A 263,601-nucleotide genomic window follows, 5' to 3' on the forward strand; every position below is an offset into this window, starting at 1 on the left:
GTCCTGGATCAGGGCGTTCCTTAGCCCGATCACACATCCTTCCTGCGGATTCTTCTAGGTCGGTATTCCAGGACACAAAAATAAGGTTTTAGGGCCGGTATTCCAAGACACAAGAAATAAAATTTTAGAGCCGGTATTCCAAGACAAAAAAAGTTTTATGGTTGGTATTCCAAGACACAGAAATAAGGTTTTTAGGGCCGTTATTCCAAGACACATAAATAAGGTTTTAGGGCCAGTATTCCAAGACACGTGAATAAAATTTTAGAGCCGGTATTCCAAGACAAAAAAAAAGTTTTATGGTTGGTATTCCAAGACACAAAAATAAGGTTTTGGGACCGGTATTCCAAAATACAAAGGAGTGTGATATGCTACGCCTGTTCCCTAACCGTATTACTGGTGCTCGATAGGAATACGGCTGACCTTTGTTTTTAGGGAACGGATCTCGGTGTCCTGTCCGTTAACTACACGTTGCCCAAATTCCGCGCATGCGCAGAGCTCACTTTTTTCTTTGATGTCCAGATGGCAGACCCGCGCCTGGCGTCATTAAATCGTATATGAGGGTTCATGTGTGTAGCTGAAACTAACCTGTTATCTTAATTTTCATTTGTTTATATTTAAAAGTAATACCAAATAAATAAAAAAATAAGAAAAGTTTATTTTGCTCCTATTAATCTTTTTTTATTGTGTTTTAGGTCTAGCCACATTATTTAGACGTTACGTACTAATGGTAAACCTACCCGATGGTAGAAAGATTGGAAGGCACTTAACAAAAAAAAAAATTTTTTCCTCCTTGGAATAACGAAAGCAAACCACTTAAGGAAACTGATGTAAAGCCTGGAAGACTTCAGGAGACGGGAAGCAAAACGAGGACCGCGAGCTCGCGAAACTGTAGGTCGGCGTGTCGAAGCGGCGTATTTCCGCCAGGCAGCGGCAAAACGCCTCAGGTAATCATACACATCACAGCTGTTGCGTCCCCCGCTGTGTAATTACTGCAGCGATTAAGAGAGCCGAGCAGCGTGTAAGCGGCAGAGATAAGAATAATAAATAACAGCCCTCTTGAAACGAGAGAAGGCAAATATACAGGTTCGTGTCTCTCTCTACACTTTCTTTATTATTTAATTATTTTGTTTCTGTGCTTAAACTCAGCCGAGCCTAGGCGATAGCCGTACATCAGAGAGAAATTTTACTTCTTATCTCCGTAGTAGAAACATTACTTTCGATGGTGTTTTATTTTTGTCATTATATAATTTTTTTATTTCTTTAGATATTAAAAAACAATTTTTCTTCTCCTCCTACTGAATTTTTATAGTAATAAATCTCCTTCGGAAACATATATAGTGTAAAATTGATGTCTGGTGCAGAGAATTTCATAATAAAGTATTAAATAAACGTGTCTTATTTTTTCAGGTCTTTGCCAAAAGTGTATGCTAACGCGTCACACGCAAGTGGCGTAAAATTGTGTTTTCGACACAAACCCCTAGCGTGACTCATATTATTATGAGAACCTGATTCGGAAGGAACTTTTATCTTGTAGGCTCTATTATATCTCTTTGTGCAAAACTGCGTGAACCATAACATTACCTAGCATTCGTTGTCGGTTTCACCTGCAATGAGAACCGGTGTCAGCGAAATTATAAAAGATCAATACCATTTTTGCACTTACGCCAGTGAAAATTGTTGGTAAAAAAAAACAATACGTACATTGACAGTAAAAGAGCGCACATGCCACCAAAGTAGTATAGGAATGGGGCTTCTGGCACAGGATTCAGGTTGTGGTGTGTGGTGGGGTCAATGACCGACCGACCTCTGACGTCACGGCGGCCATCTTGGATGACCTTGAACTTGACCTTTGACCTTGACCTTGACCCCGGCGGCCATTTTGGATCCGCCATCTTGGATCCGCCATCTTGGATGACGTCATTTTGTTTTCTCGAACTTTCCACCATTTTGATTTCCGCCATTTTGAATTATGACGTCACCGTTGCAATTTCCGTTACGTCCGCCATCTTTAACTTTTTTATTTATTATCCGATTTTAATGAAAAAAATTTTAAAATTTATAAAAAAATTCAATTAATAAAATTTTAATATATTTTTTTAAAAAATTGTACTTTTTAGACACGGAGTTCGGAGTCCTCGGTTCGAACCCGACGAGGTCAAAAAAAATTAAAAATGGCGACAGGCTCCTTCCTCAATGACGGCTGCTGGTAGACTGACTTACCCCCACCACTTTTTTTCAAAGCATATAGATCGTCATCTAGTATGACGTCATGTCCGCCATCTTGTCTTTGATGCTGGAAGCCATCATCAATGTATCGTCGGCGAGAGTGCGCTCACGCCATGTTAGTTTAGTTCTTATCCGATAGAGTGCAGTAATCATTTATTATTGCTGTGACACCCGCCATCTTGTCATTTGGCCGCCATCTTGAAAATCCGTAATTATTTAGCTAGAAATTCGGGAAAAGTTCCAAAATTCATTAAATAAATCACTCATTAATTTACATATTGATTCGATGGATTCCTGTCCTCGGTTCGATACCCGATCGATGCAATAATGTTTAATTTTATGAAAAAAAAACAATAACTTCAATAAACCATGTTCAACATTCTTAAAGAGACTTTAAATCCTCTACTACCATCATCCTATAAGCCATCAAGACCAACATATTGGAAATTCGTTATTTTAATGCTAGAGATTCGGGAAAAAGTTCAAAATTCATTAAATAAATTTGTAATCTATATACTGACTGATTAGATCGACTAAGCTCCTTGGTTCGATCCCTGGATGATACAATACAACTTTAATTTTAAAAAAATACTAAAAAAGTGACAGGATTGAGAAAATAAAAAACACCGCAAGTACTTTTAAAAACTTTTATTACATACATTCTAATCTACTACAAGTACAAAAAATAATACACAGACAAATTACTAAAGTCTTGGTTAAGATTTATTTCCGCATTTAATCTTGTGCTGTTCAAGACACTGTATAGCTGTGAGTCCTGATTTTCGAGGTCGATTAGCAAAATACTTAAAGCACATCTTACACATATAAATCTTATGTTGATGTTTTGTAACCTGGGGTCTCACAAGTCGGGAGAAGTTTTTGATGTAGCAGTAGTGTGCAGAACCGCCTTCACTTGTCACAAGCAACAAATCGAAATGATTTTTTCTTTCTTGTTTGGTTACCCGAATCGGACACACCTTATTATCCTCATTTAGCGCATACACATTAACTGAGACTTCAGGGTTATTTTTCTCAAAAACTTTTATCTGATTTAACGGTGGCGGATAGCACAGTCCATCGAAGTTGTACTTATTCTCCAAAGCATAATACCTCTTATCAACACGGTTTTGATGACTTCCCTCGACAAATCTTGCCAAAATACTCCATTTAAAACAAAACTGGTCCTTGAAGTTTTGGCAATTGACTACTGCTCTTTTGTTGACTATCGCCTCAGGTAAGGCAATAAATGATGATGTCTGATGGTATGGAAGCATACTATCACTTGATTCGTTTCCTATGCACATAATCTTGTGACTGTCCAGACTGTTACAATGCGAAAAAACCTTATCGCATTTGTCGCACTTATATGTCTCTCGAGAGATTGTCAGAGACCCACTGCAGGTTATTGATGCACCACAATATTTGAATTGATGCGATGTACGCTCTTCATTAGTTGAAGAATCCATTGCTGATGATGAAACTTCAGCTGATGGTGGAACAGCACGTATCGTTGTCTCCTCTGCAGCAGGTATCGGGATCTTCACAGCTGTCGACACCTCAGCCATTGAGCCCTCCGCTGCCGTGGTCTCCTCTGCAAATGGTATCGGGATCTCCGACTCCATCATCGCTGCTGTCGGTAAACATTCTATTCCGGTCGACATAACTAAACCTCACGAAACTTAATGGAGAGAGCACGTCCGTACTGCACCGCGACCAGAGGTGAACTGCGGGTCCAGTCGTCTGAACCTCGCTTATATACCCGTGGTCTACTGGTATACCTCATGAGTCAAAATAATGTCTGTATTAAAATTTTTTTTATTAGGTACCTAAAAATTGTAGAAATAAAAAACACACGAGTTCCAGTTTTACACATTTATTTATAAAAAGTACACAAATACATATTAGGTTAAGGAATCAAGCATTTTTACAAGCACAGTCTTTAATGCCGCACGAACTGACACGTTGACTCCGGTTCCAACTGGTTCGTTGACTCCGGTTCCAACTGGTTCGCAGGCCACAGGATCAGGAACACAGGTTTCCAGCTGGTCATCTTCTGTGACGTTGACAACTCCGACAAGACATGGTCGATGACGTCTGTGACCACGTCTACGCCTGGGCTTTGGCTCAGTGCTAGTTGGGACAGATTCACTGCCTGAACTGCGACGACGAGACACACACCGTTTGGGCGTCTGCGTAGAAGCATCACAGGTCGCAACAGGTTGCAACACGCTCATGTTTGGTGTTGCACATGCAGACGAGGCGACTACCTCAACGATGCTAGCAGGAAGGATTGTGTGTGGTCTCATGTGATAGACGGCACAGTTTCCAGGTTCGCAACAAGCAACCAGCTGCTGAGTCGGTTCGTAGGACACAGGAAAGTGCGCAAACCGCCAATGCTGAGCACCTCCATCACAGGTTTCTGTATATGTACGTAGATATCCGGAATCCCAGTAGCTGTACTCGACACTGCTGAAGCTAGGTCTTGCGCTCACGTACACGTTAGCAGGATGAAACGTAAACATCTTCTTGCAGGTCGAACGTCAACTGAAGGCACGTACGTATGTACGCCATTTATATATGCAGGCTCCTACTAACATTGTGTGTGCCATTTCTGCATTAGCTGCGAGTTTGTACAGGCAGAGACACGTTCAAACTTGTCACATGGCTGCATGTCGTATATTGCACTAAGCATGCGCAGGGAAGGACAGCCGTAGTCGGTCTGTATATCTACGATTTCAGCTGCTCCAACGTCGCACAGTTCTCGTAGCCATTTCTTCTGTTCGGGTCCGGCAACGTAGATTATTTCGTTTTGAACTAGTAAATCTCCAATAGTGTTTTTCACTTGGTGGTACGGAATTTTTCCTTCGTCCCACTCTAGTCCGTGATAGTATTTACATAACCATTCGTTCGACCGTTTACTTTTTTCGTCTAGTAGTTTCCACGGATACGGAGGTCGGAAGCTGCGGGTTCGAGTCTTGTCTCCAGAGGTGACGCTAATTTCCTTGAGCACGAATCCATTTTGACTCTGGAAACCTTGCAGGTTGCAGTACATCTTGTCGCTAGCAATGCTCGGTCGTAACTAAATTATTATCGAAAACGAAACAGTATTTATGTCAGAATTTTCACAAGTTTGTCTCGACAATTGTACGAAGCAAGCCGATCGTGAAGTATCAGACAAAAAGCATAGGTGTTTGGTGGAATATTTCCGCTAGTCGTTATCTCGATCCTACAGTCGATGATGTTTGAATTTATTCGATCATCCTGTTTGGAAACGTCAAACACCATTAACGGTGCCTTGTTCTTGAAACTGTCGGGACTCAGTATCGGTGACTGACTCCGCCCATAGTAAGCTTGCTGAAACTTGGCATACATTTGATATGCTAGAAGGAATCTTCCACTTTCAAAGTCCATGTTCATGTCAACGTACGGATAACTTTCGCTGTTTAAAAATATTTTTACATTATGTATTTGACAGTTATCGAATACGGAGCGACTTACTCCTGCATTGAGCTGTCTTCCGGTCTGAAGCCCGACGATGATGTATCTTGGTTTTTCCGTAGCGAAGCTGGACTTTACTATCCAATTGATACGCTGACTATGAGGCAAGCCAGGATAAGTTTCCAGGCTCCAGGATCGGAATGGCACATCGAAATTCTTGCCATTTTCTATGTTCTTCAACATCTTGACTCGTTCAACGGTGCTTACTTGGATGTGGGGCAGCATCCACTCGATAGACTGTAGTGTTAGCGAGACATCTTGAGGGTTTTCTGCAGCGGCGACAATTGCATTAATGTGCGTGTTGGCTAGAAGCAGTACGAGCTCTTGTTTCGAATTAATGATTATATGCTTGTAGTCCTCAGCGAATCCAAGAAGCATGGACAGAGGGACACAAACTTCGAACTTCCCTTCGGCATAAACCGGAAGCTTATATTCATCCTCGAGAGCCCAACCGGCCATCTTTGCAGCAGACAGTTCATTTGGCGTGAGCGAAAGGTAATTTTTCATAGCAGATGTTATGCCTACATCTCTCGTCTGGTCTACCTCGACACCATTGAGTACATAAGTAATGCGTTCGATTAGGTGAAGAATACCATTGCAGGATATTGACGTCGTTGTCGGATGCGTACCATCCGCTTTTGTAAGCGTGCCTCTTATACGTAGAAATGACTGCGAAGGTAAAGTACAAATATCTTGGTGCTGTACTGCAATGCGTACTTCCGATGGTAGTGCGTACGGTCCGAGCAGGAAAGGCTGGTACTCGTGCAATTCCATTTTCGTAATGCTGTCATCAAAAATGACCGGATCTTCCACGTTGAGGATTTCGTCTTCCATATTTATTCGGCACTTGTCCAATACTGAGAAGATACTTTATGTTGTCAGGTGTTAATGCACCGATGTCTGGTAGAGAACTGTTCTTGTTCACGCCAATACGATTTCTTTTATAACTGTTCGGTGTTACGAACTTTATGCCCATTGCTTCAAGTGCAGACGTAATGTAATTTCTTCGTCTTGAAAATTCACCAATCGTCCTCGCTGGTCAACGATTCGGACGACGACTTCGTGTGCGCACTTCACGACGACTGGAACGTAAATGATACTTTGCGGTACTTCGACCAGTTTATATCCTGGCGGGACCATCGGCGAAAACTCGTGCAGCATGTTGCTTAGTCTTCCGTTGAGATACGTTCCACTTGCCAAATTACAGTTTATTCTTATGACATTCACAGGCAAAATGTTTACTGCGCGTGTAGATTCGTACGTTCTTCCCGTATCATAAACCTTTGATTCGAATCCGAGAATCGTACCTATGGTGCCAGGTTTCGTAAAGTCGACATTTTCACTGCATGTTAGAATGCTTTTTTGAGTGTTTGGATTTCCACGCAGTTGAAAGTCTACATCCTGTGGTAACATATCCCTGATGTAATTTGCAATGTCATCAATTTCGTAAGAGCCAACAGGTAACCGTATTTCATGAGCGGTCCCATCACTTTTCAGGAAGCAGATCTTGCAATTTTCTTCGTCGATATTAGGTATGGCATTATACGTTTGAAAATCTACGAGTCCGATACACCATTCTCCGTCTAAATCCAGAGGCGGGAAATGAACCGCCCGCAGCTCAGATGCGTGACCTGTCAGGGTAAGTGTTATCGACATGACTAATAAATTAACATCACTGCACAACCTTTAAGTAGCAATTTTTATTTGTCAGCTAATTTTTGTTTGTTAAAAAGCGAAGACACAAGTGTCCGCAGTTTGTTTGATTAGGCTTCTGTTCCGTTTCGTAATTGTAAAACAACGTAGTGGACCGGCCCAGGTACTGTCGCAGTTCGGGCGGAGGGCGTAAATTTCCAAAACTGTCGTAGTAAGTTGCTTTTTTTCCAGACTTTATGTACGCCACCCAGTGCGTGCCGCGACCCGCCGACGTGTCTAAATTAATTATGGCACACTCACGTGTCTTTGGCTTGCTGGGCAAAGTGTCTCGCATAAACACGCCGCGGAAATTTGGTATTTTCAGTTTGCGTGCGTACTTTATTAAATCTACGTTGGTGAGCGGTCGTTTCGGTAGGGAACTTAGGATTTTCTCTTTACACGTTTCTTTCTCATGCCTCGTCCTGTCTTGTGAGGATGCAAGTACAGTCCTGCGCCGTTTTTTTTACCGATGGCAATGGCTTCCATGCTGGCATTGTGTCGCTGTGCTTCTTTTAACTGCTTGCGCTCATTCTTCGAAGTGTTGACTGCCCGCACTATACCGCTCGTTGCACCGATAAGGCCTCCGAGAGCACCCAATGCAGGCAAAAGCAAAGGAAGAAATCCTCCTATAATCTTCTTGTCGAGAGTCTGTAGTTTTTGCTTGGCTTTTTGCACGCCTGCACCGATCTTGCGCTTCTTGGTCTTGCGTGAGTTAGTCTTTGACTTGATGTAGCTGGTTCGACGAGCACCCAGTCCTAATTTCGTCTTTGCCTTCATGATCTTAGATACGCCCCACGCTGCGATTTTCTCTCCTAGTCCCGCGTTCGACGATTTACTTATATCTTCGGCTTCCTGTGCCAATATCTCGTCGGCCCGGTGCCTGGATTCCAGATCCTTGCTTAATGAATATGCGATATCGTGCTGCTTGCACTTTTCGTCGAGAGAATTAATGCCCACGTCACCGCGAGCTAACCTTTTCGCTAGTTTCGTGCCGGGGCCGCAAAATCTGTAGCCGGGAATGTGTAGCTCGAATGGTAGATTGTTTATCAGAGAGTTCACGAGTCCTGCGCCGATGTGTTTTTTGTTCTTACCTCTTCGAGTCATTACACACAACTGACCAGAAAGTATAAATGTGTTTGATTTTATACAATTACTTTAGTACAATGCAGGTCGTCAAGCAAGACGTGTGTTTGCCCGTGCGCATTACGCAAGACGATGTATTTAGTGCGCGTGAATCACGACATGGCTTACTGTTGCCTTCTGCCGTACGTTGCATAATGGCGGGTCCGTCCAACTGCGGTAAAACGTGTGTTTTACTGAGTTTACTGGAGGAACCAAATGGTCTTCGGTTCGAGAACGTTTACTTGTATTCCAAGTCGTTGCAACAGCCAAAGTACCAGCGCCTAGCAACTGTTCTACGATCTGTGGATGGTCTGGAGTATTTTCCGTTTAGCGATAATACCGATGTTGTACCTCCAAGCGAAGCAAAAGCCAATTCCGTGTTTGTTTTCGACGATGTAATGTGCGAGAAACAAGGCATAATACAAGAGTACTTTTCCATGGGCAGACACGCCAAGGTAGACTGCGTTTACCTGTGTCAGACGTACAGTCGTATTCCAAAACATCTCCTACGAGACAACGCAAATGTCATAGTTTTGTTTCGCATGGACGAACTTAATTTACGCCACGCTTATGATGATCACGTAAACACCGACATGACATTCCAGGAATTCAAAGACATGTGCTCCTTGTGTTGGAAAGAAGAACACGGATTCCTAGTTATAGTCAAAGACTGGCCTCTATATAAGGGCAGGTACAGACGAGGTTTCGATCAGTTTATCACCAAACATGAGTCATAGCATTTCGAAATTCGGTCGTAGCAGTCGAGACTTACGTACTGCTCTCAAGTCTCATGACGACGTTATCCGCAAATACATTTCGCTACTGGCTCAAAAAATAGACGGGGTGAAAAAGGAATTACTTGAGTACCTCGTAGCCATAGACCAGCGCGTGGAAGCTTCGGATTCTCGCATTCGCGACATGATCGAAGTTTCGAATGCACAAAGACGGGACGATCTGAGGACTTTTCAAAGTAGTCTGAAAGCATCACTATCTCAATCGTCAACAAATTCAGATTTGGCCAAACACAAGAAAGAAGTTTCTGCGAACGAATAGAAAAGTATAAAAGGAGGTCTTGCAATAAGTTTTCAGCCAGTACAATGTCGGACCTGGCCAGTGACCTTCATCGAGCTATACAGTCTGTTCGCGAAAAATATTTACTTGCTAGACGAACCAGACTTGCACGTGAGATGGAAAATGAGGAGATATTTAAACCAATCACTAGTCGCCTCGACGAACTTAAAAACAAGGAAGAACCAGCCTTCATTGTGAAGACAGAAGTTGAAGATGAAATGCCGACTGTAAAGAAGAGAAAGTATGAACCAGATCGAGAAGAAGAGGACTTAACAAGTACAGAGTCCATGCACAAGAAAAAAATACCGAAAAAGGGACATCAAGTTAATGCAATGGTCCGACCATACCTGATATCGTTTACGAGCCGGAATAATGACACGACCTACGGAGTGTACAGAAAACATAATAAATGGTTCCTCGGTGCTAAAGAAATAGACTTTCTACCAGGAAATATCGTGCGCGTAGCAGAGTTCAAAACGCGCGGGACTCCGGGTCTGTACGAATTGCTGTTTCGCAGGGAGCCTAAAGGATATTCTCACAACGACTTACAAGAGTACAAAAAACTGCTAGAGCTAACCAATGCACATTTTCGCGATAACGATCCAGATAGTGGTGTATATAAAGACGTAGATCATGAAAAAATTGACATTCTCGCTAATCTCTTCAGTGAACTAACAATACATGGCGAAGGTTTAAAAAAGCTAGAAAGTGGTCAGACATTTGACTATGTATATTGGGACGACCCTAATGAATTAGTTGATCGCCTTAGAATTCTACATGCATCGCTTAGTGTAGGAAACTATTCGCACATCAACGAAATAGTCTCCATACTTGAAGAACTGAAGGAAGCCGGCTACATACAATGAGTCGAACCGGAATCGCTCGCGAACTTCATGCTCCTGCTAGACGGAAATACCTTCGTCGCAAAGTCATAGTTCGTGGAATTGATGATTTATTCCAGGCGGACCTTGTTGAGATGATACCGTATTCCCGATTGAATAAAGGTTTCAAGTACATGTTGACAGTCATCGATGTTTATAGCAAGTTCGCTTGGGCTAGACCTGTCAAATCAAAGACTGCAACTGACGTAGCCAAGGCCATGAACAATATTTTGCGTGATGGACGTGTACCGTCGCACCTGCAAACGGACCTCGGGAAAGAATTCTACAATGCGACCTTCAAGGCTTTGATGAAGAAGTATGGCATCAAACACTACTCTACATTTAGTAACGTCAAAGCCTCCGTTGTCGAAAGGTTTAACAGAACTTTGCGTTCCAAGATGTGGTGGCAGTTCACGGCTAACGGAAATTACAAGTGGCTTGACATCTTGCCGAAACTAATAAGCGAGTATAATTCCACTGTGCATTCTACCACGAAAATGAAGCCAAAGGACGTAAAGAATAATCGCCTGCTTCAAACAGTTTTTCCCAACACGAAGAAGAAAGATCCACGAAAGCGTAAAGCTAACGTCGGCGACATTGTGCGAATCTCCAAGCAGAAAGGTATCTTCGAGAAAGGTTTCACTGCGAACTGGAGTCCCGAACTTTTCCGTGTGACACATGTTCGTGAATCAGAGCCTAGGACCTACTACCTCGAAGATTTGGACCACAAACCTATCCGTGGCGGCTTCTATGCCGAAGAGATTCAGCCTACGTTGTATCCTGATATGTACTTGGTGGAGAAGATTATAAAACGAAGAAATGGACTGTCCTACGTCAAGTGGTGGGGCTTTCCACCTCGCTTCAATTCGTGGGTGGCAGATGCAGACATCGAGAAATCCACAAGGCTTTAGTAATTTGTCTGTGTATTATTTTTTGTACTTGTAGTAGATTAGAATGTATGTAATAAAAGTTTTTAAAAGTACTTGCAGTGTTTTTTATTTTCTCAATCCTGTCACTTTTTTAGTATTTTTTTTTAATTAAAGTTGTATTGTATCATCCAGGGATCGAACCAAGGAGCTTAGTCGATCTAATCAGTCAGTATATAGATTACAAATTTATTTAATGAATTTTGAACTTTTTCCCGAATCTCTAGCATTAAAATAACGAATTTCCAATATGTTGGTCTTGATGGCTTATAGGATGATGGTAGTAGAGGATTTAAAGTATCTTTAAGAATGTTGAACATGGTTTATTGAAGTTATTGTTTTTTTTTCATAAAATTAAACATTATTGCATCGATCGGGTATCGAACCGAGGACAGGAATCCATCGAATCAATATGTAAATTAATGAGTGATTTATTTAATGAATTTTGGAACTTTTCCCGAATTTCTAGCTAAATAATTACGGATTTTCAAGATGGCGGCCAAATGACAAGATGGCGGGTGTCACAGCAATAATAAATGATTACTGCACTCTATCGGATAAGAACTAAACTAACATGGCGTGAGCGCACTCTCGCCGACGATACATTGATGATGGCTTCCAGCATCAAAGACAAGATGGCGGACATGACGTCATACTAGATGACGATCTATATGCTTTGAAAAAAAGTGGTGGGGGTAAGTCAGTCTACCAGCAGCCGTCATTGAGGAAGGAGCCTGTCGCCATTTTTAATTTTTTTTGACCTCGTCGGGTTCGAACCGAGGACTCCGAACTCCGTGTCTAAAAAGTACAATTTTTAAAAAAAATATATTAAAATTTTATTAATTGAATTTTTTTATAAATTTTAAAAATTTTTTCATTAAAATCGGATAATAAATAAAAAAGTTAAAGATGGCGGACGTAACGGAAATTGCAACGGTGACGTCATAATTCAAAATGGCGGAAATCAAAATGGTGGAAAGTTCGAGAAAACAAAATGACGTCATCCAAGATGGCGGATCCAAGATGGCGGATCCAAAATGGCCGCCGGGGTCAAGGTCAAGGTCAAAGGTCAAGTTCAAGGTCATCCAAGATGGCCGCCGTGACGTCAGAGGTCGGTCGGTCATTGACCCCACCACACACCACAACCTGAATCCTGTGCCAGAAGCCCCATTCCTATACTACTCACCAACATGCTTTCGTGTCTTTTAACGTTTGTAGTTATTTCTTTAAGTATCTAGTTATTGTCCCTGATTTATTATGGTTGACTGATCGGTAGCACACACACGTAGATATCAAACTTAAACTACAATCACGCCTGCTCGTTAGCTGGCGTCTCCAACAACCACGCTGGTAATAAATGATTTCCTGATGAACGGTGACGCAGTGGTGACTAACAGTAACGAGGAAACCAACGGAAAATCCCCAGAGGGAACTTGCCCCCCCCCCCCCCCCCCCGCCACCACCCAAATTCCTTTTCATCTCACTAACTCAGACTTGGTAAACCGATCATCAGCAAGGCTGAAGCCAGGATTTTGTGAAGGAGGGGGTCCCGTATAATCATTGCATAAGTTTTAATGATAATTTTTATTTATAATTGAATTTTAAAAGAGGATTTATTGACACAATTAAATCTCAGGAAACTGTATACTTTTAGAATTCCAACGTTTAAAAGCATAATTTTAAGTAATGAATTTTCTTGAGAAATTGAAAATGAAAAATTTATGTTTTTAATTTTTATTGAATTGTTTTTAACACTTTGTTCATAATTCAACTGCTTGTTGATTTCGTTAAAGTCATAAATACACACGCATGCACACACACATGTGTTATTAAGGACATGAAACACATATGTCCAGTTTAAATTAAAGACATGCTTACAGTAACACGTGCGTGCAACCGGCATTAAACACAGGCTACTTGGAGAGACAATTCCTGCCGCTTATGCGCACGAGGCATGTCGTGCTATAATGTGCAGGAAATATACTAACCCACTAAGGGTTACAATAATCCTTCCGAAATTATTTCTCTGTAACCTTATGTAGCTAAGTTGCTGTAATTAACTTATTTTGTCTTGGCGTGTTTTTTTTCTTCAAATCTTGGAAGGTAGAGGTATGGACCCCAAGGAACCACCCCCCTCCCCCCGGCTACGTCCCTGTTAGCGGTCACTCAGGCAACCTTAATATGATAAATTTGCGACAGGTAATTAGTAAAATCTTAAATTAATGAATCGCATTTCATAATTTATCATCATTTGAAATTTAAACAGAAAACGGCGGCGTAGTGCTAGGTAGTTTTATATTACGAATCGACTTTACGAACTGAGAGTTTTCAGACAATAAATACTAATACTCCAGCATTGTAGATGAATAAATGAACTATTATTTTTTATGTGTTTAGGTTGGTAAAGTATGATTGGACAAAGGTATCTCACAAATTAGCTTATAGATGTTTGGACACGGGTTATCTCCGCGAAAACCTGTGTTGCAAATTAACTGAGTACGGATAAATGTAGGGATTTACTATCATAGACTAACTGTACATTTAAAGGCTGTAAATAACGGGGCATATTAAGAATTACAGTGGCTCCAAACCATTCCAAATTTACTCGGTGTTCAAAAATTGATGTGAATCTAGCTAACGGCTGAGATGCAACCATCTCATCTTGCATTAGCTATCACGGTCATTGGCTGAATCAAGAGTGGACATCCAAGGATAAATTTCAATATTGCTTCTGAATTCTTCTGTCCGACGATGGCAAGGGAAAAGAAGTAATTAAGAATAAAGTTTCTGAAGGCGACTCAACGAATTGTTTGTTACTTATTTCGGCAGAGAAACTAAATCATCAACTATCGATCGCAAATAAAATTTTACCCTACAATCAGCGCCATACAAGTCTTTTTGATAAGACTATTATTTTAATCCTTTGGTTATCGTGATGATAGATCATGATGACATTTTTTATAGGCGTGGTTATCATTAAAGTATCGGTGGCATACAAATAACATATTTTATACCATTATTCACTCCAACCCCCATAATTCCTTTTGCAATTTATGACTAGAATTCGCCGTCGTGAAACAAGTTGAGGAGCAATGCGTGCCTTGGGACTTCATTATTTCATTTCGCCACTTCCGCTCGGGACCCGTGTATAGAGTCGGTCAAACGTCTCACAAGCTATCAGAGCAGTTTTGAGATCTAGAGTGGTAAGTGGGTCGGAAGGGTGAGTAGGAAAGGGGAATATGTATCAGTGGGTGTGGTGACGTACATTGAAAAATCTACTTAGGCACGACAATATCCTTCGAGTGCTGTACCTGTTCAAAATACGTTGACCATGTAGTGCTTGAGGCCGGTTATGTTAACTACGCAATGATCACAATAATACAAGCAACGCAAGAAACGCAAGACGCAAAACTTTCAGCAATCCCATTTTAGAATACCCGTTTATAAACTACGCAAGGCACGGTAACGCAATGCAAGTATTGTTCAACTTCCAACTTTATTTCGTTTTGGCTTGGGTTTTCGACGGCTATATTGGAAGTGAAGTGTTCTAAAATTTGAAAGACGCTGACTTTCTGTGCATATAAGGACACGATGTTGTTTTTTAATTCAAACATGGCTTTTCACGTGTTAACCTTTCGCACAGTGAAAGAAAATAACATTTTACATCATATAATAGAATATTTCATATGTTTACACGATAAAATTGAATCACCAAAAGAATCCCGGGAAAGAAATACGTTTTCAACTGTTTTACAGTTTCAATAAGTTATCGGGTTGGTGTAGTTGAGTTGTTTATAAACCGGGCCTTGATCGATACGTGGATACACGCACCAGCGTCATTACGATAACTGATGTTTTTAGAACTTTTGGTTCCGTGGGGCTTCGCCCACTATTTGACTCTGCCGGTATGTTCCGAGAAACGCGGCGTTTTCCATCGAACCACGGAGCCCAGCTCGCAAAGAAGTTTGGCCCGCGCTATAACATGCCAGCGATGTCCTCGCTTTAATTTAAAACGATAATTTCACGCGCACGGCTATCCGGAGGCCTTTGGCGCCTCGGTCGCGAGCTCTGGTTGAGTGGCGGGCTCTCCCGCGTCGTGACTGCTCCCACCCCCACTGGCCCGCGGGCGCGAGTGACCCGAGTCTGTGTGGGGTGACGAGTGTGAAGGATAACGCCGGGTCCTTGTTGCGGAGAGGGGAGGAGAGAGAGAGAGAGAGAGAGAGAGACCCACTAATGGGTATTCTGGAGCCGGGCCAGCTGGGGGCCCGGGATAAGGTTTCTTTTCTACTCGTTCATTGAAATCTCCAAACGCCAAACATCATCGAGAGTTGGTTTGAAGGTATTACAAATCCGGGTGGACGTGTAATCATGTGTTAAGTAAGAAGTTGAGCACGAATCATCCTTTTCTACATTAGCATGATTCATGGAAGCATGGCCGTACGTAAGTTTCAGAAGGTACGCTGTAAACGCTCTCTACAATACCATCAAGCATATTTGCTCAAGCCACTGTGTAAAATTACAACAAATTTGATAAAGAAATGAGTGCACACAAACGATAACATATTGCTGAGAGAATCAGCGAGGGGGGGGGGGGGAGATCCGTTGCAGTCCGTACCCCTCCCGTCCAGGATTTAAAATAAGAAATAAAAAATCAACAGAATAACAAAATTACAGCAATCTAGCTACATAGGTTACATATATATTATTTTGAAAGGGTTTCTTAATCACTAGGGGGCTACAGTAATTTATATCCTCCTCGTTATAGCACGACATGCCTCACACACACAAGCAACAGTAATTGTGTTTCCAAGTAGTCGGGATTTAATTCCAATTTTCACACCTGTTTTTGTAAGCCTCTCTTTCATAATTTTTTTCAATGGTGATTCGTGTATTTAATAACATTAATATATATGTATTTATGACTTTTTTTAACAAATTATTCAAACAATTGACTTAGTAACAAAGTATTAAAACAATTGAATAAAAAAAAATAAAAAAAATGTTCAATTATATTTCACAAGCTAAATCGTTGCTTAAATTTCTGTGTGTAAACGTTGGAATTCTAAAAGTCTACTATTTGCCGGGATTTTAATGTGACAATTAATTTTCTTTTAAAATTCAACTATAAAGAAAATTTACTCATAAAAAAATTTTAACCTATAATTGTTAATCCGGACTCCTTTCTACACAAAATCCTGGCTACTGTGGTGACAGTGGATTTTTAAAGTTCTAAGAAGTACTGTATCCTGGGTTGGCTTCGAGGTACTTTATAAATGCAGTGACATCGCTCCGCTTCCTACTGCGCCGCAGAGCCCCTCACAATCATGCGGCCCGCGAGCTGCTCGCGACCTCGCCCGTCGCGCTCCGTCGCCGCCGGACCCAGCGGCCGAGGCACCCGCCAGCGGCGCCGCTTCGGGGAAGCCTTCATTTCACAGACGAGAGAGCCACACCCCAAGTTCCCCGAAGGTTGCTCAGCAATTTAACATTTTTAATAATGTAGCTATCCAGGGCTAGGAAACCCTTTACGTGATTTCACAGTATCTTTAATGTAGCTATCCTAACCAAATCTACCGTCCACAATGTTCTAAAGTATTCATAATGTAGCTAACCTAACCTAATTGACCACTAGTTATCATCAATTGTCCAAAAAAAAAAAAAAAAAACGAAGATGCACGATCGGACGTTTGGCTCTCTCGTCTGTGAAAAGAAGGCTTCCCCAAGCGGACAGCCGGGGCAGCCTCGCGCGCGGCAGCCGCCCGCCGGAGACATCCCAAGGTGGACCGGAGGGGGCGCGCACCGCGGAAACTAGACGCTGATGTATGGCAGGCGTCGCTGCCGGCGCCGATAAACAACAGCGGGGCGTGGGTCTGGACCCGCGCCCAGTAGCTCGCTAGCCGTCCGCGGGCTGAAACTGTTTCCTTTAAAGCTAATTCTCTTCCCCCCCCCCCCCCACCACCCACACACAGCCCTTAATTTCCTTCCAAAGCAGCTGCAAGTCAGATGACGCAGCTCACACCTAGAATCCTACGGATATAATCATTCATCTATAACAAGAAACTGGCGTAATTTATAATTTGAAGGAGCATAATGGGGGCGTGTTCGGGACCGCGACATAAATTATTCATTCGCTCAGCCGATGTCCCGTCAAAGCGAAATATTTACAGGGCATTAGTGCGGAAAAGAGGTTTCCTCGGTTATTTGCTCCCTCCACAATATTTTGTTAGAAAGAAAAAAAACTTGCTTGGCGTGGTTAAAGAAACTTTCCATGCGTAGCGAGGAAGAAAAATTACTACTTAAACGTGTTGCTTTAATTTTATTACATACATCAAGATGCAATAACGGCTCTCAATTTGGATTTTTCTTCACAAATATTTATTTACATTTTAAACTTAATATTTTGAACTTCACTTTTGCAAGAAAGATACAAATCATATGACACGTAAGACTCGAAACAGGGGATTTTACGACAAACCGATTCAAAATTAAATAGGGCTCGTTCTCTTTAGAAATAAAATCAGTGAATTCTATATTTAAATATTTTTTCTTATGTATTCATCATCTAGAATATTTGTTCCACATAAATCCTGTGTAAGGTGGCAACGATTTATAAAAATGTAAAATTTGTAATGAATGAAGGCACAGTGAGTGTAGAATGGAGCTAATCATTTAAGTATTCTGTCGCACTGGGTGGTCGTTATTTTTTCACATGTGAAGAAACAAGATATGTACGTCACCTACAGACGTATTAAAATTCTTCCGTTCACAAATTTTAATTTACCTATGACATCACTGCTACAATTTCATAACTCTTTTGCCATCAGAATAAGCTTTTTTTCCCAACAGTTTATTATGTTTTAAGGTTTGGTTTCACACCCCAAATTGGGTATTTAATTTGCTTGTCACTACTATTTATTAATTAATTTCCTCGTGAATTTATCCTGCTAGCTCTCTTGCAATTATTGTTAAGTCACCAATTTTTATAATGTATTTACAGAACTCAGTTTTCAAACTGTAAAATGTCACGCAATTCATAATTATTAATTATGAACACTTTCGTGACTTTTTACTACTAATAGGTACCTTATATTTTGTAAATATCTGTTGCGAAAATTTTAGACTAAACGTAAAATGAAAGAGAGCTTTCGGGATAAATTTACGGGAAAAGCTGTCAAATAATATTAATGCTAAGAAAATAATAAAAAAAACCATGGTGTGAGACCAAACAAGAATATTTACTTCATAAAAAGAACACATGGGCAGCTGCCACGCGTTTTATTAGTGAAACTTCACAGAAAAAGATATAAGAAAGTGTTAAAAATGTTGTGCTAGTGTGCGAGTGCGCAAATATGCAATTGTGCTGTGATGCAAACATGCCATCGAACGCCCTACTCCTAAGACCCCCTCTCCTTTCTATTTCATCGACCACCCTTCGCCCCACTCCTGATCATTGACCTTTTTTTTTTCCCCTCTGAGCGTTACACTTTCGTTACGCTCTGATGATAATATCGCCTCGATTTACCATACCGGCTGTAAAGAATTTTCACTTCGAAACACGCGCGTTAGAGTGAAATCTCATATACTGTTTGTAGTTCGACGTTAGCTCACTAACGGCGTTGCAGGCAGCGCTGCTGCTAAAGCTAATCTGTGTTTTTAGCATGTAACTTGATAGATAAAATACGATAGATAAATTCGCGATTCTGTGGGCTTTATTGTTAATGAGAGTACAGAACAATTACTAGTATGCAAGTTATGTGCTTTTTAATTGATACAAAAATTTAATTTCAGTTTCTATTAGTGTTAAAAGGCTTCAGAATAATGTCCGTAAGAATGTACAATTGACGTATCCGCAGCCGAAAGGCCTCACCACACTAAATAACTCTGTGCCGTCATAGAACTCCAAGTGTAACAAACATAGCGCCTAACAGCAATGTAGTCACATCATACTCTTCTTGATTGTTACAATTTTCGTAACACACTGAACTTTACATGCTTTTTCGTTACGCTATTTTTAATTTATCTCTGATGACGTCTTCTCCTCAACTTAACCTACCCGCTGTGGGGAAGTATTCCAAGCAAGGACACTTTAAGGGGTATATTTGCATTAGTGAGCCGGAATGACAAGTGCGACTCTCTGCATCGTCTCTAAGCGCAAGGCTGTAAACAGGTGCGCAGTATTTTCGATGTGCATAAGGTATTAATGAAATTAGAGTGGAAACCATAACATAATATGACGGAGAAATGAGGATAAAGGTGTAATTCTAGTCCCTTGAGTGATTTAATACAATTTCTTGGACATACGCCATTGAAGTTTTGCACTGTTCGCGCAAATTAAGAGATAAAGACGAAACCATAAACCCATAAAGAACAAGCATAAATCAGCTGATGTCAAACAGATGAACCCAATTTGGGTTTATGGATTCATGTTTATTTCTTAATTTACGTTCTTGAAATTTTTGTCCGTGACAAACAGTGCAAAACTGCAATGACGATTGTCCAAGAAATTTTATTAAATAAAAAATCCTAATTGCACGAATTATTTAATGAACGTAGTCCCTTGAGTGCTCATAAGAATCTGTACCAGATGTTTCATGCCTAAATAATTATTCTAAAAAACACATTTTTAGGCCATTTTTACTCTCCTATAAACACTGTACAAAAATGAAATGCGGAAACAGACCCACTCATCCAACCTCGGCGAGTTCTTACACGCATTTCGTCGGATGTCTTGAGCAGTACGAGCCCGGGTGGGCGGCGTCCTCACGGGAAGCCTTCCTTTCACAGACGAGAGAGCCAAACGTTCGATCGTGCGTCTTCGGTTTTTTTGGTTCATTGTAAATAAATATGGCGGTGTTGATAAGAGGATACTAATGGTCAATTAGGTTAGGTTAGCTACATTATAAATACTTTAAAACATTGTGGACGGTTGATTTGGTTAGGACAGCTACATTACAGATAGGGTCGTTACCACAACGCAGAAATACCATAACGCCGAATATCAAATTTGACCACAACGCCGACAGCTACAAAACTGCTGTGCACCACAACGCCGAAATAACAACTGAATGAATTTGTGTGTGTTTCTTAAATGTACCTCAACGCCGAAATACCACACTCAGACCTAACTTTACCTAACCTAACCTAACCGCGTAATATAACCTAACCCAACTTAACCTAGCCTATCCTATCCTAGCCTAACCTAACCTAGCCTAACCTAACCTAGTTTAACCTAACCTAGTCCAACCTAACCTAGTTTAACCTAGCCTATCCTATCCTAGCCTAACCTAACCTAGCCTAACCTAACCTAGTTTAACCTAACCTAGTCCAACCTAACCTAGTTTAACCTAGCCTATCCTATCCTAGCCTAACCTAACCTAGCCTAACCTAACCTAGTCTAACCTAACCTAGTCTAACCTAACCTAGCCTAACCTAACCTAGTCTAACCTAACCTAACCTTTGTGGCAGTCCTGCAAAGACAATTTTTGGCGTTGTGGTAATTCGGCGTTGTGGTAATTCGTCGTTGTGGTACACAGCAGTTTTCTAGCTGTCGGCGTTGTGGTCAATTTGGCATTTCGGCATTGTGGTGCGTCCCCTTAAAGATACGGGGTATCTTTGGGGTAACTTCGGTTGTGGCTCTCTCGTCTGTGAAATGAAGGCTTCCCCGCCGCGGCGCGGACGGCTTCCTGCGCCTCCACGGCAGCCCTGGGCCAACTGGCCCGCTGAGGAAATGCCAAGGCCACGGCGCGCGTCAGGCGGCGGGCCTCCCACGGGCTGCGCCCCGCCGCCGCGCCGCCTCCGAGCCAGGCGGCCGAGGGGCGGGACGTGTCCCGGACCACTGAATAGGCGCAATATGCCCACTGAAAAAATAAAAAAATTGGTTGTCTGTAAAGTCGCTTTACGGACGATAGTTAAACGTGACAACGTCATAACAAAACATTCATGAAATTATTGCATACTTTTATTAATAAAATTGAATAATTTGTATTGAAAATTAAATCTACAATTTATTCGATAAATTTACTTTTATTTGCACTCATTAATTCAAATATGTTTATTACTTTAACGAAGAGATTATTTTAACTATAACTTTTATACATGTTTGCTATTTAACTTCTTCCAATCTGTGTTATTCTGCTAAGGATAGGACGATGATAGGAAAAGTAGGAAACGAATGGGAGTGTTTCAAGTGCCTTTATAAGGCAGAGGGAAATATCTTCCCATTCAATAATTAATCGTGTAACAGGCCAAGGAAATATTATTCCCAGTTGTGCATTGTGCTGCTATCTTATGGTGTCCAGACAAACCAGTGTAACATTAGGAAAGCGCGCATATATACCTTCTATTGTTGATGTATACATTGTTCTATGGCGACTACAGTAGTGTTGTGGAAATGGATAGCTGATATTTGAAGGTAAATAATATTGCAGTAGATATCTACATGACTTTTAAAGTTATATGATAATTATTTATACTTTACCTGTTTTATGAACCGAGCTACAAGTGAAGAAATTTTAAGATTATGTAAGATACAATATATTTATTTGTTGCATGCATGTGGGAAAATATTTCCCAGCACCCACATGTAGAACCAAATTTTTTTAGAATGTAGTAAACAATGCATTTCTGCAAAATAAATAAAGCTCACCGAACTAATTTCTAAATGTAAACTGTTTAAAATATGCAAATACACAGAATATTAGCTGTTATACCTGTAAAAAAATCGATTGATTTGACAGTTGGAATAAATGCTGACCAATTATGGTTTCAGATCATGGCATCTAAGAAACTAACTTCAGAAGAAGCATTAGCCCTATATTTTTCTTTGCCTGAAAATGCAAGTGAATCTGAAGAAGATGGTGACACTTCAGATGAAGATGAACCTTTTGTTCCAGTAGCAACTAGAAATGAAGCACAACAATCTCCATCTTCTTCGAGTGTCTGTGACCCAGGAACTTCTACGCATACGCCTCAAACAAGAGGTTTTGTCCAGCAACAACAAAAAATAAATGAAAGCCAAGAGAGGGCAATAACAAAGTCAGCAAATAGGCCTACGTGCAGACAAACTCGTGGCCTACAACGAAAATCAGATGAAATGTTAGATGAAAATCTAAGTAGGGTTAGTGCAGGCCAAGTTTCTTCAGATTCAGAATCTAGTGAGTCAGACGAGTGTGTAGTTCAGAGTAATGAAGAAATATGGTCCCAGAATGTACCCCAGTTTTATGAATCTTTGCCAGATTTTAGTGTACCTGTGCAACCTAGAATACAGTCCTTAGACTTGGTTGAGTGTAGCAGCGCAGGAGAATTTTTCTGTGCCATTTTTGACAATGAACTCTTTGAGCACCTAGTGTCTCAAACAAATACATATGCAAAGCAAAAACAGTTGGTCCACTGGACACCATGTTGTGTTGAGGAAATGAAAGCGGTGTTTGGCGTGTTGTTGCTAATGGCTGTTCATGTGTTACCATCATTAGACCATTATTGGTCTTCAGACCCACTCTTCAGAGTTGAATCAATTTGTCAGACGATGATTTGTAAAAGATTTAAAAAAATCTTAGAAGCATTGCACTGTAATGATAACACAAAGGCCAAAAAGCGTGGAGAAGAAGGGTATGATAAACTGTACAAAATACGGCCTGTATTTTCTGTTCTTCGATCTAAATTTGTGGCACTGTATACTCCTTCATCATGTCACTCAATTGATGAGTGCATGATACTCTTCAAAGGGCGGTCTTGTATGAAACAATATATGCCGCTAAAACCAATCAAACGTGGGTACAAAGTGTGGGCGAGATGTGATCCACTAACTGGTTTCATGAGCGATTTTGATTTCTACACAGGTAAGGGAACTGAAGTACATGAACAGGCATTAGGTTCAACACTTGGTTCAAGAGTAGTTACTAAGCTCTGTTCCAGTTTGTTTGGCAGCCAACAACCTACTCTGATTGTATTCGATAATTTTTTTACTTCTGTAGAATTACTGGAGATACTGTATCAGAAGAATCTCTCAGCTGTGGGCACTGTTAGGCAAAACAGACGAGACTTACCACCACTACTAAAGAAGAAGAACAAGTTAGCAAAAGGAGAGCATGTTTACTCAGTGAAAGCTTTTGTGTGTGCAATTCAGTGGAAAGACAACAGGCATGTAAACATCCTATCATCTGCACATAATCCTCAAGATATTGTCGAAGTGAAACGTACACAGAATGATGGTACAAGAACTTTAGTCAAATGCCCAAAAGCAGTAAGAGATTACACTATGTATATGAGAGGTGTAGATCGTTTTGACCAGATACGTGCAACATACACTGTGTCACGTCGTTCCAGAAAGTGGTGGCACCGAATTTTTTATTTTCTGGTAAATGCTGCACTTGTGAATTCGTTCATTTTGTACACACTTTCTGGTGACAGAGGTCAAATTTCATGCAAACATCTTGACTATCATATCAGTGTTGCAAAGCATTTGATTGGTAATTTTTCTTCTCGAAAACGGAAAGGTCCTATTTCTGCCAACTATTTGAAAAAACGCTTCCATAAAGATGGCAAACCCCTTGGAGTTCCTTTAGAAACTAGGTTTTCAAATGTTGGTGTACATCTACCTGTTGAATTGGCATCATTCAGAAGATGCAGACTGTGTTCCTCCAGTAAACACGAAAAAAGGACAAGAGTTGGTTGCAGTCAGTGTGATGTACCACTCTGTAGTGTCCCGTGCTTTAAGACATTTCATACAAAGTGAAGAATTTTGCTGGAACATGAAAAAAGCAGTTAAGATTTGTGTCTTTTTGTAGGCCATGGGAATATTATTCCCACTTGTTAAATATTTGAGCAGGCCATGGGAAATAATTTCCCATGCTATTTTGAAAAAACTAACGCAAAACATTGTTATATAAGGGTTTTGTGTATGATACTATTTCCACTGTATTGTAAATAAAGTAATAAAACTGTCTAAATATAACATTTCATAGTACTGCCTTATAAAGGGTTAATGTGCCTCGAAAAAGTCAAATCGATGGTTGTTCCAATCGAGTGGAAAAGAGATAGATGCGGCGCATGCGTACAATTAGCATAACGGGACAATTTGCGTAACGGGACACTTTTTCGTGCGTGCAGCCGGTTTTCATCGATTTATTAGACTTTGTCACGTCAAAAAAAGCACATTTTTGTTGAGAAATGCCAACATCTAAACTTAATGTTTAAAATATAAAGAAAAACATAGAAATTTGTTAAAAATTAATGACTTAAAAAAATAATAATTTTACAGACATTCTTACATGAGAATTTATGGAATGGTGTATTGACGGAGTGGCGTATTGAGTACAATGGCAAATTTGGAAAAAAATTTTTGACGATGTTGAGTTATTTTGGTAGCAATTAAATAAGCATGGCTGCCATGTACATAACCTGTGTGCAAACGTGTGCACGTGTGTAGGATTTTTTTTTTTTTTTGCAATTGAAACTGAGGTTATGATTCTCAACACTCATGCTTTGCGGCTATGCAGTTTTTTAAAATATGAAACGTAGTGTTTTGCTTGTTCCGTATTTAAAAAAAAATATATATAAATTCTGGAACATTCATCGTGAATATTCCCAGCTACGTACGGCCAGAAAAAAAAATAAAAAGCAGTAATGAGGACTGCTGACATAAGTGAAAACTTAAAATTATAAACAAACAGTTGTTATTTTGGGATATCCGAATTAATTGTTTGATCTTAAATTAAAACTTGTAAATCAAAACTGTTTACATTCATCGTGTTTTGACATCTATCGCCACTCTGAGCAACAATTATATTTATTTTCATATGGTTTATTTATCAAGACACATGGGCTGCGCAAGCCCAGTATTAAATATAAATACAACTTAATTAAAATAATAACGAATATACATTTTTGTTATCTATATACCTAATATCTGCATTAAATTCGCTTAATTCTCTCTATCATTATCATTCACTTCAACAGTATTTATTCTATTTGTACTGTCAATCATTTGATTATATTCTAGAAACGATACAATAGGCTTATGGTAACTGAAATAAGAAACAAAACCAGATACGTTTTCGCAATTTTTACGAAAATACATTATCAAACAACCAATTAATTTTATCACGTTAGTAAAATAACTCCTAAATTACTATAAAATACGCATTGCATAGCCATATGTGCTTTGGTTATAATTTTCAAGTAATTTTTCAGTTAACTGAAAATTATGCGCAGATTGGATGTTTTATTATTATTTTTAATGGTTTTATAACCTAAATATAAACATTGATTTGTTGTGACGCTGAAGGGCAGTCAAACAACATAAAGACAAGCAAAGGGTGTGCGGTGTCAAAACAAGTTAATTTAAACTTAATATCTCAGCACATATAGGGAAAAATCAAAACAAGCAAGAAAGCTTCATATGTTTCTGACGTCACTTGCAGTATTGAAACTGGTGCCTGTGAGGTACTGTGAACATTCAATACAAAATATTGAAATATCACTTACTTCAAATTACTAATAACAGTGAAATCATTCAACTTTTTCAGAAAATGCATACTGTGAGCACAAGCCTTCATTATTAAAAGAAAACAAAAGCTAAGTTTTTTTTTAATATTTGACTTTCCAGTGCATGTAACCCAATATAATAACTGCCAATAAAACCAATTAATATTTGTACATGTAAATAGCCCGGGCAAATAAGAATATAAGACTACTTAATGTTTACATGCCAGATTACACAACGCGAAAAAATCCAAAATCTGTTACTCTTCATAATAATTTACCATGACTAAAATATTAATTAAAAACATATTTAACAGAATGTAATTTATGAATGACAAGTATATTTAACAGGGGCCAACTAATAAAATACGTCCCGCAATCTGGACGCTAATACTCAGTTGTAACTCACCTCGCGAATGTTCGTTGGGCGGACGAGTTGTCCGTACGAGTCTCTGACAACTCAAGTAGTTGGCACCAACGCGAGTCCACGACTCACGGGGCAAAGGCTGGGGCGAAGTCGCACTCGTTCTGCACACCTCCACTCGCTGCAGAAACATCTTCCTCGGCTCGCTACTCTCGTAGCGAGCAACCCTGACGAGTCCTGCCTTCACCCCCTCCCCCCTCTCCAGTCTTTGTGTGTGGCGGACCTCTCCACCCCAGCATATTCTCTTTCACACAAACAAACTCGTCCAAGCAAAGTCTCTGCACGGGGAACCAACTGTTCGCAGCTCCAAGAATCCTATCCCAACGAGTATCTAACACTCGTTCGTTGTACTTACGTTGTAGACAGGGCCGGTGCAAGGTAAATTGGCGCCCTAGGCGAAAAACCTTAATGCCCCTCCCCCCCCCCCCCGGCCGGACACCCCAAAAAAATTTTCCTTGCCTCAAAATACATAACGTAAGCCTAAGATTATGTCAACAATCAAATGTAAGCAGGCTTGTGTTTTTTTTTTACTTATTACAAATCATAAACAGGTCACCGTGGACTGCTCAGGAAGCGGGTGGGCGGCAGCGACAGAGTGTCGGTCTTGCACTCAGGTGTCGAAGAGGCCTTCTGCTGCTGCTCAGTACCGCCCCCGGGGGGGGGGGAGGTTATATAGTCCGTGTGCTAAAAGCTCTCGGCTTCCAGACTAATCGAACTGAAACTCGTCTTGAGCTCACTCTGTGTGTGTACTTCCGCTCAACGTGGTGGTTAATTAGTCTAGCACCTTCGAAGCGAAGGTATAAAACAAGTCCGGTATTGGAAAAATAAAAACACACTCATCTGCGTCGTTACGTTCCGGGGTCACGGGTCCCAGGTACAGATTAATAGTTCAAAGAATACTACATTTTACTTACGCTAAAAAAAAAACAAGATTCGTCATTACATCGAACACATTACTCAAGTGAATGTATGAAAAATATCACAGTGTTTTTTTTTTTTCTCGGCTACGGCACATTACGAAACTCTGGCATGCAGTTGCGCGAATATTCAAGTGTGATATAATACATGAAATCGAGGGCCCCACTCCTGAGCCCAACTCCTCTCCCCACCATCGAGCTCCCCATTCCTGACCGTTGAAATTTTTGTTGTCCTCTTGAGTGATTGACTTTCGTTCCTCTCTGACGAGTCATCGCCTCGGGTTACCCTAACGGCTGCAAATAAGTTTGACTTCAAAAATGAACAAAAATATTGGTTGTCTGTAAAGTCGATTTACGGACGATAGTTTAACGTGACGTCATAACAAAACATTGATGAAATGATTGCATACTTTTATGAATAAAATAGAATCATTTTTATTGAATTATCACTATGTTGTATGGATGCAAAGAAGGAGTGTAATGAAATCTACAATTTAATTGATACATTTACTTTAATTTGCACTCATTAATTCAAGTGTTTTTATTACTTTAACGAAGAGATTATTTTAACTATAACTTTTATACATGTTTGCTATTTAACTTCTTCCAATCTGTGTTATTCTGTTAAGGATAGGACGATGATAGGAACAGTAGGAAACGAATGGGAGTGTTTCAAGTTTAATGTGCCTTGAAAAAGTCAAATCGATGGTTGTTCCAATCGAGTGGAAGAGAGATAGATGCGGCGCAAGCGTACAATGAGCGTAACGGGACACAGCGTAACGGGACAATGTGCGTTACGGGACACTTTTTAGTGCGTTCAGCCGGCGTTCATCGATTTATTAGACGTTGTCACTTCAAAAATCAAAGTTACTGGGGCATAAGTGGCTTCAGGTGACGGGACCTCCGAGTTCATAGTGAGCGCCGAACTAATGAGCCTCGATGCTCATAAATTATCTTATTCATGCCGTGGGTGTTGGTTTGGAACCCGCGAACCCTCGACTCATGAGCTTGACGCGCTAGCGTTCACATCCATCGAGGACACTTCACTGTGGACAGTATTTAAAGTCCAGTGACCCCTTAAATTCAGTGGTTTATAAATCTTTTAAAATGATTTGTAATTTGTATTACTCGCCCACGCACTGGGCATGACAACTTCCTTGACTTCCTTAATATTTGCACTATGAGAGTTCTATCACGACAGAAGCATTGACGATTTTTTTTATACTCAGAGTGATTACTGTGTAACTGACGGGTCGTTTGTTTTAAAGGGTCTTTATAGAAGAGACGGTGATTTTTTTTTAAATAATTGCTGTCACAGTACTTTTAAGAGTGCTCATTTTTTTTGTGATCAGCCAAAGGCCGCAAATCATATAATTACGTAATAAATCGGTGTCACTTGAAAAGTTGGGTTAACATTTTTCTAACCGCCACAACACGAATTTTTCCAACTGAACAAATGTTCTTTTAGACGCATGGAAGCAAAACAAATCATTATATATATAATGACTATATATGTATATGTGTGTGTATATATATATACATATATAGTGGGGGAGTGGAGGAGTCGTGCACCACTACAAATCATGATTGTATAAACTTACTTTCAAGAATATCGTTCTGAGGCTTTGTAAACCGAAACAAAAACAAAACTGAGTTTTCTATCAGGCCAACACAAGCGAGGATTGAAAAAAAAAAAAATCAAGGTCTTCTTTTCATACCGGGAACACCTGCCTTGTATTAAGCCAACAATAAATTCGTAGTCGGCTTTATTGCCCTTTAGTTTTATTTGTGGCGGGCAGCGGGCGCGGCGCAATAAGCCGGATAATGCTGTAATGGTTCCAGAGGATCGAATGCAGGGTTGTCCAGTCGAGGTCGCGGCCGGCTGTTAAGTGTCTACGGGGGAGTGTGAACCAAGTGCGGCTCCGCTCGCTTTCAATTCCGCCCGGCACCTAACTGCTGTTCTTACCTCCCGTCCGTGGTAATCTCAGCGTACTCCGCACTGCATGTGCTTTGGGATGCTATGGAGGCAAAAAAAAAATTACGTTATCTAACTGTATTTAAAAGAAATACCGAAATGCACACAATCACTGGAAAATATAGTTAATTAATGTGAATATAAAATAAGCTTCGATATTTTTTTTTAAAGAACCAAGAACAAAATTCACAATTTTTACGCACAGCTCACATGTTGGAATGAAATTGGTTTGAAGTCCTCTACATCGTATGCATTAATTTTTAGGTGGCGATGATTAAATTACGTACAGAATGAGCCATGAGTTTCCATGCAAATGGCGTAAGCGGTGACTAATGTTTATTTTATCCGTACAGGCAGGTGAAAGGTAAACGGTGTTGTAAGGTACAGTTTATCAACGCCCGACATTCTCAGCGACGCGATGCCCGGGCTGTTGGAACCGCTGTAGCCTAGCCACGAACCCGGCTAACTAGCCCCGGGGGAGTGGTGAGTGAGTGCAACTGAGCGCTAGGTTCGACGAACGAATCAAAAACAATGGACGCAAGCCCCACGGGTTATGGCGACCAGCAGTGGCGCACCCAGGGGGGGGGGGTTTAAACCCCCTCCGAAAATGTGAAGAAAAAATCTAGAATGGAAAAAAGTAAAAACATTCCCAGTCCCAGCAAAATAGGTACGATGGTCTATGGGTAGCGCTCAATCTACCAAACTTTGTGAGATGTTTTCACGTTGGTGTTAGTATTACATTAGTAGTCTGCTACTGTGAATTTCTTTAATTTTTTTACAAATAAGTTTGTGTTATATAAAAACTAAGAATTGTTTGTGCGCTACGTTTATCTCAATTTTTGCATAATTTTGGACTGTATTTCTGCAGTTTTAACTAAACATTATATGTGTGAATTTTATACCCTTTGTTTTTACTCGTAGAGTGAACTTAATTTGTGTGTGCGAATGTAGTAAAAACCTAACCATCATTGTCAGTGATTTAAGTTGCACAGAATGTGCATGCTATGATTCTCATGGTATTAAAATAATACTGTTTTTGAGCGGACGAGACCTTGGGTTTGATAAAGGTATCTTTGTTTGATTCTTGTCTAAAACAAAATTTAGTACCGTACTATAACTATTCTTTTTTCTACCAGCAGTATATTCAATAATTAGATACAAAAACTTCTTAAATAGCACAAATTTTCACCTAGAAATCCAAATTTTCCCGGGAGAGTGCCTTCTCTTTATTTTTGAAACCGGTGTTCCTTCATAAAAAAACAAACTTCAAACCCCCCTCCCCCCAAAAAAAAAATCCTGGGTGCGTCTCTGGTCTAGCATGGCTGGACTATGGTCGTCAGCAAAAGGGCCAAGCGTGGCCACACTGACCTCTCCGTGGACAGCGACGACGAGAGAAACCACCCCCTTCCCCCTCCCTAACCAAGTGCCTTCAACACAGGCTGCTTTTAGTGAATGACGCGGCTATGCAGCTCTGAAAAGTGCTGGCAACCGCTTAACGTACGTTCCATCTAGGCACGGAGCTTCTCGCAACACGTCTTACGTCGGCCACGGCTCGAAGCAGACTCCTCGTGAGAGAGACAGTGCTCTGGCACAGTATTTATTTAGGGCCATTAAAAGTAGAGTTGTGATTTGTCCCGATGGGCGGCCATGATTGGAGGAGGATCTGGCCAATCGGGACGAGCCTTTACTGTGGCCTATTCTTGGATGATTTTGGCGAAACAAAGGATTCCAGATGTTACTCGATCCGAAACATCTTCACTGTTTATGTTATTGGCGTTTATTTATTTATTTATTTATTTTATGATTAATATGTGGTTTTAGTAGAAAAGATTTACAATATATTTAACTTGGTCAAAGTATTTTTCTTGTTCTAGATCATTGTGGTGCCGTGCAATGGCTGAGTGATGTCTGTTATATTAGATACCTGTTAAATGTTCCTTAGTTATTTTATATCCACCGTTTACGTGATCAAATAATATGCCGAATTATTAAAAATTGTGTCGTTCCTCTCAAATAAAGTCGGAACTGTAAAAATGATTCAGATTCCCGCCAAGCGCTGTACACTGACGTTCCACTGGCGTAATTAAATCCCAATTAGGCCCAAGTTATTTTTAAGTACCAGAAATCTAATCTGGGGCTAAGATATCATGTCAAACTGTATTACAATCAATTCATGATACTAACGTAATTCCAAGATGAAATAATCATTGCGATTGAATTTAAGTTAAAAAAAATATATCGTTTGGAATCTATTGCCGTTGGCCCTAGCTGGCGTGAACCCCAGGAGTTAAATACGAAACCGTCCGCACGTTATGTAACTTGATTTGGTGGATCAAGAAACTGTTACGTAACGCCCTCACTACACAGTAAATTTGTTTGGTACTTGTTACAAGTATGGACCTTGGAAACTCATTTGCCGACGATGTCACTTGCAAAACTGCAAGGCAGAGCTTTGTAAAATTGCAAATGGTAACAAAGCTTTGCCTTGAAATTCCGCAAATGATATCGATGATAACTGAGTTTTCAAGGTCTATCCTAAAAGGTCTATCCTAAAAGTACAAAAAAATGTTTACAGTGTAGGACCTCATTGCTACTAGAACCGCTGTTCAATTATCACTCAATACACCGACTGCATATTTGCTTGTTACTTTTTTTTTTTTTTCGTAGCACGTGCCTCATTTGGTGTTGGTAAATAGAAATTATCTTGAAAGTGGCTACTCACACAGAAATAAAAAATTAATTTGGTTTTTCTTTTCAAGAGCGAGTTCCAAACGTAATGCTTCCCAGAAGGCTATTTCTCTCGGTCCAGAGCCTTCACGGGGTCGCGGAGGCCAGTAATTCCGGGAGATGAAGTCTTGGTGGAGGGGGGTGAGCCCTTGTTTGTGTCTCGAGCCGCCGGCGGCAGGAATAACCTCGCGTTGATACCAGCCGTGACCTCGGGGTCAGCGGGGACTCGCAGGCACGTCTGCACGTCTGCACGTCTGCACGTCCCTCCCCCCCCCCCTTCCACGAGGTCGGTGGCTGCACCAGCGGCCGGTAGCACGCCCTTGTTCTGCGTGCCAAACACTCAGATATCACACTCAAACCTGCAACTACACCTATTGCACCTTCTATAACCTGATAATTAATTCACAGAGGACTTCCCTATAAGAGGAGTTAGGCCCCGCTATCTTGGATTTTTTTTCCCCATCGTTTTGCTATAATTATAAACTATTTTTTAAACTATTTTTTTCCCCCAATTTTTTTTTGGCTTGTCGAGGAATAGACTCTAGTCTGTAAGCACCGCGAGGAAAAAAACTCCTTATTTCTCGCGGGCGACTACAACTATTGTGATATTCACGCAAGTTCACAAGTTTTTTGACGTGACAAAGTCTAATAAATCGATGAACGCCGGCTGCACGCACGAAAAATAATGACTCATTGTTCCGTTACGCACATTGTCCCGTTACGCTGTGTCCCGTTACGCTCATTGTACGCTTGCGCCGCATCTATCTCTCTTCCACTCGATTGGAACAACCATCGATTTGACTTTTTCGAGGCACATAAAACTTGAAACACTCCCATTCGTTTCCTATTTTTCCTATCATCGTCCTATCCTTAACAGAATAACACAGATTGGAAGAAGTTAAATAGCAAACATGTATAAAAGTTATAGTTAAAATAATCTCTTCGTTAAAGTTATAAACATAGGTATTTGAATTTATGAGTGCAAATAAAAGTAAATGTATCAATTAAATTGTAGATTTTATTTCACTCCTTCTTTGTATCCATACAAAATAGTGATAATTCAATAAAAATGATTCAATTTTATTCATAAAAGTATGCAATCATTTCCTCAATGATTTGTTATGAAGTTGTCACGTTAAACTATCTTCCGTAAACCGACTTTACAGACAACCAATTTTTTTACTTTAAAAATTAGGCAAAGTTAGGTCCTGTGCCACGTCAAACCAAAAATGGTAGCACGGAATCATTATTGCAAGCGGTATGAAAATATTTGGAATATCAAGATGGCGAGGCCTTATCCCCCATAAATGTAACGTTATTGTATTTATAAATAGAAAATCAAATATTTGATATTTTATATCCGAAGAACACTTGTTCAGGGTCAAAATCCCAAAACACAAAACGCTAATGACAAGAAAGGTGATAACATTCTAACAATTCTTTTGTAGAATATAATATTTCATTTATAAAAACTGTTAGATTAACTTTTTAAGATTTAAGCATCACCCTTAAATACTTAAACTCCTTATGTAAATTATTAATATTAAGGTAGAATCTTATAGTCCTTAGTGACAAGTTACTTACTGACAGTAATTAATAGTGCTCATAACAGTTTTGTATATACGATAAAATTATATGAAAACATATTTACACCTTATTAAATACAAATTCAAGAACAAATTTACTTAGAAATATTGTAATATATTTGTAACTAATAAAAAAATCTGTGAATTATGTTCTTGATAACTAATATTTTACATAAATATGGTTGTAAATATCATCCTTTCTTGGGTAATAAAATGAGCGATGGCAAATCTTTTTTTAGCGGTAACAATTTTAAATAAAATACTATTAGTACATACGTCACAATTCTCTCTCTCTTTCTCTCTCTCTCTCTCTCTCTCTCTATATATATATATATATATATATATATATATATATATTCATACATAAATATACAGACACAAACTTTCGTGTTGGTGGACCTAATTTATACATGATTGGTACAAAACTCTATAAGCTTGTGTAAAAAATGAGATGCAAAGGAAAAATTAAGCGCAAACAAGAAGAATAAAAATCATTTATTTAACAGTATATCACAAATTCTATTAAAGCAGCATGTTATTGTGGTATTATAAATAATGGTGCAATATTCGAGTTAGATTTTTAACGTTTTGATAAACATTTGATAAAATTAATTATATTTGTAATTTTACTCAATTTTCCTTTAAGTCTCTATTTTTACTTTACACCGTTGTAATAAACAATAACTAGAAATTTTTAAAAGCATTGGAACTTCTAGAATACAATTAGTTTTTTTAATTAGGTTATAGTTGACTTTTTGTCTATTTGCTTCCATTTTTCAGACTTCATGAGTTCAGAATTAATTCTTTAGTCGTTCTTTGCATCTATCACTGCCTTGCATTGACGAATGTATCAGGGACCAAATGTAAATAGAAAGATAAAATCTAAAACACGTGTAAAAAAATCAATAGGAGATAAGAGGTCTAATTTCGGTAAAACTTACGGCAAATTTAAAAATAATAATTTGAACCCCTAGGGCTATTTTGCTCAATATGTATTATCTAAATGGGTCCATTAACAAGCCCGTTCAGTTTGTCTAACCCTCTTAAATATATATATATAAACTATTTGGTTTGTAAGTTAGCCATTTGTCACTTCTTACGTGCATGGGTGGGTTAATAAGAATGATTAAAGTCGTCGCGTATTGTGATAGAGAAGCTTTATACATGCATGGATATAGGTACTACTATAAAATTTAGACTTACCGATTTAAACCAGCAAAAGATATTCAACCTAAAAAAACAGTTATTTATTCAAAACAAACTAGACATTTGCAAATTTTTTCTTAGCAATTAATTGTTGCGTGTGCAGATAAGGTTTAGTGGTCCTACATTCTACGCAGGTAAAGCCAAGTACATTAAGCAAATGTTCGCCGTTGACTTATAGTATTTGTATTTAAATGGTTAGCATATATAACCTTGGACAAATTTTAACAGGAAAATTTTACCTTAACTTCATCTCTTTTCAGGATAAAACTTCCTTGTATCTTGTTTTATTTTGTGATAAAGTGCCTTGTTAGCCGACTTTTACGGTATTTTTATCGTGACGCATCATGTACGACAGAATTTTATGTCCGCAGTAAAACCTAAACGATATTCAGATCAACCGTGTGCTGCTGTTTGTATCCAGGAGGGTGACTGCGGTAAAGCATCAGAGTCGCTCTGCTTGCCTGAATACATTACACATTGTCCTCCCGAACACCTTCGCTGTGCCGATTTGCAGGTGAAGAAAATACAAAATGACTTAGCTACATTATCATTGGCAGTGGCGCAGACATGAGTAGTAGCGGCAAATAGTAAATATTCTGCTTCGTCACACTAAGACACCAATTTATAATGATTTTGTCTGTCGTTTCTTCAAGTTCAGTCCTTTTAAAAAATAAAATCTCTCCAATTTTTTTATAAGTATATATGAAATTTTTCCAGTACTAAATCTACTTATATACATCCTTGTGATCCGATAATAATTTCCCTGATATGTTGATGGGAATACTCAGCTGAAGATTGTTAAGAAGTTCAGATTAATTTGTACCTTAATGTATTCTTGTATTCTTGTAGGCTTTGAAAAAATGTTCTTCCAAGATAACTTATATCGTATAATATCTCGGTAAACACAATATAAAACATACAATAAAAGCGAAGTCTATTATTTTTTGGCAGCAGTCTACTATGTCACCTCGTAAGTACACGAGATCTCTTCATTATCTAACGATTTTGAAAACACTTAGCCCAACAAGTAAAGTATTATTGTATAAATATTTACAATCGAATGAAACAATTTCATTAAACTATCGATGCTACCACCAGAAATATTATTATTTTTTTAACTTAGTAAAAGTTGTTCAGCTGTGCTAGGCTTGGTTTTACTTAAGGGTGCATTTAATAACACAACTGCAGTACCAAACATATTATGTTTAGAAAACTTGTGCATGGCTAGGCGCACGAGACCTTAAAGAGACTGTGCAGTAATGTCGACTCTTATCACATGCCTCTACGCGCTAGGCACAACTGGCATACAGTATTCGCGTCGGTGACGCATCTCTTTGGGACTTCGAGTGCTGACTATCATTTTAGGGTGAAATATTAAAGATAAAGCTAATTCTCAGTAACACGGCTAGAAATCTTCCCACGCCAACATCACTGGTTCCAAAGCCGCGATGTCTGCTTCTACTGGGACTGCCTGACCTCTGGCACTCGAGTATCTTCAGCAGGAAGTTATAGCCTCCAACCCAGGCGCCGACATCTCAGTCCTTAGCAGCCTAGGGATGTAAGGGAACGCTCGGCAGTAACCTCAGTTACTGGCATTAGTCAATGCATGTTTATTTCCCGTGCTGGTAGCCGAGGAAAGAGTGTTGACAGCAGGGAGACAGCAAAGCGTCCGCTTGACCAACACTTTGAAATACAGGGACGTCGGAACAAGGGGGGCAGCAGGGGCGAGTCGCCCCCGTGCTGTTATGCATGGGGGGGGGGCGAGAGTAGCATTTCGCCCCCCTCCTTTTCCCTGAATAAATGTTTGGTCCTAGTAGTATTTTTCTCAACCAGTAGTTATAAACGTTGCATTGGTGATCACATTGATTAGAAAATCAAATTTATGATTGTCAATAGACTGTAAAATGATTGCAAATTCCTAGATGGTATTTTATTTAAATTGTACTACATCTACTGTCAGAGTAGTATTTAATACATACTACGTCATCAAATTCTTGGAATGGTATATTAAATATTTTGGTTTGTAAACTCATTAAATAGCACAATTTTGCATCTAAAATTCCAATTTTTTCCGGGGGAGGACCCCCGGACCACCGTTCTAGGACTGAGGTAAGTGTGATACATATTTTCGCCCCCCCCCCCCCCCCCACTCATGAAAACGTTCCGACGTCCCTGTTGAAATATAACTAAATATAAACTAATCACCTTGCAGTTTTAACCGGAATATATCGCATATCTAACCAGCTGCGAGTAACTGCACCACAGAGGTCGACTGAGAACAGGTCGCGAACACGAATGACGTAAGAGAAGGCCAAAGACTCACCACTCAGGCAACCCCGGAGTCCAGCTAGGATAGTATTTGGGGAAAGGGGGAATGGAGTTGTGTTTGTCTTTCGGATGCGAACAGCATTCCTGTAGTCTGCAAACAGTCTTTAGCCGGCCGTCTGCTATAGCTGTTCGCCAACACAGTCCCCCAGCTCTCCAATGGTCGCAAACACACCATCGTTGGTTGGTTTTTCCGTTGGCGTGTCTCGGGATTACGTTTGCAGGAATTATGTGAGTTAAAAACCCGCTAGTGCAGGCTTCTTTTATTCAGAGAGGAAATGTAAAAAAAAAATTACCTTCATTGTGTTTTCCCCACGGCTGAAAGCCCACAATGTAAGTACGTTATTAGCATTAAACAAAGACTTTAAATCTTTTAAAATTAAACCATATCATTCAGTGAGACTTTTTGTTCTGTGTTGCCTGATATTATTAGTTTTATTTTTCTTCAACTCTACTTTACACTACACTTTTGGGTTGAACTTTAATGCAAAAAATTGTATAATTTCGATATTCGGATGATTAGGACATGGACGAGGCAAATCACGGAACTTTTTTTTTTTTACGTTTCCTTAAAATATTAATCTATGAATGAGTGTCGTTTACCGCAAAAGTAAAAAATATATATAAACTAACCTTAACAATTCGTGAACACTTTGACAGGTTAGCCGATGCAAGCAGAAGGTATCGGTCGCTCGCGAGCCAAGGCCGCCCTGCCGATGAAGGAATAACGGGCGTTAGTGCGGCCCGTCAGCCGTGGGGCTGGCGGCTGTTGGGGGTGCGCCAGCCCGGAGACGCCGCGAGACTCGGGCCTCCCCCCCCCCCCTCGCGCCCGGGCGTCACGGCGCGTCCTTGCGACGCCTCCTCGGCGCCCCGCCTCGCGCGCGGACCGAGCCTGCCCCGCAACCTTCGGCTCACTTCAACACGTGCACGGCGATCAGAACGCTTCTGGAATCATACTTTAAAAAAATCGGTTGTCTGTAAAGTCGGTTTACGGACGATAGGTTAACGTGACAAGGTCATAACAAAACATTGATGAAATGATTGCATATTTTTATTGAATTATCACTATTTTGTATGGATACAAAGAAGGAGTGAAATGAAATCTACAATTTAATTGATAAATTTACTTTTATTTGCACTCATTAATTCAAATATGTTTATTAATTTAACGAACAGATTATTTTAACTATAACTATTATACATGTTTGCTTTTTAACTTCTTCCAATCTGTGTTATTCTGTTAAGGATAGGACGATGATAGGAAAAGTAGGAAACGAATGGGAGTGTTTCAAGTTTAATGTGCCTCGAAAAAGTCAGATCGATGGTTGTTCCAATCGAGTGGAAGATAGATGCGGCGCAAGCGTACAATGAGCGTAACGGGACACATCGAAACGGGACAATGTGGGTAACGGGACACTTTTTCGTGCGTGCAGCCGGCGTCCATCGATTTATTAGACGTCACGTCAAAAAAAAACTACCTTACAATGTTAGAAACTACAGACTCTGCGACTAAGAGTACACCTCAAATAAACGATCAGTATACATGTGCGTAGCCAAAAATTATTGAAAAGGGAAGCAGAAGTTATTTTTTTTTAAGAATTTATTTTGGCTATACGTGTTTCTGAGGGTCTGAGGGTTATGAATTGCCTACCCCGGAATTTTTTTAAAAAGATGATCCTTGAAAACTCATTTTTTTTGTTAGATAAAATTTTCACTTAAGAAAGGTCGATTATTACATTATGTACCACTGTTTATTATTTTATATCCTAATGCTTGATTAAAGGCACTACTACTCTCATTTTGCATAGTCAATGGCGAAAAATTAGAACATACTTAAGTCATTTTAAGCCGGTTAATGTATTGGGGGAAAAAAAATCTGGCTTTAGAGATAGTAGGGGCTGGCTTCACAATGCCCCTACCTGACGCCTTTGTCCGGGTAACTGGATGTTCGTAGAATCAACGCAATATTCCGAATTCTGAGTTCTATCTTCTGTTGCAAACAGGATAAACGGCAGTACGAAGATTCCTGGATTCATATTATAAGCACTGTTCTTCATAAATTTCAAGTAAAAAATTATATATATTTAACCGTGTAACTCTGACTGCGCCCAACAAGTGGAGATGCTTGTAGCTATGCTGTTAGCTTTTCCTTAACACTTTGTTTTTGTTTCCATGAGCCACTCAAATCCTTTGCCGAGGAAAAGGGCCACTGGTACCAACCAGACGCGCACAAACACCAGTGCGAACCGCAAGGCCCAAGATCCCGACCCCAGCTTGGTTGAAACTTCTCCGCCCCTGACCAACTCTTCTTCCTGAACCATCCTTCTTGTCCTGTACTGAACCTGCCTGCTTAGTGCTTGCAATAATTTAACCCCGCATGAATGAACCCAGGGTTTTCCCGGAGTCTGTGCAGGTATTTACCTGGTCCCAAACTTAACAAGTTATAGTCTAGATCTAAGATAGGACAGTTAGTCGTGGCATCAATTGCTGCCATGGCTGTCCAATCCCCAAAGTACATGATGCATGCTACCATTTCTTCATGGCTGAAATCCAGCATGATTCGGCGTACAGACTTCGGCCTGAGACGCACTCAGAGTCTTCCCTCAGCTAGATCCTTCCCAAATAAATACACTTAAGTTTTAGTTGGGCTTAGAAAAATTCACATCACAGTTCCGTCTTGTGGTTAGTCCTCGACAAGAGCGGGTTCACGAACGGGGAGTCCATCCTGAGCTTCTGGCGTCTCGACGTCTACTATCTGTCTGCTGTGCTCCCGACGACGAAATGGAACAAGTCTGTGTCTCCGGAAACGTTGCCACTGTTTTTCTCATTAGTCTTTGTATTTTACGACAAACAAATGCTATGCAATGGTGCATGTAAATATTTTTCTCCACCAAATTATTTATCCGTACTGCAACGATATTTCAAAGAACTTCTCCACTTGTGCTCTCGTTTCCTCGGCCTCTATATGAGTGGCTGAGAATTCTACGTGTTAAGTAGCCTACTTCTCAAAAACTAGTGGACTTTTCTGACCTATAACTTTATCTAAGTTTTAGTTGAAGTTGAAATACTTCCATGATTTGTGGATAAAATACTGGTATGTACACAGCTGGATAGTTTAGATCTTTGGAAAACAATTTGCTTTATGATGTAATGTAATAAGTTGTGCGGAATGACAATAATAACAACAAATTTGACTCACATTGTACACTCGTTCATGTGATATACTATAGCTTAAGCTAACATTGTTTGTTATGAGTTTAAATCCAGTTTTTAAATAAACTCCTTGATACAGCTTTAGGCCTAAGTCACAGCTTTTTTTTTTTTTTTTTTTTGATGAATATTCTTTAGAACGTTTTTCTTGGAGTACACAATGCAGGTCTTTCAGAACTGCACCAAGTAAATAGACCAAAATATAAAAAAAGAAAAACAATATGTAGAAGAAGTCACAGAGTAGGCTATAAACTGACAACCCCTCCGGTTCTACCGCATTATGTGGCACCGGTCTTAGCGTGTATTTTTTCTGTTTCAACGTGTCGTCATTCGAATTTTGGTCTATTTTTTCTTGATGAAGTTTTTTATTTTTAATTGCGGTTTTAATTAAGCTATTATTTTTTTATAAATCTTCTAGGCGCCAATTACAGTCTATCAACACCTGCCGGGTAAATCAACTGCCGCTACAATCATGATGTCCAAACCTCCAATTTTGGGCAAGTCAGCAGGACCTGTAATGTAAACCAGGCCGAGATTGAAAACATTTTTGGCAAGGGTTCGTTTTCGCTGCTGCTCGGCCAATCAGAAAATCTCGATGTTGATGCCACGCCTACTGACAGCGCTAAGTTAACGCCAATTTCCAACGGTGAAATTTAGATGGGAAATTTAAACCCCTTGGGCACGCGATCTTCTTTTGATCGATCAACGTGCGTGTTTTTGGCACGCTCACGTGAAACCATTGTTTCTTTACATTTTAATGACAATAATGAAGTACATATTACTGCTTTATGAATTTGAATGGACGTGTACTATTGCCTAGCAAGACTCAACTAAAAACCACAAATTACAGGACAATACAATTATTTGATTCCTATGTTTACATGTCGTTTGTACAGACATTTTTCTTAAATTTAATTGTGTTGCCCTGTAATTTGTGTTTTTTCTTTGGTTTTTGTTTGGTAATGGTAAATGCCCATTCAAATTACAGTTATTTATGTATTGTTTTGTTGGTTGTCGAGGTAACCAAGTAATTGAGGAATATAATGTATGTATCATGGTATTTAAAAATATATGCGTGAATTTAGTTTAGCGTGTATCTCATCCGTGATTTAATTTCTTAAAGAACAACATCTCAAACAAATATATTCAGAATTTTTTTTATTTTTTTTTCTTCAAAACCTCTGGTTGACTAACTTTTGTATAACTATTGATGTTATTTCCGTTACAGTATGTAAATGTTTTGATGAGCATCTTGGTTTCCAGATAAAACAACAACGTTGCGGGCTTGTAAAAAACTCTTATTTTATTTTTTTAATTTTAGTCTCGCGGAATTACTTACGTTTCCAGGGTGGATTTTTCATTTGATTGATAGTTTTTTTAGTCTCGTTGAATTCAAGGTCACAAAAGACGGAAAATAAGGAATGCTGATGAAGGAATCGGCTACGATCTGTTTAAGGAATTGTCTCAGAACCCTGGAGTAATGTCGGACCACCATGGAAGACATAAATCACAATGGTCGTACCGAGATCCGAAGCCGGGTCTTCTGGAGTGCGAGTCCACAGAATTAGCACTGCGCCGCGTCGCTCCGTTTCCAGCAGGAAATCCACTTGTGTGTTTGTCCGGGTCATATCAAACATCACAAAGTCATTTAAAAGATCTTTAGAAAATTTATTCGTGATTTAGTAAAAAAAAAAACCTGTTTATTCTTTGTCTAAATAGTATGGATGTAAACAAAGAGAATTTTTTGTAGAAACTCCCTTTCAACCTATGCTAATTCGGGCTTCATATCTTATTAGCTTCAGTCATAGGAATTGGTGAAATAAATTAAACCATCTATTGCTCATAGTTTTTATTTGCCTTAATTATATTCATTACATTTTATTCTCTTCTTCCATAACACTATCGTCACCTATTTTTTTTATTTTAATTTTCATTTCATTTCTTACTTGCATAAATTTCTTTCAACATTGCCTCCTCATTTTTCTCCGATAATGTCGATGACACAAGGGGGAAAAGTGCTAGCAAGTTAAGTAACTGTATTGTATCAGTTACGGATATTCAATGATATTAATAGTAAAATAATTCAATAGTAAAATATCGCAGTCGTTTGATGTGCATTACTCTGATATTTGGGACTTCATAAGCTTATAACAGAACATTTTTAGTACGTAGCATTTTCTCATTTGGAGTCATTCTTGTAAAGTTCAAATTAAGAATGCCGGATGCAGTAAAAAAAACGCCATCTTGAAGTTTTCAATCTTTTTTGCAATAATTATAATTTTGAACTATTTATCCCAATTTTTTGTGCATTTCAAAGCATAAATAATTTCTACATGATTTTCTATACCTTGTTGCGAACACATAGTTACTAACAGGCTTATAGTCTGTAAGCGCAGCGAGGAAATAACATTATTTCACGCGACAGGCCACAACAGTCAAGATAATCTTACCAGTGACTTCAACAAGTAGCCAAAGCTAAGTCCTGAGCCATGTAGAAAATGAATATTTAGCAAAAAAATTTATTGCAAGCGGTATGAAAATATTTGCAATTGAAAGATGGCGAGGCCTAATGCCTCTTAAAGAACTTCTAAAAATATGTAAATGTTGGATAGTGACATCACGGCACTTTGAGACTTCTATGCTAATCATTTGCTTGCTATCGTAGCATCAGAAATAACAATCGTGACATTAATGTGTCCACCAGAGGCTGATATTTATACTGCAAAGCGTCGCACCAGCACGAAGATGACATGCGTCTGATAAGTAAATAGTGTAACAACAAAGGTGCCGCCTGACGTTCTTTCTTACAAAAAATATCATCGCAATCTTGAATACTTGAGCGGCTTACAGAATAATATGGGGAACTTAAAAAAAAAAGATATTTTTGAAATATTTTTGTATGTTTTCAACTGGTCTTGTTTCAAACAACATAATAAAAAAAAAAGTCGACGAGAGAAAGTGACTGAAACTGGTGCCTTAAAAATAATTTCGAGGTATGAAAATTGCTCTGCGGAATATTGAAAGCATCACGGGGGACATACATTTCGCCTTAATCTATATGTCAACGCCACGAAATGTTGTAAGAATCACCATTCATTTATCCCACAGCTGCACACCGTGGTATCCATAGTCATGCGCTCGGAGATGATAACCGCATCTTACACTAGCAAGTCTGTTTGTGACTAATGACGAGAGCAGATGTCAGTTCCTGAAACATCGCAAAGGTTTTGTCAAAGGAAGCCTTTCCTGTTCATCCATGCCGTCGTCGTCATTGTATCGTCCAGATTATATGTTTAGTATCATCGTTGGGTAACCAGCAAGGGCATCTGTCCAAGATAGTTTTAATCGATCTTTCCCTCAGCAAGAGTAATTCAAAGACCACGGAAGTAAAAGTTTCTCGTGATTATTCAACCCCTATCTAGATGGTTATCGGTGGCAGTGGTCGCTGACGGGTCGCGCTCGTGTGGTAAGGGGGTAGCTGGTTCGATTCCAACGGTTCCAAGTTCGTCAGTTTTCCCGAGAAGGGGGGGGGGGGGTTCCACAGCCACGAGATGTTTTGAAGCAAATGACAGTATTCTTACACGTGATTAAACATGACACGTTTTACTTGGGAACTTTCTCAAAATGTCTCATTTTTATAAATATCACTTGCAAAAGCAACAGATTGTGTTTTGTTTTGCGAACACCTTTCGTGTAGAACCAAAAATGGCGGAAGGATTCTTAGACCATCGGTTACTTACTTCTTTTGAGGGATTTGATAACTTACAAGGTTTGAGGAAGTTACACGACGCAAGACGATAAGTTTCACCACGACGTACTTCTCGGGACAAGTGGTCAGGAGGTCCGGCCTGGTGAAGGGAAGCCTAAGATGTACATCAAGTTCTGTCCCTGCCCGAACACGTCCGAATATTCACTTTCGGCCAACCTCGGGTTTATTGATACACATATTTATATTTCTCTGTTTATTTTAATGTAACTATACTAACCTAACTAACCGTCCATAGTGTTTTAATGTAGCTAACCTAACCGACCACATTTTAATATTTGAATTCATTTTTCCTGCGGCAAAAATAAAACAAATCGCGAGGTTGGCCGAAGGTGAATATTCGGGCGTGTTCGGGCAGGGACGGAACTTGATGTACATCTTAGGCTTCTCCCTGGTGGACCGGCACCGCCGCCGCTGGAAGTCGCGCGCGCGACGGCAGGCGACGTAAATCAGCCCGCGCCGCGATCTAGTCAAGTCATCTCCCGCCGCGACAGCGGCCGCGCAAGCTACCGACGAGGAGGACGCACGTGTCTTATCTTTCTTATCAGACATCGTCCTTTGCCTTGTCGTCGTCGACATAGAAACTGAAAAAAATAAAACACAAGCACCACTGCTGAGAAAAACAAGCCGAGTAACCGAATGTTCACGGTGAGTTAGGTGTGTGCTTGTTATACCCCAGCCAGCAGTCAAAGACTCGCATCATAAATGTAAACGACACGCATCGTAGCAGGGACAGCGACAACCAGCCACGATATCTGAGCTCGCGAATGAGGCGCTCGTCGATTGTGCACAACCGAACAACTCCTAGGCTGGCTGGCAGCCTGGTGGGAAACGGCAAAGTCTCCCCCGAAACAACCAGTGCCACCAAACCAAATGCGGAAAAAATGTCCAAGCTCCCGCCCATTTACATAGTAGTCTTTCTACTCTGTCCAACTCTTCTTCCAGAACCATACTTCTGTTTTCTGTAACCAACCTGCTTGTAATTAATGCATGAAATCTTGCATCCCGCAAGTCAGTGCCCAGGGTTTTCCCTGTGTCTATGCAGGTTTTACCTGGGCCCAACTTATCTAGTTTTTAGTCTAGCATAGTCAGTGAGGGGAGTTATTCATGGCGCCAATCGCTGCCATGGCTGGCCAATCCCCCTCCTAGCACATGATGCATGTTCCCTCTCCCGCATGGCTTAAACCCTGCATGATTAGAGCGTATAGTCTTCGGCCTGAGACGCACTTAGAGTCTATCCCTAACCCAGACCCCCTCCCAAATACACTTACTCTTAATTTAGGTTAGGAAAAAAATCGAATAACTCCGGCAGCCAAACAACGATATCGATTCGTGTGACATACGCAACAGAATAAACGTAACCATAAAATTACAAATTCAAACCCTTGGTGGTAACTTACGCTTAAACCTTTAAATGCATTAAAAAAAATACATAAACAAAACATATATACAATTATTCCTTCATAATTCAGAGTCAAATTAAAAAAATAAAAATATTATGCAGTGCTGTAAATTTTGAACTGGTAGTTACCCTGGTGTATGTAGTTGTTTAGTGTGTTTATTCAATAATACAGCCCTGTTTTATAGATGTACTTCTTGACTTCTAAATGTATTAAAATTTAGTGTTCGTATGGTGGTTTTTGTTTTGTTTAGGGCCAATCGCATTTGACCTGTTGCTAGAGCCCAGTAAGAGCGTTGACCTCACCTGTCGATACATAGATGAAGGTCAATTCGCAGGGAAACTACCATCTTCCTCTTCATTCCAACGAAACATTCCAATAGAAGACTCTTCTTGGAATGTTTTAATGCACGACCCATGTTCACAGATAGTTTATTTTGCTCGCGGGTTTTCCTTACCAGTACTGATAAGGAGGCCTTCCTTTAATTGCCCTTAATTCCTGGTAATGGCCAGCCGTCAGGATCCACGTGTTTAAAAAATGAACAGCACTAACCGCAAGCTAAAAGGTGTGGGTGTCACCTTGGATACCCACACATTTACTTGACGTATGACAAAAAAAAAATGCATACTCTGGGGGAACGAACATGTTTTTTTTTTTTTACCAGGACTTTCGAACAGGAATTAATTCTCTCTTGCGACCTCTTTCGGGTGACGGTTCCCTGAAGTGAACCATGCAAATGCGTCCTATTGGAAATTTCTCCTTTTTGTTCGAAGAAGAACGAAATATACGGAGGTCACATAAACACCTTGGTAATGGGTGTTATGAGCCTAACGCAACCCATTGACGAACAGAGTCAGTAACTGATATTTCCGCAGCTCACTACAATCAAGTGTGCGTAGAACAGTACAAAACGGAACTATAACTTAACTTCTGTCTTTTTCCGGAGGTGCTCTGTTTCAAAAAGAAGGATATATTTGATATATTCTTCGGTCTGTAAGAGTGTGTTTTGTATTTTGTGAAACTAGGCCACTGATGAGAATATAATAACTTAAAAAAACTCAGAGGATACCAAGGAAAACCCTATAGGAATGTTTGAGCATATACTCCTCTTGATTCCACCGCCGCTTCTACCACTCCTCGTTTTACTACGCCAATTCTTCTGGTGTGGCAACCAGTTACACCTGGGCCAGTCACTCACCCGTGATCACCTTGCCTCATGACAGTGGCGGATCCAAGGGGGGGGGGCCACCAGGGGCCAGTGCTCTATTCCCCCCCCCCCCCAAAAAAAACCCCGTTGTCTGCTACATTAATATTGCCGACAAAAATGATTGTTTCTGAAACCAATAAAATATTTTTATATAATTAATGAATTTCTTGTAGAATCATAAAATCTGGTGGTTGGATGTTATGTGTAGTGTGAGTAGATTAAATACAAGTTTAGTAATTTTAAGACATTTTTTCTCTGGCTATTCTGAAATCCTAGAGTGCCCCCTCCGAGGTGAACCTCTGGATCCGCCACTGCCTCATGAGGATGTTCTCGTGCGCAGTAGGTGTCCCTTGTGCTTGGAGTAGGAGCATCATCGAGTGATTACCCACCCGGTGAAGAGAGATTCCCTGCGGTGTCCCCCGGGACGAGACCAGTTCTGAACCACTCCGCGGAGGTGGTGCGCTGACGACCCTGGACGGGGCTGCGAGCCGCGGCGGTCAAGGCAAGGGGGGAGACCTCTCGCCGGTCCAGGCATCGCCCGACGGGTACCGCCGTAATGACACCGCGGCGGCGGTCATTACGCCGCGGACAAGACCCGCCGACCCTGCCCCGTCTTCCCCGAACAGCCCCCAGGTGTCGGGGCCCGAAGTCCGGACCGCTTCGACGCAACAGCCTGCTCGACCCGGGGTAGCATCAGGAATTCAAATTACGTGTAATCGACTCTCATTAACGTCCCCCCGCGATTTCACGACTTTTCAACGGGGAAGGAAGGTTTTGCGCATACTGAATTGCCGTAGCTCATTCTTTTAAGGGGCCCGCCTCGTCAGAGGTGTATGTGTGTTAGTGAGGCGGGATGATAAGCGCGACGCTCACTGGTATTTATAGCGCGGTATAGTTTCTAAGCGCAAGGCTCTGAACTGGCGCGCAGTCTTCTCGTCGTCACAGGATAACTGTGAAATTTGAGCGGTAACCGTAACATTATATAGCGGGGAAATGAAGATAAATGTGTAATGCAAGTCCCTTAAGTACTTTCAAGAATCTGTACCGGTTGTTTTACATCTAAAAATTACTCTGAAAACACGCGTTTTAGCCATTTTAACTCTTCTAAAAATATAGTTTAAAAACTTAATCCGTAATCAAAAGTACTTTACGGCCCTCAGCGAACTCTTAAATGCTTTTCGTAAGCAGACCCCACTCGGATATCTCGAGTAGTTTTGAAATCGCGTTGTTTTTCCTGAAGCTCTGCGCACCGTCTGTGTGCCCGGGTAGGCGGGGCCCGTAAGAGGGACACAAGCACGCACACGTCGTTTGCCCGGAAACTGAACCAAAGACCACATCAAACGCAGGCCGGTTTGCACCCAATCACGTCACGGAATGTTTCAGGAGTCAGTATACAGCGATGGAGATTCGAAAAAAAAAAAACACGTCGGTAATGTCACAGCAAAGTAATAACGTCCGGGCTCGTGCGGGGCTTATTGGTGAAAAAAACGCGAACCACTCGCTAGTCGAGTGAGTGTTCATTAGGTCGAGTCGATAAGTTGGCGTGTGAACCGGCTAGCCTTCAGATATCCAGGTGCGGGGCGTTACTGGACCTTATGGTGATTTATGTGTCGCCTTTTACAGCTCCGGTACAGCTCAGATACGCAAGCCGGCCCCGGAAAGTGTTATTTCTTGTTAAAATTCTTTTCTTTTTTGTTGTTGTTGTTGCCCGGTTGCCGTGAGGGCAGCCCGTTCATCACAATTGCCTCGTTGTTGCCCGGCCACGGGGCACGGCGGTACCACGGGCTTTGCGCGTGACTGTCGGCTCCGCTTCTGGGCTTATCTGGCGCTTCTCGAGGCACCTCGCCGCAACTCCTTCCTCCCCGGAGCGCTGCGGGGATTTAACTGATAACATGGCCAGTCCAACTGCTCCAACTACGTTTGAAAGCAAAGTTAAAACGGTAATCTTTGACGAAATGTGGCTTTCAAATTATTTTATTACACAAATTTGGATAGCTAACAAAAACAAAAAAACAAAAAAATGTTGAAAACCTATCGCTCCGTCAAGTACATACTTATTAATTTAACTTTATTCAAATATAATAGTGCAAGCTGGAAAAATGTTATAATGTTACGTTTTTGACCTATATCTTAATAATTAAAATAAATAAAACTAGAAATTATTAAATGACCTGTGCATGTTAAAACGATTTAAGTCGAAATTGTTAAAGTTATTGTGGTTTTTTGATTTCGATCAGCAAAATCATTGATTGATACAGGCAAATTTTATAAGAACCAGTTCTACTTTTGTCTCCCTTGAGTCGACGTTCAGAAATCACATTTTTACTATTCACGAATCTGACTCGCTGATCTCGTCAAAAGTCCAAGTGTTATAAAAAATTATTCACGAAGAGCTTCTTCAACTCACGCAGCAAATTACTTACATGATTTGGAGACAAATGTGTAATATAAATGTGGGTCATATCCCCAATGTTGATAGAATGATTCAAAGAATTGGATATCATATCAAATGAACCACTTATAGCGTATGGGAATGTTGTTTATCAAAGAACTGCACTAACAAGTAAAATACACACCGCCACAGCAGAGGTTTCCAAACCTTTTTTAGTCTCGCAGACCGCGTGCCAATGATTTCTGTTTTAAGTATACCCCCTGCCTTTGCTATACTGAATCTTTACAAATTAACATACTTCAAAATTTTTTTCGACAGCTGATACAGTGCTACTTCCTCATTTTGATAGGTTTGACTGTAAAGTGAAAAAACTTAACAAAAGAAGTTAAGTTTTATACATTTATGAACTATACATTTAATATGCATTCATTAATTATAATGACACAAAATACAAATATAGTATTTTTAATACTTAAATCCTTTTGATAGGAGGGATGGGTCTGGTGCTTTATTAGCAGATTTTCAATATTTGACTTCAATTTAGTTAAGTTTAACCATAAGCCTTCCCGATCATCGATTTCGTCTTTTTTTTCTTTCTTTCTTTTTTTTTAGAACACGAAGATGGAAAAACTATCAAACATAGTTCATAATACAATCTCGTGGACCTCATTTTTACATATCGCGCAACCCCCCCCCCCTTTTTTTTTGTTGACATGGACTCCTTGCAGGTTGGAGTTGACCCCTGGGGTTCGATATAGACCACTTTGGGAATCTCGGCGCTGCAGCAATCAAAAATAGCCGTATGTATGCAGCTACGTATGTAGAAAAAAAACATGTGCTATACATGAGCGTGCGACCAAGTGTATGGAAGTATGTAACAAAAATTAGACCAAGCGACAAGGAAAACAAAAAACAATCTAGCTGAAAAAACATCTTTGTAACAACTGCTTACAATGACCACTTAGCCGCTACCCTACTGCTTGAAAATGTGTGTGAATGTGCGAGTGACTGGTTTTAATGTAGTAGCACCTATTTTTTGATACTATTTTCTGTATGTTTAATCACTTTCCTTTTTATGTATGTCTATGCTTAATTTTTAATTACTTTAAATTAGTTATGGTTGAATCTTTTGCAATAGTTCATATTTGAACATTAAGTTAAAATTTTAATTTGTTCTATTAATATTTAGTCAACAACTGCTTATATCATGCTTAATTTTTAATATTCCACTATTTGATGTAATTGCAGAAAAGTGGTTAAATGTAAGAAAAGGCATACCGCCTTATCTTCGCCACCAATAAAGACGATAAATAAATAAATAAATAAATAAAATAACGATCTGTTCTACGCGTATGTTGACTGCCTTCATTGGAAGGTATCTCGAAGGGGAAGTTTGACTGTGCGGTCTTGGGCCATGGGGTTTGCCTCGTGGGATCCCTGTCCTAATCAGCGCAATTGTTCGGAGTCGGAAAGGTTGTGGCTTTGAATATATATTCAAAGGTTGTGGTGAGCAGTTCCGGGTGACGTCACGCCACCTGCCGCGCGCTCCTCCGGGGTTGTCCGTGGTCGTTAGGAGCGGGCAGCTGTCCAGCTGTCCAGCTGTCCAGCTGTCGTGCTCGGGGAAGTGATGATTCACCCCCTCCCGGGAGCCCACGCCGCACTTCCACGTGCTGACGGTTGATGAACGGCCGAGCGTCGCCGAGGGTCGCAGAACAAGCACACGCGCAGAAGCGGAAATCTGCGTCGGTTCCATTTTATCTGTGTTCTTTGCATGATCACCGAAACGGGGAAGATTGATTTTAAAACAAGTCATCAACACACGTCATTGCTGGTTAACACAGGTATCACGGAATAAACCTCAAGAATAATAAAAAAAAATTGGTTGTCTGTAAAGTCGGTTTACGGACGATAGTTTAACGTGACAACGTCATAACAAAACTTTGATGAAATGATTGCATACTTTTATGAATTAAATTGAATATTTTTTATTGAATTATCACTATTTTTTATGGATACAAAGAAGGAGTGAAATTAAATCTACAATTTACTTGATAAATTTACTTTTATTTGCACTCATTAATTCAAATATGTTTATTACTTTAACGAAGAGATTATTTTAACTGTAACTTTTATACATGTTTGCTATTTAACTTCTTCCAATCTGTGTTATTCTGTTAAGGATAGAACGATGATAGGAAAAGTAGGAAACGAATGGGAGTTTTTAAAGTTTAATGTGCCTCGAAAAAGTCAAATCGATGGTTGTTCCAATCGAGTGGAAGAGAGATAGATGTGGCGCAAGCGTACAATGAGCGTAACGGGACACCTCGTAACGGGACAATGTGCGTAACGGGACACATCGTAACAGGACAATGTGCGTAACGGGACACTTTTTCGTGCGTGCAGTCGGCGTTCATCGATTTATTAGACGTTGTCACGTCAAAATGAATACATAAATACACGGAGGACAAAATTTGACAAACCAAATATGTAAAAAAAAAATTGACAGCTGATTTTGGCCTCTTCTCCGTATTCATCGTCGTTGCCCTTTATTGAGGTTTTTCTATGACATCCAGTGTAAACCAGTAATAGCTTATGACCATGAAATATTATGGGATCTATTGACTTCTTGAATTTTTGGGATCGCAGCTGGCTAATAAATAGTTACACCTTGCTTTCATAGTGTGTTAGTTACGTTGGAATCAAAGCTAAATAATTTTTTTATTCAAAATCATAACTGTGCAGCACTAATTTTAAATTATTTTGTAAGATAAAGTTACTAATTCACATAAAAGCTCCTTTAAAATTAATCTTTCTTCGAGTAAAATTTATGTTTTTTTTACATCAATATTGCACATAAAATATAGCGGGCAAAATATCGCGTTATAGAGAGTATTTTTTTTAACGTTCTTACTGAAAATACGTATACACAGCGTAAACAACAGTCTTTATTATGTACATTTTTCTTGTTTTTGGACCTGTTCAATTAGTAAATTTTCTCCTGAAGAATTAAAAATACTTCGTAAGTAGAGCAAATTTCTTATACCATGATAATATTTAATTACTCTGATTCAGTATGTCGAGACAAATATACTGTGCACATAACAGTACGAACGCGTTTGATATGTAATAAAACCTTTATAATACGTTTTGAAAGACTGTTAGAAGAAAAATATAAATTGTGGATTTTTTTTTTTTCCCTTTTCATTAAATCTAGTCTCTAGTATCGTATTTATATGTGTACAAGTTCAGTGAATAAAGCATATTGGAGAAAAAATAAATACATCCTACCGGACGTTTGGCAACCGGCGATAAAATTGTTACGGAAAAAAATACTAGAGATAGTAACACCTTCGCAAGAATTAAATGGAGTTATTCTAATTTTCTCAAGTACTTTTTAAGTTGCTATTATTTCTTGTTATGAGCTTTAAAGTGTACAAAATGTAATCCAGGAGAGTTTCGCTACCGTGAAGTTTCATTTGGCACACCAACACGCTTGGTACGTCTCCTGATGTTCACGAAATTGAATGCATACGAGCTAATGGCGTCAGACGCGGTTCCGCCATCTGGCGAAATCAACGAAAACGTTAGCTTTGCGCATGCGTGGAATTTGGGAATCAGATAGGTGACGGATAGGAAACCGATATCTGTTCCCTAAAAAATATGGGACTGGTCGTGTTCTATCGTGTATTAGGAATACGGTTAGGGAACAGGTGTAGCATATAAAACACCTAAACCCTTTTTCTTTTTGTCTTAGAAGACCGGGCTAAGTGTGTATTTGGTTGGAAGAGGTCCGGGTTAGGGAAGACTCCAAGTGCATCTCAGGCCAAAGTTAAACGCCTTATCATGCGGGGTTTCAAGCATACAGGAAGAATAACATGCATCGTGTGGTTTAATTGGGTATTGGCCAGCCATTGCAGCGACTGGCACCCTGGCTAGCTCCCCTGTACTGGATCTGCACTATAACTAATTACGTTCAGCCCAGGTAAAACCTGCGTAGACACCCCGGAGTTGGTTTGGCGAGGTGCATTGTGACGTGCATCAGGCAAGCAGGTGCAAGAGGGTGGTTCGTAAGGTTCGTTGTACTTACAAGTTCCCGCAACTGCAGCTAAAACTTCCGCGGCGTTATTATTTTTTTATTTTTTTGCTGAGTAGTCTTTCGACTGTTTTTTATTGGAGTGCACATTGTAGGTCTCTCAAGAATTCACTAAGTAAATTTATCGGTTATTGAACATGTATGTAAATGATCTAGAACAGCGGTTCCCAAACGGTGGGTCGCGACCCACTAGTGGGTCGCGGAAGGGTTACAGGTGGGTCGCGACTCGATCCTAAAACTATCAGAAACAATCGAATAAACCACCAGAATATATAAGAAAAATCGAAACAAATTGAATTGTTTGCAAACACATATCTATTGTTAAATAAATAACTGTTTTGCCACAAAATTGTGATATTTTGTCAACCATTTTCAAATCATAACACAAATTGTTTATCAATAATCAATCGGTATCTTTAAAAAACATATATACAATATTTTATGGTAATTTATAAATACATAAGGAAGGGATACGATATAAATAAGGTTTTTTACTCCACCATGGAGCGATAGACCGTGGCGGCTTCCTATAAGGAAAAATTGGTCGCCAGCTGAAAAAGTTTGGGAACAACTGATCTAGAAGAAATCACCGAGTATAAACTGGCAACCGCGCCTGATCAACCGGCCCAAGTAGTTTTGGCGCCCGGCGGAAAGGTTCACACGATGGCTAGGTCGAGCGACTGGACATGATAGTCGGAATGAAATATGTGGACGGTCGTCGCGCCGTCATCCGCCAGGATCGTACGTACAATTTAAAATCGTAGTTGGTGTGGAGGGGGCAGTGGCGGATCCAGAGGTTCACCTCGGAGGGGGCACTCTAGGATTTCAGAATAGCCAGAGAAAAAAATGTCTTAAAATTACTACATTTGTATTTAATCTACTTACACTACACATAACATCCAACCACCAGATTTTATGATTCTACAAGAAATTCATGAATTATATTAAAATATTTTATTGGTTTCAGAAACAATACTTGGCCCCTGGTGCCCCCCCCCCCCCCCACCTTGGATCCGCCACTGGGAAGGGGGGGGGGGTGGAAGAATTTTAAATCCTTGCGAGAGAGTGGGGCGGGGATATCACCACTTTGCCCGCTGTTTGCTTTCAAATTCTTTCGATTTGTTGATGGGAATTATGCTTATTTTTTTCAGTATCTTGGGGGGAGGAGGGGGGGGGAGATACATCGCCTGCGCACGCTCCTCTTGACGGATGCGGTCCTGTGGAAGAACAAAACATTGCGGCAGAGCAACCATCCATTCCCGAGGCAGTGGGGTTGCAAATGCTCTGACGCGATCCGCCATTAGTCTCCGTCGGAGACCGCGTGGATAACACACTGCGAGGAGGGGGCAATGTGTTTAAACTGGTGGGTGTAACACAGTCCTGTGACGTTAAACACTTCGGTTGTGGATCTTTTGCAGCAATAAGAGCGCGACGATGCTTCACGCCGTCACGTTACAGGAAGGGGCATTTATTTCTCAGCGTACGAACCCAAGTTCTTATAAATTACAGTAAAATACGCCACCCTTAGTCATTCCTCACCCGGAATTAAAGCCCAAAACCTATGGTACAACGAATTGTGCTAATAAAGTTTGCTTACATCGTTTTATCTACGTAAATGTAATAAGTAAAATTATTTATTAAAATCATTATATTGGACATATGCAATTGCTAGTTTGCACTGTATGTCGGAGAGAAAAACCCAACAAACGAACAGGGAAAGATGGGTTATCTCTAGATCATCTGTACAAACTAGCAATGACGTACTGTCTAAAATAATTATTTAAATCAATGTTCACCATTGCAAGAATCATTCAGAGAACGTAAAATATTCATAGAATTATTTTTAATACATTTAAGTATAATGCTTGTACCATTATTAAAATCGCGACGAATCTCATCTTCTGTAATAATACTTTAACTATTTATTCACTATAATAATGTTACTAACTTATTTTCTCGTCATTACCTACTAAGTATTATTTAAGGGGTCTTTCTGAAATTGTAACACTATACCTCCCTTGAATTTGTTGTTTTTTCAATAATATTTTCAACTGATTTTCACCGAGTGTAAAATGCCAGGACGGTTCTTATTTATTTACTAGTTAGTTGTAAGACCTCTAAGGTGCCCAATGAAAAATGATGAATACTACAAAAACTTTTATTTAAAATACACGAAATTGTTTTCAAATTAATTTTTTTTAATGTTGTGTAAATGAATATTATTATATACTTATGTTAATATGTATGTGTTATATATGAAATGATAAAAAATGTCAAAAAAGTTTTAGATAAAGAACCTCTTGAAAAACTACATTGCATATTAATTGTCTCTGTCAGTCAATAATCTTCCTTACTGTGGATTCGATTCAATATACACCAGGATGGCAAACATATTGGCAGTGCTATTAGTATGAAGGTGCTGAACTCAATCAAGTTCGCTACAACATTAGCATGCTACAATTCAAATGTGCTGTGACGTCTATTCGCGATCAATTTAATCCTATCAGTAGCTATAAAATTCGACACGACAGTGGTTGGTAGATTCATATATGCAAGTGGAAGCCAACAATTTGAATTATATTAAACAGATATACGCGGCCAAAACGTGGCAAATTAAACCATGGCTCGCTACTTCATCACTGAAAAATGCTGAAACTATATATCAAAATTATGCCCCCATGCATATTATTATATTGCCACTGACTCGGCAGCAATACTAGGAGGAACAGGTTAGCAAAGAGCATTGAAAATGTAACACTGTAAGCGCATGAAAACAGAATTCACACAGCGTTACTGAGTCAGTAAGTGAGTCAGTTTATTATTTATATTATATATATTTATTTGTTATCGACTTTATTGGTAGCGAAGTAAAGGTGATACGCCTTTTCTTGCACTTAATCACATTTTTTGCTATTACATCATGCTATGAAATAGGTGATAAGATTGTAAGCAGGATTATGTAAAGCCAACAGGTAAATAAATAACAATACAGTCCTATTTGCAGGTGATTATAAATCGTTACATTTATAACCTGCTCAAGATTGCTGAGTGGCAATTGATTGGTAGTATTGGTCTTGCGTCTTGCCAAAGTTCTCAAAGTACAAATTGTTAAAAAAAAAGTTGATTTTTTTTTTGTTTATTGGCGAGAAAATAGGGTGACATATACCCCGCTAACGAACATGGAACATAATTTAATATTCCCTTTTACACCATAAATTTGTAGGTTTTGTTTGATAGGATTTAACTTCTCGCGATTACTCACAGAGGCATACAGGCGAAGGCACCTCCAAATATACAGTGAGCTCCTAAACTACTTGGGTACCAACTCGATGCTCATCTTTAGGGTTTTAGGGTCGAACCCCCGACCCTGCCATGTGAGCGTGTCGCCTTAGCGATCACGGCAAACGAGGACCCATAAGAATTTCGGGTCGCAGCTATATTCAGTGTCTGGTTCACAGAGTCCCCAATGCTTACGACGTGCAAGCGACTTTCGTCCTTAGCGACCCCGTGAGAAGAGGCCTTGACCAAGCCTCTTACATACATCCACCCAGACGGCACCCTTAAAGTCACGCTTCGCTTGGCTCGTGACTGAACAATCACGCGACCCGCCGCCGGTCTCCGCGATTAGCCACAAACATGCTTAATTAAAGATGGTTTTGCTAATAACTGATGGATATAATGAACTTAGCCCGTTTTCCTCGATAGAATCTTATACGTGCCTTAAGGCTCGGTCAGAGCGCCTTGCTCCTTCAATTACAAACCATCCGCCTCCGCTAATGGAGCGATTTAGCATGCAAAACGCGTCGCCCACTTTTAACTTAAAAAAAAAAAAAAAGATTGAATTTACCCTCTTTCTTACTCCGCTTATTCCTGGCAGGCCGCAGCCACAAAAAAAAAAACATCACGAGCCTCAAATTGAAACTCCCTATGTCCTCGGAGCCGATGTTATCTTGAAACGACACCGGACCTTTTTGTAATGAAGTGTTGGTGTACGTGAAACTCTATACGTTGATCAGATATTAGATTATCGGTCGTACAATTTACGTCAACTTACGCTGTAAAGTAAATGTAGAGTACTTGTGCGGAATTAAAACAGGTTTTTTTTTTAGAATGTTTATTTCTCTCTGGCTGCCACAATGGAGTTGGCCTTGAAACCGACGTGGCAATGTTATTTTCCGTGATATTTAAATTCGCGCAGTCTTCAGATGATCGGACATTAAAGAGGTTCCTAACAACTTGAATACGACTGGTCACTAATGAACTGAGTCATGCCAGATATGCTACAAGTTATGTAATATATCATACTATTTTTTTTGCTAGGATTGAGGTAACTAAACTAGTTTATAATATGTTAACTTCTTCAGTGGCGTAGCCAGGGGGGGGGGGTTTAGGGTTTCAACCCCCCCCCTTAGCACCAAATCTTTAATTAATTTCTTATTCATCAGTCAAACATATTTCATTTTAAAATTAATAAAATATTTACCATTACAATATTTAAATTTAAGTACCGAAAACTGCTAAAATAGCACTATTTTACACCTTAAAAGCCAAATTTTCCCGGGGGAGGACCCCCGGCCCCCTCGCTTTAATCCGGTGCGGGGGGGGGGGGGGCCATGCTTCTTAACACCCCCCATACACAAATCCTGGCTACGCCATTGAATTTCTTACTGACTAGAAAAAAAATAAGAATAGCTAAATTGTTAATTTAATCTGGAACCGTAACTACTGCATGCGGTGATTATCAAATCTCTCATAAATAAATGGCTTTCATGCTAGGGCACATCAAGCAGAAAACGAAAAATAAAATAGGGGAAGGGCTTTTTTCGGAAGATATGTAATCCTATCAAAAACGCTTCAGGTTGTAGTTATTATGACTTCTCACATATGACGCAGTGTCTCTTATTTCGTAAGACGATTATTTCAAAGTGTTTGTAAACCATGAACCAACCCTTAGGTTTTTTTTTAATTTGTTGTTTATATATCCCCCCCCCCCACTTCGGAAAAAGATGGGTGGGTGGCAAGCAACTGCCACCTTCGAGAACGACTTTTCTCTCGTAGTTAATTTCTTTCTCCTTGGAACAGACCATGTTCTCTTTCAGTTTTGAAACGAATTTGCAGTTCTCAGAAGGATCAATTCTCATTAACTTAAATCTTAGCTAAAAAAAATAATAAAAAAACGTGTTGATTAGGTGTTAGACAATGCTTTTTAAACTTTTTAGTGTTCACGTAATGTTATTTTTAAATATCCAATTCTACAGTTGTTTATGTAGATTTTTACTCCTCGTTATTTTCAAGAAGAAAAATTGTACACTGTTTTAAGTGGTGCAGTTTATTAATGTCATTTTTTAGTTCCTTAAAAAAAAAAAAAAAACAGAAACATAACTGCTGTAAAAACAAACACAGTTACCAGGAAAATACGTAATATATTTTCTGTCAGGAAGTGAATTATGCCTGTTGTTCTTGTTAGCCATTTGGACGACTACGAAAAAGGAAAACAAGAAGTATTTTACAAGGTTTTGAAACGCGAAGCAATTTTAAAATGCGGAGAAACAGGAACTAAAGACAAAGCGGCCAGTAGTGCCAACTTCAATGCGACTCAGTTTTATTTGGCCGTCGCGTCGCTCCTAAATGCACTGGCATGTTCAACGTGTACTTGCCAAAGCAGCTGCACGATTTCGGACCACATAAAACCAAGCCAGCCGTGCCATTCAATGCAGTTTTATTTGCGAGCCGATGTTAGCCGAGAGTACACTGCGTGTGGTTAAAAGCAGACCTAGCAGATAAAATCAATGTATTCAACGTTGGGTTATTTTGGCGTCCCAGGGTCAAACACTCTAACTTAAGAACAGTGCAGTACTGGTTCTACCGCACGTGAGACCTGCACTCTTGTTCCTGGTCACGTGGATGCTTGAATTCAGCCCAACGCTCCGCTCTGGGTGTGATCATCCTACCGATTATCTTTGCAAGATTTGTGCAATGGGAGTGCATGACTTGATGTAAGCTTTTGGACACACGCCATTGCAAAGCACATGCATGTCTGTAGAAGAAAACTAAAAATTACCCAAAAGACAAAAAACACAAATTAAGCAAAACATTGCTGTTGTCAATTGGATATAAACACCACATAATATTCCATAACAGGAATATGGTCAACAAACAAAGAAAAACGCCGATTACTTAATCAAATATTCCAAAGGATTCGTTTATTTAATAAGTTTTTGTGCGAAAAAAAAAATTAACTCACCAATTCTGAGGTCTGCATCCTAATTCACTAGATAGTATCAACCATTAGGCATGGTGTCACGGAGTTTCATTCGTGGTTTATCACTTACATGCTAGCCGATGATTTGAAAAAAAAAAAATGATAAATTCTATTAATGAATTCTTGACTGAACGAAAAATTTTTAACAATTATTCAGGAGCGTTCAGATTAGTTTTTTTTTTTTTTTTAATGTATAAGTTCCTACTTATCAGTTGGTCGTCCACTATACCACAACTCTAAGAACGAAATCGCCAAAAAAAAATTAATGTACTTATCATTAACATGATGTTGTGATGTACGCACGTATAGAACGTAAAACAGCATAGGTACTTAAAGAAAATAGGTCCACTTTGTCTAACCAGCAACCCGTTCGGTAAATCAGAGGTACGACATTTTAGGAACCTGCAACATGCATGCTGAACGTTAAACCAACGCCGCTTGGAAGTGAAACATTTGTCACGCCGCGCGCCTCAGATCGTGAAAGGCCACGGGAATCATCTCGAACACAAATGGATCCGCGTAATGAATGGTTGCACGGGGCTCTGTAGTCTCACGCGATGACTGGCGAGATGCCACAATAAGCTCGGACCCCCTGCCGCCAGGCCGACAATGGGGCCAGCCCTGGCCTCCTGCTTCGCTCGGGGAACCACACATAATTTAGAAACACACAACTTAGAACAGTCATAACTTAGAAACCTCGAAAAAAATCCACGTAACCTAGAACTGTCATAAGTTAGAACGATCATAACTTAGAAACACATAACTTAAAAACACACAACTTAGAAACGTCGTAACGTAGAAAGTCATAACTTAGAACTATCACAACTTAGAAACACACAACTTAGAACTGTCATAACTTAGAAACACGTAACTTAGAAACAGGCAACGCAGAAGCACACAACTTAGAAACGCCGTAACTTATAAACACACAACTTAGAACTAGCACAAGTTAGAAACACACAACTTAGAACTGTCATAACTTAGAAGCACGTAACTTAGAAACACGCAATGCAGAACCACATAAATTAGAAACGTCATAACTTAGTTCTATCACAACTTAGAAACACACAACTTAGAACTATCATAACTTAGAAACACACAACTTAGAACAGGCATAACTTAGAAGATTCTATTTTGTGTGTTTCTAAGTTATGTGTTTCTCAGTTGTGTGTTTCTAAGTTGTGACAGCACCCCCTTCGCTCTCACTGGCGACGCCGATTTTATTGCCTTGGCGGTTGCTGTTCACGAGGGTACCTGACTGGGGCTCGCCGAATTGTCATTTACTACGCGGAGTCCCGAGGATCCGAACGTCGGCAATCCGAAAGTCCGCTTAGGTCCGCTCCACAATGACACGAGAAAAAAAAGGAGACGGATCATGTAAACGTTGACGTATCTCACGGAACAGAGATTCTACAAAAGCACGCAGACGGAGAAGGACCCGTAAGAATTAGCTCGGCAATGCTGAGCTCTTCCGTTTTCGTTGCCCCGTGCGACCAATAGAAGCAGAGTATTTGGCTTCGGTATGGTTTGCCAAGTCTGTTTATGTTCTAGATACGATAAAAAAATTCAAGTACAAGAATATGTAGTGTTCTATTATTACTTTATTGTTTATTTTATTATATTTGTAAATTCAGCTCATGTTATGATCTAGAAGCAAAAAATATTTTTTTTATTAAATTAATATTTCGTTGCTTTGAAACGCAATCCTATTGATTCCCATTTGTTACGTTTCCGTATAATTTGGAAGCAGCAGACACGATAGTAAATTGTTCTGGAGATCTTCCGTTTACGTTTCCGTGCTATCGTAGAACGGACCTTAATCGGAAACTAAAAGACAAAAAGAACTAAGGTTACAATAAAATCACTGTGATACCAAATAATACATATAAAGTTTACTTCTATAAATTAGAATATAATTAAAATTTAGATAATGTACTGAAATAATTATTACTGAACAACAAAAGAAAATCTGTTAAGTTTTTTTTGTTAAATATCCGCTCTCTTATCATCCGTTTCGTCCCGAGATTTGGTTATTTTTAAACAGTCACGTAATGATAAATATATATGTAATCACACGTTATTATGTAATTTAAGTTTATCTTTGGAATTATTTCGTTTAATCCGAAAAGAGTCTGGTACCAATCATTTCGGATTATCGGGACTTCACGTACATCGAAATAGATACATGTTTTTTGTATAGCACCCCAAGACGAGTCAAAAATTGACCGAAGCTGTCTGCAATATGTAGTTAGAAACTGAACTGCTTAGTCACAAATTGTTATCAGAAGAAGTATGGCCTTCAGTCATTACAAATGGGAAATTTTATATTTTTGGCGCTCTAGATAATGTCATTTAAATAATTATTTTATATAATGCAGCCAAGAAAAATCTTATTTCCGAGCGGACTTAAGATTTTATTTTATTACATATTAAGAAACTTAACTTTTTGTACCCCGACGTAAATATTAAAATCAACTCTCTATTGGTTGCGAGTTCTTGACATCATACGACTTCCGTCGTTTTTACTTAAACTGAAATAATGTGAGTGTGAGAATGTATCGTTCATTGTAAAGTTATATTATGTGGCAATAACTGACTGTGAAACTTAAATAAAATCATACACGTCGGGTGTGTGTTATATTATCAGTTACAAAACTTACATTAGTTTTGAACTTAGAACAAAGACAGGATGAAAATCACGCGTTTTTGCATGCGATACGAGTGCGGTCGTTGTATGCGTCATCATGTTTGTGCTAGTTATTTCTTTTGTCATCGTTGTAGGTCTCGTTATTAATATTATTAATGTTACGAGGCAGCTTTACACAAGCCTAGTGAGCTAAGGCACAGGTTGACAAACCCCCTCTTTCCTCGACTATAACACGAGACTTTCTACTAATTTGCCCTTTATCCGTCAAAACACCCCTCCCCCAAACCCTTATTTTCAACCCGCACCACGTCTTTCCATGGGGTCCGGATGCCTTGAAGTCTGGATGGTTTCTGCGAGTCGTTAGATAGGCGGTTGCGTAACTAGGACGCCATTATTCTAGTAGCTTCGAGTGTTGGCTCGGCGGGGCTCTTGGCACCGCAACCCGGATGGCTACGAATTGTTTCCATGGGAAGACCCCAGGCGGCATGCCGCTATGCCTCCCCTCCCCCCCCTCAATCCCCACTTAGATATGCTCGTAATGAATAAATATAATTCTTATTAATGTTTTGAGAAATGATATTTAATAACTTTTATTTATTCCAAGCTAGGTATATATAAAAACAATATTTCATCACGTAATAAAATTTCAGGCTGATAACAACTTTAACCCCACTCTCCATGTCCTCTATGTAACGTGCAATATAACGAGCGCATGCACAAGCGAGCCAGGCGCCCCGGGCCTGATGCTATCTGCCGGGGTGTGCATGAGGGAGAAACGACCGGGGCTCGCCCCCCCCCCCCCCCCCCACATTCCCTCCGTCTCGGGAGCTCCGAACAGTTAGGCCACTCGACGTAACGGCAGGCGTCCCGCCAAGGCCAAGTGCGCATTTCCTCCGCGGCGCTGCGCTGTCGTCGCGGGGGAACTGGAATCTTCGCCGCTAGGCGCGCGCATAAATCCCTGGCAGCGGGCAGGGGGCCCGCCCCCTGGAACTAAAACAGGAAAAAAGGGGGGGGGGGGTCACTTGCGGGCACCCACTCTTGCCAGATACCGCCCGGCTTGTTATGTATACATCAATAATAAAATAAGGTTTAGTTTGTTTGTAATAATTGTACTGTTGTTGATATTTACAAAACCATAAAATAGCGTCTTTGATAGAAATATTACATTAATATACATTATGAAAAAAAAACATTACTTCCAAACCTCAATTATTTGTAGCATTAGATCACTATTAAAATATATTTAAAAATTTGATGGCGAAAATGATTGAGATCAATATGGCGTCTTTCAGTTACATTTACTTAGTAAGAATTAACTGTTATATGATATTCTTAATGAAATACGACAAGAAAGTGTATTTCCATAAATATTTCTTTTAATGTCGGTTTTTACGTAAAAAAAAAACTTCATTACATTATTAAGTGTTGTCTGACACGTTTTCGCTCAGTGGTGTGTATCTGGCAACAGAGCACAGTGAAACAACGGCAGTGCTAATAGCAGATATCGTGTATTGGAAAGAAAGAATAAATGCCCATTTGATTGCAGACTAAAAACCAAGCAAACTCACACTAACGGCACCCAACACGATCAGTCCGAACTACCAGTTCGGACCTGTCAGTCGAACTGTTGTGTGTAAGCGAGGACGGCTGACTGATCATTCGGAATTAATAGACTGAAGAACTGATGGCTTTTCATCAAATTTGAGTTTGGGGTTGAGAGCCCTCAGTCCGAACTGCCGTGCGTGACAACAGCGTCTCGCCAGTCCAAACCTCAGTCCAAAAAATCAATCCATCAGTCCATTAGGAGCTGTGTCTTAGCAGACAGCTTTGTTTATACTCTTTGGTTGCTTTGCTGTTTTTTTTTCCTTTTTTCTAACTAAAAGTGCAACTGCAATTTGCAACATCCAAAGTTTCTTTAATATCCTATGATGAAACGATACATCCAACAGACTGATCGTGCATGGGTAAGTCTTCAGTTCAGACCAAACTGACAGTTCAGACTGTTCGATTCGAACTGAGCACCTGGACTGATCGTGTGTGCAGAGGTCCTCAATTCAGTCCAGACTGTCAGTTCAGATCGTGTGTGGGGGCCTTAGGAGCCTCAAGACATCCGAGTGGGGTGTGCTTACGAAAAGCATTTAAGAGTTCGCTGAGGACCGAAAATTACTTTTGATTTCGGATTTTAAGTTTTTAAACTGTATTTTTAGAAGAGTTTGAAATGGCTAACAGGCGTGTTTTTCAGAGTAATTTTTAGGCGTAAAACAACCAGTACAGATTCTTGAAAGCACTTGAGGGACTTGCATTACACCTTTAACTTCATTTTTCGGCAGTATAATGTTACGATCACCGCTCAAATTGCACAGTTATCCTGTGACGACGAGAAGACTGCGCGCCAGTCGAGAGGAGACACCGCGCTTAGAAGCACCAGCGAGCGTCGCGCTTATCATCCCGCCTCACTGACGCACATACACCCCTGACGAGGCGGGCCCGCGCGACAATTAGCGGTGCGCGCGCATCTCGCCCGCCGCTCTCCAATCGTGCGGCCGGGGAAACGAGCCAATAGCTGCGCGCGGCTGGACGGAAACACGTTCTCGCTGGGAATATTTTCCAACCCGTCCAGCATTCGCACGATAGTTATAAAAGAGCTTTCAGGAAGTTAATTGGTGTTATGGTTTGCTTGGCCCATAAACATGGTCTGTTTATTTAACTTTGCATGTTTTAATTATTTTTAAACCTGTAGATTAACTATTCTCAAAGAGGTTCCTTACCACAGAGCTGTTATTTTGACCTTTTCTGTATTTGCTACGTTGTTAGGTGCGGAACCCTGTTGAATGTACTCTGCATATATGCCTATCAAAAAATTATAGCTTGTGAGCGAGCTAGATCAGAAAGTGGCGAAATATACGGGATTTTTTTACGGGAATCTTCGTAGATGTATCTAATACAAATTTTGAAAATTAAAACTAACATGCATCTATTTGTATTATTTTAGATTATGTATGAAAACGAGATAGATCGTAAAAGCTGAAAATTTATTTCCTAAACTGTAAAACACCGACAGTTTAGAATACATAATACTTGTTTATATAGGACATATATTGAATTTGAACATTTAAGTGTTAGTACTGTTTCTATTTTGAATTATTTTGAAAGTTATAGAAACTATCGGGTGTGGGTCATGCTATGGTTTGACCGTTTATTTAACGACGTGACAGTAAGCCCCACCTTCACCCATGTACTCGCTCATAACGTTATCGCAACTTTATTAATCAATGTACCATCAGTAAGTGGTGATATATGAACTTTTATAAATTTATACATTTTGTAGTTCACGCTGAAACTGTAAAAATTAACTTTTGTCTCTTATTACACACGAGTATTAACTTTTAAAGAATCAGCCGGTGGCTGTAAACTGTTCAATATAGGTTCGCGTGGAATGGCGTGAATAACGCGCCGGTGTTCTGGATGCTTCGAGCGTCGGGTCGGCCCGGGATGACGCGACACGTCGCAACCACTCCAGTCGGTTCCAGAAGGACGGCCCACGGGTATAAAAGCGGTGACGCCGGCCTCCAGGCAGTTGAGTGAAGTGCGGGTTCGGCGAGGAGGATGAGAGACCCCCTTTGCAAGAGGCGCGACACAGTGCAACCGAGTGACCGAGACTGTGTGTGTGGACAGGCGCGAGCTAAGGAGCTAACCACTGTCGAGCCTAGCTCCAGTGAGGAGTGCGAACTGTGGACTGGACAGATACTTAGTTATTTGTGAACACATATTAAGAATGGTGATTTAATAAGTAATGTAAATATTAGTAACAAATAAAGCTGCATATAATTAATTGGGCTAACCATACGTGCCCGTTTCCCCCCAATCGTAACAATATGAAGGTGATGACTTAGGAAATAACTGCAATGATTATTTAAATTACAAAATTTATGACTGGCTGACAGAAGTAGTGTCGCATTTGGTGTAGCAATATTAAATATCCAGATGAACAATCTCCGTTTACATAATTCAGACTACCAACTATTTAGCTGAGCAGGTAATTATTTATGTTTGCATACAATTGGAAACTGTTATATTTGTAAAAAAAAAATCTCCTTATTCATACATTGCTGTTTGTATTCTTAACATTTTTTTTTTTTGCTATAGACATTTTATTAGCAGCTCTTTGGACACGTGAATATTGTTGTCTGCAACTAGTAAAAGTCTCGGCCAGTGTATACAACAGAATACAAAGCGGGTTATTCGACGCGGTCGTCGGCGACATCCACACCTGCACGGGTCTAGAAGCACTGTATGTGCGCCATTGCCCGCTGGCGCGCCAGCCTCCCACCACGTCGCGAGATAGTGGCTCATCTCGGCCGCGACGGGGGGTCCAGCGCGAGACAGCTGTCGGGAGTCGACATGTCGACCCGCTTCCACCGCTGTCGCCGCCGCGGGCAAGTTACCACGTGACCACACCAATGGCGGCTTCAGGAAGACCTCTCGGGCAGGGCTCTCACACACAGGAGGATGCAGCTAATAATCATGACATTGCCCTTGGGATATTCACAGAATATATGGTCTCAAATACTGAAATTTAGTATTTTCGTACAAATTTTGATTGAAAGAAGAGTTTAGCGCATTAACGAAAGTATTTAAGTTAACATTAATATTCCCTACAAAGAAATAAGAAGTAAAGTTTGGGCTCGGAAGGGGCTATCGCCCCCTGCGCCATTCCTCTGGAGCCGCGCTTGGACCACACCGACAACCACGAAGGGGAAAAAACAAAACAATTTAACCATAAGCTGTTCGAAATGAGTGACCAAAAGCGTTCAGTTACGTTAAAAATATCAATAACATACCTATACGTAATGTGTTGGGACTGGCCGAATAAATTAAAGAAACCAGAAATTTTCCACAAGTTAATACAAGCATCAGGCAAATACTTCTTTAACTGGCATACCAACTAGATACCAAAATTTGTTTCGCTTGAAAGAGAACACACTAGACGAAGGGAGTCGAATCAAAGGCAAAGGTTTTTCTAACTCACGTAACAAACTCATATCTATGTAGGCCCTGTGTTAAAATACCTGATGACGCTAGGCTCGTCGCCGTTTTAGCTTCGTCACACAGTAGCGGTCGGAGCTTCCGGGACGCTGGGAATCCCGCGGCAGGTCCGCGGTGGGGGGTGTGGAATCCACAGTGCGCTCCCGAACTCTGCACCGGCTCTGCGCCCTCAAATTTAGGTAATGCCCGAGGACTGGCATCGAACCAGCAGCGCTCGTTGACACGAGCATCTTTCGCGATTCCCCGGTGACCTTGCAGAGACGAACCGGTGGTCCACATTGGCCATGTTGTGCCCGTCGCAATGAGACCATAAGGATCTTCATGGGGGACGCACCACAACGCCGAAATACCACAACGTCGAACGTACAATAACGCCGAAAACCATAACGTCGAACGCCAAATTGACTACAACGCCGACAGCTAGAAAACTGCTGTGTACCACAACGCCGAATTACCACAACGCCGAAATACATTAACCCCGAAAAATGTCATTGCAGGACTGCCACAAAGGTTAGGTTAGGTAAGGTTAGCACACAAATTCATTCAGTTGTTTTTCATTTTGCTCTTGTGGCTCCCCGCAGCAACATTTTTCGGCGTTATTCGGCGTTGTGGTACACAGCAGTTTTCTAGCTGTCGGCGTTGCGGTCAATTTGGCATTCGGCGTTATGGTGTTCGTCGTTATTGTACGTTCTGCGTTGTGGTATTTCGGCGTTGTGGTAACGACCCATCTTCATGGATGCCTCGCGAAAGGCTTTCGCTATCGTTGATACAGAGCTCCTTTCCAGCGCAACCACGATCAACAATAATTACTTGGGACATGACGCGCCAACTCAGCATCACTGTGCCAAAGTGTGTATTTTCTGCAATATCTCCATGACAGTACAGTACAATACAGTATATTGTTTTCTTACCGAAACAATTAATTGTCTTCTTCCACACTGTTAGAAATTACAGTAAATTTACGAACTTGTCAAGGAAGGGTTTTACTCAGACGAACACTACTTCGTAATCTCAAATAACTTATTCTTCGTAGAAACTACGTCGTAGTTCGACTTTCGAGTCGTATGCTTCTTTATAAACAAGGGTTGGAAAAATAAGAGTGTTCTTGCAGTGTTCTTGCTGTAGACTTAAAAAGTTTTTAAATATGCCAAAAATATTCATTTGGATTTATGTTCAAAATAAGTAAACTCAAGTGTCTGTAAATTTACGAAGATAGCCGAAAATTTACAAAGGTCGCAGGTTAATTTTTAACCAGCTCTCTGCGTAAATTCAAGTGCACCACTATTTTTGAGAAAACTCGTGGACTTCGCGTCAGGTAAGTCCAAAAAACCTTTTTGCTAATTTTCTTCCCCATTTGTGCAATGCACTTGGTTTTAGTCTGTGTCATGTAATTAGTCTCGAATTCAACAGTTCTCCTGAAGTAGAAACAAAGTCTACGCATACTTCTGTCACATTTGCTCTGTTTACAGTATTCGCAGGGCAACATCACGCAGGAACGTAGCCAGCAAGCATCTAGACCCCTCCCTTCCAGGATTTAAAATAAAAGAGCGAAGTCTTTATAAGAAAATTACAGCAACTTAGCTCCATAGGGTTTGAGAGAGATTATTGTGGAAGGATTATTATAATTTTTAGTGAGTTACAATAACGTATTTTTTTTGCTGTTATAGTCCGACATGCCTCATACACAGAAGTGACACGTGTTGTTTTTCCAAATAGTCTATATTTAATGCCGGTTTGCACACGTGTTACTGCATATCTTTCATATAAATTTTACATGTGTACTTCATGAATTTAATAACATTAATATATGTGTATTCATAAAATGTCCAGTTTTCTGTTAACGGAGTTCTAAAAGTTTACTATTCCCAGAGTATTTTAATGTGAAAACCATTTTTTAATTAAATTAAAAATAAAACTTACTCATAAAAAATAATATAATTGTCATACTTCCCAAAATCTTGGCCACGGCCCTGCTTCACAGGGTTGTCAGCGTACATTCAGGGACAAACATCACGTGATGCTTTGCGAGTGACAGTTGGGAAATGGATTCCACCAGCACTTGAGCGGCCCGCCTCGTCAGGGGTGAATGTGTTTTAGTGAGGCAGGATGATAAGTGCGACGCTCGCTGGTGCTTCTAGCGCGGTATAGCCTCTAAGCGCAAGGCTCTGAACTGACGCGCAGTCTTCTCGTTGTCACAGGACAACTGTGAAATTTGAGCGGTGGCCGCAACATTAAATGGCGGAGAAATGACGATAAAGGTGTAACGCAAGTCCGTTAAGTGCTTTCAAGAATCTGTACTGGTTGTTTTACGCCTAAAAATTACTCTGAAAAACATGCGTTTTAGCCATTTTAACTCTTCTAAAAATACGGTTTAAAAACTTAATCCGAAATCAAAAAGTACTTTTCGGCCCTCAGGGAACTCTTAAATGCTTTTCGTAAGCAGACCTCACTCGGATATCTTGAGAAGTTTTGAAATCGCGTTGTTTTAACTGAAGCTCTGCACACAGTATGTGTGGCCTGGGTAGGCCTGGGTAGACTGTCAAAATTCCAGACCAGTCACGCGGCACAGACCAGTCACGCGGCACAGACCAGTCACGTGGCACAGACCAGTCACGTGTCACAGACCAGTCACGTGGCACAGACCAGTCACGTGGCACAGACCAGTCACGCGGCACAGACCAGTCACGTGGCACAGACCAGTCACGTGTGGGCGGAAGGCTACAGGGTCGGGGTAAGCGCTCGAGAGACCAGGCGAGGCTCGATGCTATCTCCTCCTCACACACACACACACACACGTTATCCCGAGAGAACTGACCCCTCGACGAGAGAACACAAGAGCCAAGGAGAGTGGGGCAAGTGGTCGTGTGTCGTAGAAGGAGGGGGGGGAAGATGGGGGAGAAGTTCATGCACCTCTGAGTGAGGGTGGACTCTGGAAGGACCTGTTTGGCCGGCGGAGTGCGCTGATGGTTTTCGGGGCAGAGCACTGCCGTTATGCGAAGCCTCGTCGGGCTGGTTAGCGGGGAAAGGGTATGGTAGGGAAGGGGGGGGGGGAATTGGAGTGCCTGGGCTCGCACTCTCCGATGAATCCGTCGGCAGGTCGATAGTATTACGTGAAGGTAGGCCTAAAGGGGTCGTTACCACAACGCCGAAATACCATAACGCCGAATGTCAAAATTGACCACAACGCCGAAAGCTAGAAAACTGCTGTGTACCACAACGCCGAAATAACAACGGAATAAATTTGTGTGTGTTCTTAAATGTACCTTAACGCCGAAATAACACAATCAAACCTAACCTTACCTAACCTAACGTAGCGTAATATAACCTAACCTAACTTAACCTAGCATATCCTAGCCTAGCCTAACCTAACCTAGCCTAACCTAACCTAGTCTAACCTAACCTAGTCTAACCTAACCTAGTCTAACCTATCCTAACCTTTGTGGCAGTGCTGCAATGACATTTTTCGGCGTTAGTGCATTTCGGCGTTGTGGTAATCCGGCCTTGTAGTACACAGCAGTTTTCTAGCTGTCGGCGTTATGGTCAATTTGGCATTTCGGCGTTGTGGTATTTCGGCGTTGTGGTGCGTCCCCGGCCTAAAGGTGCTGGCAGGTGGCAGGAGTTTGTGGCGATGTTTGACGAGATGTACTACCTATGCAGGACTCAATTATAAATGTCGGGTGCAGGTTCTAAACGAAAAAAAAAGTTTAAAACACATATACGAGTAAATAAATTGAGAGTCTGGAAAATGTTAAGTTCAAATTACTTATAGAATGACCGCTAAACGTTTTTCTATCGTAAAATGATTTCGATAAAATAATTGGAGGTAACACCATTACTTTCCATACATTTGTTGATACCATCTTGTCTGAAATCAAACACATATAAACAATTAAAAGGTGTTCAGATTTGCTAAAATACAGCATTTATAGTATTCAGAATGAGGTTAAGTTATTACTAAAGTCGAATAAAGTTAGACGATAATACATAACTTTATGAGGAGATGAAACACTAGCGCAGAGTTAGAACGCACGGAGAGATACTTTAAATAAATTTACAGACAGAATGCTTTAATAAAAATAGCTTGCCAGGGTTTCAAAACGAACGAACTGACTGTATGAGACTTCAAACAGTATCAGATATTTTGAAGTTTTTTTTCCTTCTAATTTATGTAATCGTTATTTATTTAGTGTCACTCAACACATTTCTGTTATACTTCGTACTGTTTGCACGTGTTACCAGAGGTTCGAACCACTTACACTGCAGCCCGGTATGGATCCTCCTTAAGTGGATTTTTATTTCACACTCTAATTTACTGCACCTACCTCTAGCAACTAATACGGAAAGTTCCGTGGGTTCTTTGTTTGCAACCTAACCTCATCATATTACTTCAGCTTTATGTCATAATTACAAATTGTAATTACCCCATTTATTTAAAATCTCCTGTCAAAAATTGTGAATGAAACATACTATGCTTGAAAGCAAAGTTGTTATTTTAATGTTTATGAGTGTTTAGTTTGTACATTAATATTTAAACAGAAACCAGATGTTTTAGAAATGATTTAGTTAGCCAATCAACGATAAACTGTTTTGAAAAAATGTCTTGTTTAGCAGTTAAAAGCCTAATAGCAAAATTAATAGCTGTTCTATATTACAGTCTTCTTAAAAAAAAACTGGATACGCGACCTAAAAAAACCTGTTCCCTAGTTCGTTCTTTCGCAAATGAGGCATTTTAAGTGAGACGTATAACCAACCTGCGGGCGTATGATTTGCTAGTAAAAGCCTCCGGGCGGTAAAGAGATGTGAGCGAGCAAGTCGCCAACGTAAAGACCCGTTTCCAGGAATGTTACTGTTTCCAATCTTATCAACAGCAGCCGCAGGTCCAAGGTAAGTACCTACTTATTTACTAACTTAGAAAAATTTCTTCAAAAAAAATTAAACAGAATTTTGATATAGCTTACGATATATATATATATATATATATATATATATATATATATATATATATATATATATATGAGTAAAATGTAGGAAGGAATCTACCGAAAATGTGGACGGTTCTAAATGGTGCAATGAATTCTCGGAAGCCCGCACGAAACCAACTTACTACCGATTCCTCATTTAATCAATTGAACGTCCAAGTGATGCCAACAACAGCGTCTCTGTACGTCCGGGATAACGGGACATTTCAATATTTCTATAAACTTGGCCCAGACAGCCTAAAGTAATGGGGACCATCCCATCATTTGGCTGGAATGACTTATAAGAGCCATAGAAAATCAAAAGGATGCCCACGTTGGGATTCAAACCCAGGTTCTCCGGAACGCGAGTGAAGAGCTTGCCACAGCTTCACATCGCTTCGTTGTAACGGCTCTTGTGGTTCGAATGATGATTCGTTTAAAGTCTTGGTCATCAGACCATAGGTGCAGTGAATTCAACCAGAACCCCTTGCTACTGATTATTACTGGACTATTTTGTTTGTCAATTTGTTTTACATGTCAGTACATTAGAGATTTTTAAAGTATTGAAGAATGTGCAATCACGCTACTAACGTATTGTGTCACGATTTGTTTCTGAATTTTGTCTTTTGAGTGTCCGATATCAATGTTAAATGGAGCCAAATAGATTAAACAAAAGAACGCTTTCTATATATAATTTTATATTTCTTTAGAAACGGCTTATATTCATTTAATTAAAATAAAAGTACTATTCCCACTTTGGAGGATCCAAAAATGAAGTTTAAAAAAAATCTATAGTGAAGACCGTTCCGCTAGAGAAATACAGAATTGAACATTGACTCCCGCAAATACGGTTCAAGGCATACGACCTTGGTGTCTTTTTGCAGCAATGCGAACTTTTAAGAATATTTACATTCTAAAATTATTGGTTGGCAATGTATGATAATAACAACAAGGCATGTTCGGCGTTATTCAATAAAATCAGCTGGATAAAAACATAAAATTACTTCAAGCATACAACGCTGTTAGCGACGGTTAGCAAAAACAAAACTCTTTGCAACGTGAACGAGGTCTGTGTTAATATTTTAATAGAACCTGTGGCTGGTCACCCTGGGCTATGGTGCGCGCGGTAGTAAAATGGCGGCAGAGGGGGTTACGGTCTCCCCTTTTTTGCATACCTGTTCCATAAAACTCCAACTCGTGTTACACTGGACCTCCGCGAGAACAAAGGCAAGCGGAGAGACAATAAAGGCGAGGTTGAGAAACGGGGGCCAGGTTGTCGGGCGCCCCCAAGTCCCAGCCTTCGACCTTATCTCCGGAACCGCACACCTCGGGGGCCACGCGTCAACGGCGAACTGCGCCGTTATTGATACCCATTCGCCGACTCTGGCCGGAGGTTAACTGGTCTCCGAGCGAGAAGGCTTCGAGTCGCTGGTGGCCCACCCGCCGCCGGTTGTAAATTCCCTCCGTTTAGGACAGCGTCTTTCTTGCTTACGGAAACCCCCTCGGAGTGACAGTGGCCGCGTCGGTAATTGCTATTTGTGGGATTCACGTCTGACTGGTTAATTGCGGTGGTCGGGCCAGATATTTCACGTGCAGGGAGAGTGGAGCACGAGGCTCTGGCGTGTTTCCGCGTCCAGGCCTTCGCCACGCAGGAAGCCTTCTTTTCACAGACGAGAGAGCCACACCCGAAGTTCCCCGAAGTTCATGCTATCTTATTTTCCCCCGTTCTATCTCATTGTATAAACTGGTGTGGCATTAAATTTTGCGGTCGATTAGGATAGGTTAGTTACATTATAAATACTTTAAAACATTGTGGACGGTTGGTTATATTAGGTAAGTATAGCTACATTAAAAATACTGTAAAATCATTTTATGGTTGCTTAGCAAATAACTTTTTAATATGTAGCTATCCAGGGCTAGGAAACCGTTTACATGATTTCGCAGTATCTTTAATGTAGCTATCCTAACCAAATCAACCGTCCACAATGTTTTAAAGTATTTATAATGTAGCTAACCTAACCTAATTGACCATAAGTTATCATGAGTTACAATGAACAAAAAAAAAACCGAAGATGCACGATCGGGCGTTTGGCTCTTTCGTCTGTGAAAAGAAGGCTTCCCTTCGCCACACAGCAAACTGTAGACTTGAACCCCGCAGAAATGAACAGCTGCGGAGCAAGAAACATGAAACTGTTCGACTGATCATAAAAAAAAATTGGTTGTCTGTAAAGTCGGTTTACGGACGATAATTTTACGTGATAACGTCATAAGAAAACATTGATGAAAAATTGCATGCTTTTATTTTTCAAATATTATTTACAGTTTTTGCAAATTTAATTTAAATAATTTGTTTAAATATAATCACGAACAATTAGTTAAAAAGCCCGCCTTAAGCTGTTTGATATTATAGAAGATTTTCTCGCACGGTGGTTGGCCGGTTCTTGCACTCTCGGCTCAGGCGGAACGTGACAATTTTTCGTGCGTGCAGCCGGCGTTCATCGATTTATAAGACGTTATCACGTCAAAAACACGCACAGACTAAATACTCGGGTCGATTTATACATTTCGTTTCCTCAGGTAGTGCCTCTAGCTCCAGAAGTAGCGTTCGTAGGTCCACTGCCAGATCTAGGTTACGACTATACGGACTTTAAACGAACAAAGAACATCAAACGAAACCGGGGACCTTTGTAGCTCCAGTTCGTAGAAAAAAATCTCATATTTTGACTTCCGAGTTCTGTTGTTAACAAGGTAAACAAGGACGTGGAAGGAAGAAGGGTGTTTTTTTTTTCTGCAGACTTGACAAGTTTTTGAAGATTTTGTTAATACTGCGTCTGTGAAGATTGAAGATTCCGTTAGATTTACAAGGATTTTCAAATAAATTTTTAAACAATTTTCGTAAAGTTGTAATGAAAAAAAAATAGAAATTTAAATCTACAGAGTTATGCCAATTGATAATGTCATGCGATGTGTTTTATTGCTAGAATATCATCAACAGCGTAGGTTTTGGAATGACGTTTATTAAATGTTATAATGTCGTTAGTTATCGTTACTTGTTTTCGAGTGATCTAAGCCTCATAACTAAATAAACTTACATGTAATGACCACTTGCCTAAAACGGCATGCGCGTCAGTGAATCACGCGAGATGAGAACCCAGGGACCTATTGGTCAGGCGATTCCGGTTTTCATTCCCGACGACGTCAAACCCGAACATTTTTTTCCCGACGCCCCACCGTTCTCCTCTGAAGGCTCCGCCTATCTGGGCACACGTGCGGTGTGCAGAGCTTCAGATGAAACCATTCCATTTGGAAACTGCTCAAGATATACGAGTGTGACTGTTTGCGGAAAGCTGAGGGAGGATGAGTACTCCTGTTTCCGTGTTTCGTTTTTTAAAACTGTATTTTTATTAGAGTGAAAAGGACTGAAACGCATGTTTGCAAAATAAATTTAGACATGAAACGCCCGGTAAAGATTCTTCAAAGCACCCAACGGCCTAGCATTACACCTTAATCTTCATTTCTCCACCCACCATCTAATGTTATGGTTACCGCTCAAATTAAATTATAAATTTAGACATGAAACGCCCGGTAAAGATTCTTCAAAGCACCCAACGGCCTAGAATTACACCTTAATCTTCATTTCTCCACCCGCCATCTAATGTTATGGTTATACCGCTCAAATTAAATTTGATAACTGTCCTATGCTAGAAGACTGAGCGTCAGTTCAGAGCCTTGTGCTTAGATAGAGGCGATACTGCGCCTCACTAACACAGATACGCCCTTGACTGGGCGGGCCCGTTAAACCGCGACGCCAAATTAGCGAACGTTGCCGCCGAGGTACGTGAGTGTACATGCGTCAAGAAGCTAACAACAGGTGAGTCCTAATGGTGCTGAAGCACCCAGTTGTTCGCGGACGTCGGCGGCGGAAGAGCGAACTACAGGTTCGCAGTGAGGGACGGCGGACAGAGTGAACCATGTGATTGTACACTTTCGGCGAGTCGTCAGACCACCACCCAACCGTCCATTCGCTCGAGGTGAGGAGTCAGCGCCTCGGCAGGTTCGTCTGAAGAGCGATGATGGCCCGCAGAGGGCCTCTGGGGCATCTACCGCCGTCACCAGCACGTGAAGGATAAAAGGTGAACGAAGGTTTATTTATTATTTCTTAATTCAGGCTTACCGTTTAGTGGACAGAGAGGTCATTACTACTAAAGGTATTTTTGACGTGATAACGTCTTATAAATCGATGAACGCCGGCTGCACGCATGAAAAATTGTCACGTTGCGCCTGAGCCGAGCGTGCAAAAACCGGCCAACCACCATGCGAGAAAATATTACTATATATCAAACAGGTTAAGGCGGGATTTTTTAACTTATTGTTCGTGATTATATTTAAACAAATTATTTAAATTAAATGTGCAAAAACTGTAAATTTTATTTGAAAATTAAAAAGAATTCAATTTTTCATCAATGTTTTCTTATGACGTTATCACGTAAAATCATCGTACGTAAACTGACTTTACAGACAACCCCATTTTTTAAATTAATATTAATGGCCTACAGTAAAGAGCTATCCCAGTATTTGCCTGGTGTGATTTTGGTAAACCATGGGAAAACATAAATCATAATGGCAAGACAAAGGATTCGTATCCAGTGCCCTGCTACTTTTTTTTTAATTTAAATTTTATAAATATTTGTCTCATTAGTGATATTTTAATCACTAACGAGCCAACAATTCTCCTCTTTAATTCTGTGGTGTTATGGAAGAGAGGGTTAAGACAAAAACATCAAATTTTAAGAGAGGTGGAAGAAAGTCAAGGATAATTTGAAGGATATGCCTTTTGACACTTTATATGGTTTGTAGTTTTGTGTTGCCTGTATAAAATATCGATAATTAATAATATAACGACTAATATTTGATCTTGAAAATAATATTAGACTTTCTTCCACCTCTCTTAAAATTTTATGTTTTTGACTTAACCCTCACAGAATTAAGAATTTTATTGACATGTTGACAGTTGCATTGACTCCGACGTGTTTGTGGCCAGTTTCGACTATTACACATTTCCACCCATGCCTTGCCCGGGACTCGAACCCATGACCCGTCGCACCTCGCATCCGACTGCGCTACGGAGTTCGGCGACACTGCGCCATCTCGCTCCACCGGAGTGATGGGACCGCCAAGGCGTCAGTGGCCTTCGAACCGCTCGGGAACCATGTTTTCCGGGAACATGTCCGGCTGTCGTCAGCTCCTTTCCCCCTGCACCCGCACCTCAGACGTGTGTCAAGTTGGCGACCACACATTGGAATTTCAAGGTCAAAATTTGTCAAAAATTAGCGCTCAATTTGTTTTAATTTGTGCCTTAGAAAACAGAATTTTTGTGCTGCATTACGTAAAAAGGTTATAGCCTTTACTTTGCACAAATCTCGAAATTTTGGCGTCTGGCAGCACATATTGAGCACTAATTCGTGACGTGAAATTCATTCCAAAAAATAATTATATTTTCCTTGGGTGGTCGCCAACTTGGCGACCAACTTACTATATGCTATAAAGTTTTACGTAATGCAGCACAAGTTCTGTTTCCTACGGCACAAATTATCACTAATCGAGCACTAATTTTGGACAAATTTTGACCTTGAAATTCAAATGTACATATGGTCGCCAACTAGACACACGTGCACCTCAGAGGCAGAATCAGGAAACAAGTGGTGGACTTGTTGTCGTGGTAACCAGCTCGGTGGTCACAGGGCGACCCTCGGGGGTGATCAGGGGTGGGGGGGGGGGAGACGTATCGCCTCGCGGCTGCGGACAGGTACGGCGTGGGCGGCGGCGGAGCGGACAAGCGGGCCGGAGAGGCGGGGAGAGAGAGAGAGAGAGAGAGAGAGAGAGAGAGAGAGAGAGAGAGAGAGAGAGAGAAGCACGACCAATTGGCGGTGTTTTCACGTCCGCTGGGGGGAAGATATACGGGCGCGTAATGTCGCGCCGCTTCTCAACACAATCTGCTCACATCTACATAAACTCTCGCAGCGCGCCTGCCGGAGTTCTCCGCAGCGAGAGGAATAACTGCGGCTACTGCCAAAGGGTGAAAAACATAGATTTTGTTTCCTGGCACACCTCGTTTTTTCCCCCCCGCCGTACCCATTACCTGTGTAAATTAACAACCACGGAAGCTATGAAGTATATGGTGTCTTTTGCAAGGATAATCTGTGGTTGCCGGCGGTGATGGCCGGACTAGTTTCTGCCGGGCGGGCGGGTCAATTTGCAGTTCCACATTAAGCTGTACTCTGTCGGCACTCTGGATGGAAGTGCCATTTGTTACCGCGCGTAGACTACAGACTGTATAGCTTCCAGATTCCAAGAAGGCAACCGACAAAGCGGGTGGAAACAAATGCGCTTGAGGAAAACTTTTTTAAAAAATAACGCCCGGCAAAGAATGCGTGTTAACGTATTACCAGATTAAGTTAATTTCTAACCTTCCAAGTGAGCAACGCTGTTATTCTTCGCATGCTATTTTAATTGCATTAACAATCGTTTCGTGCACTAGATATGCAAACGTCAAAATATCATTGAAAGCACTCATGGAATGAATTTACGCAGTGACAAAGCACTGGGGGATTTTTTTTTTGACTTGACAACGTCTAATAAATCGATGAACGCCGGCTGCACGCACGAAAAAGCGTCCTGTAACGCACATTATCCCGTTACGCTGTGTCCCGTTACGCTCATTGTACGCTTGCGCCGCATCTATCTCTCTTCCACTCGATTGGAACAACCATCGATTTGACTTTTTCGAGGCACATTAAACTTTAAATACTCCCATTCGTTTCCTACTTTTCCTATCATCGTCCTATCCTTAACAGAATAACACAGATTGGAAGAAGTTAAATAGCAAACACGAATAAATGTTATAGTTAAAATAATCTCTTCGTTAAAGTAATAAACATATTTGAATAAATGAGTGCAAATAAAAGAAAATTTATCAATAGGCCGCCATCTTGGATACTGACATATTTTTTTTTTACTTAAGGCCGTTGCGATTCTTTTCCTAACATTCCCGGGCTAAGTATTTGAGTGTTACAGTCCCTAATTACCTTGTTTCCGTCATAATCGAAAGCTCTGTCGTTAGTGCCCCGCCTACCCAGGCACACATAAGGGATGCCCAAAGCTTCAGGAAAAAAAAGCACGTGATTTAAAAACAGCTCAAAATATCCGAGTGGTGTCTGCTTGCAAAAAGCATTTTAGAATAAGCTGAGGGTGGATGAATATTTATGTTTCATGATTTCATTTTTAAACTGTACTGTTATAAGAGTTAAAATGGGTAAAACGGGTGTTTTCAGAATAATGTTTAAAAAAATGAAATTTCCTGTTCAGATGTTTTAACACACTCAAGAAATTTGCATTACACATTTATCTTAATTTCTCTGCTATACATATAACATCGATACTCGTTCCAAGGGCAAATTGTCTTTGTTGATTCCAATTAATCACTCTCGCAATTGTTATAAATCATTCTCTGTAGCTACAGTACGCTTGAAACTGCCCGTGAAATAATTGCTCTATGTATTACACATTGAAAATGGTACCAAAAAATCTGAAATTGGAAGGTTATTATTGTAGTCAAATGCCTTTTTTTTTTTTTTTTTGGTATATTTGTGCCTTCAGAGTGACTTTAAAACCAAAACACTATTATAGAATTATCACTTCTCGATTTTGGTGACCAAACGACCCGGAAAACCGTTATGATCTCTATGCCGCCGTCACATGTGTAGGTCTTCGGGACAACGTTTGGTCACGACTTTTGAACCATCAGTTCTTGCAGTTGTTCACAGATGTTTTACTGCTTATTTTATGGCCACGCATAAAATATATTAAATTTATTTTCATTCCAATTGGTTCTTTAAAATGGTGGAAATATTCGGAAGTACAAGGATCGGCCACAAGATTCCTTTAGAATTGCCTTTTATAATCGTTGGGATATCGTATGGAACTAGTGAAAGTGAAAGCTAGTTAGACCGCTTTACTCTAAGATTGCAGTACACGGCTTATAACGCGCGCTGTTTTCAAATCTCTCACACATTAAGAATTTCGATAAATGTGTTTCCTTGGAATTCTGATTGCACAAGAAGCATTTTACGAACTCATACTGTAAGTTATAATACTTTATACTAGAAAGTTGATAAATTTGTAATAAATCGCCACATTTTTATTTATCCAACTTACAACAAGAAACCGTTCATACATGAAGTAAACCAGATAAATCAATTAATAACGTTAACGTGTATGTCGGTATCCCTTCTACAAGATTAGCAACGGGCTGAACAGAAGAATGGAGCGATGGAGGTGTCTGGGATGAATTTGATGAGTCCAAACTTATCAAAAACCTTTCCTCGTCATAATGATGTTCGTCAGCTCTCCACAGCTTTTATTTCAAGTTTTTCACCGCTTCTACATAATTTTTCCAGTTTTCTTTTTATAAGTGTTATTAAGGACTCCATATCATGCGACTTGAAAGTTGTGTTATGCAGTCGTTTTTTATATATGGAGTGCTTCCGATCCAAAAGGTTGGGTTATGGTCGGAAATGTGCCAGATTAAGGGTGTGGAGGCGTAATAACCCTAAATTTTGAACATTTTAAAAGTATTTTCTTTTCGATTTACTGTTTTTCTGAGGTCGTGTCATGGCGGAAAATGTGCCGGAACGTCGCCTTTCCTTCGGAAAAAAGGGGGCAGTAATGTCCATTATTTTGAAAATTTCAAAATATATTATTTTCGATTTAGAGTGTTTCCGAGGTCGGGTTATGGTGGATAATGTGCCCGGGGTTCGTTGATGGCAATATGGGTACTATATATGTAATTATGTGGCCACTGTTCCGGCGTGATGAAGTGTATGATACGGACACTCTATAGCCTTTCAGTTTCCAGCGAAATACAGCTGTGGTTCTGCTGAAAAGCAAATGTTGTCATTAACACTGAGTTGGGCATCTACCATGCATAAAATGCAAGGCTTCACTGTAGATTATGCAGCTTTTTATTTGGGATCGCGTTTCTTTGCTGCCTAACAGGCTTATGTAGCTCTTAGTCGCGTAAAGACACTGTATGGTCTCCAAGTGGGAGAACCTGATTTCTCTAAGATAACAATAAAAGTTCCATGTAATGATTCGCGTTTATTTATAAAGCTCGGAATTATTTTAAAGAAGTATCAGTTAAGGGGGTTCCTCCCATTTCAGGTCATGATTTTATATTTACATTAATCACTGATCAACTTTTAGACTTTTTCATTTGTTTAACTTTCACGAAATGAAAAATATATATAGCGCATACTTTTTGCATAATTATCTGCCAAAGTTACATTTTTAACGTTTTTGGGTTGTACAAATAAGGAGATTTTAATTTATTGCAGAACTGAAACTTTTTGGTTTAACTGTAATGCCACTGGCAATACAGTTAAATAAAGTTCAATACTTTTTCATTTTGTAATGTTTCCTAAAAGCCTATGATTCCATTGTGACAGCCATCTTGAGAATATGTAATTATTAACCTATAAATTAGGAAAAAAATTCTAAAAATTACCATAAAATCACATATCAATGTACTGATTGATTTCTGTCCCTGGTTCGATCCCTGGACGATTCAACAAAAGGTAGTTTATGCTCTTAAATGTTTATTTAGTTAATCAACCTCCCTGCAACAAGGACTCTTACCTGACCTAATAAATATGTTACTCGATATCGCTATGCCTACTGTGACGAAGTATGTGTTTTAGCAAAATGGTGTTTTTAAGTTGCACGAGAGAGTGTCGAAATAATCGGGGAGTAATAAATCTTAGGGCAGATTTCACCATCGCCGGTTAAGGAGTTTAAACATTGGTTAAGAACACTTAAACATCGTTTAGTTGTGAATTATATTTCACCAAAAGTTAAACAGTGTTTAAGTTCGTTAACAGTTGTTTAACATTAACCGCCCAAATTCGGGCGGTTAAGTCTTAAACAGTTGTTTTAAAGAGGAGTTGTGTCTCGTAATGGCCGCGCGAATGTACGATTTAATTTTTGAAGAGGATGATGATAATGTGCGAAGAAGGCCTAGATGGGTTCAAGAAAGATCAAACTATCTGGACGATTATGATGATGTTGACTTTGTCAAGCATTATTTTAATTAAAGGTTTTTTAAAGTGTTGTTTTACAAGTATAGGTATATATATATATATATATACATATTAATTTGAAAGCAGTATCAAGTTTATATCTTAAATAACTTCTAATTGAGTAGTATTTCTTCACTTTCTAGGTTATATTTTCGGCAAAAAAATATAACAATAATTTTTACTACATACCCAAATACCTTGCTACATACCTGTTTTAAATATCTCCAACTTTTCCTTTGCAGCTACCTTTCTCGTTTGTCTTTTTAAATTCTCGTAGCACGCCTTCAAAGCATCACTACAGCGATTGGTGGAAGGGCTTGAAGCATTGAATATCTTCGTCACAATTTCCCAAGATTTATTTTTTTCTTTATTTGTAACGGCATCCGTTTTTTTATTTTCTATTGTACTCGCGTGTTCTTGAACCAATTCAACTAGCAGTTCCTTTTCATACGAAGTAAAATTAACAGAACGTTTGCGTCTCTCACCCATGTTTCAAAACAAATATTAAATTTCAATAGCGCACTTTATTTTACATCACACCAAGCTGCAACACATACGTAACAATATAGCATCGCCACCGCCTTCTTTATATGAATCTTCTAGGCGAATAAAACTTAAAACAAGGTGTAACTAATCAATGGTAAGAAATGCGTGGTGAAATGAAAAAGCTTAACGGTTGTTTAAGAACGGAGTGTTAACTTTAAACAACCGTTAGTTAACACATTGTTTAACGACCGCATGGTGAAATTGGCCCTTAGGCTTCCCCGAATGTGCAGGAGGGGAATTCCTGAGGCATGACCGGTGCAGTCGCGCGGAGTGACGCATGCGCAGAGAGGGCGGGTCTGCTCGCAGCAGTCTCGGGGTCACCGCAGCCACCAGTCAGCTGCATTATTACCACCCCTCCTTCCCTCACCCGCTGCCTTCTCCCGAGGCGATCTGGGTTAGAATGCACTTCTGGTTTAACATTGGTCATATTGTAGACACGTGCATTTATATTTTACAAAAAAATATCTTTACATCCTGTGAAATATGTCATTTTAGGTGTTCGTCACTCCAAAATGAAACTGGCTGCAGAAGAAAAAAATGTAGGAGGGCCATTTAATTTTAAGGTTTCTATCTCTTCAACCGCTCTTCCTTCTAAACTGTAACTGCGGTTTCGCTCCAAATTATAAACATTAGAAGTTTAAGTATTAGAAGTACTCAAAGATGACTATAACACGATACATTGTACAACGGCTAAACACTGCAGTATTATGAACATTTGCAACGTGAGTAGGGCACATTATTTGCTCGTTAATGTAGGTATCCTACGGGCGTAACGTTAACATCTGTAAAGTAAAATAACTCTCCCAGTCCCGTGATTTGCCATTACTTCCAAATGCAATGTTACGTTTCCAGTTGCAACACTTGCGTTTGCTGCGAGCATGAAAACTTTTTTTCCCCTTCCAAACAACACGGCAAAGAACATCACAAAAGAGATATTTTATGCAGCATGTTAATTTACTTCGTGTTTTACAGTCCAACCTCACACTCAAACGCGTTGCAGACTTGTGTTGTCCACTTTATGGCTCCCATTTATATACTGAAATATGATCTCACCCACGTCTGGCCGCGCTGCGCCCACAACATGCGGAACACATAACTCCCGGTCTTTGGCGCTGCTGGAAGTGGAGAGACAAAAGAACGGCAAACCAACTTGTGAGTTCTGAAAGCTTTTAGTAAACACTTTTGTAATCATGTGTCCCCTACCCCTACTTTTTCCCATCCACATTCATAAATTTATGTATCTTTAAATACTGGTTTAACTTAAACCTTGTTTTAATGTGGTTAAGTATTTAACACGCTCATATATTTCTTCTTTACTAGTCGTCGTGTCAATATGATAGGCGTAGTAATGGGAATAACACCTACGTAGAACGAAATTGGATGTGGAAGACATACGAGGTGTGGCAATTAAATAACCTGGCTGGTGATACAAAACGTTTTATTGATCACCAATTACATTATAAAGTTTATCGCCTTCAATATACTCTCCTTGCCGATCCCGACACCGCTCCATACGAATTTTCCATTGTTCAAAACAGTGCTGGAAGTCCACTTCTGTCAGCTTGTTGAGAACATCCATCGCTTTTGCTTTCACCGCTTCCACACTGTCAAATATCGTCCCTTAAGCTCCGAATGGACCTTAGGAAATATAAAAAAAAAGGTCATAAGGCGCCAGATCGGGCGAGTACGATGGGTGGTCCAACACGGTGATGCCGTATTTCGCAAAGAATTCCTTCACAGACATGGTGGAATGGGCTGGCGCATTGTTTTGGTGAAGCATCCAGGACTTTCTCTTCCACAAATCGAGTCTTCGTCTCCTCACTCAGCAGTCAGAACCTCGACGTAATAATGTTGATTGACTGTCCGACCTTCAGGGACTCAATCGACGTAAACTTGTCAAATAAAAACCACCAACGCTTTGAATTTTGATTCACTCATTTGAGCCTTTTTTTTGCTGCAGTGAGTTTGGACTCTTCCAATGCATCGATTGGCACTTTGTTTCAGGATCTTAGGTAAACAAAAAAATCCACGATTCATCACAAGTTATCACTCCGTCTAACTATTCTGGACCATTACCGATGTTGTTAAAAAGGTCAGCAAAAATGTTCACCCTCGATTCCTTTTGCTCTGGAATGAGAAGTTTTAGCACCATTTTTGCGCAAACTTTGTGCTTGTTGAATGATTCATGCCAAATATGACGGGCACTTTCTTTCGTTTGATTTCAGCAAGAGTTCAGACACTCAGACGACGATTTTAGCGTATCAATTTACCAATTTTCTGGATGGTGTCGTCAGCTCAAAAAACTTGGGTGCGCGATAAGCAATCACTTCCGTACACTTCCTTTAACACGGCATGATCTTCTGAAGCAGTTTTCCACAGTTTCACAAGAAACTCGAGGTTAACTCGTTGCTCCATCTGAGCTTTTTGCATTTTTCCGATGCTAACGCAAGGACTTGAAAGGGCGATTACTACAATGGGACTGACCCACGTTTAACTCGATGGCGAGCTCAGGGTGGGGGCAGCAACAGGCAAAGACAGGTTAAAACCTGCCACGGCGCGCTCGCTGTTTGCGGAAGCAGCACCTGTCTGGTTATTAAATTGCCACACCTCGTATGAAGTAAAAAAAAAACACATTTCGTACTAAAACGTTAATATAGAGTACTGAAACATTGTTTATCTATATTAATTTCAGCTGCTGAATTACGGTTTTTATTTCAATTTTTTGTTTTGTTTATGTTTATATTTATGGCTAGTAAATGCTATCTTTGGTTTCTAACACTTTTGTTTGTGCTTTTAAGACTCAGCCTATGTTTATTATGTTTAAATAAATAGTTTTTATCTATTTAAATGACCCTTTACAGTTTCTACGGGCCGACGGAAGAATGCCATACTGATAAACTAACATAATGACAGTATTCCACCTGGCCTCTTCGAAAAAGGCTGAAAAATACCATAATGGAGAACTGCCATAATGAGACGGAATTCTGCCATATTTACTAATACACTCCATGGAATGAGTACAATTGCTTTACTATCGAAGTAGCGTATAGAATATGTTGCTAGGTAGCGCTGTTAGCCCCCTAATGTTTCTTAGGTTAACTTAAAAGGTTACAGATAGCACTTCCGACGGTGACTTTCTGTAGTTACAATCATAAATTAACTCAACAGATCGCGCACTAAAGAAACAAATATTTCCAAAAATTTGGTAATAGGAAGCAGCACTGTATACTTATAACTATGATCTGTAAAAATAAAAATATGGTAGTTTTCCATTATGGCACATTTCCTCCTGTTTTGAAGGGGGTCGACGGAAGACTGCCATACTGGAAGACTGCCATACTGGAAGACTGCCATACTGGAAGACTGTCATACTGGAAGACTACCATAATGGAAGACTACCATAATAGAAGAATTCCTCCGGGGAGCGACGGAAAAGTGCCATAATGTAAAACTATCATAAGTTAAAACGCGACCATACAGTCCTAGTAATCAAACGACAAGACTAAATTATGTCTAGTATCTTAGAAATAATTTGTATAAATAAGTAGCGTACAAAGTCTTGTATTTCTAATTAAGTTTTTAACTCCAGGTCACTAGTTAAAATTAAATGCAATCTAGTGACCGAAAATCACAATTACCTGACAACCGACGGTTAAGTAAGTAAAATATTGCATGATTTATATTATATGTTTGAAATTACATGACAGATTATCACCGTCAGGTGTATAGTCATATATAGTTCTGAGATGGCAATTCAATTGAGTTTATTTTACGTCATGTCTATCAAAGGAACGATGAAATAAAGTTAAGCATGAATTATTTCACAAAAAAATGTTTACGTTACTACATCTTTAATAACACCCACATTATGTTTCTGATGGGCTGTTGGGGTTCACTTTTCATGGGCTGACATCACTACGACCTTACTTCTTAATGGCTGTGGTGTTGTTTTTGTCATCTCGGGGCTGTTACAGGGTATTGTGATTCCAGCATTGTTTTTAGCATGTGCTGTCAAAACCATTAGAAAAGTATTTAAACATATAGATGCACAGAAAAATAATTGCCATTTAAGAATAGATCAAAGCAATCACAAATGTGAATACGGAATAGTGAGAGCGATTCATGTTTGCTGTTTAAGTTTTATTGATTAAGTAGTTGTGACATTAGGCCTATATTTTAACTGCGTCAATGACAACGAAATCATTTCAGAATATTAATTTATGAAAGCCTTGAATTCAATTTTATATTTGTTTGCCAGGAGAATAGCCTATTTACGATATTATTTTTCTTCTTATTCTGAAATGCTTGCTTGGCCGTAAACATATTAATAGGGAGATCAATGCAGACGACAAAACACAACGCCTTAGTAGAACGACAATATGAAAGGAATTATCCATGACCTACGTGAAACTTCCTTGTCAGCGAGTCGCTTTTAGTGTAATAGTTTAAAAATAAAATAATAAAAACGAGACATTGTCTACGTACTAAATATTTCAATTCAAAACAGACACTAAATGGTAGCTTACTATTTATTTCAATTAATATTCGACGAAAATGTTTAACATTGGTCTGAGATATAAATGAGATACCGAAGGCATATAATCAAAATTAATGTTTTTTGGTGAACGTACAATATGTATTGCCCAGTGTTGTCGGTTCTCTATACACAAACACACGAATCACAGCGCTATCACGTCTGAGTCGTGAGATAGCTAAACTGAACAGAATTTTTTACTAACATAAATTAAAACTAAGTATACCTATTTGGGAGTTCTAGGTAGGGAAGACTCTTAAATGCGACTCAGGCCGAAGCCTATATAGTTAGGAAAATGTTACAGAAAGATGATACAGACCTTTTCGTCTGTTCTGTTACCCATATGTTTCGCTAAGACGCTTCACATCAAAACGATATGACAATGGCCAGCCGGGATTTGAACCAGTGTTCTCTGGGATACTTGTCTAGTGTCTTACGACTCGGTCCATAAATTGCACCTCAGATTGCCTTGTTTTTATGCCTCATGCTACAGGCTTGAGTGTACGATAATTACATAACATTACAATTACATAGTTTAAGACTATAGTACTCCCTGCAGGCTATCATTAATTGTCTTGAAAAATTATTGACATCTAATATTATAAGCACAACTATCATAAATTACAGTCACGAAAGTTTTAATTCACGTATTTTGAGTATATCGTGTAGTAGTGTGTGTAACTACATGTGATTTTGTTTACACATTTACCATGGATGTAAACAGTATTTGTGGAAGGGGAGGACAGAAGCCAGTCAATCCTCAGGAAACTCTTTTACAAAGATAATGCTTGAAAATACATTTTTAGGCTAGTTGACGATCCCTTAAGTGCTTTTTGAAATTCCTGTCATTGTAAATTTTGTAAAATAATATTTTTTTGTCTAAATAAATCTGGCCACCCTACCCCCTCCCCTCTTTTTTTTACTACGTTCTTGACACTTATTGTTACAGAAACATGTTCCTCTTTTGAGTAAGCTTCTCTGCACTAATACTTGTGCTTTTTTAACAGAAGTGTTAACAAATATACACACAAAACAAATCTAAATACAAATCTGTTTAAAGAAAGTCAGTACCTATCTAAGTGAATTTCAAAAACAGTGTAGTTCATTGAATATAATTTCAACCGATATACAATATTATAAATAATAGGTAAATTAATTTATGATGTAGTTTCGGACATACACTATTACTCATTAAACTGTATGTCATGAGAAACCTGTCTGTTTGTGCCTTAAGAAGGGAATAAATAGATCTCTCTTCCGAAACGTCGCAACTGTTGTCTTGGGAAAAACCTACTGTGTTATTCTGTGCTACCATCGTTGTGGTTTTCTAAATATCTGTTTTGTCGCTCAACTGTTGCTTACGGTGTTCGTGTGTGCTGTCGTCGCTGTTTTGTAACATCGCTGGGTTCACCTGTGCGTCTCTGTATATCCGTTTTTTTTTTTCTTTTTTCAATTTTTATCTGTTAAGTTTCATCGTTGGGTTATTCTGTTTGCCGTTGTGCACCGTAAATTTTCTTTGAAATGGAACAGAAATATTCATATAAACTTATATATTTGTTAATTTATTGATTTACATGAAAATAACTGTATCACTACAAAATAGTGTTAATATTTATATTTTGTGTTGCCCCAGTACCTCCAATATTTAAACGATATTTGTAAACCCTTGTTTGAATAGATTTACAGTATTAACTGCGCATATTAAGCACAGTAAAACAAAAGAAAACCAAATAGTTGAATATTTGATCAATAATTATCTTTTCCATGGTTGAAAAAAAAATGCCTAATGTACAAATCAATTGAAGTATAAAATTATTAGCCAATTTTTGTAAGAAATACTCAGTTATAGGCCCTACCTCGATAAACCGTATTTCAGATGTGCAAAATTAACCAAAGCTATGTGGTGTACAACGTTATAATATATTTATTTTAGTATTGCAAATTATTCCTTGTCAACTGTTTTCCAATAGAATCTTTTTTAAAAGTACTGAAAAATCAATTCTGTGAGTTGTCCAAAGTATTTTTCGACTTTATTTACTGTTCTTGTTGCTACTGTCTCATCGTTGTTAGTCCACTGTGTCAGTCTGTATTGAAATAATTTTTTTACCAATTCCTTCTACGTAATTTTCTATGTTTTAAATGTTTTTCTTGTTTTCTGATTGTTAGCACATTTATCTTTCTTGTCTGTTATTGAGGTTTCTTACGACATACATTATAATCAGCAATGTTATATGTCCTAAATTATATATATATAATAAATCTCCCCAATTGCAAGAACCGTTAAAAAAAATAAATATTAAAGTATTTATTTGGTATTTGAAACCCCTACGTTTGCAAAAAAAAATGTATTTAAAATAAAATTATAAATTATTTCGTAATAATCTCAAAATATCAAGTGTAGTATGTATGGAGAATTTAATTTCATAACGAAATTATTATATCTACTTAAGTTGTTGAACTGAAGGAAAAATTCTAACATTATAATTTAAACCAAAAAATTATAAAAAAAGTGAAATTTCTTGCTGTAGGATATTTTCTGTACAAAATAATATTTTTTGGACGAAAACAAACAAACACAACCATTAAATGAACTTTTGATACTGTAACAGTTAACAAATATTACATGTTTTATTCTATTACACGTATAAATATTACACATCCAAAATAAAAAACACCGAATTACAATTTTTGTTACAACTAAAATTACAAATAATTAAGTAGCGATGTGCACAAATAATAAATAAAACCTTTCTGTAGTTGTATACTCAAAGAAGTTCATGTTAAATAATCCTGATGATTTAATTAAAATTTCTGAGGGTTTCATTGTATGAAATAAAACTTTTAACCCCTGCTTAACCCTGGTGTAAGCTATTACCAAGAATTCTGTACTCAGGAGAACTGTAAGTTCCAATAAAATATAGTTGTATTCAAATAATGTAAATATTTCTCAATAAGTAAGAAAATCTCACAAAACTAGTGTCATCTAAATTATTAGTCTTCAGAAACTGACCGATTTAGGGTCAGTAAGTACTATCATTACCTAAAATTCCGGCGATGTCTTCTAATTTGACATCTCCAACACCATCATTGATTTAGTACTTAATTTAAGATTTTGAAAATGCCTGTTTGCAAACGGTTGTTTGAATAGCTTTCCAGTATTAGCCAAAAGTGAAATAACAAGGTTAACTTTTCTGTGGCTTTAAAACCAAAATGTTATACATTAACTTCATGCTTGTAAGCGCACACATATTTAAAATAAACACACTCTTTTAATATCTAACATTTATTTCAAATCCATCGACAGTGCAAGCTCTTTACATATTTTTCAACAGTCTATAGTTCTATATGATTATTGTACAGCGCGACTGTAAGTTTGGTTGCAGAAATTATACAATTCATGCTGAACGAAGAACATAAGAATACATAAATTTGTTCGTTGCCGAGGTTAGATGTTACTACACGTACTGCACGTGTCATTGACACACAAAACTACAGTAAACTCGTGGAATAATATCATGTCAGTGTTAAAAAGACTGCAAGTATCCGCTCTACCACTCTGGTTCTGGGGTAGAGCGCCTGCCTTGTGACTTGTAGGACCCGGGTTCGCGCCCCGGCTCCTCCAAGGCGGATTGCCCAGACAAAATGGCGGCATTTTCTCTGGTAGGAATACAATCCCTTGTAACAAGTCAGGCTACCAAAGAAACGGTGGGTGGAACAGAAAAAAACCTTCCAGGTGGCTTCCAAATGGGGAGCCCGTTTCTTTTCTTGGGCTCCCCATGCGGTGGCCATTCCGGGGGTTTCTCCGGGGGAACGGAGTTTTGCAAAAATTTTAGTTTTGTAGCGTTTTATTTTTTAGTAACTGTAGCATTATCATTCCAACATGTTATAAATAAAACTCAAACAAACATTTAAAACATTTTAAAAAATTGTCTTTTGTACATAAAATATTTGAAATAAGAGAGTAGATATCAGTCAGTGAGTGTATGTATACCGATGTTGTGTGTACAAACATCTATCGGTATATATATTCTTGAATTATTATTGGCAGTTAAATTTTAGTCACAAAATATTGACCAATACCTGTGTTAAGTTTGTTGTATTTTAGACGTTTTTGACGAAAAAAAAATATTTATAGGCACATGAATTTTATTCCTAAAAATATTATTTATGAAAAACCACGTAGTTCTCAATCAGGAAGATCGTCCTTAACACACACAGTATATGTTTTAATTATCTTACAAATAGACGCTTTGCAGTCAAATTTGCAAATGCAATTTAATGATATTAGATGTTCCGCAAAGTAGTAGTTTATCTCAACTAATCTTTAATATTTAATAAATTATATTCCAACTGTAATCGTAATTGATCAAGAAAAGATGCTGAAGGGGAAAAAAATAGGAAATATGTTTGTGAAACTATTCAGCAAGATATTTCAGCTGTCCATATCTGGTTTTCATGTTAACAAAAGTCTCTGAATTACGATAGCATTTATTGTATAACATTTAGTAAAAATAAATTAATTCAATTAATTAGAATTATCACATAGTAAGAAATGACATTAAACGTGGTGTCCACTTTTAATACCTTCGAGTTATAGTGGAAGCCAAGTATTTATTTTTCACCAACATGTAGATAAAACTATTGGTTGCACTTGAAGATCTTAGGTATTATTATATTTATAACTTCCTCTGCATCAATACCTGATTGTATACTTTGTTCTTAAAATTGATTAGCTATGAAGTAGAATATTGTGTTGTAATTTTGGAATTAAATAACTAATTTTGATTTTAATAGAATTGAAAGTATGCAGAAAAAAATGGGTGCGTGTTCTTGGATACGCGCGTGAGAAGTTACACTTCTTTGGCTTCATTAAAAAAATAGTTTTTAATTGCATGAAAATAATTAATTACAATAAAATAATAAATGGGCTGGAAAAAGATAGTGAACACAGTCAATAAAGTTCAGAGTAAATTTGAAAAATTAAATAAATAAAATTTATAGAATAATAAATATATATGACATAATTTGTACTAAATATTATAAGATTCTTTATTTGAAATATTTATTATTATATTTGAAAGATTTGTGCAATGGGAGTGCATGACTTGTTGTAAGCTTTTGGTGGTGGTGTTTATATCCTGTTGACAACAGCAATTTGTTGCTTAATTTGTGTTTTTGTCTTTTGGGTTTTTTGTAGTTTTCTTCTACAGACATACCTGTGCTTAACAATGGCGTATGTCAAAAAGCTTGCATCAAGTAAATATTTATTATTGATTATTTAATATTTTAAAAGAAAATAAATAATTTTAATAATAAATTTAAAAAATTAATTTAAGTTTATTCATTTTTTAAATATTTATTTTTATAAATATTTATTATTTATTCAATTTAATAATAAAAATTAATATTTTAATATGATGTTCGATTTTAATTTTTATCACAATTTTTTTAAAAAATGTTTTATTAAATTTATTTCTTTATTTTGTAAATATTAAATAACCAATAATATGTATTTAACATTAATAATTTATTAATATTTAGTATTAATTATATTAAATAATAATATTTTAATTTATATCAATAAATAATACATACGGATAGTTAACCTCAATTATATTGGAGCACTTGAAAAAGTATTTAAGCACAATTTTTTATTATTTACGAATAGTAAATAATATTAATCAAAATATTCAATTTAAATCACTACTGAATATAATTTATTAGCACATATATAATTCGCACTTGTATGATTAAAACACGTGTTGTGATTGTGAATGTAGAAACTAGAAACATTATAAATATGAAAACAGTGATCAGAGGCGACGAGCGTGCCAACATGCGCGACTGATAGAGGTTCTATTTATATTTTATTGGTAGCTTTTTTTCGAGACTTAATGAGCGGTTTAGCGGGCAGCTTCAACCTGTTAATTTTGTGTTACAGTGATGCGCGCGTATCTTAAAATTTCACTCTCATCATTTTTTTCATAATGCGCCTAAAAAATTCTTAAATTAATATTTTAAAATTTCAGGCTTTTAAATTCCTTTCAAATATGCTACATTCCTATATAAATTTAATTTGCATGTTCTATTTACTAGACGTTCAATCAGTGATACACATTTTATTATATACGTTTTATTACCATTTTAAATGCTTTAGACACAATATCACGGTTTGGATTACGAATTTAAACTTGCAATTATAGAATTAGTGACACTTTTAAAACCAATTAGTAACTATAAATTTGTAAAAAATTATAACTCTTTTTGAATAATCTAGAAACATTCATTGGTAAAAAACCTAAGCAAAAAGTTATTTAAAACTTTTATAATCTCCATTTTAGTTTCTTTTTAAGATTTTTTGAAAACCAAAGTAACCAATTATAACCAATTAGTTAATATAAACTTTATCAATCTTTATTTAGCTGGGTGTTGTGTTGTTTCGTGTTTTGTCGTAAATTTATTGATATGTATCAGTGTATGTCATATGTTAATGTGTGTTTGGTTGTTATTCTATGTGCTTATATGGTACCTAATTTTTTATGTATAAGTGTTGTAACGCATAAAAAAATTAATTTAAATTTGATCTGGCAGTTTTAAGAAGCAGAATAATATGCTACGCATAGTAACATTTTTTTTATTTCCTAATAGAAAAAAATACTGCAAGCCTGTGCAAAGCCCACCAACATTCCATGTACGAGCCTATGTCTCCCCTAGAGCGCCTGTGATGCTTGCCCTGTGCCAACAAACTACACTTCACAAATATATTTCCCTCGCATTTCATCAATTAAAAAATACATTTTGTAGACTTCAAATAATTTAATATGGACATTAAAAATCTTAATATATGAGTTTTTTTGTGTTCTGTCACCCTATAAATGAAAACATAAGAAAATCCTTGAATATTTGCGTTGGATTTGTACTCATTAAATAATGATCTACAATTACTTCAAGTATTCCAGTGTGCAAAAATGTAAATTCTATGAAGCTAGTTACATTACGATTTTACGAGTAAAGCCGTTTTTCTCATTCCGTAGAATGTATAAGAAATTTTGGCAGAATTCTTCTTCGTGCATGGAAACCTACCATATGTATTTTTTTAAATCGTCGTAATAAGAATACAGTGCTGCTCCCTATAAACCATTTTTGGAAACATTTCTTTCTTCTCGTCCGCGATCTGGACGTTATTTGTAATTGCAACTATCACCGTCAGAAGCGCTATCTGTAGCTTTAAAGTTAACCTGAGAAACAGCTAGAGGGTTGACAGCGCTACCTACCGAGTATTCTATACACTACTTTGAGGGCTATGCCGCTGTACTCTTTCCATAGAGTATATACGAAATTATGGCAGAATTCCATCTCGTCCTTTGAACGTATAGCATATTTCCGTTATGGTACTTTTCCGCCTTTTTGGAAGAGGCCAGGCGGAATACTGTCATTATGGTAGTCTTCCAGTATGGTAGTCTTACGCGCTCCCGATTCTACAGCATTTTCAATTGGCATGATGTGATTGGCTAATGCCTCGGCGGCCGGAGTGTCGTTCAATAGTTTAAATAATTTGATTGAATATTTTGAGCGTTAGGTCTGTTGCATCATGGGAATTGGAATGCTGGGAAAAAGTGGCGGGTCCAGGTATGAGAAAATATGGCGTCATCTGTGTCAGGTGCGCCCGATTGACAGTTAAAAGTTCATTGGGCACCTAAAATAGTGCGCAAGTGACGTGCAGTGTCGTCACATCAAGGATTAAATTTTTTTTGCTACGATTGTGGCCATTGCGGTGAAAATATATGAGTTTTCTCTGGTCCATACCTGCATCATCCAAGGTTGGCCATCTTAGAAAAATCGTTGAAGTCAGGTGTGCCACAAAATCAAGTAACGCCACCAAGTTTTTGAGCACTGATAACATGTTTAGAGACTTGAAACTGGCATACTCATGTGATAAAAACATTACTGCACATATTGGCATTTGTTTCAAGAGGTTAATTTTGCCTATGAAATAAAACAGCCATTGAAGTATTGCACATCCAAGTATTAAAAGTCCAGTAGTCTGAGACTTAGGATGTTCATGCAATACCGATTTGAACTTTGCCGCAGCAATAACTAATTATCTCAAATAACCCTGAAATACTTTTTTTTAACAGAAATTAGCAATTTTTTATTTATGAATTGAGTAAATATTCGACAAGTAAGGACTTTTGACTTGTTAGTGGCTATCATTCTGGTAATGCTAGTTAGAATTTTGTTTATTCCAGCAAACTATTTTCACAGGAACTAGTTGGAATAGTTTTTATATTGTTTTATTGCATTTAAGTAATTTTGAATTGTTTACGAGTGTGTGTGTATGTATGGTGATTATATGTTTCAAGTGATGTGTTAACTATGTGTTTTAAATTCTCTTTTTTAATGACATTCCATTTTTTTATTTCACTTATAAATAGCCATGAATTCTAATTATTTATTTTAATGTTTATTTTCATAATAAACACCCAACGGGCTATGTTAATTTAAATAAGGTACAAGATAATAATGCAAATTACCAAGTAAAGGACATAGGAATTAATTTACAGAGTGGGATTGTAAACGCCTTGGAAAGCAGGTCAGATAACCTAGCTTATTTACTGGCGATTCTTTAAGCTCCGGAAACGTAAATTTCAAAATATCATCAGAATTTCTACTGACATCCAGTAACTTATCGAAGGTCAATGCTCGATGCAGTGGTTTAGAGCACAAAAGGAAGGGAACTATGTGGTAAGAATGCTATAGAATATCAAACCAAAATGGCAGATTATAAGTGGCTAAACGATAGCATGAAAAAATCACATTCAAAATAGCTGTTGGGGGGAAAAAACTGGAAAAAGGTAGTGGATAAAAAAATGGGTGGATCCTGAATTCTTCTCTGTAATCCAAAGCCTTCAACATACAGTCCCTGGTTCCTAACAACACCTGCGTGATTCTTGGCTCCTCGGATGGTTTAGAAGAAAGGGTCACGTTGGTTGACACCCATGAAAACCTGCTAGTGACATTGAAAGTTGGGAGTCGATTTCCATGAAGTGAAAGAACCCTGTTGAGGTATTCTTAGTATGACCAGGATCGAACCGGAATACGACTCTTGTGTAAGTATTTGGCACATATGCTTCTGCTAAGAGGGAGCACGTAGTGACATTTAATTTTATTTATGTTTTCCAATAACTGTATTTCAAATCAGTTGCATTTCCTCTGGTTAAAATGCAACTGCAGACCCGTAAGTTATTTAATGATCAGTCACTATCAGATCACTGCCGCTGGAACAACGCTTAATATTTTTCAGATGAAAGTTTCCAATTTCGGATTAGTTTGGTTGAAATCTACAGAAGAGAAGTGAATACTGAAGTTCATCAAGAATGATAGAAGCTCAGCAAGAATGGGATCTTCAGCTCCTCAAACTGCCCCTTAGATCCGCCTGTTTCGCGATGAGGGGTTTTCAAGGAGTACTCTTGTTTTCCTGTCGCTAATGCTGCTACCTCATCTCATTCCTCGTCCTTCAAACTTAGGGCTCGCCTGCTAGTGCCAACCTTCTCAAGCCTTATTCATGCAGTAATATGTGATTTCAGAAGGTGCATGAGGTTCTAAGGTGTCATTGTGCGTTTTTTGCGTATGATGTCTCGTAGAGATAAAGACAATATTTCTACCTTGAACTACAACTCTACTTACACTTTGTGAGCCAGAAGTCGGTAGTCATTTAGTTTAGTCGACATGACTCCTGTAAGATAAGCAAAAAGTCCCAGGTTGGATTCTCGACTGTTTTCACACGTTAAAATTATGGCCTTTCTGTTGCCTTTCTCCTCCATACTTCAGGGACCAACATTATATTTATTCCCAGAGCCTTAGTCTCACCGTGGCGATTACTAGGGATACAACTCAGCTATCAGGCTGAACAACCTACCAATTTTATTTATTAAAGCTTATTATATTGGCGACAGCGATATCAGTAAAGATGGTAACCCACAACGACACAGAACAGGAAGAGTTGGGAAGTAATCTGCCGTGTCCTGTGGTAAGGATTCATCCAAGTATTTTCTTGGAGTGATTGCAGGATTCAAACCAGTTTCCTCAGGAATGTCAGTGCAGTGAGCCACTTCGCTCCTTCTCAACTCATCATCGACACGGAAGGAACTGGTTCGGAGGTGTCCACAATTTTGAATGTTCCATCTCCGCACGCCTTCCCACATCTGCCGGTTCCTTTATTATTCTTACTTCGCGGGTAAGTGCGAGGTGGAGATGGAAAGCAACGTAATGTGTACACAAGACTGGTGTATTATTATTATTATTATTATTCTGCCTGCCAGCCCCCCGCGCACCGCAGTCCACTCAGCCACTCCGCATGTTTGACCCGCGGCGCCTTGTTTGCCTCGCCCTCACCCCCTGGCGCTCTCTGAGGTGTCGCGAGAACTGCCCCCCCCCCCCCTTTTTCCACGTCCAGCTACTTCTTCGTGCATACCTGATGGACCAGCCGCGTGGCCAAGTTTTGATCGCGCTGCGCCTCTGCGACGAATCTGCGTCCTCGCCAGCAAGGGCGCTTCTGCAGTTCGACGTTCGACCCCTTCGGGATACACACACACACGACTGAGGACAGTCAAAACTTAGAATTATAACTCTACCATATTATATAATTATAACTTAGAACTGTCACAACTTAAAACATACTAACCTAGAACGATTACAATTTAGGATTAACTTATAATCATCATAAGTTGGATCCCAAAATACCAAACCACACAACTTAAAAAAGTAAACAATTAGGAACACGCAACTTAGGAATCTTACAAGTCAGAAAAACGTGATTAAAAATAAAAACTATCACAAGTCAGAAACACTTATCTTAGAAAGGTTATAACTTAGAAAACTATGTTTTGTGTGTGTCTAACTTATGACAGCACATCTGAGTTTTCAATTGAAGTATGGACTTACGTACAGCCTGTCAATCTGGCAATAAACTAAAAACCAAAATTTCCACGACTTAACATGTTATCTAAGTTGTAATCTCATTTATTTACATTGAAGTAAAACCATGGATTGTACATTGTTAAAATGTTTATCTTATAAATCACGGGAAATTTATGTTGTAATTTTCTCCATTAACAAATAACAGAACATATCCTGTGAGTTTAAGTAGCTTGTGTAAATTATTATAGTTTTTGTGGTTTAGGAAAACAATCTGAGAAAAAGATAAAGGTTTATTTCAGTGATAAAGTTGCTGTACCATGTAAAGGTTCCATCTTCGCACGCCTTCCCACATCTGCAGTTTTCTTTTATTATTTTCTCTTCGTGAGTATGTGTGAGGTGGAGATAAACTAAGGAAAAACAAGTTTTTTAATGTTTCATATTTGGACTCGAACACCAAAGAGTATACAAATATCCGTCGTTCTAATATTGATTTTTCCGTCCAGCATTACTTCTGAAGCTATCATGAAAAGGTATTGAGAAGGTAGAACATTGGATAGGGTACATGGCACAAAAATAAAGTGGATTTTGGAGGCGAACACAATATAAGAATGTCATTCGTGTCATCTCTCAACTGTGTGCAGTTAAAATAAACAACAGTTGGTATTATGAATAGTGTATTAGGTTGAATGACGCGGAAGCGGGCGAAGCGAACCGAAGCACACGAGTTTGTGGCACCACGCGGCCCAACTGACTGCACTGCGCAGTGTCCAGCGAGGTGCCGCGTGAGAGAGGCGGAGCTTGGAACACTTGCCACTACAGAGCGGCGGCTCTGGAGTCGCATTACGCGCAGTTGTTGGTCGGTCACGACCGCGTAATCTGGGGCTGGACACGAGCGAGGGAGACACGCGATACCCCCCTCTCTCTAACCCGATCCCTCCCCGAGCACGAAGAAGGGGAGGCAAGAGAAATTTGCGAGAAGGAGTCCGGTCGGAATGCAGGTAACGACTCCCCACCTTCGTGACGTCATCTGGAGCAAGCTCAAGGAGACTTTTTTTTTTGAGTGTATGGTCTGTCAGCTCCCTCTCCTAGACTTTGTTTCATCCCTCCAGACTCCCCTATCACGACCATCTTCATGCCTTATGGTCTTTCCACATAGACCGTCTCATTATAGAACAAGGAGGGAGATAAAATAGAAGTGCGACTCTTACAGTGGAAATTGATACCATGTTTTGCGCTACATGTGACGCTTTCTGTTGGGAAATAAACAAAAGCAAGGACGGGAAAATTCAAACCCAAAGTGTTATGTTTGTAATGTTAATTCCACTACATACTTGATGACTAATTGCTTGGTAACAGAGATTTAAACATGCGCGATAAAAATCTTAATGCTGTATTCTTATTAAAAAAAATTCATGTTCTATATAAATTAGTAGAAGATGCAAAATTTATGATGTGTCACACCACATAATATGTGGCTACCAAAATAAGGTGAGTTAATTTTCATTGGTGGTGTTTGCCTGATAATAGCTTATGTAATACTTCTCACAATCAATACATCCATGTTAGTATTATATTATGAAAGCTGCTATCTAGCGGATGGGCCCAAAACTACTTCGAAAAAACTATGGTGTTTCTCTACAATGCGTCCCCACGTGCGTTTGTTTAAGGCCCCGAAGAGTGCGCACGCTTCGGCAGGCTCGCCACCTGTTGGTTTTTTCCTCCCTTTGCGGCGGGGCAGCTCTTCTCATCTGGACCGCCCGCCTCCTTGTTTCTTCCCCGGTCGTCGGGTCAGGTCCCTGCAGCGCCTCGGCGGCAGAGCGGCGCAAGTCCCTCAGTTGCGCGCTGCTTGCCCGCGGCGCCCGCTCCTGCCGGCCATCGCGGTCGCCGGTGACTCACGAGCGATCACACCTCAAACTATTCGTCAAGGAAAACTTTATTCATCCCTAACTTCTCCCCTCTCAAAGTAATTAATTATAATGGATTTGGACGATTTTCCATTAAAAAAAAAATTGGTTGTCTGTAAAGTCGGTTTACGGACGATAGTTTAACATGAAAACGTCATAACAAAACATTCATGAAATCATTGCATACTTTTATGAATAAAATTGAATCATTTAAATTTCAATAATAAAAGAATAAATACTTGAAATTATACTAGTAATCAGATTTTTAAAATGAAAGAATAATGAACCTTTATTGCCGAAATTGTTGTTGTAATATGCAATGAAAACCACATTAACTTTTCACTTCACTTTATCAACAGTCGACGAAACAGTTCACGTGTAGATGACTTGTAATTAATTTTAAGAACTGACATTTAGCTATAAAGTTTAAATATAATTATGAACAAGTTTTCATATAAATAAAGTGTAATCAAATATCTATCATCAATTATATGAATCACCATAATTTTTTAGTCAATTGTAACATAACCTATTATTACTGCACTCGCCGACAGCGTAACGGAACACAGCGTAACGGAACAATGAGCGTCACGGAACACAGCGTAACGGAACAATGAGCGTAACGGGACACAGCATAACGGAACAATGTGCGTAACGGGACACTTTTTCGTGCCTGCAGCCGGCGTTCATCGATTTATTAGACGTTGTCACGCCAAAAAAGACACATCAGTGCTTCCGTTGTCCCCATATGAATGTCTTAGAGTACCATCGAGGGGATAACTCACTTCTTCCCTGTGAACTGGTCCGAAAAAAAACCCGCAAGATTGGACAAGTTGATATCTTCATTTTGGCTCCATCTACTTCGGTACACATAACGTTTTGCAGATAATTTTTTTTAAAAGAAAGAAAAGAAAACACGCTGTTTGAGAACTTCTTAAGCTATCCGAGTGGTGTCTGTTTAAAGAAATCATGTAAATCGATCTCTGTACTTATTTCTTAAAAGAGTGAATATAGCTAAAACGCTCGGTACAGATTCTTGGAAGCACTCAAGGGACTTGCTTTACACTTTTTTTTTTATTTCTGCCGCTAAAATTTTCTAGTTGTCCTATGCACAAGCACAAGAAGACTGCGCGCCAATCCACATCATTGCACTAGAGGAAATTCCACGCTAGAAGCACCAGCAAGAGTCACACTTATCATCCCGCCTCGCTAACACACACAAATACCTGTCTAGGTGGGCTACTTAAACAGCTGTCTTCGTGCAGGTAAGTACAAAACTTTGTAACCATTCGTTATTAAGTTGTTGAGACGCTGGCATTGGTAAGGAAGTTTAAGCTTCGAAACTACAGTTTTGATTTAATAAAACCTGATTTTAATTATAATTTACACCACCACTGGACTGCGCTACATGGAACTGACTGTGGGGTATTTCTTATAACTGCTTTTAAGTTATAAAGATGAACGACTTCCGAACATAATTTTACCAGCATCGTTTGCGGACCCGTTTTTCGCTGAGTTGTTAGGACATGTGTGAGTTTCCTCGTTTCGGGGGTGTAAATCATTGGAATGCCAGACTCTCACGTGGGAAGTGGCGTGGGCATTTCCAAAGAGTGTGTTTTCTCAGGGTGCTCTCGCATCTTCTCATTCTCAAAATTTATCTTCTATATACAATGATATTCTTAATATTATTTGAAGATTTTTCCCTTTATAAAAGTATATTATCTTTTCAAAGTAATTGTAATTGCTTAGGTAGAGTTTGGTCTTAAAAATATTTTTTTTCTTTGGTTTAGTGCCAAAAATTGTTAAAAGTTAAAACAATAATAAATTAAAAGATATTCAGTGAAGAAATTGGCCTGCATTATTGGCACGAATTTACGCTATAGAATTTTAGAAATTCACATTTACACAGGGGATTTCTCAAACCATTTAAGCATAGGAAAAAAACTTAAACCTACGTGGAATACCTACTTTCAGAACATTTTGGTGTTAGGTTAATATTTGTCTGGAGCCATTCATTTGTCCATAATTGAAGTTTTCACATTTGCTATATCTTAAAACCATTAAATTGAATATCTACGAAATCATCTTAAAGGTTTGCATTGAACTTTTTTTACACACGTTCTAACGACATAATTGTAAGATCACTACTAAAGTCACGCAGCACAAGACTGTACACCTGCTCGCTGCCTCATTCTTAGAGGCGATACGGTAGCTCAAACCCGACACATAATCGCCCTTAGAACCTACTTACTGGGTTCTGTTCAAATAATATTAACTCCAGGTGGCTGGACCTCTTAGCGACCTTCGCTTCAAAACTCGAAGGTAATAAAGTAGATGGGCAACTCACGTACAAGGAGAAGTAGGTAAAAACATTCAATTACGTAGTCCCACGCAAATTCACCGCCGCAGATTTACTAACCTGAGCCCCAAGAACAATCCGTCATGTCAACACGAGCAAATTAATTTTTAGAGGGATTATTAACGTGTCTGGCCTTCGGGCAGGTGGGCTTAGTAAGAGACGGATTGTATACTTACTAAACTATATTTATCAACGTGAAATTCCTCGCGTTTCTCCCATTTGTCATTTCGGAAAATTTATAGTAATCACCCTGGCAGTATACACTGCGCGCGCTTCAGGCGTATTTCAGATGGGCACACATAGGTGTATGCGTGGCAGGGGCGTAGCCAGGGGGAGGTTTTAGGGGTTCAAACCCCCCCCCCCCCCGCCCCGCCCCCGGCTTAGCACCAAATCTTTAATCAATTTCTTATTCATCACTCAAACAAATTTCATATTATAATTAATAAAAAATTTTACCATTACAATATTTAAATTTAAGTACCGAAAACTACTAAAGTAGCACTATTTTACACCTTAAAATCCAAATTTCCCCGGGGGAGGACCCCCGGACCCCCCGCTTTAATACGGGGGGGGGGCGCATGCTTCTTAACACCCCCCATACACAAATCCTGGCTACGCCACTGATGCGTGGTGGTTGAGCTTCAGACATAGTGTCTTAAAGCAGATCCCGTTATTTCCTCTACAGCTGATCTCGTTTGGCGAGAATAGAGGTGATGTTCCCATTAGACAACCGAACGCGAAACTAATCGCAAAGGGTCTGAGGACCAGATGCGAATATTTAAATCTCGATTGTTTGTAAGCTTAATATGTTGAATTTTTTCTTTATTTACTGAGGACTGTCTGAAGCCAATTATTTAATTGGGGCTTCGACGCGACGAAGAGGGTAGCCCCGGACACGTTAAAGTTTACTTTCTTCTCGCTAGGTGTCAGCTCTGTCCATCTGTGGCCTAAACTCCCTTCATATACGAAACAGTTTGCTGGGAGTTGAATGGAATTCGTTACAGCGTGTGGATGTTGTGCATAAGATTTGTTAATGTTAACGGCACTTATAGTAAGTAATTCCATGTAGGCGATTTCTTGTTTAAAACGTGTTTTTGAACATATCATTTATGGATGCGCAAATTGGCTACCATTGTTTTTTTCTGGTTACTTAAACGAGATAATACAGTGCGAGTACCCATGGACACATCACCTCAAATCAAAAACATGATGATCCTATGTTTAGAAAACTTATGCTACTTAAACATAATGGTGTCGTTTCTTTATAGTTGTTTGGCACAACAATCACTGTGGATGCGACAAAATTCTGGTCTTATAATCACAGAAAATAAAATAGCAGGACTGGTTTCAAGTACATATATGAAGTCTTGTAGACTTGATGTAGCAATCAATGGGTTTTCTTGCACACAAGTTCATCCCTTAAACCTAGTAGTTATCCTGACTATGGATTTTTTTCCCTTCAATTCTAAGAGAAATTGCCAAAGCATCTAATTGTGATACAAAAGAGGTTGCAAATACAACAGCTGCTTGCAATGTGTCTGCTATTACTGAAGTTCAGTCTGTCCTCATGTAACATAACTACAAAAACCACTGTCTGAAAACTCCAAAGATCGTGTAATATCAACCATAACAAAAAAATTATCATATTCAAGGGGACTGCCAACCCTCAACATCAGTACATGTGGGAGTAGTTTTTATAATGTTGTCACCTCTTCCAGATGAAAGCAACAGGAGAACTTCGTAGACAAGAAAAGCTCAGCGAAGTGAAATTCTCACTTAAAACCTCTTTAAAGAAGCATTGGAGTTGAAGACACAACCGAAAGCTAAAATTCTGCTACAAAGATAATCTCGTAAAAGTTTATTAAACATGGGAGAGTCTAAGTCGAAGCAGTACTAGAAACAAATGGCGAGAAAAAATCTTCACCAGTAAAATTAACAATACTGTGAATCGTTTGAAGAAAACTGAACACAGAGCTGCAGGTGTAAGGGCTGGGAACATGAAGAATGTGCTGGAGTTGATGAAGATTATGTATCTTTTTACTGTGACCTGTGCTTAATTAAGAAATTATGTGCTCGGGGCAACCTGGCACACATCAGTACAGTGTAAAAATTTGAGCATTCTTTTTAGTCTTAGTCTAAACTAGCGAACATTGAATAATTTCATTATTTTCAATTGAACATGTATGCATAAGCATATGTTATGTTTAAAGAATAGTAAATTTTGAGCTGTATGCAACCATGCTTATGTGTCCGCAGCTACCCACCTTTTCCCTACGTGCATTGAAAAAACCTCTTCATCCCATGAAGGTGCTGAATGGTCTATCTGAAGTAATAAATGTACTCCGCATGAAGTGAAGCGTTGGGACTTGGCCGGTTGTTGCCCGCTCCCGAGTCCAAGCCTGCTCTTGAACCTGATTTGCGAAACAGCGACGCAGGCCGTCCAAGAGCAAGACCTGCACCAACTCTTTCAGGCCTGTTTCCCCCCCCCCTCCTGCCACCCCTCCTTCGCTCTGCTTCCATCCCCTCCACCTCGGGCGAGAGCCGGCAAGTGTATTGAACCTTGCGGCCCGCAACGTCTTCGGCGTTGGGAGAGGGACTCTGTCCACGTGCTGGGCGCTCCCTCCCCGCGGGGCCCCACCCCGCCCCCCGCCCACCCCCGGTTAAAAGCGACGGTCGCCGCCGAGCGGGCCGGCATTGTGCCGCCGACATGCCGAGTGCTTTGTGGTGCGGACTAGCCGTGGTGGCGGCGGCGGCGGCGGCGGCGGCGGCGGCGCTAGTGGCCGCCCCCCAGCCTCCCTTCCCACTCCCGGACCGCCGCTACGAGACGGACGACGCCGTCGTCATCGAAGGTGCGTACCAGAGCTCCTCCCGACGTCTTCGGCGGGATCTGCGCCTCCGGATAGCGTCCTCGTGATGCGTCGAAGTAACCCATTTGCGATACCTCGACAACCTTTCAGGTAATCTCCGCGGAGGAAAGATCGCTACGATTCTTCTCAATGACATCCACATGGGGGTAAGGTATTCGTTTCTCCGCCTTATCAGAAAACTAAAATGTTTTGAGACCTCAAGGACATATTTGCTGTCTGTGCAAGGTCCTTACCAGGTATTCGTAGACTGTTCGACGCTAATTCTATATACCCAAGACTACATACGTTTGCTCTTTAGTTATTCGTCTCGCTGTTTTCAATACGCTGCGCAGGCGTTCTGGTGAGTGACGTTATGAATGCCATGGCGTGATTTTTTTTTTTTTTTGCAAACGTGAAGACATTTGTATAAATGTTTCTTTTTTTCATAATGCTCCTATTTTATGAGCTTTATTTAGTTATTTAATTGACGTCTGGAGATTAACGCTATTCCACCGCTCTTAGTGCTGCGAATCATAAGAATTTTAGTTTATCAAAACCTTTTTATATATAATATTTTACATGCCACAATGATTTTCTAATTTTCTGCGTACTTCGAAACTCAATTTTTTTTCTTCTGTGTAACAAAATTACTCAAAAAAACCGAATAAGGTAAGAAGAATTCTCGCATTTATGTAAACTAACTTAATTCTTTACAGATGTTTTTAAATGTTTTTAAATAAAACCTACATTCGTAAACAATCATTATATTTTTAAAATAATTTTTTTTATATTTGATTTAATTTTATCATTTTTGTGAAGCTTTGAAATTTTTCAAAGAATAAGATTGCATATCAGAGGATTCGTATTTATGCATTATATATAACGCAAGTCTTACAAAGTTAATAGCTATATTTCCGTAGATAAATCAAATACAGTTTTCCTTAAATGTTAGGTTGAGTTCCGCAAATTAATTAGACTATATAACATTAAAGCCCAAAGGGCTCAATTTATTAACGCACAAACCTATGTACTATATCGAATGTCCTCTTAAAGACGTATTTATCAAATGGGAACTAGGCAGACTCTATCCACAATTTGGTGTAATTCGTGATGAACATAGCATATACTTTTTGTTCACCAAATAAAATGCTAAGAAATGTTTTAAAGCATATTTATAAGAGCAATATTTTCAGTTATCACTTACTGCAAGAAATTAGATAGGCATGTAGCATAGAATGTAGTGTTCAGAGATCTACTTTTTGTTTATGTTAAAGGAATTAAATTGTGTAGTGTATACGTTACTTTAATTTTCTTTATTCTCAATATACTACGAGGCAAAAAAAATCCAAATAAAGTGGCAGGAAAAGTTTTACGTTTTACGTTTATTTAACGTTTGAGAAAAGACTTTGAATTAATTGTTTTTTTTTTCATAGTTGCGAATGTATTTTAGTCTTGCAACCAGCAAACGGCACAAAGCGACCACCAGGTGGCAGAAATTACTGTACCGAGGCTACACGTAACAAGCTTCAGTGTAGTCGGTTTCATGTCACGTTTCTAAAAATGTCACCGTTCTCAAAAGAAGTGCCCATGTTACCAATGTCCCAACTGTCTCATGCAAGTGTCACGTGATGTTTGTTTACAAACACTGTCAATCACATGAAGTTGCTGACAAAGATTGCTGAAGAATATATATGTAGACAATTGGAACTAAAGTAAAAGGTCTTCCATCCGGGATCTAAGGTTCGTCAAATTCTGTAATCCGGCACCAGTCGAACAATTCGCGTTCAGATTTTTTTTTCGGTTGTATTCCGACTGATGATTTTGGTCGCCAGGTGGCATTACTGGGCTGCAGGCGTTTATAGTTCGTTCAAAGTTTACCGTTACTGTCGGTTTTGATAACAGTACAGTGTTTCCTGTTTTCTAGCGTGTTACACTACTCATTTACGCGTGTAATATCATCGTTAAGGGGCCCGCCTAGTCATGGGTGTATTTTCGGTTAGTGATGCGGTATGATAAGTGCGACGCCCGCTGGTGCTTCTAGCGCGGTGTCGTCTCTAAGCGCAAGACTGTGGACTGGCGCACAGTCTTCTCGTCGTGCGTAGGGAAACTGTGATATTTGAGTGGTAACCATAACATTATACGGCGGAGGAATTAATGAAAAGGAACAATGCAATTCCCTTGAATTATTTCATGCTTGAAATAGTATTATTCTGATAAAAACGTGTTTTAGCCATTTTCACTCTTCTAGAAATACATTAAAAAAAAAGAAACACGGAAATGGAACTATGTATTCATCCGCCTTCGTCTCGTATTCAGTATCCACTCGGATATCTTGAGCAGCTTTCAAATAGCGTGGTTCTGTCTGAAGCGTAGCGCACCGGGTGGACAGCTATGTTGGTGTTGGGTGATACGGCATGGACGCGGGTCCTGAACGCGCAGTGCTGGAGACCTCTGAGGCGCAGTACAGTTGACAAGTGTGATATTCGACGCACGCGGGCCGGCTGTGCTTCGGGGAAGAGCGCGACAGCTAGGAATGCCCGCGCGCCGCCAGCCGCCCTCATTCCGCGCGCGACAGCCGCGTCAGGCGACGTAGGGGGTACCGCGTCCGCTGCCTCCACGGTGCACGGGAGCGTAACAAGTGGCCAATTTTTTCAAGGTTACGAAGTTCAAAAAAAAAATATTTGAGATCATAGCACGTACACATAAACGACAAAGTAATAATAAATATAGTATTTCACTTCAAACATTTTTTTTTGAGCGTGTTTACAATATGAAAAAAAACATGGCTACCACCGAAGATCCAGCACGGAATGTCCGTCCGTGTTGTGGCTTCCAGGCGGTGGGATCCGCTGCGCAGTCGGTGGAAACCCCTCGAGAAGAACTGCAGGAGTTGAAAGTCGCGTCTTGTCTGATCTGTCGGGGGCTAATGATGCAGATGCATGGATGCAACCGGGTTGGGGGGGGGGTTTATGTCCCCCTCCACCACCCCCGAAGTTATGAAAAAATTGCACAAAAAAATTGGTTGTCTATAAAGTCGGTTTACGTTCGATAGTTTAACGTGACAACTTCATTACAAAACATTGATGAAATGATTGCATACTTTTATGAATAAAATTGGATCTTTTTTATTAAATTATCACTATTTTGTATGGACACAAAGAAGGAGTGAAATTAAATCTAAAATTTAATTGATAAATTTACTTTTATTTGCACTCATTAATTCAAATATGTTTATTGCTTTAACGAAGGGATTATTTTAACTATAACTTTTATACATGTTTGCTATTTAACTTCTTCCAATCTGTGTTATTCTGTTAAGGATAGGACGATGATAGGAAAAGTAGGAAACTAATGGGAGTGTTTCAAGTTTAATGTGCCTCGAAAAAGTCAAATCGGTGGTTGTTCCAATCGAGTGGAAGAGAGGTAGATGCGGCGCAAGCGTACAATGAGCGTAAAGGGACACAGCGTAAAGGGACAATGTGCGTAACGGGACACTTTTCCCGTGCGTGCAGCCGGCGTTCATCGATTTATTAGACGTTGTCACGTCATTTAAAAAATTCCTGATGGTGTGTGAGACGGAGCCTCGAGGATCCTGCGTCGCGCGGTCACTCGGGACTCGACGCTCGAGCGTGGACGCGGGTGGAGCGACCTGCCGTAGCGCCCGCGGCGTCAGAGACAGCGGTCCCAGGGACTCCTCTTCATCGGCTCCCGGTGCACGGCATTATGGGCGGGGGCGATATCCTCGCTGTTGCGGGAGTCGCCTGGAACGGTACCGCCACGTACGGGGGATGACACGAACGTTGTTCACAAAGACAAAGGGAAACATACAGTAGTAACTGTTTATTGAATTTTTTTTTTAACAAAATGGACAAAATTCGGGACCAAATTCAGGGTTTAATATATATTTTTTTCTTTATTTTCTTCGCTTTTATCGGAGCAGTTTTATTATATTGTTCAAAATTTCTGATAATCAAATGATTAAATAGTCGTCGTAGCTGCTCCGGCAGCGAATACTTGCGGTGGGTGCGGAAACTGCGTGTGATTTCGCGTCAATAAACGTGGTTTAAAACGCAATTTGTGTATTTTTATCACGCTCGGCATTTTCTTAAAAAGAATTCGGCGTGTTTAGTTTCATGTCCGAGTTTCGTATTATAAGTAGTGTACTTGCACCATGAGAACACGTGAATTCGCTCGTTACTGAGGTTAGATGTTACGCATCTCTGGCGAGTACTGAATGACTCGCTCACGTGATTTTTTAATCAGGAAAATCAATTTTATACTTTGCATATGTAAACATTATTTCCGAGGTTTTCGACATAAAAATAAATGAGGTCATTTTTCCAAAAAATATATATATTATCTTTCAGCGTAATATCTACGGTGTGAATTTTTTTAGACTTACGCTGAACTGAACGAGACTGCACGATTTTCAACTGCTTAATGTTTCATAGTTCGAAACGGAACTTCTGTGTAGACGATGTGGCGCTTTACATCAATAGCAATAATTGTATAGTTGAAAGTACGCGATGTTCGTCTTTCGTCGAAGTCGTTTTGAATCATTGCCCAATCCAATCTAAGGAGCAATGAAAATAACAACCACGCACACGGAAAATTCAAACGAGGGAAGTGAAACGCGCGAACCTTTTCGTCGGCGTGTGTTGTCTCGTCCAGTCGGCGCCTGAAGTCTCCAAGGGAAATTTATGCGCAGCTTCGAGTGTCCAAGTCCCCGTACTTGGAAACCGGTTAAACAGTTCAACCTTGACTTGTGTAAGAACGACTTCGAACTTGAAGGTTTTTCAGTCCCACAAACGAACAGTGTCGGTGTGTTCCTATATTGTAAAACAATAAACCAGTTCCACTTCAATTAGGGTTTTTATGCCTTTCACATTTAGACCTGGACGTGGGATTTGCTGGCTCGTATTCAAATTGATCTGCTTGATCGTTTTATTGATCAGAAATAACTTATTGAGCTGGATAAATCTACTTATGCAAATAAACAGGAAATCATTATTCTCAAAGAACTGAGTGGAATTTAACAAATTGAGGTAACGAAATATTGATAAAAATTTATTTCATGAAAACACCTATAGTTGTTTTTCAAATTTTAAATATAAATTATGTAACCAGAGCTATTTATATTTTGTATATTACATATATGTTTCATAGTGTAAACGTTTCAAAATAATGCTACAAGTATGGCGTAGGATCTCACAGTGTGTGTTTTAACATAAAATAGTAGGTATAGAAGCTATGGACATAACCGTGTGACATTGGTATATTTTAGAGATTAGACCTAATTTTCTTTATCTGTGGCCCCTGCAAATTAATCGCAATCACGCATTGTATATCTGAGTGACTTAAGGTATACAAGGCTCTTTACATAAAAACAATATCGAAGCTCGAAAATGTTAGCAAAACAGGCAGCAAAATCTGTGCAATACCACCTAAGATTAACATTTTTTTTTAAGCGAAATTCGATTTAATTTATATTTCAAGCTATTTTATAAGTGATGTCACCTATACAAAAAATAATCGTTGCCTACAGATCAAGGTTAACAAAATAGTTCAATTTCACACAGCTCAGCAAATGAAACATTGTTACTAATATTCTTAAACCTGTTGCTAGTTGTAATCTCCATAGTGTCCTGAATGGCAGCAACATCTTCACCTCTGCTGTACGGCGGGAGGTATCACAACTATGCATGATCGAGAACCACCCGACCTGTTTGTGTACGCATCGCCATAATGCCATTACCACACAGTAGGCATTGCAAAGTAGGATCAAGGGAACTTTCCTGCTTACATATGTTGGATGACCCACGAATAGCATCAGGGATGTGGGGAGATATATGGCGTAAGTTGCACCATTGAAAAATAAACTTGATGATAGCTTTACAACACAAGGGGAGGGGGGAAGGTAAATAAGAAAAATAAATACATACAAAATGTAATATATAAATATATATATTATCATTCTACTTTAATTTCCCCTAAAGTGCAATATGTCGCTTAGTATTTCAGTGTTATATTTGCATAAAAATTTTTTTGAAAATTTAAAAAAAAATTGGGTTATGACAATCTGACAACCAGGTTGGACACTGTTAAATGCAAAGTCATAGGTAAGTAACTGATTTGATGGGCACCCCTGTATATATATCAGAGGATTTTACAATTTAGTTTGTCTCTAAAGAATTACGAACGCTGTGCTTTATTTCAATTTTTTTTTTCAAATTTAAAGTTGCAGTCCAAAATAATACACTAAAACAAAATTAACCTGAAACATTTTTAAACACATTATAACACTAAGTACATCTAAGTTTATTTATTTTTATTTTGCTTAAACGACTGAAATAAATCTTTAAAAACTGTGTTTACAGGTGTTTGGACTTAAATTTAATGGGGTGATTAAAGTAAAAATTTATATTTTATTGTGCTTAAACAAATAAAAACAAATTTTAAGGAGGTTTGGATTGTTTCATCTCAGTCCTGGGTCATCGCCCAGTCTTTGAGTTGAGACAAGCCAGTCAAAATAAAAATTCCTTCTATAAACGAGAAATCTAAATCACAAATGGGTAATGTATGCAGCAAGTATCGAAATTCCTCGAAACAGCACGTGCTATATTAGGAGAGAGATTATAATTTTTTTATCGCAGGACAACAAGCGGCATTCACACGCCGTGTTTAAGCAACCATAACCACATAATTATAGTCGTAGGCTTCATCACGCTCCGTTGAAAAAAGAAGAAATTAGGATTGGCTTATTGCCATGGTAAATTTCAGGGCAAGAACATCAGCGAAGATTACAAGCACGTCTCTACACGAAGGATTTTTTTTATGTTCCCACAATGACTCGCGGATCAAATTACACAGCAGTTTCGGCGTTGGATTACATGGAAAAAAAATCTTTTTACACTTGTTAGTTTGTAAGATTGATGCATGTTTCGTGCGAGTAATTTATTGAAATTCTTCGCGTTTTACTGCGAGAAAATATCTACGCTATCATGTCTACAGCTATTATGTCTTACTCCCTTTATTCAAAACACTTCAGTTTTTAAAAATCATATATTCGTGGGAAACTTCCCCCAAAAATGTTGAAGGTATTTATTAAATTCATTCCATACCCACAGAAGAAAATGTACAGGTATAACTTTCAATGCAAAAAATATATATATTATCTCTAATAAAAAAAAATGGATGTGACCTTTCCGTAGCAGTTATTTAGTGCACACTTTCGGAAATAAATGTTTCAGCCACGGACTTGAATGAAAATGAACTCGTCCACAGGAAGGTCGCAGAAAACCAAATAAAGAGTTCAGCAGCTGAGGCAACATCAATCAGGTCTCGGTTCCCAGTTTAGCGTTTACGCTCTTAGATACCCAATAGAAACGCACAGCGTAAAAGCCAGTCACTGCGAATCCATATCAAAGCTAAGATATTGCATAGATTAATTATGAAAGTGAAGACTGCCAAATGAGCATATGCCAAAAAAAATGCACGAGAATGTGATGTGGGTTAAATGACCAAGAGGAATACCTAAGGACAAAGGATAAAAGATGAGGAGAAGACTTGTCCAAGTGAAGACCGAGATATGGTGGTGTAACAGGTGGCAGTAGAAAGGCTTATGTTCCAAGCAGATCCGGCCGATGACTGGGAACTGCAAATGATGATGATTTATGATGATGCTGTCGATAATGAGGATAAGCTTATAAGCTTGCAAATTATACTTTTTTTTAGCGATTTCATTGTGATTTTTTTGCCTTGAGTTCCTAGCTTCCGAAAAACCTATCTAAATCAGAGTTATGGGGAAATCCGTATTCTCTGCGAATATATCAAATATCAAAGCATATGCAGTTAAATCTGAATGAAGCGAGATGTGGACAGCACCGTGACGACAGCGACTGCGGCAAAGGAGGGTGAGCAGGAGGAGGGGGAGGTTCTGACGGGGGTCGACGACCGACCTCGGTCAGTAGACTGCAGGAGCATCTGCATGCCTCTTGGCAGTTGCAGCACGTCTCCGCTGGGAGGGGAGCGGAAGCGACGGTCCGTGAAGCCGCGGAGGACCTGCTGGTGGCCTCCGAACACCGGCTCAACTTTGTTGGTCTTCTCCAAGGAACACTCGGCCTTTTACTCTGTATGGAGGTTTACGTCCTGGTCAGAAGGTCTACGTCTGAGCAGGCGTAGCACTGAAGACAATATGATCTCTTGAATTTTGGTAACTTTCATTTCACTCTTTTCAACGTAAAGGTCATTACATGCATAAATTTACAGATTTTTGTTTTAATTCTTAGTATATACTTACGTTAGGAGGTGATAAAATGCAACTGTACAAGCACAAGTCACCATGTAATGTACGCTCGAAACTCAATCGGTAATGAAGCGCGTAAGGTGGCTTTCCGTAAAACGTTATGAACGCGCAGTTCTCAGTTCATATGGAAGTCCCAACAATTCGGATGAAGACCTCGTTAGCCGCATTACCGTTGCAGCCCCATGCCATAAGAGACAGGCTTGCTTCAACTTTGTTACCGGGTTCACTGTTGAAGGCGGCAATTTCGAAGAGATATTGTGGTGTGGGATTAGCGTGACTGGAAGTTTTTTTTAAATAAAACATTTTCCTAAAATTAATCGGCGTCCTGTCATTCAGTCGCTTTCTGTCGTGTTTCTCATAATTTCATGACCAGCACGTAACAGCCCTCTAGAGCTTCACTGGTTGAGTTCTGAGCATATATTGTACGACGATTTTTTTCTTTCGTTTCTATTAATGTTCTATCACCCCTCATAATGTATGTAACACGAATTTCAAAACATTGAAGAAGGAATTTTGGGGGAAACAATGGCATACCGAGATCAGAATGGATGAACTGGTATTAGAACCCACGTCCTCGCGAATGCTAGTCCAAATTTTGGCAGTCGGTTGCGTACACCAGCTCCGGTATCCAAATTCCTTCCCCGATTTTCAAGGACTAAATAAATATAACACGAGTCAGCATAAGATTGCCGTAAACAATTTTCCTCACGAAGGCAACGCCTTGGACTGCGAAGGCCATCGGGAACTCGCGAGCTGGTGGAGCAACACATCGCTTGCCTGGGCCGGTACTTTGTTGGTACCGTTTTCCTCGCCTGTCGCCGGGCCCTGAAACACTGCGAGGCGTGCGGCCGCCTTCCGACGACCGAACAACACTCGCCGCTCGTCGACGGAGACCAAAGCGGTGAAGTCGTTCGAGGATTGTGTCGTCACCACCCACGGACGAGCTACCTTTTTCAATGCATTAAGTGAACTTACATCACAAGCGCTCGACTTGCTGAGGTATCGACCAGGAAACACCCTAATTTCAGATGTGTAATGTTCACACTAAAAGGAAAAGGAGGCCATTCTACAGAATTCCATAGGTTATGTAATTGTTTCCTAGGATAACACCTGAAAATAGTTTTCATGATCTCACTTTTGAAGGGAAGAGATAGCAACCGTAACTCGCCATATTGGTTTCTACAGTTCTAATGCTATAACACTTTCTTCAACATTTTATATTATTAATTGACCTTCATTAATGCATAGAGCACACTCAAGAGATTTTCAAAAGATAAAAACGTGTATATTAACAGTATTTTTACAGTTATATACATTCTCGAAAAATTAATTCAATTATTTACGCCAATGACTTCAGAGAGGACTAACAATTAACTTCACAGCCACTCTCTATTAACTTCAGGCACTCCACTAAATTATATGCTTTGCTTAAATGAATCCAAGTTTTAAGAACTAACCGACAAAAATTGTTATGGCCAAAAAATTGTTGAAGCCAATATGGCATCATTCGGCTCTTAACTCCCTCCTCTTATTTTTAAAGCTGTTTCTGCTGTGCGTTCGTATCCCGAACTTAAGTTCGGTGTATGTGTAATAAATTTAGATTAATCCCTTAGTGTAGAAACCACGTTTTTAAACAACTCGCCAACCGTGACACACGGTTTAGTTCGAAGATCCGATATTTTATCGCATCCGCACGAAGTTGAATCTTTATTCGTGGTTAGTAAAAACATCTTGACTCTCCGTAGCGAAGTTGTGACAAATGCTCAGAACATCTGACTTCGTTATATGTATTTATCCTTGACTTGAACCATGGTTTCGTAACTCGTTTTCAGGTTTTAATGTGTGTGTTTGTGCGTGAGAATCCCACCCTGAAATACCGATCTGTTATCGCGATTTATCTCTCTAGATCGCTTCTAATGCAGATAAATAGGTACATTTGACTGCTGTTTCATGGGTGTATCAGTAAAAAGAAAGAGAGGGCGACAACAGGTTTTATCAAGGAAGATAAACGATTCAAAAATTAGTGATTGCATCTCATGTTTGCCAAGTCCTGTAATGTAAGAAACACAAGTCCAAAGTATGTATATAGGTACATACATACAGTTTCAGGCAGTTGCTGGTAAGAAGGCCTTGCCTATTAGGAACGCGTCTGTTGTGCGAGAGTCCTTGTTAAATGCGCACTGCACCTGCTGCAATTACTTTCACATATCTTGCTCCACGTGAATATTGACAGTCAACTAATGGTCAACACCACAATAGTCGGCCAAAGACAAGCATGTAATTGTACCGTCACTAAACCTCCACTGTGCTGAATACCAGACACCTGGCTTACTGTGCGCATGGGTAACTCTTAACACTGGCTCGTCACCTGATTCCCACGGAGCATTTGATCGTCACGGCGCGACCATCGCGCGTCCTCTCGGCCAATGGAGTGAAGGATGGATGCGCGCGAAATTCGAATATGTAGGTACGCTACTGTTCGCAACTGTAACTTTGCAGTGTTGCGTTTCCTTGACCAAAATTGCTTGTTTTTGGCATTCCCTGGTACCCATTAAATTAATGCCCAGTAATTTCCGAATATATCTCACACACACACATGTATAATATGTGTGTGGGAACTCATCTAAAAATACTATTTGATCTCTTTGTGCATTCTTCCGCGGAATTCGGTAATTAACTTTGACTTATCTCTAATTACTTGTGCTTAAAACATTGGTCATGTAGAAAATGCGATTTGGGTTTAAATATATAGTTATTGGGCCAATTATTCTTTTAATTGACATAAAAATGACATTAAATACTTAGGTGACTACCCAATCATAACATTACTTCTTTTATAAAGCGACCACACGTGGAACTACATTTATTAGCTCGCATGGGTGTGTGCCAGTAAACGAACACGTTCATTAAGGAGTCACGGGCAGAGTTGTTTTCCAGAAGTGGGTTTCAAAACACCTAATAAAACACGGACCAAGGCACACCTGTCTCGTTCTCGAGCGCGTGTAGGCAGGCGGCGATAAACTAACCGCCGCACAAATTCGTCCCGTGTTTCCACGCGCGCATAAAACAAAATAGAGCAACGAAATTACAACGCACGCGTGTGCAGTGTTCGTTGAACTAGAGTAGCTGCCTCCCCCCCCCCCCCCCAACTTCATAAACAAAAACTATTACGATTTATGGCTTCGCTGTTGGGCTGGCGGAATGACGCCATTAGGACTTACTGGTCCTTCCTAGGGTCGTGTTTAATGCGACCCTGAACGGGCCAGGCTAGTGTGAGTTAGGATGTGTGTGTGTGTGTGTGTGTGTGTGTGAGAGAGAGAGAGAGAGAGAGAGAAGAGATTCAGGAGCTACCAGACGTCGACGACCCTTCGGCGACAACAGTCTGTGCTCTTGAGTTGAGTATCCGCGCGAGTAGTTTTTTTTTTTTCCTTTTGTTTAACTACCTAGCTATTGTTTACTGGCTTCCGGGGTGTGTGCTTATTTTTTTCCTTCATATATTTCTCTCTCCCTCTTCTCCATATGCGTAGTGGAACCCATCTCTTTATGGGGAAGACAACGAATCACCGATCTCGAATCGGTCTCAGACGTTCGCTGCTTGCTCGGACAATTTTACGGTTGGAATTTTATTTTTAAAAAAAAAACTGAGATTTTATGAAGATTTACAATTAAAAGGAATTTAAATGTTGCTATTCCCTAGATGAGAATGAACCTATATTCTCGGAGGAAGAATAAAGAAATAATTTTTGTTAGTATCTATATACATAGAAGCTAAATACTACACTTAATGACTTACTGATCACGAATTCTATGGAACTATAAGACTTACAGATTTGAAATTCAGCACGTATATTCTTTTCGCTACACAAGCATCCGCTAAGAACGTATTTTACAAAAACCAGCTGCAAAGGGGGGTTGCAGGGGCATTAAAAATCAAGATTACCCATTTTTCATGTATATGTCCTACAGACAGACTTCAAACACTACAGGGATGTTACTTACATTATGTACATGGACATCAACTGAGAACGTGGTGGGTTACCGAAATTTTTCTCGCGGGGGCGTTAAAAAAAATCAATTTACAAAAATTAGTTTTATTGACTTGAAACTCCGACCGTATATTTCTTTAACTACGTAAGCATCGCAATCAAATAAGTCTCCTTACGATGAGCCCGGACAAAGGTGGGTATTTCACCTAGTTATAATATATTTTAAAACAGCGATTTTACATATTATTTATGTAACTGGCTTAGTCTAAATAACTTTTCTTTTTAAATACAACCACCCTTTCTAAAATAAAAAAAATAAGGATCGAATTTTCGTTAGAATTTTATTTGTGTGACAAACATTAAACTACATTGCTTTTACTTTTACAACACAAATAAAAAATTAAAAGTTGGATGAACGCGGCTTGTTCTATCGTCCGACTCGAGGTCACTGAAGGCTGCCGCTGGTCTGAAGTGTTGTGTAATCCACGTAGGAGTGACTGAAGGGCCAGGCGACACTTCAGCAATCTCCCCCCCCCCCTTAATCCCCTCATCAAGCCCGCAGGAAAGGCTGCTGCATTGCGGCCATGAAGATTGGAAATCGAGGAGTTCTGAGGGAAGCCTGTAGCATATAGCGCCAAGGGCTTTTATCTCAATTTTTTTATCTTTCACGAAACAAAAAAAACAATGATTACTATACACACACAATGTTTAATAAAGTAAAAATCCTTCTCTTTGATGTTAAAATATTGAAAACATTTTTCGAGTGATTTATTAAAATAGTTCTATAAGCTCAGCTTCCTTATAACTCCTCGATCGGCTTAAATGGCAGTCTTTAATTCTAAAATTGTTGGTTTTCGGTATTTCAGTGAAAACTATCATTTATATCAAACTCACAGCCTGACTATTCAAATTAATTATTGTTATTTTTATTTTCAACTACAAAGAACATTAAGTAGAAAATGTAAATAAATTATACCATTCTCCTTATTTTTTACGCAAAAAAAAAGACTATTCAGAATAAATTTTCATTTTAAATACGTTTCTTATGATAGAAACATTTTTTAAGATTTGGGATGAACTAAAAGAAGAGAGGCGCTAGAATTTAGTCTACCAGCGCATCCGGATACACATTTTACTCCAGCTGTCCTTGATCCAGTAAGTCTTAACTAAACGCACACTCATTTTTGCGCTGTAAAAAATGTTTGCATGTAAATATTTTGAGCCAAATAATTTGAATTTAATAAATGGTAATGTGCAATTCCAATATTCAGCCCTTTTATTGCGTTATGATAGGGAATATATTGAAGCATTGTTTGAAGCGTTTTTAATGCGTTCTTGGAGAGCTTCCATTGGTGGAAAAAGAGGCGGAAGTGGAGCCCAGTGAGGTAATTTTGGGCCCACGAAATTTTTTTTGGTCGTAATCTCGCAGCAACCGGTATTTACCACGCACGACATAATCAAGCAGTTATGACGAAATTGCTTGTTGAAAGAAGAACGTAATTTTAAGAAGAGGAGAGCTAAGCCGTAATCACTGCGTGAGTTCCTGTCCCAAATCACGGCGGGGCGACAAAGTTATTTTTGAGGTGTTAGCCAACAGGAGACATATTTTGAGGTGATAGCAGATAATTTGTTTAACAAGGCAACTCAGTCTTCTCATTTTTAACGAGCGATACTAGCTAGCTTGTTAACTTCCAGGCGTGATACTAACTTTCTTGCGGTGCGTGTCGCAATAAGGAATCACACTCTTATTTTAGCCACTTGGATTTTCATCCATAGATGATAATGATAAAAAAAAATTATTTTTTTTTCCTCTCAAGCTTATGCACAAGTAGGTTACTGGTAGATACTATAAATGAAATCGGAAGAAGGCAGAGTCATTTGATGTTGTCAACGTTTACAAACTTCTAATGTGACCATGAATGGCACAATTAACATTGACATTTGAATTGACCTCTTTTAAATGAATCTATTAAGTGTATGTTTAAAAAATAATAATATTTACACAAAAACAGACGGTTCCAAAACATCTCAAAACCAACACAAACCATATTTTTTTTTATTTCTCTATTATTTTAGATCGATAGTCGCTGTCGAATATTATTTTGTGGTTCAGAAATAGTTGTTTTATGTTAGTAACGAAGGTCGTTTAGCATCAGTTAACCCTTTTTTTTTGACGTGACAACGTCTAATAAATCGATGAACGCCGGCTGCACGCACGAAAAAGTGTCCCGTTACGCACATTGTTCCGTTACGGTGTGTCCCGTTGCGCTCATTGTACGCTTGCGCCGCATCTATCTCTCTTCCACTCGATTGGAACAACCATTGATTTGACTTTTTCGAGGCACATCAAACTTGAAACACTCCCATTCGTTTCCTACTTTTCCTATCATCGTCCTATCCTTAACAGAATAACACAGATTGGAAGAAGTTAAATAGCAAACATGTATAAAAGTTATAGTTAAAAATAATCTCTTCGTTAAAGCAATAAACATATTTGAATTAATGAGTGCAAATAAAAGTAAATATATGAATTAAATTGTAGATTTCATTTCACTCCTTCTTTGTATCCATACAAAATAGTGATAATTAAATTAAAATGATTCAATTTTATTCATAAAATTTTTTCATCAATGTTTTGTTATGAAGTTGTCACGTTAAACTATCGTCCGTAAACCGACTTTACAGACAACCAATTTTTTTTGAAACCACTTATTTATTTGTTTCAACGAGGGCGGGGCTCGGGCTGCCGGCCGGGAGGAGGAACAAAGGAAGTCGCAGATCCACCGGTCTGATCGGGCGAGCTGTTGAGGCCCCACACACGATCAGCTCCCAACTGAAAGATTGGACTAAATTGAGGCCTTGAGAACACGCGATCAGTCCAGGTGCTCATTTCAGACCGAACAGTCCGAACTGGCAGTCTGGACTGAACTGAAGTCTTCCCCACACACGATCAGTCTTGCGGTTGCTGATGCTGTTTGATGTATCGTTTCATCGTAGAACATGGAAGAAACTTTAGATGTTGCAATTGCAGTTGCACTTTTAGTTAGATAAAGGAAAACAAAATAGCACAACACCCAAAGAGCAAAAAACAAATATGTCTGGCACGACACTCGGCTGATGGACTGATTGTTTGGACTGGCAAGACGCTGATCCAATACGTGTCAAATTCGGACTGAGTGCTCTCAAGCCCAAGGTTCCGATTTGATGGAAAGCCACCAGTTCGTGAGTCCATCAGTTGCGACTGATCAGTCCACCGTCCTTGCACACACACACTGCAGTTCCGACTGTTAAGTTCAAACTGATATGTACTAACTGACATAGTGTACATATTCCGAGCATTTGTCTATTTGTAAAAAGGGGTCGTGCGGAATTTGTATAATATTTAAATGTGTTCATTATCACTTAACACTACGCATGCAATCTCTGCCAGATTTTTGCCCCTCTTGTGCATTACTCCTGTCATCTCAGACAAAAGAGTTTAAGGGGGGGGGGGAAGAGGATTTATAGTGGAACGTTCAAGAAAATCCCGTTTTTGTTCACGTGATTGTGTCGACACAGCCCTTGTGTTCGACGGCAGAGCGGACTCGGTGTACTGACAGAGCCTCTGTCCGCCGCGGTGATAGCCGGGAGAGCTGTGGGCGTGGCCGTCGCTGATTGGTGGCTACCCGGGGGTGTCACAGGGTTTTGAACTTTAAACTAAAAATATTTTGAAAATTCAAAATAATTTCTGGAATTTTACCGCGTATTTTTTTATACTTCAGTGGGTTCCTACCGTTTATTTCAGTGACTATGAATCACAGACGTAACAAGGTTTTTTTTTTTTAATTCGTCTTCTCTTTGAGCACAGACCCGCTGATTCAACAGTCATTGTAATTTCACTGGTTGAGGTTCAGAGGGCGCGTTACGCGGTTACGCACGGAGGCTCGAAGCGACTGGACCACTGCGATTGTAGTGGGCCCTTGAACACTTTAGCAGGTCTCCGTCTCTCTCAGGAATAATTAGGATCGCGTCGGGGGTCGACGGCTTGACCCTCCACGCACGAGTGCCAGGGTGTCCACAAGGAAAAAAATATTTCGTACCAATTTAGGCAAGAAAAAAAGGTACTAGATTTGAAAAAAAAAGTACTAAATTATAATTTGTTATGGTTTTAACAATTTAGGAAGTTATTATGACATTGCAATGCTCTAACTTAAATATCACACCACACACATACATTCCATAGTTTTTAAAAATAATTACGCTTAATAATAAAACATATTGGAGTTACTGTAATATTATTATATTAAAGAAAAAAAGTACTATACCTGAGCGTAAATGTACTAGACCACTAAAAATACTTATGAAAGTACTAGATCTAGTACGAAAGTACTAACTGTGGACATCCTGACGAGTGCCATCGTGGTCTCTCTCTCTTTCTCTCTCTCTCTCTCTCTCTCTCTCCTCCTTTTCACTCCCGGTTTCCGCTGGGTCCAGCGCGTCCTGTGCCTTCTCCACATTTTTTTTTTGTTTAGATGAGGAGCGCTTTATCTTGACCCACGCAGTGAACGTGAAAGTTTTTTTTTGGGGGGGTGGGGGATTCTGTAATTCCTGAAATACTTTTTTTATATTATTTGTATTGATTATTTACAACTATATTGTTTGATGCTTGAAAACATGAAAACGATTCCTGCGACACATTCATGTTCGTCATACATTTGAAGCACAGACTTGCTCGCTTGTTGTCCAGATAAAGCATTTATGTACAGTATGCTGTTAATATCACGCTGTTCTGCTTGATGTATCACATATAAATATTTGTTTGCAATACTGGCATGAAATTACTATAAACTGCGCAGCAGAATAACTTTTTGGGTTACAAGTTTAAATACGCCTTGAGTATGACAAGTCGTTGTTACATTTAATTGCGGGCAGTGCTGATTACGAAATACAATTTTTCGAAAAAATATAAAAGAAACTTAAAGACGCACACTTGCTAAAGGTAACTAGCATAAAGTGAGGTAGTGTGTGGTGTTTCTAATGGGCTGCTAATATTTCTGTAGCACACTACAAATGCGCTATTTCAAGATATTTTTTTTGTTCTATTACGCTGTAATTTAACTAATTAATTCTCGAATTCTTCGCGCGCTATTTTATGACGCTGAGGCGATGACTCCAGACGAAGAATGCTTATTTAATCCCATTGCTACGATGGCCTTGGGCGGAAATAATGAGTGGTTATCCAAGGGAGGAAAAAAAAGTGATAAGCTTCAGCTCCGCACGTAGGTACATTTGCGCTCGGCTGCAGGAGGAATTCTTAATGACCTCGCCAAATGCCTGTTGCTAATCTCCCTCCCTCCCCCCTCCTCCACCAGCCACTCTTGAGGAGGGGGTAGTCTCTGCCCGCCGCGCCGGCGAGATTACAGTGATCGCGCGGGTCGGCCCGGCTTTCAATCCGCGACGAGTCTCCGCTCCCGCCCCGCGCACTCTGACCCCTCGTCAGCCGCCTGCCAGTTAGGGGCATGTGTCGTTTTGCCTAAAGGCGTTTTGCCTAATTTTAGGCAAAACGCCGTTTAGTAAAACTCCGTTAGGAAAATCACCGTTGGCTAAATAGGAGTTAGGCAAAATGCCTTTAGGCAATTCGCCGTTAGGCAAAACGCTTTTTCCTCTTTTAGGCAAAACGCCATTAGGCAATTCGGCGTTAGGAAAAACGCCGTTAGGCATATCGCGGTTAGGCAAATCGCCGTCAGGCAGGACTCCGTTAGGGAAAACGCCGTTAGGTAAAACGCCTTTAGGCAAATCGCCTTTAGGCAAATAGCCATTTGGCAATTCGACGTTAGGCAAAACGCCTTTAGGCGAAATGACTTTAGGCAAATCGGCGTAACGAATTCATGTTTAGGCAAACCGCCTTTAGGCAAATCGCCTGTTACTCGCCAGTTATGCCCCGGCGCACCTCCGGGCGGGGTGGGGGAGTCCTCGTGGGAACCTTTGGCACGGAGATCGTCGGGAGGTGTTCCCTGTCCTGGTACTTACCGAGCCCCGTCATTTCCTAGGCGCGGTTGTGATATGTCTTCACTTGCGGAATACAGCTTACAGCTAGTTTTACAGAAATATTTTAATTCCTGGAGATACCTTGTACATTACCACAACCAGGAGCTGTTCACCACAGCAATTATAACCAAAGAAGTAAATACTTCTTCAAACAATCTGGAAAATATATTGGTCCGACTTTCCAGATTAAAAAAAAAAAACATTTTGGAACAGCTTACAGACGTGAGTAGATCTCGAAGTATACCTGTTTCTTCTGGAAATATTTTGGAAACTTCTATAAACTCTCGGAACATTTAATGAAGCCTACGTATCATCCTATATGTTCGCCAATAATGAAAAAATAAAAGATCGATTTAACATATTCTCATATTTCATGCAGCGAAAATGTTTCGAATGTTTTTAACTTGATGCATCCAGCATTGGATGTATTTAAGAATTTCATATGATGCCTACTAAGGTAGTTATGTAATTATTTTTGGCCTTTTAAAACTGTTTTTTCTTCCCTTGCACTAATACGTGGTCACATAAAAAACATTTTGGACAAATTGTTTAAGGTAATATTAAAATGGTTGTTTACAAATTCTGACGAATTTGATACTAAGAAAGTTTTAATTTTTTTTTTAATTTCAAACCCTGTTTTTACGATAATAGTTCTTTCATTAAAAATTGTTTCAGCCAAAGGTTTTAGATTAAGTTTAGGAGTTTTACAATAAATTATAATGGATTTGATAGTATATTAAAAATGTAATGACATTTGTCTTTCTAATCTTGTTATTTCCACCCCTGCAGTAATGGTTTTTGATATAAAATTTACCTTAGACAGAAGTTTTAAAATGTATTAAAAATGTTAAAAAAATAAACATTTAATATATAGAATATATGGCAGGGAAGTTTTATCTATTTTCTTATTTCAAACCTCAATTTTTTCAACCCTCGTAGTATTGGTTTTTATTATAAACATTTGTTTCAAACAAAGGTTTTAGGTAAAGATTTAGGTAAAGATTATTGAAGATTCAGAATTTTGTTTTAACGGATCTAATAGTGTACCTACTACGGGAGTTACGCATTTTTTTAAATCAAACCCTATTTTTGAACCCCTTGCAGCAATATTTCGTCTAATCAAAACTTGTTTCAGGCAAAAGTTTTATATAAAAAATATAATATTTACAAACAATTCGAACGAGTTTGATGATGTGCCTACGAGGGCAGTAATAAAAATTTTTCTCATTCAACCCCTGTTTATTCCACCCCTTGTTGTAATGGTTGGTCGTATAAAATATTATTTCAGACAAATGTTGTAGATAATAATTTAAGTTTTTAAAATAAAAAAGAGCATATTTATTAGTGTATGTGGTACGGAAATTATGAATTTTATTTTAATCATACCCATTTATTTTTTCAACCCCTGCAACAATGGTTTGTTTTATCAAATATAGTTTCCAACAAAAGTTTTAGATAAAAAATTTAAGATTTACAAACTATTTGAACGGATTTGATAGTGTACCTACTAAAGGAGTTATGATTTTTTAAAAATTCTAATCCCTCATTTTTCAACCGCTTGCAGCAACGGTTAATCTAATCAAAATTTGTTTTAGACAAAAGTTTAAAATAAAAATTATAAGATTAACACACAATCCGTACGAATTCGATTTTGTATCTACGAAGGGAGTTATGATTTTATTTTGTCCTCCAACCCTTGTTTTTTTTTTTTTACCCTTTGCAGTTATGGTTAGTCGTATCGTAAACCTATTCAAACAAAGTGTTTTTGTATTTAACCTACGAGTTATAATACTTTCAAACGGATGTGATATTTTCCATATTATGGGAGGTTATACATACACATTTCAGTTGACGATGGTTTTGGGGTCTATGGATCATGAAACAAATAACTACATAAATTTTTTCCGGAAATCACATCAGGGTAACGGCTACAACAGGTATTACTTCTTCGAAATCTACCTGAAAGGTGAATAATGCCAACATTAACAAAGGCCGTGTCCAAACACACTGAGCAATTTTGCGTAGCTTCGTTTGCTGTTCTGTAGTTTCACATACCGGTGTTCCCAACGTAGACACCATTTCATAGCGAATGTCACTCGTGTGTGTTTGCTTGTGCTACATTAATATTATCTAGAAGACCTGAAATGGTAAATTTTCATTCGACATCCTCCATACAGAAACTGCATGGTCAAATGCTCAGATGCTCACCCTCATCTAACTTGGTCAGGATTACACACTAAAACGTATGTGCCCATCTTAGTATTTACAGATTGGCCACCGCATATATTTTTCTTTGATGCAGGTAGGTATTTAGATGTATGTAGGAGCTAGCTCGAAGTGGATCAAGCTTGTTAATGTGTAGTTGTAGCCGCTTAACACCAGACAAAGTCCATACGGACCCCTTTCATATGTAGTCTTCTTCCTCTATACATATCTTAGAAACTGCTTTAAAATGGTTCCATACTTAGGTACCCCCCTCATTTTATCGATGTGATACATCTAGCCAGTGTAAAGCTAAGGCGCACACAGATAATGGACTGGATTTTACTTGGCCTGAGTTCAGTTGGGTAAGAAATTCCGTTTGTTTGCTCCCTAAAAAAAAAGGTAGAGATGAAGTCTGCCTCCTTTAAAAACGCTTTAGAGCATCGCCAACATGCCGTTGTCTCATGGTATTCCCCCTTCTCGCGCGCCGAGGGATATCTGCGAGAGGTCGAAGCACTCGGTCGAGGAAATTGGCAACAGTCAACAAGGTAACCGGTCCCCCGCGACGTGTGGGCGGGACCGCCGAGGAGCCGGCGAGGGGCGCCGATTGGTCGGAGCTCGCCGGCGGTGGGAGGAGGCGCACATGAGGGATCGAGTCCAGGTGTCGAACCCTGGACGGGGGCTGCCGGAGCAGGGAGGGGGTCGCCTCGCTCCAAGGCCACCGAGGGGCAGACCTGTCCGCGGCGCATGCCCCGCTGAGGTGCTGCTCCGGGGTCTCCCGCCCTGGTTGTTCAACACGCTACACCTCAACCCTAACCGTGTTCCTGGTGCATGAAAGAACAAGGCTAGTCTTCTTTTTGACGTGACAACGTCTAATAAATCGATGAACGACGGCTGCACGCACGTAAAAGTGTCCCGTTACGCTGTGTCCCGTTACGCTCCATGTACGCTTGCGCCGCATCTATGTATCTCTCTTCCACTCGACTGTTTATAAAGTGAAGTGAAAAGTTAATGTGGTTTTCATTGCTTATTACAACAACAATTTCGGCAATAAAGGTTAATTATTCTTGCATTTTAAAAACCTGATTACTAGTATAATTTCAAGTATTTATTCTTTTATTATTAAAATAAAAATGATTCAATTTTATTCATAAAGTATGCAATCATTTCATCAGTGTTTTTTTATGACGTTGTCACGTTAAACTATTGCCCGTAAACCGACTTTACAGATAAACAATTTTTTTTTTCTTTGGTGTCCTATCCGTTGCTTATCTGTTGCCCAAACACGGCCGCGCATGCGCAAGGCTCACTTTTTTTTTAGTTGATTTCGTCCAGATGGCGGACCCGCGTCTGGTGCCATTGACTCGTATATATTCAATTTCGTGAACATCGGGAGACGTACCAAACGTGTTGGTGTGCCAAATGAAACTTCACGGTAGCGAAACTCTCCTGGAATACAACAATTTTGTACACTTCAATAATCGCAATTTTAAACAAAACAAAAAGTTCTTGAGAAAATTAAAAAAGGCCGTTCTATTTTTTTTCGTGCGACGGTGCTGCTATTGTTATTGGTTTTTTTTTTTGCCGTAACAATTATATCGATGGTTGAGAAACGTTTCTAGCCTCGTCGCCAGGGCTCCGTTTATTGAAACTGATGCCGATCTGTTTCCTCGCTGAAATTCGGTTTGGACGCGTTCTGGAATACGGCCCGCGGGCTAGGTTACGGTCGAGTCCCAACGAGGGAATGCTTATTCGCCAGCTTACCCGAACGTCTTCGAATACCGCCCTTGGTTTCCTTCCAGCGCGGCGCTACAATAATGCCGGATCGCTCGGACCCTGTCTTCAACTGCACCGTCAACGATTACGGTACATACATGTAAAAACTTTGCAAAAAAAAATTGGTTGTCTGTAAAGTCGGTTTACGGACGACAGTTTAACGTGACAATGTCATAAAAAAAACATTGATGAAATGATTGCATACTTTTATGAATAAAATTTAATCATTTTTATTGAATTATCACTATTTTGAATGGATACAAAGAAGGAGTGAAATGAAATCTTCAATTTAATTGATAAATTTAATTTTATTTGCACTCATTAATTCAAATATGTTTATTACTTTAACGAAGTGATTATTTTAAATATAACTTTTATACATGTTTGCTATTTAAATTCTTCCAATCTGTGTTATTCTGTTAATGATAGGACGATGATAGGAAAAGTTTAATGTGCCTCGAAAAAGTCAAATCGATGGTTGTTCCAATGGAGTGGAAGAGAGATAGATGTGGGGCAAGCGTACAATGAGCGTAACGGGACAATGAGTCACCCTTTTTCGTGGGTGCAGCCGGCGTTCATCGATTTATTAGACGTTGTCACGTCTAAAAAATAATGTATGAACCCCAGACGTCATACGACGCGCTGCACGACCCGGTTGATTTAAACGCATTTTCAATATTACAAAAAGTTTTACCAGAAAAGCAGTTTTCAAATATTCAGATTATGGATTAGAACTTAGACCTTTCAATATACACATAAATCAAAACATACATAAAATATATATTGAATAATTTTGACTTGAATGAAACTATATCCTTTCTATAGACATACGGTCAGTACACGAGCAGTTTTCCTGACGCACGTTTCCGGGGCGCCGAGGGACGCCAGTGCCGATGTCGTCCTTTGGGTGCGAGCTTCCCCCCCCCCTTCCCTTCCGACCCGCGCCTCTTGCTTGCGAGTGGGGCGCGAGAACCGATTCTGTCGACGAAGTATCGAACACGTATTTCCGTTATATGGCATCCATGTTTTGTTGATTTTACGAAAATTCTGAGTTGACAAATACTCAAAAACCAAATCGGCACAACGTCTGAACACCGAAAAAGCTTCTAACGGACTCAAATAATCACGGTAATGAACGAATGCGTATTTTGGAGCGAGGTATGTAGCACTGAGTTCGCATTTCTCTTTGCGTTTTCATGTTGTCAGTTTTTTAAAATGTTTTTTTTTTTTTTTACGTGGCGTCTAATAAATAGATGAACGCCGGCTGCACGCACAAAAAGTGTCCCGTTACGCACATTGTCCCGTGACGCTGTGTCCCGTGACGCTCATTGTACGCTTGCGCCGATTTCGTCAATGTTTTGTTATGACGTTGTCACGTTAAACTATCGTCCGTAAACCGACTTTACAGACAATCAATTTTTTTTTAAGTTATAAATTTAATGTTTTTACTTGCTCTACGTCATTCAAATTTTAAATAAATATATTTATTGTTTTGCAATACACTAAAAAAAAATATATTAAGTCGTTGTTGTTGTAACCCTTTTTTCCGCGTGACGCAGAGCTGCAAATAATTGCGACGATTACAGCGCTCCTGCCGGAAGCTTGTAAAAACGCTAAAACGCCGAACGCTAGTTACCGAATACCGAGCGGATTGGAAGGCGGGCTCGGGCCTTCGCAATGACCTTCTCCTCGGCGGCGCAGGGTCAGTGCCTGGGGGAGGGGGGGGGGGGAGGGGGGGCGCCACTGACCAGCGCCACGACAGCGCTAATGACGAGGGACCTGCCCCCCACCACCGCGGCCCGCGCGGGCCACCAGGCCGGGGGAATGCCAGCCGCGGGGACCGTGAGCCAACTGCAGAATGTTACACCGCTTCTCGTTCCTCCCTGTTTTACCCCCCTCCACCACCCCCCCTCCCCGTGCGCTAAACGCGAGCAACGGTACCGCCTGCGCTCCTCGAATTAGCGGCGCAGTTCGGCCGCCGCCGCGCTCAACAAGTTTTGATCGTGTCGGACCGACGCGACGTGTCCCAACTCGCGTGCGGAATTCAGGTCGTTACCACAACGCCGAACGTACAATAACGCCAAAAACCATAACGCCGAATGCCAAATTGACCGCAACGCCGACAGCTAGAAAACTGCTGTGTACCACAACGCCGAAATTCAGTAACGCCGAAAAATGTTGCTGCGGGGAGGGGGGCCACAGGAGAAAAATTAAAAACAACTGAATGAATTTGTGTACCTAACCTAACCTAGGCTAGCCTAACCTAACCTAACCTAATCTAACCTTACCTAACCTAACCTTACCTAACCTAACCTTTGTGGCAATCCTGCAATTATATTTTTCGGCGTTAATGTATTTCGGCGTTGTGGTAATTCGGCGTTGTACACAGCAGTTTTCTAGCTGTCGGCGTTGTGGTCAATTTGGCATTCGGCGTTATGGTTTTCGGCGTTATTGTACGTTCGGCGTTGTGGTGCGTCCCCGTGGAATTCTTATCCAGCCATCCTGGTCTTGAAAACCTATCTAGCGTTGTTCGTCGTACAGTCGGGTATCTGCACTCGTGTTTGGCGGAATTAACCTATTTTTTATATTACGACGAGCGACGAAGATCGGCAACATATGTCAGTACATAAAGACAGTATGTATAACCCAAAAAATTTTTTTTTATGGAAATTTCCATAATTTCATTTTTTGACGTGACAACGTCTAATAAATCGATGAACGCCGGCTGCACGCACGAAAAAAGATGACTCATTGTCCCGTTACGCATTGTCCCGTTACGCATTGTCCCGTTACGCTGATTGTACGCTTGCGCCGCATCTATCTCTCTTCCACTCGATTGGCCTATGAATCTACTATTATATTAAATAGGTTAGGGCGGGCTTTTCAAAAGTAGCTTTTAAATTTAGTACTTTAACTAAACTATTTTTTTATTAATTAATTGTTTTTGTTTATTTTTCAATTTTTCCAAAATAAAGAGCAACAAACAAAAAGAAACATAAAAGAGAATTTAAAAAATATTTAGAAATTTTAATATCAAAAGGAACCGCCTAACCGACGTGCAAGGGAATATACTATTTTATGAAGCCAATTGAACATTACAATTAAACAATCACTTTCATTCAAAAAGTTATAGTTAAAATAATCTGTTCGTTAAAGTAATAAACATATTTGAATTAATGAGTGCAAATAAAAGTAAATGTATCAATTAAATTGTAGACTTCATTTCACTATTCTTTGTATCCATACAAAATAGTGATAATTCAATAAAAATGATTCAATTTTATTCATAAAAGTATGAAATCATTTCATCAATGTTTTGTTATGACGTTGTCACGTTAAACTATCGTCCGTAAACCGACTTTACAGACAACCAATTTTTTAGTTAGTTATGAGGAAATAGTAAAATTACAAATTTTATTTACTTATTAGCTTATTATTGCATTCACGTTCTTGACAACACACGAATTTGCACAATTTGAGGTAACACAATGGAATGAATACTTTCAAATTTTGGGCATGCATTTCGACAATTTTTTTATTTTATTTACAGTCATAGAAACAGAAAGGCTGTACAGCAAAATATACAACACGTTCTGCATATGCCAAATAAAAGTACCTACCTTATGAAATGGTATGCTAAGTCCTTAATCAAATACAGTTCTTCTGTGAAAATTCCTGTAAGTGTGTGAAATAACGTTGACTACAAAAATTAGCTACAATTTATTTAATACTTCTGGGAACCTATTCTATAGACATGGCATCAGAACTTTAATGTAGTGTCCAACAATAAGTGTATTATTACTGAGGCAAGTAAAATATAATGTTTGTTTTGAGCATAAAATTTTTTTTTAAATGTAATTCGTAAATATTATAAAGACTAAAGACCCTAATTATTCCGTAATTTCATCTGATCTGTTGTGATATTACAAAAATAAGTCTAATATACAAACGCGCTTACTCAAAAAATTGCTATATTATTTGTGATTGTGTAGCACTTTTAAAGACCTCAAATATATGACTTCATGGTCTCTTTGGTCTCTTTGGTTGTTCCATTAATATTCTTGTGATAGCATATTCTGCTTATTCTGCTTTTTTTCCGTAAACAAGTACAAACAGAAATTTAGTGTATTTATAATCCAATATTTAAATACCTGGTTTAATTATATTAAATAGGCTCAAAAATAACTTGATTTCGTGAATGCAGTTCCAATTGTTATTTGATCTCTAAAACTTTATTGTTTATTGTAATAATAATTATTTCAGTATTTTTTTTTTAAATTCCTTTTAAATAACTGCCTTAGATTACTTGACGTTTACCAATTTGATTTTAAATTTAGCATCGGCAAAAACTGGCCTTGATTTCAAAGGTGAAAGAATTCGCTCATAGCCTACCAAGCGGCACGGGCATTGACCTCAAGGAAGTCACGTATGAAGGTTAAAAAAAAAAAAAAAAGTTTGTAAACAAAAACTCAACCTGTAGGAAAGAGAGAAAGAAGTAGTTGGAATCGGTTCGCCGGGCGCGCGAACAAAATTAAGGTTCTTCGTTGGGATTGGCGGGGCCGTCTCCTTCGTGCCGCCCCTCCCGGCTAAGACTCCTCAGCAGTGACCTTCGGAAGGTGAACGATCGCAGGCGAGAACAAGGCGTGGTCTCCCCCTCCCCCCCCCCCTCACGGTTCTCTTCCCCTTCTCCCCGCGCGGTTCTCGTATCCTCGAGCCCGGCCCCAGTGTGGCCAATTTGGTGACATTTACACCAGATCTGGTCATTTTTAAAACGACTCGGTGACAGATTTTAAATTTTGTGACATGTCGATAGATTGCGAGGTTTTTTTTTTAAAAAAAAATGGTGACAAATCTGATGTACATCTGGAAAATAACGAAACAAGGTAAATAATGAGGAATCTTAGATTCCTGGATGAGTAGGTGTAGACTGAGTGATTGTTTAGCAGATGATTCAGAATATCCAGAGAGAAAGATAACGTGTTGTAAATAAAGGTATTAAATCACTTCGGTTTTTTCGTTGGTTGGCTTATTGTTTGCAAACTAATTTGAAGATTTTGTGAAAATCTGGTGATTTTCTGGTGTTTCTGAAGAGCTTGCAGATATGGAGACATTTGTTTCCCATGAGTTGGCAACCCTGCCGCTAACTACGTGGTGTTGGCTGAATTGCGAGACGGCCGGCCGTACTGGCTGTCGCCTAGAGGTAGGGAACCGTCCGGATTAGGCGCTGATCGATTACAAGGTGTGAGGTCGACGCCATTCCTGCAATTAGGCCGCGTTTTAAAGTAGGCCGTGACAAGCTCGTTTGCTGCCGAACGAGCGGAGATCGATGAATTTCCATAAAGGCCAAGAGGCTGTTTGTGCCAGCAGAAGTGATGAAGAATAGTAGGGAGAGAGATAGAGGAAGAGAGAGAGAGAGAGCCGGAGAGAAAAATTGGCAAGCCTTTATAGATAAATAAACAGGCTGTCCTGGAAGCATACGAGCGGGAACTAAAGATAGTTGTATGGACACTTAAACCGGTTATTTTGACATTCAGTGCGTGAGGTTAGTTTCGGTCATCCCACTCGTCTCGCATCCTCCCTTCTGAGCCACAATGGGCGCCACTGCTGCAAGGCCAGGCAAAGATTTGTCAAATTTCTGAAACAAATCTTAAAAATAAATGAAGTTTAGTTAAATATAACCATTGCCCGTAGTTCTGTAGATGAATACGAATTTTCACAGTGTGCTTAAAATTTTTTTAATCTCGTTTCAAAGATAAAGCTGGCCTTCCTTGTAACTTCGAAGCAGAAGTTGGAGAGAAACAAAGTTCATAAGCCAGTTTGTTTGCTCAAGAAGAAGAAGAGATGCCTCTTTCAGAATTCGCGGAATTTTAACCGGAGTGTGTTGGTCCAGAGGTTCACTCCAGTGGAACTCTACCAGTTGTTCTCTTCTGCGGTAGATGCAGCACGGATGGCATAACCTGACTGTGATGAATTAGCACTCACAGATCCGCAGCCAATCAGGTCACGCTCGTTGGTCAAAGCCGCGACAGCAGAGGTGGTCAAAACTATGAAATCCCCATGTTTCCCAGCATTTACAATCAGCCTGCTGATGACGGTAGTATATCTCGGTTCACGAAACTTAGCAACTTTTTAGTCTTAAGAAGCCTACTACGTTCGCCTGTGTATTTGGTGGTGTCTTCAAGAGCTATTGCCCATTGTCGGTAATTGTGTCGTTGATTCGTCTGTTTCATTATTTTCAGTTTGTTTTTCCACGTGGTTTTACTGACTTAACTCCTTCTTCGGAAATCCAAACATGTTTAATAATTAATTTTTTATAATATGTAGTTAGACTTGGTTTGCACATTTTTTTAATCAGTCTTGGTTTTCTGCAGTGCAACATCATAATTTTTCACCAATTTACTTATCCCAATTGCAAGAAACTTTTAAAGATTGCATCAAATGAATGAGTGGTGTGGAGTATTGTTCAAAATAACTTAACCGAAGATCTTATTTTCGAACGAAGCATCTTGCAGATCCTCGACCCGCTGCAAGGCGCGGCAAAGGGAAGACGGCAGATCTGGCACAGCCTGGTGCCAGCGAGGTGCCGCGTCGCTGGTCCACGAAGTTATTGGAGTGGAAAGTTGCTGTTGGCAGGCCGATGGAAAGGTTCACCGGTGAACTCCGCGAGTAATCGATGCAGATCAATATGGAATGTTGATCAATGGCCAGGAATATGTAAAGGGGAAGTCCTGCAGACGCACAGACCATAACAATGATATAAACTTATTCTAGTCTTCTATGCATGGGGCCGACATTAGGTTATGATTTCCACTAGGGAGCTCAAAACCAGTCCACGTTTTGACGCATGTTTGTTAACATTTAATACTTTTATTTCCACAAAAGCGCTGCTCTTTCACAATTCAAAATCTATAATTCTATTTTTATACATTACATGTTTTAGTACTACACTAGTCACGTAATTTAAAACAATTAGAGCATTCAAAACTCCAAATTACTAAGTTTTTGAGATTTAAGTAATTTTGAAATTCGTGCCAACTGCTTCTGCCATGGCCGATGTCTTTGACAGATCTATTGGCAAACAAATGTTTACTGTTGGTGCCACAAATTACAGAGTCCAATATGAATAAAACATTTTTTTTCTTTCAAAATAACTAAATTAAATAAACCTAAGTATAGTTTTCGAGCTGAGTTAGAATATCCTTTCTGTTTTTTCCACTTCATGAGACAATGTTTCTTTTTGTGACTAACATTTAGAATTAGTAGGCACTAACGTAACACGAAATATAAAAATGCAACTCATTTTGAGTTATCTAAAACGTTGCACATAATGATTGTGGGCCATATTTTGTTTTTGCGGTGTCTCTTTTCAGGATTCAGCAGTATTCGGGCAGCATAATGGAACTCCAGCTGTTTATGTACCCCTTTCGCATGACATAAGTTTTTGTAATTTATTCATTCCTGCATTAGCATTATGCATAGATTTATTTTAAGATAATACATATGTATTGTACATACCTATAATTGTTTCTTAAAGCTCCCTCGAAAGTTTAAAAAAAAATGTAGTAATCTTTTATGTCCCAAATTTTTAAAATATTGATGAATCGTTAAGCAAGAAATATAATAAATTCTTTTAAACAGAAAAATGCAAGCACTAAGCAAAAAAAACCATACAACTTAAGCAATAACCCATACAACACTAGACGGCCAGCTACAACTAAGATTTTAGGACCAGTAATTGCCGCCGCGCCGCGCAGAAATATTCCGCTCCGAATTCTCCCGAGAGTTCCGGCGCCGGAACAATTCCGCGGCGGACAGGGCTGCGCCATAGTGGGCGCATCCTGGTTTAAATACATGCAAACTGTTGAGCCGGAATTCTTTCCAGGGCTGCGCGGGGCTGCGCGGCGAGACGTAGTGTGCGACGAGCTTGGTCCTCAGGGACCTATTGCGTAGAAAAGAGGAGTGTTTGTCCTGTCTACATCTGGCATGACTTTACTGCCCGTCTTGAAGGATGTTAGTGGTGGGATGATGACTAGAATAATGAGGAGAAAAAATTTTTTTAAAAACAGTGAGAAAGAAATACGACGGCACTTTGAGAAAACCTACGCTTTGACAGTCGTATTATTCATCAAGCCACGTCACTTATCGTTTTAAATAGACCTGAACGCCAAGGTACAGTGTAAAACACTCGAACCACCGCGGGTTCCTTAAAATAATTTCAGAGCCCTCATATATGTATTTACCACGAAATATCTTTATTATTCGCCAATTTTTTTATTAACAAAATAAATATGTGACTAGTTGTGTATGGATGTAATGTAATTGTAATGCAGCTGTTCTCAAAAATAATTGTCCTTGCATTTTAGACTCATAAACTAATGAATACGTATACAGTTATAATTAGTGCTGTCCAAACAAGTCACAATGTATCCCGTGATAATTTCTTGAAAACGCGGGAGTGATATTTTAATAACAAAAGCCTTCGAGATAACCATAAAATGCCCATAAAGTAAGGCAAATGAAATAAAAAAACCTCCATCCCGTCACCAGGCGCTTCATACGCCATCTTAATTTTTTTTCGTTCAAATAAAATCAAACGCGAACGCGTCTGGCTTCCTGCCAAACGACCTGCAGCTCCGATGTAAATTTCGTGTTTTTCGCAGCACACACTCGCTCGAGCAAGGCGAGAACGGGTCCCCCAGTCTCGGCAGGCGCCAGCGCGAGAGGCCGTTTCTGCACGAACGCATAAGAGCGTGGGCATCAGACACACGGTGTTCCGAAACACGGCCGCTTCGACTCCCATGCGTTCCGTCGGGCTCCCGGCCAACCTGAAGAGGGAGTTGTTGCCAGCGGTGACCTTGGCGTAACGAACTCATCGCATAAGATTCGGCCGTCCTTGCGAGGCAACGAAGGAAAAAAAAAATAGGAGGAGTTATGGGAGTATAAAGTACCGTTTCGCGACGTGTTAGCGAAAACTGCCAGTGTTAAAGTAGCGAATGTAAGAGCGCAGACAGACGCGTTAATCGGGACAGGCCGGGTTCAAGGGAATTACAGACTGAAATTTAATCAGGCTTTAGAGGCCTGGGATCCGTTGCAAAATTCCTTCAGACAGGGTCCAGTTCCCAAATTAGCAGAGCCGAGTTGAGAAAGTAATATCTTACGTGCACAGTATTTCTGGTCTCGGACCAAGCCATTTTTATGGCATTTTTATGGAATGAGCATAAGAGTACCATATGCGTTCCACATCACTTCACTCTAAAAAAAAATGGGGGGGGGGGGGGCGTTGTCTGTAAAGTCGGTTTACGGACGATAATTTTACGTGATAACGTCATAAGAAAACATTGATGAAAAATTGCATACTTTTTAATTTTCACATATTATTTACAGTTTTTGCAAATTTTATTTAAAAATGTTGTTTAAATATCATCACGAACAATTAGTTATAGAAATAAACTGAAATCAAATCAATGTCAATAAATTGTTAATTTTAAATGATGAAATTGGAAAAATAAATCAATTTTTTTAAATTTCTGCTTCTAAAAAGCCCGCCTTAACCTCTTTGATATTATAGAAGATTTTCTCGCACGGTGGTTGGCTTTTTCTTGCACGTTCGGCTCAGGCGGAACGTGACAATGAGTCATGCTTTTTCGTGCGTGCAGCCGGCGTTCATCGATTTATAAGACGTTATCACGTCAAAAAAAAGGGGGGGGGCACTTTTCAATTTTTTTAATTTAATGCTAAATATGTTTTAGCAACTTTGCAGACAGTGTTTATTTAAATTTCCAATACGTCGAAATATTCCGACTGATCAAATCACTAAAACGATATGAAAAATTCACAAAATTACTTTTTTGATAATCGTATTCATACCTCTGTTATTCATAACGTGAACAGTACACGTTTAAAGTTACTTATCCATCCTTCAAATCTCAGTGCAAAAAAAAGCTCTGATATTACTTTATTTACAGGTTCAGGATTAAATATTTTTAATCTTTAACTTTTGATGGTAGCCATTTCAAAAAACCTGTAGTATGAATAGCTTATCGAATTAGCTACTATGCTCTCAGTTTATAAAATTAAAGTATTCTCGATACCAACTATCCATACTCACAGAACCTTGTGCGATTGCCGTTTTGTCTGTCAATATGATACGTAAGTATCGAGCGCCTAGTACAATACCACGTGCACGAACACACGTAAACATTGTGTACGTACGTACGTTCGAAGGTTATTAACGTGAGTACGCACTTCCTCGCTGATAAACGTTACTTTCAGCACCAGATGAACAGAGACTTGTTTCAAATCGGACAGTGTTGAGAAGTTCCAAAAATTGCACTTGCAAGGAAACGCATAATGTTTGTATACGGACACTAGCAAACACGTGAAGTGGTTTACGTACACATTGGCCAGGACAACAGTGGCATAAGGATACAAAGTTCGTTGATATTACTTTTGAGAACCGTCCAATTAAAGACAAGTAACGTGACACCGACAGGAGCGTACGCAGAATTTAGTTGTTTTTTTTTTTTGGGTGGGAGAAGGGGGGGGGGGGATAAAACCTTCTTGCCTGCTGTTTGCTGTTAAATTATTTCCTTTTGTTGGTAAGTGTTGGATTTTTTTTTTTTTTAGAATATCAAAGAAGAGAGTCAATCAATATTCGAAACTAGTCACCTATGACTCGAAACGAGTGAACAAGATATCGTTTCCGTTAAGTGCCTTATATCATTGAATATATGTATTCAATGCTTATATTGTAGCTTTATCTTGATACCTGCCCAGGTGGGACACGGACCTGAGGTGAGCGACACACGTGCTCGTCGAACTGTGACCCACGGCCCGGTGGGTCCCTCCGCGCGCCGCGCCCATCATCTCCCTCCTCCCACTCCCGCGCGCGCTCATGACTATGCATGAAGGGCGGTAGTCGCGCGGCGCGTCGCCGGCAGTGGGTTTGTTTAGGGCCCACGTCCTCCGCCTCCCGCCAAACGTCTTGATCCAGCCTTTCCTCCACAGTCCCTTCGCGAGGCTGCAGCTCCTTCGGGACACGCCATTTGACTGATGACGAGATAAATGCCATGGCCGCCATAGATGGTGACAAGATAGACATCATGGACTGATGACGAGATGGACTTCTTAGACTGATGACGAGATGGACGCCATGGAAGGTGACAAGATAGACATCATGGACTGATGACGAGATGGACTTCTTAGACTGATGACGAGATGGACGCCATGGAAGGTGACAAGATAGACATAATGGACTGATGACGAGATGGAAGTCTTAGACAGATGGCGAGATGGACGCCGTGGAAGTTGACAATATAGGGACTGATGACGAGGACGTCATGGACACCATAGAAGGTGACAAGATATACATCATAGACTGATGACGAAACCGACGTCTTGTACTGTTGACGAGATGGACACCATCGACTGATTAGATGTATTCCATGAAATGATGAGATGGTCGCCATTGACGTACGATGAGATGGACCACCAATAGAACCGTGGAAAATATTTGGTATGGCGAAGGCTGCTGGCACATTGTTGAGGTTATAAAATAGCACGTGTCTTGGTTTCAATGCAGCAAGTGTTATAACATTTACCCTACATCAAGATACGTACAACGTCAAACAAACTTAACAAGGATACATAATTTGAATCGAAGCGGGCATCTGTATGAGTCCCGTTTGAAAACAAAACGCACGTGCAATTGTTTACATCCACTGATCTATACAGTTTAAGTGGAAAATCGAAACAAAATGTTGGATATAAGAGTAGGTCTGTGTCAATACTAGTCAATAGGATACCCACGGGAACAAGAATAAAGTTAAAAAGTAAGGCAAAAAGCATTAAGATGTATTTTCGACTCGATTTATACAAGTCATGACAGAGCTTAGCATTAAAAAATTGACCCAACAAATATAGTTAATTCACACGAGTAAATAAGCTTATAGTTCAAAAACTTAAAAAAAAAACCTATCGTTGAATGAACTAAAATTAAAAAATTTAATGTACATTTAAGTTAGTTCTTTAATAGCCAAATAATGCACCACAACACTGTATAGCAAAAAAGGTGGGGTGCTTGATATTATTTGTCTTAAATTTTCTATTAGTAAAAACAATATGATTTGCAACAGATTTTCTATCACTAACTTTAGGATATAGACAAAACAAAAATAAATATGATATAGTCATTTTGAAAATGTTAGGATACAGTCATGAATATATGAACTTAATAACAATAATGAACTTAAAATTAGTAATGGGGTGCTTCAGGGTCGCAAATATGTAGGATTCGCAAGTGGACTTGATGTAAGCTTTTGGACATACGCCATTGCTAAGCACTTTTTCTGTAGAAGAAAACTAAAAAATACCCAAAAGACAAAAACACAAATTAAGCAAAAAAATTGCTGTTGTCAACAGAATATAAACACCACATTATATTCCATAACAGGAATATGGTCAACAAACAAAGTAAAACAAAGAAAAATGGACTAAGAGAGCGAAAAAAAATAACCCACAAATGATGACAGCACAAAAATATTGAACCCAAAAAAATTCAGCACAACAGTTGAAACGAGACAAAAACACGACAAAAAGGAAAAGACGAAACGAACACAATAGTGATCCAAAACAACGTAAAAGAAACACTCTTAAATATATATTTTTTTATATATAAAAATATATATATTATATTTAGACATGCAAAAGATTCGGATGAATCTTTCGAAAGAACAATTGTAGAGAGAAGTGTATCAGTTGAACATCCCCGTAATGAACTGACAGAGGGTGACGCTTGGGGCAGCGAGTCTGTATCTCACGCTCCGAGGTGCCGCAGTCCGCGCGGCGTCGCACGGGGTCGTCTTACGGAAGAGGCGCACTCGACACCGACCCGCTGTCGTCACGTCCTGTGTGTGTGTGTGGGGGGGGGGGGGGGGGGGAGCTCTACTCTTCCCGGGCCGTCGTCCGGCTCCGGGCCACACGTGTGTCAAGTTGGCGACCACACATTGGAATTTCAAGGTCAAAAATTGGTCAAAAATTAGTGCTCAATTTGTACGTCAAGTTGGCGACCAACTTACTATATGCTATAACTTTTTACGTAATGCAGCACAAATTATGTTTACTACGGCACAAATTAGCACAAATTGAGCACTAATTTTTGAAAAATTTTGACCTTGAAATTCCAATGTGTGGTCGTCAACTTGGCACACATAGGCGAGCGCTGTTCCTTGCAGTGTTGCCAGTTTGCGGGTAATTCCATGAATTTCAGGTAAAACTACTGCCGGGATAACTGCGGGTATTCTCTGATTTAGGGTGAAAATTAGGGTAGTTTTGCACTACAAGATATAATACTTTTGAAAATAGAAATAAAGGACAAAAATATTCATATGACTATTGGAAATAACTTACGTGTGCCACATCTAACCTTGGCTATATGCATTGCTTGAAAATTTATTTGTGCTTTTCAGCACAGCTGTAAATCATTTATATAAATATATCTACGCTATTTGAGCTAACATTTTGACGTTGACAGCTTTAAATTCTTATAAAACAAAGAAAGCAATTTCCTATGGTTAGCTAGGCTAATGCTACATGTAGAATATATTTTTTTTTGTTTTGTTAAGTGTATGGCTGTCAAAGCAGAAATGTCAGTTCACGAAAGTTATAACTCCAGAAAAAAAAATTTAGTTTCACCTTCACCGCTCCTTTGTTTCATTTTGCCTGGCGTAAAACTATACTACTCCGTTTTTTAGAAGTGCGGATAAATATTTTGGCTTTCCCATGAGGGTGAAAATGAACAACTGCATTGGCAACACTGGCTCCTCGGCCTCAGTTGCTTTGTGAGGAGGAGTAAGGGGGTCCTTCGCCTGATATATGTGTCGACCATAATTCGCAGTCGATCACCGACGTCTGTCTCGAGTCGACAGTATCGTCGGAACACGAGGAGTCATGTCAATGTTGCCGTTAGAAATCCGACACTGGGTTTCTATTATTTGTATTTTTAGTACTTAAGTATTTGAAGGCATTTTGGCATGATTCCTTTAAAATATTTATTTAAAATTTCCAATTATGTTTATGGCATATACGCAGGCGCTTCTCCAGAACGGTTTTGGATTGGGCGGGAGGGGGGCGGGGCCTCTTGAACTTGAATATTATTACATTTTGTATTAATTTTGTATTTTTTATGTCTACTCAAATACTTAAATTCGTGTCTTAACATTTATTTTATGAAAAATCGTACGAAACCATCAAGGTTGTAAATATTCGAAGGCCAATATCTGACTTTTTTTAATGTCATGTTTTGATTGCATACTTTTTTATGTGCGACAGCCCCTCCGGATTAGAGTTCCTGGAGCCGCCCTTGAAAAGTATCGGGAGTTCTGCCTCGACGCGCGAAGACAACCTCGGACATATTATCGACTTGTTGGCAGCCACAGCGTGACGAGCTCTGCGAACATGGCGGACGTTGTCGTACGGGCTCACCCGGCCACACAGGCAACTCGTTTAGGCCCAGCATGTCCTCAAAATTATGATCTCCTAGTTAACCCTTCTTGGTTTTATGCAAGGGAAACAAAAACCTTGTACCAATATGCATTTGCAATGAGTATTATCGATCTTGTCATGCCTAATGTACCAGCCTCTGGCTGAACTGGAATTGCCACGACGCCAACTCACTTCGTCGCCTGTTCGAAGTAACAGTTTTGTACGCATGAATTTCTGAAACCACGTAGATTTACAGCGGCTACTATAATATATTATTCGTGGAGTGTTGTTCTGAACTCGGTGAAGAGGCGCCGGTCGCAGAGTTCAGGAGGTCGCGTCAGGAGGAAGCCAGGAGGCTGTTTGGCCTGGCGAGTTCAAGGCCGCTAGCCGGGTGCGTGCGGGGTCAGTGGGTCAGCGCCTTTGGCACGTCGCGCCGCGCACGTGCTAGCCTGACAGCTCGCCCGGTCCCGCAAACCTCCCGACCGCGCATTTCTCTCCTCGCTCGCTCGCCCCGGAGCCAGGGTGTCCACAGTTAGTACTTTCCTACTAGATCTAGTACTTTTGTAAGTTTTTTAGTGGTCTAGTATATTTACACTCAGATCTAGTACTTTTTTTCTTTAATATAATAATATTACAGTAACTCCATTATGTTTTATTATTAAGCGTAAATATTTTTAAAAACTATGGAATGTATGTGTGTGTGTGGTGTGATATTTCAGTTAGAGCATTGCAATTTCATTATAACTTCCTAAATTGTTAAAACCATAACAAATTATATTTTAGTGCTTGTTTTTCAAATCTAGTACTTTTTTCTCGCCTAAGTTTGGTACGAAATATTTTTTCCCTTGTGGCCACCCTGCCCAGAGCAGGCCTGTTCCACGGGCGGTGAGCACACACTTGTCTCCGTCCTGGTCTCGAACGACGTTGGTGTTGGTCTCTGAGCTAGATCCAGTTGCAGCAGCATTTTGCCTTTGGACTGACAATCACTACAACCTCAGAGAGTATACCATACATTTCAGCTCCAATTTTGTGTTGATTTATTCACGTAGCCCATCAAGAATGAAAATTTTAGCATCGACCCTCATCAGTGAGGACCACGTTAGAAAATTTCATCTAGCAGTCAATCTGTGTCTGGGAAGTTTTTTTTTTTTTTTTAAAGAATCAACCATGAAAACCCACCCGTCTCTATTGGTATTATTTTACGTCATTTTAGTTTGTGAGAGAAAGTAACCACGAACAAGTGACCATTATATCGTTGTAATCATTAGCAACTGAAAACTAAACACATAATTTAAATTATCAAGAATGCATTATCTTTAATTATTTTTGACGTTACAACGTCTAATAAATCGATGAATGCCTGCTGCACGCACGAAAAAGTGTCCCGTTACGCATAGGCGTGCGCAGGACTTCAGTAGTGGTGGTGCCAGATTACACAACAGCCCTATCATTCACAGACCCCGAGCCTAAAGCGGGTGGTCAGGGGGTCCTCCCCCGGAAAAATTTGGATTTTAAAGCGCAAAATGGTGCTATTTAAGGTGTTTCCGAACAAAAACATTAAATACACAGATGTAAAAATTTTAACATTTTGTATGACAAATTATGGCTTTGAACATTATAATCGCCAGGAAAACTACTAAACTATTTACAGTTTTAGGGGAAGGCGGGGTAACTGCACGCACTTAACTTTGACACATTATATTTATGTTAATAAAGTTTAAAATGCTATGTAATTAATTTGTAGCAAAGCGACATTAAGTCAGTTTAAATATAGCCAAGTATTAGTACATTGTTTAAAAGGGAAGTGTGGTTTTTTACTTAAACTATTAAAATATGTATTGCGTACGATTACCCGACTTGAGTGGGTTATCGTATGCACTAAATTTATGTTGCGTACTGTTACCCTCTATGCCAATTTTGGTATATAAAGTTTCCCGAATATTCCCTGAATGGAAATATAATTTTTTTTTAAATATGACAATGTACCTAAATAACAAAATACACTTTTTGTACTATACTGGGGATACAAAAATTTATTTTCTTTTAAAATTAAATACATACATGATTTGATATTTATGTACGGTTTTTTTTATTTTTCATAGCCTCTAATTCAAGCTTACAGTTGAGTATTTTTAAAATATTTTTGTAGGTACTTGAATGAAATTATTTATAGTTTAGAACGTAGCTTACTCATTATTTGTTTTTGTTAATGAACAAATAGAGAGAGCTAACACAAAACAATACACTTACACACTGACAAACCATAGTTACAAATATATGGAAAAATTAAATTTCCATCAAAATAACTGATCAAAGTTTTTTATTTGACAAAGAAGTAGACTATTTCAGCATTAAAGTTATTGAAATAATTATACTTTCACTTGACGAAAATCGCATACAAAATTTGAATGATTTTCTGCAGCACTACAGTTTGAATGGACCCAGCCCGAACATCTGCCACAGCGGTACCACAGTTCTCTGTCCTTAACAAACTCTCCACAAAACATACAGATCTCATTAATACTATTTTTGTTGGAAAGCTGAAGCCACCATATCCAAATATTCAATGTCATCATCTTGACAAAGATCTTTTGTATTTCCTTTGTTTTTGCTAGAAGAAACGGACGAATCGCTGAAAATATTTGTCTTTGTTTTCTTCTTTTTCATTTTTTTAGTTCCCTGTATCATGTTCAGCTTGTGTTTCCTTTTATTTTTCCTCTTAGTTTCCACTTCTTCCAGCACTATTTATTCTTGGAGTGGCTGTTAGAATTTCTGAACGACGTTTTTGTGTCGGCGCCTTCCTGGTCCCTGCAGTCCTTGATGTCGATGGTTTTGTAACTGGGGAAATTAGTATACATATTTGTTTGTTATTTTCATCATTAAAAAAACCATTGATATGATCCATTTAAACATAACAGTTACCAAATTTCGCACGGGTGAATGAAACGCAGATGGGGAACTGGTACGCATCCCTGCGTACGAATACCCCAAACGATGCCATGTCAGTTTACTGACAGTCACAGTTGAAACGATCACAAAGTACAAGCCCTTACCGCGTTAAATTATAGCAAAAACACCACTTATTATTTATAAACACCTAAAATTCTACATAAGTACACAGTTTTCCCCTTACCTCGAATGCAACGAATGCAGGATTTTATTGGAAAAATCTCCAATTTAAAAAAAACAGGTATATCCGACACAACTTCAGCCGCACGCTATTGCAACTCGACTAGAACGAAGTGACTCCTTTTGCCGCATGGTAGTGCCAGTACTCCTGCGTGCGTCTCCTCTTCTTTAGCCAGATACTGACCTGCGTACCATTACCCACTGCGTCCAGTTACCCCGCCTTCCCCTAAGCTTTGTTGAGCCATAAGGTAAATTGCACAAATTGTTTGCACGGAATTCATGCTGGTGGCTTTGAAAAATCGTACTTACATGTTTCCTGAAGACGCCAAATAAATGCTAGAAAAAAACATTCTCAAATGTTAAGTTTTAAAATCAACAAATCAAGGGAGTTTTTGTAACATACCTCAAATATGTAAAATATTAAAATAATAAAAATACACAAATAAGAATGGGCAAAAGTTTTAACTTTTGGAATACAACAAAAATGTTTTGTCGGCGACTGCGTATAAGTAATCGAGTAAGCCTATCCTTTTAACTAACTAAACTGTCTCTCTTTATATAAATAATCCCTGGCGGACGGCGGCTATTATTCCGTGCGCTTGCCGAGTGGAGTGAACAGTGGACACCGAGCGCGCATTCTATGTAATTCGAGGAGAACTATGAGAAGTATTTACATTTCAGAAGTTTCGTAGCCACGGCCCGCGTGTACAACACATGTAATTGCACCTGGCTTGTTTCCGTGTGTATAGTTGGTTCGATTGATAATTGATATACTGATAGTGTTATGAGCACATATCTGTAACTCGACACGATTGGAAAACATATTTTTTTGGAAATAATACGGTTTTTTGTAAGTATGTATTATTTCTGCTTGTAAAAAACAAAATAATGTTTACCCTAATGGTGGTGCCAAGGCACCTGTGGCACCTACCGTGCGCACGCCTATGCCGTTACGCTCATTATACGCTTGCGCCGCATCTATATCTCTTCCACTCGATTGGCCTATGCGTCCGAGGAGAAGAAAGACAGCGGCAGCACACAACTTACATCTACACGTGAACTGTTTCGTCGACTGTTTATAAAGTTAAGTGAAAAGTTAAGGTGGTTTTCATTGCTTATTACAACAACAATAAATTTTGGCAATAAAGGTTAATTATTCTTGCATTTTAAAAATCTGATAACTAGTATAATTTCAAGTATTTATTCTTTTATTATTAAAATAAAAATAATTCATTTTTATTCATAAAAGTATGCAATCATTTCATCAATGTTAAACTATCGTCCGTAAACCGACTTTACAGACAACCAATTACTAATGGTTTTAAAAGTGTCACTAATTTTGTAATTGCAAGTTGGAATTCTTAATCAAAACCGAGTCATTATGTCTGAACCAACAAAACTGGTAATAAAATGTATATAATAAAAATTGCATCACTGATCGAACGTCTAATAAATAGAAAATGCAAATAGGTTATATAGGAATGTAGCACTTTCAAAATAATTATAATGCCTGAAATTTTTAAATATGAATCTAAGAACTTTTTCTGCATACTTTTAATTCTTTTCTAGTTAAAATCATTTAAGGCAGAGAAAAATTTAAATTTAATAAGACCTAAAGTTCTTCATGTGTTGCTAATAGTATTACTGTATGTACATGTTGGTAAACAAAAAAGCTTGGCATCCAATATAACTCGAAGGTCTTAAAAGAGGACACCACGTTTAATGTCATTACTTACTATGTGATAATTCTGATTAATTAAATTAGTTTTTTGATAAAAGGTTATACAATAAATGCTATCGTAATTCAGAGACGTTTGTTAACTTGAAAACATATTTCCCAATTATATTTCTTGATCAATTCTGATTACAGTTGGAATATCATTTATTAAATATTAAAGAGTAGTTTTGATAAACTACTACTTTGCGGAACACCTAATACCATGAAATTGCATTTGCAAATTTGACTGAAAAGCACCTATTTGTGATGATTAAAACATATATACGAGGCCTAAAATCGATCATTTTTTAATCATAAGATTATGTTGGAAAGTGTTTAAGGCTTTTCTCATGTTGAAATAAATAAAATATCTTATTTACATCTGGATTTATACTGGTACACATACATGTGGTTTTACAGAAATAATATTTTTAGGAATAAATTTCGTGTGTATACAAATATTTGTTCCCGAAAACTTCTAAAATACTATAAAACAAAGGTTTCCAACTAAAATTTAACCGTCAATAATAATTCGAGAAAATATATAGCCATAAATGGTTGAACACACATCAACCACTCACTGACTGATACACACTTAATTCAAATATTTTTGTTTGAGCTTTATTCATAACATGGTGGAATAATAATGCTACAGTTACTAAAAAGCTACAAAACTAAAAAAAAAATTTTTATTTTTTTGCAAAACTCCGTTCCCCCGGAGAAACCCCCGGAATGGCCACCGCATGGGGAGCCCAAGAAAAGAAGGAACGGGCTCCCCATTTGGAAGCCACCTGGAAGGTTTTTTTCTGTTCCACCCACCGTTTCTTTGGTAGCTTGACTTGTTACAAGGGATTGTGTTCCTACCAGAGAAAATGCCACCATTTCGTCTGGGCAATCCGCCTTGGAGGAGCCGGGGCGCGAACCCGGGTCCTACAAGTCACAAGGCAGGCGCTCTACCCCAGAACCAGAGTGGTAGAGCGACGATCGGAAGTCTTCTTAACACAGACATGATGTTATTCCACGATTTTGCTGTAGTTTGGTTTGCCACGTGCGTACTTCTGGAAGTAATTATGTACCAAGTAGAGTATTTAAAAAATGTGAGTCTTTCAGTACTTATCCAGCCTCGGTAACAAGCAAACTCATTTGTGCTTGTGTTGTTCATGTTGAAAATAATCTTATAAAACGAGTCTCTGACACAAAATTGAACAAAGAATAATATAATTAATTCTTTGTTATGAATAAACTGATAAATAAACCAGGCGCTTTTTTAAATATCTGATTGCGAGACAAATAATTTCTGCACCCACCACTGTATGGCATGATTTTCCGTCACCTATTATTATTATTGATTGCGATAAGTGATGGCCAGAATAAAACTTCGTTTAAGCAGTAATGAAAGTATGTATAAAATATTCCCTTGAATCGGCATTATAATATTTCCGTGCTGTCTTCAGACTTCAACTAAAAACGTTGCAAATATTTTTTTCCTTGTAATTAGTTGTTTTATTTTTCCTATAGTGATAATCCACACTTGTTTCGTGACCTTTCCGTTGAGATGCATCTCACAACGAGGAAAACAGTTTAGAAGTGATGTGTTATCAGTAGAGCAGGAACCTCCACTTGCTCGGTTACACAAATTAGAACCTTTATTGAGCACTGATTATTATTATTATTATTGTTTTGATCGGTCCGGAGGGTCCAATATAACCATTAAATTTTTTGACGTTACAACGTCTAATAAATCGATGAACGCCGGCTACACGCACGAAAAAGGATGACTCATTGTTCCGTTACGCTGTGTCCTGTTACGCTCATTGTACGCTTGCGCCGCATCTATCTCTCTTCCACTCGATTGGAACAACCATCGATTTGACTTTTTCGAGGCACATTAAACTTGAAACACTCCCATTCGTTTCCTACTTTTCCTATCATCGTCCTATCCTTAACAGAATAACACAGATTGGAAGAAGTTAAATAGCAAACATGTATAAAAGTTACAGTTAAAATAATCTCTTCGTTAAAGTAATAAACATATTTGAATTAATGAGTGCAAATAAAAGTAAATTTATCAATTAAATTGTATATTTCATTTCACTCCTTTGTATCCATACAAAATAGTGATAATTCAATAAAAATGATTCAATTTTATTCATAAAAGTATGCAATCATTTCATCAATGTTTTGTATTGACGTCACGTTAAACTATCGTCCGTAAATCGACTTTATAAACAACCAATTTTTTTTATTTGCCTTATTTACAAGGAGCCGCTACTTTCAGCATTTCTTTTTTTTTTTTTGGCATCGCGCTATGATATCGTCGCCTTGCCTTGCTGTGATCGATATATATCGAACCATCGCAGTCGCTGCGCAGCGGACGGGACGCGAACCACGGACCCCGCGGCGGGCTCTGGCCTTGCGACGGGACTACGACCCCGACCGGCGGCTGGCATTGAGACGCTGCAGTTCGCGCGGCTGCCGCCAGGGGCCAGACGAAAACAACCCCCTCCCCCCCCCCCCATCAAAAACCACAAACACACAGGCCTCGCTCAACCTGGTTCCAGGGCTGTCTCGTGCGCCATGTACCACGCGGTGACGCAGTCGCAGAACGCATGTGTCTAAAGCCGGCCAGGAGAGAGGAGAAACACACCCTCCTCGTTTGAATATTATCTTTGAAAGAATTGTGCAATGGGAGTGCATGACTTGATGTAAGCTTTTGGACATACGCCATTGCTAAGCACTTTTTCTGCAGAAGAAAACTAAAAAATACCCAAAAGACAAAAACACAAATTAAGCAAAAAAATTGCTGTTGTCAACAGGATATAAACACCACATCATATTCCATAACAGGAATATGGTCAACAACAAAGAGAAACAAAGAAAAATGGACTAAGAGAACGAAAAAAAAAAACACAAATGATGACAGCAATTTTTGGCTTAATTTGTGTTTTTGTCTTTTGGGTATTTTCTAGTTTTCTTCTACAGAAAAAGTGCTTAGCAATGGCGTAAGTCCAAAAGCTTACATCAAGTCTCGTTTGAAGAGCCTGACTCGAATAACTGTTGTTCCCAGCTACGCAGATACTTATACTGACCGGGCGGAGTGGTCGGTAAGTTGATTTCGAAGGTTTTATTCACATTTTACCAAAGTTAACTCGATTTGGAAATGTAGCGATTTTTTTATCTCTGAACCCCCTTAAGTGCTTGGAAAGATTCTTACGATACGATGGAGGAGATCGATACCACGATTTCTTTGACGTATGCCATCGCTAAGAGCAGGTTTTTTTTTTTCGCGAAAAAAAAAAATTCAACGCTCGTTGAATCGCGGTGTCCGCGCTAGCGGTTTATTCCTCGTAACTGGCGGCAGTCTGCAAGCGAAGCCATTGCCTTAGTTGGCCGTCCAGTCAGCACGAGTTTGCTTTCGCACAGAATTGGTGCTATTGGTGTACTATGAAAGACATTCGACCAATCGCGAAACACAAACGATGTTGCAGTGTTTCAACACGCAGTTTGTCTCGAAATTGTTTTCGCGGAAAATGCGTGGCCCTGGCCATTGCAGGTTCACGCTGAATGCCATAGAAAAAAAATCTCATAAATGGACAACGAAGAACAAGCCAATATCAGATGTGCCAAATGTTTAGATAACACAGAGGATTCCGGGGAAGAAATTTGGCCGGGAAAAAAAATGACAACACAGACAGTGGCAACGAACATGCCATATAATTAACTATAACATATAATAAAAAAATTATAACGTATAAATGAAATATTGAAGAATGCAAATAAAAAATGTTTTGAGAAAATATATTGCAGTTTGTGGCCTTGCCCAATTTCTTAGGGAAGTACACCTCTTCATATTGTTACGATTTATGTAATTTGGTGAGAAAAATGGGTTCTTAAAGAATAGCCCAATTATTACAGTTGAAATAGAATTATAGATTTTTTTTGACATACATTGGAATATATTTATATTTCTTTTTTTAAATTTAATTTAAATTCATACAATCAATTAACTTTTGTTTTAAGAAATATTGTAAATTAACGCCTGTTGATATTCGTCAGAAATGTACATTTTTTTTTTTTGCCAGTGTACCAATATTTTTAATTCCTCGTGCCATGACATGGCACGAACGACCTTGCACTCATGTTCCGGCGGAGGAGTGGGACAGCAGCGAGGGAGACATTAGAAGCACGTTGAGTTCCATCAAGTGTACTTGCGCCACACAGTTCTAGTGCCGTGCAGCACGACAAGTATACTTGAACTGGCACAGTCTAACTGCCATCTTACATGCGAAAAATTTGCAGCAAATGTAGATGCGCTCTCTTTGACAGTTACAAATGTATACAAGTTGTACTTTAATTCGACCAAAAATGTTTTGAGAAGAGATATTGCGTTTTGTGGCCTTCCTCAATGTCTTAGGGAACAACACCTCTTCATATCAGCAATGTTAAAAATAAACTAAAATACTGCAGATCGAATTTATCTGTCTGAATTTCCTTTTCATTCATAATACATTCGGTATTGAAAGAGTAACTTTTAATGTCAAACAGGTGTCTTAACCTAAATTTCTGCGAGAAAAAAAGGAAGAAACTACAAGTAATAACTCTGTGAGTCCAACAAAATACAAACCTTCAACAATTCGTTGAAGTGTTGAACTAGGGATTACGAACGACCCGTCAACAATTGTCACATGTGCTTGGCGTCTGAACAGCCGCAGTCGCCCAGAACCATCGCGTAAAGACGCTAACAACTTTGAACGTGGTTTCAACAGTTGATGTTTTTGTGGCCGCACACAAATGCCCGTATATTAAGAACCGGTGGTTTTTTTTAACGCTTGTTAGACGATGAGGTGATTAGAGACGGACAAGTACATTAAGAGTCACGGAAGCCTGTGAAGGAATCGGCCGAGGTCTATCGCAAGGAACTTCGGGAAACCATGGCCACGCCGGGATTCAAACCAAGTCCTCGACAAAACGTGAATAACAATGACCGTTGACAAGTACAATTGCACAATTTTACCGTGGGGTAGATGTTATAAATGGTTAGCGATCGAGATAAAAATTTGCCTAGATCCATGCCAAAACTCAGGAGTAATATTATTTACAAACAAAATAAAACACTATTCCGAAGCCAATGGACGTAGGGACACGTCAGTGGAAGCAAGTGTCGCATCCCCGGGAATGTCGAGTGTAGTGGACGCATGTAAGGGCTGCGTAGTAATCCCTCGTGAGAAGTAACGCAAATATGGCCGCTTTTAGTGGATCCCTCAGCCAAGGGATCTAGTACTCGGAGGCAGCCGCGGTCAACGGGACGACAGTGGAAGAGGATACGCAGTTATGAGAACTGCCAATACTGAAGCCCGCCGCACACGGTACAATATTCCTTACAATATTGTAAGCTAGGAGTGTTACTGGCTCTACTACTAGTTTCATCACTCGAATTCAATCTGGATACTAGTAGCTGTACGAGCTGGGCTACTGGTTTTGCGTAATAGATTGCGTCCTATTTTCGTTGTTTGGTGTGTTCCAATATTTAAGGAGTGGCCAATCAGAACTCACGAAAAGAGCATGAGGGGTTGTTTACACTTTTAAGTGCGCATGTCGTGATAAACATGGACGGAAAGAAGTGGAATAGTGACCAACTCCACGTTTTAATAAATGCATAAAAAGAAGAGCCTTGTTTGTATACAGTAAAAATGTGAATTATCATAATAAAAATTTGTTGTGGAGAATATTCTCTTAACAAAACTCGTAAGGCAGCTAGAATCGTGTGCAGCAGAAACTTGTAGCGCATGTAGTTTCAGCTTGTAGCCTACACAGTACAGAAACCAGTAAGCATTCTAGTAAGCAAACTAGTATAAAATATTGTACCGTGTGCGGTGGGCTTGAGACAAGTCACATGACACGGACTATGAGCTCGCTATAGTTGCAATGAGCCTAAACGCACGCGGCGAGCCAGCCACTCCTCACGGGCCGCTGACAGGGTTGCCGCAGGGGGAGGGGGAGGGCAGTTAGTTCGCTCTCGGCCCGTCAGAGGGGGTGCGACGGCAGCCGGTCACTGACCTGCCCTTGACCCGCGGCGCGCTCGCCACCCGGCGGCCATTCCGTGGTCCGGTGGTGACGTCACCTGCGCCCCAGATTGGCATCGCTCAGCGATCTGACCACGCGACTGTCCAACCAGCTGATGTGAAAACACTGACTCGCAGCCGGTGTTATTCAAACCTTTGAATATATATACTGTATAGAAGTCGCCAGCCCAGGTTAAAATTTCTAATACGGTTTTGAGGTAGTTGGTTAATTCACCGCCGCAATCGCCACCATCTCTAGCATCTCTAGGGCATCGACATGTGGTGGTCCCTAGCGGACAAGTTTCGAACTCTTCAAACACCCCTTCCCCCTCCCGTTGAACGACCTCGAGCTGCAGTGAATGATAGGTGGGGGGTGCGGGGAATGACAGCGGGCGACAGTGCTGCGCTCTAACGTGTAAATAACAACCTAAGACGATACAGGGCGTTACGGCAGCGCACTGCAGCGGTGAAGTTCCCAAGCTGCTCCTCATACGCTTCTGAAAAACGTACAGTAAATCCTTTCCACTCGCGACTTCTATACAGTATATATATTCAAAGTTCAAACTGAACTGAAACACGCGCGCTTGTCTTGAATGCATGTGTTGTCAAACGATGTCACACGCCCAAGTTCCACGCCTTCTTTCTTCTCGCAGGTCCAGATGGTCACAAATAAAGTGAATTATTGGTTGGGTTCTTGTCCTTCCCACAAGCAAAATTCCTCAGTTCCGCGAACGGGCGTGGTGTTACTGTTTTGTTTTCATAAATTCGTTTATTAATTAAAGAGATTACATATGGCGGTGAAGCCAAGAAATACAACAATATATACATACAAAAATTATTTACACACACAAACATGCTGCAATACCCGAATAAAACACAAAGGGACAATATAGCATACATGACAAACAATACACGACAAAAGATACATAGTAGCATGGGGAAAAGTAGTTCAAAAAACCTAAAAGTGTGTTACAGAAGATTTGTTCATATTAGGCTCCTCGTTAAATGTCAAGCTATAATGCGACAGTTTTCGTATGGATGGACACGGAATTTGAAAACACTTTCTGTGTTGAAACTCGGTTTCGGACGAACACAGAAGTTTTCCAATGACAACAGTTGCCTCGTTTCGGGAACTGACATTTGTTCCCGTGATCAGGCACAAAACAGTCGTCAGTGCAATCATCGTTGTGTTGTCTATAGTACTTATTTTTCTTCATCGTTGTGTTTTTATGTTTGCTTCGTTATCCAGGTTTGTTGACTGCCTGCATTTAATCTGTCTCGTCGTTGTTAGCCCACTGTGTTCATCTCTGTTGTTTTTTTTATTTTTCATGACTAATTTCCTTCAAGGGAATTCTTGTGCTGTCTGATATTTAGAGGTTGAACATTTTTGTCCGTTCTGTTGTCGTTAATACTTGTTTGGTTTCATCTTTGGTTTCATTCGTCCGACATCAGCTGATTCGGTCTTTTTTTCTGTTAATTGTAAATCTTCATATTTATTTATTTATTTTTGACATTTTCCTTGATAAATAGTGCAAAACTGCAGTGGCGTAACTGCATTTAATCTAAATTCACCATTGAATGAATCATTTAAAGAACACACGTTAGAAGTTATACTTCATTGGCATTACTAAATTATTACCTGAAACATTTTAAAACAATCATTATAACACTAAGGTTTTGTTGGTATATATAATTTTTTTGCTTAAACAACTGAAATATTTTTTTTAATATTCCCAACATTAAACATTAACTTATTTAATAAATAATGAGTAGTGTAATTTTATGGATTTTTTTAAATTAAGTAGTTAAGATGGAAATAAGTTAGATTTGAAATTTAAAAATTTCAAGAAAATCCTTAATACGGTTTTATATTTAAGAACAATTCTATATAAATCAGTAGAAAATGCAGAATTTCTAGTATGCCACACCACAAGAAAAAATGTAGCTACCTAAATAAACTGAAATAATACTCACTGTTTTGTTTTCCTGATAACAGCTAATGCATTACTTCTCACAATTAATATTGTTATGTTAGTAATCTATACTAATATTATAAAGCTGAAGAGTTTGTTTATTTGTTTGTTTGTTTGAACGCGCTAATCTCAGAAACCACTGGTCCGATTTGAAACATTATTTCAGTGTTGGATAGTACATTTATCGAGGAAGCATATATGCTATATTATATTATCAATACTATTAGGGATCCTTACTAAAAGTCCAATTTAGAATCAAATGCGTTGGAGGGGGTTAGATACAACATGCAGTACACGTACGAAGTGTGTGTTGACAATGCCGCAGGCGCTATAAAGTTTATTTTCTATTGCCTATTAACATTGTTGCCACGCACTAGATGCCTTATCATTCTTAATTTTCCCATACAAGTAAAAAAACACCTGTGTGATATTAACAACGAAGCAATCAGTACCCTCATAAGAGTTCAATTAGTATTTAAATACTTTTTATCACTTTAAATCGCAAACCTAAACTATTGTTTTTTTTCCCCTCTCTCTGTGTTTAATTTGTTTTTATTGCCCTTTTTTAAAGTATATATATTTTACACACTTGAAACTTCACAGTAATGTTCCTTATGTTACGCAGGATGACATCTTCCGAAAATTAGATCCCATGGGTGGTTAAAACCAGGCAACAGTGGGTACTTTGTCTGCATGAGAACAGGATTTTGCATTGTTCATGCCTTCTGCGTCTCCATGGCAACGGGCATCGCGCGGCAGTGGCGTACCCACAAGGAGGGGCATGTATAATGATCGGCGCAAGAGTGATCTGCCTGTAGACTGCCGTAGCGAAGTACGGGTACATCAGTTGTACGTTGCGTGCACGAGTCGGGAAACCATTGGTGCTATTCATTTTCTCTCCGGTACATTATACAGCATTGTAATAAATTTTCACTGTATTATTTTTATTTACCATTACTGTAAATGGGCGATGTGGCTTAATTTTTTTCCATTAGTATAGCCGTGCGAAGCCAGGTCGGGCAGCTAGTATATAATATGAAAGCTGCTATTTGGCGGGTGGGCCCGGAACTGCTTCGGAAAACTATATCTCTGTCTCGGCAATTGGGAGTTTCTCGGGAAGTCTAAGATGTGCATCAAGTTCTATTTCTGCCCGAACACGCCCGAATATTCACATTCGACCAACCTCGGGTTCATTTATATATATTTATATTTCTCTGTTTATTTTAATGTAGCTATACTAACCTAAATAACCGTCCATAGTGTTTTAAAGTGTTTTAATGTAGCTAACCTAACCGACCACTTTTAATATTTGAATTCATTTTTCCTGCGCAAAAATAAAACAAATCCCGAGGTTGGCCGAAGGTGAATATTCTGGCGTGTTCGGGCAGGGACAGAACTTGATGGACATCTTAGGCTTCTCGAGTTTCTCCCCCAGTGGTGGAGACCGCTTGCGACGTGACTGGAGGCTTGGGGGTGCAGGAGGGGAGAGACTCGGCCGACAGAGAGGACGTCAGCCAACGCTAATTGCGCGTTGCCAGCTCGGAGCGACCATTTAGCGCGAAGAAGGGATCGCCCCACCTCCCGGATGGGGAAACACACACACGACGTCCGTGTACCCGCCCATTGTTTATTTGACGCGCGTGTACTTATTTTTATTTCGGAACCTGCCCGGACGTACACTCCGAATCACAAAATGGTAGGAACAGCGCGATTTTCGGAGTCGCCTGGCTCGCAAATAAGTTTTTAACTGCTCCACGTGAATCAGAGGAACCCTACTAATTAAATCATTGACCGATTCACACTGATTATTCGGTAATTATTTCTGCTGCTACAATGATTTTTCACTGTTTTTTTTTTTTTTTTTTTTTACAGTAAATCCACGACTGCAGACGTTAATACTTCAATCGTTTCCTGCCTTAGTTTCGTTTAATGACAGTCCCCTCCGATCTTACATCATATACACATAACAGGTTATGTCCTATTTTAAATTTTGTCACCATAGTATACGAGCTACACACTTTCTGTTTTTTTTTTTTTGTAAATATTTATGGCAAGTATTTGTGCTTAAAAACTTTCTTTTTGACTAGTTGCGTCATTGTCAACTCTTAGAAGTTAATTTTTTGTGTTTCCACAGCTATAAAATGCATAGAATTGAACATGCATAGCCATGTTTTTAATTTTTTTAATCAAGCCTACTTACTGCCTATGTTTTAAGTTGCAATAATAATTTAGTGTGCATGATCAATTTTTTTAATATACATAAATTTTTCTATACTATTATGTGGTGATAATACTGCAGATTACAGTTATTTTCAAAGCAGAGGTGAGTGCTTCAGAACTCTTTGCGGCTGAACTGAAATCGAGGCCTTAAACAACGGTTATGTGTATTAGTCATCCCCAGTTTCCTACTTCTCTTAGAGGCAGAATTTCGAAAAATGGAACAGTGAATTTGTAGGCTTTTGTGTTTTTGTTTGTCATATATTCATATTATTCTCTTCACGTGTAATTATGAGTTTTATTGTGAAATCAAGCCTAACTCATTTCCAACTTAGCTACTTAATTCATAAAAAGTCGTTAAGTTACACTACGTCACTCTTTATTTTGTTTTCTTTAGTTTCTTACCCCTCACTTCTCAGCTTTAGAGATAAGATTTTTGTTTTTAAAACAATCCTATTTTAAACATCTTGGGGTGCAATTATAGGAAGTGGTGTAGAGAAGTTTGCAGTTCCGGTATGTTTATTTTACAAACTAAAAGTCTTACATAAGATTCTATAGTTTCAGACACATTAATTTTTATTACTAAACTAAGCTCACACCATTTCCAACATCTTAGCAACATTATTTTAATAAACAAAAACTAGTCACTACATTACACTTAATGTAATTTTTTTTTCGTGTCTTCCACGCCATTTGATTATTACATGGATATTAAATATTATTATTATTAAAATAATCTTTCCATGCTCTCACTACCATAAAGGTAAAATTTCGAATACTACGCGACTCTTCGCGTACGATATTTTTGTGTTGAGTATCTTATCTCCCATTGTGCTAAGTTCTAAGAAATATAACTATTTTTTATTTGAACTAAAATTCATCCTTTCCTCTTGGGGGTTAAATTTCGTAAAATGGTAACAGGTAGTTGAAGGTTTTGGTCATGTTCAATATGTAGATGAATTTACTATCATAAAACAATATTTACCCCCTTTTCACTCCCTTTGTGGAATTTCATAATAGTATATCTAGACTAGTGAAAGTTAGCCGAAATTATTTTAATTTAAACTCGCTCAGTAGTTTTTGTGTAATTCAGAATCCAGACAAAAAACAGATAAGTAATACTGGCATTTTATGAACACTTGTAGTGTTTGTTATTGGGCTGACAATGCACTAACCCTGATACCTCCTCTAGAGTCCTGATAGCCTGGTATTGCAAACACTAACTTGTTTAAAAATAACCTTTAATTCATTGCAGTTTGTATATATGTCAACTTGGTGTAAGGATATTATAAGTTGTTTGGTGGTGACATTTCGTTGCATAGTGTTAAAGATGTACACCTCCTCTTCGCTCCTAATAGCTTGATACTATCATGATGCGGCTCGCTCAAAAAGCTGGCTGGCGGGTTGAACAAATAACCCAATCTCGTCAATTTTACAATAAAAAAATTAAATAAATAAACTACTTACTGTAGGGAGACCTAAGATGCACATAAAGTTCTGCCATTCCCGATTACACCCGAAGAATTCACCTTCGGCCAACTTCGGGATTTGTTTTATTTTTGCGCAGGAAAAATGCATTCAAATATTAAAAGTGGTCGGTTAGGTTGTATATTTGGTCCAAATATTGCTTGTTGTTTGTGTCTCTGTGATATCAGGAAATTATAAGATATCGGGAGGTGGCATTGCAGTGTTTCGTATGTTGTCTTCGATGTTACTGATGTACACTTCCTCTGAGATCCTTACAGCCTGATACTGGATATCTGGGGTCTAGTTAGTGGGTGTTGGCTGGCGCCCCAGAGCAAAAGGCTAGTCACGTGACTTTACCCAGGCACCGACTGTCGCGGCCAGCCGCCGGCGGAGTCATTACATACGTCCCCCGGAACACGCCATGTTCTCCTCATTATAGCGGCGCCGAGGGTGTCTATTACCGCCGCCCAGTCCTTCCTCTAAACACGGGTCGTCATTTTTAATACTCCGCCCGGAGAACTCTGACACGCCTCGTTCCAAAACACAGCAGCCGGAGTAATAACCTTAAACAGTTCCTTAATTATCGACGCGTAGAGAAATTTTAGTGTTTTCTTAGTAGCTACACACAAAAATATTTAGAAAATAAATTTAAAACGTGTCTACAGGACGGTTTGATCAAAACCATTTTTTTTTACTTAGCTTTGCCCTTTTTTTCAGTTTACAACCTACGCTATATGCATAAGATATTACTCGTAGAACAGGGGGAAAAAAATCCCCCATGAGCCGCAGCATTGCCAAATCTCCTATGCTGGATTTCCATACCAGTAGCATGGAATTTCCGTATTTCAGGATCTATTTCCGTACACATGTATCGTTTTATTACTTTCCGTGCCTTTGAAAGAATATCAATTAAATTCTGGAAGGATATAACTAACTTTCTTATGATACTTAAAGAATAAATTTTGTTTCAACAACGTGAGTAATCGAGCAAAACAGTATAACATAACGAATTCTAAGTTATGTGATTCTAGTTTGTGATAGGTTGTAGGCTTGTAATAGTTCTAAGTTCTATGTTTCTAAGCTGTTTCTAAGCTATGGCTAGAGACCTCCAAAATTCGCGGTTTTGATGGCCTTCAGGATAGACTGCACATACCCCTGTACACTCGGGCAAATAACGCAAGTTCATTGGCTGCCGACTCGTAAGTCGTCTCAGCTGGTTTGTCTGTGATTCGATCCTTCTTTGGTTGAGGGTTTATAACTGGTTGAGATTCGTCCAGATGAACAGTAAGCCAATAGCAAAATTATCTAAGAGGTATATGTGTTTGAATTCTAGCCTATCACCGAATGAATCCGCGAATTTTGCAGGTCTCTAGCTATGGCGTTTTCAAGGCTTGTTTTATACTCCACGCAAGAACGAAACAAGACGCAAAATGTTCAGCAACGACATTTTAAAGTATTTGTAAATCGTAGACTTCCCTGTCCGTCCAGCGTCGAGCGAGGCACTTCACATCCGTGCATGGACCTTGTTAGGGACACGTTACTGTGGCTTTGTCATGTAGTTCATTCGCTTAATAATCACTTTGAATAAGTTGCATGGCCTTACATTATTACAAAAAAAATGTATTCGGCAAGAGCCAAGCTTATAAGTGATTAGTGAATTATTAGACGTGCACATGTGCGAATCAGAATGTATTATAAAATAAGTATTAAAGTTACCAATCAGGAAGCTTAGTATGACAGAACATTGAGTGTAACAATAATGCTAATGACAACATGAAACCTGTGTCCCCAAGAAAGCTTTGAAAGAAGACAAGAAAATCGGCTCATAAATAAAAAGAATGACCACATATCTCCTAATATTCCCTAATCGGGATTGGTTCCAGGAGAAATTAAAATTTTCGAAAACATAATATTTGAAAACATTTTTGAACCTTTTTACTTTTTATTCACCAGGAAAATTGGTTACACGGGCATATACGAGAGCTTACCGCTATTGAGTTTTACCTACTTCAAATATTACTCAAAAGAATATCTTCATAACTTGTCAAGTCCGTAGCAAAAACACTCTTCTTCATTCTACAAGCATGTTTACCCAGTTTACAACAGTAGTTACACACAATAAGTGGTCTGGCTTTTTAAAGAGCCATTAGTTCATTTGACGGGGATTCTCCTGGAAATGTCCGTAGAAGTACTTTAATTTATTAGAGTACACCTTCTTGACGCAGTTAATATTATTTTAACAGCTTTTGACCCAAGAACGTAAGCAAATGTAAAGCTGTGCTATAAGTATCGTTTACTACGCAAGTGTGTACAGATCATTAGTTAAATGAATAGAAGGTGTATGAAACTGAAGAAATGTAGTATCGTTAGGGGCAGGTTTTTTTTCGCAAAAAAATTCTGAAAGCCCATTTCATAGTCTGAAACAAGGCATAATCGCACCAGCTGTTTCTTCCTTGAGATTGGCGGACGTCTGCGAGAGAAGTCGTTGCCTTATTTGACCGAGCCACTTAGGACACGTTTGCTTCCGCGCTGAATCACTGTGATTGGTGTTCTAACGGTACACATGTACCTGAAAGAAACTCACCCAATCACGAAACACAGACGATGCTACGGTGTTGTAACTTTCAGGTAATCTCGGAATTTTTTTTTTGCGAAATATGCATGGCCCTAAGTATCGTTAGAGCCATGTCGAAATACTCTGAACGCTCATTAGACTGCAAAAAGTTATGCTCGCTTCAGGAGTTTTACCTTGTGATTGCTGGCATTTTGCAATAGAAGCAATTGCCTTATTTGACCAAGCCGTTCAGGACGCGCTGTCTTCCGCTCTGAATCGCTGCGATTCCTGTACCAAAAGTATAAATGTACCTGAAAGAAACTCAACAAATCACGAAACACAATCGATGTTACGTTGTTTTAACTATCAGATAGTCTTGAAATCTTTCACGAAAAATGCATGTCTCTAATCACAGTGCCTTGAACGGGGAATTTGGAAACCAGCTAATTTGAGCCACACATGCTACCCACTTAAGAAGTATGTTAATGTGAGCCTTGTTGGATAAGTAAACTGCAACTAAAGTGGTTCGTATTAGAAAGTTTCAATTTTGTGATTAATATTTAAATAATCGGTTAAGTAATGATTTTTTTAACACAATTTTGTTAGCTTGAAATATAAAGCTGCGTGTAATAAGCCTTCCCTTGTTTCCATTACTGAAATATTTTTACTATCAGACATATCTTCATTGTGATTATGTATGCCGTAATTCGTTTTCCGAGCTTGCAGTATCTTTACTGCTTCTATTAAAATTTACTCGAATGCAGTTCGTTTAGGATGCCAGGTCTGCACCACAACGAGGCTTCTGTGAATAAGAGATACAAATACCGGTGTAGCCTCCTCAAATAATACGCGAGCATGTAATACACTCTATGCCCGAGCATGTGATACACTCTATGCCCTAGCATGCTCTATGACGTGGGCACGAGACGCGCGGGTGGCGCCTTGCCACTCAATGAGCTGCAACACGCCACGCACGTCTGCTAAGCACTTTGCGTATACTATGATTACCAAGGAGCTATCATTTACTACGCAGAACATGAGGTTTTTGTTTTGTGATAAACAAGTTTTTTGGACTGATTCGATCTGTAAAAATCTCACTACGCCTCATCTCGTTAAAACTGTTTGACTGTTAAAAAAAAAGACTCGATTGTAAAAACTGATTTTATGATAGCGACGTAGCCTGTGTACCTTGCCCTGAAAGTTAACAATCCAGTGATCTCTCGTGGTTAGTAGAATTGAACCACTCAACAAAATTTAAAAAAAATTAAAAACACAATATATAAAATTTTTCATCACTATAGCATTAAAATAATTTGATATCATTTTTAAAAGTAAAAATCATAAACCATTTTCGTTTATTCCGCTGCAAGCAGTGTTATGAGGGAGTTCTGAAGAAGTAGTGCAGCAATTTGCTGTACACTGTAGATAAATTAGTCGCTAGGCAGTAAAGTAGATATGGGGTTGAAATAAGGCAGGTAAGAACAGCGGCAAAGTACTATGATATGAAAAACTTTAATTCCACTAGAAATCCCATCCGCCATGTTTCTCACATGCGAAAGTCATAAAAGGACTTGCCAAGTATCGAGAAAAGCCCAGCGTGCTAACATTCTTCAGCCAACAAGGTCACGCAACGTTTTGAAGATTTTTATTCACGATTCCAAGAAACATTTTAAATACAAACGTTGCTAATTTAGACTTTCATTGCCGTTGTGTATTTATTGAATAAGTATATGCACTTAAATAATATAATGCAATGAGCCGCATGGACAGGGTTGTGTTTGTGTCAGTGAGGCGGAATATAGAGTGCGACGTTCACTATGTTTCTAGCGCAAGGCTCTGAACTGGCGCGCAGTCTTCTCGTCGGGCATAGGGCAACTATTAGAGTTGGATGGTAACCATAACATGATATGGCGGAGAATTGAAAATAAAGGTGTAATGCAAGGCCCTTTCGTGCTTCAAAGAATCTCTACGGGATATTTAATGCCTAAATTTACTCTGAAAACACACGTTTAGCTGCTTTCACTCTCCTAAAAAATACGGGAACAAAACAACTGATACACCCTCAGCGTACTCTAAAATTATTTTCGTACTGAGATATCGTTAGCAGATTTAAAATCGAGTTTTTTTCCTTCTAAAGTCCTGGACGCCGTATGTGTACCGAGGTGGCCGGGGCCTTGAGGGGTTATTAGGCTTCTCCATGTTAGCTTCCGTGATATATTTTTTTTTTTCGTGATCATGGCATAGAACTTAGCTTTGGCTACTTGTTGAATTTGTGAACTGATGTGATTATCATGACAGTTGTAGCCGCGGAGCTTACAGATTAGAGCTTGTTAGTCAATATGTGTAGACTTGCAACAAGGTGTGGAAGGTCTGGAAGGTGCTTAAAAAAAAAAAAAAAAATTGGTTGTCTGTAAAGTCGGTTTACGGACGATAGTTTAACGTGACAACGTCATAACAAAACATTGATGAAATGATTGCATACTTTTATGAATAAAATAGAATCATTTTAATTGATTTATCACTATTTTGTATGGATACAAAGAAGGAGTGAAATGAAATATACAATTTAATTGATAAATTTACTTTTATTTGCACTCATTAATTCAAATATGTTTATTACTTTAACGAAGAGATTATTTTAACTATAACTTTTATACATGTTTGCTATTTAACTTCTTCCAATCTGTGTTATTCTGTTAAGCATAGGACGATGATAGGAAAAGTAGGAAACGAATGGGAGTGTTTCAAGTTTGATGTGCCTCGAAAAAGTCAAATCGATGGTTGTTCCAATCGAGTGGAAGAGAGATAGATGCGCGCAAGCGGGGGGCGGGTGGTGAAGAAGTGTTCGCCCGGACAAAGAGGTGCGGGCGCGGCGTGCGCAGGTCTCCCGCCGGCGGGCAGACGGCAGGCGAGGGCGGCGCCGACCAATCAGACGGCGAAGAGGGAGATCAGGCAGTTCGGCGGCTGGCCGGGCGTCATCCCCCCCGGACCCTGCTTCTCCAGCAAGGGCGTGCTGGGCCGCTGCACCAGCTTCCGCGCCTGCTACCCCTACTTCAAGCTGCCCGAGCTCAACAACTGGGAGACCTGGGTGCTGGGGCTGTACGACACCTGCAGCTACTTCAGCGCGTCCGGCCGACAGGTACCGCCCGTTACCACGCCGTCTCCGGCGTTTGTTTTATTAAGTTAATTCTACCACAAACTTAATACAACCAGTATTACATACTTAGTCTTGAACTTTCTGTGAGACTTGCAGTTCAGTTAGGGGGTCGAAATTCCCGTGTTTGAAACCCGGTTTGAAAAATAGGCTATTCTTTTTTCACAACAACGAACTAAAAAAAATTATGTTTTAGCGTCTCGTAGGAACCGAAACCATAACTTCATTACCTAGACCTTACACTGTTAAGAATTTAATCTTCAATCCACAAGAGCTAGTTCTGAAACAAAATTTGTTCCTGGAAACCAGGACTGTGCAAAAAGCTTCGACTAAGCAAATCAATCAAAGCTCTTTCTAATTTTTTGATTTTACTCCACCAAGAAATATGCTATTGGTCTTATTTGAAGCTTCAGTTGTGATTTTAAGCAAAGATTTAAAACATTGGAAGTGTAAGATTCACTCATAAAAAATGTTTAGTTTTTTTTTGTGTTCTATAAGTTCTGCTTCAAAAAAGTACATTACTTTGTAAATGCTTACAACTAGAGACCCGGAAAATTCGCGGGTTCAATGACCTCTAGAATAGACTCCAATATCCTCTATACACTCGGGCAAATGCCAACTGTTCATTGGCTGCTGACTTGTGAGTCGTCTCGACTGGGTATGGCCTGTGATTCGGCACTTCTATGAGTGAGGGTCTCTAATTGGCCCTCAGTCCTCCAGATTAACAGTGAACCAATGACAGAAGCAGCACTAAGGTATAATAATTTAATTTTAGCGTAACACGAAATGAACCCGCGAATTTTTCGGGTCTCTAATTATAACACACGCCTCTGAATTCGGTTAAAACGAACGTAACAGATATTACAAATAATGATTTCCTACTTACATAGGCCTATCGTGATCTCCTTCCCACAAGACAGGTATTGATTACAAATTTAACCACATATAAAATACTTTATGTTTAACTCTGTCTTAGTCTAGGTCTATGTCCTTGTGTTGTCGATATCTGCTTGAAATTTGCAACGTCTTTCCGATACCTGTACCAATAAGCCAGTTCAATAATACTAATTTTGGCGAAGTTAGCGTCGATTTGTCGATGTGACTTTTGTGGTGCAAATATGCACTCGAAATTTAAATTAGTTTTGACTCTTCCAAATAAATGACATTTGGTTTCGAATATGTTGAGACCGCTCCTTTTGAGTCACTGGATATCAACAATTTTTTTTTTTTTTAACCCCAAGTTCACAGTGAAGTAGGTACACTGATTTATAAGCCAGCAACCACATGATAGTAGAAATTTTCGTTACTAATATTTCACTGTTTCAAATCACTGATTGAGAATCAAAGTGTGTATCGTATTGCCGTTAGTGTACAATATTGCGATATATTGCATCTTTATTCACGTAACTTCCACTAATCGCAAGGATATTGATGAAGGGAACAGCACACATATTTTATGTTAGCCCCGCAGGAACAAGTTCGTAAGGTGCTCGGCAGCCATTGTCTCTGGGACCAGGGTCGACGACATTACTCCATTTTTGTTTTGTGAGCACCAAGTTGGTAAGGTAGTGGCTCGAAGCCCTTCTCGGAGGTCTGTCACGCAAACCCTACCTCTATCTTGACCCAACACTAACTATCGGCTTACTATCAGAACACTTACTGTAAGCTTACTCTCGGAACACTAACTGTAGGCTTACTATCATAACACTAACTGCTGGCTTACTATCGGAACTGCAAAAATAATGTGTCATGAGTTCCCACTTTGGTGCATGGTTTTTATTGTATAATATTAAACAATTTATAGTGATGTGACATAGTATTAAATTAAACAGTTAACTACGTAAACTTACTAAGCATGCATGAGGCCTTATTGAAAAAAAGCGTGGGTTTTGATGTACCTATTAATTATAAACCATCAATCACACTTAATTAAAAAAATTTAGTGAATAAATTACTTTTTGTTTTCATCACATTGTTTCAGAATATATTTTACATGTGCATGAGTCTAAAATCAGTCAACTTGTTGAGACAGATATATCTTGATGCCTGTACTCCCACCAATTCGACACTGTACTCTCATCGCAGGTCTGAATACACATATGACACGCTCAGAACTGCTTGGATGTGTACTCATTGTTGCAAAAACATCTGATCGTGTCCCTTCAGCCTCCGCGTTCGTTTTTTGGCCTTCCAGGTTAAAACCATTGCACAGTGTTCTGAGGGGGTTGGACCGCCATTCAGTTTATGTTCTACATTTCACAATTTACTTCCAGTCAGAACGTGCACCCCCACACGTCGATATTTTTGAGAGTGGACTGTACGCGTCACAAGATGCGCGCGTCCAAGGAGTCCGGTCCCTACATCTCTATCCTCTCGGCGGTTGTAACAAAACCTGATGTATGTCCAGAAGTGACGGTGATACATACGTCCACTTACAGTTAGATCCCTTCTCTCACCTGTTATTCCCGAGGTGAATAATTTTTTTCCTTCAATTTGTTGCTCATACGAAGTATTTAGGGACAATGTATATATTTTTCACTTATTGATAATCAGTGGGTAATAATATTAGAATTTAGTAGATCATTTTATTATTTATGCAATACATTTAACCAGATATAAAATTTTTGAATTTGTACGTCAAGTCCTACGAAGTGAAATTATCACTACAATGATGGTTTCATTACTTCTTTTTTTTTCTCGCGAAGTATTTAAATTGTAAAAGAACCAAAACAGTATATTAGTTTTAAACGGTCTATGAAAATCCTGTTGAAAAAATACGTGATGAGTGCTTTGCTGAGCGATGGGTGTGAGCTCTTTAAGGGGAAAATAACTGTAATTGACAAGTGTCTGGAAATATCTTAGCAAAAATAAATGGAAAATTAATTTTACCTGGGCTTCCACTGCCTCCTTCCTCATTCCTTCTCCAGCGAATAATTACGTTGGCCAAATAAGGTTCACTGAATTAAATATCAAGTTACATTAATATGGAAATTGCTCGCCGTAGTGAAATATGGAAGCTCTTTCTTAAGGCCACCCGATGTTTGCGATAAAATTTACTTTCAAATTATGAATTAAAGCTTTCCATATAAGCAAGTCTTAACGGCATGACTTTAGATATTCGAGATAAAATGGTTGTCGAGAGAAACTTGAGACCCAATATCCGGTAAATGACACTGTCTGTTGTGTTTCAATTGCAGTTCCATAACATTGGCATGCCAAGTTCAATTAATTTATACCGCTGTACTTAAATTCTATATATTGTCTTTTAGAACATTTTGAGATAGTTGTGCAAGAACCAGAAGGTTATCACAAAACAAAGTTGTTTCATCATCCATAAGTCATCAAACTTACTTCTACAGCTACTTAAAATAAAGCTTGCGTTTAAAATACGAACTGCATTTTATTACAAAAGTGTATTTTTATATTAAACGTGACTTCAGTTTTCTCACTGTAATATCATAGCCATGGTACAAATTGTTTACAAGCCCATTGCATGTTTTCCTGGAATTCATTACATATCATCTATATTTAATCCTCTTGCATATTAAATTAAGTAAAATGATAATATAATTTCAGTATTTTAATAATTTCTGTACTCTTTCGTAGAAACCTTCATGTCAAGTTGGTCCCTTCAATTGATAGCGTATAGTTATTAAATCACGTGAAGTGATATTATTTTCAAAGATTTATTTTATTCGTTTCAATACTCTTCAAATTCTTCTCCCAAACATTCAGCTCATATTAAAAAAAAACTATTGGCCACTCGTTCCAGACAATCATTCTAGGTGCTCACTCGAGTTCCTATAACAACAATCATTATTTTATCAAAATATATTGGCTTCCTCAAATATATTCATCCCTTAATTTGTTTAAAAATAGCAGAAAAATAGAGCAGCATTTTAAATACATTTGTCTGCTACGAGCAGTTGTGTTGAGTAATTATCCAGTAAGACTCAAACAAACTTCAAGTTTGTCGACACCATAGATCTCTTTTTTTATACATCCTTTGCCTGAAACAGTCTAAGGTACCCCCCCCCCCCCCAATCTTTCGAACCTTCGTAAGCCTGAAATCATTCTGCTAATCTAATTTTGACATAGCCAGGAATATGATCAATTACAAACAATTTTCCTGCCGAAAACACTGCATACACGATCACTCCTGCTAGGTGCGTCCTATTTCTTTCGACATGTGTCCAAAAGATCTTCTGTTTCAGGGATAAACTTATATGCCTATAGATGTAACCACGTTCTGCTACCACTTTGTAACTAACTCTCGTGCTACTATTAAAAATAAATGCCCAAGTGGCTGTAAAAGAAACAGAAGTGTGAGAGCAAAAACAGAGCTAAGTAAATAACAATAATAACATCAGAGGGAGCAACGAGAGGCCAGACAAACTAATTTAGATTTTCCCCTAAAACAAATGGGGGAAAGAGGATCGTTATATCACTTCGACTATTAAATACTCTACTGGCTGGCTAAACAATTCTATCTAAATCAGGGAGTTCATCCCTCGTAGTCTGTTGACTACATAGTACAAGTTACGACGGTCTTCTTGGTGGAGACTAGCGCCGACGATTACGGTATAACCAGCCAGAAAGGACCCGCGTGCCGAAGTCCCTGCTGGTGGGGGGAAACATCGTAATTTTCACGGGCGCTCAGGCCCGGAACAAAAGGTGGGGGTGTGGGAGGATACCGAAGGTAGCCGAAGATGCCCGGAGGGCTAAGCAGGCGGAAATAGCGCTCGCCGCGCGCTCACCAGTGTCGCGGGCGGACTAAGGTCGCAATCGCACCGCGACTGCTTCCAAAGTAGATTATGACAAGCTGTCTTTTATGGGAGGGATGAGTAGTGCGCTCTGGCGGCCAAGAGGAGAAACTGGCCGGAGGGTCACAGAAACATCCGCTAGAGTGCACTGGGCGCACTCGCAACCAGCAGACAGAGCTAGGTTAGGGATTTTTGCTGCCGCTAGAGCTCGCTGAGGGCTCTGTCGGACCAGGGCGTAGGTCCTTGGAGAGAGCATGTACCCTGCGCGGGTTCACTGGAGGTCGATGCTCCGGGTTGAAGTTCCCAAGAAGCCACAGGGGGCAGAAGAGGGAAGGGGGGTCAAAATTTGCTATGTCGCCTGGGAAAAGCATCGTGTGGACCGTCCCGAGGCGTCGCCGAGGACTGTAATATGCTCCTCGACGTGCTGCCAAACAGCTTACCTATGCTTGCCTCTGAGAAATGAAAGATGCTAGCGGTGGGCTCGGGTAGCGTTCGCTAGCACGAAAAGTCATACTGTTACAGGGAGAAAACGTGATGCAAACTGCGGCCGAGATGCTGCGATAACCAATCGTCAGCAAAAGTATCTAATTGGGCCTGCGAACAAGCGCAGGTGCACTGGGTTGCACAAGATTACGTCGGAGAGTACAGTAATGGAATCAAAATTAAATTAAATTAAAAATGTAACTTTATGTTTTGGTTTCCTTCTCTAAAAATGAAAAATTAAACTTAAAATTCAAAACTTGTGCCCGAAAATTATGATAAACGGCACACTCACAATAGTATGTAGATGACTCAGTTATAAATCATTTTTGGATATACTCGTACTTGCAACAGCACATAATCCTTGCAGGGCAAAAATGATGCAGAATTGAACATGTTTGGTACTGTTTCTTCGCGAGTCCCTGGACCCCGGCGACTCGCCCGTGTTGCCAGATGTTCGGCGTGTGCTGCACCAACCCCACGACTGTGAGGCCGATCCAGCCGCCGCGGCCCACGCCGCCCTCGGAGCCGGAGGAAGAGGAGGAGCCGGAGGAACCCGAGGAGGAGGAGTCGGTGGACCTGAACCCCATCCCGCCCAACTGGCCTCCCCCGCTGCCCACCCACCCGCCCGACCACACCATCCCTCCCCTGCCCACGCACCCGCCCTCCCCCGGCTGGCCGGGGCTGCCCATCGAGTCCACCACCATGCCGGCCACCACGAGCACCACCAAGAGGCCGTGGCCGCCCTACCCGTGGCCGCCCACCACCAAGCCACCCACCGCCCAGCCCTGGCCGCCCTCGGTGCCCACCCACCCCACCCGGCCGCCGCGCCCCAGCAAGCCCACCCGGCCCACCACCCGGCCCACCCGGCCCACCACCACCACCACGGAGCCGCCCGAGGAGTACCCGGGCATCTCCACCGACGCCGCGTGCGGCGCCAAGAACGGCCAGGAGGACCAGGAGCGCATCGTCGGCGGCCAGAACGCCGACCTGGGGGAGTGGCCCTGGATCGTGAGTACCCTCCCTCCCTGGCGCAGACTGGCAGAGCGGAGCCCTGGTTGGTTCAGTCCACCTCAGGAGCTGCAGTGAGGATGTGCGACACCCAGCACTGCACTGACAATCATGGCACTATCTTCTAATTGGTATCGTTCAAGTTTCGCATTCCTTTCGTAAGTAGGTATATCTTTAAGTTTATCGGTTCTATCAATGTTGGTTGGAGAACATCACAATACATATTGTAGAAGTTTTTTTTTTCTTGTGGTCCTTATAACTTATCTAAATGGCTGTGAAGGCTGAAGACCAGAAAAGTTGTAACAACTACGGTAGATGAATCAAGAGTTACAAACTCCGCATATCTAAGTTATGTAATAAGAGTGTTGAAAGTTTCCCACCATATATGCGTTTTACAACACCATCAAATTAAAAATTTGCTGAACTGGTAATTTTTTGTTTGTTATTTATAACTGTTTGATGACTAACAACTTTTTTTCTGTTACCAGAATTATGTAATAGTTCGTTTGAGGCAAATCGTAGACATGTTTCAACAAACTACCAGCAAGGTAAGACTTTTTGCTATTTCTAGTTGTGAAAAGTAAAATGTCGAATATCGCGCTCACGGTTACGACCACAGTAAATAAGAAATGTCTCTGTCAATCAGCGCTTGGCCTTTGTCCAATAATCCTGTCACCTATCTTGGTATTCCCACAGGATCATTGTAGCTACAGATTACAGCAATCTTTCGCGCGAAGTGATGTCCAACCAGTTCGCCGGCGCCAATCATTTCTTGATGAAGGTTAGGAACAATAATAATTCTGTTTGGTATTCCTCATCGCAAGGTCATGCGTATTATCAAAAACGTGGAAATTCGAACAATCGATCAACAAGAGGGCGATATTCGCGGCGCACGTCATTGGCGATTGTCCAGAAGACGGAAATAAGGCCCAACAGGGTCGACGTTAATTTCAGTTTAGAAACAAATTTTGCACTTATACATGCTACATGCCTTAACAGCAAAACTTGTTTCATGATAGTCAGATACGTGAAAACTGAAATAGGGACATAGAAAACTAAAATATAGATTACTAGTTTTTTAGGCAACATTGACTTGGTGTTGACCTCTCTCCCGTAGCCACAAGTATTAGTTTCAGTAATTCAGGTTTATAGGCACGTTTAATGAAAGCCACACATTAACACACTCCTACGTTCAACTGTTCTAAATCACCGAGTTAAAAAAAATGCTTATTAGTAAAATTATACGTTTTAATGAGAATATAATTCAAGTCATGTTCTGTTCATTGGTGTTTACTTGATATGGGCGAATCTATCCAAGAAATTAACACCTAAAAATCAACAGCATAAGCGAAGATCTTCAATTTTTCCACAGGGAGTGGGAAATGGCATCAAAGACTGGAACTTACACCTAACTCCTAAGTTCGGCAAGTCCTGCCACTAGACATAGGGCCATTGAGAGACTAAGGGACTGGGGGCTAATAATCCGTTTTAACCCCCTCCACATTATTCAGTGTACAACTTTTGAAACCCCACAATTTATCAAGAAATCTCAAGACTTCAAACGTTACCGGAGCCATAACTGCAAACTTTATCTGCTCGTACCGCATAATATGTCAGTTTTCCTACTAATCCTGTTAGCAATAAATATACTTTGAATGTTGTCCTACTGTCAGGGTGAACCTAAGCCCAGGGATTTAGAGCTCCTCCCTTCCATCTTAGAGGAGAGGGCGGGGGTAAAGTTATGGAATACACCTCAGTTAAAGTGAGATTTTTATATATAAAAGCTACTTAAAAGGCTATTTTAACGTGGTAAATTGAAATCAAAATCACACTCAGCAAAGAGATACAATAAAAATGTTTGCAAAGAGAAAGGGAATTACTTAAAATCGTTTAATTCAAAATGTTTAATTGTACCACGTTAACCTGTAATAATAATAATGTAATAATTATACTAGTTAAAACGTTTTCAGTCGTTTATAAATAATAAAAACAAAATATGCTAAACGACGTACAACAACGTAATTTAAAAGGATATGTTCAATTTAGAAGGTGCTTTTTATGTTCCGAATGCTAGCTTACTCGATGGAAAAAAAAGTGAAGTTGTCTGTAAAATCGGTTTACGGACTATAATTTTACGTGATAACGTCATAAGAAAACACTGATGAAAAATTGCATACTTTTTAATTTTCAAATATTATTTACAGTTTTTGCAAATTTAATTTAAATAATTTGTTTAAATATTATCACGAACATATAGTTACAGAAAAAAACTGAAATCAAATCAATGTCAATAAATTGTTAATTTGAAATGACGAAATTGGACAAATAAATCAATTTTTTTTTAAATTTCTGCCTTTAAAAATCCCGCCTTAACCTGTTTTATGTTATAGAAGATTTTCTCGCACGGTGGTTGGCCAGGTTCTTGCACGCTCGGCTCAGGCGGAACGTGACAATTTTTTCGTGCGTGCAGCCGGCGTTCATCGATTTATAAGACGCTATCACGTCAAAAAAAATAAATGAATTTGTGGGCAGTTGACGGGGGGGGGGGGGGGGAGGTCGCCCCTTCCACAGGACCACCACGGCGACGGCCCTGACCAGACTCTGGGGGGACGCACCACAACGCCGAAATACCACAACGCCGAAATACCACAACGCCGAAATACACTAAAGCCGAAAAATGTCATTGCAGGACTGCCACAAAGGTTAGGTTAGGCTAGGTTAGGTTAGACTAGGTTAGGTTAGGCTAGGTTAGGCTAGGATAGGCTAGGTTAAGTTAGGTTAGGTTATATTACGCTAGGTTAGGTTAGGTAAGGTTAGGTTTGATTGTGGTATTTCAGCGTTAAGGTACATTTAAGAAACACACACAAATACATTCAGTTGTTATTTCGGCGTTGTGGTACACAGCAGTTTTCTAGCTGTCGGCGTTGTGGTCACTTTTGACATTCCGCGTTATGGTATTTATTTCGGCGTTATGGTAACGACCCGGACTCTTGTCCGCGCATGCGTGCTGGCCTGCAGGTGGCTCCGCCCGTGTGTTGCAGGTGGCGCTGTTCAACGGCGGGCGGCAGTTCTGCGGCGGCTCGCTCGTCGACAAGACGCACATACTCACGGCGGCCCACTGCGTCGCCCAGTGAGTCTGAGGCTCCCCGCCGCAAGTCAGGCGTGTACCTGTGTTAGTGAGGCGGGACGCTCGCTGGTGCTCCCAGCACGGTGTCTCCTCTGGACTGGCGCGCAGTCTTCGGGAAGCCTTCATTTCACAGACGAGAGAGACACACACGAAGTTCCCCCATGTTCTTGCTCGCCTTTTTTTTCCCCGTTCTATCTCATTGTATAAACCGATGTGGCATTAAATTTTGCGGTCGATTAGGATAGGTTAGCTACATTATAAATATGTACTTTAAAACATTGTGGATGGTTGGTTATATTAGGTAAGTATAGCTACATTAAAAATACTGTAAAATCATTTTATGGTTGCTTTGCAAATAACTTTTTAATATGTAGCTATCCAGGGCTAGGAAACCGTTCACATGATTTCACAGTACCTATCTCTAATGTAGCTATACTAACCAAATAAACCGTCCACAATGTTTTAAAGTATTTATAATGTAGCTAACCTAACCTTTTACAATGAACAAAAAAATCCCCGAAGATGCACGATCGGTGGTTTGGCTCTCTCGTCTGTGAAAAGGCTTCCCCGCAGTCTTCTCGTCGTGCATAGAACGACCATGAGAGTTGAGTGGTGACCTTAACATTATACGGAGAAATGAAGATAAATGCGCAATGCTTGAGTGCTTTCAAGAAACTCTACTGGATGTTTATTGCCTAAAAAGTATTCTGAAGAAAAAAAACATTTTAGCCATTTTTTACTCTTTTAAAAATATAGTTTAGAAACTAAAAATGGAAATACAACTACTCATCCGCCATCAGCGTATGCTTAAATGTTTCTTTTCCCTAAGTAGACACCACTCTGATAACTTGAGCAGTTTTCAAAACGCGTGTTGTTGTTTTTTTCTGCAGCACCAAGTGTATGCCCAGGTAGGAGGGGGCCTTAAAATGTCTTGAACACACACCTCAAATCGACTGCAATTCAGAGTCCACGCAGAACGAAAATTTCGGACTCTCTTTGGTTACATTGCAGAAACGATACAATATATTAGTCATGATATGTTTAAAAAAAAATTAGTCGGAAATATCATGTCACTGTGTGAGGAAATAATTTCCTCAACTTTAGGTTCTCGATACCGTTCTGCTATTTGTTCCTATATCTCCCTAATATTTTGTGTAAGAGTTTTCAGTAGTTATGACTGATGTGTAGGGACTGGAAAAATTCGCGTTTTCAATGACCTTCAGGATTGACTTCACAGTCCTCTGTATACTCAGGAAAATAACACCAGTTCATTGGCTGCTGACTTGTGAGTCGTCTCAACTGGCTTGCTTGCGATTCGATACGTCTTTGGTTGATGGTTTCTCATTGGCCCAGAGTTATTCAGATGACCAGTGAGCCAATAGTAAGAGCAGATTAAAGGTATAATATAACATATTATGTAGTTGTAGTTTAGCCTATCGCCGAATGAATCCGCGAATTTTTCCGGTCTCTGCTGATGTGGCGTCACGATCTTGCGGTAGGAGGTCGAGCTGGTAATGGTTCAAGCACAAGTAGTTTTGAATACACTTTGATTCAGAAGATGCTCACCTCGTTCAACTTCACATGCAAATTCCTGATTAAACCAAAACTTAGTTTTATCATTCAAAATCTCTGTATCTGATGTAATTTGCATTAGCTACTTTTATGTCTCAACTATGTAGCATCACTTACAAATTAACTTACATACGATATTTAATTATTTTTAAGGGCGATTTTAGTATTTGGAGCAAGTAAAATAAACGACACAAAAGTTCTTATCTGCCGGTATTCGAGAATGAAACCTCGCTATCCGGAGGGTAGAAAAACTACTGGCGTATGTGCATTGTTTTTACTTAAATGTTATCCGTAGATAGTAATTAACAAAATGCACAGTGCCGAATAGGTGTATGGACTAGTAGTTATTAATTCCCAAGAGCAATCTCTCTCCTATGACTAAACCTGTGACAATTTCATGACAATGTTCTAATAACGCCTTGTGTAATAAATGTGCGCAGAAAAATATCCTCTCATAAAATAAACTATTAAAACGTAAGTTTCAAACCAGTTTTAAATAAAAGCTCTTTTAAAAACATTTCTTCAAATGTAATATATTTTTTTACATATTCGGTTAATATCTAGAAGGCTTTATTGGTAAAAATATAGGATATGGGGTTGCTTAGCTTGAGCCTACTAGCCGCATGAAAGGCGAAGAATTAACCGATGTTTCGTTCGACACTGAAGTCGCCATCGTCAAGGTAGCAGTCTCCTACTTGAGAATATTGGAATATCCGTGGCCTTTAAATACTCTCGCCTGGGAGGTTTGTGCTCTATGATTGCCTACGCCTCTCAGGTGAGGGTATTTACAGGCAAGACAACTTCCAAGACCCTCAGTAGGATGCAGACACCCTGAAGATGGCGACTGCAATATCTTCGCGGCTAGTACCCAAAAGCCAAGCAACCTCAGACAACAGCCTGCGATCCTTGTTGATCTAGGAGGTACTGATAGCCGCCCCTCCAGGAGGGCATGGAGCATGCGGGGTTGGTAACACTGTGCGGTGGTTGGCAGCATGAGCTCGTGGGACGTGGCGCGGGTGACGGTGCGCCTGGGAGACCACAACATCAAGACCAACTCGGAGGTGCGACACATCGAGAAGAAGGTGAAGAGAGTGGTGCGACACCGCGGCTTCGACTCCAGGACTCTGGTCAGTCAACTGCCTCGTTGTTATCTCCCCTGTCCCCTTGTTAGCTCTTCTGTCCCCTTGTTATCTCCCCTGTCCCCTTGTTGTTAGCTCCCCTGTCTCCTTGTTAGCTCACCTGCCCCCTTGTTGTTAGCTCCCCTGTCCCCTTGTTAGCTCTTCTGTCCCATTGTTAGCTCCCCGCTTCCCTGTCCCGTTGTTGTTAGCTCCCCTGTCCCAAGCGCGGCTCCAGAAGGGGGGCGGTGGGGGCGATAGCCCCTCCCGAGACCAATTTTATTGATTAGTGTATATTTATGTTTACTTAAATATTTAATTTCGTATGCTAAACTTTTATATCATCAAAAGTTGCATGGACCTACTAAGGTTCTGTATTTGAAACCTTTAATTTGTAAATAATATTCCGAGGCCAATATCTGACCACTTGCATTTTTTTGCAACTACGACCTTTCTTTGTGCAATAGCCCCTCCCGAAAAGTCATCCTGAAGCCGCCATTGCCCTGTGCCCTTGTTAATTCCCCTGTTCCCTTGTTAGATCCCCTGTCCCCTTGTTAGCTCTTCTGTCCCATTGTTAGCTCCCCTGTCCCCTTGTTGTTAGATCCCCCGGGTCTTGTTTAACGTCTTTGCGACACGGAACATTAGTGACGTGCGCAGCCATCAAGCATAGGGAAGGGCCTGAGCATATTACTGGGCCTCTTAGCCAGGAGTGTGCGGCAGGAGAGATGTATACCCACATCCCCCTTCCCCGCGCACGCCCTTGCTCTTAGCCAAGCAATGAGCCCTATGAGATTCATGTGTTGCTCACAGGAATTAATAGTACTATTTTAATATAAATTACATATATTAAACGTAATAATTAGTAAGTTCTGAATTATGTTACGATAGTAACATACTTATTTAATCGATAATGGTTTATTTTCTCAAGCTGTTTTATTCCTTCCAGTTTTAGTTTTTTGGAGAAGTACAGATTTGCAACACAATTTTTGTAATTTAGTTGATTTTTTTTCAGCAACACGTCAGTCCCTCCAAAACTTTGGGCAGGGCTTAGGCTCTATTCGTGCAGCGCACGTCTTTGCGGAGAGTATATTCACCCCCCCCCCCCTTTTTTTTTAAAGCTGTGTTCCACTTTCCATGTTTATTTTTATTTTGTAAATTTCTCGTAATTACTATTGGTCAATAGGAATTTCTGTAATTTAACACTATACCTCTCTTGCATTTGTTGCTCTATCACAAAATGTTTCAACATGTATTACACTTAGTACATATCTGTTACAAATATTCCAAACAAAGCTACACATGCAAGAGAGGTATAGTGTTAACTATGAATAAATAGCTCTTGACCCTTTCAATCACACTTTTGTCAATTCCGAACATATAACTAATTTTCATTTTTTTTTTATTGTAACTAAACAATTTTTGTTTGGTAATCCTATGCTAGAATGATAATATTAATGTATAATTATTTTTATAGTTCACAAAAGTAAAATTACATTTATTTATGTCATATCCATAAAGTATATGGTAGTTCTATAATGTATGTACACCTTTAAACTACACATTCAAGGTTTGATAAACTTCAAGTGTCATCGAGATATAACTTGTCCACTTCAGTGCACGAATATACTTTAAAGGACAAAAAAAAATCAACATGGTGTGCGAGACCCAACCTTAACCCTGAGAAGGAAATATTCCTTAAGGAAAGTAAGTGCATATACGATTGTTTCCAAGACTTATTTCTCGTGTGCGCGCGCGTGTGTGTGTTTCAGTACAATGACGTGGCGATACTGACGCTGGACTCGGCCGTCCCTTTCTCGAAGCAAGTGCACCCCATCTGTCTGCCCAGGGGCAACAGCCTGTACGCGGGGAAAACTGCGACTGTCATCGGCTGGGGCAGCTTGCGAGAGAGTGAGTCCTTCTCGCCCTACCTCCTTCAGGTTGTCTTGTGCGTGGGCATCACTGCGTCTCTGACTTGATGCCGTTATCGTCGAGTAGCAAAGATACATTGCTTACAGTTTATAAATTAATTCGCTCCAACCAGCGTTTGTGGGACGTAGCCAGGATTTGTGAGTCGCACCTGTTTTTTCGTAAAAATGTGCGTCTCTGCCTGAGGACGGGAGCAGATAGCAGTTCCCGAAACGTCGCTAGTTTCTGTTTTGGAAAACAATTGTGTTTGTTTCGTATTTTCGTTTTGTCGTGTTTTTGTCTCGTTTCAACTGTTGTGCTGAATTTTTTTGGGTTCAAAATTTTTGTGCTGTCATCATTTGTGTTTTTTTTTTTTTCGTTCTGTTAGTCCATTTTCTTTGTTGACCATATTCCTGTTATGTAATATTATGTGGTGTTTGTATCCTGTTGATAACAGCATTTTTTTGCTTAATTTGTGTTTTTGTCTTTTGGTTTTTTGTATTTTTATTCTACAGACATACATGTGCTCAGCAATGGCGTATGTCCAAAAGCATACATCAAGTCAGTCCCTAGAGTGTTATGGAACCTCTCAACCACCCCCAAGGGAGGCGGGGAAGCCCGGAGTTCTCCACGGAAAATTCTTAAAAAAATGCTTGAAAACTCATTTTGAGCTCTCTGATAGTCCTTATTATTTTATGTGTTTGGCACGGCCACTGTTGCATTATGTATATTCAGTGGCAAAATATTGAGTCATACTTGAGTAATTTTACAAATCGTTAATAATTTGCTTTATCAATTGAAAACCACCTGTCTCTAGACTTCTAGGGGGCCATGCCACACCCTGCCCCACTAATGGCTTCGCCCTTGCCAGAGAATGAATACAAGGTCGATCTGCATGTTTTCGCTAAACGCAGCTTCGTCATTGTAGCTGGCGAACGCAGACCTCCCGATCCTAAGCTTCCCCTCCCCCTTCCCAAACGAACAGTTGGCTTCCCATCAAATCGGACTGGGGGCAATCAGTCCAAACTGCCGTCTCGTCAGTCCAAATAATCAGTTCATCAGCTGAGTGTCGTAGCAGACATTTTTGGTTGCTTTGCTATTTATTATCCTTTTTCTAACTAAAAGTGCAACTGAAATTGCAACATCCAACGTTTCTTCCGTATTCTACGTTGAAAATATACATCCAACAGCAACAGCAACTACATGACTGATCATGTGTCCAAACTGTCAGTTCGTTCCGGATTGAGCAGTGCGGACTGGGAGCTGGACTGATAGTGTGTGGGGGCCTTTAGGTACGCAGTTTCTTTAGACAATTTTCTGTGCCAGTGGGTTTTCAAGCAGAGGCGGCCCCGTGCGTGAAGAACAAGGCTCCGACCATTAAGGCTGTGTTATACCCGCTTACGTTTGATTATTGCATTTTCGTGCCGTTATGTCCAGTCTTGGGAAATCTCTACGAATGATTCCACTGTACAAAATGAGTCTGAACTCTACAGAAAACCTCGGTTGCAGGTTCATCAAGGAAAAACAAGTTTAAAACATGTATTCGCCCTATGGTCTAAAGTGATTTCTAAAGAGACTGGAGTTGGAGGGGAACATCTGGCTTTAAGACAGAAAACTAAGTTTCTGAATAATGTTTAAATGAACAAAGTTTTTTTTCAATCACCGAAAAACTTGTCACTATGGTAAAATTATTTCTTTGAATTAATTGGGGGCAACGCCCGTACTTCCCATAAATTTTTGTAACGTGTAAGAATTATGTGATTTTTAAAGGTGGATTATTAACTGTAATTCAAAAATTAACTATTATTATTAATTAAATTTATGCTTGCAAACACCTTCACAGGAATGTACTTCACTTAACAGTAAGAACCCCCCCCCCCTCCCAAATCAGTAGCAGATTTAGCGTACTGATTTGTGCTACGCGATGCAGTGTTTACCTTTTAAATTTAATACTAGCATCTCTCGAAAACGGTGGGGTACAAATTAATAACACAAGGCTATGTATATACACACACAGCAATGGTCTAAAGTGCTTCCTGAAGCTCGTATACACGTTCGAAGGTGAAGTCGAACAACTGATTCACTGTAAATATTAGAGAAAGTACATACTTAGAATAGAACACAAAGCGAACGGAACATGTTTATATGAACTCTTAAAATTAGTTTTTCTTACTGAACCAGCAGCTGAGGTTTATTGGGCCGAATCCACATTCTTTCCATAAAGGCGTTTCATTGCATCGTGATTACGTTGCAAATTTTATTTTTGTCTCTAGATGCATGTTACGCAGGGGCGCAACAACTAAATTTCAAAAGGGGGGGGGGGGGAAATATACCTTTTTATAAAGAATCATCGATCCCCCTATTGAAGCGGGGGGTGGGGGGCTCCTCCCCCGGGAAAATTTGTATTTCAAGGTGGAAAATGGTGCTATTTAAGCAGTTTTATTATCTAAAAATTTATTACACAGCACTTTCTTTGCCCCCACTTCAAGGTTTCAGAGGGGAGGCCCCCCCCCCTTGTTGTTGCGCCCCTGAACGTGCTTTTTGGCTGGCTAATTAATTACGTCCTGTTCACTCACTGGACTTTTTTTTTGTTTTGTTGTTTGTTTCCACTGCTGGATAATGCACACAAAAATTGCTTGTATGGTCTAATTTTGTAAATATTTAACATAAATGTGAAACCAGCCGAATACTGAACGTGGCGGGTGGGGCCGGGCCTTAGTCGCCCGGGCGGCGACGCACATTGTGTGCTAATGGCGGCGTGGTCCCACAGGCGGTCCGCAGCCCGCCGTGCTGCAGGAGGTCAACATCCCCGTGTGGACCAACTCCGAGTGCAAGGCGAAGTACGGCAACGCCGCGCCCGGCGGCATCGTGGAGCACTTCCTGTGCGCGGGCCAGGCCGGCCGCGACTCCTGCAGCGTGAGTGCACCCTTCCATCAGTTCACCTTTCTGCTCGCTTCACACACGAGTGTCCACGGGAGTGAGCCCGGTGTACCAACTGATCTTCGACAAACCTGTTAGCTACACAGGCAAGGGCGTCGCCAGCCGATGGCCTAGGGGGGGGGGGGGCAAGTTGTGGGAAAATTATGTATTTTTTTGCATTTGGCTACATTTTTTTAACCTCTAGGGGGGCAGCTGCCCCCCCCCCTGGCGACGCCATTGTACACAGAAAAAAAAAAAAGAGCGAGTCTTTTCAGTACTCGCCAGAGATGTGTAAACATCTAACCTCGCTAACGAGTGTTGCAAATACATACATACACTCATGATACGAAACTCGGACACGAAATCAAACGCAGAATTCTTTAAAATGATGCCGAAGCGTGATAAGCACACGCAAATTTTCTTCTAATGCACTGCGGGACAAATCACTCACGGTACCACCCAGCTCCACTCTGAAACCCGCCACCAGGATTCAGTCACCGATCCTCTAAACCGTAACCCCCGTGGCCACTCGCGGAATTATTACCTTCCAAGGACTCTATGAGTTGGAAGGAGTTGTGCGGTTTAATCCGTGAAAATTGTTGTAGTTGCCATGTATTCACTAACCTGTATCAAATGTTACCTTCCGTGTATTACTCTACCCAATAAAATGGGCATCTTTTTGGCGGGGGACCCCCAATTGAAAAAAAAAAAAAAAAATACATTTTTCAACGCGAATCGCACACAGTTTACGCTCCGATAAAAGGGATAATACCTGAAAAATAAATAAAACCCCGGCATTGAACCTAATTATGACAAGGAATTTTTAATTAAAATATTGCCCATCTTGTTAAAATTCACTGAACAGTTAATACTATAAGATATCCCTTCGGCATTTCAACTTTTGGTTCGCGCCATCCGCCACAGATGGCAGCAACGTGGTTGGTTACACATTTCCGTCCCATGCGACTTTCGGTTCATTCACGAAATTACTCCTGCCAATTGCCGTATAGCGAGAGCTAAGATGTTACACGTCAAAAAAACACTACCTATTCATTCTCCCACGTGTGTGTTTACATTTTTTGCTACGAAACACGTGACTCTTAAGTCTAGATACGGTATAGTTTCTATAAAGATTCAGCCATCTGAAATTACGAAGAACATTTAATTTATTTACTTCAGGTGAATTCTTCGTTGAAAAGTCCGTAAATTTATTGCTATTTCTAACATGTGTGGCAGCGATTATGAATCATTTTGTTGGTGATACCCACCTCCCCAATTTCCCGACTACCACCCCCCCTCCCCCCGCCAATAACGGCATGGTGAAAGACGCGACGCACCTGAAGTTTCTATCGCCTTCCACAGCGTGAAAGTAAAGTGACATCACCACACCCTGCCAATAGGGGAAGCAAGATTCCCATAATTGATGAAGAGTTGTCCCAGAGACCTCTTGCTTAAGCTCACCAGTCAGAAGTGCTGATTAATTGACTAAATAGTCAAACATACAGCTACACCAGTCAAATATTTTTTGGAAGCAATAACATATATATTTCTGACCATTTGCAATAGGTAACCACAAACCTGCTCTTATGTTGATATATATATGCCATTAATAGGGACAACATTTTATGGTTTTATTTTTAGATCAATTTCGTTTTGAAAACATGAGATTTTGGTGTTATTTTTTCAGTTGTCTTCATTCATAAAAAAATAGCCTCATTTGGAATTACAGTCACGATGGACTTACTCAATGAAATCATTAGTAATAACAATTAGCATGTCCAGAATAGAACTACTCAGTAAAATATATTAGCAAATTTGCTAATGTCATTAAAGTAAAAAATGTTAATAATAAAAAAGATTTAAATCAAACAATGTAGTATTAATTTTTTCCAATCTGTTTAGTTTTAATATTTTGGTACACAATTCATTATAAACGAATTACATTAAATGAAATAACCATTCAAAATATTAAATGTTAATTTTTGTCAAATTGCTGATTGTTTTCATATATTTTGTTACATTTCGGAGCTAAAAGATGTATTAACTTACAGTTCGGAGTTATAGTGCAATGACACGCTTTGCAGTTTTTTTTTTTTTTCAATTTAATCACAATACACCATCTAACCATCTAATCTTGTCCTTAGCCATAGTCTAATTCACTAAGAAGGCTTGAGCCCAATCCTCTCAAGTTTATTACCCATTGGATATCAGTCAGTATTTAGTTGTTCGGAGGCCACAATCTCCCCCCCCCCCCCTCCTTTTTACAAACAAGTTGCTGGTGGGTTTCTTCCTGGGTACTCTCATTGCCCTTATTCATTGGTGAAAATCTGGATTCTCAGGGAGAGCCTATGGGATAACTTTTATCATTCCCATTTCACAATTACGAGTAATTTTTATTCCAACCTCCCCCCCCCCTTCTGCCTGGGGATCTACGCCCTTGCGGTCTCACCCATACATTGTCAGTGCTACATTATCATATTATTACCTCTCATCATCTCATATGGCCTACAAAATGTTAAGTCCAGTCATTCATTAAGTGATTCAGATTCCACTCTTGTACAGGAATTCCGTCCTAAACTCTTTTTGCACACCATCATTCAGAGCAAACCTCGACCTTGAACTCTGACTTGCTTTGTTTTTCCCCCAGGGAGACAGCGGTGGGCCGCTCATGGTGAACTCTGGCGGAAAGTGGACCCAGGTGGGCGTGGTCAGCTGGGGCATCGGCTGTGGCAAGGGGCAGTACCCAGGGGTGTACACCAGGGTCACGCACTTCATGCCCTGGATCACCAAAAACCTCAAGAACTAACGGCTCCCCACAGAACATCACTACTGTCATTTCCACTTCTCCCTCGACGGCAGATCGAGCAGAGCGCGACCGCGAAGAGTTCCTCCTCCCCCCCCCCCCCCCCCTCAGTTGGATGGTGCCCTGGGTCTGCCACATCGTTCCACCCCTGGCCGCAGCACCGTCACTTCCGTCGAAAACCGCTCGTCCGTCCAGGTGACGTACTGCTCCGTCAGTGGCTGCCATGTCACACGTGATCCGAGGACCAACTTTTACAACTGTTCTAGCAAACAGATCATGGTCTCAGGAGATAAACACCAGTTTTCTTTATGATATCTTACTACTTTTTTTAAATTCCAAGAGGATAAAAGTATAAGAAAAGTTCCTAGTAAAATAATTACTCATAAAATTGCACTCTCATTCTTACATAACAATTCACATTTTATGCCTATTACACACTTTTAAATGTGAGACAACTATCTTGCTACTTTCATCTTAAACTGAACCATTTTCCCCAAAGTCATTATTTTTACTTCGTGAGTGTTTATTATATCCATATCATAAATGTAAAGAAAAAATATTTACAATTTATAAATTTTTAGTTTAGTTAAAATTACAGGTCTGTGATTAATGCATAAAACCAAACCGTCGTAATCACAAGGAAAAAAGTTTTTTTTGATGAATGCTAACTAATATGCACATGCAAATAATCAAGGAGGGACTGGGGTAGTTAACTCTTAAGTGAACTATAACATGGATATGAATCCAGGTACGTATATTTCACCATCAGCTGGCATTCCAAACAAGAGCACCACAAATCTCAGTTCAAGTAAATAGTGAATACTTACCTTCTGAGACCATGATATAATAGTTACACCATATGCCATATTGATGATATAATTTTTTCTAAAAGAAAACTAACATGTGTGTGTCAATCAAGATATTCTTGAAGAAATGCCAGCAAAATGCTTTTCTGAGCCTAAAAACATTGATTATTGGTGCATAGACTTTTACATACTGCAGTGTTTCTAAATGGGTAACCTTGTACACAAATTGTGCTAGGTTGTTTTAAGCAGAATCTTGGGGGAAAAAATATTATGACTTCTTTTGTGAACGACGAGAAAGGAAAAGTACCTAGGCAACCTGCATCACATTGCTACCACAATGTGGGAAATAATGTGTATGTATAGAATGTACGTATATTTATAACAGTGACCATTTCATAATAGCAGCGTATTTATTTACCCTATGGAATCCTTGGGAAAAAATTAAAAAGGTAAAATAAGGAAATTTTTTTTGGAAAAAAAAAATAATGTTTGAACCAAGCTATATTCAGTGAGATTAAGATAAGTATGCTATTAAGTATAAATGTAACTTACGTTACAAATCTATTAACTAATGTCAAAATGACAATGAAATGTATTAACTAATGAGAATTTTATAAATTGGAAGAGTTATTAATTTGTACTATAAGGGCTAATGAAAATATTCATTAAGTAATATCAAGTACGTACGAATATGATCTCCAATAATGATTTACCAAACAGCAGAAATTTTGCACTGTCACCAAGTGCTGATCTTTATGACACTATTGGTTGAAGTAAAGACAACCGTGTTGCAAGGGAGTGTTGAACACATCACAGGTAAGGTCTGAGTAAAGTGACCCTTTTAATAGTAAGTCTAGATTTACTTTACCTAGTACGTCACCCCTCTCCCAATGTCATAGCATAAAACTAGGGACAATAATAAAGCAGTGCAATAAAACACAACCATGCAACCAGGTGCCTTAATGAACTTATTCACCCCTACATACAACACTCATGAAGTAATTGTTGCACTCCAAGTCCTACTGGTCTTGACATCTAAGACTTATTCTTTCCTGATATATTTGTTTGGCACCATGCTAAACAGTAGTTGTTCTCATTAAGGATATCTTAACACTGGGTGATGATCAACAGGGCTGTCGAGAGATATTAAGGGCCCAGGGACACACACTTGTTCAAACCCCCGCCTACTTAACACACACTTGTTCAAACCCAGTCAGCTGTTCCCTCAACTAGAGCAACAACCGACTACTTCGGCACCCTCCCAGAAGTTAGTCTACTGCACGCACCATGTAGCAGACATCAAACTATCAAAATCTTTAAAAGTTACAGCATGCTTAAGTGACTTTACCTCCCCAAGAACAGGATGTTGAAAAAGACATCAAATTTAGCAAAGTAAAAAAAAAATCTTAATTAAGGAAGTGGCACTTAGAACTAACCAGTAAATGAAAGGAACAAACTTTTAACGGTAAATTTACTGTGACAATTCTGTAAATATGTAGTATGTAAACTGTATACTAACAGACAATTTTTTAGGATAACACATGAGTTGTAAGTCATTTCGCCTTAAAAGAATCAACAGACAAGGCTTTCTGTAAATCTACAAACACGAATCTAAAAACTATACTAGATGTTTTCCAAACCAAATACTTTACATAAAGAACCTAAATGTCTACCATTTAAAATTAAATTACAATTAAAAAGGACTGGACTCCATTATTGAATATTACCAAAAACATTTCCGGTCCGAGTCTTTGTGGACATGGCAGGGCGTTGGCATTTCACATACTTACACTCATGAAAACAGTGCTGTCAGTTAAAAAAAATTAAGACAGTTATAGGCCTATTAATATTAATTTGTGAAATCGCCAAAAACAATTACTATATGGCAATTTAGTACAAGATAAATTCACTGATTGTAACAGCTGTAGTAACGCGATTCTTTTCACACAGTGGGTTCGCTGTCAAATTAAATTGCTTGAATAAGACTTAATTGTTTTTTCGGCGACGATTATCACCTCCTAAAATGGCATGCTTGTCCTGCATGCTTTAGCTTTTGCCTATCCAACATGAAACAGTTGAGCAGACCAGCAGAGGAACAAGCACCAGGACAGGCTTGAACGACGAGCCGCTTTCCCTCAGAATCACACACTTGCTTTTCACGACCACTGTCATTACGCACCACGTAACTTAAGGTTAAATAAACACCACAACGTACTTCCGAGAGGCTGCCTTAATTCGGCCCGCAGTCGCCGCCTCGCTATTGTCCCCCCTCCACAGTACTGCCACACCCACTCACGCGGCGTGCGCACCACAAGTCCGCTGACAATCTTCATTAAGATCCACACAACCGATAATATAGTTATAATAAATGGGTAGCCATTCCTACATAAATAACATCTAAAAATAAACTTCAAACATATAAGCTAAAACACAATACACTTGATTCAGATCCGGCTTAATGTTCTCAGAGTTTCTGGAGTGGTATTGCCAACTTACTGCATGTCACTTAAAATTATGGCATGCCACATAAGTCCTTTCCTAGAAAGAAATATAAAAATATTCAAGAGTTTACAAACTAAAATAAAATTTACAAAAAAAGCTTAGCGAATGGTGGACACACCACACCCCACAATTTAAAAAAAAAATTCTAAAGACTGTAAACATGACCTACCAATATCGCATGACTTACAAGGTTTCAAATTGGCAACAGACTTGTGATATCATCCTACTATCAGGGTAAGCCCATTTATTTAAAAATACAATTGAATTTTATTTCCCCACCCACCTTAGGCAATAATGAAATTTAACTATTTTATGTAAGTGCAAAAACTTTAAGTTCAGTCCTAATTCCAATTTATTTTATAATTTAAAAAATTACATACCAGTAGTCTAGGGGTGGATTATCCATTTTGCAGATCAATTACAGCACCCACAGAATTATAAAATAAGCTAATTTTATTCTGAAGAAATCACAGAAGAAATACAATAGAAAATAAATTGAAATAATTTTTGATAACTAACAGTGATAATTATAGTGTTTGTATAGTCACCACCCTTATTTGGTGCATCTCAATATCTAACGAAAGGAAAAAGAAAATTAATTAAAAAACTGCAGACAAAGTGGTTCAGCACGACTCACGCAACATTATAACCTGTACTGCTGCCTGTTTGGTAGCAGCATTCAACATAGGGACCCACTCTGCTTCTTCATTCAACACTTGCCCCTGTCTTTTTATCTGCTAGTAGAGACGGCCTCTGGTTGTTGGCAGTGTTCTACTGGGTCTAGCTTCATCTATTTCTCCATCACATCCTTTATCACTAATCTGTTCACCACATCTTTACTTGTGTGGGGGTTTCCTTAAACTAGACAGTTGTCAATTTTAAAACACATTCTAGTATACTATGCTCCGAGGCGAAACTACCCTGAAAGAAAATATCTGCATCAGAAGCAAATATATGGACCTAGGTGTACCATGCCAAGTAATATTATTGGTGAACTGATAATTAAGTGATAAACATTAATAGTAATAAATCAGAAAAATTAATAAACTTATCTTCAAACAATAATAAAAATTATATTACTATGAAATTGTTCAATTAAGTAGCCTTATAAATACTTCAAATAAAAATAGGTTTTAAAGAAAAAATTTACCCAAAGACAGACTTTTTTAAAAATATTTATGTAACTCTTGGATACATATTAAAAATAATACGTGCTTTTAATAAGACCCACGGACAGTTAATATTTACGGCTTATGATAAATTATCTGCTAAAGCTAAAATAACAACGGCCCACTAAGGTGATAAGTGCTACCTCATTACACACTGTTAGCTAACAGCTTCAACAGTGTTACTATGATAATTCTGTTTCGCTTAAACAAAACAAGTGGTTCCTGCTTTAAAATTCCAAATAAATAGCATAACGTAGTCAAAGCTGAATTTGCATCAGGTCTGCCATATAGAGTCGATCCTATCTCACTCACAAACTCTCCCATAACCACACAATTTTTTTTTTCTTGACAGGACTGCTTTCCTTTGGCCACAACAGTCATATTTTCCCTCATATGGCATTATTTTAATCCAGAGAGTTCTAGGTACTGAAATAATTTTAAATCTATTTTATTATCTCATAAGACCCTTAAAATTGATATTACATGCACATTGAGCATTATGAATCTTATGCTTTGTCTTTTATAACACGTCTTTGAATATGTCCTGGGTGGCAATCAAATTTTTTTCATGAAGCGTGAAAAATCTAATAAAAAAATTAATCTTTTAAAATTAATACATAAATAAACTGTGTGCTGACCGCTCACAGGGTTCATGACTCACTCAGTGTGTCAAGAAAAACCTGTAATAAAATTTAAATTTCCCTGGCTTTTCCTTAAATATTTAACATTTTCTAATCTATTTTACAAGTTTCTGAAACAAACAATGAAAACCCTGCATTCACCATTCCCATAGTAGTTATAGTTCGCTCTCCACTTTTTTTGGCGATGGCGACAAGGCATAGCATATAAATATAACCTTTTAAAGTAGGTAGGTGTCAGTTTGTTCATATTGTCACACTTTCTTTGTACGATGCTACTAAAAGACCAATCTCAATTATGAATTTATATTACAACAATGCAAGTTTAAATAAATATGCATCACAAGTACATCAAATTAATAGTTTATTCCAGATATAAAATTACCTGCAGCATCATTGACATTATGGAGGATAATTGGGAGTTTACTGAAGTTTGAATACATATTTAAATGTCTTTTTGGCTGAAAGAAAACAGTGTGTATTTTTGAAGTCTTCACTTTTCAAGTGTTACGGTTCACACTTTTGGATACACATCTGATTTCAGAACCACAAATCTCATAACAGTAATGAAACTTATAGCACTGGTAAGACTTGGGACAGTGACCCACACAATAATAAAGATACGTAAATGTTTTGACTCCTGACACCTTGCTAGACAGGCAAAGGCCCGGGCTATCCCAGCGTGCATCACTCTACAGGACACGGAAATCCCAGCAAACGAGGCTTGCTCCGCACAGCCGCTGCAGAGCTCCAGACAACTGGGAGACATGTCGTCAAGAGGTAACACCCATCTTTTTCAAGGCTGCCAACTTGCACATTCAGTGTCCAGAAGGACATGATAGCTTATGGTTAGGGACACCTGTATTTCGCAATTTCATTTCATGTCAAGGTATTTCACAAAACACTGTAGCTTTTTCTAAGAGTCATGGCAAATTGTGAGGATGCAGCAGTACGGTGACCACATTCTCATTGGCCCCGTCAAGAGCGGGACGACACCTCTCACCGACTTCAGCCAATAACCACAGGAGAAAAGCTATAGTATTTTGTGAAATACCTTGACACAAAATGTATTCGCGAAATACAGGTGTCCCTACTTATGGTAGATCAAATGTCACATCACTAGGGACAAGATTATATGGTGAATTGAGATGAAATCTCAATAACACCAAAAAGCATGTCAATACACAGGATAAAACCCAAATTCAAGTTAATACACCACAAAGCACCCAAATGCAATTAAAATTATGAAACTAATCAGCATTTTCAATACAAACTTAACTCTAATGACAAATACATAATCTTTAAAAATATTAAATTATATGAAAGTAATTTATTTAGCATAAAGTTTGTAACACATTTAATGCAAAAAAAAATTAGACAAAGTTACCTACTTTTTAAACTTGCAACTGTTATTAGTTACTCATTTTTACATTATGACGTTAGTAAATTTTTCTAACACAAAAATACTTCACCGATATACTTTAATTGTTCGGAATAGTTAAGACATGCTTTTTACAAATCATTTTACGTAATGTAAAAATGCATCATGTATCAGTCCAAATTACACTATTTGGAGAAATTAGTATTATGGAACATTTCAGTGTCATATTTGTTTAGTAATATGCTATATTTTTTAATAAACAGATTTCATGAAAAATAAAGCCATTAACACAGAAATCTTCTGTTTTACGTTTTAACCTAATTGGCTTGAAAATAAAACCATAAAAAATTGTCTCTACACATCAGCCATAAGCACAAAGCAATGCATCAGTTTTCTCATCTCTATGGCACTTAAAGATGTAACCAATCATATTTTGAATGATAATAAAAATAAGGTATGATGCTTTGTAGGTTTTAGATTTTTTTTGCACGAATAAAAGTAGCTTTTAACCCTGCCTTCTAATAAAGTGCATTATGCATGCATTATGTTCTCAAACATTCTTAAACAATAAAAATATTGCAGAATTTTTCTGGAAGAGTAATTATATTATCTTTTTTTATTTAAAATTCACAACAATTAATATTAATAGCTTATAACTACTCTCTGCTAAGTTAAAACAACAATGTTCAATGGCCCATTAGCTGACAAATGCTACTACATAACACACTCATAGCTAAAAGAAATTTTTTATGTTTAAGATGTTGTTTGAATGTGATCTATAAATGTGATAGTTTAAAAACTTAAGAACACACAGAAATTAAACTTTGCATGATTGTATTAAACAATATTATTGATTAAGGTTTTCTTTGGCATTTAGTGTTAATTTAAAAGAATGTGCAAAAAAGATCAAACTTGGCTGCCAGACCTAAGAAATCAAGTAAAAAAACACACACACACACACACAAGATGTCTACTACAATTATTTTTAAGTAATGTTGCGTTCAATACTACTGAATATCAAAGCTGCTGATAGTGTATTCTTCACCATTTCAAACTCTCAAACCAAAGATGGATGTTTACTTGTCAATATTTTTAATTTTTTTAATTGTATGACTGCCAACATTTAGGTATAAAAATGTTTTACAAACATTTCTTGATTACATTTTGTGAAAAACCACTGTTCTATAGTTTTCAAAAAGGTTTCTGACTAGGAAGATTGAAGTTCACAAACTTGATAATTCAAGATAAACCTGAAGCAAACTTTTTTTCATTAATCAGGCATGGCAATTATCAAGTATTTATAATGCAGGTAATCAAATGGAAAAAGATATATTTCAGAAAAATAATTTAATGTGTTTTGAGGAAATCATCATTTTGCAAAGAAAGGAAAAACTGTAAAAAAAAAAATCTAGTATTTTTGACTTCGGCATTTATTTTACAAATACTGTAAAAATTTCGCTGCTAATTTAACACTGCAAATATTTATCCCATAAAATACATCAAATGTGTAAAACCATAAAAAGTACAACTCTTTTGGTACATATTTAACAAAACATTTTCTGGTCCTTTTAGAAGTTTTTACAACAAGTTTCACTACTCCCCAAATGAAGTCACGCCATTGAGAACGTTGGGAACATATCACAGAGCTACAGTGATAGGTCACAACATACATACTACATACAGGTAAGTGAAGCAATAAATAAAAAAATAAAAACAATTAAATATTTTGTAAAGTTAATCACAAGGAGCAAAAAATTCTATAGTTCCAACTTTGAAAGAAATGGAAAAGCATGAAAGTGTACAATTTAGTACATTCCTAAGATTATACTACCCACTGGAGAAAACATTACCTCACACATTTATGTACTTGGTCTTATAAGGTGTGCTCAAGACTTTTTATAAAGTTTTTACCGACAATTTTTTTTTCCATAAAAACTTTTAGAATTCAATACCATCATTTTGCTGCAATCTCCGCAATTTTCTCCCTGCTTACTAGAATGTGTAATAATAAAAGCACCCTATTTTGAGACTAGACACACACAAATCACATCTGTTCCTATAGCACAACAGAAGAACTCTTGAATTAAAATTTTAATTAGTTATATTTTACAAGCAAATAAATTTGTTTCAACTAAAAGAGGATCAACATATCACCAAGCTCATGTTTCTCTACAACAAGGCTTAGCTGGAGGTTGTTAAAACTCTATGTTGGAAACATTCAACTGTTGCAGGATGTTGCGACCTGGAACATACATATACAACAACACAAGTAACTAACCAGGTACAATAATAATAAAAAAAAACAATGGATATTACTTCAGAAAAAGCAAAGGCTGTGAAATTAAATCCTAAATTCCAAGAGGAAAACCAAATTTAAGTATGAAGAATCAATATTTAAAAATCAGTAAACACATGTACGCCATGAGGTACATAAATTTAAAAATTCATACTTTTTTTTTATAGAAATCACACAAATTGGATATTTATAACTTAAAAAACAGACTTTTAAATGAGATTACACTGTAGCATCAGTATCAGAATTAAAATGGTAAAATAGAGAATAAAACTGTTATTAGAGCTGTACTGATATGAATCGGCAATAGCAGATTTTGTTGATATAGTTGATAGTTGAATGTGCAGATACGTGATACCCTTGTTAATTTTCGGTGATAATTAAGTGTCTGCCATAACCTAAAAATCCATGAGTACCCTTTTCACTTTTACTATGTACAGTAAAACCTTTTTGTTGCGACCCCATTTATTGCGACCACCTCTCTATTACAACCATATTTCGAGGAACCGTGAAAAAGTTGCCGAAAATCCAAAGAAAATCGGACAGAATATAAGTTTTTTGTGGTGAGTAGCGTGTTACTGCGTTTCTCTTGCCGAGTGCCGACTTGTTTTAACTGCCGCAGCGATGTTTATTTTGACAGCTCAAGCAATTATATTTTCCCGTGGGTTGATAGAAAAAGGTCGCTTCTCCCAGTTTAAAAAAAAAAAAAAAAAAAAAAAAAAAAAAAAAAAAACTACGCCACTTATTCCCCACACAGGAAACACACAGGCTGCCGTCTGTCTCCCCCGCATTTATCTTTCTTCTAACATTCCACGTCTCGCCTCTCGCGTGAGCAATAACGCAGCGACCACGCATTGGGCCGTTTTATGCTTTGTTTGGTGACAGCAGCCTGATTTTATTTGGTACAGTAGAATCCCGCCGATGCGACCCCCCTCTGAGGCGTCCATTCCGTTTATACAACCGTTTTTTGAGAAACCGTGAAAAATTTGAGCAGGAAAAGACGAAAATTTGAGTAAAATCGGCTGAAAAACAAGTCTGTTACACTTTATTGGGTGCTGTGTGTTCACGTTTATCTTGGCGAGAGCTGGACTGTCAACGCGGCAGTGTCTAGCCAAGCTCGGCGCGTCCACTATCGCACGAAAAGCCGTCTCAGCTGTCATGTTATCTTACCCGCCCACACGAAAAACCGCTGTGGTAGCTTCTGCGAGAGCTTAAGAAACTCATCCGGCTAGCATCCTCCTCCCCTCCCACAAAGCGTGTGACAAAAGCCAGGTTGTATAGTCCATTCACGGTAAAATAAATATTTTTATGGGCTTATACGACTGTCCTTCGCCGTTAATAAATACTTTATAAGTTTAAGTTATTAAGATACAATTTGTTTATTAGTCACACAGCAGTTTCTGCTGAAAAATCACTAATACCTCGAATTTTATTGAATAGAAAAAATTAGCAGGGCCGTAAATATATTTATTTTACTGCATAGTTACTTTTCCATCTGCTTTCCAACGTGTTTTTTTTTTTTAATTTTTTTTACGCTGCGAAGGGATGTGAAATGATAATTGCTTGAGCTGTCAATATAAACATCGCTGACGGCTAGGGCGGGAGCGCATCCTGTCCGTCTGTCGCTGTGATTACCTACTCCAAAAACATGTCACAGCATTTCAGGATAGCATTGTTCTTATATCTTTCGTTTATAGCCGAATGTTTTCTACCTGATCCACACAAGTTCCTTCGCCACGTTTTGAACGAAAATAACCACCAGCCGGCTAGCATAGCCGAACTCACGTGACGCGAATTCCTTTAGCGTGAGTATTTGATGTATTTGGATATACCTATTTAGGACGGGGGAGGGGGGGAAAGGGGGGGGGGGAAATTGGCCCGAATTCTCTATTGCGACCATTCCGTTTATAAGTCAGTTTTTCCGGAAACCGTGAGGATCAGGTCGCATCAGCGGGATTCTACTGTATATTCCTTTTCATAGGAACCTTGCTATTAAAATACATTTATATTTAAGTTTGAAAGCTTGTAAATTCCTTGCCAGAGATGACTAAACTCGAACTTGGTGAGAAAAGTGACATATTTTGACATACTTTCTTTTGGGCGTGTTTTAGTGGGCAGGGAGGGGTCCGAAAATATTTACAACTGTGTTACCCCTCCCTCATAATAGTCCAGTTTTACGGGAGAAGGGAGGGTGAAATGAGCATTTTCTCACTGAAGGTTTTTCAAAGGGGAGCGAAATTGGGGTGTTATATGGGAGGACACTAGATGGTTTGTGTGTCTGGGAGGGATGAGCTAGCCTTGAAGAATGTGGACACGGGGAGGGAGGGGTGAGCTTATGCGTCATTAAGCCGCTGCAGCCAGCCAGCCGGGCAAGCTTCGTGTGCGCCCACTCGCGTTGCAGAACCTACAGCTGCCATATTTTTAAAGGAAATGTCTCATTATTTTTTTGTTATTCTTACATGAACATTATTGGAAGTATTAAAGCAGACACTAAAATACGTTGTGTGTTAAAATTAACAGATTTTAATGATCTTTCATTTCATTTCTTTTTTCTTTTCTTCTTATTTTCACATTTTGGTCAAAATGTCCAATTTTTTGACGGTTCCCGAGAATGTATTTGTAAAATCACTGCTTCGTTAAATCCGGGGTTCGTGACATCGGGGTTCTAGTGTATTTAACTACGGCAGCAGAAAACGTACATGTAAACTAACCAGTAAAAATAAACTGTCTTTTGACATATTTTCTTTGAGGTGGCCTGTAGGGCGACGGACTTGTCATGAAGGTTGAAGTGGGTTTAAAGCAAAGCCGTCTAGCATTGTGAGTGACAGCATCCTGCCATTGTACAACCGGGAGGGGGGGGGGGGGGGGGTACAATCAACTGAAAATTTCGGAAAACATCTATTACAACCCCCCCTCTATTACGACCCTATTCCTGGGAACCGTGAGGGGTCGTTTCAGAGAAGTTTGACTGTACGTACTTGCCACTCGGATCATTTTTTTTTTAAGTACGTGTGCCAGCCATATATATAAACTTCAAAATCCTGTTATCAAAAAAACAAAATGAAATGCCCATGTAGTGGAACACACGCGGCAATTATACTACATAAAAAATAAGGGCACGGAAAAATAACATTCCTGCACGATGGGTTTCCTAGGTTTCATGACCCAGTTGGGCGGGTCGACTCACGCTGGAAGTAGCAGGTGTCGGCGCTGCTGTCCGGGTGCGGGACGAAGGGAGGCTCAGCACGAAGCAGGTTGCTCCAGTCGAGGCCGGAGAAGAGCGGCATGCCCCGCACCTGGCCGCCGCTCGGCCGCTGCAGCGGGTCCAGCGTGAGCAGCGCGTCGATGGCCGCCCGGGCGTCGCTCGACAGTTCCCACTCGTCCTCGCTCGGCCACGGGATGGCTGCGAACCCACGCACCGAGTAGTTGAGGCAGTACATCGATGCAGTAACGAACGAAGATCTAAAGGCTCCAAACCAAATGTACTTACGGCCAATTCATTCATGACTATAACAGCTAATTTTCACAAAAGGATAATCTTAATTAACAGGAATGTTACTTTTCCGAAGGACGGAGTATTTAAAAATTTAATTTTTTTTTAATGATTTCATTTTTAAACCGTCTTGAAATATACAATTCAATAAAATAGTTGTAGTTTAACAAAATTGTACTGGCAATGCACGTTGAAAAAACATTAAAAGAAAATTAAAAGGATAAGTGAAAAAAATTATTGTTTGAACAAGGTAATCAATAAGTTAATAATCAAGAGCACATACTATCAGGATTTATTTGATCAATTCCATTGATAACAGGTACACACTTTTCATAAATACGTGAAGTGAAATAGAAAATGAACATTATATGTGCTGAATGTGAATGCATTATAAAATTAGGATGCTTTAATATATGCCAACATACCAACGCTAGTTTAATGGCCAGTTAAAAATATCTTAAAATAACAGGGTGTCCACCAATATTTACAAAATATTTTCCAGTACATAACAAAAAATTCCAGTACATTTTCCAGTACATTCAAAAATATCAAATTAATTTCTAGTTACTTCTCAATTTTGAAAATAGCATAAATATAGATGCCTCAATTTAATTTTCTTAAAACCACGAAGAACGTAGACTTGATTCATAGTTTAATTACACATAATAAAAATAACATACAAAATATAGTCCATTTAATGTATATAAATGGAATACTTTTAAAAATACTGCAGAGCAAACTTACCCTTTAGAGTAGTAGCAAGTTAAACTGTTTCAGTACAAGTGTCTATGAAAACCTTGCTAATACTGAGTACACTATGTATCACTTATAAACAATGTCCTCAATGACACCCACGCCATTCAACATTCTGGAAATTACAACTATGCCACAAGCAATTGTTCAATAAGAGTTAACCAATGTACGTTCTTGATTATTGTAATCAGTAAACCAATTTTTGGATTTGTGTTTCAAAATTTGTTTAGTGAATTAAAATATGCCTACGCCTATAATACATAATTCAAGCAAGTATTATTGCAAACCAAATTCAGATTCTATAAATTATTTTACAAGAATACTGCATTGCATCACTTATTAATCCAAATCCATTTCTAACTGCTGCTTCAATTTTTCAACATATTTATTTTTGCTGAAATTTCATTAAGTGCCTTTTCCTTCTCTTCAATTAGTTTTCTTTTCTGTATTTCCAGTTGTCTTATTTCCAAAGCCATTTGTTTTCTTTTATCTTGCTTTTGCTCTTCTGAGTCTTTCTCCTGTCGCTGTTTTTCCAGGGCTTCTTTGTATTTACCATTGGCATTTCTCATTGCAAACACAACAGACTTTGTTATTTCAATATTGTCCAAGCCTCCCTTCACAGTTACAGAATCATGAATCATTCGCTGTGCCACCAGTGACTGTTCCTTTAAGTTTTCCACCAAACATTCCCTGTTAACTGAAAAACCCCTTTCTAGATTTGAGTTGCCATGTGACATGATGAGAATGAGTTTAACAAAGTTTTCTAGATTTCTGTATTCTACCTTGTGCTCAAGGACTTCCATCCAAAATTTATCTAAACGTATATCACTTCTTGAGTAGTGAATCATTTGATATTTGACGCTTTCTCTAGAGCACAAGTCAGTATACTCACGTTGTATTTTATCTGCTACATTGCCTTCCATTACATTCCTTGAAACAAGGGTTTCAAGAGTTTGTCGTAGCCTTGTATTTCCTTTATCTGATGCAGAAATATGCGGACTAAGGCAAGAAACAGCGTCTGTAAAAGAATACTTTAATGGTAACCTCTCCATACATTTCTGGATAAATAACTTCAGGAATGTTCTGCAGTCATTTTTGAAGACAAGAATATATTTTTCAGTAGCACCCTTACATTTCTTTAGAGCTGACCTCGTCGCAAAACCAACATCAATGTCTTTAGAAAGCATTAAGAGTTTCCTTTTTTCCAATGTCAATCTTCAGAAAATTTGAGCTCATTACTTCAGCTCTGACTATTCTTGTCATGATATTCCGTACAAGATCAGACAGTGTTTCAAACAAGAATGGCACCATTGGACTGTCCGTCTGAAACTCTCTCTCAATAAGGGCTCGACCTCTTTGGACAGAGACTGAAAAAAAGTCAGTTTGGCCAATAATAACCTATCTTTGAGACTACTAACAACAATTTTGAAACTATTGCATTTGGGTTCCATTGGAGTGCCTTCAACTGTTTTTACATATTTTTCAATGCAAGGAAGAACCTGCAAGGCTCTTGATACAACAATGTCATTTTCAAGCCACCTTACATTGCAGAACTTCAATGGGAAAACAGAGCTTCCTGTAACCTGAATGTAATCTCCTCGCCTAGCAGGGGAATTTTTGAACAAATAATAAAAAGCTCTAAGAAATTCATTTAGATTCCATTCAGTTCCCTTGAGCCCTACCTTAAATGCATTGTGCAACGTGTGCAACCCACACTATCAAATATCAAGCAACTTGGGTCCATCAACCTCACAGGACGAGAGTTCACTGTTCAATAATTTTTGAAGTTTCAAATTAACATTCGGTCCATCCATAGACAACTGCATAATTTTATTCAGTGGTATGCCTATCAGTGCCTCTTTAATGCCTTGAAGGAGACATTCAGATGTAGAATGCTTCAAAAAAACAGATGTCAAGTACCTGGTACATACAGTATTGGTGTTACAATCCCAAAACCGTACAGCTACATCCATCTGCTGGCTCTGTGCTACTTTGTTTAGGGATTCATCAAAGCCTAAAGTAATCTTACTACATGTTTTCAACAGACCTTCTAGCTCATTCTTGAAGTATGGTGCTAGGCCATAAACAATTGAATATGCCATTTTAGTCCGGTGGAGTTGCATGCTATTGGCAATTTCACATGTTGGGAACATTTTCTTAAAGAGGCTGCAATTTCTTTCTGCTGAGCGTAAGGATGAGTGGTTTAGCACCGTGGATAAACACCAATAAGCCTCTGCCTTTGTAACACTGTCTTTAGTCAGCATTCTTTTCAGACCACTACCTTCAACTGTGTGTAAATGTGATTGTTGTATGTCAGGTGATTGAAATGGTGACGATTCAGATTTTTTGTTTACTGGCATGCTTACTTAGTATGCTCACTGACTCACCAACTGACGTTTCTTGTCCAATGCTTATTTTACACGTATCTTGACTGGATGCATATGTAGACACAACTGATGAAACAAGTGCAAATGACGTAGAGGCATGTATAGCAGACGTAGAAGCGGTTGAAACAGATGTTGAAGCAGTAGATGCAGAAGCAGGTAAAGCAGATGTTGAAGCAGCAGATGTGAAATCACGTACAACAGATGTTGATGCAAATGAATACATCAATGGTGGCGTTGAGTTCTGAACTTTAATTCTTGACAAATGGTCCTTTCCTTTGCTATGAGAAACCACCGCACTCCTACCCATACTGTCTATAGCAAAATGTTTGTTGCACACTTTGCATTTAGCTCTATACAAGTCGGTTGTAACAAGGGTTAGCCAAGTGGATTCTTGCTCCACTTACTATTATATTTTATTTTGCCTCGTTACGAACGCATTATGATCTATAGGAATTACAGACACTGGCGTCTATGTTGAAATGACACTAGTAAACTTGGCCTACATGACCAATACTAGACAAAAGTATCGAACATAACACAATGTGAACATCACTTACGCAGCATACGAGAAGCGTCACATAAAAATAAATAAATATTACATTAATCACAACAAAGAAAATCACACTTTTTGTGGACTACACGTCTCTTTTGCAAATCTGTAATTCTAGTTAATTACCGCGCTGCGGAAAAATACTGTCATAACCCATCTCTCACGGCGCACTTAGTAGTATCAACACCTTTGTCTAGAGAATGTTAACAAAGAGTCCGAGGTTATCCCACGAAGAGTAACATTTCAACTGAAACAATTTAAACAGTGATCAGAGAGAAATATTGTGTTCTCTTTAAAAAATGTCCGTAAAACAGTAACACTACGGCCTATCCACCAAATCAACTTGCCAACGAACTGCGGTAACTTTTACCGCCTTTTGTTTCTCGCACCAAGAAACGAAAATTCTCGTACTACACGCCACAAAATTCGTTCCCGTACAGATTACCACCCAAAGCTACCGGTTTAGAAGTGCCACTATTCTCTTACGTCCTACAATATTGGTACAGCACAGTAGCATCTAGCATTCCACCGAGCCGAGATATAACGAGCGTTTCCGAACATGGGCTTGGCTATCACAACGACGTTATCGTCTATCGTTTCAAATTCCCGGATGGAAATTTTCATTTCCCGCACATTCCCGTATGATAAAAAATCCCCGTACATTTCCCGTACTTCCCATATTTTCCCGTCTGGTGGACACCCTGAATAACATGTGAAAATAGGGCTTATATTGAAATTATAGTACAATGTACAAAAACAAGTAAAAGTAATCTGGGAATACTGTACTATATTTGATGACAATGCTAATTTTTAAGACACCAACTGAGTTTTCTAAGAAACTTTCAACTGGAAAAACCCAAATCTCAAAAATCTAGTATTAACTTAAAGGATACTCATGTCTCAGCACATCACGTACCAGAATTTGCCCTCTGGCAGCGTACCTCTTTTGAGAATGTTGTTGAACACAGCTTGAGGGGTTTCCGCGTTGAAGGGCAGGAACCCCATCAAAAACTCGTAAAGGCAGACCCCGAGTGACCACCAATCAACTGCTGATCCTGTGCAAACATCCCCCACACAACACAACGTGAGCAGTTGTTCCACTTAGACACAATGACTGCCCACAATGAAAAATCACGAATACCTATATGACTTAAGTCAATTTGTACTATTCTAAACACATTTGAAACCAAACTCTGGGAAAATACCTTCCTTTGACGGCATATATGTAATAAATAAACATGGTGGACACAGTCTAGCTGTCAAACAGTATGTCTTAGGAATGAAACACAAAAATAGTCAAACGAGACACGGAAATGAAAAACGCCTCAGCCCTCTGGTATTTGCTAGCTTGTCTTGAGTGGTCTGAAGTCAACTACATATCTTTGTTGTCAACAGGTGCTGCAGTCAAGTTCAAATAAATGGCCAGGTAGATAAATTCCAAGATATTGGAAGAGTAAAGAATAAATGCCATTTTAGAATGTAGATTTTGATACATGTGTTTGTAAACAACTGCTGATGTAATGCAGGCTATTGAACAAATACGTAAACATCCAGAAATACTTTTTTTTGTGTTTGACTTTGTTTTTCCCATAAATCTATTGCAATTTCGTGAAATTTTACATTTTACCATTTTTTTGTTCAGCGTTGTTTGCAAATGCAGTAGATCTTGTTTCACTTTTTTATCAGCAGAAAAAATTCCAGATATATTTTATTTCACTGACTTATTTCCCATATTTCCCCATTTTCTTTGGTAGTAGCTACCCTGAAAAAATACAGTTCTGCCCAAAAAAATCCCCCCCCCCTCCCCAAAAAATCACCTCATGACCAACATATCAAACAATGCATTTTTTAAAAAAATTTAGGATGCAGAATTAATTTTCCTATATGGCTAGAGTAAAAACCATGTTCAGGACCATGTTCTGCTGTGTAACAATCCAGACCTCACCAGCTAACTATGATCTTAATTGCAATACATAAACACTTGAATAAATTTTGAGTGAATGTTGAATAAAATATTTAAGTTCCCAAGACTGTCAATGACTAATTACTGAAATTATGTCTCTCTGACACAAACTGATTTTTTTTTCTGTTTTTATTTTTCTTTGACGAACATTCACGAGTCCCAATGGCCATTATCTTCCGACCATGGAGGAGGGGGGGAGAGGGGGTTAAACCCATGCACACGATTAAAATACAAACCATACTGACGTCGACCAGGGCTACGCCCTCCCTAAGCCCGATGCGCCTCATGCCGCTGCCTGCCGACCCCCTCTCCCCCCACTGACACCCTCTGTTTCAAACCTCTCACCAACATGTGCGTATGTGTGTGTGTGCATGTGTTCGGTCACCCTGCGCGAACCCTTTTGGCACCCACCCTAACTTGAGCAGTGGAGACTTAATCTTTTTAAATAATATAGTTAATAATTAAATAACTGTAATACCAATACGTAATAAGTCTAAATTAACGTGTAGTTTTTAAAGGGTTTAAATATGTTATGTTTAATTGTTCTGTTTTCTCAATCTACTAATGGTAAATTGCTAGGGATGTACAGATATTGAAAAACCGGTTACCGATTACGATTATCGATTCACTATAAAATTCAAATTCAGCCGATGTTCCAAACCGATTAAGAATAGTGATTATATTTGCCCGATTATTACATACATAAAATAAAAAAGAAAGCAAAGAGAACAACATTGTGATTAAAATTGATGTAATGGAGGCATGGATCATAACGCATAAGTGTACATACAACATATGTATAGAATGCAAACAAAATCATTTTTATTTACATAAATATTTAAGATTTTGGTAAGCTAGGTAAGGCATTGCACAAATAATAGCTATAGTTAATAGCTTTTAGATTTTTGTGAAGAAATACAAGCTGATTGACTTTGTGTGACTCCACATATTACTTGTAGTGAAAGACGTTTTGTTTCCATGTACGCCACTACGCGATATTTTTTGAGAACAATATTTACACACTGCATATTTATCGTCCGCCCCGGACCATAAAAAAAATATTTCCACACAGCACTGCGACTAGCATACCCATGATTATTATGCAACATTAAATAGTGAATGCCTGTATAACGGCTCTTAACAAATATTTATTTTGGTAAATACCAACAAATAGAAAACTTAGCAAAATATACTGTAATATTTGATCAAAGAATTCGTCACTCCGTTTACGTAATGTATAGACGTGCATTAGTTAATAAAACAATCTACAGTCGCAGAGTCGTCTTCGCTAACACAGACATTACCAATATTCGAAAAATTAATTTCGGTAGCAAACAGAAATATTCCTACAACCGACCACCAACTATCGCAATCGTGAACTTTTATTCCTGGTTAAATATTAGTTGTTATATGGTAAAAATAAAAAGTAAAGAAGACTTTCCCGTTAATAAAGCAACTTCAGTCATAATAAAAAATAATAGAAAAAGGTTCACGTATACAACGGAAATTCCGGTGAAGTGAAATAGGTTGGCCAAATTGTTTTTGTTCATCACATGACGTGCATAACCTAAACGCCTCTGTATTCTATGCCTAAACGTAAAATGGACATCTTGTGATGATGCTGTTCAAATAATACTATTGTGTTTTATACTGTTTTATTTTATTAGAAGCGGCACTCAAAGCAGTTGTTTGATGCATGGAGCTAACAATAATGGAAATACTAGTCATACATGCTACAAGAAAATCATCAATTGAATAAAATAAGAGTATATTTAATTTATTAGACGAAGTTTCTGAAACTTTCAGCACGTGTGTAGGCCTAAAGTCTGAACGGTGTTTCATGAATTAAACTTAAAAGAGTTTACTATTTACCGTTAAAAGAATATATTAGCATCATTCGCATGTATTTCTTGTAATGTTAAGAGATAACTATGTTAAATATGAGAAAATGTTGACAATTTTGTCTAAATAATCGGTTGAAATATCGCAGATTAAAATTAATTACTAGGGGTGTGCGAATATTCGTAAACACGAATAGTTGCGAATAGTAACTGACAAACTATTCGCATTCGTAAGTCGAATAGCAAAATTTAAAATTGTGAATACCGTATTGGCCCGAATATAAGGCAACCTACAGCTTCAGGAGGCCAAACAAATGTAAAAATAATTTTGGTAGAAATTAATGAGAAAATTCATTAGACATACTACATTTTGTGTTGATAAATCTTTTTTGCATTTATGTATACCACATTTAACTTTCCGTTTCACAGCTACGTATTACTATTTAGTAGTGTGTTAAACGTAACAAAGCAAACAAAGAATGCAGCTTGCCGGAACAAAACAAGTGGCTAGCTGCCATGGTGAAGCATACGGCCATGAATAACTTCGGTGACGTGACCGCGAATATTTGTCCATATTACTCTCTGACAGAGAGTCTCTGTCCTATGAATTTTAAAGAATAATCTAAGATAATTATGTTGTTTGAAAGGTTTTTACATAAATAAAGAGTGGATTACTTTGAAATTATTAAAATAGCTTTTGAAGCAACGTACCAAATTCCTGTAAATATGGCGTCTTCGTGCATGTTCGGCTTTATTCGTTTTACAACAAAGAAATATTGTGGAAAGACAGTTGGCAGCCATGAATTTCCAAACATTACATCCGAAATGTTCTTAACTTAACATTTTCTGTTTGTAAACGTAAACAATCGTTCTGAAAATAGCTGTGATATTTTAGTACAAATATTTCCGTTAAAAATCTGAAATTAAATGAACGTAAATGTTAACACGCGATTGTACACAAAGTACAAATATGATATGTGTAATAAAAGGTTGCCATTTTGAGATCCTTCAACATTCACATTTTTATTCAACAACAAATATTTTAATTTTCAACTTTAAAAATTGTGAATTACTGCAATATTGGGTGGATTTATCGTTTTCCCCGTGTGAGGTAACAAAGTTTTAGTTAATATAAAAAATCGTGAACATTTTGTTTAAAAATGTTTCTACTGTAGCTTTCAGCTTGGAACTAATGTTTGCGGTGCTGACGTCTTGGGTGCGAAAATAAGGCGACTTCCAATTTTCTCATTTCTCGTTTATGTAAAAATGGTCGCCTTATACGTGAAACCTCTATTTAACAAATCTCAAGGGACCAAAATTTGTAGTGTTTGTTGTAAAGGGGTTTGTTAAATGGAGGTTTCGCACGATATATTTCTAATCACTATAAAGCTTCACATAAATGGCTAGAACTGTCTTTCTGACTGTTTAATACGATATGAGGAATTAAACATGAAAAAGTACATAGAATACACTTGTTTAATGGCCAACCATTTGATGCTTGGAAATTATCAATTCCCATCCCCAGTGCTTCCTGGCATGCCTTTGTTGATGTTTGATGCCCTAGCCTCCATTAACAAGTCAAAAAGTATCTTGTCCAAATCATCATTTTTACATACTTTCACACGTTTTCGATTTGTCCCTACCAGAAAAGCGTTGTTTTCGATCTGTTCCCGGTTGGATAATATGGTCGAAAGTGTAGACGCCGGGATGTCGAAACGTTTAGCTATATCAATTTTTTTTTCCACTTTCATCAACTGCATTTAAAATTTCTAATTTTATTTTAACGTTAATCTGTCACCGCTTTTTAGGATTAGAATTCATTTTATAGTAGTAACGTGTTGATTTCCGTAACTACGTGTGGAAATAAATAAACAACAGTGAAAACTGAAAAAACGGAAATTGTACTACACCATGGTTAAAAATATTTGCGTGTGTGCATCTTTAACCATAGAAACGCAAAATACACTAGTTGTTCGTCTTGCCAGAGAGATGGTACGAGAGGTTTCCGCCACTAGCGCTAAATGTACCCGCCATTTTGAACAAAGTGTGGCATGTATACACGACGTGTGTTATCCATGATGCTTTGTTTATTTATTGCCTTCCGCGATGTTGCTTATTATTTTAAGGTTATACGCACGTATTTTTAAGCAGTGAATGCAAAAAAATTAGTGGATGTCTTGTAGGAGATGTTTATTTTTGCGTGTTTTTCAATAGCGGCAGTTCGTTGTAAAGGGAATTTCACTATTTCGGAACAAATAAAATTCGGTATTTAGAGGTTAAAACAGCATTGATCTTATGGCGGTTCGGCGGGACCAAAATTTTATTTCGTTGTATGGGGTTTTTCGTTAAATAGAATATTCGTTAAAACCTTCGACACATCACGTGGGGTCTTTCTGGACCCCACGAAAATGTTTCACTTCGTAGCATTCATATGTTTAGCCTGTGACTTATGTTATTTTAGGACATTTCTTTAAAATGTGTTTTAGGTGCTTTGTTCAAATTCTGGAAATGTTTGGTTTCAAAATATCTGTGTAATAAATATTTTAACTTTAAGTCTCTTTCACAGTGCACTTGGGGTCTTTTGTACCCCCACTCAAAGATAACTTATATCTAATGTATAAAATTAATTTTCAAAAAATTTATCTTTATATTATTGCTTGAGACAACGGAGCTAGAAATAACTCTACTGGCAGTTCCTAAATGAGTAAACAGATAGCGCTAATGGTATCCTCTTGGCGCATCAGCTATCGCAACTGCTCGGCAGTTGTATTTGTACCCATGAGTTTTGTTGCGTGGAGTGATTGTGTTACTAGTTTTGAACTATCATTATTTAGCGTTATATTTTACAAGTTGTGGAGACGTGATTATAAAATTGCATATTCTTTAGGAACAATATATTCCACGAAACATGAATCGTAAAAGAAGAATATAGAAAAACATAAAATATGGATGAAGAAATTATGTAAGTAGCAGTACAATTTTAGTGCGCATTTTATCATTCAAAATGATGGCCTAGGCTGCTTATATATTTTTTATTTTACGAGCAAAAGTTTACTAGTGCTTTCAATACATTTTATCAATAGGATGTGTTCGCTTTGGGCATCTTTGTCGTCGTGCCCTATAAAAGTTCAAAGCAGATGTAACAAAGTGAGCTTGTTTTGACTCATAGAGAAAGCGTCCATTTACACTCTACAATGTTTTTTTCAAGTGCCATTTGCTTTTCTCGGGCGGTGGATCGTTTTTGATGTTCTACGGTTTGAAACATTTCATACCTTTTTTGTATAGCCTACTAATTTTCACAGGCATGGGAAGTTCATAAAAAATCGTATTCTCTAGCTACATTGTGTTCAGTAATTTTTTTACAATAATAACGTTCAAACACTTCACTATTTACAATATCTGATGCAAACTCTGGAGGTTGTGTGTTTGCTCTCGGTCGTGTGCATTATAGTGGTTTTTGCAACTATCATTCCAGAAAATAGTTGAAGTTCCTCAATGTCCATATTTCCAATTCCATGCCCATAAATTTGTTGTTCTTTTATAACGCCAATGCTGTTTCTAGGAAAAATTCAAAATATAAATAAATTATTTTATATTATATTATATTATATATATATATATATATATATATATATATATATATATATATATATATATATTACACTTATATTGTACAGCATAAAAATAGCAATAAACAGACCAATAAAAATGTCCATCCCTGCATTCGAGTATTAGTAATAAATACAAGAAACTTGTTTTGGTATATTATACAATGCCACTTATTCCTTCCTTGCAAAAACTAAGATACTGTATTTTGTTCACAGTAACTATCTACAGTGGGCATCCGCTCACCTTGAAATTAAGGGTAAATGTTTTTGTTTATTTCAGAATTGAAGGCAAACGCCACTCCAGTGAAGAAGGAAGAAGTATATTACTAAAGATGTTGCAAGAGATAAGTGACAGTGAAAATATTTCAAGTTCAAGTGACAGTAATCCAACAACTGAAAATGAAAGTGATGCACTTGAAGATGAAGATTATCAAGATGATGCTTTACAAATATCAGATGATGACTCGGAAATAGAAAGTAACTTGTCTGGCCAGTATTACATAGCTAAAAATGGAATGAAATGGTTTAGGGATCCACCAACACAAAGGCAAACGTTGAAGCACAATATAGTTCGTGATAAACCTGGAGTGAAGTGTAATCGCCCGGGTTCAGTAAAAGAAGCATTTGGGACATTTGTGACACCAGAAATGGTCAGTACTATTGTAAGGGAAACTAATAGAGAAGCGGAACGAGTTATGAATGATTGTAATATATCAGATGCGAACACTGAACATAAAATATGGAAAGATACAAACGAAATGGAAATTGAGGCTTACATTGGACTATTGTTGTGTGCTGGTGTGTATCGTGCTAACAGAGAAGAGCTCAGTGAGCTATGGAATGAGGAACATGGCAGGCCAATATTCCGAGCTACTATGCCCTTGAAAAGATTCAAAGAGATAACAAAGATGATTCGTTTTGATAATAAGGCAACACGTGTGGCACGCCAACAGGAAGATAAACTTGCAGCTTTGCGTGAAATATGGGATACATTTGTACAGAAACTTTCAGAGTCATATGTACCTGGTTTTGACATGACAGTTGATGAACAGTTAGTTGGGTTTAGAGGAAAATGTCCTTTCCGTCAGTACATGAAGAGCAAACCAGCAAAATATGGCGTCAAAATTTGGTGGTTATGTGACTCTGATACATCTTTTCCGCTAAATGGCCAAATATATCTGGGCAAGCCCACACACGGTACGAGAGACCAAAACCAAGGCTCTAGGGTTGTCAATGAACTAGTCAGAAAATGGAAAAACAAAGGACGAAACATTGTTGCTGACAATTTTTTTACTAGTATTCCTTTGGTTCAACAGTTATTGAAAGAGAACACAACATTCGTGGGGACACTGCGTAAAAATAAGGTGGAAATTCCTAAGGAAATGTTGCCTCATAAATGTAGAGAAATCCATTCATCTGTATTTGGTTTTGCTGGTAATCTAACTATGGTGTCATATGTGCCTAAAAAATCCAGTTCAGTTATACTTATTTCGTCAATGCACCATTCCACAACTGTACAAGGAACTGAACAGAAGCCGGAGATAATAATGCACTACAATTCAAAGAAAGGAGGTGTAGATACACTGGACAAAATGGTGGCTACTTATAGTTGCAAACGTAACACAAGGCGCTGGCCACTTTTGTTATTTTATAATCTCCTGGATGTTGCTGGTATTGCATCACTTATCGTTTGGGTATTTTATAACCCTGAAGATTTTGGAAATGTAAAACACAAAAGGCGTCATTTTTTGTTACAACTGGGACGCCAGCTTGTTCATCCATACATAGAAAAAAGGCTGCAGAATGGTAAATGCATTCAGAAGGGTGTGAAAAGTGGCCTTCTTGCACTTGGCTACAAAAAGCAAACATCAAGTGAATATATTCCTACAAGTAACAAGAGAAAACGATGTCACTTGTGTCCAAGAACCAAAGATAAAAAAATTAAATCTGTGTGCAACTCCTGTGGATACAATGTATGCAGCTCGCATAGTGAAAACTTTGTCAAGTGTTCTAGCTGCGCTGCAGAGAGTGATTGAAAATTATATTGTGAATATAAAAATCGTTTTGTATGTCTGCAAATTAGACATACTATATAATTATGTGAGCATACATTTTCAAGAACAACAACATTGTGTGTTATAATGACATAAATATGTTATTTTGACAGGGACATTTCAAATGATTGAGAAATATGACTAAAAATGTAAAAATCATTAAAACTTTCTGTGGTTGTCCACATTCTTCCAAAGTGAAACATCTAAAATGTCGTAAAATATTATGAGTACAAATATGTAAATCACTACATGGCGTATTACATATATAAAATCTCAAATATTATTGGGGTCCTAAAAGACCCCATGTGCCCTAAAATGTTGTTGTAACGTGTAATTAGAACACTGGGTAGTGTAACATTAAAATAGATAATAAATACATGGCAATTTGTAACATTACAAGATATGTGCAACTTATATACATTTACCCACATTTTAAGTTGGGGTCTCAAAAGGCCCCAAGTGCACAGATATGTAACAAAACTAAGGTGATTTGTCGAAGGTTAATGGAGGTTTTACTATTCGGACCAATATTTACATCAAATATAAAATAGATAACAATTATTAAATATTATATATGAAATAAAAATTCATGTCCTCAATAACTCTTAAAAATACTAAGTGAACCTTTTTTTTTGTGGTTTCATTCACAGAAAATATCTTGTATAAACTAAATATATGAAAACCCGCCATTGTTCAGTGTGATAACATATAAAAAATATATATATTACAACTATTCAACTTCGAAACTATTCACATTCTATTCAAAAATTTTACTATTTGATTTGAAAATATTCGACCATCAAAATCCATTATTAATTACAGATTCTCTATTATCGGGCGATTACAGTTAATCAGGATTCGAATCGGTACATCCCTAGTAAATTCAGCACTTCCTGCAGCCATGACACCCATGGCCCGGCCCAGTCTCTTCCGTTCACTGTGCGGGGTAGGACGCATCTCAGCACCTCGTCAACTTCAACTATTGCTCTCAACTGATACGTTATCATCCGCATTCATAATTATTTAAAACCTTTTTAATCAACCTACAAGGCCTACCCCAGCAATAACTTAACTAATTAAAGCTCCCTGGAGCATTTTGTATTATTAGGCGAGCTTGCACTTTTGGGGCCAGCCCACACAGTGTCCTGGTCAGCATGAAAGCTGGACTACTTGCAGTTTTTTGTACGCATTGTCAGTGTACATGTCGGCGACAATAAAACTTAATATTCACCCAACTCGCACTCAATTCTCAACCACAAGCTTTCCAATATAGAAGCAGAGGTGTGTGGGGCATCTCAAGACCGCACAAGCAGTAGTCTTTGCTGGTAACAAAGCATGCCCCCACTGAGAGTGGGCCAGTGAGTTTTAGCAGGGGGAAGTCGAGCCTAGTTCCACATGGGTCACATCACACGGCCTTGGGACAGAGTCGGTAGCCGGGTCCATGTGTCTGTCCACGTATTGGCGCCCAAGGTCTAGATGTACACCGATCCAGAAACAACCTCCCCCCCCCCCCCCACTCCACAGCACAAAAGACTAAAAGAACAAACAAAGACCACCTCAGCTATGCCCAACAGACTTTCATGTGTGGCAATACATTTTGAGCCTGGCTCGCGTGGTTTTCTGCAACTCAAGGATTGCCATTACGGTGCTACATCACGGGCGGACCTGCTTTCCCAACAGGCGGCAGCATGAGTAGTGTTGCCGAAGTCCTTTCAGACCTCCGCAACAAAGTTATTAAATTGATCAAATATTCTCAGTAGGGAATATAAATTAAAAATAAATACATGCTATGTCTTCCATTTTTGATAAGATTTCAAAATGCCAGAATTTACCTGAAAAATCCAAACACAAACGACTTCATCAGCACCAGATTACAGAATGTGCCAAACCAAAAATTGAGGAATGCATACATGTACTGAGAAATGCTCAGGTTTAACGACATAGTGGAATGATGTAACGGAAAATGGAAAGTTAAGTGATGAGTTTGCAAGTGTTGACGACAGCACGGCACACAAGACTTACCGTGTCCTTGCTGCAGCAACAGCTCCGGGGCGAGGTAATCGGGCGTGCCGAGGACCCGCTGGTCGCTGGCCTGCTTGCCCAGTCGCACCGCCTTCGGGGTCTGGAACTGTGCGCTTGGGGCGGGGCAGCCAGCCGGCATGATAGGGCTGAACAGCCCACACCCCTGCTGTGCCTCGCCCAGCTGCCAGCACAAAACATGGCCCTCGTGAATCACTTGCGTTATGTTCATTCTGTCAATTGCAATGGAATCAATAGATTCTGAACCCATCCTTTTATAAACTTAATTGGTTGAAACAGTAGTGCAGGAAATGAAGAGCACTGAGGGAACCACCCCTATGCCTTCCCCTCCTCAACTATTCAGTTAAATAAATTTTGTTTTGACTTAGTTGGGAATCAAAATTGGAGCATCTGGGTACAAAGTGTGTGATATGATTACTCAACTGCTGACCATAATAGCCAGTAAATGTAAATAGGTCCAGCACTTAAATATTTTAGTTTTCCATTACAGTGATAATTAGCAAGACTCTGAACAATAATACCTACCACGACAAAATTGACTACTCTACGAAAGTTTTGTAAAAAGCATATGATTGAAGAAATCGGAAGGGAATAAATAAGTTTATAAAAGAGTCATAGCAGAGAACTATGATAGTGCAACTGAAGTTGTACAGACATGTATTTTAAGAGATATAAAATAGACTGCCAGAAATAATAAAGAAAATTCCTTTCCACGCACCAAGGATGATACACTAGCCGAGTTTACTCACACCGCTGGGAGGGGTGATGACTATGCTGTCGGGCAGGTCGAAGCGGGTGGTCTTCACCAGACTGGAAACGGGGGTGGAGAACATGTGGGGTGCCTCCCCTGTGTCACGCGCCAGGCCCCGCTTCTTCAGCACGCCCTTCTTGACGGGGCTGGTCGCCCGGCGGCGCTTCAGCGGCGTGCTGCTGTAGGTGTTGGTGATGTCGAGCAGCACCAGCTCCTGCGTGACGCCGGTCGCCCGTGGCGAGCCGTCGGCCGACACCGCCCGCTTGCGCCCGGCCGCGCCAGGCCGCTTGAAGGCCGTGGGGCTGGGGCCGTCGCCCAGGCGGCCGGCGAGGGGGCTCACCTGAGCCGAGCCGGGCGGAGAGAGCGCCGGGTCGCTAGACACGCAGGATATGCTCATTGGCTGAGGGGAGGTCGGCCACCCCACCTCGCTGTGCTGCGACATGTCCTCGTTCTTCTCCAAAAACACTGGGGAAAAAAAAAGTTTAGATTTATACCTTACCAATAGCAATAATACTGCCTATACATATATATTATAACTATAGTCGAAAGAGGCTGTCGCATAGCCCTATTGAGTACTAATTTAAACTAATTTAACTGATTTAAACACTATCTACATATGTATTTCCACTGTGTGTGTTGTTCCCATTCAACATGGGAAAAATGTGGAGCAGTTGTACGTCAACTGTTAAATTGTTTGCAGTATAGTCTAAATAAAGTACTTAGGGTGTTGGACTGTTGGGTCCCGAAATCAAGGATTTGATAATGAAGAAATTCACTGAATAAAGCTATAACTTTATTAACACAAAATAATTTAATTTCGTTGTTGCCTAATTATGTGTTCAGTTAGCGAGCTGGTAGGCTTATTTAAAATGTAAAATAATAAACATAAACGTAAAATGACCCTTTAAAAAATTTTTTATAACAGTAAGCATAAATGTTTTACAAATTTTAGGAACTTCTTTGAGAGTCGCACTGCCCATGCCTACACTCAAATCTTTACTGATAAAGATTAACTAGGGCTGGTCTGATATACCTCCATTTGCAATATTACTGATGGGTGTGCCTGGAAGTTGGCAGCACTGCCAGTACCAGCTGAATTATTATGATTTGCCTTTGAAAATACAAGTAGGCTTTTATAAAATATATCTAAAAATAAAATAATAATAATAAACTTTAAAAAAAATAACATAGTAGCTTTCTTCATATTTTTTGTTTGGATAAAATATACAATATAAAATAACATGCACACATTTCCCACGGGCTCGTTGTGGTATAAGTAGTAGAGCCAGCCATAGTACATCCGAACAAAATAAGTGACAGCAGCAACACAGCTTGGTCACGCTCACTGCACTGAACTACCTAGTTTGAATGATAATTAACAGCAGGAAAATTCCTGTAAACAACAGTGTATTTTGAAATAATAAACTTTGCAGAACAAATGCTATAAAATAAGTTGTAATGTGAAGTGCTGAACATTGAGAAAGACAAGTTGATTTATTTTTCAAGATAAAACATAATTTATTTTCAACCTGAATTTTTCTTGATAAATCAGCATTATAAATTAGTACTTAAGTTCCTATTTTGTTGATCACAATCACATATTTAAATTTGAGTAACAATCTCCTAAACATATAACGTTAACAAGCTGGGACTGGTATTAAGGGCCACATACACGCTCAGTTTATCTATCGGTTCATCTGAACCCTGATTAACATTTTCTCCTTCAGTTTTTCTGTCAGTTTGTTCACCTTAGTTCCCGGAAAGTTATTGTTAGGCACTGACAAAAACTCTTGACGTAAAAAGTAACTGTAAATTAAAACAACAAGTCAGAACATTTGAGTATTAAGAATTCTCTTTCCCAAAATCTTTCACACATTATGAAAGAATAGCTTTTATTTTTTCCTCGCTGTGACCTGGAGGGTGGTTCTCTGCCACTGCAGCAGCCGGACGTAATGCCACGACACCAACAATTCATGTAAGCTGAATGCATGTGTTTTTGCTGTACAATAAAATCACACTTTTATGAATTGGCTGAACAGTGAGTAAACACTTGCAGAAAATTTTGCTTACAGAAACATTCTAAATAAGTATTACAACAAACAAAGTTGTGCACTTATTTTCCCCTATACCTTGTGACTCAGCCAAGTGCTGAATGACTAGCGCCTGATATCCGATATTAAGAAATGGTATTGGGACAAGACTAAAAATAAAATAAAATAAGACAGCATGTAACTCGGTACACAAGATAGAATAGAAACTTCTTTGGGAATTCAAACCTCAACTCGCAAGTGCTCTCTTTTCTCTTTATATCTCTTTGTCGTCAGAAACGTTTCAAAATAATGTTTCACGAAAACATTGCATTGAAATTAGGCCTGGAATTGTCACTGAAATTTTACTCCCATTGTACCCAAAGAAGTTTCACTAAAAATATTTAGTTACAATCCTAAAACAATACTGATTAACACAAGTAATTAAAATAATACGTAGTTGAAAGAACACCATTTTCTTAAGATTACGGCCCATGTCACGGTTCACAACAAAAAGTTCGAACTCAGTTGTGTTGCCCTCTACCCAAATACTCCCTCACTAGATGCCAGCAAGTCGGGTGGCCTCAGGCGCAGGCGACCCGTCTATCCCTGCAGCATGGCGGGGTTCAACCTGAGCCGCACGCCGCCCCGTGGAGCCCGCTACCCGACCAGTTCTCTGCACCGTCCGTGCTTTTCGCATCAGAAATGTTTCACAACCATGATCCACGAAAACGAACGTTACAATCAAATTTGGCCTTGAAATTTTACTCCCATCACCCCCAAGAAGTTTCACTAAACGCTTAAACACTGTGCCTTACTTTTTTGGTATTATTACTGACCCTGGGTCTGAGGAACCCATAAAAGCAATAATTTTTATATACTGATAGAATTTGTGCATTGACAGGCGTGTCTTAGTGTATAATTATGTTGACATTGCTAACAGCCTACAATATTCATGAAAAATATAGGTACTAATAATTTCTTAAGTGTTTTGTTATATTACAAAATGTGATCATAATTAAAAGCTTTATATAAAAAAATATTTAAAATAACAATATTTCAAACATAGCTAGTTAATAAAATTGTAAAACTATGTAGTCAAAGGAAATATTGACAAGCCCTATATTCAGAGAGCCACTGCTCATCAACTGAGTCTATTGGGAGCTAAGAAAATAAATAAATAAATAAATAAAAAAAGGTTTTGTTATAAAGGATCGAATGAAATTTCTGTCATGGCTTTCTGTTGGCACTATTTTATAGTCGTTGCAGAATGGTGGGGAAAACTGGAGGCAAACTGGTCTGTTGCATTGATTACGTGCATGTGATGTCTTCCTGTCTTTTCCAGTTGGGCAGAGATGCACCATCTGCATTTTGTAAGAGGAGCTGTCATTGATGTATTAAAGACCATGCCAAACACTTTTCCCCTTGCCAATTTCAGGTCTTTCTGCGTAGAAGATGCTTTATATTGTCTTCGTACATGAGTCAATTAGCATACCTTGACCTGTACTCACTCAACTTGACATTTGCCAACAGTACTATTTCACTGCATATTTCATCACCAAATAAAAGTCCCCATAACTTTATTGGCTGATTATCACCTTTTGAATATGCAGGTACTTTTAGGCCTGGCAAAAATGTAACAATATTGTTATGGGAGGTCTATGGTTCAATAGATCATTTGTAATGATTTTTATCTTAATAGTATAATGGTTGAAGATTTGCACTATGTTCAGTTGAGTGGGTTTCACTCATGCTTGTTCTATTTTCATTTTCTGGAATTTCTTTTTTAGATTTCTCAAACTCTGATGATGATCACTTTCATTTGCGAAGTCTTGAGAAAGTTCATATGTCAATAAGATTGTTGACATCATTACCAATTACTGCCAATCACTGAGAAACTGTTCTTTTTAAAGCTAGAATCACTAACACTTATTTATTGCCATAGTCCAGTCAAACTTGCCAACGTGTAAATAAATGTCAGACTTACACATTTATTGAATCTGGGTCTCACGACCCAAAACACAGTGTTTACTGATCGACAGTTTCCAGCTGACTGACAGCTCTACACCATAACACTCCCTCCTTCATAATATGAAGGTAGCAGGGTTGCCAGACTGCAGTTAAAAATAATAAAAACATGACAGTAGATAAAAGAACTGACAGGGTCTCTCAGACCCATGCACAGTGTTTGAAGGTTAAATTTGCTAGTGGTAATTTTTACCCATTTCAACCACGGCTTCAAAAACTCAAATACATTATGCACACACAAAAACAAACCAACCTTTGCTTGGGGAATTTGATGACGAGCTGCCCTTGTCCAGTGCCATCCAACACGGGTAATTGTTCCCCGAACCCTAAAACATCACAAAAAATCCAGAAAAAATGAAGCAACAAAACATAAACTACTAGAAAAATAAGCTATTCTTTCACTGATACATTAAATGAAAGGTACAATTAGCAACCAATTATCTTTGAAAGATTTGTGCAATGGGAGTGCATGACTTGATGTAAGCTTTTGGACATACGCCATTGCTAAGCACATGTATGTCTGTAGAAGAAAACTACAAAAAACCAAAAGTCACTCAGTCGCACCTGTGTTTTCGTACCATGTGCGTCTCTGCCTGAGGACGGGAGCAGATAGCAGTTCCCGAAACGTCGCTTGTTTCTGTTTTGGAAAACTATTGTGTTTGATTCGTTTTGTTGTGTTTTTTCATTCTCTTAGTCCATTTTTCTTTGTTTTTCTTTGTTTGTTGACCATATTCCTGTTATGGTATATTATGTGGTGTATATATCCTGTTGACAACAGAAAATTTTTTACTTAATTTGTGTTTTTTGTCTTTTGGTTTTTTGTAGTTTTCTTCTACAGACATACATGTGCTTAGCAATGGTGTATGTCCAAAAGCCTTACATCAAGTTAGCAACCAATTATTGAAACATTTCAACGCAAACATTTATTTCCAACAAATTTTTTATAGGAAACCTACACAAATCACTAACCGGTAACCAAAGAAAGGAAACAAATTCCACATTTGTACACTTTACATTTTTGCCTACAATGATTACAACAAAAGGTAATGCACTGTTTACAAGAAATTGTAATAAGTGTACGTCCGTAAGTATTGGTATGGCATCACGTCCAACCATAACTTTCCTGCAGATAGAAATCATATCCAGAACCTCCTTTTCTAGAGACAAAATATATATAGCGGTACCAGGTAGCCAGTATCAAACTTTGTCATTTATCATTTAAAATGTCCAATATCATTTAGAAAAGTTAAATCAATTACATAATTATGGAAATAATCCTTCTCGATGTTTTAAACCCACAGTTTCTTTCTAAAACAAATTCACTATGTAAACGGAACATGCCCATTATTAAAATGTTATTACTATGCTTTTCACAGACTCCAAAGAAAAGTGTTACAAGTGCACATTGAGTACGTATACAAAAACAAATATAAGATATATTTAAATAATAAATTAATACCCGTATTAAAGGTTAAAAAAGGTTCTTTGGTTCTCCAGCTGAAACTGGGTGCACGCCAGTGCCCGCGGACTCAGAGTACTAATAGGTTTTCTTCCATTTCCCCAATAGGAAAAGATTTGCGAAACTCTCGGTACTCTTATTGACGAGGTTCCAGGCTGTTCGAGATTTGTGGATAACAGAAACATTACCAGGCTCTGACGTCAAACAGTCCAGGGAGTATATATACAGGCAGCCCCCAACAGCCAGAGAGACAGTTTTCAAGAACATAGTATTTGCAGTATCGGAGAGATGAAATAAAAATAATAATAAAACTGGAGAAATACGGTAACGTGCAGGTAGGTGAAGTGTGTCACTCACAAAAGAAAGGTGTGATGTGAGAGACAGTAGCTGCCCAGGGGTGCGGCTGACCAGCGTGGTTGGCGTGCAGTTCATGAGGTCTGACATCTCCAGATCTGCAGGAAAAAAAAACAGAAGTGGGTTTTTAACATGAAGCATTGTTTCATTAAATATGAATCTGATTACGTTCACAAAACTTCATGTAAACAAGAATAAATTTCCTAGAAATTATATATTCACTGATTTTATATATTACCATCTACTAAGCACCAGAAAACAGAAGTGTAACATCAATAATAATTTATTTATTTTTATTTATTTATTTATTTATTTATTTATTAAAGTTGTGAGATGACTACCAACAGCGATGAGCCAGGGTGGTAGCAACCATACATAAAAATGAACAAACAAACAAAAATATGACAATTAACAAATACAAAACAAAAAGAATTAGAACATTGACACAGACGAAGGACACACCATCTGAAGATATACCTAGTGTAAATAATTTAAACATAAAGTAAAAGATAACACAAAAGGAAATATAATGCATTACAACAATGTGAAATATACTACATGTAACTAAGGTAAGTACAGAACATATAATATTATATAGATAATTATAGTTAGTATCCATAGATTGATATAAAATTTTATATTAATATATGTAGTATTAAAAAATTTAGGGAATAAATATTAGAGCATAAAGATGATTAATCTTTGGATGCTGAAAAAAATATTTTTTTTAACAAGTTTTTTCTCTCTGGTAGGTTGTGATTAATATACATATTGAAATTGTTAACAAGTCTAAATATAATATCATTTGTATTTAAGAGTGTGCACAAAAAAGGTGTGTTACTGCTATTTAATGAAGGAATTTTAATGCCAGTAACATCAAATATATGAGGACATTTATAAGATTACCATTATAACAATAATTGAAAACAAATATGGCATCTAATATCGTTCTTCTAGTTGACAATGAACCGAGGAGGGAATTTAAATCTATGTTATTTATGGTATTCAATTTTTTGTTAATATAGTCAGATACTTTAGATTGAATCCATCCAGTGGCGTAGCTAAGGTGACTGGCGCCCCTGGCCAGAATCGAAAATGGCGTCCCCTCTTGGATTAAAGAAAGGAGGAGGGAAGGGTTCAGTAACGCAAACACCCCCCCCCCCCCCCTTGGGCTGCGGCGCCCCTGGCGGAGGCCATCCCTGCCACCCGCTTGCTACGCCACTGATTGAATCCTATCAAGCTTTTCAATGTCAGTGTTATTGATGCTATTCCATATAATAGAACCATATTCAAGTTTCGATCGTATTAGAGCTGTATAGAGAGAGAAAATAGAGTCGATATTTGAGGTGTTGAAGGTGATAAATTTAATTAGACCAAGTATTTTGGCGATGAGAGCTCAAGTTTTACTATTCAAAAATCAAGTTTTTATTTACAACCTAAAAATTTTTATTTTTTTATTTTCATGTGGTTGTATAGCTAGTCTGTATCAGTATTTCCCATCCTTTCTGAATCAAAGAGCCCCAACTTACTTAAATCAGTAGTACACTGCATATATTTTAGCAGTATTTTTAAACATAACTATATTTAGGCTTTTTTTATTCTTCAGGGATTAAAAGTTTAGAAATCTTATAGAACACTTATAGTGGCTTCACGGCACAGTGATTGGGAAACCGTTGTCTACATCATTCATAAATTAAATAACCTGTCTATTTACATGTACAGTTAGACCTAGTAAGTTAATCAGGACATTAAAAGACATAAATGCATGTTTTTTAATACTTTTTCCCCCAATAAATATGGTGTTATTAATTTTGTATATCTAATAAATCTTTATTTTCTGGATGACCCTCATGTTAAAAAATTAAAAATAATATAAATGGAGAAATATTAAGCAATTTATATGGCAATAAAAAAACTATTTAAAATATATTAACACAATACATATATGCGTAATTCAAATGGAACTGAGCCCAGAATAAAATTTCATTTGGATGTGTGATTTTTAACGGATTCTCAAATTTTTATATGCAGTTTTTAATTTTACTCCATACCACATTTTTTATGATAAGGCTACAATAAATCTTTTAATATCCCAAGTTTAAACCTGAAGTTTTTATACACTTCCCTGTAATGTTTAGCCAAAAGCCTTTAAGCATCTTCTCATAATAGGAATATGACACCATGTTTATTTACTTAATGAATTAAAATTACTTTTTCTTCTTTCCTTTTTAAAATTATATTTACAAATATCGTGATGTGTAAATGAAGCAGATGAATACATACTAATAGAATGATCAAGTTAACACTGGGAAGGTAAAAACATTAATGAGAATCAAGATGGCGGCAGGAACACATTAGGCAAAGAGAAAAAGACTGATGCAGGAAAAAAGGGTTGAAATGGAAAAAGTTTATAAAATGAAGCAGACAAAGAATATGAACATATGACGTGTAATAAATGTTAACACTCATCTCCAAGTCATATGAAAGAATGAATTATGGATTAGCATCCTGTCAACATCAGGGTCATGAGAGACGAATGAAAGAGTGACGAAATGAGAATGCAGCATTGACGGAATGAACGGGGTTAAGGTAAACGATAAAATCCGTCATTTTTCCACTTGGAAAAATAAAAAGAGCGCCAACCCACTGGGAATCAAATCCCGATCGCTTCAGTGAGAGGCAAGTGATGTGACCAGCAGATGCCAGTCATGGGAAGCCAGGCAGGGAAGGGAGGGTGAGAACGGACCTCTATGCAGGTTGATGCGGCTGAGGCCGAAGTCCGACAGCTTGATGTGCCCCTGAGCGGAGACGAGTATGTTGTCAGGCTTGAGGTCGCGGTGCACGATCCCGTGGGCGTGCAGGTACTGCAAGGCCAGGATGACCTCCGCAGCATAGAACACCGCCATGGGCTCCTCGAAGTACGAGTACGTCCCGAGCAGGGACTTCAGGTCGCCCCCAACCATGTACTCCATCACCTGCCGAGACGAACAACAGTCACTCGGGGGAGGGGGGGGGGGGGGGGGGAACTAACAGCAAACAAGAATTACAAAGTTCACATTTCAGGGTTCCCACTCACTTTCTTCTGCCAATTTTCTTTACTTTTCCCTCTCCCATCTAACATTTTTTCCACTCTGTATCGTCAGCCTGTAACAAATATAACGGAGGTCCGCTGATCTGAACCCCGTAAATCCAAAAATGTGGCTGATCCACGCAAAATTTTCAGTGATTTCACGCATTTAAAGGTTTACAGGCTGAGCCGTCACCTCGAACGTCCTCACAGCATAATAGTTGAAGGACGACATGAGGCTATGCAACTACCTATCGCCACACAAGCGAGTTAGCAGTGATCTTACCGACCAATCACAACACAACTTTTACATCCGAGGCTAAAACACATAAAATACACAACCCTCGTAACAACACAAGGCATTTCTGAAGAAAACTAAGCATACAAAACATGAAGTCCTTCTTGACTGGCTATGACAATAACAAATAATTTTACAGTCTTCCGTAGGCGTAAACACCTGCCGATTTTCTCATCACAAGCATACATACATAAAACACAAGAATGTTTCTGTAACTATTAAAAATGTCTAAAAAATTGCCACCACTGTGTCATGCACCTGTCTCTTGAACTTCCTTTTTCCACAACAATAAGCAATGTTCCAGAAACATAATTATAGCTTTAAATTAAAAACAACCATAATATATAGGCATAAAAACAATATTTAAAGTAAATAAAATACTGAAAAATGCATTTAAACAACTATTAACCTAGCTAACAATGTGCAAAAAGATAAAAACATTGTTAAATGGGTTTTCTGAATAAATTAATTCAGAGGCTATTTTAAAAATATTCATGTCAAATAAAATACAAATATAAAACTAAGTAACCATTACCTTGAACCTACATAATCAAATTATTTACTGCATTACTGTAAAATACCATAATCACAAGAATACTCTCCAAAGCTGAGGACGGCATGGCCTCAAATCCAAACCTGTCATAGTTCTGAAGGAACAAATACAGAGAGTAACTTTGTAACAGGTTAAAATGATACTAAATAACAGTCTTGAAATCAAGTAATTATTTAAACAAAATATTTTGATAGTATAATTTTATCAAAGCTCAAGTATGTCTTTTGTAGTCCCTTCCTGTGAAACATCACAAAACTACTGTATAATGTATTAAATTATGTATTGTAAATATATATATGTATATATTCACTTTTACTTCTTAAAAATGATATAATTACATTTTTTTTAAATTTACAACAATTATTGAAAGTAAAAGAACATTTGTAAAGTTGAAGTATGTTACATTTCTTTACAGAATAATGCCTGTTTAAATCACCTAAACACAGCCAAATTCATCGAAACACAAGTGCATTCTTCGTATTTGAAAAGCTAAGCAAAAGATAAAATCTTAATAAAAGAGCCCACCAATATATGCATTTTGAAAACGTCACCACTTTTGTAACGAATATTGCTTGAAATAACAACTCAACAACAGCAGTTTGGCACCCGACAGGTATCAGTTTAAATGCAGAACAGAAAAAAACATGAGACTTACCAGCTACTAATAAATATGAATTTATATATTTTTTTTCAACATAAATTAGATTTATGTTTAGTCTGGAATAAAAAAATCACATACCTAATTCTTTATGTAAGTATACTAGAACATGCATACTGTATTAACAAGATTTATAAATTAAATTATTTCACAATTTACTTTAATAAATTTGCTCTCTCTAACAAATATAATTCATTTCAAACCCATTAATGAAGCATTTCATATATTTACACCCATGCACACAACATAAAAGAACGAACTATGCAAACTGATAATAGTTTTCCTGGAGGGGACAGGGAGGGAGCGTAATGGGCTAGCGCTAGAGGAAGGAATGCTGGGGGTGAGAGATGCAAGGAACCTGAGGAAATTACTTAAGGGGGAAGGGGGTTGAGAGAAAGGGGAGGACACCTGTGCCACCTAGTGAAAGCCTAACTGCTAGTGTAACAAATCAAATCAATATCTTTGTGTGAATGCTACCAAATCTCAAACGACTAGTCAAGTGACTTCCAGTATTTTCCACCATAAATGTGAAGATGAAAAACCTTTTACATTTTTACAGTGCATAACTTCCCATATCCACAGATGTTTTCCTTTGCAGGGACTGTACATATATTAGATTGAAAGATTTTACAGAATGTAAAATTTTTTTACACTGTACAACAACATAATTTTAAAATTGTTATTTACAGTACCTCCCTACCAAGTCTATAAACACAAATATGTAAGCTTATTACAAGTTTCAACTATGTACCATAAATTTGGGTAAAAAAAAAACACACACACACACAAATTTATTTGCCCTTAACCAAACTTGTCAATAAGTTATATTTAAAAAAAAAATAGTTTATAGGTAGGAACCAGATTCTATAGTGTATTGTGGTAAAACCAAAATAATGCCGAAAAACATGTCCAAACACCAAATATCACCAAAAATGCAAGTTAATACACCATATAACACCACAATGCAAGATATATCATGGAATTAAGTAGCATTTAACTAAAACTTAATTCAAATCATAATAAAAGGAATATATTCAATGTTTAAAATTCAAGGAATTCCATTTCCAGATTTAAAAAAATTGTACCTAAGTGAACGGATCAGAAAAATTAAATTATTAATTTGTTTTATTGTGCATATCTTATTGAATCGATATAAACCATTAATGCTCGCTAATTTATTTCTATTGGTCTGAATGTAACTATTTTAGACCAAATTTTTAAAAATTATTTTACTGTAAAAATTTTACCCCAATTTTGGTGGAGTAAATATTACAAAACAGCTTTTATAAAAATAAAAACCATAACACCAAATTCTTCTGTTTTAAAAACTAAAGTGGACTAAAAACAAAACCATAAAATCTTGTTGCTATTTATAGGTTTTCGATGTGTGTCTAACTATGAACATAGTAGCTGATACCATGATTTTACTGATAACTACAGAGTCAAGATAAAAAAATAACCACCAGTTTGTTGGTTATACTAAAAAATTAATAACATTATACAAGGATAAAAAATATGTCTAAAGTAATGCCAAGAAAAGTGTACAAAATATTTAAGGATATGGCAGCCAAGAAAATTGTACAAAAATTGTAGCAATTGTGTGTGTAATCCCAAAACGTAAATCCACACAATACTTGGCAAGCACAGACACAGGAGCAATGTCAGGAGTCCGTCTCGTACAAAAAAAAAACAGTTAACTGACTGTGGGTGAACACATAACGGGCAAAGGATCTAAAGGCTAACAAATCCGGAGGGTGGATGGAGAGACGGGCATGGGAAGACGGAGAGAGAGAGGGAATATTACTAAGGAAATGAACTGGTAATTAGTTAACAAAGACCCACAAACTGGTCCATCATTGGAAGTGTTCTCACCAGAAACACACACGACGGTGACTGCAGGGAGTAGAAGAGCTGCACACAGAAGGGGCTGCTGGACAAGGCCAGGGCATTGCGTTCCGTGACGACTGTGGACAGACGTTGCCGGTCAGTAACCCTCACACGTCACATTTTCATACAGAGCGTTCGTCTCAGCCAATCAGTAGACAGCCTGTACTAGGCACCTGTGCACGTATGTATGAATTATTTCCCATACAATTCCTGAAGACCGAATGATGTAAAAACACGGATGCCCAATGCACTGAAGCAAGATTAAATTACGACAAATAGCAAAACAAATCAGTTGTTTACAAAAATCTAAATTCAAGTTCAAACACTATATATAGGTAAAATAGAATATACCAAAATTAATTCTTTTTAACGAAGTATGAAAAATTTAAGTACCTAACAAGATATTATTTTACCTGTTTGTGAAATAAAGCAAAAACAGCTCACAGCAAAACATTACTTGCAAAGACATACGTACTGCATTTTTTGGCATACTAAGATAAGTATTTTATGCATGTTTGAAGAACTTTAAGCTGCTACTCATATGACAGTACCTATGCTGTTTTGCATGAAGTCCATACAACCAGCAATATTTACAATTCTGTTGCATATAATCGAAATGTCAGAATAAAAGAGAAAGATGAGTAACTCGACTCTCATATGAAATATTTATGATTTAAAGGAGCTACACAAACTTACTCCCAAAAAAATGTTTTGAGCCTAGAGGCATTTTGTAATTTAAGTAAGTCTAAATATTCTTTTGTTTCAAATGTTTTTCTAGCTTCTTAATGGCTTACTTTTAACTATGGTATTTATTTTGCTATATATTTTAAATGATTTCATGTCACACTAACTTGTTCTATAGCCCTATTGTTTCAACAATAATTAAGGTCTCTATGAAATGTAATAAATAAATAAAACATATCCTCATAAAATATCACTAAAAACATTTTAGAACACATTTGGATACAAACGGTTGTGGTAATTTTAAGTTTTAAGACCAAGTGGCCGGAAGTCTTAAATGAAGGTTTTGATTTGATTTATTTTATTTTTTATTGCATTCAATAGACCATACATAATCAAAATCTATTTTCCAATATTATTACTGTAAAGCTGACAATGTCATCTTACACGCAGAAAACTTTGGTAACACACTAGCCTTCAAGGATTCACAAAATTCACACAAAAGGACTATACATAATGAGTCTGAATCCGACAAACTTCAGCTTCAGATTTATCACATAACTATAAGTTGAAAACATATATATATGACATATGGTCTTAACTGCTTTCCAAAACTGGTACATGCCTTTGAAGTTGCAGCTGAAACTGTAATTTTTTTGACGTGACGTCTAATAAATCAATGAACGCCGGCTGCACGCACGAAAAAGTGTCCCACTACGGATGTCCCACTATGGATGTGTCCTGTTTGCTCATTGTACGCATGCGGGGCATCTCTCTTCGTGTTCATTATACGCATGCCTGGCATCTCTCTTCCACTCGATTGGAACAACCATCGATTTGACTTTTCAATCATATTTTCGTCGTTTGAATTATTAATATTATGTAATTTAACGATCACAATCGGTACGGGAATTTAAAAGTAATGTTGAATATTCAAATATGTACGTTTTGAACCAACAATGGTGTTAATTCAAATTACACCCGGGATTTTTTGCACAATGTTTTAAAAAATATTGTGATACATTATAAATAAGTTGGTGTATTCGGGATGCGTATTTGTTATAAAATTGTGTTATAAAAACGAAATAATATTATTCCCCTACCGTGAACAAAATTTTTATACATATGGTATATAACATCTGAAACTATTAATGGTCAAGTATGGCCTCATGGCTGTGCGGTCAGCATTGCTAACTTCCAATCCAAAGGTTGTCGGTTTGAATCCCAGCAGCTGTGAATTTTTTTTTGTACTTGTAAAAAGAAATACAGCGCACGCAACATTTCAAAAGTAATAAATATATGTATTTGAATTAATGAATGCAAATAAAAGTAAATTTATTAATTTAATTGTACATTTCATTTCACTCCTTTGTATCCATACAAAATAGTGCTAATTGAATAAAAAATAAAAAAAGATTCAATTTTATTCATAAAAGTATGCAGCGGTAGATTTTATCATACAAAAGATAACAAAATTAAAAAAAAAATATTTCATCAAAGAATATAATATTTTTAATGCCTAACTGGTTTGGTTGCAAAAACCTATTACGGCTCAGTCTCAGGCCGAATATGATATTTCCTTTTCTTCTGGATCAATCATTTCATCAATGTTTTGTTATGACGTTGTCACGTAAACTATCGTCCGTAAACCGACTTTACAGACAACCAATTTTTTTAATAATAAATAAACTATTTATTATTAAATGTCAAGCATCTGTGAAGTGTCTATTTGAACCACGTTCTACAAACACTGCAAATCTTGTTGCTGAAGTAAAATTATTTAATGGAAATAATTTAGGGTACACAACCTTATTTGCATTAATTTTGGTGACATGGAAGAATAATAATATGGTTTTTAAAGGCTCATTATTAATCTAAATGTCAGAAGTAACGAAAAAGGCAGCTTTGCTGTGCTACCCTATACCCCACTGTTTGTGTGAGAAACTAAAATAAAATTTAGAACAAAATATTTTGGCACCTGACAGAATCAGTTTGAAACAGCTGTTTAAAATCAAGGGCACTATGACACTGATTGTTAAGTGATGTTAATGCAGATTAAGGTATTTTGCAGATAACATTAAAGTTAAATAAAAAAACTGCAGACTTCATTTAAAGCACACACACATTAATGCTGAATATACCATGTGTATCATCAAACACCACACGGAAAAAAAAAAGAGGTCACACCTTAATTAGTGAGGAAAGATTTTGCCATAAAACATAACATGTAATTAAAGGATGTTTTACCTCAGGTTCCACAGTTTACAAAATTTAGCACTTAAAAACTGAAGATGGAAGTTGTTAAATAACAACTGTCTGCTCTTGCACCAACATAAACACAACTACTCAGTGACTATCAATGCGGTAAATGGAACATCCTGTTTCCAGCGGCTGTATCTTGAGGCGTGGTAATTTCAAGAATTGAAATGCATTCATCACACTCAACATACCAAAAAGTTTCTTTATTTTTTTCAAAAAACTACCAGTTCAGCTGCAACTTCAAATTCGTGTACCCAGTTTGGGAAGCAATTCAGACCATATGTTAAACATATATTTTTTCAACTTATTTAAATGTGATGAATCTGACGCCAAAGTTTTTTCAGTCTCATTCAGACTCAACCAGTATAATAAAACTTCACATACCCTGGCTGACCATATTCTTGTTTATCATTTCACATTTCTTCATCACCTTTATAGCATACAAGTTATCAGGTGCATTTTTTTTACACCCAAGGAACACCTTCCTAAAACAAAAGAACAGATTTAAGTTATAAGTGTAAATAATCCAGACTTATATTTCCAATAAAAATTGGTGTTCCTAATAGAGTTTCTCATACAAAGATACATTATGCTAAAAACAAAAGGTTAAAAGACTAAATATATCATTTCATGCCACTTAAAGATACAGCCAAAAGTCGGTTTGAAATAAAATAGATGCAAATACTATTGTTATTACTTATATGTTAATGTTCATTATGCATTTTTTAAAAAACATTTGACAGAAAAACAATCATCCATAAAAAATTTGATTTTTCACCATTTTCAAAAAAAATTAAGAAATTATCTTAGAAGATTAGTGAAAAATTGGCTCCTCAGGAATAACGTGACACTAACATTCAACAAGAAGCGGATGTTATAAACCAAACCTTTTCATATTTAAAAAATGTTGTACTACCTGCATGTTTCTCAACAAAATGTTAAGGTTCAAACTGAGCCGCACGCCACAATGTGGAGCCCACTAAAGGCTGTTCCAAAGACCACCAACCTGCCAACGGTCCCGGAGTGGGGATAGCGCCACGTCCACCCACAAGAAACAACTGTGCACATGAAAGTGCACAAGAGCGCAAGTATGCTGCGTCAATTATAACCTTTATTTGCCACCACCTCTATCAGTTACCCCACCACATACCTAACTATTCCCCTCCTCTCCCGGTTCCCCCACCACATATAGAGCTATTTCCCCTCATGCGATTGGAATTTCCGTAACACTCGAAAATTGTTGCTGCCCCCCCCCCCCCCCAACACAGAAGTTTAATTTCAAAAAGTAGGTACAAGTGGGTATCGAACTCGGACAGGCAGAAGGCTAGACCAGAGGTTCATTCATTGTTCTGCGGAACCCTGTGTTCCACGGTAGGGTCACAGGGGCCGTGAGTCAGACAGCCGACGCTGGCACTTTTATCGGAACCGCACGCGCAGGTAGTCGGTACCAGGCCGCAACATGCACGAACCAAAAACAAGCCTGCGGAGGGAGCTTATATTGACATGTAGATATGTGTGAGTGCACACACACACACACACACACACACAGACCTACATAAAAACAAGTAGAAGTAAATGATCTCCTACACATAATATCCTTAACAAAATATGCTACGAACCAAAAGCATTATGAAAACAGTTTTTTCTAAAGCAATTACTATTGTGCAAGTGCGAGTGGCACGGAACCCAAAAACATACAAGACGATTCTGAGCGAATGGCTAGATCCACCAACGATTAGTAAACGTCTTTTTGATATTTGACATTTGAAGCACATTTTGCATGTTTTACATTACTTTCTAGTGTCATCTGCAAAGAAATATCCTTCGATAACGAATAATGTACCAAATCATCTGCCAAACCTTAAAATCCCTGTGTGGCATATTATTATCAAACACTAGCTAATGCCCGGCATGTGCTACAATATCTCTTCGTAATTATTTTTTGTATTCTTTTTTTTTAAGTTAGTACACACATACAAAGCATCTCTCTCCATCTATCTCTCTCTCTTTTAACTCTATACATCTCTTAATCTTTTTATATTCATCACTTTATATCTCTCTATCTCCCTATCACTATCTATATATCTCCATATCTCACATTATTCCATATCAGTCTATATCTCTATATGAATCTTCATATCTCTCTATATCTCTACACTTATATCTCTATATAAATATAGGTGTATAATAATTCTCTATATCTCTAACTCTTTATTTTTATCTCTTAATATATCTATCTCCTCTATGTATATATAGGCCTATATATTTAATTCTCTTAATATATATATATACTCTATATACATCTCTCTAGTCCTTTACCTCTCTATATATCTTTCCACTACCTACTGTATTTCTCTATCACTCTATCTCTCTCACTTTCTATCTCACTCCATCAATCTCTGCCTCTCTTTCTTTCTCTCACTTTCGCTATATCTATCTCTATTTCTCTATCTCTCTCTCTCTCTCGACTCACATTCCACCATTATTATTCAGACCATAGAAAAGAGGAACTGACATTAAACTTACTGGTATTTATCGGATACTACTCGCGCGCCATCTTAAATTTGCTGTAAGGATTGGTATTATCAAAATTTCACCTGAACAGTAACCTTCGTGTTTTAAACATGGAAGTAAGAAGTAAGGGAGTTGGTGTATACAATCTTTGCCATTATAACACTTGAAGTCATAATGAGAACTACCTTGAACCTCTTTTATTGCTTCTCCATAGAAAAACTATTTTTGGTTATAATGAAGTTTAAACCTATTTTCTTGCAGATGTGTTGGTATTATGTATCTTTAGCAATATTCACTACATGATGACATATTTGTGATTCTTCCTTGCGAGTTCTCTTCAAGCTATTACACAAATTTATAGCATATTAGCCTTTTTACTGCTACGATTTGTTTTGCTACCCAATTGCTAACCAGTTGACTTTTAACTTCAGGACAGACGACTCTATAAACTAATACCTCCATGGTTTCAAAGGTCAAGCATGCAAAAACTTCATAGAGATCAAATGAATGATGAGTTATCAATGCAATGATAAAATTTTATCAAGAAGAAATTAATTCATTTAAGTATTGGTTTTATCACAAGCTCACCTAGACAATATTTTCTAACAAGATATTTTCTACCAATAATAATAATGTAATAAAATAGACAGCACACAATGTTCCAAAATACTCAAAAAGTAACATTACCCGAAAGCTCCTCTGCTAATTGGTTTGATGATTTCAAAGTCTTCAATTTCTGGAGCCTGCAACCCAAAAGTTAATTCATTTACATAATGGTATACATTTTCTACCTAAGTTACTAACAAGTACGTTCATTTATTTGAGCCTTAAGTATAGTCAAAAGAAAAGTTTGTATCAATGGCGACAAAATATGAATCAAGGGACTTCTTTACCTTAACCTTTATTAAGGAGCTATTTACAAATTTTCCTTGATTGATATTGGAAAACAACACACTGAAATCAGATTACCCAGAAGCCTACACAATGTGAGGCATAATGTACCAAAAGGCAAATTTTACGAAATAGTGTCACATTTATTTCATTTTTTTTTTTTTGCATTCACCTTCCTGACATCAAGGCAGAAGGTAAAGAACAGGAATTGTAGCTATTTAAATTAAATAAGATTTGAAATTTTAATATTTTCATAAATTAGTAGGAATTATGAAACCATCCCTTCGGACTAAATTTAGAGACGTGTGTAGTGTGAGAAAACCATTTATTTCAATTTTTCCCCTTACGTTTTAAAGAGCCGGGGCTCCAAATAGAGTTCAGGAGAAACGTAGGGGAATGCTTACCATCAGATTTTTGCCCATTTGCATCAGAAATCAATAACAAAAATTTAATGTAGGTAACCTAACCACCGTTCACAAAACTTTACAGTATTTTAAATGTCTGTAACCTAACCTAATCACATTCTAATGATTTAAAAAAAATTTTAATATACGAAACCTAACATAATATCTTAAAATGGTCCAATCCTGGTAACTTACAGTAATATTCTTACACTACTTTAAATATCACGGCGCCCTATAGATAATGATTGGATAACATGTCAGAAAGTAAAGAAAAAATCTGTAATGTTTATTTATTTTTAAAAAATAGCTCTCTCTTTAAGAATTACCCCCATAAATAACCTACCCTAGAAACATTTCGTGTAAAATAAGTATCGCTACTAAACCAATTACCTCACTAAAGATGAACACCCAGATATTTCCGTTAGTTCAGTACAAGTTCAGACAAGTTTACATAAATCTGCAGGTCATAGAAGACAATAAAAAATTTACTGCAATTGTTTTTATATTTAATACAATAACAACTGATTACTTACCTTTACACTATCTTTCGTTTTTGAAATTATTGTGTCCAAAATTGAACCCTCAACAAAATTATTCTTTTCTTTACAAATCGTATTACTATCAAAAGCCATTATTCGCCTCAATATATGCTATCTTAAAACACGTGTGTCTTGAATAAACACGTCACATTTCGGAATTTAAGTTAAAATCCCAAGCAAAGCACAGTAGCAAAACGATTTTCAAATCTTTCGTTTACATTTCGAAATCCGCGAAAAACATTAGTCCATAGATAATGTAGACAGAAATAGAAAATGCTAAGGTGAAATCCATATAAGTTTTTTTAAATTAACTAATATATAATTATGATAGATAAACGATATATATGTATATTAAAATTTATCTGTTATAATATATATATATATATGAAATATTTCATCATACTCTAGTTATGGGTTTGTTTGTTTTTTTCTCTTAGAAAAATGCCTGTGCATTTCAGTCTTGAAAAATGCAATATTTCTCTACCATTTCAAACTGACATACCTCCTGTGGCAACTAAAAATCTGTTCCTACTCTTTCAGTAGTCACAGGGCCGTCGAGAGAATTGGTGCCCGGAGCAAAACTTTTCTCAGGCTTTTGTGAAGGCCAAACATATCACCGACTCCGCCAGGATGTCAGGATTAAAATCCATTAATTAATTCAGGCAAATGTAAAGTTTAATAATTAATATAATATAAACTTAGTTTACTGTTTTCCTGGGACAGTTTTGATGTAGAGGTGACGTTACCTCCAGCACCACGCCATAGCTACTGGCAGTCTGAATCAGACCACCATCCGGAGCAGATGCATGTTCTGTGATGGCCTACATTTTTGAACTTTACTGATCGTCATTCTGGTAACTATTAGCCATCCTCGAAACCTCTTGCTTTATTTAAACCTATGTCCTGGCCACTTAAACTTCACTCCGCCAGGCTGTCATGCTGAGTCTTGTCTAAACGAAAAATATGTTTATGATTAACTAGCCGTGCAAACATCTGCCTGGAACATTCAACGTAATCAAACTCAAAACATAAAAGACACAATTCCAGACTAGCGAGCCCAGCCCTCTAATTGTAGTTCTGAACTTACTACTGGCCGACTACAGCATGCCGTCACCCATCCTCTGTAGAAGGCCCAGGAAGTACATGACGGGCGCTACGGGCGTCGCGGTGCTGCTGTTGTCCAGAGGGGGGCACCAGGTTAGTGGGACACTAGGCTGTTGGTGATGGGTCGCGGGTACTTTGCCCCCGCGTGCCCCGCCAGGTATGCGGCTGGGAATCTACCCTGAGACTCCCTACTTGGCTGTGAGGCCGCTCGGCCGTGTGGAGGACAGAATAGTGCGGAATAATCGTAGACGACACAGTTTATATTAAATTGGCTTTTAATCCACGGACTTCTCCGGTGGTACGCATGGGTACGCTGTACTCCCTACACATACACTACGCGGTGGCAGAACTACTACAAAAGCTAGAAAAATGCACTATGCGGCGTCTGAACCGTTGTACTATTACACCAACACACGCTGATTACAAAACAAATCACGACACTAACATAACACTGTGAATTTGTAGCGGCAGTCTCGTGGGGACGTGATTACTAGTTCGCTGGAGACGGCCAGCGCCGTAAATTACGTGGTTCGCGATGCGGTGCGGAATCACCAAGGAAACGGTCGAGATAAGCCTAGGTCCACGAAATACATGCCGAGTCTACGTAAGCAGCAATGAAGTAAAAAAGTTTGGTTATTAAATAAAGTGCAGAGTGAACGATCAGTGGAACAAAGTTGAAGGCTGCTCACGGACACACGGCTTGACCCGGCGCGGAGTGGTTGGAGACTGCCGAACATGGCCACCTCGCAAGGGAGGGAAACTTTTACCTCCTTCGTGAGTCGGCGCCAAAAACTTATATCAACTTAATTTGCTCTATTATAAGCTAAAAACATGTTTCAGGTGCTCAATTAAAAGGTAGCACCTGTAATTGGGTTCTTAAGGCTTAACAACTGTTTTAAAGTATTTAATTATTTTAATTGTGGCATCAAGTTGGTGGCTGTATATGTTTTAACATATTGTCTTACTGTGAACTGTTTTAGTTGGATTTCTCCTAATCTGACTCAATCATTGTCACGGGCACTTTAATTAAGGCCAGTGGCCGCAGTGACTGGTAATGAGGTTCGTTGTCTACTCCGTGTGTGTGGTGCTCGCACAGAGTAGCTACGACGCACTTGTTTAATGCCTGTGAATTAATAATTGTGTCCAAATGTCTGGTTCCTTAATTGTTTTATGGGGTCGAGCCCCCGGGGTTTCGTGCCCTCAAGTTTATTTGAGTCTAGTGAGGTCACGCCCGAGGCGCTCGCCTGATTCATTCCCGCTGGGCTAGGGGTGCGCTCCGAAAACGGGATCTGGTACTAGCGGTGCGGAGCACGGGCTTAGAGGCCATGGTCGGGACGACATCAAGCAACCAATCACTATAAAGAGACTTCCACTAGCACATGCGTGTTTTGAGTGCAATTTTCATGTTCCACTGCTGTATAAGTGTGTATGTAAATAAAAGTAACTTGTCTTGCAATTAGTGTGCTATCCCCTGAGATTTTCTGTGCTAGAGTCACGTTCCATCTCCTATACTCATCAGAGATAGTGCATCAGGGTAGTAGAAACTTCGAACCAGCCATGAATCTGGTGTACCATACTGGGGCTGAGGATCTACTACATATTTGAATTAGATGTCACCAGCTAGCCTGGGCCCTCCGAACATTTTTCACCTTAAAGTCATTCCAGTCACTCCGAACATCGATCACACGATCTCAGGTGTTGGCAAAATAATTTATTCGCCAGCCACACATGTGATGGCTGCACTATTTACTATTGGAATGACCTTACCTTAGTTCAAAAAATATCTGCAGTTAATAACCAATCTGTGTTTTATTGTAAATGCACGTCTTAGTGCTTTTGGTCTTCAAAAAATACTTCTTTACAACCATACATGCTTTCGTATTCATTCGCCAGAGTGAAAACCTTCCTGAATATATACTGATTGCCAGTTAACCAGTTGTTACGCCTGATGGGTTAGAAATGTGCCCCGGGGTTGTGAATAAACTGGGAGATATAGGGGTTCACAAAATATTTCCGTGCAAAACATATTTCTCTTGTGTCAACATCCTCGATTCGCCATCTGAGTCGAACAAGCCACAAGCTCGCCCAACTGGACTGGATAGTGGCTGGCCTGTAATCTATGCGAATTCTGTTTGCACACATATTATGCATTTGCCTCGCTTACTATATTATAGCTTTATTTGCACAATGTCGGTTAAGATACAAACAGCAGCTGTTCTGACTCTTTTCATTGTAGTTCTATGTCAGATCAGTAACAGTGCTAACAGTGCTGCAGGCAGCACTGCTTCTACCATATATGTTTCCAACTGTACTGACATCGTCCGACCGAAGGCCACCCTAAAGCCCGACCTGCAACCGCCAATATTCGACCCCGCTAACGGAACACGCCCCTAGCCATGGCCCACCCGAGTCAGGCGAGCGCCACGGAAGACAAGGTAGAATCCGGCCCCATAATAACCAGACCGACACTACAATCAACCCCTCTGATAAATCACACGCAGAATAAAAACAACATTGTGTATAGGTTAAACGTTCTCTCAATGAAAATGCGACGTAGGAGTGCCCGGGCACTCACGTGTGAAAATGTGTCAGTATGTGTGCGAGTGTCCCCCTGGCGGCCTTCTGCCTGTATTAATTAAGTGTTTCAGGTGACATAATTGTTACCTCCCTACGTTGGGTTTTACTCCCCACCAGAGCGGTCCGGCAAAAGACGAACAGTCTCTGGTGTGACTTACAGTTCAAAAACATAATCCGTAAACATGCTAAATCTAAATCGTAGAAGGGATGTGTAATTTAAATTTAGTTTGAATAATTAATGTAAGAATTTAGCGCTCTTAAAATCTCTTGTTAACTTGTTAATTTGGAAAATAACGTAGTGAGGTCAACCTCGGCGCGAGAGGACACCGAGCCTCGGCCGGACGCCATGACATCACGGCAGTACAGCGCGACTCGTGGACCGGGACGGACGCACGTCCCACGGAGAGGCAGCATCCTTTGTCTACACTGAAGTAACTCCTGGTAAATATAGTCACGCCACCGAAACTCTTTTTATTAAGCTCTCCGTGCGTACCTGGTCCAACCTTTCGGTCTAGGACTTAATCCGGCCGCGTAAATTCAAAACTCCCTGCACCACACTTGGTCCGTGGGGCAGTTTGCCAGCATACAGCACGGGCTGCCTCCCGAAACCCCGAACTTTTGTTAAAGTCACGCGCCCCGGCGCTGACCTCACCAACGTAGGACTTGGACTAAGTTAACTGCGGTCCGCGCTCCACCACAGTGGGCGCGAACACCGCCTTGAAGCAAAGACATACGGGACTGGCCGCCTCCAATCACAGTCAACGCCTTATTCACGTAACATTTTTAGTAATTTTGTGCAACGCCTTATTAACGTAACATTTTTAGTAATTTTGTGCAACACCTTATTCACGTAACATTTTTAGAGTGAGACTGTGTAATGTGTAACTTGTGTACTGCGTGACATCAGCTTCTGTAGGACGTGGTGTGTAATCCACTGTATTACGCCAAACCCACAGTCGCACGAATAAACGGCGCACATCATTTGCCGCATTAATTCAGCGCCTAATTAATCAGCCCTACAAACCCCCAACCACCACCAAGTAGGGAATCCTTCATATCCCACGCAACACCGCCGACGGTCCTAGTGGGCCACGCAGGGGCAACCGCCCCCACGACACACCTCTCGACTAGGAACAGAGCTAGTCTGGCGCCCACCCGGAAACATTCCATTGAGAACAACCTTTCCCGCTAGGAACCACACTGGGTCTCGAACCCGAGTCCCCGGGCCATGGCAGTACAAAAGTTTCACTTTAAAAATGTAATAATGAACTTAAACTATCTTATATATAAAATTCTCGTGTCACAGTTTTCGTTGCCATACTCCTCCGAAACGGCTTGACCGATTTTGATGAAATTTTTTGTGCTTATCCGGTATCTATGAGAATCGGCCAACATCTATTTTTCATCCCCCTAAATGTTAGGGGTAGTCCACCCCTAAATTTTTTTTTTATTTTTTAGACAAAATTTTTAATTTCTATTTTTTTATGATACAACATACAAAAATACATACAATCCTCAATTTTCACCCTTCTACGATCAACCCTTATTTTTTAATAGCCATTTTAGTATTTCCAGTTTTTGGTAGGAAATCACCATGGCAACGGCTGTTGCTTTGTTGATGCTTCATTCGTCTCTATGGCAACGGCTATTTCATTGTTAGTGCAGTCCTCATCACCGTTGAAATTTTGCAAGTACCTACTTTAAATATCAAAAATTGCCCTTTTTTTCAAGTATATATATTTTACAGACTTGAAACTTTACAGTAATGTTCCTTATGTTACGCAGGATGACATTTTCCGAAAATTAGATCCCATGGGTGGTTAAAACCAGGCAACAGTGGGTACTTTGTCTGCATGAGAACAGTATTTTGCATTGTTCATGCCTTCTGCGTCTCCATGGCAACAGGCATCGCGCGGCAGTGGCGTACCCACAACGAGGGGCATGTATTATGAGCGGCGCAAGAGTGATCTGCCTGTAGACTGCCGTAGCGAAGTACGGGTACATCAGTTTTATGTTGCGTGCACGAGTCGGGAAACCATCGGTACATTATACAGCATTGTAATAAATTTTCACGGAATTTTTTATTATTTACCATTACTGTAAATGGGAGATGTGGCATAATTCTTTTTCCATTAGTATAGCCGTGCGAAGCCGGGTCGGGCAGCTAGTAATATATACAATGGAGCTCCATAATCGTTGTAACAAACGTGCGACGAAAAACCTCTGTGTCACTGGCTGTCAAAACATTTTACTTAAAAATATACAATAATTCACTTTAACTATGAAATTAAACAATTTAGTACATAATGAATGGTCACAACAATTGTAACAATCATGGAGAAAATAAACCAATAAAAAATTAACAATAAATCTATTGCTACTTACACGTTTCCTTTCTCCCCTTTTCTCTCAACCTTTTCCGAATGGGCTTTCTATTCAAACCTCCTGCCAACGAGCCAAGTTCGTTACCTCCATTAACTATGCTCGCTTCCGTTACGCTGTGATAACTTACCCTACTCTCTGAAAAGAAGTTTCACTTGAAAAAATGGAACAATAGAGACGTATCCCTGGCAGCAACCGACGGTGATGGAGTTTTTAAGGTGGGGGGGTGAAAACCCCCGAGATGTGGTGAGCTCCGTTGCAGCCAAAGAGCTCCTGTAGTCGAGCGGCGAATCGGGCCGAGGTGGGCTGCGGCCGAGGGTCTTTGGGCAGGAAAGGGGGGGAATGGTAAAAAGGAGGAGGGGCAAGCGAGCAAGAAGTAGCCTAGAGTGTTATCCCCGATGGGCCGCTCCAGGGAGAGGTGGGAGCCTAGAGCGAAATTCCCGAGGAGCCGCTCCACGGAGAGGAGGGAGCCTAGAGCGTAATCCCCGATGGGCCGCTCCAGGGAGAGGAGGGAGCCTAGAGCGTAATCCCCGAGGAGCCGCTCCAGGGAGAGGAGGGAGCCTAGAGCGAAATCCCCGAGGAGCCGCTCCAGGGAGAGGAGGGAGCCTAGAGCGTAATCCCCGAGGAGCCGCTCCAGGGAGAGGAGGGAGCCTAGAGCGTAATCCCCGATGGGCCGCTCCAGGGAGAGGAGGGAGCCTAGAGAGCGTAATCCCCGAGGGGCCGCTCCAGGGAGAGGAGGGAGCCTAGAGCGAAATCCCCGAGGAGCCGCTCCACGGAGAGGAGGGAGCCTAAAGCGAAATCCCCGATGGGCCGCTCCAGGGAGAGGAGGGAGCCTAGAGAGCGTAATCCCCGAGGGGCCGCTCCAGGGAGAGGAGGGAGCCTAGAGCGAAATCCCCGAGGAGCCGCTCCACGGAGAGGAGGGAGCCTAGAGCGTAATCCCCGATGGGCCGCTCCAGGGAGAGGAGGGAGCCTAGAGCGAAATCCCCGAGGAGCCGCTCCACGGAGAGGAGAGAGCCTAGAGCGAAATCCCCGAGGAGCCGCTCCACGGAGAGGAGGGAGCCTAGAGAAAGTAATCCCCGAGGGGCCGCTCCAGGGAGAGGAGGGAGCCTAGAGCGAAATCCCCGAGGAGCCGCTCCACGGAGAGGAGGGAGCCTAGAGCGAAATCCCCGATGGGCCGCTCCAGGGAGAGGAGGGAGCCTAGAGAGCGTAATCCCCGAGGGGCCGCTCCAGGGAGAGGAGGGAGCCTAGAGCGAAATCCCCGAGGAGCCGCTCCACGGAGAGGAGGGAGCCTAGAGCGTAATCCCCGATGGGCCGCTCCAGGGAGAGGAGGGAGCCTAGAGCGAAATCCCCGAGGAGCCGCTCCACGGAGAGGAGAGAGCCTAGAGCTAAATCCCCGAGGAGCCGCTCCACGGAGAGGAGGGAGCCTAGAGAGCGTAATCCCCGAGGGGCCGCTCCAGGGAGAGGAGTGAGCCTAGAGCGAAATCCCCGAGGAGCCGCTCCACGGAGAGGAGGGAGCCTAGAGCGTAATCCACGAGGGGCCGCTCCAGGGAGAGGAGGGAGCCTAGAGCGTAATCCCCGAGGAGCCGCTCCAGGGAGAGGAGGGAGCCTAGAGCGTAATCCCCGATGGGCCGCTCCAGGGAGAGGAGGGAGCCTAGAGAGCGTAATCCCCGAGGGGCCGCTCCAGGGAGAGGAGGGAGCCTAGAGCGAAATCCCCGAGAAGCCGCTCCACGGAGAGGAGGGAGCCTAGAGCGTAATCCCCAAGGGGCCGCTCCACGGAGAGGAGGGAGCCTAGAGAGCGTAATCCCCGAGGGGCCGCTCCAGGGAGAGGAGGGAGCCTAGAGCGAAATCCCCGAGGAGCCGCTCCACGGAGAGGAGGGAGCCTAGAGCGAAATCCCCGATGGGCCGCTCCACGGAGAGGAGGGAGCCTAGAGCGAAATCCCCGATGGGCCGCTCCAGGGAGAGGAGGGAGCCTAGAGCGTAATCCCCGATGGGCCGCTCCAGGGAGAGAAGGAAGCCTAGAGAGCGTAATCCCCGAGGGGCCGCTCCAGGGAGAGGAGGGAGCCTAGAGCGAAATCCCCGAGGAACCGCTCCACGGAGAGGAGGGAGCCTAGAGCGTAATCCCCGATGGGCCGCTCCAGGGAGAGGAGGGAGCCTAGAGAGCGTAATCCCCGAGGGGCCGCTCCAGGGAGAGGAGGGAGCCTAGAGCGAAATCCCCGATGGGCCGCTCCAGGGAGAGGAGGGAGCCTAGAGCGAAATCCCCGAGGAGCCGCTCCAGGGAGAGTAGGGAGCCTAGAGCGAAATCCCCGAGGGGCCGCTCCAGGGAGAGGTGGGAGCCTAGAGCGTAATCCCCGATGGGCCACTCCAGGGAGAGGAGGGAGCCTAGAGCGAAATCCCCGAGGAGCCGCTCCACGGAGAGGAGAGAGCCTAGAGCTAAATCCCCGAGGAGCCGCTCCACGGAGAGGAGGGAGCCTAGAGAGCGTAATCCCCGAGGGGCCGCTCCAGGGAGAGGAGTGAGCCTAGAGCGAAATCCCCGAGGAGCCGCTCCACGGAGAGGAGGGAGCCTAGAGCGTAATCCACGAGGGGCCGCTCCAGGGAGAGGAGGGAGCCTAGAGCGTAATCCCCGAGGAGCCGCTCCAGGGAGAGGAGGGAGCCTAGAGCGTAATCCCCGATGGGCCGCTCCAGGGAGAGGAGGGAGCCTAGAGAGCGTAATCCCCGAGGGGCCGCTCCAGGGAGAGGAGGGAGCCTAGAGCGAAATCCCCGAGAAGCCGCTCCACGGAGAGGAGGGAGCCTAGAGCGTAATCCCCAAGGGGCCGCTCCACGGAGAGGAGGGAGCCTAGAGAGCGTAATCCCCGAGGGGCCGCTCCAGGGAGAGGAGGGAGCCTAGAGCGAAATCCCCGAGGAGCCGCTCCACGGAGAGGAGGGAGCCTAGAGCGAAATCCCCGATGGGCCGCTCCACGGAGAGGAGGGAGCCTAGAGCGAAATCCCCGATGGGCCGCTCCAGGGAGAGGAGGGAGCCTAGAGCGTAATCCCCGATGGGCCGCTCCAGGGAGAGAAGGAAGCCTAGAGAGCGTAATCCCCGAGGGGCCGCTCCAGGGAGAGGAGGGAGCCTAGAGCGAAATCCCCGAGGAACCGCTCCACGGAGAGGAGGGAGCCTAGAGCGTAATCCCCGATGGGCCGCTCCAGGGAGAGGAGGGAGCCTAGAGAGCGTAATCCCCGAGGGGCCGCTCCAGGGAGAGGAGGGAGCCTAGAGCGAAATCCCCGATGGGCCGCTCCAGGGAGAGGAGGGAGCCTAGAGCGAAATCCCCGAGGAGCCGCTCCAGGGAGAGTAGGGAGCCTAGAGCGAAATCCCCGAGGGGCCGCTCCAGGGAGAGGTGGGAGCCTAGAGCGTAATCCCCGATGGGCCACTCCAGGGAGAGGAGGGAGCCTAGAGAGCGTAATCCCCGAGGAGCCGCTCCACGGAGAGGAGGGAGCCTAGAGCGTAATCCCCGAGGAGCCGCTCCACGGAGAGGAGGGAGCCTAGAGCGAAATCCCCGAGGAGCCGCTCCACGGAGAGGAGGGAGCCTAGAGCGTAATCCCCGAGGAGCCGCTCCAGGGAGAGGAGGGAGCCTAGAGCGTAATCCCCGAGGAGCCGCTCGACGGAGAGGAAGGAGCCTAGAGCGAAATCCCCGAGGAGCCGCTCCACGGAGAGGAGGGAGCCTAGAGCGAAATCCCCGAGGAGCCACTCCAGGGAGAGGAGGGAGCCTAGAGCGAAATCCCCGAGGAGCCGCTCCACGGAGAGGAGGGAGCCTAGAGCGTAATCCCCGTAGAGCCGCTCCAGGGAGAGGAGGGAGCCTAGAGCGTAATCCCCGAGGAGCCGCTCCACGGAGAGGAGGGAGCCTAGAGCGAAATCCCCGAGGAGCCGCTCCACGGAGAGGAGGGAGCCTAGAGCGAAATCCCCGAGGAGCCGCTCCACGGAGAGGAAGGAGCCTAGAGCGAAATCCCCGAGGAGCCGCTCCAGGGAGAGGAGGGAGCCTAGAGCGAAATCCCCGAGGAGCCGCTCCACGGAGAGGAGGGAGCCTAGAGCGAAATCCCCGAGGAGCCGCTCCAGGGAGAGGAGGGAGCCTAGAGCGAAATCCCCGAGGAGCCGCTCCAGGGAGAGTAGGGAGCCTAGAGCGAAATCCCCGAGGAGCCGCTCCAGGGAGAGGAGGGAGCCTAGAGCGAAATCCCCGAGGAGCCGCTCCAGGGAGAGGAGGGAGCCTAGAGCGAAATCCCCGAGGAGCCGCTCCACGGAGAGGAGGGAGCCTAGAGCGAAATCCCCGAGGAGCCGCTCCAGGGAGAGGAGGGAGCCTAGAGCGAAATCCCCGAGGAGCCGCTCCAGGGAGAGGAGAGAGCCTAGAGCGAAATCCCCGAGGAGCCGCTCCAGGGAGAGTAGGGAGCCTAGAGCGAAATCCCCGATGGGCCGCTCCAGGGAGAGGAGGGAGCCTAGAGCGTAATCCCCGAGGAGCCGCTCCACGGAGAGGAAGGAGCCTAGAGCGAAATCCCCGAGGAGCCGCTCCAGGGAGAGTAGGGAGCCTAGAGCGAAATCCCCGAGGAGCCGCTCCAGGGAGAGGAGGGAGCCTAGAGCGAAATCCCCGAGGAGCCGCTTCACGGAGAGGAGGGAGCCTAGAGCGAAATCCCCGAGGAGCCGCTCCAGGGAGAGTAGGGAGCCTAGAGCGAAATCCCCGAGGAGCCGCTCCAGGGAGAGGAGGGAGCCTAGAGCGAAATCCCCGAGGAGCCGCTCCACGGAGAGGAGGGAGCCTAGAGCGAAATCCCCGAGGAGCCGCTCCAGGGAGAGGAGGGAGCCTAGAGCGAAATCCCCGAGGAGCCGCTCCACGGAGAGGAGGGAGCCTAGAGCGAAATCCCCGAGGAGCCGCTCCAGGGAGAGGAGGGAGCCTAGAGCGAAATCCCCGAGGAGCCGCTCCAGGGAGAGGAGGGAGCCTAGAGCGTAATCCCCGAGGAGCCGCTCCACGGAGAGGAAGGAGCCTAGAGCGAAATCCCCGAGGAGCCGCTCCAGGGAGAGTAGGGAGCCTAGAGCGAAATCCCCGAGGAGCCGCTCCAGGGAGAGGGGGGAGCCTAGAGCGAAATCCCCGAGGAGCCGCTCCACGGAGAGGAGGGAGCCTAGAGCGAAATCCCCGAGGAGCCGCTCCAGGGAGAGAAGGGAGCCTAGAGCGAAATCCCCGAGGAGCCGCTCCAGGGAGAGGAGAGAGCGCCTAGAGCGAAATCCCCGAGGAGCCGCTCCCCGGAGAGGAGGGAGCCTAGAGCGAAATCCCCGAGGGGCCGCTCCAGGGAGAGTAGGGAGCCTAGAGCGAAATCCCCGATGGGCCGCTCCAGGGAGAGGAGGGAGCCTAGAGCGAAATCCCCGAGGAGCCGCTCCACGGAGAGGAGGGAGCCTAGAGCGAAATCCCCGAGGAGCCGCTCCAGGGAGAGGAGGGAGCCTAGAGCGAAATCCCCGAGGAGCCGCTCCAGGGAGAGGAGAGAGCCTAGAGCGAAATCCCCGAGGAGCCGCTCCAGGGAGAGGAGGGAGCCTAGAGCGAAATCCCCGATGGGCCGCTCCAGGGAGAGGAGGGAGCCTAGAGCGTAATCCCCGAGGAGCCGCTCCACGGAGAGGAAGGAGCCTAGAGCGAAATCCCCGAGGAGCCGCTCCACGGAGAGGAGGGAGCCTAGAGCGAAATCCCCGAGGAGCCGCTCCACAGAGAGGAGGGAGCCTAGAGCGAAATCCCCGAGGAGCCGCTCCAGGGAGAGGAGGGAGCCTAGAGCGTAATCCCCGATGGGCCGCTCCAGGGAGAGGAGGGAGCCTAGAGCGTAATCCCCGAGGCGCCGCTCCAGGGAGAGGAGGGAGCCTAGAGCGAAATTCTTGAAAGGTCACTCCAGCGACGAGGGAAGGAAAAAGAGAAAAAGGATAGTGAAGGAAAATAAGAAATGTAGAGCTCAGAAACGACTTGTACTATTTAATACCCAGATTGCTCATGGGTAAAAACTCTCTGTCTGGTCAATTCTTCCTAAACATTGCTGGATGGTTATGTCCCACAGCTTTACAAAATGCTCAGTGAGAAACCATTATAATACACTGTTATACATCATATCACAGCACACTATTATTAACCAAATATTTACAACCCTTATATAATACATATGACGAATAATTAGTGTCAGAGTTCCATTGCGGCAAAGGCACAATAATTATTTAGTCTGTTTCTTCATAAATCGGTTGTCGCCATCTATGGGCGCTTGCTGCACTAACGTCCCATAGAGGTGCCAGATAGGAGATATGTATAATGTCTTTCAGACGGGGGTCTGTTCCTAAAAGGGGCGGATTTACTGGCCGAGGTCAGAATAAGGGATAAGACAATAGTTTGTGAGGACTAGTTGCCAATTTTCTAACTACAACTATTGTTTGTAACCTAACTTGTTCCAAGTGTATTGGTTGGGAGATGTCTGGGTTTAAAAAGATTAAGTGAATCTCAGGTGGAAGCCTATACAACTAATCACATTGGGTTTTAGTCATGCAGGAAGAGCAAAATGCATAATGTGCTTTAACCGGGGATTGGCAAGTCATGGCAGCAATTGATGCAATGACTTACTGACCTATCCTATCTTAACTCTAAACTATAACTCGTTAATTTGGGCCCAGTTAAAACCTGCATAGACACAGGGAAAACTCTGGGCTCAGTCATTCGGGTTGCAATAAGGTATGCCCTGAGCCGAAAGGTTAAGTTCAGAACAAATGAGGATGTTCCAGGAGAAGGATTGAGCTTGAGCTAAGCAGAAAAGTTTTTACCATGCAGTGTTTGGGTGCTTGGACACGAGGTCTGCATTAGATTTTCATCCGCATGGGCCACTGGATACGAAAATTAAAATAACATAACTTTAATTAGGTACTTAAGATATTTGAACATATAATTAATAAATCGCGAGTTGATGCATTGAACTATACTGCAGGAAGAAAAGAGTGCCTGTCCCCAGCAAAAGGTAACTGGTAGTTAGCAAAATTATCATATCTGTCATCACATTCAACTCTAGTTCTGTTTTATTTTATTTTTTCCACTTTGGAAGGGGCACCTGCTCTCCCTTGCTTTTCCCTGTTTACGCCCTTGTAACAATGTGTGTAACTGTTTCGGCCTAATCGAAGCGTGACTTAGATCACTAGGATTGTGGTAATGCTATTTATGCTGGAATCACAATTGCTCAATGGCGTCGATGCGAAGATTTCTTACCAATCACGTTCGACACATATATTATGTCAGCGCGAGAAATAATTACGGACACAACAGAATTCACGATTACACGATTAGAAATGTTTTTATTTCCATCGAGTCGCGGGCTCGGTGTTACTACCCCTGTCAGAATTTTGATTTCGAATGATAGTTTTATTATTATTGCATTTTTAAGGGTTGGTTTGCTTAATTTATCTGTGAAATCTTTGAAATATGTTTACGCATAGTAATTTTTACAATTTAATGTTAAATTTGAATTAAACAAATTACTCTCTCATACATATATATTATTTAAAAACACCTGCAAACTTGGATGGCTGCCGTTATGTTCACAAATACGAGATATTTAGCTGTCACATCGCCATTTTCGCATAGCGTTGCTGTGTTAATGTGATTCCAACACTAGGAGTGTGGCGAAAGGATACTGAATGTTGCTCTTAAGTAGGGCTCCCGAAATAGTTCATTTAAGCATTAACCAGCTGAAAAAACATGTGTCAGATCAGTAGTATATTGTCGTGTGTCTTCTCTCCATATCTTCTTTGGGCTGGAACAATGATTCTGTTTGTGAACATCAATACAAATTTAAGGTTTAATTGTTACTTTCTTCCATTAGTGAAATGAGCATGAATACATTTTTATTCAATGTTTCTGATATATTTCATAAACTTAAACTTAATTCACGGAGCACTTAAAATAGTTTTGCATTATAACAGAAGTTTGGTTGAAACTTTTGCACTGAATAAGTGTAGTTAATATAAATATGCTTCTCAAAAATAAATGGTACCCAGCTCATTGTGTAGACTTTTCTTCATTATTTTTTAACTCCAGATGGGTCTGCATCGGATATATAATTTTATTGCAAAACCAAAGTTATCAACTTAACGGTTAAATTTAAAAAAAATGAGGAAAATACACTACATAACTACGTATGTGTGTTTTTCATGCTCAGTTTCTTACATCCCTTTCTAGTAGATTCGAAGTTTGAAGTATTTTCTTTAAAAAAAACCTTACCCTTTTAAACCCTTAGGGGCGAATCTTGGAACGTGGTGAAAAAAAAAGAGGTGGTAGTTTTAATATGTTTATAATTCGTGCCCAATATTTTACTTCCTGCCTAATAAGCTTCGAAGCTTTAAACAAAATAATAAAAAAAATCAGTGCGTAAACTCTGTCTTAATGTTGTTTTCCTCGGTTTCTTACTTCCCGCTCTAGTAAATTCGGAATATTAATTTATCTTCACAAAACTACATTTACCCCTTTTACACACCTTAACGAAGGAATTTCACTTAATGAAAAAAAAAAAAAACATGTGTAGGTAGTTTTGGTAAGATTATTATTGATACACAATATATTTTCTAATGCTCCATAGGGGTGGAATTCTGTAATATATATAGTCAAAAGTTTAAGTTTGCCAAAGAGTTTACTAATAAAAAAATTTCATCAAATCCAACTAGTAGTTCTCGATTGATATGGAACAAACAGATGAACGAACAAACAACCGAACAACAAATTAAATATCCTATATTTTGAATTCCAGTTAATGTTTCCAATATTTTTTTTTTTAAGTTTACCCAATGCAATTTTTTTTTGATTCGTAACAGTTTTAATATAAGTACAGATTATTGCTTGTTTGTATAAAAGGAGAACACAGACATATATCTGTATGTATATATATATATATATATATCCATCTGAAATTGACTATATATTTAAGGTCTATTGCAATATGTATTACTCGTTTCTCAGATACTCTTTCTCTATGTTGTACCTCCCTGAAACGTAGATAGTACTTTTTTTTTTTTTTTTTTTTTTTTTTTTTTTTTAGTATTTTCCTGTAAGCATTCACTTTACAATATTGAACGTATGAATTAAAATACACTCAGTAGATTTTAATCTGCAGACACTAATGAACGCAAATAAGCATAATATTTTATAGTGTGGCTTATAGAATTAAATATTTTAACGTCGGTTTCAGTGGTGCTGCCAGAATGTATATTCGACAAACGCAAGAGAAATAACAAAATGGGTATTTTTAAATCGTATTGTACTAATAGCTTCAAAGTATGGAATTACTAGGTACAATCTTGGCAATGGGCAGTGGCCTCCTGAGTCACTGTCCTGGAAACGACACACGCGGGGTTGTTGACCTCTCTTCCCTCGCAGTCCGAAGTCATGTCTTCCACACCCGCCTGGTTGTTCCTAGGCAGCTGATCGTGCATAGGCGACGCGCGGTGAGGATTTTACGGGCGCCGCGTAAGAGCGCGCAATTACGTGCAATTTCCAGGCGCATAAACTTGTTAAAATACAGTGGCTTATGAGGAGAGGAAGGGGCGGCTGCATTCTTCCAGCCTGCGGCATTATGTAAGGTGGTTGTGCGGAGAAGAAAACACAACTTTGTGAGGCGTTAAAGCTTCTTGCGGTGTGTTTCATCGCAGCTAGACAGGACCGCGGTACGGAGAGAGGTGGCGATGCGGTGAAACATTAGCCTCACATCGGGACCGCTGGTGCATGTATTTTTCGAGTCCCTTAACGTAATTAATGCGGGAGTATCTGGAAGCTTCTGCAAATTGTGTTTTGTATGCTTATAAATTTTGTTGCAATAACTCATTTGTTATAATGAATCTTACGGTACGAAATATGAATATTTAAGTATGAGAGTAAATGTCTTCTGTAATACTTTTCTAATCAATTTAATGTATCGGCTAGTGATTTGTTGGACCACTTCAATAAAGTAGTATCATCTAACGAGACATGCACGAAAAATTATGATTGGAGCGATCTTAGGCGATCTATGCAGGGACATTCATCCACGAGTCTAGACACAATATTGGGATTTGATTCATTCCTTACACGGTACAAAATATTAGAATCATAGTCTGGTTCACACACCACAACTGTTTGGTACTTCTGGATTTTGACGAGTCGAAAGCCAGTCGTCATACTGGCAGCTGCTCCCGATAAAAAAATTAAAAAAAAAGCTTGTTTAAAACATTGATTGAGGGATAAGAGGCAGTATGTGGTGTAATACTTGAAGTTTGTTTCAGAATGTAGCATGTTGTGACAAAGTTGAATTCACTTTTTATTTCACCATCGCCTTTTTTGCAACACCTGAAACACTGCTTGATCACACCTGATGATGGTTAATGAGTATGAATTAGAATTATCGTAGTTAAACACGGTCTCTTTTATAAACTACTGTCATTTAAAACTGATTTATGATGCAAACATTGCACTTGACCTTATATTTTGGATGTACCTCAAACTATCAGACTATCAGCTGGACAAAACGCGGCTTCGCGTAGTATCCATGTAATAATGCATGACTAACCACCCTATGGTAGAACAGCTGTTGGCTTCGGATACACTCAGAAATGTCCGTCGAGGCCGCATAAATGCACCTGATCCAAATGAAATCCAGCCAACACGCTTTTCTTTTTACTGGTCGCGACTTCCCCCTTCTTTTCTTATAACGTAAACATAGGTCAGTTTTATCATTTGACTGTCGACTAATTTTTTAATCGACATTACAGCCTTTATCTTTATATGTATTAGTTAAAAAATACATACGGGTGTTGTAGACTTTGAGCTGCTTGTTAGCAGAGACAGTCACATTTTACATGTTGACTTTGAAATCGAGAAAAGGGTTCAGGCAGTACATCAGTATGTATATATTTAGTAATGTTTTGATATTTTATATTATGCAGGTTTAATGGGGTTTGCTTTGCGGTACTTATGTTGTTGTAGGGATAATAGAGATATCAGAACACACAATTATATTAAATGCTTATTTATGATATTCGTTACAAGTTTTCACAGACAAAAAATTCTGAAAAGCGAATGCAGAAGATAAATTTTTGCGAACCCAATTAGTGTACTCTGTTCAAATCTTAATTCATAATATACAACTCAGCTCACGGTGTTCAGATACCTTATTCATATAAATTATTTACTAGACGTTACGTAGTTTTGAATAAGTGTTGGTGGATTTAAATTATTAATGTGATGATTTTTTTAAACTAAAAAGCAGTGCAAAATATACTATGATAATTAACGTCTTAATAATAACATTTTCATAAATTATTGTATTTTTTTCAGATTTATTTGTACACTCCAAATAAAGTTATATACTTTAAAATATATCAACTAAATCATTGCTGTAAACTTTCTGTTATTGAAAATAGGACAGTCCTACCAACCCTCCTATTTACGAAAACAAAATAACAAACTTACAACCAATAACAACGGTGTTTTGCTTGACTGTGTAAGTCTCGTATGGTTTATAAAAAAATGAGCATAACTATCTGCAGCAACCGTTTAGGTATAACTTATTATTCACGAGAAAGTTTTTTTTGACGTGACAACGTCTAATAAATCGATGAATGCCGGCTGCACGCACAAAAAAGAATCCCGTTACGCACATTGTCCCGTTTATCTGTGTCCCGTTACGCACATTGTCCCGTTTCGCTGTGTCCCGTTAGGCTCATTTTATATTGCTCTTTGCTAACCTGAACCTCCTAGCATTGCGACCGAGTCCGTGGCGTAATTCTGTTTTAAATTCATTTCAATGTAACATTTTCATCGCTCTTTACTAACCCGTTCCTCCTAGCATTGCTGCAGAGTCCGTGGCGCAAATATATTATTTTTGACTGCATTTTGGTGTTGGGTAAGCCATTTTGCTTCACATCATCCTTGAAACACTCCCATTCGTTTCCTACTTTTCCTATCATCGTCCAATCCTTAACAGAATAACACATATTCGAAGAAGTTAAATAGCAAACATGTATAAAAGTTATAGTTAAAATAATCTGTTCGTTTAAGTAAAAAACATTTTTGAATTAATGAGTGCAAATAAAAGTAAATTTATCAATTAAATTGTAGATTTCATTTCACTCATTCTTTGTATCCATACAAAATAGTGATAATTCAATAAAATTGATTCAATTTTATTCATAATGTATGCAATAATTTCATGGATGTTTTGTTATGACGTTGTCACGTTAAACTATCGTCCGTAAACCGACTTTACAGACAACCAATATATATATTTATATATATTCTCGCTTGAGACTGGAATGCGGTGATTTCAAGCGATTGAAGTAGTTGCCGGCGAAGCGCCTGGTCGGCAGGCAGGCCGCTGGTCGCCGCGAGCGAGTGGGTGGAGGGTGTTCAGGCGCGGGGAAGATCTCGGAGTGTGGATTGTGGGCCACTGCAGCCCTCAGCGTCTTCGATTTTTTTTTCCTAACCTAACTAAAACTAAGTGTATTTTGGAGGGGTCCGGGTTAGGGAGGGACCTAAGTGCGTCTCAGGCCGAAGCCTATACGCCTAGTCATGCTGGGATTAGCCATGCAGGGAGAGGGTCGCATGCATCATGTGCTAGGAGGGGATTGGCCAGCCATGGCAGCGATTGGCGCCATGACTAACTCCCCTCACTCTTAAATCTAGACTATAACTAGAGATAGGTTGGGCCCAGGTAAAACCTGCATAGACACAGGGAAAACCCTGGGCACATTCATGCGGGATGCAAATTGGCATGCATTACGTGTAGGAATTTACAGGAGTCAGAGGATGGTCTGGATGAAGTGTTGCACAGAGTAGAAAAGAGTCTACCATGCGGGGGTTGGGCACTTGGACTCGTGGTCCGCTTTGCTAATTGTCCAGTACTGGATTTAGTGACCAGGGACGCAAGCGCCCCTGGTGGTGAGTGGTTGCACTGACCAATTTTGTTTTTTTTTTTTTTTTTTTTTTTTTTCCTAGCCTAAGTTAATTCTAAGTGTGTAGGGGAGGGTCCAGGTTAGGGGAGGACCTAAGTGTGTCTCAGGCCGAAGCCTATACACTCTACCATGCGGGTTTTTAACCATGCAGGACAAGGGCGCGTGCATCGTGTGCTATTGGGGTTTACTGGCCAGCCATGGCTGCAATTGGCGCCATGACTGACGCCCCATTGGTCGCCTAGCTTAAAAGCTAGCTAATGTGACCCAGGTAAAACCTGCATAGACACAGGGAAAACCCTGGGCCGGTTCATGCGGGGATCAATTAACATGCATTAAGCAAGCAGGTAACTACTGGACAAGAGGAAGAAGGGTCCAGGTAAGAAGAGTTGGAGGGGCTGAAAAATCAACCATGCTGGAGTTGGGTGCTTGGGCCTTGCGGCCCGCATTTAAAGGTTGGGAACTCCTGGGTTATTATTAACCAGGGGCGCAAGCACCCCCAGGGGCGGGCGACTTCACTCGTCAGCCCAGCCACAGCTGCCCAGGCAGCCACAGTTAAAACAGAAGTGGGCAGACGAGCCAGTAAACCGGCTCGAACTGCTGGCTCTCGGAGCGAAAGGCAGCCTGACATTGCGCCATCTTCATCTTCCTTCTTCCAGTCAACAGCCAACGACCTTTCAAGCCAGGGTGGGGGTAAGTCGTTCAGGCGAATGAAGTATCTTGCGAGTCGGACCCTCTTGCCCCCCAAATTCCCGGGTCGGTTGAAGGTCGCGCCGCCCAGGCTACCACTGGCTCCAACAGGGCCCCAACTTGAAGGCGCCGCCATCTCTTCCTTCAGAATTCCGACGCTGTTCAGTTCCGTTGCGCGCGCGGCAGTCCACAGTTCCGCAAGTTCCAGCCCGCAGTTCGTCTACACTTCGCTACTAAGGCACATCGAGCTCCCCTGCGGTGCCTTCGCCGACGAAGCTGCTTTCTGCCGCGCGCCGAGCTACATTCAGGCTACCTTTCTCCCCGACAGCCGTGATAACGACTCCACAGGCCGGCCATTGGTCCGCGGACTGCTATTGGTTATTCACAGCCACCCCAGCGAGATTGCAACTCTCGGGCTGGGCTCCCGTATCCGCCACCCGCGGGACGCGGTCGGTAGCAGATGGCGCTGCTAGGCCGCCCCCAGCACGCACACAAAACCAACACGCACTGCCAGCCTTCGGTTACCCAATAGGTCGCAGGGAACTCCCAGCCAACAGCCCGCGAGAGAGATGCGCACGCCCCGAGAGACGACCACCGACTGCACTGACCACCTCGTCTGTACCCTGCCGAGCCGAGCCGAGCCGAGCCGAGCCGAGCCGAGACAGAGCCATCTGTCGCAGTGGTAAGGCACTACGCCCGCGTCACGGAGGACCCGAGTGAGGAGTCTAGTGCTTGTCCTGTGTTCCTTCTTCAACATCTCTTTTTTTTTTTTGTCGTGATAGCGTCTTATAAATCGATGAACGCCAGCTGCACGCACGAAAATTTGTCACGTTCCGCCTGAGCCGAGCGTGCAAGAACCTGGCCAACCACCGTGCGAGAAAATCTTCTATAATATCAAACAGGTTAAGGCGGGCTTTTGAACTAATTGTTCGTGATTATATTTTAACAAATTATTTAAATTAAATTTTGCAAAAACTGTAACTTAAATAATATTCGAAAATTAAAAAGTATGCAATTTTTCATCAAAATTTTTCTTATAATGTTATCACGTCAAATTATCGTCCGTAAACCGACTTTACAGACAAACAGCCCCCCCCCCCCCCCCATTTTTGGTTTTACTTTCAACAATATTTTTATTTATTTACTAGCTAATGCCCGTAATGCGTTGCTATACCTCTTTCAATTTTTTTTCCCCTTGTTGTTCTGCTTTATCGTCTCTAATTACGTTTTTTTTCACAAGACATGGAACTTTAAATAACTCTGTAATACAAATAAACGTGAGCTAGTCTTCCAGTTCTCACCAGAGATGTGTAACATGTAACCTCGGTAACGAGAAAATCAATGTGTTCTTATGTTGCAAATATACTTATAGTACGAAATGTGGACACGAAACTTAACGTAATTTTTTTTTTAAATAATGCCGAGCGTGATAAATATATACAATTTTTTTTGAACTACACTTCTTGACGCGTAGTTTCGGCACCCGTTGCTATAATTCGTTGCTGGAGCAGCTACGTAGACTATTGAACCATTTGATTACCAGGCCGGAATTTTATACTACCTATAAATAATGAAACGGCTCCGATAAAAGCGAAAAAGACTTGAAACAAATACTAAACCCCGGCTTTCACCTGATTTTCGTCAAGGAATATCATTTAAGTACGGCCCTTCTTGTTAAAAAAAAAAAATGCATTAAACAGTTAATAATGTAAAATTTCTCTTTGACTTTGTGAACTTAGGTTCGCGCCATCCGCCACAAATGACGTGGTTACACATTTCCGTTCCATGCGACTTCAATTCCGTTAACGAAATTACCAAATGCCGTAGTATACCGAGAGCTGTAAAAAAAAACCTGGTGAAGTAAGTTTTTTTGCCGTAATTGTAATCTTATCTTGACGGACTGCAGGAATATTTAAAAAAAAAAAAAATTGTTTCCATCTGTATTGAAATTTAACAATAAATAAATAAAACACGAAATGACAATGTTCATCGCTACCAAGCGATATTAAAATATATTTGAAGAAAAATTTTCACCTACCCTCCCACCCACTTTTTTTTCACTCCACAAGGAGGCTAACTTCGGAAAAAAATATTTCTCTGAATATCACATGGTATTTAAAGTTGGTGACTGCGTTAACGCGTCGGTTTATCACGAGAATGGTTCTTGTATTTCACTTGCCGGAAACTCAACCTTATCTATTCACGACGCGAGTTTAATCGTAATGATTAGAGACCGGAAAAATTCACGGATTCCTTTCGAGACAGGCTGGAATCCAAACTCGTTTAGCTTAATGCTGCGTCGGTGATTGGACCGCAATTTACCTGAAGGACTCTGAGCCAAAGGCAAACACTCAACAAAATAAGTTATCGAATCATAAGAATCGCAGTAAACAGGTAGGTGTCCCGAGTCGGTAGCCAATGACCAGGTGATATAGTTGCCCGAGTTCATGGAGTCTATCATAGTGGTCATTGAAACCGAGAATTTTTCCAGTCCCTAGTAATGATCGCGGGATGGGGGGGGGGGGGTGACTGATAAATAGGGACCTGAAAAATTCGCGGGTTCAATGACCTGTAGGATGAACTCCATAGTTCTACGTACACTCGGTCAAATGCCACCCACTCATTGGCTGCTGTCTTGTGAGACGTTCCAGCGAAGCAGCCTGTGATTCGATATAAGCTTTGGTCGGGTGTTCCTCATTCGTCCAGAGTCATCCAGGTGAGTTGTGAGCCAATATAGCAGAGGGAGCACTGAGGTATAACGAATTGTATTTTAGCCTATCGCGAAATGAATTAGCGAATTTTTCCGGTCTCTAGTGATGAACCACAGTTCCCTCGGAGGGGCCGACCCCGCAGGCAGTGGGCCCGGCCGTCGCTACCAGAAGGAAGCAAGGAAGAGACCTCCCCTCCCTGCCAGCCGACGGCACACAAGGTCCTCGCCCACTTGGGCAAACAGCTTCGCGCCGCGTGTGCGTGTGTGTGTGTGTGTGTTTTCCTTCCCTACGAGTCGCGGCGAGTAGAAAGGACAGCGCTTCCCGGAATCGCCATAACATCCGGCCACTCCGCACCCAGACGGTACAAAAAGAGAAAAAAAGAAAACACGCAACCCCTTCAAATTTTTTTTTCTCTTTCAAGAAGAATGGAAGCGGCCGACAAATGACCAAAAGGAAGATGGTGGTTGGAAAGGGAGGGGGGGGGGGGGACGTGTGGCGCAGTGTGCCTTTCTCACGGGTCGGCGCTGAAGGTCTCGGCTTCGACTCTCCGAAGACGAGGAAGCGTCAGACGGAACGAACGGGTGTAGAAAAACCGGGAGCATTATCAGAAAAAAATATCTTCACGCCGTCTCGCGGTAACGTCCGCCACATTTCCCCACTTGTTTTGGAAAAACTCCCGGGTTTGACCCCAGACGGGAGTATAATCTCCTGTCTAACACATGATAACAACCGTGGCCCCCTGCAATTACTTTATCATCTGAGCGTGTACCAAAATGTATGGCCTACATAGCTACATTCAGATGTCACCAACGTTGTCAAAATGCCAAAAGTAAATGCAGTAAAATTAATTGATAAAAAATTACCACATCCGATTCATAGAGACAGATGACAGATTGAAAAATATATCTTCTTGGTCCGTCACAGACTTACGGAATATCTCTGATATGTGAATTTAAGCTGTTTCATATAAAAGACCTTTTCCAGAAAGTTTCATTTCATAATATACTTGATTTCATCTCATTTTTTTAAACTTAAAAATAAACCCATTAAATTTTTAATGCTCGTTTTAGCTTTAAAGTTGGAAAGAAAAAAAAATTCACCACGATAATCTGGTGATTTGGAAAAAATTGGTTATTCCGTTAATTTTAGCTTGATACGAATAAACAAATCACGAAATACGTAAAAGTTTTCTTCCCCCCTCTGGAAATCCGCCAACACAAGCGAGCGTCGTTCCTTTTGCAGGCGGCCGGTGCTCCCGGCTTGTGACTGCTCAGAGCGCCGCAGACTGCACTGTCGTGATCGTGCCGACAGCCGACAACGGGCCTCGAGATGCGGGCGCTTTGTGCCGGGAATTGAACCACGGGCCCGCAAAGAGTCCCAGGTGAAGGGAATTCCCACCCGTTACTTCCACTGATAGTATAGCTCATGTAGATTTTCACTGTGGTACAAAAAAAAAATTAGGTAATTAGTACGGAATGGAAAAATTCGCGGTTTCAATGACCACTAGGATAGACTCCACGATTCTCTATGTACTCGGGCAACTATCACCTGGTCATTGGCTACCGACTCGGGGCACCTGTTTACTGCGATTCTTATGATTCGATAACTTCTTTTGTTGAGTGTTTGCCATTGGCTCAGAGTCCTTCAGGTAAATTGCGGTCCAATCACTGACGCAGCATTAAGCTAAACGAGTTTGGATTCCAGCCTGTCTCGAAAGGAATCCGCGAATTTTTCCGGTCTCTACTTATTAGGCAATAATTATCGTCGTAATTTCAGTTTGAATTAAGCAAGCAGTACTCGGTGTTGAAACCTATTCAATTTTTGCTGCAAATCCGTTATTGCCATTGAGGGCTTACGACCACTCACCTCCAGTATTTATTGATATTGGTATAATATGATTAAATAGATTTAATATATTGTTGTTGTTTTTTTAATTTCTAACTGACAGATGGTGTTTAGAAAGACAGTTTACTTGAAAGACGTTTTTCTGTTTCTACTAAAACTCGTGGGGTGAGTGACGTCACGGGAGGTGAAGGCTTGAATCCTCGCCCGTACGACGTGCCCTGAGCCAATGTTCATGGGAAGCCTTCATTTCACAGACGAGAAACCCACACCCGAAGTTCCCCGAAGTTCATAATCGCTTTTTTTTCCGTTCTATCTCCTTGTATAAACCGTTGTGGCATTAAATTTTGCGGTCGATTAGGATAGGTTAGCTACATTATAAATACTTTAAAACATTGTGGATGGTTGGTTATATTAGGTAAGTATAGTTACATTAAAAATACTGTAGAATCATTTTATGGTTGCTGAGCAAATAACTTTTTAATATGTCGCTATCCAGGGCTAGGAAACCGTTTACATGATTTCACAGTATCTTTAATGTAGCTATCCTAACCAAATCAACCGTCCACAATGTTTTAAATTATTTATAATGTAGCTAACCTAACCTAATTGACCATTAGTCATCATGAGTTACAATTAAAACAAAACAAAAACACCGAAGATGCACGATCGGGCGTTTGGCTCTCTCGTCTGTGAAAAGAAGGCTTCCCAATGTTCATGACTCATAGTAGTCATTTGTTGGTAGTGTTGCGGGCGGCTGGGTGACCCGACCAGGAGGGGAGGGGGCGTGGCCTGGCAGGCAGGAGGCGTGGCCCCACGGCCCAACATGCCCGCCTACTGGAACTAATTGTGTGTGGGTTCCAGGATCCCGATGGCGTGGCAGGGGTAGGGGTGGTGCCGCGCGAATGTCGAACCAGCGAGCAGTCTCGTTAGGCTCCCACCATCCTAACCTTTTTTTAAAATATATTTTTAACTTGTTGCTCTCCTTTTCAATCTCGAGTTATTTGATCACTAGAGACCGGAAAAAATCGCGGATTCATTTCGCGATAGGCTAAAATTCAAATAGCTATAACTCTGTGCTACCTATGCTATTGACTCACCACTAGAGACCGGAAAATTCGCGGATGCCTTTCGAGACAGGCTGGAATCCAAACTCGTTTAGCTTAATGCTGCGTCGGCAATTGGACCGCAATTTACCTGAAGGACTCTGAGCCAATGGCGAACACTCAACAAAAGAAGTATCGAATCATAAGAATCGCAGTAAACAGGTGTCCCGAGTCGGTAGCCAATGACCAGGTGATAGTTGCCCGAGTACATAGAGAATCGTGGAGTCTATCCTAGTGGTCATTGAAACCGCGAATTTTTCCAGTCCTACTCACTACTCACCTGGGTGTCTCTGGACCAATGAGAAACACCCAAACAAAGCTGTATCGAATCACATGCTGCTACGTTGGGATGTCTCACAAGACAGCAGTCAATGAGTGAGTGACATTTGACCGAGTGTACATAGAACAATGGAGTTCATCCTACAGGTCATTCATTGAACCCGCGAATTTTACCGGTCCCTATTGATCACTTATTTTTTTGTGGCACTGATTTTTTTCCCCTCTCTCTCTGGCGAACCCCCACGCTAGCGCGAGACCTTGCACAGTTCTGCGGGGCCTACAGCATGCATGTTAGCAGCCAAGTGCGGTTGGAGCATGGATGCGTCTCAGGGCTTGGGGTTTTTTGACGTGACAACGTCTAATAAATCGATGAACGCCGGCTGCACGCACGAAAAAGTGTCCCGTAACGCACATTGTCCCGTTACGCTGTGTCCCGTTACACTCATTGTACGCTTGCGCCGCATCTATCTCTCTTCCACTCGATTGGAACAACCATAGATTTGACTTTTTTGAGGCACATTAAACTTGAAACACTCCCATTCGTTTCCTACTTTTCCTATCATCGTCCTATCCTTAACAGAATAACACAGATTGGAAGAAGTTAAATAGCAAACATGTATAAAAGTTATAATTAAAATAAACCCTTCGTTAAAGTAATAAACATATTTGAATTAATGAGTGTAAATAAAAGTAAATTTATCAATTAAATTGTAGATTTCATTTCACTCCTTCTTTGTATCCATACAAAGTAGTGATAATTCAATAAAAATTATACAATTTTATTAATAAAAGAATGCAATCATTTCATCAGAGTTTTTTTATGACGTTGTCACGTTAAACTATCGTCCGTAAACCGACTTTACAGACAACCAATTTTTTTTTATCGTAAGAAGGTGGCATGCATCGCGGCTGAAGCAGGGCTGTCCGGTGCCATGGCTTCAGTCGTGGGCACACCCCGAAGTTGGAACAGCAGGACTGAAGGACACAGGAAAACCAACAGATACGAGAGAGAGAGTGTTGAAAAAAAAACCTGTGTGCGAAAGTCGCGAGTGGAAAAAAAAAAAAAAAATTCGTATCATTATTGGAGCAGTGTTTGGTAACAGTAGGGTACGATAGTGCGCGAGCAAAACAGCAGCTTTGCAGCACGAAAAGCCACAAATCAAACCTACTCAATCCTTTAAGCAGGCTTACCGTCATTTTTATAAAATGTCAGGCTTCAGACGTAAACCGCTGAAGGGTACAACTCATTTCATTCATTTCACGCGAGTGACTCCGACTGGAATTACTGAAGTCCACAAACGATGACTTCAACGAGTGTCGGAAGATATATTATGTTACATACTAAGCCAAATACAAATAGCAATAATAAAATAAAACGAAGACGTAATGCAACATTTGACAAAATATTAAATAATCCAATATGGCGAGGCTTCATCCCCCTTAAATCGTAGACTAATAATTTTTTATATTTTTTTCTTCCTTTTTTTATCTTTGACAATAATTCACTAAATTAAACGGGAAATTTAGCACTCACAAAAGCAAGCTTGTGAGTAAGTGCAGTATTTTGACAAATGTAACCTATTTTAAAAATGTAAAAATTTAGAAAAAAAATAAAACTTTGCAAAAAAAAATTACGTTGGTTCTTAATAAAATGAAAGTTAAAAAGAACAATTTATTTAAATATAATATAAAGTATAACATTGTTTTAGAATATATATATATTAAAAAGTCAAAAATTAATATTTAAAAGAAAAGTATAAGCATGTTAGTAACAACAGAATATAAACCCTTACTTAAATATTAAATAAAGATCTCCGACAGTTAAATTATTCAGCCAAAGATTAAAATATTTTTATTTTAAAATTATATTTGTTTTTAATTCTTCAGGATAAATGACTATAACTTTTGGAAACATAAATCTTAAAGATATCTGAAAAATTGTTTTATGAAAAAGAGGAATAGGTAAATTTATGTTCTGACTGTGCCTTGTAGGATAATTATGAGCAACATAATTTAAATAAATGATTTTCCCTTTGATACATTGGTACTCGTTGCTTTTGGTAATAAAAAAAATTTACGTTTCTTTTAAAATAGGTCTCGATAGTGTCAGTTCACTACAGTTTGAATAAGTGACTAGGCGTCACCCAACGGTCACTAACAATGATGGTTACTGGTACGGGCATAGAATTGCAGATTTATAGCTATAAACAATACTTTACGGTACTGCTCTGTTACCTAGCTATCAGAAAGTTTAGCAGTCTCTAAGCATCTTAATGAAGATGGATGCTGGTTTCTTTAGCTAAAACGCAACAATAATGTTGCAGATCTTGTGAACTGTGTTAGAGGTTAGACCATTTTTAAGAACCTGTTTAACTAACACGCTTTTATTTGCTTCACTTGTAACTATGTAATCAAATCTTGTAAGTCGATTTTAACGTACTTCTAATTGTTGTATCGATTCGAAATTTGCTAGTATAAGTAATCCAGATGTCAATACAAGAATTTCATGATTATAACCTGAACACTTAATTTTAATGAATTAAAAGTATTGGGTTCTCTCTTCTTTCATTTTCATAATGACTCGGTCCTGAAGAATAGTCATTAGTGGTAGAAAATTTAAGACAACTGATATCAATCACACTTATGTTTCTAATTGAAATTAATTGGTTTATTTAATAACTATTCTTATTTTAAGCTTTTTAAAAATTATGTTATTTGCAACATGAGAAACCATTAATGTTCTCGATTCCGAGGTCTGATGTACTGAAAGTAGTATACTGAAAGACTAGCTCACATTTTGTTTTGGAAAATATTTCCATTAATAGGACATTGTGCTTTAAACTTAAGCTGAACACGTATGCATCTCCAGTATTTTGTCACTTTGGACAGGTGTGAGACAGACTATATTAAGTTGAGTTTTGTGTAGTTTTTGGAAGTAAAGAATGTTGTCAGAGAAATTAATCCCAAAATTTCTAGATCCGCCCAAATGCACTACATGTATATCATGATTTCATTCTCATTACATTTCAACCAAGATTTACTTAAACACCATCCATAGTAATCGGATTATTTTTTTTCTAAACCCGGTACATATTTCAAATACATCACGTACACATAGACAAGTGTCAGTTTCCACCACACTGTAACGCTTAAACCGCGAAATTAATTGATTTAAAGAAAAAATTCTGGAAGAAAAAAAAATGTCGTCGTAAATATTATTTTCTTTGTACAACTTCGTGTCTGCGTTTGCAGCGCATGAAAGAAGGCAGGGAGCAGGTTTTGTTCGAGTCGTTCTCCACACATAAAATGTCAGCTGGATGTTATTCTGTCCACGCTTGACCAGCTTATAATTAAATTGCAGCGTAAATGGCGGTACGGGCATCGTCAAACACGTGTTCAGTTTAACACACACACACACACACAGTTACAAGCAATGAATACTCACTGTACAGTCTTAGCATGATTGCAGCCGTACCAAGCTGTTGACACGTGGGTTCTTCGCGTGTCCATTCGCAAGGAAGAATACGGGTCGTTACCACAACGCCGAAATACCACAACGCCGAACGCACAATAACGCCGAATACCATAACGCCGAATGCCAAATTGACCGCAACGCCGACAGCAAGAAAACTGCTGTGTACCACAACGCCGAAAAATGTTGCTGCGCGGAGGGAAGGGGGGGGGGGGGGGAACTGGAGCAAAATGAAAAACAACTGCATGAATTTGTGTGTGTTTCTTAAATGTATTTTAACGCCGAAATACCACAACCTAACCTAGCCTAACATAACATAACCTCACCTAACCTAACCTTTGTGGCAGTCCTGCAATTACATTTTTCGGCGTTAATGTATTTCGGCGTTGTGGTAATTCGGCGTTAATGTATTTCGGCGTTGTGGTACTTCGGCGAAGTGGTACATAGCAGTTTTCTAGCTGTCGGCGTTGTAGTCAATTTGGCATTCGGCGTTATGGTTTTTGGCGTTGTGGTGCGTCCCCGAAGAATACATACTCGAGTAGAGGTGCAGGTCCACGGATTCAGAAGTGTCAACATCTAAACTTACTAGAGGTATGGCCGAAGGGATTTCCCAAACTTACATCCCCTTAGGGATTTTTTTTTTTTTTTCAAAAATCCTTGCTTAGCGCTCACGCACGTTATATAATGAACTCCTACGCAAAATTTCATGCATCTATACCGACTGGTTTAACCATATGCGTTGTCTGTCAGTCAGTGTTAGTTTTATTTAGTAGATTTCTAACGAATGTCACCTAGTCGCTGTGGGTCAAGGGCGTATATCGGGTGGAGGAGGACAGCTGCCCACTCCCCTGCTTCCGAAGCGGACAAATAAAATAATAGAACAATGAGCAAGGAGCTGGAATGAGATACAATTTTTAACTGTTTCTCATAAATTACTGCACAATGTTTTTTGTTTGACGTGACGTTTAATAAATCGATGAACGCCGGCAGTGTCCCGTTACGCACATTGTCCCGTTACGCGGTGTCCCGTTACGCTCATTGTACGCTTGCGCCGCATCTATCTCTCTTCCACTCGATTGGAACAACCATCGATTTGACTTTTTCGAGGCACATTAAACTTGAAACACTCCCATTCGTTTCCTACTTTTCCTATCATCGTCCTATCCTTAACAGAATTACACAGATTGGAAGAAGTTAAGTAGAAAACATGTATAAAAGTTATAGTTAAAATATAATCTCTTCGTTAAAGTAATAAACATATTTGAATTAATAAGTGCAAATAAAAGTAAATTTATCAATTTAATTGTAGATTTCATTTCACTCCTTTGTATCCATACAAAATAGTGATAATTCAATAAAAATGATTCAATTTTATTCATAAAAGTATGCAATCATTTAATCAATGCTTTGTTACGACGACATCACGTTAAACTATCGTCCGTAAACCGACTTTACAGACAACCAATTTTTTTTTAATAAATGACGTTCTTTCTTTTGTAATTGTTTATTGTTGCAATGACACCATGCAGGGGCAAAAATCTGTGGGATCTCGAGAAAGGGGGGAGAGGGGTCGAAATTAAGTTTATCATTTCACAGTTTTGCAAGCGCAAGCGGGTCTCCGCAGAGATTTTGATTTCTTGGGAAGGGGGGGGGGGGTGGGTGTTCCCCTTCTCGCTCGGGATTTACGTCCATGGCACCACGAACCCTCCTCCCCCATGAAATAGGTTGTATTCCTAAAAATGCCTGCCTTTTATCGAGTTCAGAAAAATGCCCTGCTTTTGTTTTCCTATTAATGAGTCCAATACCTATTCGTATCAACAGTCACACCTGAAACGATGTTCTCTATTTACCAGTACGTCAATGCTGCATCATAAAGTACAATATTTACTGAGATTTATTCAAAAGGTTAGTCTTGTCCAGAAACCATATTCTATCAAAACCCTGGGAAAGGTCACTACGACTTCGGCCATAAATATGTAAAGAAAATTAAGATAAATAAAAATTGGTTGTCTGTAAAGTCAGTTTACGGACGATAGTTTAACGTGACAACGTCATAACAAAACATTTGATGAAATGATTGCATACTTTTATGAATAAAATCGAATCATTTTTATTTTAATAATAAAATAATAAATACTTGAAATTATACTAGTAATCAGATTTTTAAAATGCAAGAATAATTAAACTTTATTGCTGAAATTGTTGTTGTAATAAGCAATGAAAACCACATTAACTTTTCACTTCACTTTATAAACAGTTGAGTGGAAGAGAGATAGATGCGGCGCAAGCGTACAATGAGCGTAACGGAACCTAACATAACGGAACACAGCGTAACGGTACAATGTGCGTAACTGGACACTTTTTCTTACGTGCAGCCGGCGTTCATCGATTTATTAAACGTTGTCACGTCAAAAATGAAAATAACACTTGTGTTCGTTTAACATAAATCGTGACATCTAAGTGAGCAGAGGTGTAGTTTACTAACGCCAACTCACATACACCCTCCTGCACGTAATATCTCTTTCCTGCCTCAAGTTCGAACTCCTTCTTGCACAAGCCTCGTGAGAGCCGTAAGAGAAGAGCGGCGGTCGCAGTTTTGCAGGGGACCGGCTTGTACCCGCTGGCTGCGCC

At 39.5% G+C, this 263,601-nt stretch overlaps 2 protein-coding genes across 3 annotated transcripts; one reads left to right on the forward strand and one right to left on the reverse strand.

The window, feature by feature from the left end:
• Nucleotides 1–105,138: 105,138 nt before the first annotated feature.
• LOC134530015 (proclotting enzyme-like) lies at nucleotides 105,139–185,227 on the forward strand. The gene is made up of 8 exons (XM_063364542.1): nucleotides 105,139–105,280; nucleotides 164,056–164,312; nucleotides 170,024–170,581; nucleotides 173,623–173,711; nucleotides 176,272–176,407; nucleotides 178,165–178,303; nucleotides 181,071–181,216; nucleotides 183,867–185,227. The coding sequence occupies exons 1-8, from the start codon at nucleotides 105,139–105,141 to the stop codon at nucleotides 184,023–184,025; spliced, it is 1,626 nt and encodes a 541-aa protein (XP_063220612.1). The 3' UTR covers nucleotides 184,026–185,227.
• Nucleotides 185,228–191,930: 6,703 nt separating this feature from the next.
• On the reverse strand, nucleotides 191,931–232,097 carry LOC134530241 (serine/threonine-protein kinase greatwall). 2 transcript variants are annotated; one of them, XM_063364919.1, is made up of 12 exons: nucleotides 231,865–232,097; nucleotides 230,724–230,779; nucleotides 227,907–228,007; nucleotides 224,568–224,659; nucleotides 220,866–221,094; nucleotides 218,123–218,217; nucleotides 216,560–216,632; nucleotides 212,250–212,716; nucleotides 211,483–211,663; nucleotides 200,936–201,049; nucleotides 195,999–196,214; nucleotides 191,931–192,760 (listed from the first exon to the last, which is right to left on the reverse strand). In XM_063364919.1, the coding sequence occupies exons 1-12, from the start codon at nucleotides 231,961–231,963 to the stop codon at nucleotides 192,714–192,716; spliced, it is 1,770 nt and encodes a 589-aa protein (XP_063220989.1). In that variant the 5' UTR covers nucleotides 231,964–232,097; the 3' UTR covers nucleotides 191,931–192,713. The 2 variants fall into 2 exon arrangements, with proteins under 2 accessions (XP_063220989.1, XP_063220990.1); XM_063364920.1 differs by lacking the exons at nucleotides 227,907–228,007; nucleotides 230,724–230,779; nucleotides 231,865–232,097 and adding an exon at nucleotides 227,511–227,595.
• Nucleotides 232,098–263,601: the final 31,504 nt, after the last annotated feature.

Source organism: Bacillus rossius, chromosome 3 (assembly GCF_032445375.1).
Source record: "Bacillus rossius redtenbacheri isolate Brsri chromosome 3, Brsri_v3, whole genome shotgun sequence".
Classification (NCBI taxonomy): Eukaryota; Metazoa; Arthropoda; class Insecta; order Phasmatodea; family Bacillidae; genus Bacillus; species Bacillus rossius.

Coding starts and splice junctions, on each gene's coding strand:
- LOC134530015 (XM_063364542.1), top strand. CDS start 105,139: ATGCCGAGTGCTTTGTGGTGCGGACTAGCCGTGGTGGCGGCGGCGGCG. Junction 164,313..170,023: donor TCAGCGCGTCCGGCCGACAG/GTACCGCCCGTT, acceptor CCGTGTTGCCAG/ATGTTCGGCGTGTGCTGCAC. Junction 181,217..183,866: donor CCGGCCGCGACTCCTGCAGC/GTGAGTGCACCC, acceptor TTTTTCCCCCAG/GGAGACAGCGGTGGGCCGCT.
- LOC134530241 (XM_063364919.1), bottom strand. CDS start 231,963: ATGGCTTTTGATAGTAATACGATTTGTAAAGAAAAGAATAATTTTGTT. Junction 216,633..218,122: donor TCACATCACACCTTTCTTTT/GTGAGTGACACA, acceptor GTGATGTTTTAG/GGTTCGGGGAACAATTACCC. Junction 192,761..195,998: donor CGACACCTGCTACTTCCAGC/GTGAGTCGACCC, acceptor TGTATGTTCCAG/GTCGCAACATCCTGCAACAG.